The 258,086-nt window shown below is 40.3% G+C and overlaps 3 protein-coding genes and 1 long non-coding RNA gene across 8 annotated transcripts; 2 read left to right on the forward strand and 2 right to left on the reverse strand.

Moving 5' to 3' along the window:
* Positions 1–1,415: 1,415 nt before the first annotated feature.
* On the reverse strand, positions 1,416–76,844 carry LOC110951322 (E3 ubiquitin-protein ligase Midline-1-like). 3 transcript variants are annotated; one of them, XM_022194306.2, is made up of 10 exons: positions 76,581–76,840; positions 33,827–34,614; positions 20,913–21,008; positions 13,004–13,111; positions 11,317–11,465; positions 10,576–10,703; positions 9,075–9,218; positions 4,969–5,130; positions 4,581–4,788; positions 1,416–3,582 (listed from the first exon to the last, which is right to left on the reverse strand). In XM_022194306.2, exons 2-10 carry the CDS (start codon positions 34,544–34,546, stop codon positions 3,234–3,236), a joined length of 2,064 nt encoding a protein of 687 aa, XP_022049998.1. In that variant the 5' UTR covers positions 34,547–34,614; positions 76,581–76,840; the 3' UTR covers positions 1,416–3,233. The 3 variants fall into 3 exon arrangements, with proteins under 3 accessions (XP_022049998.1, XP_022049997.1, XP_051798351.1); XM_022194305.2 differs by lacking the exon at positions 76,581–76,840 and adding an exon at positions 55,315–55,650; XM_051942391.1 differs by lacking the exon at positions 1,416–3,582 and having other exon boundaries at positions 4,577–4,788; positions 76,581–76,844.
* Positions 76,845–115,361: 38,517 nt separating this feature from the next.
* On the reverse strand, positions 115,362–203,891 carry LOC110951321 (rho GTPase-activating protein 6). The gene is given in 15 exon segments (XM_022194301.2): positions 115,362–118,313; positions 118,316–118,678; positions 119,821–119,892; positions 121,035–121,285; positions 121,368–121,459; positions 122,457–122,636; positions 125,946–126,094; positions 126,181–126,331; positions 129,074–129,129; positions 129,239–129,434; positions 129,515–129,643; positions 129,768–129,916; positions 133,186–133,257; positions 137,070–137,229; positions 203,212–203,891. Coding segments are annotated over 15 exon segments (2,658 nt in total). The 5' UTR covers positions 203,689–203,891; the 3' UTR covers positions 115,362–118,152.
* On the forward strand, positions 118,692–218,080 carry LOC127531934 (uncharacterized). 2 transcript variants are annotated; one of them, XR_007939149.1, is made up of 2 exons: positions 118,692–118,975; positions 217,508–218,080. It is a non-coding gene; the product is annotated as an uncharacterized LOC127531934 (long non-coding RNA). The 2 variants fall into 2 exon arrangements; XR_007939150.1 differs by lacking the exon at positions 118,692–118,975 and adding an exon at positions 149,281–149,321.
* LOC110951320 (male-specific lethal 3 homolog) lies at positions 206,667–217,143 on the forward strand. Of its 2 annotated transcripts, none has more exons than XM_051942392.1 (14): positions 206,667–206,889; positions 208,218–208,300; positions 208,471–208,566; positions 208,886–208,980; positions 209,066–209,163; positions 209,458–209,586; positions 210,739–210,896; positions 211,071–211,229; positions 211,346–211,587; positions 211,729–211,818; positions 212,362–212,471; positions 212,835–212,937; positions 213,028–213,112; positions 215,681–217,143. In XM_051942392.1, the coding sequence occupies exons 1-14, from the start codon at positions 206,791–206,793 to the stop codon at positions 215,778–215,780; spliced, it is 1,647 nt and encodes a 548-aa protein (XP_051798352.1). In that variant the 5' UTR covers positions 206,667–206,790; the 3' UTR covers positions 215,781–217,143. The 2 variants fall into 2 exon arrangements, with proteins under 2 accessions (XP_051798352.1, XP_022049992.1); XM_022194300.2 differs by having other exon boundaries at positions 206,669–206,889; positions 212,838–212,937.
* Positions 218,081–258,086: the final 40,006 nt, after the last annotated feature.

Consider the following 258,086-nt stretch of genomic DNA (forward strand, 5'->3'; position numbering starts at 1 on the left):
TCATGACTGCATACATTCAATATGCAGTGAGTGTGATTTGTGTCACATACTGTATGTAACATTATGAAACCAGTTCTGCTAATTAGAATCAGGCAGTAACCCCGATGGCTTTGCTGACACATTTCTACTAAAGTTATTATGAACACATTTATATTAAAGGTATATTGTGTGTTTCATCGAGCAGCAACTAAGTAAGGGATGCTATCTTTTGTATAACAGACACACACACCTCCATTATTTGCAGATAAATTGTCTTTGTGTCCTTTCTATTGTTTGCTCACCGGAGCGCCGGGTAAACTCATTTTGCCCGCTCACACCACTGAACCGTGTGAAACGACACACAAAAAGCTTCAGCTAATGCTATAGTACAGCCGTCTCAGTGATGAAACCCCGCTGAGGCCCCGGCGTCGAAGAACAATCGCTCACGGAAAACCAGGAAGAGCCCCCGATGTCCGCGGGAAGTTCACAAGATAAACCAGACGACTTCCGCTTCCAGAGGAAATTCATAAACTGGAGTGAACTTGGCAAGTCGAGGTCAAAACTTCACTGATGATTCATGATGTGGAAGCTGTTTCTTGGATGCCTTGTGCAGCATTTAAATGATATAGCATTTTAATTTATGATCAAAGCAACAAAAGCCGGCCAAAAAAACAACAAAAAGTAACAAAGACAAGACAAAATATGACAAAAACGAGACACAAAGCGACAAAAAAATGGACAAACAGCACAAGCGATAGAAGAAATAGACAAAAAAATTTTAAAAGCGCAAGAAAAAAAACAATGCGAAGCACAAAATGACAAAAATAAGACAAAAACAAAAGTGAGACAAAAAGGAAACACAGAACAACAAAAACATGAGACAGACAAAAAACAACAAAAACAAGACAAAATATTACAAAAATGTGACGCAAAACAACAAAAGGACAACGACCAATCTAGTATTTTACTTTATGATCAAAACAACTTGTCATGGTGGAGAAATTATTTTGATTTTATAGTTTTATAAATTTACAATTTTCAGTTTATGTCTTCTCTGTAATTTTTACACTTTGAGGGCCGGATTGGACCATCTGGAGGACCGCTTCTGGCCCGCAGGCTGCATGTTTGACACCCCTGCCATCGTGTGAAGTTGCAGTGGAGTCCATTGTTGATGTAAAAATACTCATTACACATAACCCCTTGTTGTATACGGCAACAAGTGCAGCACCTTCTTGAAGGGCAACGGCGACTTTTACTCCAACCAAAATGGCAAACTTATTCAATTCAGGACCGCTTAAATTTTCACAAAATGAGATCTTTATTTTCACGGCTCCCGGCATTTCCACTCGATCCTCTACCTGTACTTTATGAGATCGGCTCTTGACATTCTCGCATGTGCTGCGATATTACTTACACCGGAGGAAGAAAGATCAGGCTTTAATGTGAAAAGGAACACTGTTTATTTTTCACTTTCTCATAGACTTATCTCAGACAACAGTGATGCAAGAATCCTGTTTTTTTTTTGTTTCTTTTTTTCCCCATAAAAATGTCCACAGAGACAGAACATGTAACACCATGGTCATAAATGGAAACATTAAATTAAGCACTATGTATCAGATACAATGAAACACACAGTTTGATGTATTGCCAAGAAAACACAGAATTAAAAAAAACAACAGAAGTGTAATTGATATCGAACCAAATCTTACTGAGAAACAAGCAGATCTCTATATTTACACTGAGGAGCGCTATTTTTGTTAATTATTACATATAGAACAAATCTAAATGCTTTAACTTGACTGTATCCCTTTAGAGGATACCCTTATCCTTTCAGAATCATTGGCTAAATCTCATTTAAGCAGGAAAAATTAAGGAAAATTCAATTCAAGATTTAGCCATTGACTGATTTTTTTTTTAATGAAGTGCGCTCCATTGACATCATCATTGTGCAACAAGTCTGAAAACAGCCCCCCTGTGTGCATGGGCTTGAATAAAGTGAAGTGTGATTTCATAGAGCAACTCAACTCGATGAAATAGGACCAAAGTGTTAAAACAGCATGTAAAAATGGAACATTTTCATCTTAATTAAAAGCAAACAAATGACTGTGGTGTACTGGTACGGCTGTGCAGATGTGTCTCACTGTACGTCCATATGTTGCAGAAAAGTGAGAGAAAAATGACACCCAAGTGTGCGTTTTTATCTTCAGTTACAACTTCTGGCTATGACTGTAACACAAATTATGCAGCACATAAAATCATCATGACAGGACTTGGAAAAAAACACAATAAGTCAAAAAAACATGACACTTTCCCAATATGAACGCATGTTAATTGCACTGAAATGACTTTAGGCTATGAAACCGTGAATAAAGTATGTGCAAAAACAAGGTCTACATTTAAGGGAATCCTGCATTTATTATTAGCTTTTCTCTTTGTCACGTCTTAAAAATAATTAGTTATTGTAGAGCATCTTGAACAGACAGCAATGGCTACTTTGGTTCCTTTTTTATGAATCAGGAGGGAAAGCTGAGGAATGCAAAGACTTTACAAAATATACATCTGTTATTCTGCTCTTTCCAGCAATCGACTGATTTTGTATGCAGTGTGTTTGGGGATTTTCAAAGTGCTATATCTGACAAAATAAGGAAAATTCTCAATTGATTCGTGGCTTGTTTCCTAGTTGGTACAAATATGCCCATTGTCGACCAAAGTGCCTAAGAGTAGGAATGTCTAGAACTCTGTCCAGGACTGACTCCAGTTTATAATTAACCATCTAGACGGGGTTTCCACTAGGTCTTTTACAGTCTAACACATCATATTTGCATTTAGAAATCATAATGAAATGAAAAACACATTTTAAAAGCATGAGAAAATAACACCCCTCGCTTTTTTTGCACATTAAAGCTGCACGAGGTCACTTCGCATAAATGCTCGCAAAAGTGATTTACTGGGATACTCGCCAGTCTGCTATGGCATGTATTAAAAAAAACAAATGGGAAAAGAAGAGCAGTGGTGAGTCCAGCTTATTTTAGATGAGAATGAGAGGAGACAGTTTATATTTCACTGTTTTGTCATCGCCTCTGGGTGCAAAAGTGCACATGAACCGAATTTAATTTGAGTAAATAGAGCATATCGGTATGAATTTAAGATGGTGGATCACTCCTCTGTTCTCTTTCCAGAGATGAGCATTTTCACAACTGTTTCCCGGTGCAGCTTTAAGATAGTGCTCGGCTATTCTTGTCTATCTGTAGTGTTCAGTTGTTGGGTTCCAGTCCCTCTAAATGATCGGGGATGGGTAGACCGGTGAGAATGGTCAGACACTTGTTCCAGACGTTGAACACCGGACACACGGGCTGGACGAAGGAGACGTGAAACGTGTGAAGATGCTGGGAGCCCACGGCATCGTAGAAGGTCAGGTACCCGGCGTCGTAATCCAACAGGACGCCGACGCGTCGCAGGTGGGGCGACGGCTCAATGGCCATCTCCTTGCTGTTGTGGCGAACCACCCAGGAGTTGTTGCAGCGGCAGAGCACCCAAGAGGCCGAGTTCTTGCCGATCCACTCGTGTTTAGGGGCTGATTTGTAGGCGATACCTACCGCGTACCTAGAGAATGGAGAAAGAGTTGATTACACACAGAAAACCTTCAACATGTGCTCAAAAAGATCCCTAGAGTCAATATATAATTGTGGGACTTTCTGAAATGTAGTTGACATTTTTGCTGTTTTCAGGCCTAAAATCAAAATGGCCACCTAAAGCCAAACACCACATGACATTTATAGAGACGGATCCTTCGAAAATATAAATAGGTATGTTGGGATTCATGTGGATGTTACTTTGACATGTACCACCCTACTACGCAGTGCTGAAGATCAAGAATGTCCAGACAGCATGCTTTTCAAATCATTCTGACCCACAATCCTCTGCACAGTGGATTGTGGGTCTATGTCACAAATGTCACGCTATCTAGTGCAACTCTAAATGAGCTGAAATGCAGATTATTTTGCACTATAGACTGCACTGGATATATTAGCTAGTAGTCAAACCTTAAGATATAAAATGATGAGAAACTCCCAGTTCTATACATATTGCATGCAAAAGTACATGAGTCAATATAGAATTTCACCTGTAACACAGTTGACAGATATCACAGTTGACATTTTTTGCTGTTTTCTGTCCTAAAATCAACATGGCCGCCTATAATCAAACACCATATGATATTTTTATGGAAAGATTCTTCGAAATATGATATTTACTACTGAGTAAAACTGAAATTGAAAGTTATTAATAAAGATATTGTAGTAAGCCTGTTGACATGCCATAAATCCACACTTGACTCACACGCTACTTTATATTAGTTAACTCACAAAGCCTTGGAGTCTAGTCAGTCCTTTCTTCAAGAGGAAATGACATCATGTGAAGCAGGTCATGTGATTTGGAATTAACACACTTCCTTGAGAGGTGTTTTTGTAATGTGTTACTTAGTTAAAAGTGATTTCTGAGACAGACAATATAGATATCTGTCATGATTATTTTTGCAAGATTTTTCCCATGGACTTCAAAAGTCGCTCGATTATATATTGACCCCTCTACAGTCAACTCACCATGTGCTCCCTCCAATCAGAGCCTCCCAGTAGTGACGCCCACTGTCGATATAGACGTTTCCCACCACGCCATAGCTGCTCTGGCTGGTGAACCTCTCCTGGCTGTGACCTTTCTTGGACGTGGTTTCATCTCGTTCCACTGTCAGGTTATCATGGGACACCTTGAGCTTCTTATGAGCAGATTTGGGGTCAAGCTTGAACGGTTGGCCTGATTGTACAAATAAGAAAGAGAAAAGAAACAAACAAATGAATTTCAAAGCAGGAGTGCATACAGATCTGTAATAGCCAACATTCTTCACAGAACAGATGATTTATTTTTAGTTCATTAAATTTTATTTTTGCAGAGGAAAGAAAAACATCAGTTCTGTTTCAGTTTGTGTTTCCGTACTGTTGGTCTTCAGAGTCCCCGGTTCGCTGCTCCTGCTTCCCGCTTGGTTAATGGCCTTGACAACAAAGATATACTTGGTGCCGCTCTGTAGACCGTGCACCGTGTAGTGGTTCTGCTTGATGTTGGGTACAATCATCCAACTTTCCAAAGAGTTGCACAGACCTGGGAGGAAAGAGGGAGGACAGGAGATAAGAGGAAAGATGCACAGAAGAGAAGGAGGAGCAGAGATTCAATGTACGCTTGGTTAATTCAATGAGATGGTATCTAGTGTAAGTTTTTAGTTGCTCAGCAGTTTAAAGGCATTTAAATGTCAACTTTATTTAAAGGACAGAGTATGGAAGGAAGAAACTGTGGGACTAAAGGCAATTTCAGCACCTAAACAAAAGAAAAAAACATTTACTTCAGAGTTAACTAGAGAGGAGTGATGTACAGCTATGTGAATGGATGGTGGACTAAAATAACTGAGTGTGTGAAGCACAGGTGAGAGGCTGTGAAAAGGCACAAGAGGAACTATTCACACCTCGTTGGCTTTGTAGCAGCACTACGCTCGCCCTGCTGCGGGGCTTTGGCATTCATTTTATGGTACTTCATCACCGCTCACCTCCTAAGGTGTGTGTAGGTATGAAAGTGTGCATTTTCCCTCCATGTCACGGCCTTGTTTTTCCTACTCATTTACGAAGGCCACTCTATGCTGCTGTTGACCACCCAGAAGTGAAAGCAAGTGAACTGAGCACCCTGGATTCACTTTACAATGCTGCAGTCTCACTTAACATGTGTAACATCCATCACACAACAGTGGAAAACTAAAAGAAAACATCGGCTAGCGGTCATGTAAAGTCAAAAATGGTATCCGGTAGCTATGCTAGTACCATTTTAATATATACATATCTGGTCAGAAATCATTTTAGACCTACACTTTGAAGTTGTTAAACATGTTAGAAATTATAATAACATGGAAATATTTGGGAATCACTCTGCAAATTGTACAGCATAAACAAACTGCTAACTCCTTGACGATCAGTTAATGAAGTTAAATTTAAACTTAAAAAAACTAAAACAGCTAAACTCCTGCTAAAGATTGTTAGCTTAACATGATAGCATGATTTCAGCACAGTACCGGTCAGGCATATTTGGATTGATTTCGATGAACTATGTCTAATAAAAGTTCTTCATTAGAACCATGTGATTCATGTTTGTGTATACAACTTGAACCCTTTATGAGAACAGAAAAAATCGGATATGATTTGATGAAAATCTTCAAGAATTATGACTTAAGGTAACCCAAGAAAATACTACAATCCACAAAATATACAATCAACTTTGCTCAAACTAACTAAGACCAAAAGAGGCCATAAGAAAAATGAGGACATTATAATTAGAGCATGAAACTATGCAGGTAATTGCTAAAATCCAACAATTAAAGTTATTATTCCTGCTGGAATATGCTATAAGGCTTCAGGTGAGAACATTAATTAGAATTATAAAGAATCTCGCAGTTCCATGTATATCAAACACCAATGTCAGACATGAAAGAGAGTGTGACTTCCACTGTGATCTTGTCAAACAGTTGCGACAAGAAATCTAATTCCCAGGACTGTACTAAACAATTATGCATCGTAGTTCAGGATGTTGTTTTTTTATGTTTTATTGCAAGACTTCCGCTTCGTGCATAGTGATTCATCTGAAATGCTCCGGAGGGAATTCTCTCACACGTGACTTAGATGCCAACAGCAACACCTCTGACATTACCGAATGTGATAACAGGAGGAGAGAAAAATCACAGCGTCTTGTTGAACAGAAGGAGACGGGGATTTGAAAGCAACAGGGAAATGAAGTGTCACATTAGTTTAATAGCTGCCACTTCTAAATATGCTTTAAAGCATAAAGCAATGAGAAGGCAAGGACAAAGGTGTAACCTTGCGAAGATGGGAGGAAAACAAATGAAACGTGGAGGTGTGGAACTGAAGGAAAAAGGAGCTGAAATGAAGCAGAAAGGGCAGGATGGCAGTGATTGTTTCACTGCGAAGTAATTCTATTTGAATCTTAGAAGAAGAAAAAGGACTTTGAAAAAGAACAGATGACTGACAGAGAAAAGGTAGTTAGATTGAAAGGGAGCAGGAGAGCTCGTCTTCAGATGCCCTGACCCCATTTTCTTCCTTGTAGTTGTTGCTCACTCGAGTGTGCTCATGATTTTCTGGGTCTTGTGTGTATTCGTGTGCATATCTGCATGTCTGTTGTTGTTCGACAAGACATTGTGTCAGTAACTGCGCGTCTGGGATGCTGATTCATTTTCCAGCTGTCATCTCGCCTTGATACCACGTTTCGCTCCTTTAGTGCCACTTAAACCTTTAACGTGTATAGAACTGTGGATATCCGCTGAATCTTGGTGCAGATTCACTGTTTTCAAATCATATTCCACCCTTTCATCCTTGACAAGCTGCAGTGATTTGATGTGTGACATCTGAGGGTGATAGTAGCAGAAAGGCCAGAGGCTTCGCTTCAGGAGGTTCCACTTCAGCCCTATCTCAGCTTTTTGAAAAGCACTTCAGCTCACAGCTGCTTCGGGAAGCTAGTGGCCACCAGTGGTGTGTTCTCAAATCTGTAAATAGTCTGCAACTGGTTAAAAAGAAAACTAATTTTGCTAATTAAAAATTTTGCTTCCTGTGGTCTGAACGAGACATTTTAAAGCTGCCCTCTGGAGCCTCTTTGTTGGAGCCAATGTCCTGTTGTGTTGCTTCTTTGGATAAGCATGTCAAATTGAAGTAGATATACTATGATATCAAAGTTTAAGGTCATCACTTTGATCTTTTATCATACTTTTATTTTGTAGTAAATCATAGAGTGATTTTTGGAGGCAGTATAATGTATGATGCAGCCTGCCCTGTTTTTAACCAGAATTTGTTTATTTTCTTGGAAAATTGGCACCAAAGAAAGCCTAAATTAACTTTGAGCAATTCCTTTTTTGCAAGCAACCATCACTGGAGTACAAAACTTTCCTGAGAGTCATTATGTCTTAAAGCACCATCTCTTCACCTCTTGTTTATAAGAGGATATGTTTACATACTACTCAGGGATCATGTTTGCCTTGAACCAACTTATCACTGCAAGAAACTATTTTCTGCAGCAAATTGCATTAGTTAGATGCTAAGGGTCTTACAGTACATTAATTGCTGATATAAGCTGCTGGTATAGCTATAAGAGCTGAGTCATGGACCCGTTTAACTTTGCATTCAGCAGTGTTGAGGGTGTTGCTTATTTGTTCCCTGAAAAACTTCTTACACTATTCTTTTGCATCGCTTGAGACGCATTGTCACAGAATTGAATGGTAACAATGTAACCTTAAATCATGCATATGCCTTCCTATCAGAGGAATTCTTTGTCCTTGTATGGAAGAAAAACACAAGATTATACTTTTATGCTGTTAAATAAAATATTACCACGAATGCAAGAGCCAAGTTGGTGAAAATTAACCCTAGGAGCACAGAAAAATGCGCTAACAAGGTTCAGCTGCATGTCTAAAGGTACGTGTCCACTGGATCCAGAAGTTTCGCATCCCATTCATTGTCTATGTGAAAAGCACCGCGTTGCAGTGCATTCAAGCTGCGATCTGGTCCATCTCCCCAGAGGAGGCCACAGCTCATTTGTATAAAGTAGACTCAACTTTTTAGATGCGGTGCGATTACATGTGAGAAAAGTGGATCCAGTGGATGCGTCCCTTAAGAGAGTCAGTGTTACACTGGCGATCAGTTATGCTAACTGAAATATGAAACTAAAACTTAGAAATAGTCATGTTATAATGATGCATTACAATCAAATGCATTGTGTTACAGTGTTACCCACAAAACAGGCTACAATGTGCAATTAACTGTAAAAGGCAACTCCCCTAATGTCACTGAAATACAGCAAAAATTCCAGACAAACTACACATGTCTTTTTGGCTACTGGAACTCATTTAGCATGGATAAGACAATGGATTTGAGTTGGACAATGTCCTCTGGTTTGTTTCAAGGCTTTAAAATCCATTAAGTTTCTATCTGATTTCCTTTATCAGCCACAGATACTTACTGTCCTGCAACCCTCTACAGAGTGAGTGGATAGATACTTACTGGCAATGTTGGACTGTCCCGTGAAGATGGCGTACTGGAGCTCATAGGACACCACCGTGAACTCATCATCAGATGTCCAGTGGACAGTGATGGTGTCGTAGGAAGCTGTGCACAGCTCTTCCCTTATGCATGGAGCACTCGGAGCTGCAAAGAAAAGAAACTCTGGGCCTTAACGCTATAGTCTGTTTGGATAAAGTTGCAAATTGCATTAGCGATATTCCAAAGTGATGACACACTCAAAGGCTGTTGGTTGTAGCAGTCGCCCTAATTACATACGTGTTCATTAGGTCCAATTTATGAATTTGCAGGCTTCATTACACGCAGGATTGAAGATGCTCTTTCCAGCAGAGTGGTAGGTTGAGCATTAAAAGCAGTGCGGAAGAAAAACAATAACATATTCAGATATAAAGCAGAGCGCATTAACACCGCAGGATGAGTAAGTTTAACAATCTTTTTAGCAGAAACAAATGGGAGTTGTTACATAACCAGGGACGCTAGATTGGCTCACGTATTGATTCCTGGGAAAACTTCATTATGTTATAACTGTTTTTGTATCTACAGAGAAAGAATCCCTTTTGTATTCAATCCATGAAGCCTCCAGTAGAAACAGAATGGGCCGAGGTAAAGAAACAAAGATACAAAGGCACAGCTTAAATTGATTGTAAAGCCACTTCCTATCTCTTTCTGCGTCTGTCACTCTCTCCCTTTCCCGAGCCTTCTGCCATGAGTGGCTGCACATAGTGGAGAGATTCACTTAGTGAAAAGGCCCTCCAGCGAAGCCCTCATGCATCGCAGAGAATAAATACGAGCCAGCCATTTTCACAGACCTTCGAAACCGCTGCGCATCAAGCCTTGTTTTTGGCCCGTCATTCATTGAGTGACATTTCTGACGAAAAATGGGACATCAGAAATTCATGTCGAAAATTAATTTTGGAGTTATTAGGCTGGATTCTGTTTCTTCAAACACAGTGCTTGAAGACACAGCAGAGACTTCAAAAGATTTTTTCTTTTAATCCAAATTTAAAGCAGGAATGGAATCTTAATTAAAAGCAATGTTTGGTTTTCATAGTCGGAGAGAAATGGAATCGAAAAAATCAAAAGGCTAGATAGAGCAAAGAGGGACAGCTGGTCTCTGACCTGAAAGAACAAAATGTGAATATATTCTTAGATTAAAGGTGACTATTGCCTCCAGCTTAGCGCATGTGTGTGTTACATAAATGCCATCAAAAATAGAGATCTCAATTCTTTATGAGGAATAAGTCTACAGCCTGAGGATGCTCCTTTGTCAACACGTGAAATCAAAGCAGTCACCAAAACAAAGGTGGCTGTCACTTACTAGTAACCATTCGCAAATTAACCACTATGCCCTTCTAAATATGTAACTTTGATACACAGTGTTGACTTTTTAGGAGTTAAATCAACAACCAGAGAGGAACTTTAAAAAAGATCGACTCTTATCTGAGCACAAAGATGCCAAAAAAAGAAAGAAAGAACTATTTACCAGTGAGGTAATCCAGATTCTCCAGCAACTTCTTCTCTCTGGTGAAGTCCAGAGCAAAGGTGTCAAATGTGTCAGTTAAGTGTATCTCAGGGATCAGCACTTGGGTTGATGCAGTCGCCATGGAAACCCTGCATCATTATCAACAGAAATCAAACAGATTTTCATCCCCATCTCTGCATGACCAGTTCAAATGAACACAAATCACTTTTATTTTTGCAATTATACATGTCGGTGTATTGAATATTTTGATGGTGGACCACTTTAAATAGTCTGCATCAATATCTTAAATGTTATCATTGTAGAGACACAGATATGCAGTATTAAGTCCTCAAATTAGAGGAAAATACTCAAAAGTAAATCAGCCTAATTACTGAAGCTATGCAGATTAGATTCTGATTGAAACGCTACTTTTGTTTGAAGGACTAAAGGATAATGATTTCTTTTTATATCGCTGCCTTTGTTTCTCCTGAGGATGCACATATTGGACACCAGGTTTTGTTCTCAATTGCCAAATCAATTAGTCAGAGAGCTTAAGCAGGGGCTGCAATAAGATTAGGCTAAATAAGAGATGAAATCCCTCTCCGCTCGTCTTGGCTGTCGGCTAAGTTAAGTACACAAAGTTTTCAAAGTGTTTCTCAGTGTGTGTGTGCATGCTCTTTAACCTCTCCCTTCAGCTAGGCCTTTGTGTGTTAATAAGCGGAGTAATTCTGAGATGCGCGGTCAGTGTGTGGGCTGTCTGACCTCTCATTGATGCTCTTGGCCGTCTGCAGGAAGCGAGCGTGATCGGTTTCTTTCAGCGTCTGATCGGCCTGCGTGATGAGAGCTGACGACCTCTCTATGCACTGCTTGCAGTTGGAGATCTGCTGGGCGAGCTTCCGAAGCCGCTGCGTCTGGAAAGAATGGCAAAGAGACGTCTCAGGGAAGTTCTGTTTGGGGGTGGATCAAACATTTAAAGCAAAAAGACAAGGAAATGTCCTCATCCGGGAAAAATATGTTGCAAATTATTAGGGATGAGAACAACAAATGGCCCAAAACATCGACGGGTACAAGGAGATGGATGTTAGAGTTGAGAAGTTTCTCATACACGAAAAGGTCAAATCCAGTTTTGACTAATGCAGGCAGTCATCTATTTCTTCATGTTTCCTTCATTGGTTTTAACATCAAAGAAGTTAAATTATAGAAAAGGGTATGAATGCATCTGTCTGCCTTAGCTAAAGTTTCAGAAACTCTAAACTGATTCTATTTGACATCTCTTCTTGTCTCTACAAGGTTTCATTTTTAAGCCTTTAAAAACTATAAAGATAAATGAATCAGATGCTTGAAGGACAGACCAACTGCTTGACAACTACATGAGTTATGCTTCAGGAATTTTTTAAACTATTGCCTGCAAATCTGGGAATTCATTTCCCAATGTTTGTCCGTCAGTTTCGTTCTCCATCCCTGGGAGCGAAGATTTTAAGAGACAGATTGAGGTCAGTGGTGGGATTGAGGTCAAAGGACATTTCATCAGCACTTTGGCTTGAAAAGAACCCAAAACTCTGTAATCTCCATTTAAATCAATTGGAATATGCAAAGTGATCAACATATTCAAACAAACAAGGACATCAGACCCACTAAGGAAAGAAAGTTTGCCTCAGGAGAGAGCACTCAGAGTTATTGATCATAATCTAGCACTGCCACAAAAAAGCAATTTGTAGGAATCTGCTGGCCTCAAACTAAATGTATCTTCTCTGATGCAGTCCCACTAACGGAAAGCCAACAGTACATGGTGAAAAACAATCCCTGGTGCTTTCCAAGTCTCATTAGACGCAGCTTAAAAAATCATCCGGGGGTTTAGAGTATAAGTAAACATGCCCTCCCATATGCTCTGGGATCTGCTCTTGGACACTCGGACTGTTTTTCCCGTCTGTTCGGAACGTGATGAAGGTTTTGCACTTCAAGCAACCAAACAGATTGCCGTCTGTTGGCAGATGAGGTCAAGTGGCTGTGATGAAGTGTTGCGCCTGGCCGAAAATGAGGTCTGATGGTATCTTAAAGCGATGCCGGTGTGTTTAAAAAGTGATTAATGAAGGCGATGGCCTTAACAGTCAATCAACTCTGGCGAAATGAGGCTTTGAATTGTGAATAGTGGTCATTGATATACTGAATGAAGGAGGGAGTTCATTTTATTGGAGTAGCTGACTGATGGATTATGACAATGCTGTAAATGAGTAGCTAAGAAAAAAAATCTTGGAAGAACAACATGACAAGAAGGCATATTGGTAGCAACAAATCTGGGTTTATTGTTTATTTAAAAAATGCAGAAGTCAGTATCTCAGATGTAGGACGAGGTGGGAGAGTATGTAATGGAAGATGGGCATAAAAATAGCAGAAGAAAATAAATGCTATCTGCCACCGCACTCCTTGCCCCTCCGAGTGTTCCACTCACCTTCCCCTCTTTGATCTTGCTGCCAATGATCTGCCTCCTCTGCTGAATAATGTCAATCAGGACATCGCACTCCTCCAAGAGCTTGCCCTCCTGACGGGATGCGTTCACCTGAGAACCATTTCACACACATAAACAAAGAGATTGATGAAGGTTGTGGGGGGTGCAGAGGGAGGCACGTCGACCGATGGACAAGATGTTATTTTCATCCATCAGCTGGCCCTGCTGTCTGGAAGCAAACACTCGAGGATGATGAGGCTTATTTTGCGTCCTGCTGGCTTGAGTGATGAGTGACAAGGAAAATAAGCAGGCAGCAGTGTGGCTGTAAGAGAGCAGATATGACTCTCAGCAATATGGAGAAGAGCCAGACACAAGGGTCGTGAAATCACTCCTTATTTACTATATAGTGCACTATATTCAGATAGGGAGACTGCAAAATATACATTCCGCAAAAGTTCTATCTACTTTACAACCAAGTTGCTAGTCAGCAGCTTTCCATTGCAGGAACCTGGGGAACGAACCCATGATTGGCCCTTTTAGCCTTTTGGTTTAAATTGCAGGGTAGGATCTGGCAGCTTTGACCATGATGTTAACTACTTATGCGGCAAATGACAAGTAGTAGTCACTGGATTCTAGAGCACTTGGAAGTCAGAACAATAGAGGGTTGCTATATCAGCCTATATGGTGAGTTTTATGTTGTTGATGGCGATGCTAGAGAGGAGACAACTCAACGAGGACTTCGAAAGGGCAGAAAAATGGCACTTATTGTTGTCCTTTTGGAGTTTAACCAAACAATGTGGAGCTCTGTACAGCAGCTTTTCAGAACTGCTCAGAAGTACCTACCCTTGAGGAGGTACTTTTCGCTTTCCTGAAAATGGCCCCTCTTGAGGTGGCACAAAGGCTTGGGCCGCCCTAAAAGAGGTCCCTAGGTTTCTGTAGTCCCATCGATGGGAAAGCCAGCATTCTGAGACCCTACAGTGGTGGATGAGTAGAATTTGCTGAGAATCTTTATAAGAAATAGTAACTTAGTAAACAAGGAATAGTCTCGTTTACATGGCAGTCATTTTGGGAAGGCAAAATGGGGATCAAGCATTTGGGATTTTACCCATTTCCCATTGATGACCAAATTAGAGCTGTATTTGTAACTTCGGGAACACATTTACTTGCATTTTCACTCACTGTTTCAATACATTTAGTTGCCACAACTACTTGGTTAGGTTTATGGAAAAAATCAGGGTTTGGATTGAAAAACATCCTTTTTTGGTAAATCACATGTCACAAAGCTCCATTTTTGTAAGTTTCCAGGGTGATTACCCAGCCCGATCTCACGAGGATTCGTGAAACTGTCACGTAAGTTTTAGTTTCGGTTTCGTGCGCACCAACACGATTTCGTCATGTTTTTCGTGCCGCTCACCACGAAATGCGCACCAATGTATTTTAAACGGCGGACTTTTCGTGCCACCCAGAACGTATTTCAAACGAATGTGTGTATTATATTTTTAATGTAAAACCATGGCGAATCCAACGCTATATTTTGCATGACATCGTCCCTAACCATAACCCTAACCATAACCATAACCCGGTGGTACACTTACCTTTTTTTTTTTTTTTTTTTTTTTTTTTTTTTTTCCCAATTTGCATAGGAATTTCAAGAATGTCCGGCGGCCGGCGGCCGCAAACGCGATCACACAAGCAGTATACGCCGATGGACAGCTTAGATCGTCATGAATCCGCTGGTATAAACCACTTTCAGCTGTGATTACCACAGCGGGTTTCGTTGTGAGCAACACGAAAAACATTTCGTGGTGAGCGGCACGAAAAACATGACGAAATCGTGTTGGTGCGCACGAAAAAGAAACAAAAAATTTACGTAACAGTTTCACGAATCCCCGTGAGACCGTGTTGGATTACCACATGAGATTTTGAATGCATTTATTTGCATGACTGCCACTGAATCAAAACAACCTAGATTAACCTACTCTCTGTTTATCAGAGATGATAATGGATGATTTGAGTATGAGCGAGAGGACACTTTCTTGCGACATTAGGGGCATGATCACAACATGTAGCAACATTTAATGGACAGGAAATTTCTGAATTGGACAATTCAAACAACATTAGTAACATCACTATATAGGATATAATGTTGTTTGTCTGTGAATATATTTGCCCATATTTAGCCCATATAACATCGAACATACAGTGTTTTCTCAGCTGGTGTGATGAGAATGCCTTTTGATCATTTTCATATTTGCATTCATAGTCAAATGTTTGTGGCAAAGGCACAAACACTTGATTACTTTTCTACATGTTGTTTTCAACAAATTCAGAAGAAAGCTCTCTTATTTGAGTGCAGCAACTTTATTTTTGCAAAGATTGTACAACAGTTGGATATATCACCAAAACATAAGAGATACTATGTACTGTGGGAACAAGGAGATTGTCCATGTGGCATCAGTGACTATGTGTGGAGTCATTGTTACATTGTGGAGTTCCAGTTAAGGGTGGGCGGTGTGACAATTGTACATCATTATTGATCTCAATTTACCATTTGAGTGAGCTCTGTCTCTGGTGCTCTGTTGACTTATTGACTCATTTCTTCCATGCTTTTGTCTTTCTCTTGAAGTCAGAGATGGTGTAAGTTTTCTTTGTTATATTTAAGCTAGTTTTGTGGTAAATAGGGCTCCTCTTAAGTTGTTTTTACTATGATCAATTTGATACCTAATTTACTTTGATGCATCATAACATATTTTGTGCTGTCATTCTTGCAATATGTGAGGTTGGTTGGGGTTGCACATTTGAAAGCAGTAATTTAGTAACATCTGGCAATGCAGTGTCAGACTTATGTTTATCCATCTAAGAGGAGGCAATTGTAATGTTCCTGTTCTGTGTTTTAATTTCAGAAACCACCACTTTGTGTCTGCAAACAACCATCTGGAGTCATGTTAATGTTTCATGCTTTCCTTCTCTTAAGTAAAGAAGCTGGTGATTCTGTGATCCCTGATAGGAGCTCTGGCGGTCAATACTAATCATCCGGCTGGTCTTAAAAGGTGGAAAGTCAATATGTGTCAAAGTGACAGAGATATGAATCACTACTTTCAGTCAGGACTTTAATAAAAAGTCAGATTTGTGAGCAGCTTTGAGTTTAAATGCAGTTCCACTAAATTTCTGGGGAGATTTGCGATCCATTCTACTCCAAAAGATGATCTTTCAACCTATTCGCCCGTCCTTTGTTTCAAAGTAAAGCCTTGCCCGATTTAAACTCAGCTGCATTAAAGAAAAAAGACATATTTCGTCAGTATGGCTGTAGTTTCAAACATCTGTTTGGCTCGAATCCCACTGAGGGCAGTTAAGCTACATAAAAATGATTTAATTGACTTGGAAGGTGTTTGGAAAAGTGCCGTTGATGCCGCTGATTACATTCAAGGTGGTTCTGCCATGAGGGCCCGTTCATTTCATTCACTTTGCAGTTGGAACCTCGGCAGTCTAAGCAGGCTATAAAAGTTGTTCAAGTCCAATTATAAGAGTGCAGGCCCGAGCATAATATGTAATTCCTCATTGTGGTCATTTCCTAACGGCCCTTTCAGCACCTTGTAAAGTGTTTTCTTACTGCGGCAAAGCGATAGCGGAGGGAGCAATGAAAGGGAAGTCTACTGCGAGTGTAACCAAGCCAACATGAGTTATTCAGACAAACATGCACTCTCTCTTGCAAGCACACATCTATGTTGACAGGTGTTTTAATAATGACATCATGGGGACTCATTCTCCTGCCTGCAAAGAGCCAAACAAGCCTGGAAAGGACTTCTACAATATCCTCAGCGTCCCTTCCTAAACAGCATTTTATGTGATTTTTCTGCGATCGCGTTGCCAACAGAAACAATTTGCCACCTGGATTACATCTCAGTGCTTATGTGAGACACGCTGAGCCGAACGCCTTAGCTCTGCTTTATAGCAACGCTGCTGCATCTGTGTTTTCAGCAGTGCTAATTGGTTTCTTTGACATCACTGTGACAGCTCCGGGGGAGCTTGAGATTTAGAAGTGTTTACTTTGTGGAAAGCTTGCATATATGTTGTCTCTGTGTGGCGTTTTGTTCACCAATTAGTATAGAGATCGCAAAGCAATAGGGCTTTTTGGGTATTTTTTTCTCTTAGTATCTACTACTAAGGCACATGTTGAAGTTTATCTGTATTTTTGGAAGTCACTTCTTTCGGTGTCCAGCAGAATCTGCTTAGCACTTTTTTTATGTTCAGAACAACTGATGTATACAGAGCCCCTCTGGTGACATGGCAAAAAAAATAATTGTGGCCACAATATAGCTATAATGTGCACATGAAATACTAATTCGTGGCCACAAATTAGGTACAACATGCGCACGAAATACTAACTAATACTATTAATATCATTCCTGGACAGCTGGATAAGCAAATCAAGGTATGGGGCCCGTACCTACGTGATGTTCCTAAGGTGAGTGTCTTTTCTTAGCTGTACTAGTCTGTATCTAGATTATCTGCTGATAGGCGACCCGTTGCAACAAAGTATCAAAAATAGGCCTAAATCAATAACTGCCTAAATGCTGGATAACAAGATATGGACCAAAACAGCTAAGAAAAGACACTGACCTTAGGAACATCGTGTAGTTACGACCCGTACACAGATTATTTCAGGATGTAAAGACGGTGTGCTTGACTTGCTTACCCAGCTGTCCAGGAACGATATTACTAGTATTAGTTAGTATTTCGTGCGCACGTTATACCTATTTCGTGGCCACAATTTAGTACTTTGTGTGCACGTTGTACCGAATTAGTATTTCGTGCAAACAAATTAGTATTTTGTGTGCATGTTATAGCTATATTGTGGCCACAATTTATTTATTTTTTTACCGTGTCACCAGAGGGACTTCATAGATGAACAACAAAAAGCTGGAATAAAAGTTTTGGCTTCCTTGGAAAACACTGAAGCTCTGATTTGCTTTTGTGACATTTTATGACTGCAGATCTCAAGGAGTCAGTATGAATAAATGACATCATCTCTCGGGAGCAACCACCCACAGGGCTGCACGGACACACACACACACACACACACACATGCACACACACACAAACACACACGAGTCATCTTGCACACACATGTTGTATTTGTTTCACTTTCAGAATTTCAATAAGAAAATACATTTCCAAGTTGTACATTTTGCACCCTGAAACATTCACAGTCAACCTGTGTGAATTGTTGACACAGAAAAAGTGGACTAAATCAGACAGTGTAGCCACACTAACACAAACTCACACAAACGCCCACACATACACAGTCTGTGGCCAGAGTACATGATGTGCCATGTACAAATGTGGAGATTCTAATGACTGTGGGCAGAGTCCTCTGGAGCATATGATCAGTATGACAGATTGTAGCCTGACAGGGACATTAAGTGATTCACTTAACCACAGAAACACACACACACATAGACACACTAATGATTCCAGCCTGCAAATGCATAGGAATCAAACTTTCTTTGGTAAACTTTAAGTGTCTACATTTGTTAAAGCATCAGCTTCTGGGTCAATATATAATTGCAGGACTTTCTGTAACATAGTTGACATTTTTGCTGTTTTCATGCCAAAAATAAATGGCCGCCTATAACCAAACACCACATGGCATTTTTAGAGTAAGATTCTAAATATTATCAATACAACTGAGTGAAAGTGAAAGTTATTTATGAAGACATTGTAGTAAACCGCCAATAAATCCACACGTGACTCACGTACTACTTTATATTACCTCAGAAAGCCTTGGAGTCTTGCCAGTCTTTTCTTCAGAAGGAAATGACATCATGTGGAGCAGGTCATGTGATTTGGAATTTATACACTTCCTTGAGGGTTTTTTTTGTTATGGATAACAGGTACCATTTGTTATTTTCCGTATACAATTTGATGTATTGCCAAAAAAGAAACATCTGTCATGACTATCTCAACTGACTAAAAAGAACAGAACCAAAACTGTTTTTGAATAAGCTCATTTTGTGTTTAACTAATTAGAAGGTGGTTATTATTAAATTTGGACGGTTATTTAGTTGACATTTTAGTGATTTCCAGTCATTTTCTGTATTTATAAATGATTGTTTCCATAACAAATAATTATGGAATTTGTAAAGTCATGATCATAATGAACATAAAAAGCTTTATTTTGTTTTACTTTGAATAAAAATGTATGCAAAATGTATCCCATTGACTTAAAAAATCCCTCACTTACATGTTGACCCTTCTGCTCTGGCTTTAAAACCATTTTTTTTCCTCCAGTTGAAACTCTAAACCTTGTATTTGCTTGTTTGTGTTGAAAGAAATCATTAATTTTAATGCATTTCATCGGCGAACCCATTCACTGCCTTAAATTACCCCTCCGTGACTTTTTGTGATTGCTAAATAACACTTTAATGTGCCTTCCTGACATTATAATGGTGTCCTATTTTTCAACATGCAAAACACAGTAGAGAGAGGACTCCAAATATGATTTGGCTTTGGATTTAAACAACCAAAACATGATGCCAGCTGACAAAGAATGCACGCTTAATGTGGCGCCGGTGCATTAAATGGTGGGTCCAATCCAACCACAGCACAGATGGTGACTCAGAAGAACAGGATGTGAATTTGCAGTCTTGTTCAAAATATGGCTCATTAAGGAATTTTGACTTTATACCGACGCAACATCTGTAGCCTCAAACATGTCCAAGAATCTCGCCGACGTCTTCAGGGAAGCTTAATCTGATGTGAGATATTCAGAAAGCTCCGTGAAGCGCACGCCAGCCAGGCTTTTTCCTGTGTGACCTTCTTTCCTTTTCAGCCCTGTCACATTCATCATGTGCATGTCAGACAGCTTAATTTAACGAGTTTAAAATGCGTGTATTTCTGCCTCATGATCACCATGTTTTTTTAACCAAATTTCCATCTTCTTCTTGCGTTTTCACACCATAAGATAGCATGTTGTCACTGTACTCTCTGAAGACTATTTCAGGTTTCTACTGTACTGTGATAATGCACTGGGGGAAAAAATAGGTCACGCTTTTTTTTTTTGCCCTTTGCATGTTCATCATTTATTAATTTCAGATTCTAAAAGTCTCTTTTTTTTGGGTGATGATCGAAAGTGGACGTTTAAAAATTCCCGCATCGTCAAAATTTGGCTCGCAGAAAGCATCTTAGAGTGATGGTGACACAAAACAAACACAAAATATGCACACAGCACTTCAGCTTCAAAAAATAAGAAAATTCAATCTCCTTTAATAAATCACAATCCTCTTTCCCTGCAGTTTGTAAAGGCCTTGCCAAATCAGAGAGGCTCTTCTCCATTATTTCCAAACTAAGATGTCACTGCCTTTTAACCCTGTGGCGTAGCTTTATTTAAAGCTTCTTAGTGGGCCAGCGTAACATGAACAGGCAGGCTTAGCACAGAATTGCCTTCAGTAGAACCAAATACATGCACACACTTTTATTATTAACCTTATAATAAACACGTCAGACTTAACCAGGTGTTGAGTAATTAATTCTAGAAAGCACTCCTCGCTCATGCAAGTTCAAACACTGATAAAGTGAATTTTAAACTGAAATTGCATGCATTTCTTTAAAGGTGGCTCATATGAAGCAGAAAATCCTCAAATACGGGAAGCTAATAAACAGCGCTTTGCATTTATGCATGATAAATCATTACAATTCAGATTAATCGGTCATTAAAATGCAAGTTGCTACCTTTTGCTCCATGCTAAGCTAAGTTATAAGTTTCTTAAGTTGCATACAACTTAAATCATAAAATACGAAAAAGGATGCATTCACTATCACAGATCAACAGTGCAAACACTACAGGAAGATTAAATTTATTGTCACACACAGTATTTGTCAGCGGTGACCCCACAGGGCCTCTGGGACTCACCTCGACATGTTGACAAGTCTGGATCAGTTTCCCCATAAGAGACTCCAACTCGTTGTTTCTCTTGATCAAATTGCTCAGGTTGGAGTCCAGGGCTTGCTGTAGCAAACACAAAAAAAGAAAAGACAACAGAGAAAGTGAGCGATGAAACAAAACTGTCTATGAGACATAAATGCAAAGAAGCACAAGTGGAGGGCAGAGTCGTAAATAAAAAAGAAGATAAAAATGCAGCAGAGCTTTCCCCCCTTTAGCCTTTTCTGCTTACACAAGCCACAAAAGTTAGAAGACAACCTCAGACACTGCACATCAGAGAATAACTAAACTTCTAAAGCAGATACAGTCGAGAAAACATGGGGAAAAAAACACGAACAAAACAGTTTCCTCGGTGCAAAAGAGCAGCAAAGAGCAGAGCATGTTAAGCAAGGTTTTTTTTCTTAAAACTTCTCTCCGGCAGAAGCATCCTAACAGCATCCAGAGTTTCCGCGTCTTTCGAAAAAGGTACATTTTAAGCCGCCACGTACCTCAGAGCGCGGGTGATACCCCTCATCCCTGTACTGCCTCCTCATCCTGTCCCGTCCGAGCCTCCGACAGAGGATCCTACTTCTAGGAGAGGATGTGACTGGGACAGCCACTCCACTGAGCACCAAGCCATGCGCAAACTCAGCCAAGCAGCAAATTAGGCATCAAAAGCTTCCCCTATGAGAGCACGCAGCAGCGCTGTCGGCGAACAAACCGACAAACAGGTGACAGCACGTCAGTCCCTTTACGCTCCTCCCTTCTTTTCTTTTTTTCCTCCCTCCCTTCCATCCCCCCATTTCTCCACAAAATTTTTTTTCATCTGCCTGGGCAGAAGCTGACTCCTTTACTTCCAAGACCTTCATATTATTGCCAAACCAAGCGTGCTTAAGCCGCTCTGATGCCACGTCTCCACTTTCCCGCTCAAAACTGTTTTTCAGATGAATTTAAGCTCAGACTTTGTAAATGCTGAGATTTCCTGCATGCCACCAAAAATGGCGTGCACTGGAGCAGCAAGGCCGGGACAGATAGCACAGTTTTTTCCCGCTACATTGAAGGTAAATCCTTTCGCGCTGTCAAAACTGCAAATTACTCAACTTTACAGTAGGAAAAACAACTTCCTGGATACAGTATGCTGCATCAGTTTAACCACTTTCTAACAGCGGTGGAAACAAAGCCAAGTCTGATGCTACACACAGGATTTGTACCTAGAGGAAATATTGAATAAACAGTAAACACAGATAGATGGTGGGATTTGTGTGTGCTCTGTAGTAGCACTAGAGGCTTAATGGATGGCCTTAATACGAGAATGACACACAAAAGCAGAAGCAGCATAAAGGTCCGCTTCGATGGGAATGTGATGCCGTTGTCGTTATTATCCTGCATAGAGATAAAAATAAACTAAACCTCTTAAAGGATGACAGGGAAGACAACAATCGCAACAATAAGGCAGCAGCTGCATCATGTGTGCATTGGTGTGTGCAAAGAGGAAAACCGGTGCAATTGTGCACACAAACTAGCATATTGCACACGGTTTGCCGACTTTACATGTACATGAGTGCAATGCGGCATGTAATCAAGGGAATAAGGATTTGAAAATTAAAATGTTTACATGTTTGTTTGTATGAATGCATCCCGGACATGGTGGGGTTAATCCACATTTGCAGAGTCCATGTTGCCAACCGTATCTGTTGGGGCTGAACTGCCTGCTCGCCCGTCAGGTTGATCACCTGCCAGTCATACTGTTGGTTTATCCATCCGCACCGTCTCTCACTCTTTGTCTGCTTGTCCTCTTTTTCTGCTGCCGGCCCAAGCCGGATTTTCGGAGAGAAAAAATACAGTCCCTGTGTAAAGTTAATCTCCGCTCTCACCCAGATAAGCCACGGTAGATTTGATGAGTTTTAGATATACAGTAAGCCAATGGTTTCAGATTATCTTGGCGTTAAGATGCATTGATACAAAATCAATGCACAAACTGAAACCGGTAGTGGAAAAGAATGGTGTACAAATACTGTTCTGTGTACTTTGGATCTTTATGTTAAACATACTGTGTTTAGAAATACAGGGGGTCCTTGACTTACATTGGAGTTAGGTTCCTACAATCCGACATAAGTCGCTGTAAGTCAGATTACCAGCAAAAATGTAAACAAAGTCATGACAGGCGTCACGATGCTGATTAGTTCTGAGTGTTTTATGATATCTAATTTCACTTCCATGGAGATGGCTTTCCTTTTCTTCAAAGCATTACCATCTTAAAAGTCTGACTAACGCTTGGGAGTCATAATGGTGGGCAAAAAGTGAGCAAATGTAGCACAATCCAAGGTGGCATACAACCAGAGAATGTAAACAAAGTCGTCTTATACCATTACGTGATGACGTATTTTTCCACTCCGCTCACCAACTAGTTCCACGTAACCCGTTCCAACGTAACACTGAAACACCATAGGTTGAGAACATCGTAAACCTGGACTTGATGTACTGAACACCTATTTGTATTGGAACACCTTTGTCTTTGTCATATTGCTTCTTTTCCTTGGGATCCAAAATCTTCCTACACCACTGACCAGAAAGTAAAGGTGCAAAATGCCAGATTTTGAGATAAATCCTAAGTACGTAGCACAAACTACTATCTGCCATGTAAAGATATAGTACATTAGAAGTTCAATCTGAGCTTCTTTGTTTCTTTGTATAGATGTGAGTGCATGTGAGTCCCTCCCACTGGAACTGTTGTACCGACCCACATTTATAAACGGACAGAGAACAATCTCCCAGGCTGCATTGGACAAAAAATGACAGTATTCATGTTTTTTGTCTTGTATGTATGCACTTGTTTTGATTTGAGCCAGTCTCTTCCTACTTTTCTTTGGGGGTTTTTTTGTTTTGTAAGGAGTCTTTGTGTGTCTGTTTCCACTCTGGTCCACCCACAGATCTGCTCCAGTCCAGTAAACTGTGGAAACAGACACACACAGAATGGAACAGACAGATTTATAATTCAGTTTTACGGTCGTGTCAAATAGTAGTGGTTGGATTGTTTGTTGTTGACTCTCCTGTGTACAACAGTTCTGGTTGCAAATGAAAGTAAAGGGAGGAGATGCCTTATTTGTCTGTTTTGGTTTGTGATTCTGGTGCTCTAGAAGCATGTAGTGATTAAGAATTTTCCACAGACAACAAAATAATGAATTTCATCATAAGTGGGGTGTCCCTCCTACTACTCTCAAGGTGATTAGTCTCTAATCCTGTCCATGGCCACTTGGCAGAGGATGAAAACCTTGCTGAGACATGCAGCGTAGCACGATGGCTTTAAATGTAAATACACTTCAAATATTTAGATTTATCTTTCTAAAATGTGGCCAGCTGACAGAGTTAGAGCCAGTTTTCGTGAGTTATTTTTTCCCCCAAAGGTTCTTTCAATAGCATCTGCTGTTAATCAGTGGGAAGTCGTTCTGCTGCGGTGCACTCAGATCCTCTCACAGCTTCTTCTTATGTCACCCGACAAGAATCCGCTCTTTGAAACTGAGGCAAACTTTGCATACGTTTCATCACCTAACATCTTCCTCGCAGCTTAAATATGACTCTATACTGTACTACAATCGCCTATGTTTTATCTTCCTCATATTTTACGCCATTTGTGTGAAAGCCCTTTGTCATTAGCGTATGCTCACGTGTGGAAGAAATGAAAAGCTATGAGTTGATAAATCACCCTGGAGCAGTGCTGATAAGCTTAGATGGGGCATCACACACTCACTCGCCCATAGATGAAGACAGGTAGGCAACTGAACTACTTCACAAGAGCTACATTTTTTCGAGATTTGCTCTGACACTGAGCAGGATTGTGCTCTCAGGAAAGCTTGCCAAACTGCCAGAATTCAAGTCCATTCTTTCCCTTGTTTCTCCTACGGTTTAGAGAGAGATCAGAGAAACCTTAGTCACACAGATGAAGACTGAAACCGGGAGACAAGTACAGAGAGAACAGAGGCGAACGGCGAGATAGAAATTAAAGATGAAGCAAGCTGAGGAAACACAGCGATGGTGAGACGGCAACTAAGAGCTCTAACTGTAGGATTCATCATTTGTTTGTGTGCTACTGTGTCCACCGTCCTCGCACATCTATCCACACTGTATTTATCTCATATCACTGCATTGGGTGTTCTCTGTTTGATAGAGGACACACAGAGTTTTCCTACCAGTGGGCTCCTCAGTAAATTGGAAACAATATGTTTGTGTTTTCGTGTCAGTCTGAGAGAAACAGAGATGCAGAAAATAAAAGGAGCCCCGATTCAAAAGCAAAGCACAGCAGACAAAAAAGAAACAGCACAGCAAGAAAGGAACATTGTTCGGGGGGGGGGGGGGGGGGGGGTTGAGAAAGGATGAGGTGTGTGTGTGAGTGTGTGTGGGTTTGATTGAGAGACAAGAAAGCCCCAAGCAAAGGGAACATTGAGTGCAGAAGGAAAGAAAGTCGGCTGTGAGTGCTGCTCGTTGCACTGTAAATTCTCAAATAATGGCTTTTATTTGCTGCAGCTGAAGAGAGAACAAGGCCAACCTTCGCTTTAAACAGGGAGATACAGTAGAATGGACGCAGTTTATTACTTTTAATCATAGATACTTTGAAATGGTCAAATATAGCATCTTTGATCTAAAAATATCCCACCCTTAAAGCAGCTGTAGTCGGTATGTTTTATCACCAGTGGATAATACATCTGCATCAATGTGGCAGAGGTCACACATGAAGAATTACAGTTCTTTATGTTGTCTTCCTGACAATTGTTTTTGTTCTTCATATCTGCAAGTATATGTGCTGTATGCATCCAACAACATCAGGGTGCTTTTTTTTTAGCAACCAGCCTCTTAAAAGACACAAAAAACTTCCCAAAGAGCAAAAAAGATCAAGAAAAATTGGCAGGGAGCTGGTAACAAAGTGTAGCACAAGCAACAAAAGAGCCAGATGCTTGTCTCAGGACTTGATAGAAACCAAAAATAAAGCTAAAACAATAGCAAATGTTGGCTTTAGATATGTCACATGGGCATAAACATCTCCATTGTGTTCACAGCTTACACCCATCCATTCCCAATGTTGGCTTGACGGACACAGACATGCAAGCATCAGTGGTTTACGAATCACCATTTGCACTAGTTTGTGTAAAAGCAAGGACCTCCTTCTTGCAGTCTGGGGACTACGCTGCACATACACCAAGTTCTTTGCTGATCTCAGCACAGGAGAAATGGAGGAACACTGGGTGGACCAAAAATAGTAACCTCTTACTTTGTGCATAGTGACAACAGATATATTATACAGACACACTATCGTTCGAAAGTTTGGGGTCACTTAGAAATTTTGTTATTCTTGAAAGAAAAGCAGCTTTTTTTCTATGAAGATAACATGAAATTAATCAGAAGTACAGTCTAGACATTTTTAATGGGGTAAATGACTATTCTAGCTGGAAATGACTGTTTTTTTAATGGAATATCTACATACACCCCCTGTCAAAAATTTTGAGACACTTTCTCATTCAAATAAATAAGAACCCATCTCAAAACTTTTGACAGGGGGTGTAGGAATATTTCCAGCAACCATCACTCCTGTGTTCTAATGCTACATTGTGTTAGCTATTGATGTTGAAAGGCTCATTGATGATTAGAAAACCCTTGTGCAGTTATGTTAGCACATGGATAAAAGTGTGTTTTCATGGAAAACATGGAATTGCCTGGGTGACCCCAAACTTTTGAAAGGCAGTGTATACGTAAATATTACAAAAGTCCTCCCAAAAAAGAGCTACATGCACACAAAATTGTTGTAATCTGCTGCGTAGACAGTGGTACATGGCCAGTTCAGTCTGTTGTTGAAGTCAGAGCTGTTGAGTTGAGTAAAAGTTTGATGGGACGAAATGACAAAATCAAGACACAAAAAGACAAAAACAAGACAGGAAATGACAAAACCAAGACGCAAAATAACAAAACCGAGACACAAAATGACAAAAACAAGACACAGTATGTCAAAAACGAGGCATGAAACGACAAAATCGAGATGCAAAATGACAAACCGGGACACAAAACGACACAATTGAGACACAAAATGACAGAAACGAGACACGCAACAACAAAAACGAGATAGGAAATGACAAAACCGATATGCAAAATGTGGACCAGATCATGCGATTTGGAATTCTATATAAAAATGCAGCTTTAAGAAGCCAATTTTCACAGCCTTTTCTGGTCAAAACGTCCAGCCTTTTGCACATTTGATCAAACCCAGTAGCACTGAGGAGTGTGACTCACTTCTGCATCACCTTGGGTTGTCGGAAAAAATATTCAGCACTGCTCTTTTGCAATTCACTTTACGAATTGTTCACCAAAGTCAAAGTTGAAGTTTTATAAAAAATGTCAACCTAATAGAATGGACTGCATTATGGAAGTCTGTGAGGGAACTTATGATATAAAAGATGAATGAGGCAGCTTTAGGACATAAAGCCAAATGTCGTCCTTATCTGCAAAGCCGTGAACCAAATGTAATGTTTTGTGTCTGTTTGCACTCGACAACACAAAGTATGTTGTTTCAGAACTAAAGGGCAGCTGATTAAAGAAAGCGGATTATGAACAAAACACAACAAACCTGTGATTTGAAACCAAGGCTGGCACACAAACACACACACTCACAGCAGCTCCTCATCTTTTATCCTCAAGGTTCTTTCTCCTCAGACCCAGAGCCAAGGACTTTAAAAGCTATTTCCAACTGCCTCCTCCGTCAATTTCCTGTGACGGGGGTAATTTTATCTCTGAAAAAGGATGGGTGTTCCCACAATAACCTCCATGGCTCCTTATCAGACACACAGCACCACTGCCACAGAAAAAATGGAAACCATTCCAATCATCTGATATTCTTCTCTTTTTTTTTCTTCCCTTCGTCCCATGTGGAGAGCGGGGATATCTCAAATTCCAGCAGATCAGGGCAAATAGTGATATGCATGAAATGTTCCAGAAAATACGACCAAAACAGTTTCAACTTGTCAGACTCCAGAATGAAAGAGAAGAAAAAAAACATATCTGTGAAAAATAAGACTGCCTGTAACATCTTAAGTAGTTCAGGCTTTAACTATTTGAAGTACCTTACTAATGTGTTCGAGAAGATCACGCAAAAGTCTCCCGTCTTCATGAATTAAAGATCAAATATGCTGTTTGGTATGAATGCAGCATGGCGGTTTCCATGGTGATTAGCATAGACGTCAATTAATTTTTATGTTTTTTGGCACGAAACTTTGTCTTTTTCTTAAAACTTCAACCCAACTCAGCAAAGTACTGTCAGACTTTTGTCTGAAAGTACTTGTGTTAGAGAACCGTAATCAAAATGACACTAATGCTTCCGTCAAGATTTGTTTGCTTTATGGGATGTCTCTTAAAAAATGCCATCACACGCATGTTAAATTAAAGAAGAGAGGGAAAAGTGTTTTCTGGAATGAATTAAACTGAATTGATGTGTAAAGCACTCAGCAGCATCAGAACAGAATTTGTCCTGAGGCTGAGATATATTTAAAGCCTCGCTGTGATTTAAAATACAGCAAAACAAATCAGTGATCTGAAGAAAAAAAATAGTGGTTTAGAATAATCTGCCTTCAACTTTACTGATGGTGTTTAATATCCTTCTTAATAGGACTTTTCACCCTGTAATTAAAATTATAATTAACAGCCAAAAAACACTGCAGACTCCCTAAACAGTCACACCAGCAGCCCTTGTTGTTTTATATGGAGTCATATGAAATAGTCAGTTTATTTTGTTGACTTAAGACCAATCTAATAAGGTGCATAATACATGCACTGCAAAAAATAATAAGAAAATAAAATATTGAAAAAGAAACAGCAAACATCCAACAGCAAAAATACAAAATAAATAAATAAATAAATAAAATAAAATGTAACAAATTTATTTTAAATTTTAAACGGAATAGTGTCACATTTAAGAACTGTAAAAAAATAAATATAGCAGCGATATTTCAATATTTCAGAAATAAAAATACTTTCAACTGATTTAAATAAAATAAAATTGCATAGTTTTACAGTCACATACTGTGAGAGAATAAATTAGTATTTGTAAATTTAATATTTAAGATATGGACATTACAAACAGCTTCAGCCCCTTTTAAATATTTTTCTTTCTGTACAGTCAACATGTAAATGAATTCTCAGATTTTGTTAAATATTATCTATTTTAAACTATCTGTTACGTAACAATATTTCCCAGATTTAAATACATTAAACAATGGCATACTTTTTTTGGGTCAAATCTTGCTTAAAACGAATATATACATATTTTTTAGATGCATTTTTAAAATTTTCTTAATACAATCAATTTTTTTATGTGTACAGTATTTGCAGTTTGGGTCGATTTGTTGTTTGTGTGTTTTAATTGTAATTAAATATTTTTTGTGTGTGATTGTACGACATAATAATTGGACTTCCACAAAAATAACAGTTTAAAACATTATTCATAGTTTTTCAGTCCTTTATATGCACAATTATTTGACCAAAAATGGCAAAAGACTGTCAGAATAACAGCAAATATCTGTTAAAATAATTATCTTTCCTGATGCAAATACAGTAAAAACAAATATAGATTATTCTGCTGTCAAATGAGGAAAAAGAACAAATTACCATTTATTAAAAAATATAACTTTGTTTTTTTCTGAATATTATCTGTAGTTCTGAACTGTTATTTGTTGCTTATTTGTTTTACAGTTACCATGTAAATTAATACTTATTTTGTGACTTTACTAGATATTATCCATAATTGAACAAAATAGAAAAAAATCGATACAACAAGAGTACATTTTTTAAAATAAATTACAGTGAAAAGCATTTTTTTTCCCCAGTATCCTTCTTTAATGCTGTGCCTGGGGTCTGTGGAGGTCATCTCTGGGCTAACACAGTTTTAACCCGTAGTTGGTATCAAACTAACGTGCCAGCTGGCTGATGTGAGGACGAAACAGGTGGTCGCCCCCTTCTCTAACTTTTAGCCGAAAAGTCGCATGAGTTCAGCGTGAGAAAGGAAGTGCTGCGTGTGTCTACCACCGGATTAGGGAAGAATTGTTGCTTGTGTGTGTGTGTTCAGACGTGCATGCCTGGCTGTGCGAGAGTAACTCAGGAGTTAATGAAGCGGTCATACGTGCTTTGTTTTTCCCATCTGCTACCAGCTTCCTCACAGCACTGACTCAGGTTTAACAGCAGGAGGATTAGATATGAAGAGGAGCATCAAGAACTTCACCTAACCACAAAGTCCTGTCAAAAGTAAATGTCAGAATACATACTTGTCTTTGCTTGCTTCACATTAATCCTATCAGCTGTCAGACCCCACAGGTTTAGTCACATCTCACAGGTGCTTTATTCCATCATTCCAGTTTTTTATGGCTTTTTAAAAATAGGAAAGTATTGTGTCCCCAGTTCCGAGGTAATTTTGCACCATGTAAGTGTAAAACAAGAACTTGTTACTAGGAATTACTGAACAGAAATTGATAAATGACAGGGAGATAGGCTTTTAAGAACTAATGTGGCTTGTACTGCTGTTCACGTTCACCCTCTGATACCCAAAAACCTTTCGGCAGACATATCTTTACAAAAAAAATGCTAAAATGATGCCATTTATCACATTTTAATTTGTCAGATATTCATTTTTTTAAAAGCGGTTTAGAAAATGAACGAAATCGCAGCTTAAAATCCTAATTTGTCATCAAAATTTGCCAAAAGGACACAGTTTTCCTTCTACAGGTTCTTTCAAAAATAAAAGTGAGATTGAAGTCTGCACTCAGCTGCAGCTTAAAAGTCATTATAGTGGCTTAGCTGTGATCAAGAAGCAAAAATCCAGGTACTTTTGGCTGAAATTGGCTGAAATGTATGTGTTCTGCTCACACTAATACAATGTATCTAAGTAGCGCAACTATTTTCCCCTTGCATTATTACACATGTTAATTCAAGGTTTTTTTAAATTTCTCAGTCTATACTTATGAGACAACAAAAATGTGATACAAAATGAGAAAAACGAAACACGAAACGACAAAACCGATATACAAAATGTGGAGCCGTTTGTGATTTGGATTTAACACACTGTTTGTAATGGGTGTGGATGGTGATTTAGTTGACATTTTAATGATATCCAGTCATTTTTCAATAATACATGATTGTTTCCATACTAAACATGAAATACATGATCATGAGGAACATAAAAAAAAAACATTTGTTTTTTGTTTTTTTTTATTTTTAACAAAAATATATGCAAGATATATCCCATAGACTTCAAAAGTCCTTCAATGACTCTAATGTCTATTTTTGCTTGACGAGATATGTAATTACATTTAATTGCAAAACTTCTAAGGTTTTGAGACGATATTATAAACATTTAACAAGTTTTTTCCTTGAATAGCCAGACAACCCCGGTCTATACTTGTTGTATTTTAAATGTATTGGTACAATAAGAGTTAATGAGAGGGAAAGATGGTGGAAAAAAACCCCACACAATTCTAATCGTGAATCAGATGCACTGTAGTATCATAAAGCTATTATTTTCCTCTGAATTCATCTTCCCAGGCTCCCAAGGTTGTCAGTCCCTAGCTTCTTCATTTCAAAGACATTTCCTGTGTTCGGCAGTACAAGCCACCATGGTTGAGTGTGTGCATGAAGCCCTGAGGCAGTTAACTGTAATTCAAACAGAGTTAAAGAGAGGGTGGATCCCACATTACTTCCACCTGTGCTCCTCACATGGAGTCTCTCATGCAACCTTTAGATATTTCTTCAGGCATGGGAATACACATGTAGTACACAAACATACATCCTCGATATGACACGTTATGCCTGCAATAATGCATCTTAAAAGCCTTCTTGTGTATTTTCAGAGCACAGAAAAATCTGCTTCTTCTTTGTTTTTTCTGGTGTGATCTAGCCGATAATGAGCTTGTATAATAACTGCTGGGTGCACTGACCTGTGCTGTCTTTCCCCGGATGAACGGAGGGAGAGAATCATGATAATTAGACGATGCACCGGCCTGTAGCTTTCCTGATACTTTTTGTCTCTGCTTAAATTTGCTGATGAGACACATCAACTGTGATGATAAAGCCCGGCAATGAAGACGGAACAAGTTTAAAAATACAAACAGGAGAATGGAAATCCTGCAAGACTCTGAAAACGAATAATTCTAATCACCGATTTTGCTTCAGTTTTTTCCAATATCTCGCTGAAGGCATGCCCCGTCTCTGAGGGCAGATTGCAAACTACTTCACACTTTAATATGTGTTCAAAATGGAAAAACCTGTTTCTCATAGGAGTCGCACCGTGGCATTTCATTTCAGGGCTCTTAGCAAGGCTAAATAAACACTTTTGGAAAATGTTCCCAGGGTAAATGACTCTTCAGAAAAGTCAGGTGTATTTTCTCACTTATTGTTCTAGGAGAAAATCTATGACGTGTTGCTAATGTAGGCTATAATCAGCGTGTTTTTAGTTGGTTAACCAGCAAAAGTGCTCGATTTAAATGATGAAATTGCTCCACATTAGAAGTTACATGCACTAAAGTTCAAAAGTTTGGGGTCATCCAGACAATTTCATGTTTTTTCATGAAAACCACACTTTTGTTCATGTGCTAGCATAACCGCACAAGGGTTTTCTAATCATCAATTAGCCTTCTTTCAAAAATAAGGACATTTCTAAGTGACCCCAAACTTTCAAACGGTACTGTAGGTGGCACAAAGACTTGTAAAAGTTCACACTACTCTGTGCCAGGCAACTTACAATGGCTGTCCTGCAGGTTTGACATTAATTTTAAGGATTCTTTAAAAATGTAAGCTTGTACTGTACTTGGGGATGAAACTTGTATCATAGAAAGTCTGTGTTACAAACCGTGCATGTGGATGTTTGACCTTGTCTGGACAGCAGAATCTCATATTCAGAATTTCACAGCAGAGGGCAGATTCATCTGCTGAAAGCAAAGTTTCTCTTGGCCCTGATCAGATGGGGTGAACTTACCAGTGGAATTTGTGGCATTAAAAGAAAAACAACAGAACCAGAATCCAAAATCCAACTGCAAAAGTGTAACTGTATGTGAAGCTGTATAGACCTTGTGTCCAGTAATTAAACTTTGCATATTCAGAGATTCGGGAGTTTGAGCAACACTCTGAGAGTTTGACCCATACTTGGGAGTTAGGATGTTGTTATACAATGTTCTACGCAATGCTCCTTTATTTTTATCAGTTTTTTTGCAGTAAATCTAACGCACCCCAACACGTGTAAATCACTCGAGTGTCTCTCATAAAAAGCCCTTATACAGTTGAACTGCAGATTATCCAGCTAATGTAAGAGCACATCTGGACTGTCACATTTATTTCTGTTTCATCTCTGCTGTAACATTCACACACACACAGACACACTCACACTGTGTCTGTGGTCATTACCAGTGCGCTCTAATAGCCACGCTCAATTAAGCACACCTACAGCCGGCAGGCAATTGGAGCTCGTTAACCTGCAACCTCATTGAAGACACCATGCCTCGTCACTAATGACACTCCCCATATTCACTCGGCGTGCCTGCCTTTGAATACCCTCCTGGCACACTGGCATGGTGCAGTGATTATGCTAATTGCTTAATTATTCAGGAGAGATAATAAGTCAGCATGAGATGATAAAATCGCACTTGATAATCGAATTAGATACCTGGGTAAGGATAATAGGAAATTTCATACTTCACAGCGGAATGGAATTAAAAGTTGAAAATTCATTATATGTGTAAGATAAAGAATAGAAGGTGTCTAACCTTATCTTTCTTTAAAATTAGCCAAATATCTTTTGAAATGCACGTGATTTCTAATGCAAATACACTTGATTAAAGTACAAAGGACAAAAGGAAAAAAAGTAGTAGATCTTCTTCTGTGCTTACCCTGAGTTTTTCATAGCGGTCGCTCAGTGCTGCCACTTGGTGGTCCCTGTGCCTTCCAACCAGTTTGCATAATGAGCAGATCAGCTGATCATCAGTGACACAGTACATGTTCACCTTCTCCTCCTCGTGCTCCAGGCACTGGAGCCCCCTGAGGTGGGAGTCGGGCATCGGCTCGATGAGTCGGTGCCCGGTGAACGGCTTCTTGTTCGGGTGAGTCGCTCTGAGGCATTCCTCGCAGTACGACACCTCGCACGTCACACATGTCTTAACGGCGTCCTGAGGCGGGTCCTGCTCGCAGAACTGGCACTGGACCGGCTCTGGAGGCGTGCCAGGACTGGACATGGCGGCGCTGACGGGGACCAGCGCCAACCGGTTGCTCCCTTCCTCTCCGGGGGAGTTGGGCCCACTGTGGGGGGCAGGTAGCGGTAGAGGCAGCCCGGCGGAAGATGAGGCCCGCTGAACTCTATCGATAATGTTCTGCAAGGTCACGTTTCTCTTGAGTCCTTCGAGTCCACGCTCCGGACTCAGGGAAATGACATATCTACAGGTAGGGCACTGGAAGGCGCCGATGCTCTGAACGGATTCGTTGGTGGTGCAGTGGGAGACGAGGATGCGATGGGCGCAGCCGAAGCACAGGCTGTGGGCGCAGGGGAGCAGCAGCGGGTCTTCAAAGAGCTCCAGGCAGATTGGGCAGGTCAGCTCTGACTCCAGAGTGTCCATCCTGCTCAGAAAAGGCCAGGCGGGACCAGGCGCAGCGTCAGCGAAATCCAGAAGAGCCGCTCAGCTGTCTGGAGATAGACGGGGGACAAGCACAGAGAGAGGCGGGGGAGAAGGGAAAGAAAAGCACAGGGATTTGTGATTAAATGGAGTGAAACAGCTTACTTCTCACTGCTTTCTTGGGAGGGCTTATATCTCAATGAAGCAGACCACTGGGCAGACTTCAAGAATGGCAAAGTGTTAAGTGCTTTTTTTCTAACTTTGTATGAAAACTGATGAAAGGAAAATTGATATCTTCAAAAAAAAACACACAAACAAAGAATAATTAACAAAGTCTGGTGCATTTCTTTAGCTTTTTATAATCAACACTCTGGCTGTGAAACTTTTACTGATGATTGACATTCAAATCCTCCTCAGACAACAGTTTATAGAGCAGAATATGGAATAATAAAGCGAGGGTGTGACTGCGGCGCCTATCAGCGAACAAAAGACGCAAATCTTTTCATTGTTGACCTTGTCAGAATAGCAAGGATGTGATAATTGGTGCTGCTTTTCAGTGGAATAATTATATACAGATACACAACAACAATGCAGTGCCAGACATGATATTTTTACACATAGCAACAAATCTATTAACTCTTCGAACCTCAAAACTGGATGCCAAAGATGAACTTTCTGATGGTTCCTGAACTAATTATCCAAAAATTAACCAAATATGAGCTTAAAATGACTTCAGTCCACATGTCTCATTTAAAAATCATTTACTCCAACCACATTCTGTCAAAAACAAAAAAATTTGGCGCTCCTCAGTGCAACCAAGAAGCCATAAGTGAGTCAGCTGAGACCAACAGACAAGTGACAAAAAATCAGGGAAAGTTTTTTTAAAAATCTCATATTTATAGCCTCCATTTCCCATTATTGTTAACACCTCTTTGCTTTTTTTCATAGAATAAATAATCAATGAAATGTAACTTTTCTTTTTTATGAATTGTAGCAAAATTGAGTTTCCTTTACTTCTATCCATGGCCATGCTGTTTCCATTGAAGTACAGGACTTTGTATTACAAAAAAAAAAATGCAACAGGAGTAACAAAGAAACTACAAACAACTTGGGATTCTGAGGGTTGCAGATGTAAGATTCCAGATCTTCAAACTCTGACCGTATATGTCATCATTCACCACTAACACCAGCTTTAACTGACTGGCAAACAAGGATTAGTATCAAAGGAATATTGCCGTGCGACCCAGAAAAAATGGAAAATGACAACCAAACATGCCATTTTTCTAAAATTGCTTCTGGCTTTTCTTTCAGCCACATTAGAGGCATTCTGTTGACCTTCATATGCCCTTTCATGATTCTTATTGCTGCTGACACTTTCGGTTTGGCTATGCTTGTGCAGTAGCCCACTGAAAACTAGCTTGTTTATTCCCTACAGAAAGGAGTTCATTTGAAACTGTCATTAAATGTGAACTGGAAGAGTCATTTCTAGCTCGTGTTCAAAGCATTTTAATGCTATTTTTCAACATTCCACCCCAGTGTGGCAAATAGGAGTGTTATTTTTGACATGTCGCAGCAGTAGCAGCTGTAGTCACTTGGTTATTAGGGCTCATGTCCATTTGTTCCTGCAACAGAGGAGCTGACTCTTTATTTCTGTCTGAACCTGTCAGTGTATCTCCTGGAGACTCATACAGATGAATGTAGCGTATGTTGAAGTGACAGAACTTCACTTAGATGACAGCTGACCTTAGGAAGCCTTGCCCTTTGGCACTGGATAGTCTTGACTTAGAATATAGTGCAGAAGCTTGTCAACAACCAAACTTGCCTCTGAGAAAAATGCATCCATTTATCATTTAATATCCAGGAGTGATTATGGCCAGACTTCCTGGTTGTCATCGGCCTTCACAGCCATTTCTTTTTATATGAACGTCAAGCGAAATTTAAGTTAACTTTTGAAATGTTGCGGGAAACAACGATGCAAATTACATTTGTTTCGACTAAGTTGTCGGTGTGGAATAAAATAGCTAAACAGTGTAGACGAAACTTGAAACAAAACCACTTGTTTGCTCAAAAACCTTGTAGAAGAAGAAAGAACAAACAAAACTTTGCTCATCTACGAGAGAAAAATCAATAGAAGTCGCAAGGAAGTTGTAGATATTCTTTCATGCCAGCTGCTATTGATCATATTTCATGCTATCTGGAGACAAAGACAAAAAAAAAATGTCATGTGAGCTAAATGTCTTCTCCCTCTTACTAACTCTTAGAAAAGTTTTGTTCATTAACTTTCCAATGCAATCCTTCAAAAATGCACATCATAAAGTTGCGTAAATGAATAGTGCGGTTAGACAGCCTGCTTTGTTGCTGTTGCATTCATTTAAAAAGTGCTCGAAAATATCAAAATTTTGTGTGATAAATACACCAGTAAACTGCTAAGCAAGTGTAGCTGATATCTCAGTTGCTTAAAAATTACCTTTGAGCCTCTGATTCGAAGTAAAAAACGAACTGCTGCATGCAAGTTGTGTTGTCTTTTCTCCTTCTTCATTTAGCCGGAGGGCTGTTTATAAACCGTCGGTTGGTTTTAGGAACGGCTGAATAATTGCAGAAGAAACTTGGAAAGTACACAAACCCCTGAGGGAAATTAGATCAGTCTATGTAGAAGAAAATGCTGCATAAAGGGAATGATATAGATAAGCCTGGCACAAACTATTGCTGCAACAATGAGAACTGAACAATGTGCTGAATTTGAATGTTCACCATCTACAGATTATCACACTGATCACGCTTGGCATGCAGATGAATACTACAAACAATGCTCCTATTAATAGCAGTCAAACATTGAAAAAGCATAACAGTGGCAATGACACTAAGACAATGTTTCCTGAGTCAAAGGCCTGCATTTCTGAGGCAGGAAAGAAATCCACTCTTATCCCCACAGTGTGGCATTTTCAGCAGATGTCACTGTTTGCTGAGATTAAAGCTTGTGCTCATCTGAGAGGACTACTGCACTGAGAATATCTTTTCTATCCAGCCTTCTTTTATGCATGGTTTGGCCTCATCCTCTGGGGAGAAAAAAAATCCAGCAGATAAACTCTCCTCACTTTTTCCCTCTGCAGTCCAAGCACTTTTGCTGCCTCGTATTTGAGGTCAGATAACATTCATTTGCGGAGCTGATGAGCTCCGGGAAATGGATGATAGGAAGAAAAAGATGGCACGCGGATAATGTTTGTGAGATTTACTACCAAAAGGAGTCGAGCAACCTTGATCTCTTCCTTCCAAACAAGAAGGGGAAAATGTTGAAACGAAGCAAATACGGCAGGATAAATGACAGAAGATGAGTGGGGAAAGATGGAAGTGATTCAGCAATCACACGCTTCAAATGAAACGAAATGGGGATGTGTTTGACTGAACTGTTAAAACAAATCCTCAGACACTCTCTCTTACTCTTAAACTTCATCTACATGTCCGACACATTGATACACATTCGCACAAACACTCTGAGGAGCCTTCCTAAGGTGTTTATATTACCAGTGAAACTTGTTGGCAGCCTGCTAAAACTTGGAGAATTGTCAGGAATCAGGAGCATAATATGCTATTTCTGGCCTATTGGTCATTTTTTCCTCCTCAGGACATCATCTCAGGAGGAAATGAAGTCAAATTAATGCAAATTTGATGCTGAAGAATCAGTTTTGTTTTCAACTTGTGTAGGAGGCTCAACAGCAGACTATACCATTCGTATTTAATCCACAAACGTTTTTACATTATCCACAAAAAGCCCGAAGGCAAAGGCTGACAACCATACGATGACGCCACAAACAGAAAACTGGTTCAACATGTGGGAGGACGACAAACAAAGATCTCCAAAATCAGGCTTCTCCGTCGTTTATGTGCCTAACGCTCCCTCCTGAATACGAGAGATTAACCATGAGCAACAAACCTTTCAGATGTCTTAACAATTTTGGATAAAATAACAACACAAGAGGAAGTTGTTTAAGAGTATGTAAAAACACGACAATGGAATTTAAAGCCCCGAAAGCTTCAGTAGTTTTAAATAAGTGAGGGATTTCGAATTTTATAGTCAACTTTGCTCTTCCTCTGAAGTGTTTTTAGCATCTACTACATCAAGTAACAGTTTAAAGAAAACAAAAAAAAAACTTGATAAAACCATAAGTAAACTGCAGGGAGAATATTTTAAGCATTTATGTGCTCACTGGATGGCCCCATTTCCTAAGTTGGAAAGTCCTTCTTTTGGTAGCTTCATGTACTTTTAAATCAGAATGTGGAAGTAACATGGAAGTTGAAACCACAGCAACTTGTACTTTATTGCATTTAAACAACACGTTCTTAGCAGCTGGTTGATTTTGAAGCTGCTTTATCTGACTTGTTTCCATTATTACTGCTAGTAGACAACTTTATGAACTAACCTCATTCTCTATGTGGACAGTAACTAACAGTTCGTTTGCAAATTAAAATGAAAACGAGAATTTGTACCAGCAAAAATCAACCAAACATTTACTCTACCATTCACAAGTTTGGGGTCACTCAGAAATGTCATTTTTGAAAAGAAAGCAGTTGCTTTCAATTAAGATAGCAATAAATGAATCAGAAATACAGTCCAGACATTGTTAATTTGGTAAATGACTATTCTAGCTGGAAATTTTTAATTAAATATCTCCATAGGGGTACAGAGGAACATTTCCAGCAACCATCACTCCTGTGGTTCTAATGCTACATTGTGTTAGCTAATGGTGTTGAAAGGCTAACTGAAGATGAGAGTTTGAGTTTTCATAGAAAACTTGAAATTGTCTGGATGAACCCAAACTTTTGAACAGCCGAAGTACCTTCGTCTATCCATGTTTTTCCTTTCTATAACAATTTAGCAAGTCATGCACCAAAATTTCACAGACTCTCCAACTTTTAGTTGTTCTGACTTGAAGAGGCATTCACACAATTTTTTAAAGTTGAGAACTCAAATTTCTGATTATTGCAGCACCATAGGAAGCCACTACAAGTTGGCAATTAGCGAGTCAACAAACACATTATATAGCATCTATTTGCTGACACTCCAGCTTGGTGTCGCTATGTGAGTGTTGTATTATCAACTTGTTTTACTGCCACCTAGTGGTCAAAAATCTCCTTATACCACTTTAAGTTAATGTCAAAAATCTGTGACAAAGTTGATATTGCAATATGTCATTAAACCAGGGTCACCATTAAAATTTACCAATGCAGCAAATGAGCAAGAATCCCATCTGATCTTTTTAGTCGACTGTAATCTAAATGTGGAAACTACACTTGATGCCCCTCCTCTACATTCTGTTTTTTGATGTTGTAGCCCATGATGGGGGATTTTGACCAATCACAAGGCAGGTAATAGAGCATAAAGTGCAACAAAGTCTGTGACAAAAGCAGGATGTAGCGGTGCAGTGGGTTAAACAGAAGACTTTCATTAGGGGGATTTCAAATCCTTGTTGTGGAATGTTGATTCTTGGCTGGACTGTCTGTGTGTATTTGAAGTGTGTGTGGTGGGAGAACCGTGGAATAGACAGCGGAGAGAGAAGTTTAAGTTCCACTCCATCCACTGAAGCAGTTGATAAAGCTGTTGTTCATTAATTACATGACAGGTTGGGTTAAATTCTAGCAGGTCATAACAATTCAGTCTTCACATTCTGAGTTTGGAGGATTTAAGATCCACTTTACCGCCCGAAACAATTCCACTTCTCATCCAGTGTCCACTTGAACATGTTTGCTTTTGTTAATCAGTGTCCAGCCTCTTCTTTAAAATGAGGTGGTGACAATACTCCAAGTGAAAACGGCCGTCTAAGTGGGACTATTAAAGCCAAAGAGATCTCATGCATGAATGTATTTGGGCTCGACGCCGTTGGAAAAAAAAAGCTGCGGTGCAATAATGAAGTAAATTTGAAAAGGTCCAGGGACATTTTTATGCAGCCCATGGCAGCTCTCAGCCAACTAACATAAACAGCTTTTTACAGAGGAGAGAAAGTACAGCGAGGGGGGAAAAAAACTTCCCAACAAAGCCAGGAAAGTTGATGGAGCTCTGACAGGTTACTGCCTGACAAGCGAGGAAACCTGCAGGCACTAAAACATGAATAGAACAAATCCTCCTCCTTCTGACAAACAAACCTAAATCTGTGCTTACATATATAGACAAGCATCGTTGCCCAAATCCAAATTGGCACATGGGATGAGGTGAAATGCCTCCCAGCACACCATAGGTGACACTGTTGAACCATGGAATGAGGTGATGAGGAGCAGGAAATGAGGAGGACTGGTGGCAAGGAAGAGAGAGCAAGAATGTGACAGAGAGGGGGAAAAAAGGCTATTCAGAGTGGGAGAGGAACTGATAAAAATCCAAGTTGTTTGTTTTTCCCACCATCACTTTGTGCCCCATGACTGTCTGAGCTGCCACATTGTGTGAAAGGCTCGTCTGCTGTGCTGACACCACTGGAACGTCAGTACCAATAGTCTTCAGTGGGGGGCAATGCAAAGCTGAATGAGTAGTGGAAGAATGTGCCACAGTCTTTTTATTTTTCCCTTCTTCCTCATTTTCCCTGCAGCTTCTGCATGCGAGCAGTAACATTTCTCCTTGAACAGAAACTGATGTTTGACTTGTAGCGTGCTATTTAGTTGTAGACTGCACTCATACATGCTGACATACAAGGTAATTTGGATGTCTGTATGGAAAGCGCTTTGTATGTTTTTCCTCTTTTTCCTTCCTACTTTTGATTGAATGATTTAGTCTTTAAAGGAAAATGAACCGTAATGGTTTTTCATGAGAGCCAATTAACTTGTTGACAACAATATATTGGCAATTACTTTCTAAAGCGAACCACAGCATTTTTATTGGTCTCATAACTTGAAACTCCAAGCAACATGGCAACTGTTTCAAAAAAAAAATCTTCATTTATATCCCATCAGTTCTGACTCACGTTTTACTTCTGAAGCCAATGCATAGTCGTATAACTACATATACTGTTCAAAAGTTTGGGGTCACTTAAGTTGTCTGGCATAGGGAAGTATGAAGTCTTAATGACAACTACACTACTGTTCAAAAGTTTGAGGTCACCTAGAAATGTCCTTATTTTTGCAAGAAAAATTTTTCTTTTTTCAATTAAGATAGCTATAAATGAATCAGACATACAATCTAGACATTGTTAATGTGGTCAGTGACTATTCTAGCTGGACATTTGTAATGGAATACCTCCATAGGGGTACAGAGGAACATTTCCAAGCAACCATCACTCCTGTGTTCTAATGCTACATTGTGTTAGCTAATGGTGATAAAAGGCTAATTGATGATTAGAAACCCTTGTGCAGTTAAGTTAGCACATGAATAAAAGTGTGAGTTCTCATGGAAAACATGAAATTGTCTGGGTGACCGCAAACTTTTGAACAGTAGTGTGGGATGTACAGGTTTTGTTATAACTCACTTTGTAGTATTTTTCCCACGTTAGCATAGCAGATTCTGGATTCTAGGATAAAAACTACCATCAGTCCACATCCTAAGGCCTTTCTCTTGTTATTTTAAAACTGATTAAACTGCTTGATTTTATTTCTGTGCCACCATTCGAAGGGATTACAGGTGAAATCTCAGCAATTACAGTTCCTAATCCCAACAATACTGAGTCACTGCACCATCATTCTGTCTGTCCAGTAGTTTGATGGAGGATTGGTATCCAACAAGACATTACTGAGCCCAGTTCATCACATACAGATCCCCTGATATCACTTTCAAATGTACCCTTTGGTGTTATTTTTAAATGTGCAGGGCAGTTTGATAGACTGCTATAGACGTTCCTGAACATTTCAAATGTCATGAAATCGTAGCTTTTTACCAACTGAATGTTTGCCCAAAACATGACATTTGTCTAAGCCAAACCAACATCGTGTGGTTCCTAACCTTAACCAAACAGTGAGCAAAAGTGAAAATGAAGTGAAAAATAAAACAAAACCAAGTAAAAAGTTATAATCCCACACAAGACACGAACACCATTCCAAGGATCCTCTCCTTGATATTTAAATTAATCTGGTAATTTTGTGTAATACTTAACATAGTGGATTCCTAACCTGAGTATCTAAACTTGTTAGGTAATGTTGTAATATGTCTATTGGAAAGCATTTCTGCTCACTGTAGTGTTGTTTTCTATGTCCTATATAAATGGTTCAAAGTCACCAGTGTTTTCAATCAAGTCACAGCGCTACAGTTAGCTTAGCATTCACGCAAACAACAGCTGTCATTTCAGCCAATATATTTCGCCACTACATGCAGTTTTCCAATCTTTTTTTTTTTTAAAAACAAAACCTACTTCTCACTGGCTGCTTTTAACTAACCACGATTTAGGATTTTGACTAAATAAACTTCCTTTTTTATTCCTCCTTCCTCTTCTTCCTCTGCTTTTGAGCTAACCTGAGTCATTGAAGATTCAAAGACAGGCCGTAAAATCAAACTCAAACCAGACATGAGTATGCTATAGGAACTATGTGGAGGTTTTGGCAGCGAAAGGATACTCAAACTTGCCAACAAAGAGGTATTTCAACAACAGACCCTCTCAACTGCATTACCATGTGGTGTTACTAATACACTGTAACCTGAAAAAAGCTCACCATGACAAATCAATGCATTCTCCCTTGAAGTTGACAGTGTACAAGTATGGAAGTGAAATGGAAAAACCAGTAAACACATATTTAGGCTCACTACCAGTAATTGAAAATACAAACAATTCTTTGTTGCAGTCCTGCATGGAAACAACAACATTGTGAAAATCTGGATGTGGCTCTAATCCCAGTGACCTTTTCCATAAAGATAGTGGTATAATATTCAACAGATATAAGCTGAGAGGATCTGTGGCAGCGGTGTTTCTCATTTCAGAAGGATTGAATTGACATTTCTGTATCTAAATCTCTTTTAGGCGTGTGTGCCAGAGATCTGAAAATTCTATTGTGAGGGGTGCAAATGTCATTGCCCTGATGCTCCCCTCAAACGCCGGGTGTTTGACGATGAAACAAAACTTTCTATATGGTCTCTGATCCATAAATGTCAGCGCATAACCTTTTGCAACTGAGCATTGTTTTAGTCTTGGTTATTTTTTGGAGTATGTATGCCACTATCTCCCTGGAAAACAAGCAGGGAAACGCTAATAAGGCCTTTTCAGAAAATTAACCGTCTTTCAACTTTTGATCTCTCTTTCCTGTTTATATTTGGGCTCCCATTAGCGTGTGCCTTTTCCTCTAAATCTTTCATTAACTTTGGCTGCGTGAAGGTTGCAGCGTTCTCTTGCACTCATAGTTTAAGCTGCTAAAATTTTCATAGGAGCTCTTTCCGTCCATTTTCTAAAAACTGATTCGACAAGAAGCGAGACGTGGATAAAAACAGAGGCGAGAGGGAGTTTTTTTTTAAAGAATGTGAGTGGCTCTGCATAATTCATGGAGCCGCTCATAATGCAGTTAATAAATGTTAATAATTGTGCGTCTATTTGCTGTTTTTTCTTTTTCTGCTGTTTCAATAATGAAATTCTTTTTAAAACACAACTTAAAAGTTCAGTTTAATTCATGTCTGTTGGAGCTTTTTAGTAAAATTAATATTTCAACTTCACCATTTTGCAAATTGAGCTAAAAAACATTCGTTTTTGTGAAGAAATTCCATCCCTAGATTGCTTTAACGATAAAAAATCAATCAGGAATAATTATAATAAGCAGCCAGAAGTAGTGCAACCTTCTCAGAAAACACATTTGGGTCCATTTGGTGATTTGACATGAGCTACTGTGGCAGTTCACGGAGCAGAACTGAGAAGTAGGTCATCCCCATTGACCTGGCTCACATAATCAGCATGCACTGTGTGTGTCACTTCATGATTGTGCCGTTCCAATTCTCTCTTAACTCACAGGAGGCAGAAAAGAGCAAACGCACAACAGCGGAATGTTAGAACCAAGCGAAAGAGGGCAAAGCATCTGAAGCTGAAGCGTAAACACGATGCTATCTGCAAGTCTGCTGTCGGAAAGTCACATGGCTGGGACTTGTTTGGTCGATTGTATTTGAAATATATACTTGCAATGCACTTATATTTTAAGGAGCCTAATTCGCCCACAAACACACCTACTTTCGCAATCGGGACACTCAGGAGGAAGAAGCAGTGCTCAATTATTCACATTTTTGTGAAAAACCCGATCAATTATTTAGAATCTCAGCGAATCGCTGAGCACTACCTCTTCTTGCCTTCCTGTTTCGCCAACATTTAAACCATTTGACACCTTGTTTACCTCAGTGTGTCGAAGAATTTTAAAAGATCCCTCAACCGCTTATGAGATTTGCCGTTCAAGAACAATAACGATAATCTGCTTTCATAGCAGCAGCAGAGATTAACCCCTGACCCGGTGCAGTCGATGAGAACAACTTGTCTTTTCAGGGTTATGCTTCATCGTCTGAAGATTGAAGCAAATATCCGCTGCAAATTGATTTGAACCATAAACACAATTATCGTAGATAGCACTATGAAAAACATGCATCTTTTAACTTTTTTTGGCAATTTTTTAAAAATCAGCTGACTGTTATTTTAATAGCATTCCCTATTTTGTTAAATTATTCACAATGCCAAATGAAATCGCATTGAAACATATAATTTTTCATTTAAAAATGCCAAAACAAGAGTATGTTTTTAAAAATTGCCTGTTCTTTAACAATATTAGACCATACAATTACATAATTTTTAACTTTAAAATTAAAAAGAAAAGCCACTATTATACAGGCATTTGCTGGTATTTGAAAGAAGTGTATATTAATAATTTTTAAACTTTTATTTTACAATTTTCCAATCTTTTGATAAATTAAAAGTAATACTGAGAAAAATCCAGAAAAAAAATCTATAAAATTATATGTGAAAAATACATCTAAATTAAAATGAAAAACAGGTCAAAACTTGGATAATATGAACATAAAAATATTTTTTCACAAATAGTACTTTCCACAAGGTAGATAATGTTTTACTTTATTTTAATCAACTATAATATCACAATTTTTGCATATATTTGCTGTTATTTTCACAATTTCTACTGTTTTTAAATGTACTGTTGACAGGTATTTACCACTTTTTGAAGAAAAGTGTATATTATTATTATTTAAACTTTTATTTTACAGTTTTTTGTTAAAATACAATCTTATGTTAAAATACAAATTACACTGAGAAAAATCCAGAAAAAAATAAAATTATATGTTCACCATAAAATTATAAATAATTAAAAAAACATAGGCCAAAACCTGGATAATATCAATAGAAAAAATATTTTTACAAATTATTCTTTTCACAAGGTGTAAATCGACTAAAATATCCCTATTTTTGCATATAATTGCTGATATTTTCTCAATATTTTTCCCAATTTCTACAGTTTTTTTTTAAACATTAACATTTTTTTTCTGGCATCCTTGCTGCTAGATTTTTTTTTTTTTTTTTTTGTTATAGTGTGCACAAATGCAGTCATGCAGAAAGATGCTCAATTGATTTCCTGCAGTGTTTCCTTGCAATTACTTTTCTCCGGCGCTGCTTGCAGGAATCAGGTGATAAATCTTGCAGTGCAAACGCTGAAAGAAATTAATTTTATATAGTCCACAGCCTGGCTTGCAGGTGTAGGTGCCATAAATCCAATTAGGACAGAGGAAGAAAAAGTACACTTTGGCGACGAACATGCCCAGAGCTAAAGCTAACGAAGTCCAAACTCCACTTTCAGACAACTGAGAAAAAGCTGCAAGCTTCAGATGTCAAATTCAAAGCATCTCAAACTCTCTCTCATCCCCTCTCCTCTCCTGCCTCCCCCCGTTCCTCTCCCAGTGAGGCTGCATTTAACAAGTTAACAACGCTAACAGTTGCCACACACACAAATAAAGTCTTTGTCTGATTCCAAAAAGCCTGCCATGTTGATCCCTAATCCGCTTCCTACTCTACGGACTGTGACCAATCGCGGCCTTTTATGTTTCAAAGCGGTCAGTCACACCTAACAGGATTGGCCGGTCATAGTCTGGCATGCCGAGGATATTAGCGATTGTAATATAGGGTGACGTTTGTGATTGTGGTGTGTGTGTGGCGGGGTCCGTCTGGGATGCTGCCGGTGTGACCCAGATTGGGGGCAATATGAAATCAGACGTGATGTTTGAGGGGCTGGAGATTACAGAGGGCGAAAAACACGTCTGGATTTGTCAAGGACGTATTCATGAATGTTTGATCCGACCACGTGGAAACACACAATGAAGAGAAAACTGCAGCTCTGTCAAATACTGGTAGTTCCACTTTTATTTTTATTTTTTTTGGCGAAAAGCTCTTAAATCAGGGGTGTCAAACATGCGGCCCGCATGCCAAAACCGGCCCTCCAGAGGGTCCAATGCAACCCTCAAAGTGTAAAAATTACAGAGAAATTGCAGATTATATATTAGTAAAACTATAAATTTAAAATAATTTCGAGACCATGACAAGTTGTTTTGATCATAAAGTAAAATGCTAGATTGCTCATTGTTCTTTTCTCATTTTGTGTCTCATTTTGTCATATTTTGTCTTTTTTTTTACTTTTGTTGTTTGTCTCGTGTTTTTATTGTTTTGTGTTTCCTTTCTGTCTCGCTTGTTTTTTTTGTCTTATTTTTGTTATTTTTGTTCCTTTTTGTCATTTATTCTGTCGTTTGTGCCCATTTTTTGTCGTTTTGTATCATTTCTAGTGAAGTTTTTGTCTCTTTTTGTTTTGTTTCGTGTCATTTGTCTCATTTTTTGTCATTTTGTTTCTCATTTTTGTAATATTTTGTCTTGTTTTTGTTGTTTTTTGTCTTTTTTGTCTAACTTTTGTAGTTTGTCTCATGTCTTTGTTGTTTTATGTTTGTTTTTGTCTCGCTTGTGTTGTTTGTCTATTTCTTGTCGTTTTGTTTCGCACTTGTGTATTTTTTGTCTCGTTTGTGTCATTTGTGTAATTTTTTGTTTCAGGTTGTTTATGATGGTTTGCAAAAAGATAATTCCTTAAATGTGAACATTTGTGCACTAAAACAACGAAAACATTTGGAGCTGTGGTTATTTATCGGTTATTATGCTGTGATGTTACTGCTCCAGCCTACTTGAGATCAAATTGGGCTGAACTAAAATGAGTTTGACACCCTTGTCTTAAATATTTGCTCTTTTTGCTCCTTGCTCGTCTGTATTTAAAGTAGAAGTCTGCTGTCTGCGACGACGCGCACTCACTGAGCCCTCATGTTGCTGTGTTTCACTTTAAAACCCTACAAATTTACTTAATGCCTCCTTCCACGATCGCAATTATTCTATAACGCTTTAATGTTGCCTCAAAATATGTGCTTCGGATCCCCAAGTGGAGATGAAAGTGATTAAATGCTGGTTATTCCCTGAAGTACTAAATTATCATTGCAACTTTGATTGGATAATGAAATGTTTTCGACATGAAAGCAGCCCCAGAGAGCTGGCGGAGATTAGGTAAGCTTGTGTGTGTGTGCGTGAACAGAGCCCCACAAACACATTGCAGCATGCGGCATCTGCATGGCTCGTGCAGTGCAGCATGCCAGAAGATTTTTCTCATTTGATGTGAAGTATTCAGGGCAGAAAAGACGCCGCAAGAATCGCCCCCTTTTGCATGTTGTTTGCGTGGTATTAAATGTTATTTGATCAAAACAAGAGACAAAATATACCTCAGCTTCACTGTTCTTTTCATTGTGAAATTTCTTCACATTTCTGATGAAAAATAAGACTTTTTTGTGTTTCTTTCCATGTGAACTCAGTTTAACCTCCCTTAAATAATCTTCTAGGTCAAGCACCTTGTGTCATAACACCAAACATATGGACAGGTTTAAAATACGCTTACAATCACGTGGGATTTTCAGCCCTTGCATGTTTTGAGTATTCAGAAGTGTTGGAATGTCACTAAATGTGATGGCATTGAACCTTTCGAGAGACCCCTCTTTGGAGAGAGAGTGATGGATTCTCCTAAAGGCTGTGATCTGACTTTTTAACATCTGGCGATCTGCAGCAGATTAAGCAAAGCCCTCGATGCGTATCGAATGACCACGGCGTGTCTTCAGACCCGCTATCGGAGGAGGAAAAATAACACCCAGTTGTATCCGTAACCTGTGAAGGGTTGTTTATCAGGCTGCACGCTCAAGGAATCTGTGATGTCTTTTTTTTTCTTCCTCGCGGTAAAACCGCAAAAGGTCATGTGTATTCTTAAGGATTCCAAAGAAATGTTGATTTTGGCACCTTAGTTTTTGATGCTATGAGGGAAATGCCTCTCAGCTTCAATGCAATTCTTGTAGTTAGATTAGTTTTAGTTGAGTTTCAGTGAAGAAAAACTTCTCATTTTTGCCTGGAATCGTCATCTCTTGTTGTCGTGTACATTTGACCTTGCTCTGTGGTTATACAACACCCTCCTCAGTAGGTTTCCGTGATCATTTCCAGATTCAAACAGAGACCCTCAGGCTCAAGTCATGCTGCCCACCTCTACCTGTACATGACATGTTTGTCCTATGCAGGGCTGCTGCTACTGACTTTCTACACTGAGTTTACCTTTTGAAAGAAGCCATCAGTATTAGAACGTTTGTCTAAATTTCATTCTAAATGAATAAAAGAGAAAGAATGCAAACTGGAAAAAATAGTTCCCTTAACCTAATTTGTCTTGTGCATTACCTTACTGAAGCAATGGACCCAATGCCAGCTATAATTCAGACTGGATTTCTGATTCTATTAATGTTATCTTCATCGGAAAAAGCTGCTTTTCTTGCAAAAAAAAGGACATTTCTAAGTGACCCAAAACATTTGAACAGTAGAGTAACTGGATATAGGCCAGACATTACGCCTGGAGTGCAAGGTATCAGTTACATGACTACTGCAGGAGGATGTCAATATGACTGTCAACAGATCGTTTCACTTTCGATTTTACCACTAGCATGACGCAGGAAAAATAGGCTGAAGGGTGCCAGCTGCATCTCCAGATCAGTTTCCCAAACACCCCAATATTGTCAGTGCCAGAGACTTGAGACCCCCACTATCCCCACTAATGGTTAATTTAAACTCATATCTCTTATAACAGTTATAGCTAAAACATGCTGTTCCTAATCATTTGAAACTCGAAATCTTCCTTCCACCTCTACTTGGTACAACTAAACTGCATTGCCATGAAATTCAGCGAACTTATTTTTTGCTTGATTACATTACTTTGTGGCATATCGCAAATAAATCAACATATCTTTGATTGCTTTGCTGTTGCTCCTTGTCAGCCAACCAATCATGTATTAGGCAGGGCTGGACTCATCAACACAGGAACCAAAACAAATGGAGGAGAAACTTCAAAGGTGTTGGATTTTAACTCATATCGAAATAACTTTCTTAGCCTTACCACATAGTTTTGGTGTCAAAACCAAACCAAACAGTGAGTGCAAATGAAACTCAAGTCAAGAAATAATGGTCCCACATCAGACCAATAACCCAATTTTTTCGGTGAAAGTCCTCTTATACTTTCATTCATCCTCCTTAGATGTACTTTCTAGTTCTTGCAAAGTGAAAACCTCTCCAAGACATCACTGGTGAGAGAATACCTTTGATTTGTTTCGAATTTCACTTTAGGTGTATTGAAATGTCATTTTTGGGAGATAGGGCTGCAGACGTGTTGCATGCAGGCTGTGTGGCGGCTCTCGCTTGGCAACATGGGAGCTGAAATGAAAAGCAACATGTTCTGCAATCCTCACGCTCAGTCTCACCTAGAATAACCGCAGCCACCTGTTCTCATTAGTGGCAGACATCCACATAATTTGTTTACATGCTGGCTTACTTTGATAGATGTCACTGTGCTGTCAGCTTTTTTTCATAGTTTGTACTCGTTTGCTGCATTCAGCCTGATTCCGAGTGGATTGTATACATCAGGGAACATTCCTGACACACATAGCGTTATGGATGTATTATGGTAAGTCAAGAGGCGAAATCAGTGGAAGGTAATATTTCAGGCTAGATACCGGATGCTGCTGCTTTATGAATCAGTAAAAGGCTACAATGGTGACACATGCGACTTGGCAATAGATCACATTTTAAATGGAAAATATCAAATAGTGTCTGTGTCCAACAGATCACTTTCAACTAAATTACCCATTGCAGAAGCATCTCTCAAGGAAGTGTGTTAATTCCAAATCACCATCTGCTCTGACTTTGTTTGTTTTGGGGTTTTTTTGTCATTTCATGTCTCATTTTTGTCATTTTGTGTCTCAGTTTTTAATATTTGCCACTACCGCCAAGATCTGCACCCGTGGTGGCTCCACCCGGGCTCGCACTTCCATGCGCACTGTGGCGGCCCTCCTACTTGTTGTAGCGTAACCCTCACGGCTAAAGCTGGATTTTTCAATTTCAATTTTACTCAATTGTATACATAATATTTTTGAAGAATCTTTCTGTAAAAATGCCATGTGGTGTTTGGTTATAGGCAGCCATGTTGATTTTAGGCCTGAAAACAGTAAAAATGTCAACTATGATACAAAAAGTCCCCCAATTATATATTGACCTATTCTCTGTATGCATGCAGTCAGAATAAGGTAATGTATAAAACGCAATATCTAGCTGTTGTACCTGGTTGTTCCACCAGGTGGAGCCTCAAACTTTTTAATACTGTAATGACCAGAAGAGATGGTCACTCGGACTATGGGCAGTTTCGTGTTGTTGTAGAGACTTAACGAGCAATGGGCCACCATGACAAAGACTTCTGTGGCACTTAACGACCTCTGGCCAGAGTTTACATGTTTAAGACAACCCAGGATCAGCTATGACATGTGTTAGAGCCACTTTAACGGCCCGTATCATGTGTCTGTTGATTCAAATTTCAGCAATTTCATCACAGGAAAATCTCTACCGTGCTAAATTTGGTCTAATGATTAACCCATCATTGATAAATAATGCTGCAGATTATTAATTTACAAAGCTGTGTCCCTAGCACCAAGCCACAAATTGTGCTCACCTTTCATGACACTGCTGTAACAGCATGGGTCAACAGAAGATTGAGTTATAAAATGCCACGATAGACAACGTCCTCGATCTCTAACATCAGATCCAGACATCCCTAGTAATATCTTATTATGGTTTCAAAATGACACATCACTTTCTATTTAGTTTCAGTCTCGTCTTCAATATGGTTTTCTTTACACTGAGTGGAGTAGTTTTTGTTCATTGTGGAAGGTTTTATCTGCAATATAGGATTGCTGTATTGTGGTATGATTCTGCCCTCAAAAAAATACTTTTTAAATATTTGTACAGCGGATTACACAAGACGCCTGCCTACCAGCAGAAAAAAATCATTTTTTTTTGTGCCTAAAATGACTGTAGAAAAAGTGGAGCAAGCTCTGATATATTTATAGATCAAAATGTTAAAAACTTTTGGGTAATACCACACCACCACACACACAGTGGAGAGGCCCCTGACGACAGTAAAGAGAAAAAAAAAGTTAGAGGAACCACTTATCCTCTCCACAGGACTACACAAACTGCCAAGTTTCACTGAACCGATTGTGCTCATTGTCACAGTTTCTGAAGTCTCTATGGCAACGTTGCACTCTCATCTTATTCGGTTGGTGATTAAAGAATGCACTGGGGTGGATAAAATGAACTGATCTGGAGTGGGAAATAGAGTGAGAATGAGAGGAGAAAAAAACATATTCCAGTACGTCTTTGTCCCTTTTCAAGGATGTTTAGATAGCAATTAGCAGTTTGCCCCTCGAGCTTCTGAAGTGGGCGACTGCTGACGCTTTGAAGATCAAATTAACCAATTAGGGAGTGATAAGAGTCTCACCAGTTGTACCTCCCCATTTTATCATGTAAGCTACACGCTGGTGAGATAACCAAATATTTCAGGGGCGACTTTGGTGGCTAATGCTATCAGCAACAAGCAAGAAAGTTTTCCTGAAAGCATCTGATTAAAGCCAGAAGCTTTAAAAAAGATCAAGAACAAACCTTACCATTCAAATTTTAAAAATGCCACAAAGGAAAACAGATTCCTCCTCGCTATATTTATCTACGTCGTTCCCACGGTCGGTCTTCAGGTGAGAGGGAAAAGAAACTGAAAGATCTGACAGCTGAGATGCTTTTCTCAAGCCTGCCCATGCTGACAATGTCTCAGTGAAGCATGTCAGGGGAAACAGGAAAAGAAACAGCAACAATACTATTGTTGCTATATTGGTCGACGTCGTGACAACTGCAAACCAAACATGAAACAAAGTCTTTTTGTTGTCTCCGTTTGTCAAAGCAAACGTGGGTGGTGGAAAAGTTATACACACTGTAAGAATATAAGTTCAACTTTTCATGGATAAATGTAGCAGTTTAGTAGGACTTTATAGAAGTTTTCAACAGTTACTGTAGATAAAAGTGTCTGTTTCTTGCTCCTGTCATATTTTGGAAATGGCACAACTATGGCTAAAAGTGAAGAGATGCGCAGAAAAGTCAGAAAATGTAAATAAAATGTCCAAGAGCATTCAAAGTTTGCATGGCTGTTCCCAAAAATGAGGGAAAAAAAATAAGTGTATGGGCTCAAAATGCTTTCGATATGTTACCAATTAAACTTGTATTTGTTTCCATACTTTACTCCAGTGCCAGCACAGCCTGCAGTTCAACCTAGTTCACCTGAAAAGTCCCTGAATTTTTGTCAGGTGACTCTTTTCTGTGTGTTTTACAGAGTTTGATCAATGCAGTCAGTTTATGTTTTGTAAAATAAAGTGATTTTGATTAAATATCATGTTTTTAAGATGAGATTTTTCAGCACAGGAAAGATGAGAAGTCAAAAATCTGAGCATTCTGTCTGCTGTTACAGTTTCTTGCTCAATTGAAAGGTTTATTTTGTTAAAAGATAACAGGTTATGGAGTTCAAAATATGTATTTTTTTTTTAATCTAAAGAAGCTCTAACAAAACTTTAGTTGTATTATCCAATGGTGCAGCATATTAAAGATGTTCAAGGACCATCCAAAAGCTAAAAATGTGAGCTTTCTTCATATTTTTACAGTTTCTTTCTCAAATAAATGGTGGCATTTTGGTAATTTTTTAAAGATAAAATGCTTTTCAAGCTTTCCAACAGGTTATGGAGTTCAGATGATTAAAAGCTTTCTAACTAAATAAATATTTTTTAAAGCGAAAACTGGATGAAAGGTACCACAAAACTTTAGCTGCATTAAATAATGGTACAACACATTAAAGATGAGTAGTTCAAGGACCATCAGAAAGCTGAAAATTTGAGCGTTCTTGTTATTTTTGCAGTTTCTTATGCTAATAAATGGTGACATTTTGCTGATTTTTTTAAAAAAGATAACTAGCTTTTCAAGCATGCCAACAAATTACGGAGTTCAGACCATTAAAATTTCTCTAACAAAGTATATATTTTTTAAAACCAAAATCCGAAGAAGCTACCATAAAACTTTAGTTATATTATCCAATGGTACAGCACATTACAGATCTGTAGTTCAAGGACCATCAGAAAGCTGAATATCGGAGCATTCCTTCTGTTTTTATGGTTTCTTACTCTAAACAAATGACCAAAATCTCACCATTTATTGAAGATGGCATGCTTTTCAAGCCTGTCAGTAGGTTATGAAGTTAAGACGATTCAAAACTGCTTAACAAATTCTGTATTTTTAAGATCAAAATGTAAAGAAGCTGCCACAAAACTTGCACACAAAGTCTTGCTTCAGTCAATATATCAAACTGCGATCACTGCACGACTGCCTCTAGTCTTCACTGTTGCACAGACGAAACCCTGAACCTTGATTTTTTCCTTGATCCCTGTGACCCCGAGCAGGTGAGCAGGATCAGCGGCGGCATCGCGCCAGCTGTCACACGCTTCGGCGGCACGCATGCACACTCACACACGCATGCACTGATACGCACTAAACACGCCTCAGCACACCGGAGATGCGGTGAAATTGAATACCCTGACCTCTGGGAAGGCTCGTAAAAACGCGATGAGTTGTAGAGAGCATACGGTGGCACGACCCGCATGAGGATTTATGATCAGAAAGGTGCGTTTCTAATATATTCACAGTGGAAAGTGGCACCCAAATTAACATACACTCTCCGCTTTAGCGCTTAAATGAAAAAAGATCAAACATTGGGGACCTTTAAAGCTCCTTTTACACACATTCTTCCCATCCAGCACTCAAGTACACACACATTTTAAGCATCCCTTGAGGCACTGTCTCCTGTCTTTGTGTGTGTGGGGCTTCAAGCTAGCACCAAAACACACAGTGGCTCTTTGAAAGTGGGTCACAAAAGACAAGCGATGCTACTCCACCCACGCAGTCAAAGTGCTTTTTATGTGTGGTCAGTATCTAAAGTCAATACCTATGAAGCATTACACACAAAAACTCTAATTTGGAGTATGTGGACGACATATTTTAGTAAGAATTTTGGTCTTTAATAGTAAGAATGACACCTTTAAATCAGTCTTATATGATAAAAGCAACTGAAGTTTCTTCTAAACTATGATACAGATGGTTCCACAACCCTCACTGGCTGCGTCCTAAAGCCACCGCTCTATCATTATCATTCCAGTAATGCTGGCTCTGAATGCTTCCACTTCTCATTTCCACCGAGGGTACACTTTAGAGCTGGAGACTGAGGGTGAAAGCATTACGGGAATCCCCCTGGGGACTTGCAGACTTAAGTAAACTCAAGAAGAACACAAACTCCCAGTGAGACTTCCTCTTCCTCACCCTTTAGCACACAAAACAAGCTTTCCTTCTACCTCCTCCTCTTCTTCTCCTTCTTACCTTCCACATGATTAAATTCCCATCATCCACAAACAAAAGTGAAAAAAAAGAAGAGAGAGAGAGAGGTGGAGAGAGGAGAATGGCAGCTATCTTTGGCTCTTCTCCTCTGTGGGATGCAGAAGCAAAAAGCAGCGGCGAACTTCAGCGAGGATGTGGATACGTCTCCGTGGCTGTGTCATCACCTCTCATGGCATGCTTCCTCCCCTGCCTGTGTAAAGCCTTTCCATCCTGACCCGGCAGAGAGAGAGCGAGAGAGAGAGGAAGAGAGAGAGACAAACTAGTGCGCCGCCCACCTCTCTGTTTTCCCCTCCTCCTCTGTCCAGTCCTCTCCTTACTGTTTCCCTGTATTCAAATCTGCCAGTGAGCTGTCCTGCCTCTAAGTAGGCCAATCACTGAACCACTAGGGGGTGGAGTCTGAGTGTGTGTGTGTGTGTGTGTGTGTGTGTGTGTGTGTGTGTGTGTGTGTGTGTGTGTGTGTGTGTGTGTGTGTGTGTGTGTGTGTGTGTGTGTGTGTGCAGCTAAGATATGTTATACAGATTGTGCCAGTGTGTAGAGTGCATGTGTGCTGATCCTTTACTAATATGCTCGTTTGCATGCATGCAGAAGTGTGGGCGAAAACATGTAAGCAGTCAAGCTGGATTTGATGTCATTCTGGAAAAAGTTGGACACTGGGTCACTATATAATTGAGGGACTTTTGAAGTCCATGAGCGATGCATACATTTTTATTTAAAGTCAAAAAACTAATGTTTTTTATGATCATCCATCCATCCATTCTCTATACACCGCTTTATCCTCACTAGGGTCGCGGGGGGTGCTGGAGCCTATCCCAGCTAACTCGGGCGAAGACAGGGGACACCCTGGACAGGTCGCCAGTCTGTCGCAGGGCTACATATACAGACACACAATCACACTCACATTCACACCTACAGGCAATTTAGAGTGATCAATTAACCTCAGCATATTTTTTGGACTGTGGGAGGAAGCCGGAGTGCCCGGAGAAAACCCACGCATGCACAGGGAGAAAATGTAAACTCCATGCAGAAAGATCCCAGGCCCGAACCGGGATCTTCTTGCTGCAAGGCGAAAGTGCTAACCACTACACCGTTGTGCAGCCCATTATGATCATGTCTTTACAAATTCCATAATTATTTATTCTGGAAACAATCACTTATTAATAAAAAAGTGACCAGATATCACTAAAATGTCAACTAAATAGCCATTTGAATTTAATAACAACCACTTTCTAATAATCACATAACCTTCTCCACATTTTATGTATCAGTTTTGTCGTTTTATGCCTCGATTTTATCATTTCCAGTCTCATTTTGGTCATTTTGTGTCTCAGTTTGGACGTTTCCTGTCTTGTTTTTGTCGTTTTGTGTCTCAGTTTGGACGTTTCCTGTCTTGTTTTTGTCATTTGTGTCTCGGTTTTGTCATATTCTGTTTTGCTTTTGTCATTTTGTGTCTCAGTTTGGTCGTTTCCTGTCTCGTTTTTGTCGTTTTGTGTATCGGTTTTGTCATATTCTGTTTTGCTTTTGTCATTTTGTGTCTTGATTTTGTCATTTTGTGTCTCGTTTTTGCTGTTTGTGTCCCGTTTTTGTCGTTTTGTGTCTCAGTTTCTAATAAAAAATGACTGGATATCATAACTTAATAGCTAAATAAACAACCGTCCGAATTTAATAACAACCACCTTCTAATTAGTGAAACTATAGTAAAATGAGCTTATTCAGAATTAGTTTTGGCCATGTTGTTTTTAGGCCTGAAAACAGCAAAAATGTCAACTATGATACCTGTCAACTATGTTACAAAAACTCCCCCAATTCTACATTGACCCCACTATGCTCCTGTGTGACTGACTAATGGAAGAATGCGTTTCCTGTTTCAGAGCAGTCTCTTAAACCAGCAGTGGTGGATTTGCGAGAGGCAGAGTTCACATTTGTTTAACTTTGCTAAGTCGGCCAGTAGAAACGGTGATGCGCTATCTTTGGAAATGGGAGAAACAGTGTTGTCAAATATGTCAGCGTTACAATACCATAGATCATACACACAGTTAACTTTCTTTAAAACTTATATTTTCTCATTTTCTCCATACTGTTCTCTTTTCTGTTCTCTTTTGTGTAAGCACAGCCTGAGGTTCGAGCAAAAAGTCCCTGAATTTTTGCCATGTTGATCACATCTGAGTCACTAATAGCTTCATGGTTGTGCTGAGGAGTACAGGATCTGCTTTGTCTGGTTTTTGTTGTTGTTTGGTCAATTTCAATGTGATTTTGATTAGAGTTTTTGATTGTGAGCTTGTATTTGATTAGTTTCCTGTTTGGTGACTCGATTCACTCAAGAACCTTTGAAAAGTTGAAAACGCAACTCTTGTCTTTCTGGGTTCTGACTCTTTAAAAAGTTTGTCAATTTGGCGATATATTGACTTTCTTTAAAGATTGGTGGTTCAAACTTTCCTGCAGGTTTTGGAATTCTGAAGAATAAAACAGGATCATAAGGAGGCTGAAAGAGTTCAGGATGTGTAGGCTAAGGTGGCAAAGCTTAATGTCCTTTTCTACCTAGTATCATATCACTTTATTTTGTGACTAAAGTCTTCTTTTCACCTGCTGTGTGGTTCAGTTTAGGCACCAAACTACGGTGGTTGGTGGCGAAATACACTCTTTTACAGTGTTAACCACATGATTCAAGGCAAACTTCTGTTTTCCTTACAAGTAGTACCGTTTCCAAGGTTGACATGTTATATACAGTAGGTCCTGTATGTTAAAAAAATGGCACTAAAGAACTTCCAGTGCTTTCAAATGTGATGATAAAGAAGGCTTATATGATAGGTTGGAAGTCAGTCCGGGCTCAGTAACATCTTACTGGATGGCAAACCTCCATCAGACTACTAGACAGACAGCATTATGATGTAATCACTCAGCATTGTTGAACTTGTAATCCCTTGTACTGCTTGTTCCTGATAATAATATCATCACAAGTCTGTATAATGTTGGTCATTCTTCTTTCTGTTTATTCATTTCTGTCATCAGAGCCATATTGGTGGCATCTGATCATCTTATTTCAAGTTTCATAAACACAAGTTGCAACTTTAAAACAATATAAAAGTCCAAACATAATCACAACTGTGTTATCTTTGAGAAAAATGCTGTTTTTGACTCAACAGGGCATGATTTTAACAACAATAAAACAGTACAATGCTGAAATCATGAAGTAAAACCCGACAGGGATATAACTAGATAAAGGAATTTTAAAACTAAAGCTATAATATGACCCCAAACTAAAAGACAGATTACAAAGATAGACCTTTCCCTTTAAAAATATCCAGAGAACGTTCCATTCAGAGCATAAAATCAGAAGGCAGATTCATGGGCACTTTTATGGGACACATAAGGGACATTTAAAGGAAAATCAATAGAGAACCTTAGTGATCCTGCTTTTCATCAATTAATTCTATCCAATCATTTCTACTTTGTCATTGATATGACTTGGCAGGCTTAACATGGAGCACCTTCGAAGACACGGCAGGACTCTGCCTGTATTTGCTGCTGGAAAGCTTTTCATTTGAAGTATCTGGTCATTTTTGGAGTTACCGCAACTACAAGTTTCTGACGTTAATAAATCAAGCTCACATGGCACCTAATAGCACGGAGGGGCTTTCAAACCAAACCAAGCAGCTACAGTTTATTATTCCATGTAATCGAACCCCAAAATTAATTATTGTGGTGTTACATTATGAAAACACGGTATTATAATCCTCACACAGCCAAGTCTGTAATTATACAGTCATGGTGATGAAGTGAAAGGTCTGCATGGTTTGTTAAAGAATGTCTGGAATCTCTACTTTCTTTTCAAACAGCATGGATGCACCAGTTTAAAACAGTAAAGTACAATAAATTATGATTAATTAGCAGGGGGGACAGGTTTCAAACAGCCGAAGTCAAAACAAAGATGCATACTTCACCTGAAGGAGTTATGAATAAACTCGATATTAACTTTCATCCGTCTCCACTTCCCTGACACATCCTCAGCAGAAACTCGCCCTCTGTAATTTTTTTTAATGTCTCCCTCATGTCTCCCCTCCACCTTGAAACCTCAGCTGTTTTGGCGTGCTGCTCATAAAAACAACCTCCCCCTCCTTTTTTATTTATTTTTTTTTATGCGGCCCACAAGGGAAGCGGCTTAAATTAATCTCCAAGATGCAACCCGGTCCCACACAAAGCACGCTGCCCTGGCGTAACTGCAATCTTTGATCAAAAGTCTTCAGCGTTCTTCAGCTGTCAGGATGGAAACTGTACCTGATACACTGCGGACGCTTCTCTTGGCACAACAGAAAAGCAGAATACATAAATGTGCAGCCATTATTCAGAATTCCACTGGATGTGATATGAAAGCTTGAAAGCCCGGCTGCTCATTGGTAGCCGGATTTTAAATAATCCCTAACATTTTGCCCTGGGGTGGTAGCTCCTGTAGCTCATGATTCATACTTCACAAAGGGTTATGGGTTTAATTCTATCCCAGACTGCTGAATCGTGAAGCTAGAAATGGCATTGTGGCCTGAAATTATGTTGAATGCATTGGAAAAAAGTTGTTTGTTTGGGCGTGATAAATTCCAGAAAGCATGTCCGTGAATGCTCCGTTTGAAATGTCAAGCCCTGACACAGATTTCAATTAGATAAAGAGTTTCCTTTAAGGTCAGTTCAAATGTATTTTCACCCCTTCGGCTCAGGCTTGTGAGTTTACCCAAGAGTTTGGGATATGAAAACTTCCCCAGAAGTTTAAAGAATTCACAAAGTCCAGTGGTTATAATATGACTGGGGCTGGGGTGTATGTGTGGGTGTGCTGTGGTGGGGATACTGGCTGTGTGTTTCTGGCGGCTGGAGTGGGATTAGTCGAGGTGAGGCTGCTGCTAAAGAATGCTCTTCTGGAAAAGGACACGGAAAGAGTTTCCATTTCGGGTCAGTTCTCGGCAAGAACAGGGACCAGTCACTCTCCAAACACTCTCTGCGAGTCCACCAGGACATGAAGTGCTCACTCACAATGGGAGGATTTAACATGAAGACACACACAGGGAGCAATATGAGCTGTAAAAGAGAAGATATAGACTTCAGGTCAATGCACTAAGAGTAAAATGAGCTCAGGAGTGAAATCTGAAATCTCACTGAATGGTAATATAGACTCAGGGTGCCAGTCTCTTTCTTTCAAAGTCTTCCATCAGGTCATAATGATGAAAAGCTGAAAGAATGAATATTTTCTTCACTTATGAGTTTATAGAGACGTGCAAGGTTAGTCTAAGTAGCAGTGGATTGAGTCATTTACTCTTTTTCTGAGTTTCAAACTAAACCATAAATGCTTGAAATGAATAGTTTGCCTGACCACTTTCTTACTTTCTCATGACTTCCATACTATCACAACAGGGGGTCCTAAGTTTACGACGACCTTGACTTGTGGCATTTCGTCGTTACATTGGAACTGGTTATGTGGAACTAGTTGGCGAGCACAGGGTAAGAATACGTCATCATGCAGTGTTATAAGACGCCTTTGTTTACATCCGCCGGTTGTACGTCACCTTTGAATTGTGCAACATTTGCTAACTTTTTGCCCTTCATTATGGCTTCCAAGTGTAAGTCAGACTCTTCTGGTGGCAGCGCGTCGACGACAAGGAAAGCCATCTCCATGGAAGGGAAATTAGATATAACAAACTCTCCTGGGTAAAAATTCTGTTATTTAACCGGTGCTCCCACCACGGTAGCATCCTCCCATTGTTGTCATTCTTTATACCATGCTATTTTCTAGCACTCCCCGATATCTATTCTGCTTCTATTTGTCATGAATTCGTTGCTGCCGGTGCCTGACTTATTCTGCCATTTGGATATGAGAACATCTTCCAGATATACTGCAGTAATATCTCAATCGAAATTTGAAAACATTCCAACACCACAGTAAACTTTAATGCCTTGGGTTGTTTGTGTTTGCCTCCATTTGTGCTTTATGTGTTTGTTTAGAGCACATTTTTATGATGGATGCTGCATATGTCATAAAAAAAAACAAAAGAGCTATGTAACAGAAAGTCTTGCTTTGTGGAGGACATGCACAAATAACTTTATTTCATTGATTGTACAGTGTAGATGGAAATACTGTACAGTCATTCACTGATCTTGTGTGATCTTTTTTCCTTGGAGGTTATCCAACAGCACTCTTCAGAATTAAGTCACACAAACACTCTCCATTCATTCATGTCTCTCAGCAGACACATTAGCTGAAGCTTTGTCGCTAAGCCGAGTGGCTGTTTTTCACCTTGAACTATATGTTCCCATCTTGCCCCTGGTGATATTCTGATTGTGCTTCAAATGACATTGTGCAAAAAGAGATGGAGGGCATTGAGTTTCACTGTCATAATGACTTCATTTGCGAGACATAATGGACATATACATCAGATTTCTGCAACATTTCTACCAAGGAATTTGATTATATCAAGACATGACAAAGAAAACACTGACTTTGTGGACACTTGAAAGTTTTAAATAATGCATTGTGATAAGAATAATTTGTCACATTTAGCTTTAGATTTTCTTGTACTGTGCATATAGAAAGCGACATATTCATAAGTTGGAGAGATGTTAGAAGTTTTGCTCTTTTGTCTTATTCAAGGCTGTGGTTTTGTACTCGAAGCTTGTTTTTTTTTCTGTCAGTTGCAAGAAAAGATGAGATTAAAGAGGCTGCGACAGTCAACGCTCTGCAGTGCTAAAACAAAATCAACCTCTCCGGGCTTTGTATTGTTTGCTTTGCATTAGCTCGCTGCAATTTCCCTAAAATATAGCAAAAAAAGTGTCGATCACACTCTTCTCCTTTCTTTTTGTACCTTCACATCACGGTTTTCTCAATTTAGTGGAGCTGGCCTGTACTCGGAGTTTAAAGAGGCCTTATTTTTAACAACCAGGAATGAGCGGAATGCGGAGTCCCTCTTCCCACATGGGGTGAAACCATTACAGGGGATAAAGGAGGACAGGGTTATGACCAAGACCTTTGCAGAGGTCACTGGCGCTGTGGGTAGCCTGGGATTTGTAGGATTTACATCACACATATGTGCGGACAGACACGAGTAGTTAATGCAGTAAGTGGCTGTGAATCAACATCCCATGTGGAGTAAATGCACATGGACACATACTATAGGTTGTCCTGTCATGCAAGAACCCACACATACACATATTATCCTCCAGAGGCATCTTTACTACTTCAACATAGAGCGTCTTAAAACCTCCTCTCCGTCTCTGATCACTACCTCCAACAGTACATAGTCATTCATATTGCATGACTCAGTCTTGGAGACATTCTGAAGAGCAGTTCTTCCATACATTTGCTTCTGAGCCCAAGAGATCATGTGTTTGTGTCCTTTTTTTTGAGAAAAGAATCTAGGTAGTTCCATGGAAAATGCCAAACACATTTTCCCCTCATGGCAACCTTTGGCCTTTTAAAGCTCCAGTTCACATGCGGTCAGCAGAGAACTGGTTTTAATCAGCGAGGGGAAGTCAGTACAGCTGGTACCAGCCGAGCGGAGACACTGTCTGCTTTGAAGCACAGTTTGGGATTAGCAGGGATGGAAAGTAGGGAAGAAGTTGTTGCGTTTTGGAGCGTTTTTTTGCTTTGTTAAGGAGATACTCTTGTAGAGCCTCTGAGCCATCTGTCACTGTCAAGTGACCTCAGAGAATAAACTGATCTAATCAGAGAAACTAATGCACAGAAAGCCCTGAAAACAGATTTTAGGAGAGGAGCAGAGGGGGAGAAGGAGCAAGACAGACAGATTAAAAGATATTGTGGGAGTGCAGGAGACAAAGAAGTCGAGGTGATAAACGGTAAATGTGGTTGCAGTATTTTCTCTGAAATAGATATTTTTGGAATGCAAAGAATCAAATAAACCAAAAAGGGAAAAGATAACAGTCTGGATTGTTGTAGAAACCACTAAGGGTAACTTTTCTCTCTTGAACTGACCCTTTCGAACTAAGAATAGTTTCCAAGAACAAAAAAGAACACTAATTATCACTGACAATCACTCATTCGTTTTGTGAATGAGCAGAGTTGAAGCATAGAATCTGAGGTGTGTGTTCACAGTCATGCCAGTCTGTGTATTTGAACTGACAAGGCTCATGTGGCGAGAACAAAACAAACAGGGCACTAAACATTGCTTCAAACGTCACTGTGAGTCACCGAATCGCACTGAGGTCAGACAATCAATGGCAATATTTTGATCCGCTTCTATTTGTGTGTCCCTAACAAGAAGCGTGAGGCAACTGAGGTCAAAGTGAGTAATAATAAACTCTGAATCAACAGTGGTTGTGAACATCTTTGCCCTGCCGGCTCCCTTCAACCGTGACATCAAAGCAGATGTGATTAAAAGCAGCATCCAGAGCGATGAGGAAGAATTCCCGAGTAGATTTAAGGGTTTGGATAAGCTGCAAGAGAAGCTATGTTTTGTACACAAACATCTAGATCCATTGCCTGAATTCGCCAGCAGCAACAGCTCAAGGTCACTCTCTGTCACACCAAAGAAATTTACCGCAACGTCACCCCAGCTAATGCAAAAATGCCCCAAAACACCAGACATAAATGCCTAGTAGGGCATGCACGGCTTCGCACAAGACAACAAATACTGATAAGCATATAAACACACGAATGCACACATGCGTACGGACGAGTGTGTGCATATAAACACACAAATGCACACACGCGTACGTACGGGTGTCAGGCGGCATCATCATTAGCTGTCAGCAGGCCACAACGTGTCCTCAAACTGTCACGGAAGGAGTCTTGTCCCCTCTGCTCGCCCTCAACACGACGCAACACCAGCTGGCACACTCATGGCAGCATCACCTAATCCTCCCAAATAAACACACTCGGAGTCATAAAGTCATTCAGAAGACGTGCCTGCTATTACTGGTCAGGCCTTCCCCTTTAGGAGGGGAAACGTGGGTGGGATGTCGGTGCACTGGGCCCCTGTTGTGGGGAAGTGAGCCACTCTCACTGTTGTATTATTGTGAGAGGCTCCATCTGTTGGCATGCTGCTGAGGTGATTAAGTTACTGCAATAAGCCATAAGTGTCTAGATAGTCCAAATTTCAGTATATCTAGATATGACGAGATGAACTGGGCCTCACAGCTGGCGACAGCAGCAGTAAAGCCAAGCAGTTTTCAGTTTGAACTGAAAATTACAGAAACACTCTTTGCCTTTCCAACAAGTCCTCATATTCATACGACCGCATCAGTCGTTTGCACCGTGCACCGGAATACGACCTATGCAGTCGTATGAACGTTTGCGCCCCTACGGGGAAAAGGAACGCATTACGGGATTTAATTCGAGAAACGGCTTTTCCGTCGCAAAACGGCTTTTTTCTCACTTTCCCAACACGTTTTTAGGGTTATGGTTAGGGTTAGGGATAGGGACAGGGATAGTGTTAGATAAAAGTTTGTTCATGATGACGTTTCACCTGCGACTCCAGAGTGTCGATATTTACTCAACCGCCAGAGGTCGTATACGTCAAAACGTAACACTTGGTCGTAATACGGGCGTGTACAAACGACCTATGTGGTCGTTTTTTGTTTGAGGACAGGCTGTGCCTTTCATGATGGCTCCTAAGAGAAAATTGCGTTAAGTCGCGCCATAGGAACCAAATTCCGACCAAAGTCGAGATCCCCTGTATATAAAAAAGTATTATTTTGTAAATATCACTAGGTGTCAGAACAACAGAATTATTTATGCAGTAACTAAAATGTTTTAAATGTTTTTTTTTTTCATTTAACTTGTTGCAGACTCCAACCAGTGTTGAATCTGTCAGAGGTCAGCAAAGCGTAAAAATCTGACCACACTCAAACACATGCACTGATGGGATGATATGGGTCAGGACAACTTGCACTTCTTTGAATATAAAATTGAGAAAAAGACCATTATTTCACCTGTTCTTCTCAGTTATAGCAATGTACTAATGCCAAGTTGGAACTCTTGAAGGTTTAAATGGAGAAGAATGCACACTGACTGTACCCGATGGGTCACTGGATATTATTCACTGCTTGCATAAATCGTCTCCCAGGCGATCACTGTCACACACAGCCGAGTTTGTCTTTAAGCTAATCTGCTATTTCAGGCGCCACTACATTAGCCATTCAAATTGTAACACAGAAGGACCGTACAGCATATCTGCCATCTAGTATTAAATGAAATAGGGGTGTGATGAGGCGTGGTAATTCTCCTCCGTTGAGCGCATCCAGTTTAAAATATGTCCAAAATTTGTAGCAAAGAGGAAGATTATGTTGCGTCCTCATTCTCCTGTGAAGAACAGTCACATAACACACAGGTTTTCAGACAAAATTTACACCCGCCCCAACCCTCCAATTAAAGCCTCTCCACAATCCTTTGCTTGTATTTAGCTCGCAGCCACCTCAGCGTCTGTCCCTGGAGGTTTGTGTAACTCATGTACTCCTCGTTCTGCAATAAATGGAAGTCATTATGAGCCCGATTCATGAAGGATGACAAACATAATTGGCTGATGAGCGTGTATTATATAACCCTGAAATGAAAAAATTAAAGAAAACAATTCAACCTCAACTGGAATAAGCTCGAGTAGAATTAATGTTATAAATCGCAAGTGAATGAAATAACCATAAAAAAACACGCTGAATGGAAGAAGTTCCATCAAATATTATACAATCGTGACCTTTAGAGATCACGCTCTCCAGCACGGTGCCAATAATTCAATCAGCCGAGTGTGAAACGAATCCAGCTGGGACACCGATTCACCGCTGTGGCCGGAAAAGTACATACCAACAGTTTGGATAGAGATAAAGTGAAGCTCAGTCATTTCGGAATTCTACATGGAGACGTTTGAGGTGCAGGTTGTTATTTTAAAAGTCATAGGCCGCTTTAGATGAGGCATCCCGCTGTGAAAAAAATTGACTTATTCCCAAGTGTGCCGAATGACGGGGTGAAGCATGAATAAGTTATAAGTGAAAGTCAGGCTCTCCGACCTCCCCCTGCTCCCATCCCAGCAGTGTAGTCCAGCTCCGTGCGGTTAATGCAAAGCAATGGTTAATGTACTATAGTCCACCTGTCACTGAGGAAATATTCAGATTTATGGGCCTGCCATCACCTGTGACAGAGAGAGTGCATGCGTACAGGTGGAAAAGCTCACTTCACTCACATCTTCTGTGGCCATAAAAAGAAGCAGAGATGCTAACTGAGGGGATGCAGATGGCGGTGAAATCGAAGTCAGTGAGAGGAATCGAAAGCCGGGACATTAATCAAGGAACATGCATTTTGTATGAAGGTTAGGACGGGGGCTTCATACGGTGCGCGAGCAGTGTGACTACGCCATAAGACAGTGATTAATTATAAATGGAATAAATGATGGTCTCAGTTGGATCATTAATTTGTTTGAATTATTAATCAACTCTGTTCGGCTCAGGTGTGACTTTATGAAAAGTAAATCATCATTTTGGGGTGGTTTGGGGATTCTAGAAGGCACAATATGCGATCGAAATGTAAGTAAAAGTCTGCCAGCACTCTCAGTAAGACGTGACAGGCTTCTTTCTATAAATTAAACCTTTTTTTATGTTTCTTTGTGACTTTCCATTCAAGGGTGCAACCGTGGTATAGGGCCTTAATGAACTTTGCTGAATGACAGAAGTAGGGCATTTTTTCATGTCTGTCGGTTGACGGAAAAGTCAGATGGATGGATGGATGGATGGATGGATAGATGCAGGTTAATATGTAACTGAGGGACTTTTGAAGTCGATGGTATACAGCTTGCATACATTTTTATTAAAAGTAAAATCAAAATGTTTTTATGTTCATTATGATTATGTCTTTGTAAACCCCATAATTATTTATGAAGGAAACAATCACTTATTAATAAAAAAATGACTAGATATCACAAAAAATGTCAACTAAATACCTGTATAAATTGAATAGCTACCACCTTCTAATTAAGTAAACAATAATAAAATGAACTGAAACATGTACAACAAACCTATGTTGTGACAATAATACATTTTTTGTTGTTGACCAAATATCTGGTATACATGCAAAGCTGGGTTGGTTGTTATCTCTTTATTATAGCCCTGTCAATCAATGAATAGACTTATTTTGTTCCTATTATATGTCTTCTTTCTTTTCTTCGTTGCAGTAATTTTGGTTAAAGCAACTGTTGTTCAGTGTTTGTTTGTTTGTTTGTTTTTTAACAAAATTTGCTCTTTTTTAGCCATCCTAGTTTGAAGCACACAAATGAACTCAACAAATGCTCCCAACAGTATAAGGTACTAAGTTCTGCATAGTAGTAGGTATCAATCTTAAAGTTTATGCCAGCAAACCTGGACAGAGGTGGCAAATGTCCAAGTCACTTCTAATGTAATATTCAGACAGACGGACAGGGAGACAAACAGGAAGTTTTGCTGGCACACAGAGGTGCATCCCAGGGGACAAAGCTTCTTAAAGTGAATGACATTTGCTTCCAACATGGTCGCTTGCCCTCTCTACGTGTCTCGTTTCTCTATCGAGCTCGAGCTGTCCCCTCGGGCTGAGCCAACACCTCGTCTCTATTCTTCTAACATCAGCACAGATAAATACTGCCAGCCACAGACACACAGGGAATGGTAAGTGGACTGCACTTATATAGGGCCTTTTTTCCTTAAAGGGTTTACCAAGTGCTTTACAATTTCTGCCTCTCATTCATCCATTCTAACACCGACTGACTCAAACACCAATGCAAGGCGATTGCTTGCCACCATAAGCATCTTGGGGTTTATTTTCTTGCTCAGAGGCACTTAGCCACGTGCACAGAAGAAGCCGAATATTGAACCTCCAACTCTGAGATTAGTGTGCAACCACTTCACCCACACACATAAACACACACTGACCTATGAGGTTTAATCAATAAACCACCCACAGCACTTTTCCAAAGCTTAGCAAGAGACATTGTGGCCTTTATGTGTGTTTGTTCCTGCACCGTAAAACAAACATGGCAATCTATTAGGCTATTAGTTGCACTGCGTCCCTTGAAATGCAGCTTTGTACTTTTTTTTTTGCACAAAAGGATTCTGTTCTTAACTGCGAAGCTGAACGAGTGTTTGACGCATCACCCCCTACTTAACATAAATCAAGTTGCAGATGCATCAGCTTATGCAGCCTGTCCTCAAACGAAAAACGACCACATAGGTCGTCTGTACACGCCCGTATTACGACCGAGTGTTACGTTTTGACTATGCGACCTCTGGCGGTTGAGTAAATATCGACACTCCGGTGTCGCAGGTGAAACGTCACCATAAACAAACATTTATGTAACGCTATCCAAATCCCTAACCCAAACCATAACTATAACCATAACCCTAAACCCGTGCTGGGAAAGTGAGGAAAAAGCTGTTTCGTGAGGGAAAAGCCGTTTCTCGAATTAAATCCCGTAATGCGTTCCTTTTCCCCGTAGGGGCACTAACGTAAATACACTCTCATGGGTCGTATTCCGGTGCACGTTACATACGAACGATGTGGTCGTATGAATTTGAGGACTTGTTGGCTTATGAAAAGGCCAACAATGAATCAGTAAGTCAAACTGAGAACGTTATGGGAGATGAGCATTGTTTGAAGCACAAGTTCAGGTCCATCAGATGAACCTTCCTCTACATAGGCAGCACAATGGCGGAGAATGGCTTGCATTCTTTGCAAAGGGTGGTACTTTGTTCTCCCTTTTTTAATGGAATTTCTCTTTTGTGCTGGTCCACATTGTCACACCAACGATAGCAACTCTTATCATTAGGACAACAAAGCTAAAGCTGGATAACTGAAGAGGTGTATATTCAATACAGTTAACAATGAAAGATCCGCAGTTAATCCATTTGTTTTTGGTTTTTTTCAGAATATTGTACTGAAATTCGACAAATGTGTAGTTGACAGCGTCATAGGTGTTGAAAGTGTGCCTCAACATTGTTTCTTTTCCATTGTATTACACTTTAAAGACATGGGAACATTTACATCAGTCAGCAACAGGCTCAATGTATAATTGCAGGACTTTTGGTAACAGAGTTGACACATATCATAGTTGTCATTTTTGTTGTTTTATAGCCTAAACTCAACATGGCTGTCTATAACCAAACACCGCATAGCATTTTTACAGAAAAATTCTTCTAAATATTACATATACAATTGAATAAAATACACTACTCAGAAACTTCTCGAGGAACACAACCAAGATCTCTAGTTGCTGACCTGTCCTCCAACATCCCCAGAATCCTACCTGATTAAACATTTACAGATGTGCTGGAACAAGCACAATCCGTAGAGGTCACACTCCACAACTAACAGGGTCTAAAGGATCCTTTGACCATGTGGGTGCTAGAAACCACATGACACTCCCAAAGATGCCATGTCCATGCCACAATGGGTCGAGCTGTTTCACCTATACAGTATCAGGCAGGTGTACATGGTTTCAAACATATCAAAACGGAACAAATAAGCAATAAACTTAAAAAAAATACAGCAGTTAATACTGATTTGTGCCCCCACAGCTAAGACATGCCAGCTCACATTTGCCTGTTGTCATAGTGATGCTTCACACTTCCTGTATGTTTCTACAAATAACACCTGCCACAGCAATCAGTACACTGATATGGCACTCTGAAATACAGCTTGAAGAAATGCTGACACATCTCAGCTCTCAGCACAGCGTGAGATGGACAAACCTGAACTGGCCAAAGTATATAGAATCATGCTGTAATGGGAAGGGTGTTTTACTCACAGCTTTTCTTGGATGTGAGAACCTATATTTCCCACATGGGTAGTTATCAAGTTATGCAAGGAAAAGCTATCAAATGCAGCCAAGACAAAGCTTGCATCTTGGGCAAAAAAAAAAATGCTCTGTTAAAATAAATCTCCTGATCATGTGCAGACAGCGCTTGCACAAACACAGTGCTAAAAGCTATTGACTCCTTTTCAGATCTAAAGATACACAGATGCATCGATTTACTCAGTCACTTAGAGGTCAAAATAACTGCTTTCTCAAAAAAATATATGCAGAATTGAACCAATGCAATTTGTTTTGCTTTTGCAGTTGAGGAATATAATATTAAAGTGAAGTGAACTTTAAACTGAAGTGAACTTTCTCCTAAGCACTGCATCTGTCACAAAATAGTTTCTATCTGGCTCTGATCCTGTTGACGAGACACATTCCTCCTGTGGTTTGCCTTCAATGCTAATGCGGCTCAAACATGATTGATTCCCACTTTATTCAGATTGCATGCAAATCCGATTGTATTTCATAATCAGTCATAATGGCTGACTTGTACACTTTGGACAGTATAATCCTTTGCTGTCATTACTTTACTGGTTGTCTAGGTAACAATGCATACTTTCTTATTGCTGGGTGCACCACAGTGTTTGGATTTACTTGTATTAGTTGCAGCACTGACAGTCTTCTTTTTTAATTAGATACGTGAGCATAGCTTAGATTTTTGTTCTGACCTCAAAATATGGTTGTTATGAATGAGAGCTCACTGGTGCACTTTGAGGTTTTGCTTACAAATCCTGCACCTGGAAACCGGCTCTTTATAATTAGGTAGTATCTTTTCTTGGAATCACAAGTGGGAGCATGATGTAAAAACCAGAATACAGTAGATAAAACTGCTCATTTGTTGCCACATTTTTGTAATCTTGACATGGACTCCTTCACTTTGGCGTTCCCTTCACTCCTCAACCAGTTTATGAATTCTCCACGAGGACACATCGATCCACTTCAGCTTGTAGGCCGGGCATTGACTGAGCATCAGCTAATCAAAGAGCCACTTAATGCTCACGGTGTTATGCACACCGAGCTGCAGCTTTAATCAATTGCATACTAAGCTGCACAGGCGTCAAGACTTTGTAAACTAGATAAGACAAACTGTCAGCTATTGAGAATGATCTTGTCTGAATTACCTTCCACTGGTATTTCAAAAGTCTGCGTGATTGTATCCTATTCTGTTAAACAGATGATGTATTGTTGGTTCAAGCAACTGCAAAAAAAGGTCAGATCAGTGTTTAACAGTGTCTCAAAAATTGCTAGTTGTGTCATTTTTGGTCTTTTCTGAACTCCTGCAAGACCATGAAACTGAGACACATGCCATTATTCACATTCCGCATTTGGACGCAATTTATTTCGTTGGCACAATTTAACCATAATTTTCCAAAACACCACTTCAAATGGCGCCAGGGACTCTTCCATTGCTTTTTGTGAGGCAAAATTTCAACACGCTGCTGTTCTAATCACACGAATCTCCTGGGGTCTGCATGCTGTGAACTTATTACTGTAACTACTTTGATAATTACTGATCAAAGCACACAAACTTTCCTGGATTCCAGTGTGGGGATACGGGGCTCGGAGGCAGTTTTGTCCACATATGCTTATCATGGGGTTTGCTTGACAAACTAATCTTACCCAGTAGAATTTATCAATAGTTTGAGTAATTTATCGCCATGAAAAGCCAGTTTGATCACTGACATCATGCTGACTGTTGATTCCAGGGACAGTGATCATGGTGGATTGAATGGAACGACTCCACCAATATGTCACAATAGCCTTGCATCTTGTGTAAATTCAGTGACAGCATGTCGACACAGAAAACATTTGTGTTGTGTTCTTCTCTCGCCATCTGACAGAAGAGATTTGCTCATTCAAGCTGTCTGAACAGTTGTACCAGCTCATGTTTTTACTGTATATACAGTAGGCCTGTAGTTTTAATTAATCAACTCTAATATTCTGTTTAACTACAGTGTTTGTGTATTAGTTTGCGAGTGTTCCCAAAGACATCTCCTTTTTGCAACACCGATTAAAAAAGGGTGAAATTATTGTGTGGAAACTGTGTAGTTTTGTTTCACGTTATTGGAGCTGAAGTGCATTTTTTTCAGCAATTAATTCAAGCTAATGATTCTTCTACATAATTTCTTAATAGTTTCAATTGTATTTTTTAGATGAAGTCTTTGTTCAAAAGTTTGGGGTCACCCAGGCACTTTCCTGTTATCCATGAAAACTCTCCCTTTTATTCATGTGCTAACATAACTGCACAAGGCTTTTCTAATCAATTATCCTTTCAACACCATTAGCTAACACAATGTAGCATTAGAACACACTAATGTTGGTTGCTGGAAATGTTCCTCTGTACCCCTATGTAGATATTCCATTAAAAATTTCCAGCGAGAATAGTCATTTACCACACTAAAAATGTCTAGACTGGATTTCTGATTAATTTAATGTCATCCTCATTGCAAAAAAACTGCCTTTCTTTCAAAAATACGGTCATTTCTAAGTGATCCCAAACTTTTGATTGACCATGTGTGTGTTCAGTATTTGTTACACCGCAGAAAAATTCTCTGTTCTGAAGCATGGTGGTTTCGTCCATTCCAAGAACTGATTGGCAGCTTTCACGCCAGTCCAAATCAACTCTACTAACCATGCAAATGGACCTAACGTCTTTTAAACTTAATCAAACTGGTCAAATATGAAATTAGTGCGTTCTAAATAAAGACATTCAGTCTCTTTGTGACTGTAGATTAAGAAACCTGCTGTAATAAACTTAGCACACAACTTAAACTAATTTGTGGGAATCTACTGCCAACATTGGCATGAGATGTTAGCTGGACAGAAAAAGGAGCCGAGAAGGGAGAAACTTGGTCTGGCCCCATTCATCTGGAGACGATTGTCTGCAAATTCCACTCATGTCAGGTTAAAGTTTACAAAATTACCTGGTGGTCACTGTAGATGTAGATGGAACCAATGCAAATGTGACTTAAACCTGCCTTCTTTCTAACATCCAGCAGGGGGCGACTGCTCTGGTTGCAAATAGAAGTCAGAGTTTAAAAGTCTGTAAGAAAATGTCCCTATTTCCCCATTTATTTGTAACCATAGTAAACATTTTTCTATTAAGTTTCACTTGTTTTAAGACTTTCTGAATACAGCTTGGTGTTCATTTTGAAAATTGTGGTCCCATTTGGAGTAGAATAGACTTAGGACTGACAGGTTTCCATCAGTCAGTCACAGTTTCGTATACTGATGACCAAACTCCAAACTCATGGCTTCAAAGTAACAGTGCACAAACAACTCTAGCTTTTAAAACATTGAGAGGAGGAGTCATGCAAAAATCCTGAACATAAAAATGGCGACAAAAATGGTTTAACTCCACAATTCAGTACCCCTTAGTTCACTCTTTCAGTTTTCAGCAGTTCTTTTCTGACATGTATAAGCACCTGCTTCCATAGAATACCTACAAGCTTTGATGTTGACATCTTGATTCTATGAATCAAGTTGTGCAGAAACTTTGACTTTTGTACAGTTGAATAGCATACAATTTTTGTGGTGAACAGCAACATGCATGAAAAAAGTTTCACATGCAACTCAGAATAGAAAATGCACACTTGGAATAATGTCATCTTAGTGCAACATTCCAGTGGTGTACACGACATATTTCAACTCAAGGCAACTTTACAAGTTTTCGTATCTCTATTATTTTTGCATTGTGTTGTATTCAGTTCTTTTCAGGGGTTCTGTCACTCTTTGAGTTCTCATAGGAGTAGTGCTACCTATACAAGGTTCCCAGCACATTTAGCAGTCGTTAGACTCCACTATTGTCCTACGGTGGCTGGCACAAATGCACAGTCTACTGAGAAAGCTGGAAACAGCCACAGTGGACCAAAAGCTGTGTGTTCATCAGAGGAGGGCACTTGACTAGTTCACAGTCCATCTCATCACCATGTGTCTCTGGCTCTCTCCAGCTTTGTCATTATGCAGATAAACATTCAAGTGTCATGTTTGGTCACTCGTAGAACAAACCAGCCCATTCATGTGGTCCAGTACTCCCAGGGCGGATAAAAGGGGACCATTGCAAATAAAATGCCTCTACTTCCATTAAAACTCCCTCCTACTTCTCTCCAAACTCACCCCTTGGTCTTTTCTCTCCATTCAAACTCACTTTCTTGAGCTTTGGTGGAAGACAAGGAGGTGGCTGGGAGCCAGTGTTCGGGGCTGCTGGGGAGCTGAAACATGAATGCCAAGATGGATGGGATTTTATAGTTGGAATGTGGTGGAGGGGGGTTTGGCTGGGCATGAAAAAGATTGGACGCACTGGCAGTCACTGATGCCAAGGCCTCCTAGCTTGAAATCCTGCTGGGCTCCAAATATGGGAAAGAGGGTGTTAAATTTGAGCTCTTTGCAAACAGTTAAGACTGCAAGGGTGAGAAAATGCAACCACATTAAAGTAATATTCTATGTTTTAAACCAACGAATGGCCAAAGACACATTTCTGGCAGGAGCAAGAGCAATTATTAGGAAATATGGAAGCAAAGTTGGTATTTTAATCCAGCATCATGGGCTTTCTCCGACACCTGCACCGCTAACCGTGATTAGCCGGGAACTCGCACGCATCCTCCAGGTGAACGTCGCATATCCAAACCTTCTTCTACACACTTGATTTTAATGCTCCAGGTTCGCAACTGTCACGTCCTGCTTCGTTCACCAACACTGCCCCTTCCACATGTCAGCACCGATAAGGGAATCGAGCACATGGAATCCGTAATGGGGAAGGGAGGGACTGAAAACATCTCCACAACCGGTAATGGCTACCTCAAACTGTTGGCGCAGTTAGATATTTCATCCATCTTGAAGCAAAACATCAATGCATTAGCAAATCACCTCATCTATTAAAGAAAAGCAGTATTTAAATTGCCTTGAGCTTTATGAATGGAATAATGTAGGAACCAGTATCCCTGTGGTTGTAGGACAATCTCCTTCATAAATCAAGACAAAACTATCTCAGAATGGATTGACGTGAAAGGAAACCCCTATAAAAAGACATTTCTAACACTTTAAAAAAAAAAAGCATTTCGGTTATCTTGCAATGCAGTAAGTTGCAGATTCTCGCTGTTCAGTCAAGCGCAGAGAAATCCCACTGACTGCACCTGAAGCTAAATGCATCATTTGTGTGTCCTGGTCTTAAATGAACTGAACAAACAGAAAGCATCACTGCAGTGTCAACAGTTTGAAGACATGTCCGTGGGGTTGCTTAAAGCAGGGAATCGAAACATCTCCTAAAGATTAGACCTCCATATAATTTGTCCATAATTCAGAGCAGCGTATATACACTGTATTATTCATCGGTGATGTCAGTTGCGCTTCACTTCAGACAGTGTCTTGCAGTGAATCATCTTGGGTTGTTGTCCAGTGAAGTCAGAAATTCATGCAGACCTGAAGAGCGCTGAACTATGGAGGGAGTTCATATTTACAGGCGAGATCTGCTGGAATCTGCCCAAACAAAAGTTCAGAATTCAACAAAAATCAATATTATAGCTGAAGAGAAAAAGAGACTTCGATATATGTATAGAAAAGTGGTTGCTTTTGCAGAATTTCCCAGTGACTCAAGCTTTCTATCCTGATTTGTCTATCCTCAAACGAAAATACTTCACAGAGACTATGAAACCCAACAAACAAAACCCCATTTAGCATTAGTTGTGGCATTATTAAACATACAGTGTATCCGGTTCAAATGTGGAACACTGGCTTCCATTATACTTGAGTCCAAACAAGCAATTTGTCCTTTGGCTCATATACATGGAGGAAAACAATTGGATGATAGACTGACATAAACAAACAAAGGCCTTCTGGGTAATTGCAGGATGCAACTAACAAGCTAGTGGAAAAACAAAAAATATTTCATTCTGCATATTCGTCATGTCATTTTAAAATTAAATTATTCTTTTATCAATTAATTTTGAAACCTTATACCCATGTAAGTAATAAAAATAAGCATTTAAATCATTACTTTTCAATTATTTGATCATATTTAATGTTGTATTTGTAGTTTTTTGTGTGGGATTCCACTGTAAATTTCAGAATAAAAGCATTTTCAGTTCATATCTATTAAAGACAAACAATACATAGTCATTCGTAATTAAACGAATAAAGCATGCAGCAATTCAAGTTGTGAACGAAACACAAATCTTGCACAAAAGCCGCTCTTGAGACAATGACAGCAGCAGCATGCACGTGCGTTCAACTGCCACGCTCGAACCACATGGTGTGATAATAAAGCCCCCTTAACCTTCCCCTCCCCTAACCCACCACGACCCACTCCACCCCTCCGATGTATGACATCCCATTGTGAATGTGCTACGAGGGAAAGAAAAAAGAAAAGAAAAGAAAAGGGACCCTAAACATACTGCCTCTAAAGGAATGGTCCCGGTGAAAGTGAATTAAGCAACAAAGGGAGGCACTTACATTCAAGAGCCTCACATGGTCCTCCGACAGAAAAAGAAGAGAAGCAGGCAGTGACTCCAGTCTGACAAAACAATAGAGAGACTAACCTTGAAGAGAGAGAGAGAGAGGGAGGATGAGAAAGTGTGGAGGAAAGAGAGACAGTGAGTTAGAGAGATGGGAAAAAGAAAATGTGTGTGAGAGAAAGAGAGAGAGAGGACGCAGATTCATGCATCCACACACCAAGCGCAAATCAAAACACTTGGATCTTTCCTTGCATCTCCTCCTCCTCCTCCTGTTCAGCTTTGCTTCCATCCCCCTCCTCCTCCTCCTCCTCCTCCTCCTCCTCCACCTCAACCACCACCACCAAGCCGTGCCTTCGGGGTTTTTTTTACTTGTCATGTGTTCAGGCTCAGGCAAGCGTGAAGCCGGCTGAGGAGACCGCCGCTCCAAATGCTTTGTCCAGCGGTTGGGGATAACTCGTGTTTCCATTACGTGGAACATTGAGCTTTTTTGGACCCCTTCTTGTGTGTTTGATCCACGAGCAGATGGATGGAGAGGCAGGAGATCACATCCAGCATCTTTTATCACACGTGCCCGGGGTGGCGTCAATTAAAAAGAGCAAACAAAAGTGACCTCTGAGAAATCTAGATAAATCCATTTTCTTTAAAAAAAATCTATTTCCTGTAAGTGTACATGTCAGTCCCAACAAGGAAAACGCCAACATGTCCCAAGATACATTTTGAAATGCTCTTATCTCAATTGAATTAAATGAAAGACTGTCTGTGCATCCATTTGCTGATTAAACAAGTTATCATACTGCATTTTTTTAAAACTCCTTTTGCTTAAAGAGCTGATGCAAACCGCCGGAATTTTTCGAAATGTTTGCACTTTCCCCCCAGCTTTGAGTTGCTTTTAACTTTTTAGTGGTTGTCACCCAAGGGAATTGCAGCACAGAGCAGCAGGATCAGCAGATGTTTTGAAGCCCGAACTCCACTTTGAGCACTTTGAGCTGAAAATGGTTTCTTAATAACTGATATAAAGCCTTCGATTTGCTACAGTTTAGAAACTTAACCGTTCTTATGTCATGAAAAAATAAATCCTTGACAACTTTAGTCTTGGTGGAAAGGAGAATTCTGTAGATGATTATGTGGCACCCCTTTTAAGGTATAGGTAGGGTTCTGTTTAGCATCTCTATCATCCATTCGAATGTTTTGAATAAAACGCAAGTGCATATGGTTTTAATCTTACTTTCATTAACTGGATGAGATACTACCACAGATTAATTATATGCTACTTGTCTTAAACCAAGCCAGTTTCTCTATTCCCTCATTACATCATCACATTCTAAGCTAAGACAGACAGTTTGAATTTAACAATAACACCGAAATGGGTTTCATATTGGGCAACCAACAAGACTCTACAGCAATGCTCGTGGCTGTGTGAGGCTGAAGGATAGAGGTTGAAGACAGAGGTAAGGACATTCTAGAAGAAGCAACAGCAAAGTGTAACATCTAACTTAAGTCATGTGGCTGTATTGTGTATTGTGGCTTCAGCCATTGCCATCTTGGCAGTGCCTGACTCCACCTAACTTGTGGCTTATCCAACCCAGTTGCTCAAAGCTTAATTAAGCATAACCTTAAGCCCTAATGAAATTGAAACAGTTGAGTTACGTACAAACTCATCCCCTGGAGAGTTATCATGGATGATAGAGACCAAAACCAGTTTTGCTACCAGGCTGTAAACATATTTAGGCTGTGAAATTAGCCATTTTAGCATTGACGTCTATGGAGAGTGACTCACTTTTGGAGTCAGCCTCAAGTGAACATTTGAGGAACTGCAGTTGTGTCACTTCTGTATTGCATGAGCCAATAATTGCTGTAGTTAGACCAAATTAAATGGCCTTATTCCTCTGCCAAGGAATGCAGTGGAGCTATGTGATGATCGGCATTAGTTTGTCTATCTGTCTGTTCGCAACGTTACTCAAAAACATAGTAATGGATTTGGATGACATTTTCAGGGATGGTCAGAAATGACACAAGGACTATGTGATTAGATTTTGGCATTGATGCAACTTATAGTCAGGATCCATGGATTTGTTAAAGATTTCTGCATCATTGGCAGATATCGGCACAGCGTCACTGTAACTATGATTACAAGTGAACGCTATGTCAGCTGCCTGCTGATGATCACATAATTGCGATTCTACTACAAATCGACTGATGCGGATCACAAATTTCATCCGTCGGAAATCATACGACTGAGCAGAATTGATGGAGTACTGCGCTCTCTGAATGCTTTTCTTGTTAGACATAATTTTACTTTTAATTCCGCACGCCTGAGTCAGACATTGAGATGAGAGTACCGAGCTGCTAAAAATGATTAATGACGAATAAAACAAATGAGATTCACTGTGAATAACTATCGACAAATGCTTCCGAACAATGTGTCACATTTCCACCACATTACCAAATATTGCCTTATGTAATAGTGTCATGTGAACCTTTTGGAAATGTCATTAGTTTTGGATGTATTTGGTCAAAAGTTGAAGTACATACAAATCTGTATCAAATTTGGCACGGCAAAGGCTGACTGAAGGGGATCGCTGAAAACATCACCTGAGCACACATTAAAAATACCTCTTAAATTACAAAACAGATGGGATTTCATAGGATATCAATGGTTATTTATGGTTAAGGAGAGCTGCATGGACATGTTTCCTTGATTGACAGGTGTCTTAGACTGTCACCCTCAGCAGTGTTGTTTATTCAGCCTCGGCCTCACTGTGTATTTGGATTATTTTGGTTGCCCAAGATGGTGTGAACAGATGAACCCACTTTCAAGCTTCAAAACATTTAAAACTCAAAACTGTCAAAACTTCAGAACATTTCTCCGGAGTCTGTGCCAGAATCCGTTTTTCTGGCACAGACAGTTCTCCCTTTAATGTCTGTGATGACAAGAAACCCTTCAAATCAGGCTGGAGGTCAGTCTACAGATTTATCCAAGCAAACCAGGCCACAAAAACGACACAACTCACCACAAATGCATGAATGAAGATCATTGGAATCACCTGATGGTCATTATACAGCTGCCACAAATGCATCTGAAGTGGAAACTATACGGATAAGTTATCAAGATTAACCCATTTACTCATATTCTGCATAGGGAAAGCAATTTGGATCCCCTTCCCCCAGCTGACAACGGTTTGGCTTTTAGGATTTGAATGGCCGAAGCTGTTCCAACAGCCCCTAACAACATGATCAGCAGCTAAGTCGAGCCCCACAGGGAGCATAAGTCCTTCTGATGAGGGCAGACATCCCCTAATCATCATCTGCTTCAGAGAAAAATAAGAGATTAAAGTGAATTCTGAATGTGTCACGCTTTGGAGTGACAACTATTTCATGCTCGGTGAAGATTACAGAGACTGTGCGACTGGTTTTCGTGTTTGAATCTTCTCTCCGTCATGCCCGCGGCCACGTAGGAAGGTAATCTTGAGATGTGTTGGCTTGCCAGGGAAGTGGTGGGATAATCTTACAAGCCACCCAGGACAAGGCCTTTGGTTTTTCTTTTATTATCTGAGCCAGATTACGCATGTGCATCCAGTTTTTTGTTGTATTTGTCACAGAAAGGATATCAAAGTGGCTCAGTGCTGCTGCACCTTGCTTTGATAAGAGTTGTTTTATCCAAGCAAAGTTACAGGAGTGTGAGTGGAGGGACAAACTTGACAATGTACAGTGTAGCTCCCAGGAGACTCTCAAAGACATTTCAAGGCTGTTCTGCTCTTGTGTTTGTGTGGGTTGCAGCTGTTTTTATATCTCCACGGAGCTCAGAGTTCAGTTTTGATATGTTCCACGCCAACCTCTGACACATCTTCTGCTGCAGTGGAACAGATTATAAAATACCTGATGTGTATTACTTGTCATTACTTCATCATAGAGGTGTCTGGGGGCATGTGCTCTCATTTTATTATCAGTGGACCGGCCGTGACACGCTGTTGTAGTTTAAGTTTTGTTCCTTGTCCAGTTGTGGGTGAAGATGGGGGGTGGGGGATGTGTGCACTGAGAAATGAACAAGGTGTTTATGTACCCTCAAGCAACCAAGTAGGGTAATTTATAATCCCAGTATATTTTGTACAGGGATAATTGTACTTCAGTGCCTCTTTTTGTGCTGTCATACCTATTCCACTCCATGTATTTTAAGACAGATACTGTAAAATATTCTTGTCATTTTTGACTAAGAGCTAAAGTACAAACCATATACACAACATGACACACCATAAGAACACGATAATGTTTATTTAGACAGTCCCTCCAGGATTTTGTGGGCGTTTTTTGAGATTGTTGCGGCTTAAAATGTCTGAATTCAGGGCAGCTTTTCTAAAGAAAATTGTGGTGTAAGTTGCAATGTTTGAAGCGTATTTGTTGCGATGAAATTGCGGGAGACAGTGACAATTGCTAAAAAGTGTCATCAGTTTGTTTCATTTTTTAGAACACGTTTCAACATTTTAAACAAATCTGTGGATCCACACTATAAGCCGCATCACTGCCAGAATCGAATCACTTGGTCTTTGTGTCATTTCTGACCTTCCCTGAAATTGTCATCCAAATCCATTTGTCTGTTTTTGAGTAATGTTGCTAACAGAGGAAGGGTTCACGTATGCTGATCTTTATATACTTCCTTGGTGGAGTAATTCATCTGGCTTACATTCATCATTCATTCTTTCAGAGCTCACAACAGATCTAGATGCAACAGTTTCCATCATGGTGATTTGTCTGGTCTGTGGTCCGCTTCGTTTCGTGGTAGAAAGTGTCTGTCAGTCGATGATTTTTAATGTTTTTTTGTATTCCACCACATTGTTGCATGGGGTGCAAAACAGTTTACATCTGCGTTCGCAAAAACCATCATTGAATTCAGCAAAATCAGCAGTGATTTTTGTTGATAAATGAGAGACATTAGAATCAAACTGTCCAAACGTATGACCTCAAAACATTAAAACTAACAGCCGCACTGCCGACCTCACCTGTGTGTCACGCAACTTCTTGCTTTTCATGCTGTGAAACACGATAACGGGTTAGAATAGCCCCTCAGGTTGCATGAGCAAAATGGCATGGGTGCCTGTAGCGGCAAATTCATCGTGTCATTTATTTTTAATGTGTGACGGGTACAGATCACAGCAAAAATACACAGAGAAAATGATTTGTTGATAGTTGTAAACTTAAAGGTCAACGTGGAGGCTACATGATTCATATATAGTCGTAAGAGAAACACAAAATATGCTGTAGTTATTGTTAAGTAAAGTTCTTCTCCAGTGGTAAATTTAGCCCATATAAATGCATCTCTGTGTATCAGAGTCCTATTTTTTTAAGCATTTTCTGTTAAAATAATCCATTTATTCAAGCATACTGGCTCACCTGTTAACACACTGCAAACTGCTCTATGCTACATAGTGACAAGATGTAATATTGGACTATTTCGCTGTCTCTATGAAAGAATAATGATACAGAATGGCCCATCCTGCAAAGTGACATGATTGGTCCTGTAGGTTTGTGACCATAGACTGTATATATAATGGACGTAGCATCTGGCTCCAGAATTGAAGCCAACCCGGAAGTGTCAAAAACTTGCAATATCACACCGTCCGCGAGGGTTGGCTCCAAAAAGCTTTTGCTCCATAGACCCCAATTCATTTTTGGAAAAAATAAAATTTGATAGACTGATTTTCTACAGCTCAGGATTTTTTTCCCGTTAGTTTTCATGGTCAAAATGAGAGATCAGGTGGCTGATCTTAAAATAAATCAATACTGAATTTTAAATAAATCGTTAAAGTTGGCGGAGCCAGGGGGCGTGGCTATACTTGATAGACAGCAACAGAAGTCTCTGCGGTAAAACGTGCCCCAAGTTACTCTCCGGTCCAGTCTGTTTGATGACGCTTTTTATGTCACTGGCTCCAAAAAATACAAAACGGCAACCAGGAAGTAGCAAAATCCAGGCTTCATTTTCTCGCCGTTGAAACCAACGGGTGACGTCACGGTTAGTTTACGCCTGTTTGTGACATATGAAAACTCTGAAGTCCGAATCTGTCTTTTTGAGACCGTCATTAGCACACTGCCGTTTCAGTTGTTGCTCTTCCAGTGTGTACAAACCACCATATGGACATGCTGACAAGATAAAAATACTTAATGTCCACTGAATGAGGGTGTTTAACAGAACAACAGTTGAAGGGCAATAGCCTTTTCTCAATGTACTCTGTGGCTCTTGCTCTAAATGAAGCTGAATTAAACTACATGTAAAGTAAATTTATAATGAAATGAAATCAAACATTCTGTTACTGAGGCAAACTCACCAAAGAAGAGCCTCAGAGGCTCCTTCTGAAACTGAAGCAACATATTAGAAAGAAGCGTCATGCCACCTGTTTGACACGTTTAATGACCTACATACCTTAATATACATAAAGTATATGTATATAATGTGCACAAAATGAATGGAATACAATTGAAAGACTTTATTTCAATTAAACTATATCTTTTTCATAGCTACTTTGCAAAATTTATTCTAAATTTTGAAGGATGGTGGCACTTTAACCATCCACCAGTGGTTTCATCCACCTTGAAAAGTCTTTTGAAAAGTTTTTCAGCTGTGCAAAGGCAAAAAATTTAAACAAAAAAGTATATATTTGTCAGCTTAGTGCAGGTGGAAAGAGAAAGATGTGCTTTGAGATTTAACCGGTCTAGTGTGGACATAGTCTTAATACTTTAAGCAAACTTTAAGTTAAAGTTGGAACAGAAGCTCTGCCACCTTAAATGCACCAGCTGCAAAGGAGAAAACTTTAAAGACGCCTGCAAGGAAACGTTGGTTTAATTACACTGTGTTAATTTGTGGGTACTCTAGTTTTACAGTTCACTACCTCGCCTCGCCTCAAGGTACAAACCTGCCTTCATCCAGCTGTAGTTTAGTTTATAACCCCCAAAGTACATCAAAGAGGGTAATTAATGCGATCAATATGTTCCAAAGTGAGACACTGTGTGAAGTTTATATCAGTGCCGGCACATTCCAGCTGTGTACTGTATACAGTTTGGAACTAAAACAAGCAGGCCAAGGCTGCCTGTAAATTAGCATTAGCGGCTTTTTCTCTGCTCAGTCTGTACAGGCAGGAGGTCAGCTCTGTACCAGGAGGGAATCGCTGACACACATGCACCGTCTGTTGACCCATTTAGCCCATCTGTACAGCAGAAACGACAGAAAAGAAAGAAAAAAATCTACGGGTATTTGGAAGCGACAGAGCTTAACCTTTGAGGTCACTGTCAGACACGTAACAGGAAGTCCCACTTTATCTCCCGAGTGGAACTGCCTGATGGGATATCATGAAAAAGTTGTTCACACGTCATCACACTTAACAGCAGGAGAGATGAATTTCAGGTCAAAGATCAATGATGGACTGAAAAGGGAACCGGGAAGTGCTGGGTGGCAACATTTAGCAGCTAAATTCAGGTTTTAAAGGGAATATTATATGACACAATGCAAGATTTCTACCTTTTATTGCAGCAAAACTTTAAAAATGCAACATATGCAAGAAATGCATTCATTTTTGCCTCTTTAGGGCATGGAGAACATGCATATCAATTTAATATGGTGCACATATTGAGTCATTTCAGAAATATTCTACATAAGTCAGCAGCTGGAGCAATGAGAGCAAATAATATTTTGTTCTTCAAACAGCCAGTGCATGGTTGTGTGTACCGCCACTGGAGTATTTATAACCAGAGGGCTGCTCATTCCAGCAATTCCTTATTTGTTAATACATTTTTTATGGAGAATTGTGAAAACAGACGTAGAAATGTTTTATGTAATATGCTCTAACAAGGCAGACGGGCCATGATTAGCAACGTCTTCCTCGCTGTTTCCCACAACAGCTCCCCTTATATAACGCAAACGAATCAGCAGGGGTCAAATGTCATGTCAGCTGAGGGGTAAAGCAAAGCGCAGATGTCCTCCGGCGCCAATTGTCGAGAATATATTATCATATCAGAGGACAAATGAGTCAAATTTGATATTTAACTGACTGCGTTGCCTGTAGCCCATGTAACTGCATATGGGTGACCTATTTGCTCACAGCGGTGCAATACGGAAAGTTTGTGTTATTGTGTAGAAAACTCAGTGATTCCAATGACACAATATTTTCTGCTAGAACTACAGCCTGGAGGCTTATAGAAATGAGCTGTTGTGGATTTTCCTTGACCAAGAAATAGCCATTGTCTTCTTCTACTAAAACAAAAGCTGTGTTTAACCCCTTGAAGCCCACCAGTGACTTTGAACGGCATGTAGTCTTGAAAGAAATGGAAGCAAATTCACATTTAAATAGTTTCTTCTCTACCTCTATATTTGATCTCTCCATCTCTAGCAATGGTAATACCATTTCTATGGAGGTGCAGGACTTTATGATGCAGTGAGAAATGAGCCCTCAGTGAGCAAAAATGTGACAGGTGCAAAAAAAAAAAAAAACTACAAAAACAAATGCTAGGAAACTGCCTAAAGTTCAAAATGTTAAAGAATGAATCCAGGGCATATTGGGCCCATATCACTTTAAATGACATATTTAGTAAGTTAATCCATATGATGTAGGCAATATTGTTAGAGGAGAAGTAGTTATACTGTGGGAAAGGTTTGAGGTTTGTTTTTTGTTTTTTTAGGAAAAGAAGCCAAAGGTTCATGCCAAAACAGCAATAAGTTCTGGAACCGAGATTATATTCAATGGCTGTTTTGGTCAACAATGAGTTTTCTTCAAAGGAGCCATCATTGTTCAAGTCCACCTATTTCTCATCTCTGAAATCTTGCTTTAACCCTCGATACATATTGGAATGGACATGCTTTTCTTTATTGGCACTGAACATCGGCACTGGCAGAAACATCCAATAATTCCTTGAGATACCGGGGTGATTATTTGGACTATGCTCCCTTTCAGGTTCATCAGGAACTGGAGCCAATCCCAGCTCACACTGGCACGAAACCTCTAAATAAAGTGGCTTACATAATCGATCTACCCTTTTGGCTTGGTTCTGACTGTAGTTGGAGTACGCTTCACATTTTCACAGTTTCCCAAAGCTGTGCATTACTTCTGGTCCAAACGATGAACAGTATGATACAGTTTGTGTAGTTTGAATATTCGCAATTCCCACAATAGAGTGGAACAACAGCTCGATATTGGAGTTCAGATGATTCGTGGTTGATGATATGGGTTCAGTGTCTGCACAAACTAAGCACTGGTTGGAAGCAGTCACCTCTGAATTTCTGTGCAATAGAATCACCGGAGAATTTTCTCATTAGTTTCTCTCTCCTGGACAACATCTACTCTGGGATTAATTTGACATCATCTCTGCAAACACAGCATGTTCTGCAACTTCCTTTTAATCTTTTAATCGTTGTTGCACTTTGTAGAGCATCTTGTAACTCTAAAGGTGCTATAGAAATAAGGTTTATTGGTATCATTGGAATTATCAACTGCATCTCAGGCTGCATAGGCGATGACCCGTGCCAGACAAGATAGCGATCAATTCCACAGCCTCCATCAGCAATGAGTCAGCTGTGATGCCCTCAAAGCATCACATGGGTGGGAGCAGATTCTGCCCAACAGGACTGACAAAGTTCAGAATAGAGCGACTTGTGGCTATTTTTCTTCTCGAATCGACTGCTTGCCTGTATCTAATCCATATGGCTTTCAGTTTGACAGCCACCCACCCTGTAATTGCACAACACGACCTGGTTAATACATTAAAATGCTGGGTGTTTGTATGTGCTGTTGAAAGAGGTTCTGCCACTGTTTTAAGCCTTGCCTTCAAAAGTTTTACTGCAGTATCAGTAAAAAGTATTGGCATCAAAATATACTTATAGTACCATGTGTTAATATTCTTATGACTATTAATACATCCATCATTTTAATGTTGCAGCTGGTAAAGACGGGCTCATTTTGAGGATACTCTCCATTGAAAACATCAAGACTAGTTTTCATGCTGTATGATGTGTTTTATAAGATAGAAGACATGTCATTAATTAAATACACGGTCGACTATGGCTGAAACACTGATGTACTGATGACAGTGTAAAACATGAAGACTCCAGTATTAGAAGTCTTACAGTGTTTGAGTAGAATCAAACACTGTATGTTTTGCGTTTTCAGGTGTGTTACTAGTTTGAAATAAAAACCTCTTAGCTCTGTTCAAACAGAGGTTGTGTTGTGTCCTGACCTCTCCATGTCCTGGATGTTTTCTGGCATTGTTCCTCTCCACTCAGTACATTTTTCTCTCTCTCCCCAACCACTGTAACGCAACACCACAACAGAAACTGGCATTTCCACTCTGCTTCCCCTTGCCCAGCCTTCTGTGACTTTTCTACTCGCCATGTTACCGAACACTCATCTGCCTCCTTCCCGAGTCGTCATAACCTCGAGCAAAGCCTGGGGGGGCTTTGGAGCATGTGAGGGGTGGAGGGTGGCAAGCATGTCATAACCACTTTACTCCTCCGTGCCAGCTTCTCCTGCCCGACTCCCTCAACCCTGGAACCGCCTTTAATTATCCTATATGTGCTGCACTAACGGTAGGCAGCGAGTCTCAGCTGTGAGAAGTAAACACGAGAGCTGACCTGGAAAAAGAATGCCTTTACTCTGGAGGGCCCAGAGGGTTTAAAGGGCGCTATATAGAAGAGCGGCTGGCAGGGCTGAAAGCATCGGCAATATCTCTCCCATCAGCCCTGGCTGTGTTCACTATGACCTGCTGTTCTGAACCTGCAAAGCGGATGCTAGTTTTCTGCATAGACGACTGCGGCTGTGCTACTGTCTGCCAAAGATTGTGCTTTCCCCCACTAGATTCAGATATTATAGTAGTAAGTGAAGGACTCGGAGGACGCTGAAAGACCTTTGAGCATCCTTGTGGCTCTCATTAGATAAGGAATTGAATTGCAAGGCTCTGTTTTACAGGGCTATTTCCTACTGCTTCCGCCTCCGAGCGTGCGTAGTAATTTAATTAAGTCCACTGACTTTTCTAAAGGGCAACAGCTAGAACCAACACAATTAATAAAATGGGTGACTCCTCTGCTCTTTGTTGCTCTTTGTTCCCTTTCCCTCATTTGAGTGGCTCAGCACAATCCCCTCACGGCCTCCGACTTGATTTGCATTTAGAAAAGTCAAATCTGGCCTCTCTCCTGTAATTATTCATAAACTTTAAGTACAAAGTAAACAGCACATGAAGAATTCCGTAAGTGGAGTTCTGACAAAACTTCTCTTTCAGGAATTTATACAAGCGGAAACGTGATTTGCATGCAAGAGGATGAACATCGAAGTTAAATTTTAAAAAATAACAAAAATGGAAGCTCCACAGACACAATTAACATCAGTTTTATGTGCTGTTTTCAGTGAATTCCTGGTGCTGTAACAAGCTGCTGTGTAAGTAAATCCTGGTGTGTCACTTCCACACATCCGCGGTCCTCAGAGAGTCTACTTATCCTTCTCAAATGTCAGTGTTTAACTGATGGTGCCGACTCCAAAATGGATGTTCCTCTTTGGGATTTCGCTCTTAAACTGCAGGTTATTAGCAGGCTGGCTGTGGCTCAGATGGCTCAGGGGTCCCATAGGACAGTTCAAAGTGTAATGAGGTTAATTAGCAAGAATCACGACCTAGACTAAGGAAAAAAAATTTATAATGTACATTATGAGCAGCTGTGGGTAATTTATAACCCGTTAATTGAAGAGTTTAGACAAAGAACAATATACTTTTATCAATCTACAGATAAAAAATGGGTTTTTCAAGGCCATTGCCAACACATTTTGGGGATAAATTGAAAGTTTTCTTGCAATTCTATCATGGAAACTTCTTCAATTAACCCCAGATCTATTCAAAGTGAGAAACGATCTCACTAATAAATGTGTAGTTTTGCAGTATTTACAAAATAAAACTATAATTAATCTGTGTGCTATCCATCATATTGGACATGAATGACCGTTTCACATCCTTTTATCAATCTACAGATAAAAATGAGTGTTTCAAGGCAATTGCAAACATGTTTTTGGGATAAACTGTACAAAATTGAAAGTTTTGCAAGTTTTCTTACAATTCTACCATGGGAACTTCTCAAATTAGCCCCAGATCTAGTCAAAATGAAAGGCCACGTCACTGACAAATGTGTAGTTTTGCTGTATTTACAATATAAAACTGCAATTAATGTGTGCTATCCATCATATCGGACATGAATGACCGCCTCGCATCCTTTTACACTGGAACAAAATGTGTACTGAGGCACATTTGGGATCAATCCGCAGCACAGTAGGAGAAAATCAAAGTGTGGCGATTATACCCGATGCACATGTGCGATGTTGAAACTAAAATATGATTCTCGGCCCACTGTTGAGCTTGTTAGTCCGAACAAGTCCCATTTCTCGCTTCCCGGATCTGGATTTTCACAAGTTCAAGAACGATCTAACCAACAAACTGCACAGAAATCCTGCAGACAGCCAGACAGATAAGCCCACAAGGGTAAGAAAAAGAATCTGGGTTGCTCATTTATTTGGCGTAATCCAGCTTGAAGCGCCCAAACACACACGCGCCAGTGCATAAGGGTGGTTTGGGGATACATTGGTCATGCACCTACCAGTAGAAGGTCAGTGGCTGCAAGGCGGATCCCCATGGCGGTGAAGTGAGTGGATTTAAGGTCAAACTTAACAAGCACAGGGAGAGAATAGGTAGTGTGGGTGTGTTTGTATGAATGGTTTATGTATATGTGGTCAGATATTTATAGAAATTCACATTATTTCATTTGTGGCTAGCTCTGGTTGTTTCATCACTGTGTTTTTCTGCTTGCATGAGTTTATGTGCTGCACATATGCGGCTCTGTTGACACATGCGAGCCATGCCGAGAGGATTATTGGTCTCCCACCCTCACAGAATCCCAACATCTGTTTTCCGTTGAGTGTCCTGAATTATGTATCTCTTCACCTGCTTTTAGCATACAGTCAGACATACACGCCTGACAAACAGCCTGTACATGCTGCATGGTGCATGCATTTAAGTCTGTGATTTTTTTATTAGAGCCAGTAATGGGGAGGCCTCTCCGGTCTTTCGATTCATTATTTAGAATTACAGCTTGTTGGGTTTTTTTTTTCACATCAGCCTGGCCTATGGAGGCTAGTTTGAAATCTAGGTTGCAGGAGCAGCTCAGATTTATAAGAAATCATGGTATTTATGTACATTTTCAATGCTTTATAAGCTGTGATTTATCAAAAAAGCTGCCCCTCTACATGCACAGAACAGCCAGTCCTTTGTCTCTGTATCCAGAATCCATAAAGGTGTTCTTTTATCCATAAAATAGCATGTCTATTTTTGCTTTATCATCTGCCTCTAAATTCCCAATTGAGATCATGTTGAGAGCTTTTCAAATAAAAAGGCAAACCAGAGCATCCACTTCCCTTCATGTATATTTCATGTTCTCTGATTCTTGTACTGTATTTCTACATCTGTATAAGTCCATATTTTTACTTTTACCAAGCAGGTTTTCCGAACAATGCAGCCTTTGGCTCTTAGGAGGCATTAAGGTCTGTCAGACGAATCGGAAAAATCAGGGTTGGAGATGGAATGAAAAGCTCTCAAAAGCCACATGAAATCTTAAACACTTTTCAGCCCCCCTTCCTTTTTTTCTTCTTCTCCTTTTCATTTGACGAGCAGCAACAAACTTAAAGGTTTCACACAGTGGTCGTGCAGGACTTTTCTGTTTGTAGTTGTTTGACTTGTTTTCCCACCAGGTGAGAAAGGGAAGTGTCAACAGGGCGAAGCTCCAAAAGTGTGAGCACAGTTTAGAAAGTGTTGGATGACAGGAGTTTGGTTTGGAGAAAGCTTGAAACCACTAAATGCGCATGGTTTTGTGAATAAACAAGAAATTGCAGTGCGTTCAATCACACTGTTGCCTCAAAGCGATGTCTTTTCTTCACTTTGAGTATACAGAGAGCCAAATCTAGTCATATGCAATCCTTGTACTTATAGAGATAAAAAATCCCTTTTTTGCTGTAACAGCTCAACTTCCTGCCTGTCTTCTCTCCAGTGCTAGAAAATATGCATGTTTGGTATCTTACCTACTTCACATCCTAAACGCATAGCTTAGGACTGAGCTGATGTGGGTCATTTTGTTAAGTCTTTTAATTTCAGCATTATTGATCTTCATTGGTTTATTTCATAGACATTATCTTGCAGCCAAACAAGTTTGAGACATTTAAAATTCTTAACTTACCTGTAAACTCAAAACATTTGGTCACTTAAGTTTTTTTGGCCATTAATTTTTGACACTGGCCATTGGATTCTCATTTTAGCTGGCTTTCTCCACTCTTTCAATTATTTGTGAGTCACTGATTTCAAAATCTCCAATCTTCAGAAGAACCTACCACACTGAAAGTGTTAAGTTTCACAGAGGCTTTGGATCCTCCATGCTCGACTTTTCCAATGGAATATCCATTTTAGTGAAAATGACCATCTCACTGCATGCAAATGTTCCACCAAATCGCATCCTTCACTTGGCACCACCCATGACAAATGTTATGTTTTCATATATTTCAGATCATGCACTGCAGAACAAGCTGGCTAAGTGAGACTATGGTGGTGTTGTCGATCAAGGTCAGTGTTCTTCCTCATCTTATTACTTTCATTTTCAGTCACTGTGTTTCTTGCACAAAAACCACCTGGTCAGGGTAAGGAAAAGATCATGGTTTATGTTAAAATGAACCCTCTTACATGATTAACCGCATATTAGAAGGCAAAATTTACCTTTAGTGCAACAACTCCCAACATCTACAATGGGATTTGTTGCCTGAAAGTGGATCACAATAACAACACCAGTGAAGAAAAATTCCCTACATTGCCTGAGGTCTTTTGGACTATCTTCCACATTAAAAAAGGCATTATAGGGGTACCATTTGCGGTAAAAAATGTTGTCGTAGTTATCAGGACCAAGGTTGCAAATGTAATGAGTTGGGAGTTGCCAAATTTATGCTCTATTTTCACTGCATAGTTGCTACATGTATGTCTCAGCTGTTTGGTTAAGGTAAGGAAGTGTAGACTAAAATGGGTTTGTCTGAGCTTTTTTGCTGAAAATAAAACTGACACTGGCAAGAGCAGAATTTATTGGTTACAAAACCAAAACACTGATCTAATAAAGGGCTAAAAATGTCAGTCAGGTGATAATTCTGCAATGATTTGTCTCTCTAAGTATCAAATTGGACATTGGAAATGCGGATGGACTGGTGCAGCTTAAGCTTTAAAATTCTCTTTCTTGTTGTGACCATTTGTTTCCACCTGAATATCTTCATTTTCTCCTGCTAAACTAACCTTAAGAGCTTTACGGTGAGGATGCAAATCTGCTTTTCTCACACTCCAGGTTCACACCAGCAGCTTCAAACTTTAAACACCTAAAAATATCTTTCAGAATGCATGGCAGGTCACTGGAGGGGCAATTTTATGCAAACCTGTCCTAAAATTAGTTCCACTGCAAAGTTTGCTGAAAATCCTCTTGCAAGTGTTGATTTAATGAGCTTATATTTTGTGCTTTTGCCCTCGATATGGAAATGTCTTTGGCAGATGGCGTACCCTGAACATGCTGTACATTATGAAGGTCCTGTGCAACAACACAACACGCTGCTTATGAAAATGACACCTCCACACAAGGGCATGTTTGCATGTGTACACTCCACACGACAGAAGTAGCCTGATTGAAGTAAATGTGGAATTAAGGTTCAGATCTGTTTGTGGCAGGAGGCAAAACATCTGTTTGTTCGACTAACTAGCAAGATACCATACCTCTGTTCTTCTGAAGCATGTAGACCCACAGCACAGAGGATGACACACAAAGCTTTTCTTCTCTCATGCCTCTGGGTTTAAAAAAAAAAACAAGCTGAAAGATGAAGAAAAAAACATATGACAAAAAGAAAAATAAGTCTGTCAATGAAGCCATCTATCAGTGATCGGACCAGACGTTGCTGCTCATGAGGACATAATCCTTATCTTGGATTTGATTCTAAAATGGGATTGAGATCTGCAGCTCTCTGGGCAAAACTGGAACACACACACACACACACACACACACACTACCTTAGTCACTTTTTCCACTCTGTTTTCAGAAGCCTGTGGCTATCTTAAGCAGTGTTCTGGCAAGTCTGAAACCAAACAGTCTTCATGTGCTCCAACTTTCCAAAAGCCATCTTCTGTCTACACATGTAGAGCCTTAAACATGAGGCGGAATATCACTAATGACAGTTGTTGGCAATACTTAGGGTCTTATTACTACATCTCTTGGCTGCTGCACTCGTGAATCCAGAGTAGATATTTAACAGCACATTTTATTGATAGAGGTGGCAAAAGAATACAACAGGTAGACTAAGCCCTAAATTGTTTGATGCTGGCTTAGATCTACCTAATAGGAAACTATGGTGTCTGCCTCCGGCTCTGTGGTTCTCTTGGTGGGTAAAAACAATCTAAACAACAATGATTTGCTAGTTTTTACCACATACAATATGTTATAAGGAAGAGTCTTGCCACTTATAAAATCCTATGGGAGAATTACATAAGGCCAAAGATAGTGGTTGTATGACAATGAATGTGAAGATAATTGTGTGGTGTTGTGGAACTGTATGCAGAAACCTTATTTTAGGGCAAATAACTGTACTTTCTAAACATTTTTCAAAATCAGTTTTAACTGGTGATTCCTATACTTACCTCTATGGCTTTTTTTCCATTCATTTCCTGGTCTAGTTAGTCTGAAAAACTGCCTGGAGCATCACTAGAACTACTGCAAAGTAATAAGACTTGCATATGAAAACTTAGCTTTTGCTCTGTTGTGCTTTGGATGCTGCGTTTGTGTCCTTGGATGTTGTTCACTCTCATATTTGTTGTGTTGCAGCTATTTGAAAGAGACATCGTCTTTTCTCTCTTGGTCTGCAAGCCCAGTTGTTATTGCCGTGGCAATGTATGTCCTTGAATTTAGGGAGCAGGATCACAGTAGAAAGGAGTGTATTTATTCCACAAACTTTCTTAGCCATGGCATGCTGCACCTTTAAGTGTGAAATGGATTTAAATTTGACTACTCCTTATATGACTGAGGCAGAGTTTGCCCATCTGCTGTAATATAAAATGTTATTATAGCCATGCTGGGGATGGCAATGCCAAACGGAGGAATAGATCACTATGAAATGTGATACAGCTGGTCTTAAAGCACTTAGGATGAAGTGTAACAGCCTTCATCAGAGTAGATTTTAACTGTTTTGCTGTGGCTTATGACTAATAATGATAGCACGATCTGTCATTTAATAATTTGCAACAATTTCACTGCAAGTTATCGACCAAATTTGCCAAAATATGGAGGTCCTGTGATGATATTATTCCCTTGTGAAACAGGATTTTGCATTTTCTCCACACTTTTCTTCTGCTTTCCCTGTTGTAATTACAGAGAGTGCATTGGCAATTATAAAGGAACATTTGGAAAGCATCTACGGTGCAGCATACATCAGAAAATCTGGAAGGATGGTTGGATAGATGACGTGCATGGCAACATATGGTACATGTGACTCTGGTTATTATGTTGCAGCCTATTAGGATCATATTTGTGGAATTTGTCAGCAAAGTTGAGCAAAACCCTGACTTCTCTTATCACTCTGAAGGGGTAATTTGTGAATCACATGAGACTCCTTCTTAGTGATTCCACAAAGCATCAAATGCTGTTCAGTCAACACTGAAACTATTTCTGTGCATTGCTGTTGTAGATTGCAAGGTCTTTCGCCATTCAGTCTTGCTTTTTGTTCAAATTTTCCCAGGTAAGAAGTGGAAACATACCATAGCCTGTTTTCTAAAACTTGTCTCAACTGGATTGTTGCAGTTTGTAGATCACAAAATCAACATGTGAAATGATTTCAGTCCAAACCGCATCCTTCCCTGCTCCTCAACATCCTCCCAAGGTGGCCAGAGCAGTGGCATTCACCACAAATAACACAGAACAGACATGCAATTATCTGATTCAAATTCAAATTAAGCAGAAAAAAAAGAAATCACGGTTTGCACTGACTTAAATTACTACTGTGCCTTCAGTCTCTCCAGGCGACTAGCATGGCTGTGTTTCCTCAAAGCTGACAGAATGTGTTTATTTCAAAGTAGTTATAATGCATTCAGTACCGCCGCCTAATTATGGTATGATGTCTTGTATCAGAACTCAAAGTAAGCAGCAAACTATCTTGTCTGTGTCTTTGTGTTTGACCTCAGTAGTCCGTTTCACCGAGCATGCTCCAGAAAACAGGAAAGCCTTTACTGTAATTCCAGCCAAGATGGTTTTTCTCAGCGTGTGTAATTTTGCTAAGTAAAAGCTTGAACTATCACAGAAGGGGAAAAAATACATTTGCATGAAATTGCACGCCGTGGGAGTCCACAAAGACAATTCTCAGTCAGTGTTTAAACAGATGCAGAATGACACAGGTCTTGGGGGGGGAAAAAAAAAAAAAAAAAAAGCATGTTGGACACAAATTGATGGCAGATGTGAATTGAAATTGGTATGTTCGCCCCGGAAAGCTTGACCAAATGATCGCTTTAGATTTCCATCAGTAATTGGCAGATTAAATGTTTGACATATTCAAAGCTACGGCATCGTGTGATCGCGGTCGTGGCGAAAACAATAAGACAGTTGCTCTCTGTCGGAGACGTGGAGAAGGGCTGGATGCTGATGCAGTCATTTTGGACTTGGTGAAAGACCGCAGATGTGGACCGACACGCCCAGCTCAAACCACACACTGTATATTTCCACTCACTGAGGACAGAGGAAGAATTTTAGCAGCACAAGTAGAAAAAGTATGAAACTCTTTCTCCAACTTTTGCATCGATGCTCAGATATGCAGCAGTGTTCATTATTGCTGGGTTTTCCAATAGCAAAACAACAATTGATAACACGTTTAAATCAGCTCTGCTTTCTTGTTATTCATCATCCAAGGAATAAAGTACAGTCCTCGGGTAAACATTTGAAAGGCTTATGAAAATAACCAGCTTGCCTTGAACACATATTTATCCCTTATAAGTCCATAATTCAGGTAAGATTAGAGTTCTTTTGAGATGTACTATCTAAGGTATTACAGGTGTGTTTTATGAAGTTGTAAAAGAGAATATAAGATGCAGCCTCAAGATGTATTTGTTGAAGACGTTAAAATCCCTTTACTTGAATTGAAAGTACAGCTGATATATTCTGCAGAAGTCCACCTCTTTCTGCTCACTCTGGCTTCACTCTTGTTTCTGCTGACACAATAGCGCTGCCCACATACTCTGTAATTCTTTCGACGCTGTGCATAGCGTTTTAATGTCAAGCCATTAATTCTGAGACTTTTTGTAAAATTGCTGTAAACGAATAACACCCTTGCTTACAGCAGAAGCGGCCATTAGTCTTCCAGCTAGAAATTTGCTGGGTTCATTCACTGCTAATAAAGACGGTTGCTGTTTTGCTTATACAGTTTCAGTTGCACTTCTCTAACTACTGTGTTCCAGATTCACATTAGCTGACCTGTCCTTGTGAATTCACTGCCAAGGGATCTTTGTCATTTATCGTCCTTGCTCTTGCTTTTTAAGCCAAAAGCGGAATCCAGTAGGCAGCTGAGGAGCATTGATGGGAAAAATGCTCTTATTTTTGAGAAACAAGGGAGAAGCTTTAATGTCGATCGCACTCAGAGAGCATAATACTCTGCCAAGGCTGCTCAGTCGTATTATTTCTGACAGATGAAATCTTTAATAAAAATGACCTTGCGGTGAGCACAAGCATGTGCTGTGCATGTGTACGTTATGTACAGACACCAAATCATGTGACTTAAATATGTAGCAGGCGGCGGAAATTGGTGAGACCTGAAAACACCACCACAGTTTAGTAAATTGTTCCTTGTGTCATCTCAGGCAGCTATGAAGCGATGAAAAGATCAACATGATGTTATCCATACCTATGGGTGGCATGTTTAATGAATGAGCTCTGCCTGGTGTTATACTTTATTTTTTGCATCTGCAATTATGCCTGAGTGATGTGAAGTGAAGTGAAGCCATTGTGGAAGTTATTTCTTATTAACGACCAGCAAGGGACAACTCCCCTGGTTGCATAAAATAAGTCTGATGGCGCAGAAGCCCCTACTTCTCACTTGGTGGCAATATTTAATCGAAAACCGCTTTATTCTAAAGGTCTCTTTTAAGAAAAGAGTGAAAAATAAACCGTTTTCATGAACTAGATTCTGGAAAAATTGGAAAACTAGAGTTGTTCATTCTGTATGTACTGCTTGAATTGTGCTTCATCCACCTTAGAAGTAGATGAAGCTGTGCCAGAATTCCCTCTCCTGCTCCTACCATTTATAGAAGCCAACTTTCATTGCTGGATTGAAAAGTGATATAAGCTGTGATTTTCCATATTTCAACCTCACCTGCACAGTTTTACTTTTCTCTTTGCTACATGACACGCTCCTTCCTGCACTGGCACCGAATATTGGCATTGGACAAAAAATAGTGCCCAGCGGATTCTCATATAATTTTAACCCATTATTGGTACTAAACGGCCAGTTAGAGGATCACTAAAGGGTTTATGGATCATCCTCTGGGGATAATGGGTATCTGTAACCAATTATATTAGGATAGATGTTGGATTAATCGATAGAAAGTGCCATCTCTATAGCTTCAGTTAAAAATACCCGAACACCAGATAATATAAGAGATCATGTCCCAAAGTGGCAAGTTAGACGTGCCACAACTGAAAAGCTCCACGCAAGATTACAAGCTTCTCTGGCTCCTATGCCTTGAAGTTTAGTAATTCATGAGGAATCCTTTTCTTCTCTTCAGTGAGAAATTGGAGGGAGACACATGAAGAAAGAGAAAATTAAAAGGAAAGGCCGGATGAGATGGAGGGAAGAAGATGGAAAAAGCAGAGAACAGACGACACACAGCTCAGCAATGAAACATTAATATGCCCACTGTGTATGGCAATGGGCAACCGTGCGCTTTTTCTGTCAGACTCATTTTCTGTTGTAAAAAAACAAAAAGTGACTTGTGTATGAATCGGTTAAATACGTCCTCTTGAAAACAATTTTTCAAACTGCAGGCGAGCGCATTTTTGTGCGATTTCCTCAGACTTCATAAACACAAGACTGGCTGGCTGTGGGACAATGAAAATGTCAGTAAGATTCCTCCTCCGAAGAAAAGCAAAAGCAGACACTCCCCCCTGGAAACAGGCAGTGAATTCAGCACTCGTGAGCTGGAATGTTAAATGTTTTGTGGCGCTTGATATTTCTGATATGCTCGGCACAGAGTGTGGGAGGAATTGGCAGACGGGAATGAGCATCGCTGCAGGAGAGGGATGGTATTGAGTGGCAGAAATAGAGGCGTACGGCGAAGATAAACATGAGCCATAAGGTTATATGACAAGTGCGGCTAACTGGGCTTTGTTATCACAGGATCTTTATGCTTGTTAGCTTTGAAAAATTGCGGTTTCTAAATATTATACAGTGTGATAGCAGCAGAATATGTCAAAGTTGGTCAAACAAAGTGGACAGTACACAGTTGAAGGTTGCAGAAAGCGGCCAGGATGCTGAAAAGTGTTTTAAAAGAAGAAAGGAGGACTGAGGGGGTCTAGCAGAGCAGAGGAGAGTGGAGAAGAGGAGCAGATGTGACAGCCAGGTTCTCATATCCTATAATTATAGCTCTGCCATCACTTCTCCTCTGCTAACCTCCTGTCCTGTCATTCCTCCGTTTTAACCCCCAACCTCTCACTTCCTCTCAGCAATCGCCACCTTGCTCCCTCTCTCTCGCTCTCTTTCCTGACATGCATTTTCTCTCCTCTTTCCCTGTCATCTGTCATTTTCATAGCACTCCTCCGTTTGGCTTCCTGTGCTGCTTCCTGCAGCGATCTGGGCCACTCGGCGTTTGTGCTCACCCATGGGAAAGACTTGCCTGTTAGCTCACCCAGCAGGGCAATCTGCAGGCTGAGAGACAACCCCGGTTTGGTCACACACAACTGCTGTAGCAAGGCAGATATCAGAGTAAATTCAGGCCAAAATAGCGGCATGCTGGTAAACTTGTCAAGTGACGTGTCAAGAATTTTAATGCTCATTCAAATATAATTGATGTAATACTGTAGAAGTAATACTTTTAAATATGTAAATGGACTGATAGACAATAATCTGAGGAAAAATTTTCTGGATACAAAAAATTCAGATACTTCACTGTTATTTTCCCACTTTACTCGAATGCATTTCTAATAAACCCGTCCCGAATCCAGATATACTGTGACGACGCTCCACCTGGACACCAGGTGTCCCTGTCTTTTCTTTTTCAGAGCTGAGGGAGGGTCGTCAGCTGATGGAGCCAAACCTGGGATCCAGTGGCTCAGCAGCATAGAACCTCTCTCACTCACATCTCTCTCTCTCTCTCTCTCTCTCGCTGACAGGAGCTGTTTTCACCTGCAACATGGTTTTTGGGTTTCTGTTTGGGGACTTTAATGCACAATTTTGTTTGTTTTTGTGTGAAAAGAAATCAATTATAGTCATCACAGTTGTTTCACTGTTTTGTTGCAGTTTTTGAGGAAGCTGTAACAATATGTTTTACCTCAAAACTACTATAGACAGTCTGCTAGTTTAGTGGATGCACCCAACTAAATGAATCTTTTCAGTATCTCATTGAGCTGTGTTATGTTGCTAACATGCTAAAAACCAGCAATGCAGTGATGCTTGCATTAATTTTTGATATTATCCTCATATTAGTGGAGCATACATGTGCCAAGTGGCACAAAATACAAGTGAGAGGCATGGGAATCTCATTTATTTATAGATGAAATAGTGGACAAAACTTAGAAATTTAGCCTTAATGATGGCGCTAAAGGAAAACTTAAAGGACCAAAGTCAAAACAATCCATTCTAGGATTCTAACAAATGTCTGCACCAGATTTCATGGCGATCCATCCATTAGCTGTTGGTATATTTCAGTCAAAACTACAATTCTGAACTTCAAGGGGACCCTTGAGGGAAAAGAAATTGATCATCAACGTTGTTCCATCCTCAGGACAACCTAAGTGTGTCAACCAAATTTAATTTCCCTTCAGTTTACAGAATGTATTTAGCATAAATATATATCTACACATATATGCCATACATGCTCACAATTACAGCCAATTTAGAATCACCAGTTACTGTGCACGCATGTCTTTTTATCAGACTTACTTTAGTTACCCAAGTTACAATAGAAGTAAGAAGTAAACTATTCTTGTAACCTATCCCTTTTCTGATGCCAGTTCATATTTAGCTCATTTTTCAAAGTTCCATCCTATATTAAAAAAGACCCTCTTGTGACTTTACTGTCTCCCTACTATAAAATTCAGCCTGGTGTTAAAGTCGAGATTAAATCCATTTAAGAAAACCGCGACAAAGCCAAGCTGATCAAACTTGAATAAAGTCAAGAATCTGCCACCACTAATTCAAAAGTATTATGACTTCCACAGTTTATTTATGAGTGTCTCTATGGAGTGATTCAGCAGAAACTGAATATTTAATTTTCATTTCCCCCCCACTGTTTTTTCATCATTTACACATTTGCTGCCCTGTTCTTTGTAATATAATAGGGTTTGGTGAAATTATCAAATGATTGAGAAAATATTCTCATCACTTTGTCAGTTTAAGAGCTTTACAAGTTCCTTCAATCATAGCAAATGATCATCAAGATCTGATGGCGTTTGCCCAGTCCTTGCACAATTGTAGATGATTACATTTCCATTTTCTCTCAACACTTAAAGAACTTTTCATGAATGCCTGGTGCTGGAAATATTAATTTTGGAAATCAATCTCAGAATAAGGTACATTTATTTGGACTTCTTGAGCTTTTGACCATATGGAGCAGTCTTTGACGCACATGGAGCTTGCCAACGGTTGATTTTCTTTCGCCTGTATCATTTGATCTTTCTAGCATTTCAGCTGAAGGAAAGCAGAAGTGCCAAAAATAGCAGTTCCTTGAGTGTTCCCTTGAAGGCGGTTCTATAAGCGAGTCAATCCTTGTAGACCTCCATGTTTAAATGCCCAACTTAAAGCAGAAATAAACATGTTTACAGCCTGGTGCAAAAAAGCAGTTTTTGTCTCTATAGCTCGTTTCTTTATTCATGACAACTGTTATAGGGGTGAATGTTCATATAACTCACTCATTTAAATTGTATTGAGGCTTAAAGTTTAATATATTTGAGGGCAATATGGTCCAAGTCCAAGAGACATTTGCATGGCTCACCTCATGCCCCTGTTTTCGCCAATATTTGAAGCTTTAACAATCCTTTTTGCGAAACTTATGGGTGATGTGACGCTAGGTTTTTACATACAGTCAATGATTAAAGCTAATGTAGGTTTTTATCCAGCCATACATGGGCCCAACTCAAGCTTGCTCACCTAATCTGAAGCGTGTATTTTATGTTTTTGCAGGCCTCCACAGTTCATCCAGACAAGAAAAGAAAAAGTCAATGAATGTCCCTATTTACATCCCAGATGTCAGGCAACATCCAAACAACAACTTTTAAGGGGCAAATCAATATTTCACAAAGTCTCCTGTGCTTCGCCCTGGGCTGCCAAGGGCCTTCGTCAAACAATAGGATCCTGACCTGCATTATTTATCCCGCATTCATTCTCTTCTGTCTGACTAAGGCTCAAAGCACACAGGGGACTCAACTTTCCAAACTAAACTTCTGATAAGAAAACCTTTCAAAACATCCGCCTCTCCATGCTCCAATCTCTGTGGTATTTTGAGTCGCCTCGTACCGTCAGCAATAATGCTAACCACGTTGAATAATGCATCGCCGGTTCATGTCTCATATGGGCCATGCCAGAATCTGTTTGGTTTGACTGAATGTCAATGAGTAAAACCAACAAAACTGATTAGGAATTTTGACAATCTCGAGTCATTTAAGTTATTTAAATTTTAGATGGAAAAGCCCCAACCGACGTGCATCACTCACATCCATCAGAAATATGCAAAAACCACTCATCTCACATAGCTACAGCTCTATATTTAGAAGTACTCCAATCACCATTATATCTAACTTTGAGTATCCAATAAGCGTAACTCACTTATTACAAAATGGCTGGAATACTGGCAGCAGATTTTTAATGAACTTGACATTTAATGCTTCATGGCTTTTAGTAGGTTTCCCCTAATGTCTTTTCATAACGTGTAATTAGGCACGAACTTTAAATAATGTGTGCGTGCAAAGGTTCCTAACAGAGAAGATGAGGATCACTCAGTCTCAATCAGTGTATTATCTCTGCCTCAGACCATTACTGAAGCTGGCTACTTAATAGCATCTTAGATTAGATGTGGAGCTGATTGCACATTGATTGTAAGGGAATGAGGGCCGTGGATGTCAATCGCAACATCCAAAGTGACTCTAAAGAGCAACGAGAGAGGACATCGGAGAAAGATTTTGTGTCAGGCTGTATTTTACACCTCCGAGTCTGTCACCAGAATTAACCTCATGATGCAATGGAACTTGTAAAAGGGAGGCCCAGTCAAAATTGTGATTCCTCGCTTCATTCTGAAGGCCTCAAATCCAAACGCTTCAGTCAAAGATAGATGTGGAGGAGCATTCGAAGCCACATAAACACCCTCACACCTCATGAGTGCTGAAATCCTGCCATTGATCACCTTTGTTTTAAATAACACCCTAAATATGCAAGTTCATTTGCACAGTTTGTCGGTAAAACAGTATGCTGAAAATTGTTTAGGTACTAGATGTAAAGTGAAGATGCTTCAAAAGATAATCCCATACAACATTGTTATTCCAAACTGAAGAAAAAATACTTCAAATAAATATTTGGTGTGACCATTATTTAACACTTCAACAACACCAGTTATTTTTTGTACATTTACACCAAGTTTTCCAAGTTACATGGCAGGAAGGTTGTTCCAAACAACTTGGAGAAGTCTCTACAATTCTTTGGTGAATTTAGCCTGTCTATTGCAGCTTCTTGTAATCCAAGACTGACTCCATTATGATTATCTTAAGGTTCAGATCAGAAAATCTGCTATAGGGCTCTTTGTTCTTCTTACAACTGGACGTAGTTCTGAAAGATTGTGGTTGTATGTTTGTGGTTGTTATCATAACACAGAATGGCTTCTGAGCCCAGTCTCATTCCCGTCTCGTCACATGTGGTTGCTTTGGCACACTGGGTTCGCTACAGTACAGTTTTTCAACTCGCAGAGTGACTCAGCAGACATGTAGAACTCCTTGAATGTCAGGAAAAGACGCTATGGGGACATAGCAAAATGTTCTCAACTGGTGCAGCAACTGTCGCTCCGATTTAGGCAACGGAAAGCCTTGTATCGTGTGCATAATGTTCCGAAAGGGTACATTTTACCTCAGGCCATGTTTTTCTAAACTTCCAAGCAAATGTAGAAACAAAAAAATGGTCCTAAAAATGTCAATTTCCTGTGCAAAGTCCTCCACCCACTCCTTAACCTCCTCATGAGATCATATCCATCAATCTTGTATCTCTGAGATGACAGCAGCTTTGGCAAAACTCTATGTAGTACCTGTATGAATAAAATATATAGGAAAGAAAGTTGAATGAGACAACCTAACATAGAATTACATCATTGTGGGGATGTTGCTGTTTTTCTCAATCCACGTTAACAGCAAGCACTACTGAAATAACTACATGGTTGCCTGGAGCGATGAACAGGTAACACTCATTAGAAATAAAGCTCCTCTGCTGCCAAAAAAACAAAGAAAACCCAGAGGAAGCAGTGATTCTGCTCCAGCAACCAACCAGCCAGTCGATTCTGCCTCTCAGCATGACTGTATACAGTTTTAAAAGCCAGCAGGTGAACGAGAGGTGAGGTGACCTCGGTGGAGTCGCGCTTGGAAGGCCACATCAGAGGGTGAAGCATGAATCAAAGGTCAGCTGAGATGATTTTCCACGAAACTACAAACAGGATCTTCCCACAAAAACCAGCTAAGCTTAGAAGCTCACGGACTAGTTCATCAACATTTAACTACAAGGACTGTTGGTTTTGCTCACATCACTATACAGCAGCATATTGTGGCACCCCGTTGTCTTCGTGTGCTTGGGGAGATTTGTGCCAGCACACTAAAGCAAGCTAAATTAAAGCTGCAGGCAGCGTTGAATGGGTCCTCACACACGCACTCATGTCGGGACATGGCGCGTGCCAAGGTGCGACATAAAAGCATGTCACAAAGTTTGTAGATGTTGTAAGTGTGAACATAGAACATTTGTCAGAGCTCCAGTGTGCTTCATAAGGAGGGAAAAGGACACAGACAAGTCTTTTAAAAATATAAAGGTTCAAATTGGAGGAGGATACATATTGAAGCCAGTGGAAGGAGACTGAAACATACTGGGAGTCAAAATAACAAGACTATAACATCCTGAGAGTAAGTTTAAATGGGCTGAAACACACCGGGAGCCAATATAAAGAGGCAGAAATGACTGGAAGCCAGTGAAAAGAGGCTGAAAGAACAATGAACATGAATATCGCAAACGGCAAACAATAGGACATCAAAGTGTAAAACATGTAATTTCCTCTCCACCAGGTGGCACTATGACTGTCAGTGGATACTGATATATGGATGTGATCAGGGCAGGACTGTGATCAATCATGTAAAGTTTAAGGCAGATTGCAGCATGTGGAGGGTATTTATGCAACACTTCCTGTTTCATGACAAAGAATCAAAGTTCAGAGGGCTGCCATGGCCACAAGTGTTTATCCCGAAGGTGTGTTGTATATACTGTCCAAATTTCAGGTCTTTTAGAGCAAATAGTCACTGAAAATGACCAAAAACACAACAAATTCTCACAGTTAATTCAAAATGGTGGACTTCAACTAAAAACCAAAGGTGATAATATTGAGGAGATGTTTTGAAAACATGCTCCCAATGAGCGGGAATCCGTTCAAAGTGAAACTTAAGGCCTATAAATAACATTCACCTCCACTACTACATGTTTACAGTGTGCTGACATGGCTGACTAATTTAATAGCCCCTGAAGTGAACTCCTCATCTGCAATTTATAGTCCAAATGTTTAATTCAGCTACTATCATTTATTCAAGTAAATTTATGAATGACTTAACAGCGGTCAGTCGTGTACTTTCCCTCACCCCCACGCACACATGCCTACAGTATGAATCATCAGGAAGATTTACAGGATATGGAGTAAAATTACAAAGAGTTTCAAGGTGATCTCCTTCACATCTGGCTCAGAGTGTTGCATATGTACCGCTTATTTTCTGTAAGGAGGTAGTACATGCAGGCTGAGAGCAATTTTTTGCTGATTTAAAGCTTTGGCAGCTAAAAAAGGTTGTGTTAAAAGTCTGACTCCTGATAAAACCCATGTCTACAAAACCAAAAAGCCCCATGCTTGAAGTTACACCATTTAAGTCTGGCACTGTGGCTCCCCCCTTGGAAGAAACAGAGATAACTGCCTTCCTGCTTGAAGTGGAGTTGGGGAGAAGTAGCAGAAATAAAGGGATGTCATCAATTTGACAAAATAATCTCAACTCAACACCTGCTTGCTAGATTGCTCCTCGGCTTTAATCGTGCCTGTCAAATGAGCAGAATTCATTCGAATACGGTCTGCTGATAGGGAAAAGTAGCTCACCTAGTGGAGGATGTGCACCGTATACTGAGCCAGGCTTGATTCCAGCCCTATGCTATATGTCATCCCTTCAGAAAAAGATTCAGGAGAGGAAGATTCAGAAGAAGAGTCAGAAGAGGAAGATTTAGAAGAAGAAGAAGAAGAAGAAGAAGATTCAACATAAGAGTCTGTAGAATATTCTGAAGAAGATGATTAAGAAGAAGAAGGGGCGGGACTTCCTTTTCCATGATTCCTCTTAATTCCTCTCCTAAATTATTCCAATATAACAGCTTGCCATGATATAGTACAGAGCATTTTGGTGTTTTTTGAGCAGAGTTGTAGGTGACCTGGTGTGCTTGAGCAGGACTGTATAGAAAAAGAAGCAGGGACTTCATAGATCCACACATTCTAGACGAAGCAATGGTGTCCATTTTAAGACAGAAAGGATTGTTGTTTTTCGTGTAAAAAAAATTATATACACAAGTTTACTACACAGAGGTGAAAATGTAGGGGTTTAATCAATGACCTGAAAGGAGCTTTAAACTGATTTGCTCAAACAACCATGTTCAAGGTGCAAAAAAATGTCACATAGCAACATCTATTTAAATAATACAACATATGGTAAGTATAGTGAGCATGAGCTTGACAATATGAGTATGACAGTAGAAGCAAAACTCCAGAGTGCACTGAAGTAAGGAACACATTTAGAATCAAATCATGTGTTGTTCTCCTTTTCAAACACGACATAATCTCTCTTTAATCATAACGTATTTACCATAACCATTATATTTTCCCACTCTTAGTTGCACTGTATTCCATTTGCACATATTTTAGAATTGTTTGAGGATATTTTGGATACTTTTTCCTGAAATATTTTGCAGAAATATCTCTATTATTTAAAATCTGGCAATGCGCCATTGTTGTGTAAAGCATCACACAATATTCTCATTCAATCTGCAAGGTTGCATTGTACAAGAGCCACCTGCCTATTAAAAATTACAGTACTCACTATTCATTTTGTCAGTAAAATTATGTAACTCCTTGCAAGTATATTCAGCATTTATAGTGTCACCACTTTCAAGTTATATTTCAACTGTAATGTTGCGTGTACTTCACACATATATTTGCCAATACTAGCTTTCAAAATGTTCCTGTTCATTAGTTTTTTCATCTCATTTCCTTTCCCTCCCTTATTTTTCCCAGCTGTCGTCTTTCTACTTAATTTAACTGACGGCTCATTGGCTGCACCTGTGCTGGTATATTTAAGCGCCCTGGAATCATGTGAGCATTGAGGGAGAAAGAGGGGAGTGTGAAGTTTGATTTGCTTTATGTTTAATCTCAGTTTGCAGGGCTGTTTCTGAAGCATTATTGCTTCCAGCTTTGTGCTTGGTTTTTTATTTTTTTTATTTTTTTCTTACTTACTCATTACCCTTTGACTTGTTTTTTCAATGCCGCTCCGCCAAGATGCTGCACTTTCTAGTACAACACCGACCAGCGCTTTGTAAGCTCGCACAACAATGAAGCATGACCCCATTAAAAAGCCAGTTGAATGGAAAACAAAACAAATCAACTGTGGCAATTTATCTACGTGGGTTCCTCTTTTAGAACTGGGCCATGCAGTCAGTCGACCGGCCTTTTGCTTTCTATAATCTGCTGGGAAAGGCGGCGTGTGTGGATGCTGATGTGTGTGAACATGTGTACAGTATCTTCGTGCTTTTCTGCTCCCGAGGACAGATCAGTATTGTACTGTACATCATGGTTGGTTGGATTGTGACCTGCTGTCATGTGGCTGCAGGGCTTTCACTGATGAACTCATGCTGCTAAAAATAAACCCTTGACATAGCTGTACTGTAGGTTTGAATCATATTGGTGATACATGTGCAACTTTTAATGCAAACAGCAGAAGTTTCTCTGATTTTTCAAGTTGCAAGTTGTCATTTTGCCCCATCTGCACTCTGCATGATTTGAATGTTGTTTCCATTGGATCATATTTTTGTGGCTTTTTTTTTTTCCATCTGTGGTAACACACATGGAGTTCAACCGGGGACTTTTTCGAATTTCTGACAATTTATCACATTTTTCGGTTTGGTTTTGCTGCACCCAAACAATCATTATCCTCAACCAGTGAGGTTAGGACTCCATTTGCTTCCCTTTGTGAGCTAGCGGGACATCTCAGCAACTGCATTTGAGTTCAAAGTTTCGTAGAATTTGGCTGAAAGTTGCACATAGTGATGGGTTTTTGAGCAGATCCAGGAATTTAAATACTTTAAGATTGGCGCCATGTGGCATTTTCTTCCCAGCAACAAATCCCATGAAGAAAAAAAAAACAACAACAATGAATTTGATGCGCATTAACTGCATGTGAATTCTTTTTCCACCAAGCTCCAGTGTTGCCATTTGGTTTCACCGACTGGTCAGTTTCTTCATTGCCACATTTTCAGCTGCATCCTGGTGCACTAATCACTGCAAATCTGTATTACTCCACAGCTGGAAATAGTCGCCAAGAAACGCACTATTTGCTCCTATTTGAGTCACGTTTTGCTGAAACTTACAGTGCCCAGATGTTTCATGAAATTCAACATTTGCCACCCATTTTCAACTGTGGCTTAAATTCCACAGAGAGCAAAGGGAAAGTACTGCAAGTTGCTCCACCACATTGTTGGTTTTGCTCTTTCTTGCAAAAAAAATTTCTGAATATCAGCATTTTTATCTCCTAAACATTATAAAAGAGCGTCCTTGGACATATTTTCCATGAACCACAGCACTTCAATAAAAAAAAAAAAAAAAAAAAAACGGGCATACTTTCCACATTAGTCGACAACTCCAAGCATATTGATGTTGACCCAGTTATTTAGAACTTTTTATTGACTTTACAGGATAGGTTGCAGGTTTGTTGGTGTCTGATTTTAGAGTACTTTTGAAGTGAAACTTGTTACACTCATTAAGCCCCTTTAAGTATCAATTCAACTAAAAGAATGTTCTGTACTGCTGGGTGACTACACACTGATCCCTGTATTTTGTTATTTTCCAAGGCAGCAACGTGTTTTTTTTATCCAACGATGATTTGCAGATGGGATAATTCAGGTCAGAAACCTTTTGGCATGTTGAAACATTTCTATCTTCAGGCCAGGGTTTGGATCCCACGAAGCAACACATGACCAGAATGAACCAACTGTGCCTCCTAATGAGGTCCTTGTGGGTACGAATTCCTTTCAGGATGTGTGACCATGTGTTTCTGCAAAAAAAAGTGTTATGCATGCATAGCTCAATTTTTTTTGTGCTCACTGCCTCACATTGGTCCTCTGAAATGTGATAAAAACTCAGTGAAATCCACATTTTTGTTTAGTGGCACTCCCTCAAGGAGTGACGCTGAACTCTTGCACTGACAATTACAAGTGTCTCTGTGCAGATGAGTTCATGCATACCTGTTTTTGTATGTGTGTTTTTCTGGCAAATTGTTTTGTTTTTTTTTAGCTTGGCCAATGGGATAGCGTTACCGCGAGCCAAGTCATTAGCCACTGAAATAAAGCAGCTTTGTTTTGTTGTCATGGTCCACGAAATTCTATTTAAATGCCGGCTTCCTTCCAGAAACTGACAAAAAAAAAGAAAGCAGAAGACACGCACTCGGTGTAGTATCTGAAACAAAACCTGCTTCTGCGCCTTTACTGATCACAATTAATCAGAACCTCCTAAAGCGGAACATGACATGCTTATTTCAAACATCACTGGCACCGAGTCCATGGCAAAAGAGTAGAAAATGGAGCACACTGGTTAATTCACAGCCTTTAACTGCTGCTACTTTGCGCATCCACATGCTGGCAAAAATTGCATTAAATGATTCATCAGCTGCAGTGGCACCCATGTAGAGTAGATTTTGAACTGCGCCTGTGGTCTGGAATATGTTGGTCTGCAATACGGACATGAAACATGCTTTTTTGCAACTTCATTTAACTTTTAGGACAGAGAAGAAATATTCTCTTGGAGATGATGATAAACTCAGTTTTCCTTGGAGAAGCATGTTAGATCCACACCATAGCTCAAATGAAGAACTGAATTTGTTAGATATTTATACCTCTACTCCTGTACTTTTACCCTGAGAGATTTGCTTTGTTCCTGACATGATGTTGGCCTTCTCATGTGAAATAACTCCTTGATTTGTCATGGTTCTTTGAGGTTGTCACAGGTCCGTGTTCCTTTGTTTCTGCTAAAAAAAAAAAAAAAATGGCCGTGGCAGCTCCCACCATTGGATTTATTAGCCAATAGGTTTAAATTCCTGCTCAACCAATTATCCAATGACAACTCCACACATGGTTTAAGTTGAATATGCCCCAATCCCAGGCTGCGTTTCAGTATCCATACTTTCGTACTATTTATCATGCCATAAAAACATTTAGTGTGTCCCAATGCATAGTATATCAAGTGTAATATGCCAAAAATACATTATAGGTATGCAAGCCAGAATTTTCTGGCCTTTCTTACCCACAATCCTCTTTGCAGTTACGTCACATAGGGGTTGTGCATGAGTATAAACAAGCTTGAGGTGCCAGTGGTACACAAAACAGTTGTATGCAGGCTACATGAAACTCTATGCACTTTGTGAGGGCAGCATTAATTTGCACTACACAGCCCCAATCTCCTAGCCTAGCTGCGCTAGACAACCCACGGCAACTAATTTAATTCTCTGCCAGGGTGGGTCTAGTTACCCTCCATAAGGCTCGAGGCTGGATTCTCCTAAAACTGGCCGACGAATCACCATGAAGTGTAGAGTCAGAAGGCGGGCGTAACTAAGTGACGACAGAGGCGCGACGATTCTGACAGAAACAACCGGAAACAACTAGCCTAGCCGCGCTAGACAACCCAGGGCAACGAATTAATTCTCTGCCAGGGTCGACAACAAAAACGACAACAGTCGTTGAGCCCCATTAGCACCGACTCTGAATAATCTTTCTGTTAACATGTCTGTAATATACTTGAGCTTCACCCATTGACTGTATAAATAAGGCTTCACCAAACTACCGCATCCTCTGATTTCTGGCGCTCTAGGAGCCTATTCGTTGCGCTGATTGGTTGTATACCTACCTACCTACCTACCTACCTACCCAATTGCTGCAGAGTGATTTGATAGACAACCTTTTAGCCCACCTCCCTCCCTGTCCAGCGTGCCGAGACCCTTGCGTCTTCAGAACATGGGTCCAGCGCGGCTAGGCTACCAATCTCTACCTTCATGAACTCACAGACTTTCAGTCCTTCTTCGTCCACGTAAAGCTAAGCTTGATTGTCTTTTCCAATCAAGTACAAGATTGCTCCAATGTGGATCCAGTTTTGCACCCTGTCCAGATTCCCTTGAGGAAATTGCCCATAGTTCTTTCCAAAATCAGTGACATATAAAGGTGATCGTCCTGCTAACCACAAAATGTACACAAGTCAAGCGTGGATAGTGTCCAAAAGGAGATTTATCTGTAGGTTGGAACATCTGGCTGCTCACTTCTGTGGTTATTTATTGCATGTTTGGAAAGTTGTTTGTACTTTTTGTCACCCGTCTCAATAGGATTTACAGTTGTCCGCGGTATGCCTGACTTTTGATGGCGATGCATTGTTTCCAGGCAACATGTGCTGCCACAACACTTTGTACTGTTCCCTCTTTTTTGACCATTAACTTGCACACTCCAGAACTGCAGCTGTGTTGTGAGTCTGTGAAGGTTCAGTGCTTTAGGTTGGAGATTGTGATTGAGAATATATCCACTTTGATGGAGACACAATCATGATAAAACCTTAGTCTGTTGGTACAATTAAAGGCTGGAAATGTGTTGTCCTCAAGTTGAGAAACCCATGTGTTACCTGCATTTTTCTTAAAATGTGCAGCAGACCCTGTTTTTCTTTTCCACAGCACAAACTTTCATTTGTGTTGTCTGCAATGGATGCCAGAATTTATGTGAATTTCCTCTGATAAACTAGTAAAAGAGTCGAAGTAGAAAGATATATCTGGCAAAGGGAAGAAAAATACAACAAACATAAAGGTCCTCGGGTTGAGTTGCAAGAAAAGAGATTTTAATTACTTTCCAAAGTTTCCAAACTCGAGTTGATCAGAACTCCCGATAACCTGCAAGAAAGAAAGAAAGTGGAATTAAGAGTAAATGAAAACCGGCCACCCTGGGTCTGTTTCTTTAGAAATTTCACTTCTGAGAAATTAACTTTATTCTCATTATTCCCTGAGCCTATTAAGAGGAGTGAGACAAAGCAGGTGTTCACACTGCACGTTGTCTGTGTTTCAGTAATTACCTCATACCTGATTGTCAGTCACACACAATCTCTCCAGTTAAACACCCAAATGCTCATCCATTACTTTTTCCCAATGTGTATAATGATCTGCTAGTGGTTGATTTTGCTTCTCTGGGGGTCTGTAAGGTGGTTTCATTTGCTATCAGGCAGAGCTGAAAGAAAATTGAAAGCAAAAGCCATGGAGTCTTTGTAATCTCCTCTTTTTTTACTCTTATTCTTTTCCCCCTTTTCTCTTTCCATCACAAAAGCATTAAACACCTGGTCTTTCCATTTTTTCTTCCATTTGTCACCTTCCTTAACTAGTTTGTTGGTGACAAGCAATGAAGAAAAAGAAAACAGTTAATTTAGCCCCTGAAAGATACAGTTTGTTCAAAAAGTAGGCTCTTGGCTGACCTCTAGTGACCAAATTGAAGCATTACATCGTATTTCAGGCATAAATCAGTGGAATATTCCACAAGGATCAATTTTAATCAAGGACAGTTGCTCAAGGAATGAAGAAGGGTGTCAGTTTTTGGCTGTCAAAAAAATTAAGAAAGAACTGGGTTAATTGTGTTTTTGCAGTTTTTGGAGTTCCCCTGCAAGATGGTGACATTTTTTTTTCCACAAGAAGCTGTGTGATTTGATGATTCGATGATGGTCATGGAAAATGCCACCTCAGCTCGAGTGCATTCGCTTGTTCAGCTGAATGCTTGAGTTCTGCTGACTCATGAGCATATTTGAACCAACTTTGACAGTTTATTAGGAAGCACTTTTGCACTCTTGTCCCAGACTTGTTGACTGGCTTTACCGCCTTTTTTCAGATATGTCTCTTCTAACCATCATCTGACGTTTCCCCATTGCTCACTAGACCACCATCTTTATTCTTTGCACCACTTCACTCCCAGGCATGTACTTCTCAAGTGTAATAAGTGGGTTTATGCACCATAGCCCAACTGCCGTCCTCTGCTCTGTCAAGTTTTTGAAGGTGAGGCTTTGAAACTCATGCCTCAGTCTGACATTTACAGTCAAGCGATTCGGAGCTGCTTTTTTTTTTTTTTTTTTAAAGTTGCTTGTTTGTCCTTGCATCTCCAACGGATAGATAAAGGGTATGAGGATGACATCTTTTTCTCAGACCTGCTTTCTCCTGTTGCTTTTGTTACTTTTCTGCTGGCTTGGCAGCTGACTTCTGGCTCGTAGCACCTGACAGTCTGCACTCTCTCGACTTTGATCCCCTTCTGAAGCCAAAAAACTGACAAAACAACAGAGACAAGGCTTGCATACAGTCGCACTGCCTTGTGTGTTCACCATTTCTTTCTCCCAACACTGAATGTTTTCCCAGGCTGCACAATGGCTTGGTGGTTAGCACTTTCACCCTACCTTCCTGGCTCATTCTGCATTGAGTTTGCATGTTTTTCCACAATTCTTTGATCTTTTATTATGTGCTACCGTCTGCCAGATCCTCCTCTTATCTTTTGTTGTCACGCCTTTGCCAATTGCAATTGTTAAAAGAACTCTTGATTCGATTACCTTTTTATTCTGTTGTCTTACCCTGTGTCACTGATGAGCAACCATACTCAAATTAACCACTATTCACCTTGATAGTTACATACAGCTCCCTCCCTACCCTTTGATCCATCTTCTGACATTCCGATAGAATGTGTACCCTGACAATGCTCTGGGTCGACTTACTTTTTCAGACCCATACTCCTTGTCCGTAAATCTACCATCTTACTGGAAACACCAATGAAACTCACCACTAGAGCAAACTTTAAAGGACTAAGAGGGATATTTCTTCAACACTCCAACAGTTCAAAAACAAGCTCAGGTTAATTGGTGATTCTAAATTGTCCATAGGTGTGAATGCGAGTGTGATTGTTTGTCTGTATATGTAGACCAGCGATAGACTGGTGAGCTGTCCAGGTGCCTTCGCCCTAAGTCCAGTCCAGTCCCCTCTTGACCCTAATGAGGACTAAGCAGTGTATAGGTAATAAATGGGTGGATGGATGGATGTTTCCCCTCAGTTTAAAATGGAAAATCTGATTTGCATTCATAAAGTTTTTCAAATGAAAAATGCCTCTTTAGCATGTAATGAAAGCCATCTTGAAAAAGTAAGGTTCCACTTATCTTTTATAAATGCAAACCCTGATTAGTAAGTGCACTTTGTGTGACAAGGGAATAAGAGCTGTGTGAATGCTTGCTTGAGTGGATCGTTAAAGAAGAAAAAGTTAAAAAATTACACTGCAGTAGCCACACACATTACACAAACAGTCATGCTAAGCCACCCACGAGCAAAAAGTACCCGAGTTAGCCTTGAATAACTTGAAAGAGCTTCTTCCCTGAAGGCACTCAGAACTTGTGGTATTGCAGGAGTCTGGAACAAGTAGCCAGTTTTGACTTTAAAAGCAATGGTGTGAGGTACATATATAGAAAGTATAACCACACAGCTGTATATAGTATGTACTGTAGAAAGGGGAAAAGAACATTACAGCAAAAAGACTTGTTTCATTTGCAAACTAGAAAGTTCTGCTCCAGTTGAAATGATGATTTCTTTTTTTCTGCAAACTAAAGAAAACAACAGTGACTAAAAATTATTGCAGTTCTGTTAAAGCTGAGGTTTGGCAGTATATTTTGGTGTCATTGGTCAAAAAATACGTACAAATCTTTCAGCATGTTGTAATTCGACTTGTCTGAGATGACACTCCATGTCCAATTTTCAGGCTTTATGAAATCTAACATGTTACAGGAGATTTTAGTCAATCACAGGTCTTTTCACTCAGGATTTGAACTACAAACAACAATAACAACAGTGAGACTAGGATTGGTGAAATCAGTGCAAAGGAAAAAGTTGCAGGAGGATGGTTGTATATTTTCATTTATTTTCTTATTTTGATGGCTATTCTGCCATCAAACCCAGCTATGGACATGGACAAACTGATTCTATAAATACAGAGTCGATAGAGTATTAGTCTGATATGTTATTTCATTATATTTTAATCCAACCTCTTCTTCTCCTGTGTCAATAATAATGCATATGTATCAATGGTGGTGCTGTCACCACATCAGATCTCTACTGTACGACAAAATATGAAGGAATTTGGTCAAATAGTGTAACTTTTCTAATTTATTCAATGCAAACACACTAATTGCATTATTTCTGATCTTTAAATGTCCAATTTATATTTTCACACAACCTTAACCCTTTAAATATTGACCTCTACCAAATGGTTCAGAAGTCATTTCATTGTAAAAGTACAATTTCAAGAATCTGCAGAATTTTTTTATGTATTTAACTAAATTAAAATACATTTCGATGCATACATAACCCCTTTGACTTTAAAATTAAATAAATTATAATAGTCAATGTATCTGTATAGTTACAAATACCAAAAACTCTAAAAACTCCATCGAAAACATGAGTTCTTATAATCTCAAGCATATTAACCTAAAATGATCAGTTGAATGAACAACACAAGTTTATAAGAAACAAAAAAATCCCCAAGGATGCTGTGATTTTAGTAAATTGACATGGTGGAAGCTCGCTGTGTGTCTTTCAGTCAGGTTGAACCAAGTCGTAGTTGTTACTTTTCATAATAATGAAAACAATTCTAACTATGATAAAATAAGTTCATTGAATGTGGCCAAAAGAATCCGTGATATGCACAGAAAACACAAGAGAAAGTCTGTAACTATAACTGTACGGTATGTTTTTCCTCTGCTAGTGTCACCAAGCAGTTTCTGTAGCTGGATTATTATTATATATTGTTATTATCAAGAAATCAGTATTTCATTTTTGAAATATCACAGGTAGCATCAACACCAGTATATCACAACACCCCTAATATGCTCCATGCTATATATGCTATAATTAAGTTGTATACAGAACGTGATTCCAAAATATCCAGATCAACAACAGACATAAACTTTATCATATTTAATTCCATTGTAGCATATTGATAAAGACACGCAGTACAAAAGCAATTACCAGACATTCCATTACAACTTGGACCCAGTAAACCCCACCAAAATATAAAATAAAACAACAAAATGAAAGAAAACAAAACAAAACACCATAGCACTAAGTTTGTTTCATAGTGAAGTCAACAAGACAAACATTAACATGTTGATTTGGGGGGAAAGCTCGGACCATGAGGATTACTGTCTTTTTTTAATTATTATTTTTATCTTCTTGAATAAAAAAAAGTTATATAGTATTTATATATTACAACACTCGACAGAAAACAAAGTAATACATAAAAAATCACCAAATATGAACTTGAACAACACACGGAGAAACGACTTTTAAGAGTGAGACCGATGGCACGTCTGTTTCCTCACATAGATTTGCACATTTTCACAAAAAAGGTGCTTAAAATCACAAGCTTTTACTCTAAATGGAGCATGGATGGATGGATGGATGGATGGATGATGGATGATGGATGGATTTCCATGGAAACAGTGGGAAGCAGAAATATTCCATTGTGCATGATCTGACACTAGATGGCGCCACAACCTTTGAAACAACTCTCCTCGTCTTCCATTGACTTCTCAAAGTGGTAAATCAAAGAAAAAAGTTGTCAAATTTCGTTCTTTTCCCCACATTTAATGCTGAAACGGTTTTGTATCTTTACACGAGCAAATATTACACCTTAGCTGAAGAAAATGTGACATATTTGCCAGCAAATACCCACTTAACTGTGACATTTGAAAGGAGGTGGACAGGTTGGCCGTGGGTGGGGATTATTAAAATATTCAAAACGTACATTTCCACCTGTATCAGCAATGCCACTGAGACTTTGAAGTGAGGGGGAAAAAAAACACATGGAAACTATCTTTTTCTTTATCACCTCAGTTGGACCACGAATGGATTGTGACACTTCTATGAATCTTTTAGGGAAAATTTATTAAAGCCTCCCAGGTTCATACTTAGCTGGTATATTCAGTCATTCATACTAATGTATGTGAGAGCTGACGTTGATAGTTTTTGATTCGGTTGTGATATTAGCAACATGGATACTTTTAGTAGAAATTTCTCTCAACACCTTCAAATAATTCTTGGCTTTTTGAATGTTTTAAGTGAGTAAATAGATCAGATTTTCTATATAAACTTCAACACTGTTCTCACTAAGAATTATTTGAACATACTATTTGCCAAATATCTCATTTCCAGCCTTAACACTGACTCTGGCATGCATACAAACTAACCACTGTGGGCTACTAATGCTTCATCTTAATTAAAGAGCCCATATTATGTAAATTGACAAGTTCCGAATTTTATGTTTTTGGTCTCCTGGAAAGTGTTTGTGATCATTAATGTTCAAAAAACTAATCTTTTTTGCTCATGTGTTGCTGCAGCAGCTCTTTTCGCCCTCGTTTGAAACGCTACTGTCTCTTTAAGGCCCCGTCCTGCTCTGATTGGTCAGATGGTTCGACAAAAGCAAGCTTACTTGGGTTATATATTGTACGTCAGCTCGAATTAGAAATTTTGGGTGGGCTGCGAGAAAGCTGCTCATGTTTCTTTTGTTTGCAAAACTAGTCGCTATGCAAACTTGTTACATGATGACATCGATAAGTAACCCTGGATTTTAAATGAGGCATTTCAGCCAGGTAAGGATCAGTGTTTTCTGAGATTAGCTCCGTTTTGGTGTCGATTTTGGCCACAGTAAAGGGAATTGGAAAAAAAAAATCAAAAAAGCATAACATGGGCTCTTTATACTTGAGCATCTCGTTTTTTAAAACAACTGGAAATTCAGTCTTTCGAACCTAGTGTGCTGAAATTATCGACAAAAACCCACCAATGTCCGAGCTCTTGTGTTTTATGTTCTCTATGAAATATACACAACTTTACGACAGATATCCTGGAGTGAAAAAGATTTTGAAAGTAAAACAAAACCAAAAAAAATTTGGCACAATATTCCTGCACTGCAGCAGATGGCAAGAGCGCATAAAGTAGAAGCAAACTTACAGCCGAATGCTTTATAATTAAGCTTTTGCCAGAAGTGAAGCATTTTACATTCAATATTACAGACAAAAGCAGCAGTCTGACAAACACCAACATCTAGACTGCCAGTTAAGGGGTTGACTTAGGTTTAGGTAGATACTTATAGGCAAATTATATACTTTACATATCAATTTACATATATCGTTTATGTATGTATGTCAACAATTTGTGTATGCACAGATATATACAGTCAAAAGTAATCGTCATTGAAAAGTAATTCAACAATTGATCTTCATCGAAAGACGTGGCTGAATTACATTAATAGTATGCATACAAAAACACATTTAGCAGCAATTACTAACGCGTACATCTTAGTGTCTGTATGGTGAAAAAAAGATGCCATGAAAGTGTTTTTTTCCTACCATTCTCCATTGAGAAATGAAGACTAAACTCGGACTAGAAACATTCTGAAAGGATCACTTTTTGAGGTATTTCTGCTGGGCATTTTTTCTCTTTTAAAATGCTCCATTATGAAGAAAACATATGGGCCAATATAGGAACAGAAGCAAAAATTTTAAAACATCTGTACAAAAAAGAAATACAAAGAACAAAGAAATACTAGTGGCTCTTGGATGTAAAAGTCTGTATGAGGCAGCAGCTGCACACGTAAACAACGAACGCCGTGGCGATTTTTAAAGATGCGGGGACAGCACAGAAGGTTCATGGAAAGATGGGGGGAGATCCACGGATGGATAGGTGAGCTGAGACATCACACCAGTGTTTCTGGCAGTGTGTCGGCATTGTCTGACGATAGCAGTTGCCAGATCTGCCAGCGGTCCCTCTGCCAGTCCTGCCACTCTGGACTCTGTGGCACCATTTGGGCGTCCATCGTGGAGTTACTCTGCGTTGCACTGGGCTTCCCGTGCTGGAGGGGGGCTGCGGGGCCGTCGCGAGCAGAGGCGAGCTCTGCGAGCTAGCCAGTCGATGGTGGGCGTTGTAAGGCGGAGGAGGGCTGCCTTCGCCAGCGTTCACCCCACTTTGAGGTCTGGAGTTCCCCCGCTGGAGGCCCTGCATGCTGTTGAAGTGTGCAGTCATGGAAGGGTTGATGTTTAGCTGCAGGCGCGGCCGCCCTGACTCCACGTGAGGGCTGGTGCACACTCGGGTGACCGGCGGATGGGGTCTGCACTCCGTCTGAGTCCGTTGTACCGTTGTCTGCTGCCTGCCGTCACCATGGAGTCCATCAAGACCTTCCTGTGAGCTGCGGGAGCTTCCTTCTGACATGTTGCCATGGGAACCTAGAAACGGAGCATCACTACATCAGTGGATTTATTGTTAATGGATAACAAGGGAAGAAACCACATCACTAAACAGAAGCAGTTTGCTTTTCATGACAAGCAAATTTGACTAAAACCGATATAGGGGTCAATACACAACCTTGAAATTGAAAGTTATTCATAAAGATATTGTAGTAAACCTGTTGACATGCGATAAATCAACACTTGACTCACACACTACTTTATACTAAATAACTCAGAAAGCCTCGGAGTCTTGTCAGTCTTTTCTTCAGGAGGAAATGACATCATGTGGAGCAGGTCATGTGATTTGGAAGTAATTGGTTGAAAGTGATGTCTCGAACACATCCAATTTGTTATTTTCCTCATAAAATGTGATATATGGCCAAGAAAGAAATATCTGTCATGAGTATCTCAACTTAATATAAATACCACAATCAAAACAATTTTTTGAATAAGCTCATTTTATTATTGTTTAGCTAATTAGGAGGTGGTTGGTATTCAACTGGGACGGTTATTTAGTTGACATTTTAGTGACATCCAGTCATTTTTTTATTCATAAGTGAAAGTTTGCATAATAAATAATTCTTGAATCTGTAAACACATGATCATAATGAACATAAAAAACATCAATTTTTTTCTTTTATATAAAAAAAAATATATGCAAGATATATCCCATGGACTTCAAAAGTCCCTCAACTACATACTGACCCATAGAATGATTTTTTGGGGGTTTATTGAACTGATATTCTGCAGAATTTGGTTAAAACACCAGTTTAAAGTGAGGCTTGATTACTGAACAACTGCAGCTTTCATTGCTGAAATCAGTCAAAACCGAATTTGAAATCATTTTAAACTATAAATTATTCATAATCAGAGTCTAGTTGCACACATTTCTGCTGATAGTTTTCTGTCCTCCCAGCTTGCTGATGGTGCATTCACCTGATGTCACCGGTGCAAACAAGTACCGTACCCACTAAAACGAGCACTCTGGTTTCTGATGAGCGGCAGTAAAACTCACAAGGCTTAGTTAATCGGTGCTGCTCCTTGATTTTTGTTCCTCCCCTGCAATTAATAGGCGCCAGGCCCATCCTGCTCTGCCTCATTAACCACTGAGGCCCTGAGCTGCTTTCAGAAGTGTTTACCTGTATATGTTTGGCTCTTCAGTGCTGGCTTCAGGGTACTGTGCCATGTGCCCCAAATGTTAGCATGCTCCTCTGAAAGAAGCAAAAGGGTGGTCAATTATTGAATTATACCGCAGCAGAAGGCACATTTTGCATGAAGAGTCTTGCATCTACAGGCAAAAACATACCAGTTCCAGTCAAATTTTGAGATTTTAAATGTGTCTTTTTCACAAGTGGAAAGCAAACATCCAAAATACACATTTAGGCGCCTATTTTGAGGACAAATATTTAATGAGATTTAGCATCCAGTTTCAGAAAATGTTGTAGTACAAAGAACTATTTTAATTAAGACAAGCAAATAGACAGGTTTGTTCACATATCAACTCAGTCTGATTTATAGAATGTTTTGTGGCAAAAAATGACCTTTGTTGTGGTTGTTCACTGTATTTTCTGCATTATGGAGTGACAAAAAAAGAAATTCAAGATGTACTCTGTGACATCTGTTTACTAAAATGTCAACAAAATGAACACAGAATGATATACTTGGTTGTACCCAATATTCAGGTGTCTGTTCTGGAAATATATGCAAAATGCTGCATATTTAATAACATAATTCTTCATTTCTAGATTTAAATATACAATTTCAGACAGCTTGTAACAGTAAATAGATGCCCTAATTTCATGATCATATCTATATGTATGTATTAGTTTCAATTTTTACTTGCAAATAGCGGTTTCTAATTTTTAAAAATATTAATAATAAAGTGTGGAATTTGATGTATTTTAGGGCTGTTTTATAGAAATTACAACTCTAAGCCAGGATTCTACATTTTAGTAGCACTTATATTTATCAAATGTTGTTTTATATCCTCTAAAATTCCGAAATCTAAAGTAAAATTCGTATTTTTTGAAGGCTTTTAAACCAAAGGGTTTCCTCCTATATCATTCATTAAAATTTTATCATAGCATTTTACTTAGATTATTTCTAGTTATTGACAATATGGACAAGAAATAATATCCAAAATCCTGTAGGTAAAGTACTTAAATCTTAATTGTCAACAAAATAAAACCAGAATTTTGAACCTCCAATGCTCAAATTCCTGTTTTGGAAATTCATGCAAATTTTTCCACACAAAATGCCAGGACGCTTGTAATACAGAAATCAGCTGGGGGCGTTTATGGTCATACCTGCTGAATTTCAGTACACACATCAGTCTCGATCATGGTCAGCTCACCTTTGGAGCCCCAGGTGTCGGCACCAGGGTCTCTATTCCATCCGGCCACCTGCCCAACCACAGAGTACTGTTCTGGGACCTGGAAGAGCGGTTCGCTAGCTGGGCTTCCTGTGTCTCCTCGCCTCTCACTTAGTACCGGAGAGTTGTTGTCATATGGAGACACTTCGCCACTGGATGCCTTGTTTGAGTCGCTAGATGATCGTCGCTCGCTGAGGTTGAAGGTCTCCTCTGCTTGCAGTAGATCAGGACTCCTATTGGGGGAAAAAAATCACAATGAAAGGGTGGAAGACAGAAGAAGGTTTAAAAAAACACCTGTGGGTGTTTGTAACTCACTGTGAGGCTTTTCTCCTCAGAAGGTAGTCCACCACATCTGGATCAGTTTCCAAAAGGCTCATCAAAACCTCATTTTGCAAATCAGGAGGCACCTAAAACACATATTTCCACATAAATTACAAGTTCCTGATTGTTAAAACACACTCTTTCGTATTTCTTTTACTTTTACCAACAAGAAATGAGCAGTTTCTTAGTTGTTCAAGGGCCCATGATGAACGAAAAAGCTGGTAGATCTGCCATGTTTTCTTCGTCTCCAGTGCGATTCTCAATCTGATCTCCTAATCATCACATTCTTATGCTTATTTGACACAGATTAAGATGGAGAACACGGTCCAGAAAGCCAAATAATTCCCATCTTCAAACGCTTTTAAAATACAACTTGCCAGATCTCTAACAAATTCAGACTTAAGCAGGTTACAAAACAACTTTCAGATGTCATTCACAGAACTTGAGCTGCTTGCAAATCTGTTTTTACTGACTAAGACTGAACAAGTCAGCCCCAATTCACTGTATGTGATTAATAACTCCTCATTGGCTTACAGCAGGAATGTAAGCCTCGGGGGAACAGCAGTGGCAGATTACAAAACATTACGGTTTAAGGTTTCAGACCTGAAATGACCCAAACATGACTGTGTTCCTCTTTGAGGATCCCAGAAACAGAAAAGAACAAAAGCAACTGATGAGGCATTAAACTGTGCCAGAGGATTTCATGCTTCAATGTTCTATTCTGTTTTTATTTTGGAAAGAACCAGTTCAAGTATCTGGATGAAAAGTTCTTGATGGTACTGTCAGCTAACAGGCTTGACTGCCTTTGTACTTCATTGTTACATGAAGACTTCAGAAGTGATTCTCCCCATAAACACTCCTCATCTTTCGCCTCTGTGGAGTCTTTTCCTGCCCCTTCTGTGGTGCTGCTAAACCAGGCTCAGCTCTATTTTCATTTACTAAGACACAGGCATTGTCTACTTAGCCAGGGAGGATTGTCTTACTTGAAGCCTACACAAGAATGTGTGAGGGCAGCGTGCAATGTGAGGCTGCTAGGCAGAGAAAGAAGAGCAAACGGACGAAAAGCAGAAAACAAGGACTGACCATGAAGAGTGCATGGTAGCTAGCGATCATCCTCTGCAGCACGGCGATGACAGCAGTGCTCTCCTCGGCTCTGGCCGAGCTCTGGACACTGAATTCCTTGTCGGAGCTCTTCTGTTTGTGGAGCAGGTTGGGGCCGAAGATGGTGGCGAGGTTTAGAGACGTCATCTTGTTACCTGTGATCTGAAATTTGGATGCAAAAATGTAGAGTCTTATAAATGCTCAATCATCTGACTGCTCCTGCTCTTTTCCCAGTGGTTTCTGATCCACCAGAATCAAAACCTAAATGTACACAAAAAGTGTTCCCGAACAAAGTAAGTTGTCTGTAATTGTAATATGAAATTGCTACTTTTCATCAATTAGCGACATTGCCTTTAAGGATTGCAAAACTATTGCCTATCAAAGCTTACATTGAGCAAGAGATGAAATACACCCTGCATAGGTCACCAGTACATCACAGGAACAACATGAATTTGCTGATTCAAAGTCATTGCAATGGTTTACCAGTATGTTAGGGTCACAACGCTTACTAATTAGCACTAATCAATAGATACAAGTGATTGGTTTATGGCCAAAGACCTGCAGAGCAAAACTAAGCACCAAACCAGATGATGCTACTAGATTTGTGTATGTTGTGTGGGTTTAACCTGCCAGACAGGACAAATCTTATATATATTTTTTACCTATAATTTGCATTTATTTTCATTTCTGTTTTATAAATTGAAAGTTGTCCCACAGAACTGCCCTTCATCTTGCAAATTCGGCATCGTAGGAGATACCAGGAGACATTTTACTCCCTTACGAGGAGAATGTCCCTCTCCGGTCACTGATCAAATTCCTTGAAACTCATCTTTGAGTATCAGAATTACATATCTAGAAGTTGTTTTTCCATTAAAATAATCCCTTCTTGCCTTGAAATGGCTTAGACGTACTGCAATACCATTGTTTCTTCGAGAATATCCTGATCCAAAAAGTCCCTTCATTCACATTTCCCCACTTGCTGCATCTCTAGAACACCAGCTCACCTACAGTTTTGCTCAAACATTGTAAAACTACTCTATTTTTAGAGATCGTCATCAGCTTCAGGTTGGAAATGGTCAGCAGTGGAGTTACTTATTTTACACGGGATGTGTTTTCTAGCAAAAAAAAAGCAGTCACCAGATGCAGTCTAAAGGTAAACTGTAGAAGAAGTACTACAGAGGTGATTAACATAATTTCCTTTGCTTCCTTCTAACTCTTCCTTGATTCCCTTTCTCCTCCAGTTCCCTCTTACGTCTCTCATCCATCCTTTCAAGCAGATTTTCTCACCTCTCTCTTCCAACATCCACACCTCTCATCACATCCCCCCCTCTCTTTTTGTCACTTAGAGCAAAAGATGGATAAAAATTGGCGTCATGGGGTTTATTAACGCGAGAAAGTGCTGGAGTGTACGACAGCTGCTGCTGTTTCTGCTAGATTTGGGTGATGGTGCATATCCTGTGACACAATTAGCATCTAAAATTGCAAACCCTGCTGAGCTTGGACAGCTTTTAAAGTTATAAATTCTCCGTTCGAACTCTCGCCCAGTTTCCTCCCTTTCCTCTCCCAGTCCCAGCGGAGCGATGGGAGTCACAAGCAGCCAAAAAGTACTGACGTGTTGTCCCAGCCGAGCGAGAAACAGTCCGACTGACTGTCACAGTCTCAGAGACAGATAGTGGAGCCATAACGCCGTGAAGGGAAAAACGTACACACATCACTGTTGGAGTCCTGTATACACACCCAGACAACAAAACACACTTCCATCTGAGCACACACATGCCAGAAACACTATGCTTGTCTTTCACACGTACAGTATGGACGTGAACAAGACATCCTCCCTTGCAAAAATGGTGAAATTCTCCTCTGACGTCTATGCATGAGTCCATTGTTTGGAAACTGAAGTAGGAAATAAAGTATGTAGAGAGATGTAGAAGTGTTTGTTTCACTGGAAAAAATGTACGATCTATTTTGCTGTAAGACGAAGTGACAAAATAAAGCCAAAACATAGGACAGGGATGAGTTCTCAAAGGCTCGTTTATAAAGATGGGTTCTTATGAGTAACTAAAAACAGTCCAAACTATCAAAACTGATAAAGTGGGGAAGATGATTTCAGCTTGTTAAAACGGCGTGATCACTTTTTGTTTAGAAGTTGGAGCAAGGAATGGAAAGAAAAGCTGAGATTTGCAGATCATAGTGGGACATAGTGGAATGAGGATTGAGGAGACAATAACTGGAACTGAGGGTAAGTGAATGCAGGGACGGACACATAAACTGTAGGAATGAAGGATGCAAGAACAGGGGTAATGTGTTATCAACACGACCGCTGCAATTTGAACTAACTTTAATTGATTTAGAGCAGCTTGACTGAGGGAATTATAATAATTCATTCAGAAGGAAATGAAACTAATGAATTGATAGCTCAACATTATTGAAGTCAATGTGAACATTGAATAATGACTCTCAAATAGGTTTGTTGAGCACCTCTACCAAAGCCATGGTCAATGTGCTGCTGTTAGAGCCTCCATTTATCTGGTTCAAGCTTTTCACCAGATGTTTAGACCTTATTGCAGGAGTTTTTTCCCCTAATGATGCCACAAGACATGGGCTACTAAACTTGGGTGATGAAGAATGGCTCAGAGCTCATCCACAAGGTGTTGGATGAGGTTGAGGTCAATGCTCTGACAAGTTGTCTCTTGTCAAACTCAAACTTATTACTTTGTTTGGTTCTAAAAAATGGAAGAAAATGGTGATGGTGATCCCAAGGCCCTAGATGATGTCCTCAAATATATTGTTTTGTTGACAACCCAATGATATTTAGTTTACGAAGCAGATAATTTTAAGCCTTAGTATGCACCAAGACGTTGTCAACTGTTGTCTCGTCTATCGTTGTATTGGGGAGATTCCCTAAGTGGCTGAGAACAAACTATAATAAAAATGGTTCATCGTGGATTTTTGCAAATGCAGTGTTTCCTGCAATCCCTTAAAGCACAGTCCTTACCCCCATCAAGGGTAGCACTGTTTTGTCTGTCGTAATACTAACTGCATTGTATTCCAGTGTTGACTCATGGCTTTACTGTAGCCCTGAAGAATTTGTTTTAGATTGCACTCATTCTGAGCAGAACCAGAGAATATTTTCAAGTTAAATACCCTCATGCTACTCCAGGTGTTTGAGGAACACACAGAAAATTGACTTAGTTTGCAAGACTTCCCCAACTTGAGGTGTTTTCTGGTGTTTAGAGAAGTTGCTTCCTTGTAAAGGCAGTAAAAGTGGAAAAGCCAAGTGCTAGCCTCGTCTTGCAGAGGGCAGATTCGGAGAGTAAATACAGCTGTTACCATCTTACATCAGTGTTTGTGCTGTTTTAGGCACCACTTCTTATCACTTCTTTGGTAATTTCTTCCCAATGAGGTGGAACCAAAAGCTGCTCATGGGCTGTTTTGTCAGACGCAAATGTTTTCCTCGTGTTTGCCGCTCACCTCCTGTCCGTCTTTGTCCTGCTGGTCATGGGCATGGTCAGCTACGGTGGACAGGAACTCCAAAAGGCGATGAAAGGTGTCGCTGTTGCATGCTGGGAGCAGGTAGACCAGGAGTTGAGTGACGCTTTGCTGCTCGTCGGAGTCCAACACTGCAGGCCAGATTAGAACGGATTAGGTGAGAAAAGTGGAAATACAGTACAGAAACAGAGGTGAAAGACAGGGAAAGGAAGCTTACATGTGGTGTTAATGAAGGCCGTGTAGAGCTCCTTGGTGAGAAGAGGGTCGGGCATGTCCCTGAGGAACTCCTTCAGCAGAGCAGCCACGTCGTGAACGCTGTGCTCCTCGTCCAGCTGGACGTCGATGCCTCGATCAAACTCCTCACGTAGCTGAGAATCGAGACGGAAAGGGAGGAAGAAGAGTTTAGAAACATCCTACGCACTTAACAATGGACATTATATTCCAAATAGCACACACAACCGCACACACTCCCTTCCTGCTGGTCCTCCTGGTAGATTTAAACTAGTTTTACCAGTTTGGATTGCAATCTTTGGAACCTTTGGGTGACTTTCAGAGAATTACAAAGCCTATTCTTGACCATGATGATGTGCACGTTCACTTATATGCCAGTTTTCACATTAATAAATTCTAATTTCACCGTAAGCTGACATTGGATAGTATCAACACAGACCAGCAGAGAATGCAAAATGGAGATTTATTTTACACTCGCCTCACATAATATACAAATGTGGGAATACAAACCATTTCATTTCGTGAGTTTATAATAAAGGTGAGGTCCTATAAACATACAAAGAGGTAGAGTGGTCCACCTAAGTATTATTGTTCTATTTATTCAAGTGTTTAAATGGTAAAACAAGAACTGGAAAAAAACAGATTTTTAAACAGAGAAAGCTGAGCTGTGGTTTGTGGGCAGTAAGATCGGTCCGTCAGTGATTAAAGGAACTGTGCAATGGAATTAGTTTCATCATTACCAGGCAGCTGCAACTGATTTTTAAGAGATATATGTGAGCGTAAATGCTTTTCTTGATTAACCAAAACCAGAACATGAAGGAAAATCTCTGAATTCTTTTCCAAAGAAAGTGACACACTAAGACATTGCTCCTGCAAATCCAGTTATCTGAATATTAGGCCATAAAATGTCTAAAAAAATTGTTCAAGTCTCTGAACTCCAAGCAGTTTGTGGACCTTTTAGCTACTGTTACATTTTACTCACTCTATGCTCGGTTTCTTCCAGCATCCAACTTGAAGTTCTTAGTTCGCTCTAATAGCACTTATTTCTGCATTGGCCACTAATGTACCTCAAAGACATTTTTAATCACATTTTGTTGCTTTACTAATGACCTCAGCTTTTTTGTTCCTGTCACATTTTTACTCACTGTCAGTTCATTTAAATATAAAGTCCTGCATCTCTACGGAAACAGTCCAGCCATGGCCAGAAGTAGAAGGAACTCAGAAACTTAGATTGTACAATATATTAGAGTTATAATGCCATTTTTTGAAAAGTTTATTTATTTTGCAGAATTGGGTTAGTTCATGGGTTATAATTTTAGTACTTTAAAAAGAACTGGACTTGTAGAACAAATTAATTTTGATTAAATGTGACAATTTTAGGCTTAGATTTGGATTCCAGACAGAACATTTCATCACAGATAAGTAGCTCAAGGACCATAAGAAAGTTAAAAATCTGATGCTATTCTTGGGGATTGCTTCTAGGTAACTTGCTTTTCATGTGGGTATCGGTGGGTTTTGGTGTTCAATGGGTTGTAGCAGGCTGATGGTGTCCATGAGAACATGATAAATACCATTTTGTAGATGTCTATTGTAGTCGTGTATTGTTGTGCTGACCGATAAATTGTATATTAAACCTCAATGCAATGTAAAACTGTGTAATAAACACATGGTAAAGCACTGTCGAAAATGCAATGAAGACAAAAAAATCTCATTTAAATCTGCCATGCATTCCCATTTTGCAGGCAACATTTGACCCATTAGGCAGAATCAAAGATATATGGGCTAGGCATTTACTGTATTTGGCAAATAAGATAAAGTGAAGAAATTGGTGTCTATTTGTTTCTGAGATGAACAAAGAAAAAAAGGAAGCCTTGATTGAGTTTCGAGAACTCTAACCCTACCACTAAGGAAGCATGGGAGATCAAACTTTATTTCTCATTGAAATTATGTCTTATTTAAATGCAGATTCTGTTATTTTTGAGTATTCATGTGCATTTTTTCTGTAAAAGCTAAGATAAGTAGCTAGATAATGTATTTTGCATACCCATTAAAGCAGAAAGATCCAGGAACTGTACAGTTATGCAAGTCGTAGTGTTATCGCAATACTCAATGTTATCACATTCCAGATTTCCTTCATATCATGCAGACCTAATCCTTTGTCACACAGAATGCTCGCTTTAGCTTTCCAACTCTGGATTATAAGGTAAATATATGATGTGATTAGTAAACACTGGACTGAGTCCGTTGCATCACGTATGAATTTATGATAAATATGATGCATTTTACCATAATCCGACATTCACAAAGGCAGTTTTTATTCAAACAGCACTCCTCTGCTGCACTGTAACACAAACCTGAAGGTCAGAGAAGTGTGCTTTTTGTTTTCCAGTGAATGAATAACCTTCCCTCCCCTCAATAACCAACAAGTGCCTCTAGTTGTCTGAGTGGAAGTCAGCGTTATGAAAACACGCAGCACAAAAGATTATGTAAAAACTCCTGCTGCCCACACTGATTGCTCCATTAAGTTTAACTCTGATTTATGCATTCTTTGACTGGAGTCACAGGTGTCAGGTAATGAAAGGTGTAGGAGTGAGCGGAATGACTTAATATTTGCTTGAATAACAAACCCAGCATGTGGATTTCTCAGGCTTGTTCAAGAGGTGCGTCTTGTGTGGTTTTCGCATACAACGGCTTTGGTGGCGTAAACAGCACATTTTGGTGTCGCACGCAGTATTCTTAGAGAGGAGGTATTGTTTGTTGGTGAATGGAGAAAAATGTGCGAAGAACATTTAGCACAATTTTTTACTGATTTGTTGTTGGGACACAAGAGAATACAAAATGGTTTGATGGGGACGAAAAGAACAGAATTGAATACCCACTTGTCGGACTCTTTTCTTGGAACTGCCCACTCTAAAGATCCCCACAGTCTGCAAACCTGAGAGGGAAAAGAGGAAAAAACTGTGATTAACAGAGCAGAAAGAGGAGAAAAAATGCAAACCGGAGGTACATATAAGATGGTCAGAGTAGTTAAGAAAGCCTCTCACCATATTTCTCGATGTGCTGACAGCAGCTGTCGACCACCCGGGGCACCTGACGGTAAATGGGATTGAGGCTCAGCCTTTTGTCCCTGTGCTTCTCCTTTTTGCTCGGTGTTTCAGCCGGCAGGGAGAGTTGCAGCGCCTCGAGCAGACGGGACTGGTTGTCGTCCAGGTCCGTGATGGAGTCCACCGACATGCCTCCCTGGAATCATCAAGCATTCCTTTAAAAAAAAACACCAAATCAGCTGACTTAAGTCACATAAAAACAGAGGAATGTCTCACCCTCCTGCGGGCTCGCGGTGCAGCTTCAGGGGTGTTCGGTGATGTCGACTCGTTGGCTGTTTCCGATGTGGAACTGAGCGAGGAGTTGCTGCTGGATAACTCCTTGTTGGACGGCCGCTTGGTGGCAAACTGTAGGACACATGATCCGAGATTTAGCCTTTTCTCCATTACCAACAGCTCAAAAAAATGTCCCTGAAACAACTCAAACTGAAGCCAGGAATCATGCAAATCCAAGCAGAGGCATGTGTGAGACCTGCAAAATGGACGAGACGAGATCAGAGGGGTCTTTGTGCTCCTCCCGCTGTGGAGGGTCCTGACGATAACCATCCTGACGCTGCCTGTGTGTTCTGTCATTAGCGATGACCTGGGAGAGGGGTATGCTGAAGGCCTGGGGTACGCATTCTGTGGAAAGGAAGGAATTATGTTCTAGTTTAGTACCAAAATGCTAAACTTAGATCCAATTAAACTCTTTATCGCATCTCCTACAGCTTCACTTTTTACACATGTGCAGTAAAAGCATCACAAACCTTATGGCGCTGCTAAACTACAAGCACTACTACATCTGTTTTCCAAAATAATACATCACAGACTTAAATCTGGTGACGACAACCCACTAATTCTTTAACCAAAATAACACAACTTTGATGACGTGCACCCACACCCACAAGGTCATTTATAGAAGCTCTGACACATAAATACTCGTTGCCCTTATTCCCTTTGTTTCACCCCCCCCCCCCACCCCACCCCCACCCCACCCCCACCCCAATTCTGAAATATGGAAGAAAGGCAGCTTGTTTTGGCAAGATACTGCAAGAGCTAAAGAGGTTTTTTTGCCAAAAAAAATCAGGTGGACTAAAGACGAGGTGATTAACTTAGGATGAAAATTGGTGTTGTGCGCACATGCAAGCACTGAAATATGTGCAGGGATCACTTCAGAGCACAATGATGTCATCCTGGGCCCATCACAGGCTATATATTCCATTATACACAATCCCAAAGCCAGGAAGGAAAAAAAAAACACGTCCAGCTGTGCAGAGAAAAAAAGAGGCAAAGGAAGACTGAGTGAAAGAGAGAAAGCAAAATGCATTCCACAACCACAAGTGAAGGGCTGCGGTTTACGAACAACATGACCGCTAACACTGTGACACAACGAATTTGCTCTGCAGCCTCGCAGCGCTAACAGGACTTACATAACCCATGCAACACACACCATCCCAGCTGCACATGCATCTGAAGCAGTATTTCACCGGACGCGTCGACAGCCGGACCGCATCCATCAAGCCACGTCAGATTTTCATAAATCTACATTTTCCAGGCCTTGCGGTGCCTCGGGAACGACAGGTTTAGTTTTCAGCGTTTGGTTTTCTCATTTGTGTCCATGTTTACATTAACTCGGTGTGCGTGGAGGAATCATCTCACAGCCTCAGGAAATAATTCTTGGTTTTTTCTAAGTGCAGAAAAGGACTGAGGTGCCAAAAGGTGCTTAAGCCCAATTAGTAAATCTGTGCTTTGACTGACAGCTTGCTTAACACTATCTGAGGTAAAAACTTGGCCTTCAGCAAAGCAGATTATAGCACCTATTAAACGATTTTAGCAAATAAAGTTTGGCTGAAGCATGATCACAACACACGTACAGCTTAGCTAACCGCAGCGTTTTAGTTTTCTTTCAGTGTCCCTCTTGCAGAGAAAACAGCTAAGCCTGCTTCAAAGTGAAATACAGGGGCTGGTATTTATGGACCCCAGGAGAAAATTAAACCCAGAATCCTTTTGCAAGTTAAGGCCACTGCTACATTGGAGCCGCCTGTGCTCTGAAGGAGTAAAGACAGGCATGCGGTGGAGGAGGAACCCACCTACTCTCAGTTTACATTCTGAGTTTTACCCTGATATAAATCTTCAAGGAATGACTGGAAAACAACATGATTGTTTTTCTCATCAACTGGAGATCATATGGAACCAGACAATGTATTTACAGTCGCGACAGCTGTCTTCGACAATTGTCTGCCGGCTAAAGGATGTGTAGTATTTTCAGACTGCACAGCTGCACGCATAGAAGGCGAGCCATCATTCCGATCCAAATCAGTAAATGAGTAGTGGGCATAGCACTGACAAAAGCTCAATCATTACTTAGATTTTTGATTAGTGAGTTATAATAGATGAATGTAGGGCTGCTATTTTATATCTCTCAACTATGCACTGCTGTATGACTTTTTATTCGTGCAGATAGGATTCATTTTGTTGGGTTGTTCTTATATGGGTTCAATTTGAAGATATTTCAACATGTTGCTCTGCTAATAAACAACTTTTCCAATTGTATCAACTTACATGAGCAGCAGCTCACAGTTACAGCCTAATATATTATTACAACTGAAATGTGAGCAAAAAATGTGAACTTGCATCATTGCAGTTCATCAAATGGCCACTTGAGGCTGGCACTAAAAGTGAGTCAATCCCCATTGACAGCAATGTTAAAATATGCAGTTTTACAGCAGAAATAAACATGTTTACAGCCCGATATGAAAAACTGTACTGCTCTGTAGAGCTAATTTATTCATTTATGACAACTGTCTGAAGGCTGACTTTTTATATAATCCACCTCTTTAAACTGTATTATGACTTGAATTTGTACACAGCTAAGTAAAAGGTCAGTATCGTAGTAGGAAACGACATGGTTCTCAGATGTTTGCATGGCCAACCTAACCTCCACTCATGTTACACCTTGTTGGTAATTTTTAGATTAGCTGGGAGTTAAGAAGCCCAGCCATAGACTGTCAACCTGTCCAGGGTCTACACTGCCTTCACCCTGAGTCAGCTGGGATAGGTGATAAGGATAAGGCAGTGTAAAGAAAATTAATGGATGGATGGGAGTTAGGAGGAATCAGGCAATATGACGATGACTGGAGCCGGACACTGGGGTTCTTCAGGAACTCTATGCATGTCATTGCAGAGGTGTCGTCCATCTTTATATCCACCTTTTTGCTTTGGGTTTTTATTGCTTGTTGTCAGCTAATCATTTACTTTTATCTGCTACATTTTTTGCATTTATGGTGCTAACAACTTGGCAAGCCATGTGCCAAAAGTTTCACCACCTCTCTAAGGTGTTGCTTGGACTTGAGGGACCATTCACATACATTTTGTTCGATGCTAACTCAGTTTTACAATTATTTCAACATGGCATGAATGCATAGGCTCCAAAAACACTAAATCCTCAACTTTAATGCAGCTGTCAATGCATATTTAATTTGATCCTTCTTTTTTGGTAACTCCCATGCCAGTTTTGACTTTGTATTTTTCCTTTAGATAGTCTTAACATCCTGTGGCACAACACTGCAAGTTATGCAAGATCGGCCACACTCTCACAAGCCTGATAATAAAATCTCATTTTATTTAATGTTCTGCACCTCTTTACATTTTCATCCTCTTCTCTTTCTGCCAAAAATGCTGCTTCATGTAGCACAGAGGCTGCTTCTCAAAGCTGGTCCCCTTAGCAAGGAGTCCCTTCACTTCAGCTAAATATAAACTGCCGAAGCCTAGTAAATAGAGACTGTGTTTTTATAACCTCACTGTTCACCTGCAGGAGGGGTGGAGACCACAGACTAGTCCTCTGTCTCTCTGGCAGGAGATGGAGAAAACTCTGTGAAGTGGCAAAGCCATGAAAAAACAACCCGGCATACCTTTGTCTTTACTCTTCTCTTTTGCTAGAGAGTCCAACTTCCTCCTCAGCGACTTTTTCCTCTTCTGTCCATCTGTGCCGGAGGGAAGAGCAAAGAAAGAAAGAAAAAAACAAGTAAATAAATCATCTGAAACAAATGGTTCCCATATCTGCCGTATCTTATCTGGCTTATTATATTTAATAAGCTTATGTCAGGAATGCAGACGTAAATTAACCACAAGGGGACCGTGAACTTAAATCCAGTTGGACAGGGTCAGCAGGGGTAGCAGTCAGCAGAAAAAAATTACTGCCAAAACACATTCAGTCACTTATGCTGTTTGTCGAAACTGGTTGATGCGTGTTAAGATTTTACTGCTTTGGATACTGGCAAATACTGCACTTTGCAATGCCATACATGGGCATCTATAGACATTCTTGACTTGGTTTCTTGAAAAATACCTCAACCTGATTGATGAAATATGAATAAAATGAACGCAAAGTAATAACTGGATGGATAATAAGAAACGGACAGAAGAACTGCCAAAAGTCTCTCAAAGTACATTGAGTACTTGGAGGAAACTATGACAATAATTATTGTAAACTCCCACTGTGAGGCTTGGTTTGGAGGGGAATTAGTGTTCTTTGCATACTACAAGTACATCTGATGAGCTGTAATTCCAAAGATCCTTCAAAAAACATTGCAAATGATCACAATAGGTGTTCTGCAAATTATATTTATAGGTACAAGAGTGCATTACATCCAAGTATTGGCCTGGAATGCTCTGAAAGGAGGACACCGCTTTGTCAGCTGTCAACTTGATGAATGGCTCCTGGATTTGCTGATTAATGATCAGGAAACTGTGGAAACCGTGGCACACGCAACCTTCAAGTCTCGGAATCCTCCTCTCATGCCAGGATGTCAGTTCACGGAAACCTCAGCAACTTTTATTGTTATCATTCTGTCACTCTGCTATTTGTTTTCTTGGTATCCAAAACCAACACTTTTTACACTTCAGATCTTTCTGGACTTGTTCGGAGCCATGATCTGTTGGTTTTAACAACCTCAATTTGAACCCCAGATGTTCCCTTCAGCTGTCTCCCATGAGTCACTTGTGGGGTTGAAGAAATTTTATCCAGCTCCCACAACGCGCCTGATGGTAGCGTTAGCAGCTTACGTCAGGGAGCAGGTTGAGTTTCCCCCATGTGTCCGACCATCTCTGACAAATCCGAACAAGCTGCTGTTCTTCAATAATCAATTTATTACCACCACAGTGATGGATGAGAAAAGTGTGTGTCTTTTTTAAAGCTGTAAAGAAACTCAGAGTGCAGGAGAAGCAGTGAAATATTGCGGTGTATGGGAGAAAAATAGGTGGGAAGCAGTGAGGACAGGGTGTGCGATACGAGGAGAAAGAAAGCAGATGTTGTGATGGAGGGCAGCAAGAGTGAGAAAGGAGAAGCAGAGATAGGAAATGGTTTGGATTTTTGACAGATGGCTCCTAAAGCCGTACGGAAATCCCCCAAACCTCCACAACTCCCCAGTTCAACTCCCAACCAGTTGTGGGACTGTCTGATGAACCTTTACCGCCTTTTTCTTTCTCGTCACACCCTCGTCCCATCCCTCTTTGTCTTCCCCAGCTCTGTCTTGCTTTAATCTGCTTTTGGTTCTTGAAGAAACACTAGAAGCATGACCACTGGCACTTGGATAAATATTAGAAACAGCAGGGCTGAAAAACATACATTAGCAGTGCTGAAATAGCACTCCCAACGCACACACTCTTACACAGTTGAAATATTTCTCTCGCTAGCACATGGCGGCTGTCAGGGGCTCTGGAATTCATAAGCAACACACACAAGTACGTATTAAATCACGATGGGGAGAGGTTTAACCTTCAGCTGGAATGCAAGGCCCTGGATAATCCACTGGCTGCACTATACTGCTGCTATGGCACCCATTCCACTGCAATACAGTGCAGTGGAACAAACACTGCAAGAGCACGGACTGACGATTGCAATAGCAAGACGTCATCTTAAGCAGAAAGTTTGAGTAAAACTTGGCAAGTTTATTACTATTTGGGTCAAAGCTTTGGCTGGTAAAGAAACTGTGGAGATCTGCAGCAAAATCTAACAGTTCAGCAAGAGTTCAGCAAATTGCAAAGGTTGAAAGCAAGGCAACAGTTCAGCCAAATTATCAAAACCAGTAGCTGCCAATGTGGGGGTTTGGACACGTAAAGGCGCCATTAGACCAATGTATATATAATATTAGATAATTTTATAGGACTTTAAAAACATTCAAATAGAATAATTTAAGAAAACATTAGATTTGGATGACGTGTGCTCACTAGTCCCAAATCAAAAAATTTGGCAACCACTAAACCCCAAAACAATCATTGAGGTTTAAAGGCTTCTCATCTTTAAAGCCAGGACAATCTAGTGAAGATGTGTTATGAGCAATGTAGAATTAAGTGCGTTTGGAGGGTACTTGGAATTGAAGTTTGAATAAAATCATCTCTGTTGTTGGTAGCACAAAGTCACTGTGTGCTCATTAGAAGACTCATGAAAGTGGTGAACCAGTTGTCAATACATCCATATACTGTTTTTTTCAGATTCTGGACAAACAACCTATGGCACCAATCCTGGAACCTTGCAAGGTGAGGCTTTCTGTATTATTATTATTCCTCTTTCAAACCAGTTTCTGGTTCCAACATATGTGCCTGATTTACTCCATTGACATTGCGTAGCATGGAGTAGTTTTACGGTGTTTGAGCAGAGTTGAAGGTGAGCTGGTGTGCTCACGCTGCATTCTGTAGTGGAGATATGGATGGAGGAGGAGGTAGGGACTTCACCGATGTTCATTCCAGAGTTAAATGAAGCCATTTCAAGGCAGGAAAGGATTATTTTCATGGAGAAAAAATCTAAACATGTAGCTTCAATACACATAAATTACTTTCTAGGGGTTTAATCACTGACCATAGAGCGACTTTTCTGATCCCAGAGGTATTGGCTGTCTGTGTCAAAGGAGAATAGCTACAAATATATTTCTCAAGTTGCATGAAACCTGAATTTTATCCCCATTTATTTATACATTGGTTTTGAGAGCACTGTGTTCCTACTTTCCCAGATCTCAAAGGCTATTAATTTGTTCTACTTTGCCCACTTCTTTGCCTCAAATTGAGTGGGACTATGTATATTTCTCTTCTGTCTATAAACCCTGATGCACATGGACATTTTTAGCATGGGCGAGCCCCAGTGGAAAACCACCAACTCCAGCAGTTTCACCACGGTGCTTTGCCCATGTGTGCTCGATGTGGATTAATTTGTCTAATTCTTTCATTTTCCAAAAGCTTATTTGCTTAATTATTTGGTTTACGGGCCCAAACACAGTTTGCAGATGGGGCCACAAGGACAAATATAGCGTGTTCTTTGCAAAAAGTAGGACTTTTTAATAGTGTTGACTGGTGGGGTGAGTGCACTCAGCTTCAGCTCCAGCGGAAAGGGAGTCGCGTGTCGCTATGAGGAGGGGAGGTCAACAGATACCACGTCTAACAGGAAGCACCCGATCCCTGTGTGAAGTGTGGTTTACATCTAAATTTGCATGTTGTCACAACTTCCCCAAACATGACTTCCCTTAAAGACACTTGAGGGATGACAAGAGGATGTGGTCAGAGGCTGGAAAGTTTGCTTTACTTTATGGGACACTTGAAACTATCTGCAAAGGCTTACACAGCAAACCTGAGTAGCAACACAGAGGAATTCCGGAGTAAATAACAGGCACATTTTGTCCCAGTTTACAGTCACGTAAATGTCAGGGTTCTGAAAACTCAGTGTTATCTGAAGCAGTACATCCCACCTATCTAGGGCATGGCAATTATGCAACCTAGGTCTGCAATTTGTGTTAAAAAAACACACCTTTTGGCATTGTTATCTGACATCCCAGGTCGTAGTCTTGGTGCAAACGGGTGAAGGCTACTTCCTGTAGCCTGGCCCTCTCCAGCTCTGACAGGCTCTGGATGGCAACTGGCATGAGACGGACGCTCCGCCCCGACAGGCTGCTCCAGGTGAAATCACCCTGAGAGGAGAGAGCAAGACGGGTATTGAATCAAAAAGTTAGACAAGAGTATCGGAACATAGAACTAATATTAGATTGTATAATATGTTGCGTTTGCAAGTCAAACAAGAAGCTTTCCACTGCTGGTTTTCATGTCTCTATCTGCAAAAACTATTTTCAATTATTGTAGCTTTTACAATTTATTGCAGGAAAAGAAACATTCATAGGTGCTTTGATCAGTAAAAGAGTAAAGCTGGAATGATTCATCAATGAATCAACCAGACTAATTTGATATTCGATTTATAGGTTGCAGGAATTTTTTAGGGAGAAAAAAGTGAAAATTCTGTAATTCTAGTGTCGTCAAATTTGAATATTTTCTGGTTTCTTTGCTTCTCTGTGACAACAAACTGAACATGTTTCTCAGTTCTGGACAAAGAAAGGTATTTAAGGATGTCATCTTAGTCTTTGGGAAACACTTATCAACATTTTATCGCCATTTCCTGACATTTTGTGAACCAAACTGCTAAACAGGAATCTAGTTGTAGTGCTAATGGAATTCCATTTGATGTAGCCTACATAGACAGACAGACAGATAATGTGCATTTGAAAAGTCTTTCTCAAAGGAGCAACTGAGGACATTTTGAAGCGCTTCACTTTCAAACATTACACTGATGGATTTGCAATATGCTCGCCATACATAAACCATAAAGCATTAGGAACTCATTGCACATGTGGTGGAGGAGATGGTGCTCGAACAGGGGCCAGTCTCATATTTTACTTCCCGGTAATCTGCGATCAACGCAGTGAATAGTAACAAATCGCTGGAAACCCCGGTGACGGCGTGGATGAACATTTGAGTCATCTGAATCTCTGGTCATGCATTCCTCTGTGTCTACTGAGAGAAGAGGTCAGGAAGAGGGAGAGGTTAAGAAAGAGAGGAGAAGAGGCATGGCTACAATTTATCTAATGCCTTATCCAGACAGAGGGCTTAAAAGTGTGCTCTGTGTCTGTGTTTTTGTGCTCTTTTTCTCTTTTTTATTTTGCTGAACAAAGAAAGCATTTTACATCCATCAAATTGCATCTCTTGAATGAGGTTTATTTTGAAAATCTCGAGAATTTACACTAGTGTTCAAAAGTTTGGGGTCACCCAGGCAATTACATGTTTTCACACCTTTATTCAAGTGCTAACATAAAACACCGCCTGCACTTGTCATGTTTTCCATGAAAACTCACATTTTATTCATGTGCTATGACAGTGGCAGAAGGGTTCTCTAATCATCAATTAGCCTATCACAATGTAGCATTAGAACACAGGAGTGATGGTTGCTGGAAATGATCCTATGTACCCCAATAAAAATCAGCCATTTCCAGCTTGAATAGTCATTTACCACATTCACAATGTCTAGACTGTATTTCTGACTAATTTAATGTTATTCTCATTTTTTTAAAAAACATGATTTTCTTTCAAAAATGAGGACATTTCTAACTGACCCCAAACTTTTGAACGGTAGTGTACGTCAACATTTCACTTCCTATTTGGGCCTCTATTGACAATATTTCAGCTCAAGCGTTGCTTGACCTGATTCAATGTGGTCACCATTCTGCCATTCAAAGAAAAAACCCACAATGTGCAACCTGCAGTGCCACCTGAGTATGTGCATGAGCCGGTCATGAGTCTGATGAAGCAAATCGCACATTGCGCCCCTTTTTAATACAGCATTCTGAATGTGTTTTTATGTGTGCCATTCCTTATCGCTGACTGAAGGGAACCCTTTTGCCTCCCGCTTGACCTCACACAGCTTGATGTAGGCGCACACACACTCACACGCCTGTACACCACAACACGCTCACGGCAAAAAGAAAAGACAAACAGTTGGAGAAGTTAAATAAGAGGCCTCTCCTCGGTTGAGCAGATTCCACCCAGCGGGTTTTCTGAAGGGGATGGATGAGCTTCGGTTCTTAAGTGTCAACCTATGAAACCTGTGGAATGCTGACAGACAAGCGACTAAGAGGAAATCCTGGTATCGCTGCTGGAAGCTGGCTACAATGAGGTGCAATTCCAAATTACAAACCGAGACGTTCCAAAGTCAACCTGCATGATTTAATTATTGAAAACATGATTGTTAAATGATATATGATTTGTTATCTACTTGTAGGGGTCAAAATATACAAAACATCTGCAGGCTGTTTACTGAATGTTTATCAAAGGATCAGTTCTAATCCTTTTTTACATCTACATCGTCAGAAGATAAGATTGCACATAAAAATTCACTCTCATCACTCTGGGTAACGTCTCACCACTGGCGATCAGGCAGGATAGATTTTGTGCAAACCAAAGCTGTTGCACGTGATTTTTGGTCGTTTCACACACTGGAATCATTAGCGTACTGTAAAGCGAGTAGACTTTATGGAAGTTTTTGGAAGAACTGCTTCACATAAACAGCAGGCATCAGTAAAATTCTCATTTTTAAAATGATTTGTTCTTTCAAATGTAATATTTCCTTTAACAGCTCATTAGATTTTTGTGTAAATGCAGTTTTTCAGTCATTTTCACTCTGGAAAAAAGGAAGAACAGTCACTTTTTTTAGATCACAAATGGCAAAATTTCCATCTAAAAAGACCAAAATCAGTCTATTAAATAGTCATTGTGTATTATAATGACTCAACTGGATACAGGTCACCGAAAGCCCAAAGAAAAAAGCTATTTTCTTCTTGGGAGAAGCATACAAATTGCTTAAAGACAAGGCTAATTAAGCCTTCACATGCTGGAAAAAGAAGAAAAAAATCAATATGATGTTAAATATGTGGCAATTGCAGCTGCTTTTCCACATTAGCTCTTTGTTTTAATAGAGCAAAAAGACAAAAATAGATAGTTTTGGATCCATTTTTGAGGAGACGGCCAAGTTTACCAATCACACATCCAAAGGTTGGACTTGCTAGAAATGAAAAGTCAGAGAAAAGTTCCATACTATTACATACACATATAAGTGGAGCTAATGACCTGAAAAGCACACACACATGATATTATCACAACCGAGGTTCCTGATATTATACAATGAGCCACTAAGGTAATGGGATGACACGCTACTGCACCATAAATCACATTTAAAATCCATGCATTCAGACATTTACTGCACCTTCCACCGAATGTCAAGCCAAAAGCATCCATTATCTGCGATCTCAGTATGTTAGGAATGTTCAAGTAAAACTGTTTAAAAAGTGTGTAGAGAGACAGATCTGCGGTCAGAAAAACATGTATCGGTTGGCTTCAAAATACATCTGGTAGCAAATGGCTGCCACTTTGTTTCCCTTAATCAAAGACTGATTTAATTGTGCATCTTGATGTACGTTATGTAAAATATTAGGTAAAGCCTTAATGCAAAGCTCCTATTAAGGATCTGCAAATGGTGTGCCACCGCTGCCGTTGTTTCTTTGTGCTCGTATGTGACAGATGCTACACTGGAAAGCTTAATGACTTGGCTGACTGGACTGGCACCGTGCAGTTAGATGACTAATGCCATTTGGACATACAGGCCACTGCAGCATGTGGTTTCTGCTCTATTTCAGACAAAAGGGACAAATGGCGCAAAAAAGCCACAGGCAAAAAAAAGAAAAAAAGAATGTGTCAGTTTCCGTGGCAACGCGTACATACAGAAATCAAAAGGGGCCAGGAAGCGAGGGAAATATTACTATGGTAACGCACCTGGAAGACACACACACAGAAGCAGATGTTGCTATGATGGCCACAATAGAAACAATCACAAAACATGCCGATTATACACATCTTTGAAGTTACACAGAAAGTAAATGTATACATGATGGCATGTTGTCCTCTCTGGATCATTTGTGTCCTTGACAGCACCGTGATGCTCGATAATAAACAACCTGTTGACCCAACTGCCGTCGCTCAATATTCCATACACCAGAGAGACACCAGCGGGACCGCTCTTAGCCTGCAGCGCCATGACAACACATCGACAAAACCTGTTGTTGTTATTGGTTCCTCGTCTGCCACGTTCATGTGACTGCTCGTCTCCTATGTGTCATCAAAGCAATGTATGCAACGACATGCCCTCGAGTGTTGCTGGAAATATACTTATTACGGCACTGTAAGGCGGCAAATATAGACAATGGCAAATCCCCGTCTCCTGTTACAAAGCCTTTAATCCACTGCTTTGAGAAATTAACACGGAGAGAAAATCTTGCAAGGCTCCAGTGAGTTTTGTGCATGAAGAGAGCCTTTTGTGTTGGACAGTAGCACACTTTATTTATGTGATACTGCATAAATGGCACCAATCCAACCTTTGTTCCTATTGTGGTGAAGCAATATTACTCACGACGATGTTGCGCTAAAAACTAAGTCCACCATGACGAAGAAAATGTAACCAATAGCTGGAATGCTGACTTTGCTAATTGGATTAATGTACCTGGATGGAAATCTAGTCTTGTAAAGATCAGTTTGTCTTGTTAAAACAACATTAAACTGCAAAATGAGTGCAGAGTGATTTCCAGGTTTTTTTAATTAATAAGTGATTGTTTCCATGATAAGTAATGATGGAATTTGTAAAGACATGATCATAAAGAACATAAAAAACTTTATTTTTTATTCTTCATAAAAATGTGTGCAAGATATATTCCATGGACTTCAAAAGTCCCTCAGTTATATATTGACCCAACCCTTCGTTTTGAGGTTTTTAGGGACTTTCCAGAAGTGGAGAGTTTTGCTGGATGCCCCTATTTTGCGTAAAGCAGAACTTTATGCAAATGCAGAGCAGCCAACATCAGGCCTCGTCTCTCAAAACACAACACTGCACTCTTGGAATGCATTGCACGTCTGCTTACATAGACAATGGATGGTAAGAATGGGAATGATGCAACCTGTGGGCACGTACGCTCATCTCTGCACGTGTTGCTGATAGCTGAGAGCGATTCAAAGGAGGAAACACTCCAGTATCTGTCTTGGCAATCATGTTCTCGATGACACAACAACAAGCACATTTGTAATACGTTTTACACGAGCTACTACAAAGGATGACGTGTGGCGATACTCCAGGAAGGAACCAGAGAGCTGGAAGATCACTTAGGGAGGAGACAAAAACACTACAGGAACATTTTTTTTGTCCCTTTGGTTTGTTTTCTTTCCCTTTAACATCACAGCTGGCTTTCAATGACCCTTGAGCAGAGAACACTGAACTACAGGAATGCACAAGTATTTTTCAGCACTTCTTTTTTTGTGTGTGTGTCTTTTACAGGTTGGCTTCACGCATGCATATAATACATTGCTTTCGCTGACCTGGAACCTCCTCAAGGTTCACATCTGCGTGTAATTACTGCCCACCCTGTAGCTTGTAAGCTCGTGCTGTTAGTGTATATATGTGTGTGTGCGCCCGTTTGCACATGTACCTGTCATTAGGGTAACAGTTAGTGGGCGTTTCCGAATGTTTTGATGCCGTCTGAGGGCCAAATAACCACCGAATTATGGATTCCTGTGATCCACGCACAGCTAGTTGCATAACCCCGATGCGAAAGCAAGTTTGCGCTATCAGGCTTATCAAGAGCTGTAAAATGTGAGGTTATCAGCCCTGACTGTGGGCGGTCATGCAGATGGAGTATTCAGTGACGAAAACAACCTGCTATGGTTGTAAATGCGATTATCATACCATCCATTCCAGTGCAAAGAGATGGTCAGCTGCTGTGATTTAGACATAACTGGTGGTGTCTTTATGCAGCTGGAACAGAAATCATTTACGCAATTCATCACTGAAATCAGTAAATAAATGGAGAAATTATTGGTTTTGATAGCAACTTATTTATCAGTACAAATGTCAAACTTATCTTCCTTCCAGCTGCATAGATGTGAGGATTTTCTGGTTTATTTAACCCTCAGAACCCAAAAGAGTTTCTGGGCATTTTTTATGTTTAGATAAGGTCACATTTTTTGCTCACTGTGGGCTCATTTTTCACTACAATATAGTGTCCTGCACATCTATGGAAACAGCACAACCATTGCGAGAAGTAGAAAGAAGTCAGAAATACCTTTTGTGCAGAATAACACACATATAATGCCAGAGACTTTAAAAAAAAGAGAAAGAGAAAGCAGCTTAAGTTGAATCTCCATCCATCCATTCTCTATACACCGCTTTATCCTCACTAGGGTCGTGGGGGGTGCTGGAGTCTATCCCAGCTGACTCAGGTGAAGGCAGGGGACACCCTGGACAGGTCGCCAGTCTGTCGCAGGGCTACATATACAGACACACAATCACACTCACATTCACACCTACGGGCAATTTAGAGTAATCTATTAACCTCAGCATATTTTTGGACTGTGGGAGGAACCCAGGGTGCCCGGAGAAAACCTACGCATGCACAGGGAGAACATGCAAACTCCATGCAGAAAGATCCCAGGAAAGCCGTAAGTTGAATTTCTTTCGCTAAATATTTGATTAAAAATTGAAAAAGAAATGTTGTATATGTTAATTCCAGGCATCCACTTTTGCTACCAATACTAAAAAAGTGTGACTCCAGATATTATTAAGAATTTTTATGTTTTTATACTTGATATCTGGTTGCAATGTGTAAACACAGCCTACAGTTCAACCTAGTCCACTTACGAACTAAGGTCTAATAGGGTCAAAAGGGAGAAAACTGCTGAAATCTAATGGTGAATACTGGAGTTAAAAGAACCACATGATGAAAAGTCATTCAAATCTGTTGCAAAAAAACTCACCCAAAAATTAGATTTCATCATCAGAAAGTCCGTTTTTTCACACTGAAGTTCCATTTTCAGAACCAGAAACTTCTTGTTTTGATCTTTTTTATTTGCCTTCAAGCCATAGCAGTGGATGGAAGGAAGCAGTAATTTGAAAAGGACGGATTTGTCATGAGGATTCCATTCCTGAGCAGAGCATATGAAATTGCAATTGCAAGAATCTGACCCATTGTTTCATGCAAAGTTGAACCTTTGCGGCATATAGTGGAATGTGCTGTAATAAAATACACCACCGTAAAAAACAGACGAGAACAAAATGCACTCACAAATTAGCAAACGTTACACAACTTTAAGACAGTTTCCTTCTTTTTTTTCCAGTATGCAGAGGAGGACAATCTGTCTAACTTTGTTCCTCTGAGAATCCTCAAAACTTCATGGATGCTTGCCTGAGCGGGTTGCGGTAATACTTTATCTTATTTTCTAAAAGGAACCAAAATGTAAAACTTGGCAGGGTGTAGCTGTTCAAACTGTTTTTATGCTGGCGTCTGCACGTAATGCTCTTGATTTTGCACAGTGTATTCACAATGACGCACAGCTTGATTTAGTTTAAAGGAATCCGTTACACCCCTCTGCACTCCAACTGGCCTTGCAGTGGCAATGTAAGGGGATTTGGGTAGTTCATTGGCTCAATTAATTGTTCTCCATACCTGGGAAGGCTAAAGCTTACCATGCTGTTGTAGCTTCCGATGCTTTTACTAATATCCCTTACATTTTGACTTAAAGTACCAGAATCATGGAATCTATGACACTTTTCACTGTGAAACTCACATTTTATTGGTTATTTCATTGACTCGATGAGCACAAATTGATTAATTTCAATGCATTTTCGAGCTGCAGGGAGCCAGAACACATTAGTGAAGAAATGCGCCATTTCAAAATTAACTCTAAAGCGCTTGGGTATCAGCTTTCACTTTGTATTGTTTTTGTGCGTCTGCCTTTGCATTTAATGAGGCCTTGCTGGCTGAGTTACAAGAATGAGCAACTTGGAGGGTGTGCTCCAAATATCTACCCCCTCCTCGCCTCTCCAATCATTGGCAAGCACATCTAAAGCCTCGGGCGAACTTCAAACATTTTAAAGACAGATTAATATGAAAGGCCCGCAGCCATAATGAGGCCCGACCTTGAAGACTTGGGGGTCTTGCATAATGGTTACGTAAGCTGCAAGAAGCACAGGAAATCAGGTATTGTCTCAACAACCGAGACGTTGAGGTAATTTGCAGTGTTGTACCAGAGCTGTCAGGGTATTTCTCTGTCAGCTGTCACTGGTAGACTGCTGGAGACATTATACTCCTGTCTGCAACATGGAAACTCATGCATAATAACCCCCAAGCATTAAAACTCAGCATTTGCGTGTGTGTTTTTGCACTTAAGGGAATTGAAGTCGGTACGCACGCTTGCAACCTTATCCCTCGATTCTTGCCAAGATTACGACTTGTTTTTGCCTCTGTGGTTTCTGAGCGTTGTGGGAGGTGAAACATCGCAGCTAAAGTGTGAAGCTGCACATTTAAAAGTCTATAATAATTCACTGACTGCACACTAAAGAATGCCTCAAATGGTACTGTGCACCGTGCTGACGTTTGATGGTTATAGGTACAGGGCAGCTGCTCTTCAAATGTGTAGAATCGGTCCTCACCCCTACTTTGCATTGCAAACCTTTAATTTGTTTGCAAGGCATGTTGGGAAACCTTTCAAATTGCTTGTAGTGGTTCAGTAGCAAGAGTATATCTGCTTTATCTCATGTTTGCACTTTCTTCCATATATGATGTCACAATTTTAATTAGAGAATGATTCAAAGTCCAGATTCTATGCACTAAAATCTAAAAAGTGTCCTGTTACTGACTCTTTACTCAATACACATAAATCTAATCTCATGAAATGCATTTTTCATCTTACATTTTGTCTCTCAGGCAACTTTTTAACGTCTTGAATCTCTCATGTCTCCCAACTTGTGCATCTTTTACCCACTGCATTCATTTCACCCTGTCTTCCCTGCCAGTATTTAGTCTTCCAGTGTCCCTCTTGGACATACATACACTGACACAAATGCAGCCCTATCCCAGGAATGTGTAATCTCAATGCGTGTAACCTCAACTGTATACAAGTCAGTAAATTCTCCTCCCAACCAGACAAGCCGGCTGGGCTAATAAAGCTGGTTAATCATTACTAATCTGTGTGAAGAGCCAAGCATTTGAGCCGGAGGGTGTGTTTTAGCATAAATAAGTGGGAAAATGTCATTTGTAGACTTGAACTGAGACGAAGTATTTGTGGAATAATGGACAGAGTTCTTGACCCTGCATGCATGCATGCGGGCGCATTTCGTCCTCCAGGTTTCTCATGTGTGTTATCGAGTGATGTGAAACTCAAATTAAGGTCACAACTCAGCGGTAACCCAACCACTGCCAAATACAGCTGAGCTAATGACAAGTGCAGACTTTGAGACACTGAAAGTGAGCATGATAGTCCACAATAGACACAATACTTAGATGCATATGAAATATGCAATGAAAACCCAAATTTGTTTTGATCATCACCAGAGATGAGTATCATCAAGCGAGCACATGCTAATTATGGCTTAATAAATTGCAGATTAATTTATTTCTAATAGATTTCAAGATTTTTGTAAAGCTGCTATCAAATTGGTTCTCTAGTCAATAAACAATAAGAAGTGTCTTCATCCAGCTTTGCTAAAAAAGCAAGAGTCATAATAGTATAATAATACAATAAACTTTCAAGTAAAAAAGTAGTGGAAAAAAATCCATTACATTTTCACAGCTTACTTGATTAGCTTGTTTTGCCAGTTGCAGTCCAAAAACCTCATAGAAATTAAGATAACTATCACACACAAAAAACTTCACATTGTACGTTTTGTTGCTTGATTCCTTGTGCCAATTTAGTTCCATCTGTGAGTTGCTAAATCAGCTATTTATCATGTATTTTGCCACACATGTAGCCAAAATGTGAAAATGCTTCCACACAGTTATCATGTTCTCTCCCCAAGAACGAAGTGGATGTCAGCTCATTACGAAATAAAATGGAAGATAATGGTTTAATTCACCGGGCCTCCGTTAACACAGACATTTATTACATGTACTGTGTGTCTAAATGTGTGTGCGATTTATCAGTCAATCAGGCAAAACGGTTGCATAAGGAGCCCCATGGGCATTAGGTTCCCATCGAACTTTTTGCAGTCTGAGCATTCTATGCCAGCACCGTGAGAACAGGATCTCATGCACACACACATGCACACATGGCTTCGTAGAAACCACTCCCAGAAAACACAGTGTGTCACTCCATCAATTCTGGAATGTTCTATAAAATAGATTCAGAGATTAGAACTGGCATCGGTGCCAAAAAGCCGTGCAGTGTCGGAGCTCAGATGCAAAGCAGGAATCTGATTCAACTCTCTTTTTGGCCACATCTGTGAGGAACCCAGCACAGTTGCATCCTCGTGCACGTTAAGATACACCTCATCTTCAGGAATTTTCAGATAAATGGAATATTTCAGGAAAAATGCACACACCTCTTACACAATATCCAGACAACTTTGTCCCATTACTTCCTGCCGTCCAGACAGACACATGACCACTTTAGAGCTCGAAAAAACAAGAAAAAAAAAGGATGACTTCACTCCACCACACAGAGTTATGATGCTTTCCAGAGGCCCTAATGCATGTGCCAAAGCCCATAATAAATTGTATAAAGAATTTCTGGCAATTAATATCCAATTCCAAGCAGTTAGTCTCATTAATCTGTCAATTTTGTAGCAGCTGCTGTCCTCCGAACACTTTTATTTTCTAGTTTTTCTGTCGAGAGCCTGCCATTTTTCTCTACTTGTCCAATTTCAACTTGATTTCACAAAGAAATTTCAGTTAGAGAGTGGTTTTGCAAGCATGGATTGGGTCTTGCCTAAGATGATTTCCCCACTGAAGCTTCCAAGCAGATAAACTTTTACATGCCGGATCCGTCTTTTTTAAGGAAGTGGTCTGTCATTTAAGATAAGTCTTTCAATATGATGTTCTCGAGTTCGTTTTTAGCATCTATGCAAAGACAAATGCCATTTTCACACATCGGTGTGCATTTACTTTCACATGTCAGGGTTTTTTTTTTTTCAGATGCAAGCGTGTGCAAGATTGCCAGCTGATCCTATTAAGCGAATAGTTAGTTATACACACCAGCGGCACGAACGTGAGCGGACACAAGTACGGCACATTCCCTCAGTTTCTGCCCCTTTCTGTGCTTCTTCCACCGTAACCATTTAACACAGCGGGATCAGAATAAAGTCCTCATAAGACTCCGTATTTTCCACGTGGGTGCCAGATTCCCCGGTTAATCCTTGCAAGGTAGTTAAAGAGGAGGGATTATAACATGCTGCTTTGCTCCTTCACAATCCAGATGATGCTGATGATGAAAATGACAGGCAACGCTGTGGTCACTTTCTGAAGCACATGACAGCGTTTATGTTCGGCTTAAATGCAACGTGTGCTGCACATATGTTGGGGAGATTGCACATGTATGTGACATGTGAAGAAAAGAGGGAAATAGTGTGTATTTATAGCAAAAAAAAACCCTGTTGCAGACATGTTTGCAAGCGCTAAAATAGTCCTCTCCTGTGTGTCAATCCTTCATCGAGCTCACAAGCCAACTGTCTGCATTGTTTGGGTTTTTCCATCTGTTTTCTTGTATTTTCAGCGACCCGTGACAATGTGATCAATGTGTTCCGCTTTATCTTTGACCCCAAACAGCTCAAGGGCCCCGTTTTTTTAATATATATATCCCAAGGCTCTTCCTGCAAGAAGGAAGGTGGAGTCTGGACTGACTTTGCAGTTTTCCGACAGAGGATGAGTGTCTTCCATGACTGGGCTGGAATGTAAGACCGGCCTGAGACAAAGCAGATTTTTAGCCTCCAGGGCGACTGATGGCTGCACAGCTAATGAGCATTTCAATCACGCGTGGTTCTTGTAACTGCACAAGTGCTGTTGTCTCATTTTAAGCACGATCTTTCCACTCATTCGACACTTAAAACAACATTACAGGGTACTATATGTAATAGGGTCCATATATAAGTGAAGGACTTTTGTATTGTAGTGGACATTTTTTGCTGTTTTCAGGCCTAAAATCAACATGGCCGCCTATAACCAAATACCACATGGTATATTTAGAGAAAGTGTCTTCTATATATTGTATTTATAATGGAGTAAAAATGAAATTGAAAGTTATTTCTAAAGATATTGTCATAAACCTGTTGACATCCAATAAATCCACACTTGACTACTTTATATTAAATAACTAAGAAAAATGTCTTGCCAGTCTTTTCTTCAGGAGGAAATGACATCATGTGGAGCAGGTCATGTGATTTGGAATTAACACACTTCCTTGAAAGGTGTTTTCTAATGGGTAACTTAGTTGTTTGTTGAATTTGTAAAGACATGATCATAATGAACATAAAAAAAAACTTTTTTAAATTTTTATTGAAAATGTAGGCAAGATATATCCCATGAACTTCAAAAGTCCCTCAATTATACATTGATCCAATGTATGACAACATACACAATATCCATCATCCAGGAAGTAATCATACATCACATCTTTTGCTTTTTTTTTTGTGCTGCAACACAGTATGGGGAATTTGCCCACTCTTTAATGCATAAATCCAGTTATAGTACTGGTGAACATTGTGTTTATTTACACTGTCAATATGTCCAAATGGTGCTAAAAAGCCCATCATGAGCCTGAAAAGCAGCGAACACCATCAAAAATACAGATTCAGACTTCATATGTCACAAACCCAAAGAACCAATCCCATCCACTTGCAGGATGGTGCTTACTTTATCATTATTCTTCGCATTGCTGAGTTATCTCTAATATTATAACTTGTCATTGTGTAGTGTAGGGTGGTTTTAAAGTGTTTACGCAGAGTCTGAAGTGAGCTGGTGTGCTCGAGCATGTAACAGAAGAGATGGATCTGGACAGAGATTATTTTCTTTTTGAAAAACACACATTTTTGCTTTTTTATGCAAGACAGTCAATCTAAAACATATACACTTGACAATTAAATGAAGAAAAGTTGTTTAAAAATCCAGTTTAGGGCTTTAAAACTACAATTTACGACTCTGAACGACTTTCAACAACCGTAACATTTTGTGAAAAATTCTCCTGACAACATAAGCTTTTCTTTAATGTAAAAAAATCTGGTGATTATAATCTACTTGCAGCATAAATTCCAAAATGTTTGGGTACACTAACATCCATGTAAAAATTCTTCACTTTTGGCAAAAATCCATGTTTTTTTTCAATAAAAACATATCAAAACCTGCTAAATAACGTACTTTAAGTCAATTTTACCTTACCTTTCCATAAAAAGACTGATAAAATGATCAATAAGTAAGCTGTTCAGTTCTAATAAACAAGCACATGCAGCAGAAAACGCTTCAGAAGTAATTAAATCAACTATTTCAGACCATCAGTCTTTTTTCAGTCCAGGAAGTTCTATCCAAGTGTAACTTCCTGGAGACCCTCGCCACACCCGTCACTGCCCAGCGATGCTTTGTTCTCTCTGCACAGTGGATGCGACAGTGCGTGTGCCTACGTGTGCGTGTGCTTGTGCACGTGTAGCGCAGGTCAGCGCCAGGTCGCCTGCTCTATTATTGATTTCCTAGCGGAAAGAGAGCGAACACAGTGCCGCTGTCCTCCCCGAAAAAACACCAGCCAACCTCGCAGGGCCGAAACACGTGTGCGAATGTGTGCCAGTGAAAACTGCAATAAAGTGTTAACAATAACGACGAGGTGTAGAAGACTTTAAACAGACACTGATAAGTGCTAATGGGGTGTTTAATGAACACAGTAAACTACTTATCACCTTCCCACTGGCACAGCTCTGCGAGAGACCATCCAAACTCCACCAAAGTCTGATTCTCGCTGGGTCTGTTTAGTGTAGCCTTGATTAGTGGTGAGAGTTGGGGAAGTGGAGCAACAAAGCGTGAACCACAAGGTTTAAATAAGAGGCAGGAAATTTGCCCCACAGTCTCTTGCTGAAAGTTTGAGTCAAAGTGAGAACTTTTACAAGAGATAAGAGACTGAGTGGTGAAGAGGAGCTGGATTTCAGATTTGACTTGTCACCTGCATCTTCTGAGTGCAAAATTGCAAATGATTAGTGGATCGGTGCATTATGTTTGTACAGCAATCCATGTTTAAATGATAAATTTGAGTTTATTGTTGTGCAGCTGAGATCTAGAATTAAGTGACTTCAGTGCTAAGAGACAAAGGATGCACTGTTTTAATAGCTAATAACTATAAAGATTCACATCAACAGTTTCTCAAAACTGATATTAATACTGAATAGCTGCTTGTTCATTGTGATTAAATACATTTTTAACGTAATTATTTGGAATCAAATATGTTTTTTGACAGAAAGCCTCCAAGAAAAACAATAACAAAATATAAATCTGGCAGTTTCTGCAAAAAATAATAAAACCCAAAAAAATACAGAAATAGTTTTGTCTTTTTATTTAAAGTAATGTCATATAGTTATATGTGTTCTATAAAAAGATTATCTTACAACAATCTTGTTAGAAGAATTCAATGAAGTCGTAGGTCACATTTTGAGTTGTACGGACGTAAATAAATTAAAACACCAACATAAACATATCAATAAATACATAAATACATCAATTTAAAACTTTCCTTGAACACTTGGACAAGAAATTATCAATTAACGTACCTTATATTTTCTTAATTAATCATTTTGTGAGGAAAAAAGCTCTAAAACAGTGAAAAAAATTCCCCTTTTTCATTTTTAGAGCCCATGTTAGCTTATTTGATTAGCTGGTTTTCCTAGTTGCAATCCAAAAACTCAAAGATATTATGGTAACTATCGGAATGCATACACATAAAAAACTCTCAACTATAGAATTCTGAGAATAATAATACAAAAGACATCTCCTCAATCTAAAAAGCCATAGTCCTGGCGAAAAACCACTCCAAATGCAAACTGTCACCCATGTCAAGTGGCCTTTTAAGCAAAAACAATAGACTTATTTCAAACATTTCCGCCTTTATTTCCTTGTTTAAATATATAATTCAATCGTAACCACTGTAGATAAAATAAAGACACTTGATTCTTTTGAACAAAAAGCGCATTTGTTCTCTGTATTTAAAAAAAATCCACACTAAGTGACACAACCCTTGACATGGGAAAGGTGAAGATGGTGGTTCCTGGAACATGTGTTGCTGACTTTGCTTCCTTGTCCAGCACAAACGTGACCTTCGAGTAAACTCGGTCCAAGATTGTACGGAGATTAAGAAGAAACCAAAAACCTTTCTTTACCTTTAGCGGCTTGTTTGTTCTGTTCTTTTCCTGACCAAAAACATGAAACTTTTATCTTTCTAAAATATCATCATATCAGGGACAGATGGAGGAAACACACAATGGTGCTGTTCTGACTAGTTCATGAACTGAAAATGTCCCTATTCGAAAATGAATAGAAAAAAAATGTATTTGAATTATAGGACAAAGTGTCAACTACCCACTGTAGGTGTAAATATATTCATATTTTTGTGGGGGGAAAGCAAAATGCAAAAACATTCACTTTGAAGTGTAAATAAACGGAACTATTGAGGGAAACATGGAGCTTTCTGTGACTTCCAGGAAGAAATTGAAAAGCCAAACATCAATGAATCTTTATTTATCCCCCCTACATCATAAAAACAGACACTTATTTCCTCACGTCACTAGTGCTACTTTCTTGAAATCCAATTTCAGCTTCGCTCCCGGAGAGAAAACAAGAGAGGAAGGAGCGCAGGAGTCGTCGATATATTAATAGAGAGTAATAGACTGGAAGGTAAATAGTGACTGTGCCACAATGGAAATGGCCATGTAGACTTGTTGATCCTCGCATTCCACTGGCAGCCTTGAGAGCAGCTAATCCAGTCTTAGCAAAAGGCCCCCTTGAACCCCGAGGTCACACTTCGTACCAGTCTGCTGCCAGCCGTGAGTTAAATGCATAAACACATCTCCATCCACACACACTAATGCACCAAATGTGTGCGTCATTCTCGTCGCAAAAATTTGTGTCATTCCCGACATCATCAGCTCCCCCTGTCTGACTCTCTGGGATGTCACCGGGCTGGATATTTTTGACTGTCTGTTGGCCAATCTGATTGATTCTATCAGCGCATCTGACTCCGTATGTCTGTCTAAGTTGTTTTCTGCTCTACATGCTTTGCAAACCAAACCGATGATGATCAATCGGGTGAGAAATGAGGGCAGGTCACGTAGACATGCACACCAGACATTATCAGATAATCTGTGACAGGGAGCATGACAGGCAGAGAGGGAAGCTAGTTTTTACCTTGAGGCTACTTGTTCAGATTCATTTGTAAAAACATCTCACATCTGTATATGCTGTGTTGTGTTATTTATATTGATTCTATCATAAATTGCCACTATGTGAACCACAAGCACAATAATCTATATTGCTGGAATAACAGAGGTAATTTTTTCCAGTGGAGACTAAATGAGTGAGGGTAACACGCTCATTCGTCCTCTAACTGTTGGATCGGCTGGCCATCATCACTGCAAATACTTTTGATCTTTCTGACTTTGCATTAGCCCGTGTTGTAAAATCTCATTTAACCCACAATTAAATGATCGAAAGCTATACTGGTGTTTAAAATGTGTGCGCTAAACACAGGAAGTTCCACTCACAGAAATAAAAAAACCAAAACATGTCGATAAAATCAATTGGTGTCAACTTGGAAAAATCTAACATTCGAATGCCTCATTGAGATGCCTTTTTTGCGGTAACTAATTTTGGAGACTAGAGGCTTCTCTGTGCATTAAATTTTTTACACTGTATTGTCCCTCAAACACTCAGTTTGTCGAGACATAAAAGTAAACTTGTTGCATATAAAATTTCTATTTTCAGCAGCTTGGACATGAAAACAGTTTCCCCTAAGACTGACAATGCTGCTGATTATTACTATGAGTCACCAGATTAATAGACAGAGGAGATCACAATGAAAAAGTTGGAAGCGTAACATTTAAGGCAGTAACGGACATCATGGATGAATACATTTAGCAAGCTGTAGTTTCTTTACTGCAAACAAACTGCATAACTGTTCAATTTCATATACAAAGTAATTTATCTTGTATGCAAACCAGTTCCCAGATTCAGATTTCAAACCCTTCAATGAAAGTCTGTACTGACTTACTGAAGCTATTTGAGCAGCAGCTAGCTCAGATGTAGCATCAGGACTTTGACTGTCACCAGTCAGTGTGGTGTTGAGTCAGATCTGTATCATGAGGATGATAATTAAATCACCTTCATCGATGCACTGAATGTGTGTCTCATCTGCTATTTGATCCAAACACTGAGAGGTAGTGCAGTAAATGGCACAGATTGAGCATTTTCTCAGAGAACCACACATGTGCCTTGTTAGAGCAAAAACACTCACAGACGCATTTTGCCCCTCTGACCTCCAGAGAGACACCGAAGCAGCAAAACAGATGACTTTGTGCTTGATGTCGTGATTCCATGGCGACCCCCGGCCTGACGTTTATGACTTGTTGGCTTTTTTATGAAACTTCCAGGAAGTTTTTCATCTTTTTTCTTTCTTTTTTTTAACTGCAACCTTCCCTCATCAGATGTGATGCAAATACACAAGTTACTGATGCTCAAATGTTGCAGAGATTTAACGGCTTTAGCTAATTTTGGCAGGGCAGCGTTGCGAGGGTCATCCGCGGAGCAACAGCTGTCTGAGGTGCTGAAAACATGAGCGGGGATCTCCGCGCGGGACGGCACAATCTGTTTTTATTGTTTAGCGTCGAGCTCTCCTTTGCGAGCATGAAAACTCTTAATAACTCATAAAGCCCTGGATAATAGCTCTGCCTTCCATTCCAGCACATTACACCATTTTGCGGCGCTGGCAAATCAATGAAAACACGCTGTTATGGTGCTTTAAAATTCCCAAACTATGATGTAAGACGTCTTCACATCGTGTCCGAGTTGCTGCTGCTGCACAAACAGCCAGGAAACGTGCTTCTCTTTCGCCTACTGACCAACTCCTTAAGGCGGAAGAAACACCTCTGGGTGAACCGATGAAGAAAGCAGGGCGAGAGCCATAAATCAAGCTCCTTAAAACATCTCGGGCGCATATTTCGCTCAGACTCTGGAAGCACATCTGCCTCCACAAACGGCGGATCGGATCTTGCCAGAAGTTTCTCTTCTGCGTTTCCTCCGCTCTGTTTTCTCCCCGCCGGCCCTTTGACCGTCTCCATAAAAAGACAAGTCTTGAAGGAAGGTGGCGGACTCCTCCTTCGCTGTTGATAATAAACCAAGTGCCTTTCCCTGACGGGGTCTCGAAAGAAAAAGCGACGGACGGCGCTGTCAAAGCGACGGCGGTGGAACGCGAAGAGGCAGTTTTTAGCATTTCCTGCACATCTGACAGTGGAGAAAAGCTAGGGGTTAATGAATATATAAGAATACGAGTGTCAACACATGACAGACATGATAAGAGGGCTTGAGTATGTAGCCAAAAGTTGACCTGGAAGTAGGATTTTGCAGGAAAATAACATGATTTCTGACAGGCTTCAGTTCACTCAGTGTGCATTCCTACTAACTATGAACAAAATGTCCACTCTCGCCAAGCTCTCCTCCCGGGTCAGGGTGTACTTTGGAAAGCTTGTGATCAATGTCAATAAACTGCTAAAGGAGCTGCATGGATGGTTGATGCCATTCACACACACAAATACAGACACACGAGGTCAGATGCTCATGACAGCTGCCGCGCCACCCAAAGATGCATTTGCAAATATTCTCTCTTCCATTCCGTCTTTCAATTAGCTGTAAGAGTTGAGGCTTCTTTTGCTGCTCGAGCTGTTTGTACTGGGAGTGGCAGGGGACTAAAACAAACACCTACCACAGCAGAACAAGGTCACACATCAGCATGCAAAAGGAGCGCAGTGAGATAAAATGTTTGCTCTCAGTATTATTTAGTTCAACATGCAAAGGAGGAGGTGAACGGAGAATTTAAGGTGTTTGGAAATGTTGTAGAAAGTTGCAAAAGGGAGGAAAATTGGAGACAAATGATTGGTTCTTGTCTAAACAGGTGTGATAAGTGTCTCAGGATGGTTAAAGGAAGATGGAGCTTTTTTTTATTGTTTGGTCAGTGATGAGAGATGCTCAAACACAGAGATAGGATGAAGATAATCAGTCATTCCATCAGTACTTCCTTTGTATTACTCTTCAAACACAGCAATGGCACCACTTCCCTTCCAGTATAGTTGGATTTTCACCGTCCACGAGCCTCTACAGACTCAACTTTCTCCGTTTTAAAAGCACCAATCTGCCAAAAAGACACATCATTCTTCAACAAACCCTTCATTTCAATTAGAATGTGTCCAACGTGAAATCATTTGCCAACGCTTGTAAACACAAAACAAGTTTTCAAGACAAAGACGATCATTATTTGCCTATTGGCAACAAATCAGCACTGGTTGGCTGCTGTCCAGGATTAGCTCACTCAAAGCTCTAAAACTTCCTTGTTCGTGGGTTTGTCTGCTGTCATGATGTGACATCCAGACGGCGTTCACGGGTCACATGACCGACAGCTCGACCTGCAACTGTAGAACACTAATCAGAGAGTGAAAACCATCTTTTGTTGTTGCTCATGAAGGACAGTATCTGCAGAAAGTAGTTAAATAAACCACCATTTTCAAATGTGATTAGTGTCTGAATCAATTGACAGTCATCTCATGTGGTATACATGACTTACATTTCCTGCCTGAACTCCTGTGTTGAATCATGTTTTGATTAGTTGTGAAATAAACAGGTCATCTGCTGAAGCTAAATCAGTCCGGTTTGCTGAACAAGCAGCTGTGACACAAGACGGGATTAATTCCTTTGTGCAGCTGGTTCAGACAAACAGTCAGATGATGAACTGAGATGAACTCTGATTTTCACGATCCACAATGACGTTTTTGGCTTTTGTAAAGTTTATCCACAACTATCAGATATCCCAAACCACAAGGTTGTGGGATTGTCAAGTCAAGATGATAAATTGTCCAATACTTTGGTTCATGATCAAATACCTGCAAAACTAATGGCATCTCCATCAGTTTCAGTGGTGTTTTCTTTTAGAAACTGAATCAGTTTTATTGCAAAGTAGGTTTTCACATACATGAAATTTGATGTGATTGTGGAAGACAGATAGTGTTGCAAGACAGATAGTAGTGTTACCACAAGTGAAGCAAATTCAAGGTATTAAAGATATTTAAAAATAATATAGATACTTACACTGTGCGGGAGTGAGCAAATTACTGGTTTGATAATGTATGAATGAGCATAATCAGGGTTGTCAGTGCATGATTTGCCTTAAAGCTATATCATGTTTTTTGCATCCGAAATCTGTGACCACATGGAACAACATATCAGTTTGTGGACTGCCAATCTGAAGCCTCACGTTCCGCAATGCTCTTTGAAAACCAGCTGTAATAAGTCAGAAGTGGATCTGACTATACTTAGCAATTCAAAACACTCCCAAATGGAACTACAAATTACCAAATGAATGCAATACTGGCTTCATTAAGTCTTAAAACTAGCATTTGAGACTATAAACTCATGAGGAAAACAGTAACTGATGTAACAAATGCACTGAGAAATAGGATCATTTTTTCATAGGCTTCTATACAATCTGACTTCTTTTTGCAACTACAGGACTCACCCCCTGCTGGTCATTAGCAAGAATGCATGTTTTAAAGTACTTTCTTGTTGTCTAAATCCATCGTTTTTATAGATTGTGGCATTGACTGGATATATGACAAGGAAAACAAATGGTGCTCAATGCAAATGCTTTTTTGTGGGGAAGCTGTTTGAGTTGCTTCACACCTTTCGAAAAAGTTGTAATTGAAGTAGTCACTTCTGGACGTTGGAGGTGCTTTCATGTGTCCGTACTTTCCATTCATGGTTGCCAACCATAGTAGAAAGTTCTCCAGAAATACTGTGTTCTGACTGCCCAATGTGCTCGGGATGTGAAGCTTAAAAACTCTCCAGCAACAGGTTATTCCATAGCACTTGGAAAACCTCAGGAATAGTCACTGATGCTGTGCTACAGCCCAGTGTGTAAGTAGTTGCTATATCCTGTAGAAAAGTTGCAGCCAGTATGTCAGAAACATCCATGAAAGGGCCGAGTGTTTAAAGTGAGAGGCAATGCCACTGTTTCATAGCAGACTGACATGTATGTATACTGTGTTATGAATGAAATTACGTAAATCAAATTTAAAAGGGTATGGATACAATGAATTGGCCTTGACAGAGTGGCTACCAAGACTGTACAGTCGCTGTATTGTTTTTTCTAAAATGAGCAAATGCTTCACTTGCAAAATGCAATTCAACACTTACAGTACATTACTAAGGAAATGCTTTCTGTTCACAGCTCTGACGGTGACTGACTTAACTTCTGTTGACTGGCTTAAGCTCTGTACAACAGGGTGAATTAGATGTTAGCCTATTCTGGTATGTTTCCCTTTTTTTGGGCTGATAAACCATTTGGAATTATTTGCACCTCCTGACATTTTTAGGGCTTTTCGAGATGATGAATCTTGCTTCTGTTGACTCAAAGCCATGCATAATACTCCACATAAACCTGTAATCTGCAATGCCGGAGATGAAAATTCCTTCCAAGACATGAGTCGAGTGATCAGTCCAGGGCGTTATCCCCTGTTGGTATTCCATTAGCACACAATCTCGATGCCATAAGCAGAACGCACCGCGCGCCAGTACAAGTGGAACAAATGCGTGTCTCGCCTCGAGGGGGGATTAAACGTTTACGCACTGGCAACCGCGAGGTGCTGCTGCACATCGCTCTCACTTGCTTTCTGGCTCGCAGTCGATCTCCTCCATCCGTCAGTTGTGGTAGAAATATTTATCTACTGACGAAAAACCCCACATTTGTTTATCATCAATCCCCTATTAATACTGATTTCATTTCAAACTCCCTCTTTGTCGTACTTTAAAGGTCTTGTATTAAGTGTGTAGGATTTATGCGCTGTCAGGACATAATTCTTCAGTTACCAAGTATTTTTTGGAATAAAGTGCCAGTTTAAGGTTTCCCGAGGAAAGATTTAATATGTTTACAACCAATGGATGCTCTCGAGTAAATTTCTTACCTTATAAAGTCTCTGCAGTGTACATTAACTTCTGTTGATACACATTTTCCGACGCAAACTGTATTCGCTTTTATAGTTTGGCGAAGTTGTCATGCCGCACTCCAGACTCACTTTGTTGGATTACTTTACTAGATTTTTACTACATGCTCATGAAACGTGAAGTATCAACAGAACCCGTGCTAGATTTGTTCGTATGACCTCAGGAAAACCGAGATATTTATAGCGTGTCCTCATGCACAGGGTGGACAGAAGAAGCGAGCAGCAATCAGAAAAATCCCTCGTCTAAAGGCAAAAAGAGGAAGATGTGTTTAAAATGTGATGTTTCGGCAAATCACAGTGACACGTAGCTCTTGGAGTGTCAATCTGAGGAGAACTTCCCCCACGGTGACTCATGAGAAGCCACAGAGAAGTCAGAATGTTGACTTATTGATTAGAATTTTAACCACTTTCCAAATGTTAACTGAATTAGATCTGATACTGTCCACGAATTTGTCCTGGAATGAAGAATTTACTACCTCGAAATTCTTATTTAATGGAAGAATCAAAAATATGAAATCATAGGTTTCTGGTTTTGTTAGACTGTTTTTGAGATTTTCTTTGGTGAAAACGACACGCAGCTCAAGTGTACAAAAATATGTCTCAATTAAATGACAAACAAACATAACATGGACTGATCATGGTGTTAAGTCTAGTTGTCCTGTGCTAATATTTTGATAATCTGTTGCTTTTCTGACATCATTTTTCAAGAAAATACCAAACAAAAAACAAAAAAAAAACAACTGGTATCACCTCATAAAATGCCATTATTTGCTGGTTCTCTTAATATTTTGGGAGGTTTGGAACTGTTATTTACATAAAATGAACAATTGAAATGTGCAACCTTCACTCGCTGAGCCAGAAAATAACCAAAAGAATGAGTCATGCTGAAAATAATCATTGTTTGAGGCCCTGCAATTTCTTAACTAATGGTCCTGTCACCACTCTGCCCTTCACAAAAGACAAATCCATCTTTTTTTTTTTTTGCAGCTTATTGCCTCCAGGCCACAATGGAAGCAGGCTAAACTAAGTAGCCCAGGTGCCTGTATAACAAGCCTTTTCCTTTGACTGCTTTTGATTCTGGGGGGTTTACAAGCCAAGAAGGACATAAAATATACATAATTGCTGTAGTGTTTCCTCGCTGTGCTCCTTAAGGTCTTCCCCAATTGTTTTTTTAACATATAAATGGACTTATAGTATAAATCAAGGTTGTGTGATGTAGAATCTATGCTGAGTCTATGCTGTAAGTGGCCAATGCTAAGCTAGTAGTGGTGTTTCTGCTTCACTGTGTTCAGTTTCTTTGTGTATTTCAAACAATCAGGGATAAAACCAAGTGGATCATGTTGGAGATGGAGCTAAGAAATGCTTGACAAGAGTTCTTTTTGCCAAAATTATGCATACTTGCAGATAACTCAGGGAAAAGAAGCGAAGACACTTATACAAACTTTACCAGCTTTTACATTATAAGCAAACCAGATTCAATGAAAATCTGTTGCATTTTAACATTTTCTCCCACAGAAGCATATCAATATGTCATGTCAACACCATGTTTTTGCCAAGCAGATTAACCACAGTTACATATCTGGGGAGGTGCGCTTCAGGTTCACCACAGAAGTTTGTTGTTTTTTAAGCTTTGCTTCTACAGGATGCCACTAAATGAGCCAACGCTTATCAGATTACCTTAACTGAGCTCTTCATCCAACCCTGACGGTTTGAGGCAAATAAACTTGCCTGCATTCAGACCACAATCTTTTTTGGCACCGCTTCTTCTTCAAACACAAAGGTACCAGGCACCATTGTGGCTTTATCGGGATTAAAAGCTATTAGATTGGTCACTCAAAGAGCTTTCGGTGTGATTTTCAACCACAGTGTTCACAAAAGCTGGCCAGAATTCCAATAAACAAATAACAGCCCCGATACATCAAATTTCATTTCGCTGGAGAGATGACAAGCGCTGTTGTGGAGAATTACACGGAGAGCAATTTGGTCAGCGCACTGAAGCCTCATCAGCCCATGTTGGATGAGTTTTAGAGCCATTACTGCAGAGCCAAGTGGCAACAGCTTTCACACCACGCAGCCCTGCTACAAAGCACTAATCCAGCCCACAGCATGGTGCCAGCTGGGCCAAAGAAAATTGTATTGTTTTCCAATCAGTGTCCGTAGGTTTATGAGGAGCTTCCAGCCACAGAAACATTGCTCATAAAGAGCAGACAGACCGCTGGAGAGGATTCCTCACCACCGGAGAGGAGGAGGAGAGAGAGTGGTGGATGACGGGCTTTAAATCTGTCTATTACACAAACCAACTCAGTTCCCACATCGAAGTGAACCTGTTCTGCTTCCCAAGAGCTTGGAAGATTCGCAATCTACGCCAGAAATGTGCCAAATAGTCAAATATGAGCTACAAAAAATGCTGAGGGTTTCAGTTTGAGAGCGCAGTTCCCATCAGAACCCTCATGTCTCTTCACGGCCTTGACCCATATCTGTGTTTTGCCTTCATCTGGCCACTGTGCTTTGAGGTGTAGAGTGTCAAGCACAACACCTGTGGCTCTCTGCGTTAAGCAGGCGACAGGTTTTTCCGCGTCTTTCTCGTCTCACAGCTAGTCTCCTCTGCCAAAACCAGGAAACATGTGCGGTCTTGCGTGTGTGCGCTCTGTGCACCACATGTCACTTAAAATGTTCCATCACAGGAAGTTTTTGCATGTTGAGGCCCCTTTTTGTGCTCAGGTTCGAATTTCAGTTTCAGAGTCACTAATATTGGAGTGACTAAACTTCAATGCATCTTTGTTTTGATACACATCCAGAAATAGAGTAAAAATGAGGTCGATGATGCAAAAAATACATTCAATAATAGAAATTCCGCAGTAGCATATTTTATGCACATGTAGAAAAACAAAGATGTTTTAAATGCAGTCTGCAAAATAGTCTCTGAGTCAGATTCTTGCAAGAAATAAACTTCTCTCTGTTCTTTACAAAAACGCACCGTGCGCGCTTCTCAGACAGCAGAAGATGTAAGCTTTCAATTCTTATCAGTGCACGTTAGAGCCACTATGATAATAACACGAGTACTTACAAGATAGGAATTTTGCCTGTCGAGGAACACGGAGTCTCCCATCGTCCCGAATAAGTATCCACATATAGTATAAAAAAAATGTAACTGCAATAAATGTTTCCTATAAGTCCAAAGAAAAAGTCTGTGCGCCTCGGAACGGAGCGTAAAAGGGGGGGAAAAAAGTCTCCGTGAACCACTTCTTCTCCTTCTTCTACATGAAAGAAAAAAACTGAGAGCTTTTAAAAGAAAAAAAAAGCTATGAGTCACAGCAGAATCTGTTTTAAGAGTTGATGTTTCTCCACCAGGCAGAAACGCATGTCAGAGAAGCATCTGTGCCAGAACGGACACCATAGCGCGCAATGCGTAACGGATCCATACTGCGCGCCCCGTGGACTCCGCTGAAGACAGATGCTGAACCAAAACGAGGAGAGGCAGAGAGAGGAATGTGAAGGCGGCAGCAGTGAGTACTAATCATGGAAAGGAGATTTTCAGAATAAAATGTCAATCTGGATGTAAATTCAGTATGATCACTCAGATACCAAAATACATGGTAACACCGGTGTTTCACTGAAACAAACGCATTTGTGTTCACCAAGTTCTTGAAAATAGTAGTTCTGACATGATTCAACACACACACACACACACACACACACACACACACACACACACACTGCAATTTGTAGTTCATCTCACAGCAAATTAGACACAACATTAATAATACAAAACCCACTTTTGACACTTTTTGACATGCTTACGGTCTTTTTTTCCCCTCATCTTCTCATGTCAATTGAACTACATTCACCAAAACATACTTCAGACCCATGAAAATACCGTTTCTTTTACTTGGCGCTATTATTTTTGCATAATACATTTTAGCTGCATACATGTGTGTAATCTTCACATACAGCAGCTCATTGAAGGAGCCAAATTGTTTAGAAAAGTAGATATGCTTTTATTTTGAAGGCCAACTCACCCACTACTTAAAGTTTCTCTGAGTAATTGACACAGAAGGGGAAGAGAATGATGGGCGGGGCACTGAAGGAGGAGGAAGAGGAGGAGGAGGAGGAGGAGAAAGACCAGCAGTGGAAGAAGCTTTTGATTATCAACAGCAGGGCTGCTCAAATGTTTTCATGTCAGTGACCCACAAATGGAGCTGCACAGTTGATAAGATTTGACTGAAGAAGCCTCTTATGGGGAGTCTGTAGTTTGTTCAGAGCCTGAACTGTTATTGCAGTGTGTGAGGGGGGCAATAACACAATTCTATGAGCCATAACTTCACTGTTTTCATGATAAATGTTGTATCAAGGCCGTAAAAATGAATAAAATCTGGCATTTTCATTGGAATCGATCAGATTTAAAGGCTTTTTTTAAAGGGACTGAATGTACAGAGAGCTGAGTAATTTCAACCAGAAATGCCTGGTGGTCAAAAAATATTTACTCTGGCTTGCGGAAAGTTGATATTTTGGAGATGCAAGGTTTCCAACAGCAGTGACAAATAGGCTTAATTACAAAAGGAAATAAATCACAGCGGAGAGAATTTACCAGACGCACCACAGAACCAAAACTGTGATCGACTGCTTCCATTGTAAAAAAAAAAAAGAGAGGTCGCTTTTTTAAAATTTATGAGCGTTCCCTTTCTTTTTCAAATATGCTTTTATAATCATGAAAGGCTGAGGCGATTCTAAATGGGAGGGGACGGTTTGTCTGGCTTTGTGAAACACTTGATGTGGAAGCAGTTGTTGGGCAATCGGTGTCAAAAGACTCCACTTGCATCAAGCTTCATAAAAAAAAATTAAAAAAACAGAACTAATGCAAAACAAATAGAGCACAACCCAGTTTTATCGAGGACATGTACACACGAGAGGTAATGAAAACCATTCGCTTCGCCCTGCAGGAGCACTTTCACTCAGTAAGACGCCAGGTTCTTTCCTCTAATTTTATAGAGACACAAAGTGAGTGGACAGTTTATCAGGTCACTCTTTAAAGAATGCAACACTTCCTTGAAGGTTGGAGATAACAGAAAAACTCCTGAAGACTGACTCGAACCAGTTGCTGTGGTGCATATCTGGCCCAAGAATCATCAACACACATGGAGCTATAAAGTTACAAGAGAAAGCAAACCTGTTCCAGCACAGAAAAGGCTGCGGCTGCTTATCAGATCTGGTTTAAATGAGCTTTTTAAATCGTGCCTTAAATGTCTGAGGTGTGTAGAGGGGGGAAAAACTCTTTTTGGATTGAAAGAAACTGGAACAGAAGGTGGAATTTGACTCCAATTTGGGCCATTATGATGGATTGTGTTATGTAAAGGCTGACGTATGAGTTAGACATGAAGTCACTGAGAGAATGGCTTCAGAATCAGAGTGGAGGAGGAGTGTATCCTGGCATGCATCACACAGGTAGAACACATGCTTCTATCTGCATACATATCTCCTGAGTTGCATGAGTTTGGGATGGGGAGGGACACGGGTTGTAATTAGTTCATCAGCAGCTGCCAGTCGTTTGGCTGGAGGATAACTTACTACAAAATAGCTAAACAAATGATTCAGCGTTCAAGAAAAAATCATGTCCAAATCCCAAATATTTTTGCATCTGTGGTTCATCTGTTTCTGAAAAGGAAGTCACAAATATCCTGTTAAAGTTCTTGAAAATGAAGTCTTATCCCTCACCAAAACATCTGTAAATCTATTTATTTTCAGCTGTTAAATTAAATGAAATTCTGGCATCAAGAGTGCAAGAAAAGGAAAAAAAAATCCTTCAAAAATGACTGTAACATTCAAAAACTGAATGTTAAAAAAACTATGACAATAACAGCAAATATCTACAGAATAACTATATTATTCATTTAAAAAACTATTATATTTTATGAATATGAATTATATAACTAATTTTTCTTTCATATAATAGCAAATATCTGTGAAGAATTTTTTTCTGATTTAAATGCAGTAATAAAATGTGACAATAAGTATAATTTTATCATAACACTTAGTAAAAGCAACTAATTTCTATTTGTAGATTTTTGATTTTCATTTACAGCTTTGGTTTGTTTTCTAATGATAACATGTACAATATTATTTTATTCAGATTTTCATAGTTATTGTCTGTAAATTAACAAAAAAGGGTGGAATTCTGTGTAATAACTCTAGGCGGTTCAAAAAAGTTTCTAAAAAGTTAATTTCTTGAAGTGTAATCTGTTTGTTTTGAAAATTGCTATATAATTGAGTTGTTTTAATTACGTGGCTCTTTTAATTGTCATGAATCATCAGTTCCTCTTTTCTGTTATCTTAATATGTTAAAGACACCCGTTTGTTTATTTACCTCCTTAAAGCTCATCTCTGTGCATCAAAGTTAGATATTTATAAGTTTTTTTTCCATGAAAATGATCATTTTATGCCTATTTTTTCTCTACTACTATCTAGCTCCTTATTTAAATGCAATTCTGTTTACCTAAATATAGACTTTGGGTTTCCTGCACAAGTTCTTGCTTTGGATTTCCGTGCATTTAGTAGATATATGCAAAAGCATTTTTTTGTGAATATGTCACACATATTTATTAAAATAACTCTTATTTCTCAGTGTGCAAGCAACTAACTGTAATGAATCTGTTGTGTCATCATCCAGAATGTGACATAAAAACCTGCAGAAAGAAAAGAAAGCTTGGTTTGAAAATTGAGATGCATTCTTTATGATGATGTCGAGGGACTATATAGGGGAGGAGAAAAATGTGAAAGTGATGTAAGTGCTTGTTTTTGCTTTATAAACAGTGGTGAGGTTAGGAGCTATGTTTTATAGGCCTGCAGGAGGGGCTTTTTGTCTCCTAAAATGGTGTTTCAATGGTCCCCTGACTCACACCTACATACATGCTGAAAACCTGTGATTCTGGACGGGAGGCTGAAGGAGAGAAGACTTTAAAGTATGGATAGTGCATGTTTTAACTGGCAGGAATCAGCTCCTACTGCATGGCAGAACTGCAAAGCAAAGCCTCACTCATCCCCGCAGCTCCTCATATCATCTTGAAATTGTTAAAACGATGCCGAAATGAGGCCGCCTATGATCGTATATCAATTTCAAAGCACGCTCCGGAGTTTCCACTGTTGAATTTGGCCGGGGCCGTTTGCATTGATATATCACATCCCCGCTTTTAAATGCTGATATAGAGTGAAGGCAATGAAAATTTCTGGCATCCCATTTCTCAATGCACTCCTAATTGGCCTCCAGTTCTCTGCACCTACTCTCAATGGTAAAGAACAGCAAATCCCCCGCTTTAAATGAGCATAAGACTATTCTTTTACAGGCTGTAATTCCAGCGCTATATGGTATATGGATTTGAGCCGCTAATGTTTACATCGTTTACTCTGGAGATACGGCACCCTCCTTCCAAAAGCCGAATGCCTGAGTTGTGAAATCACTGCACGGAGTGGAAAGTATTCTGTTAAAGTGCTTTAAGACGATCCAGTAAATGACAGAGAAAAATCCTGCAAGGCCTTCGATCTGTTTAATAAACACTCGCAAAAATAGATGGCGCAAGACAAAGATAGAGGATGCTGGGCGAAAAATGCAAGCAGGAAGTCAGGAATCTTATCTAACTGCAAGAACAGCTGGAGACGGTATTCACATGTTAGCAAATTGCTGCTTAACAACATCACGCGTGATGTAATGCATGCGCAGATCGTATGACCCTAATCATGGCGTTCAAAGAAGGTACATCACCCCTTCAAATTGCAATTGCAGATGTGATATTGCATAAGCGGTTACTTTCAGGCCTGCAAAAGTCATCCCCAGCTTGGATGGCACCTGGTGTACTTGATACAACCTGATATTTAAAAAAACAAACATCATATTTCCTGTCTTATGTTTAGTAAAACTGTCAAAACCAGGCTACAAATGCTCATTTTGGGGTATTTTGAGAAAACCGTGGAAAGATTTCTTAGCTTTGCCTTCATTTTTAATGAATATCTTTTGTTTCTTTGTAATTGAAATCTGCAACTTGATAGTCAGTCCACCATTTTTCTATGGATTGTCATGAAGTTTGATATAGTTGATGAAAATTTGTGCAGTCCAAGGCAGTATGGTGTTCTTCAGTCCTGAGTAGAGCATCAATAATCCATAAATCTACAGGATTAGATGTGAAAATTCAACTGAGGTTATTTGTAAGTCCGCAACTGGGAGATCATCCCATGTGGGACCATTATTCTTGGACTTAAGTTTTGTTTACTTTTGGTTTTTGCTGGCTGCTTGTTTAGGTTTGGGGAAAATGTCAAACTTTGGTTTCTCAAGAATAACTGAAGAGTTTGGAAGCAGAGTGGTCAACCCATTTTCTTTAGTTCTGGAGAAAAATGGGTTCAAAGTTTTGTGTTTTCAAGAATGGTCAAACTGCAATGCTATTTTTGAGTTGTGGGTTTGACCATTCTGCTTCTAAGCCCCTCAACTACATGTTAGGAGCTCTGTGAAGTTTAGGCACCAAACTTACTTGGTAAGATTTGGGAAAATAGCACGACTTCAGGTAAATATGATCCTTTCACAACATGCTCGAAGCTTCTCCTCCATTTTCTGAGTTACCAGGGTCCTGCCTTATCCAATATATGATTGGCGGACTGAACAGTAGCAACAGCAAAGCAATAAAATAAATCACGTGATATTTCACTTTAGAAAGCAGTTTAGTTATACAGGAATGTAGTTTGGTAATTTTGTGAATTTGGCTGTCCAAATTTTGCTTTGCAGTGTTCTCAGGCCTACTATTACTTGCACTGATACCTACATGAGCTATTTTTAAATCAATGACGACGGCGTTTTGTGAAGTGCGAGCTAACATAGACCGAATAGGAAAGAAATAACCTTCAGATAATAGCTCTAACCTCAAGTAAGCATTCACTCATCTCGTCTGACAAGCTCTTAACCAATGGTGTTTTTAAAACTCAAGTTGTATTTAGCTTTAAACCTAATTTGAGCAGTAAATAAAATATAGTCTGGACTTTTGGTGGCCTCATAGCTGGATACACAACACGGTCTCACGGGGATTCGTGAAACTGTTATGTAAATTTTTTGTTTCTTTTTCGTGCGCACCAACACGATTTTGTCATGTTTTTCGTGCCGCTCACCACGAAATGTTTTTCGTGTTGCTCACAACGAAACCCGCTGTGGTAATCACAGCTGAAAGTGGTTTATACCAGCGGATTCATGACGATCTAAGCTGTTCATCGGCGTATACTGCTTGTGTGATCGCGTTTGCGGCCGCCGGCCGCCGGACATTCTTGAAATTCCTATGCAAATTGGTAAGTGTACCACCGGGTTATGGTTAGGTTATGGTTAGGGTTATGGTTAGGGTTATGGTTAGGGACGATGTCATGCAAAATATAGCGTTGGATTCGCCATGGTTTTACATTAAAAATATAATACACACATTCGTTTGAAATACGTTCTGGGTGGCACGAAAAGTCCGCCGTTTAAAATACATTGGTGCGCATTTCGTGGTGAGCGGCACGAAAAACATGACGAAATCGTGTTGGTGCGCACGAAACCGAAACAAAAATTTACGTAACAGTTTCACGAATCCTCGTGAGATCGGGCTGGGATACAGGCATCTGAAGTGATCCCAAACTCTTCATCTGAAGCAAACCAAAGTTGCAAGTCATTATCAATACTACTTGCTTTACATGAGCAGTTTGCTTAAGAAAGTTTTATGCCGCCCTCCCTGGTCATGTTCTCCGTATGTAGACAATTGTTTGATTTAACTAAAGTTTGTCATTTGGAGGTCTATGTTGTGTTTCTCCACATATGGAATCAGAAAAGACGGATTCCTGTAAACTTTCCTTTTTTCTTGTCTAACTCAAGTCTCAATTGATTCTAAAGCCCCTTGAGGCAGATGTGCGATTCGTAATCTTTGAAGAAAAACCTGGATACCTCTTAAACTAGTGCAGGGTGATCAAATCTGACCCCCTAAAAAAACAAAGAAAAAGGTGCAAAACTCAATTATCTGCAGCCCGCTGATTAGCTTGTGGTCTATCTCTCCTTCGATCTAATGCTGAACTTTGACCTCCGGTTTCACAAGATGGCCCTGAGGACGGGTGTAAGAGAAAGATAAGGGCGAGGATGAGGGGGGGTGGTGGTAAAAAACCGGGCACACATAAACGAATTTACAGCAGGAGCTGCACAAAGCAGCTCTGGGGGATGACCTCACCACTGGGGAATGTGTGTGTGTGAGTGTAAAAGAGAGAGAGAGCAAAAAAGACAGAGATTTTCGTGGGTTCACCCCTTCACTCAGGAGGTAAGTAATGAAGTCAAACACGCACACAAACAAACACGACTAACAAATTATATCCGTCTAAGGGTTTTGCAGTGCAGATCTCCTCTTCTTGCAGAAAAGATGTTTTTTTTTGGAGGATCTCTCAACATCCGCCAAACACAGGACACACACACTCGCACAAAGTGACGACAGCATGGGTCTGGATTCAATCTGGATGCTTCTATCAACAGGCCAACCCACTTGTCCTAAATCTCCATACTTTGTCCTGAGGGCCAATAGACAGAGAGAACAGGGAGAGAGGGGGCAGGCGGGGATGGAAGTAAAGCATTTAGGGTTCTAGTGTAGCTTTCATCTCCATACCACCTCCATTAGAGCAACTAGCTGGTCAGGATTGTGTTGTGGAGTGGAAATGTTCGGCCCTGACCTGAGGGTCTGAAATGTGAAATGCATGAGGATGCATTTGAAAAGTACTAACATCTTCAAATTGCAATTTAGAAACACACGCTATCTGCATACTTAAGCTATTGTGAGAGATTTGCCATGATGGCATTATGCAATTTATTCAAAACAGAACTGGAAGATAGACGTCATAGAGCTGCAACATTAATCAAGGCAAGATGGATTAGACATATTTTGGAAGACATTTAGGAGATTTATTAAGTAGGGCAGATGAGTTTTTTTTAAAATACACACTGCCTTTCCAAAAAATAAAACATTTGCCACCTGGATTTAACTAAGCAAATAGGTAAGATCCTTCCATTGGATAATTACTGCAGGGATGAAGATATTTCAGCTGTGACAACTTATTTAACCCTAGCTGATGCAGTGAGGGGCTGCACAGTGGTGTAAGTGGTTAGCACTTTGCCTTGCAGCAAGAAGATCCCTGGTTCGAATCCAGGGGTGGGCCTGGGATCTTTCTGCATGGAGTTTGCATGTTCTCCCTGTGCATGCGTGGGTTTTCTCTGGGTACTCCGGCTTCCTCCCACAGTCCAAAAATATGCTGAGGTTAATTGATTACTCTAAATTGTCCGTAGGTGTGAATGTTTGTCTGTGTATGTAGCCCTGTGACAGACTGGTGACCTGTCCAGGGTGTCCCCTGCCTTCACCCGAGTCAGCTGGGATAGGCTCCAGCACCCCCACGACCCTAATGAGGATAAAGCGGTGTATAGAGAATGGATGGATGATGCAGTGAGGAGCTTCTCATTTCTTAAACAACCATGTTGGAAGACATATCCTGTGGTCGTGGAAAGGATATTGATTTGTTTTAGAAGGGTCAAATTACTGACCTGCATCAAGCAAAAAACAAAAAATAACAAAGATTTCTGAAATGACCAAAATAATGTGATATTATGGAATCGTACAGAAGAAGCATGGCACATTTTACGATGCATTTCCATGTTTCATGGATCATTTTACACCAATAAAATAGCACACAAGACAGTTAAAGTTAGGGTAAAGGGTATATGATCCAACTACATGGTGTGCAATGACAGCTTTTCATGATATCAGGTTGATACCTAACCAAACAGTGTTTGACAGCTACTACTATACAATGAGTGAGAATAGGAATAATGGTCTCACATAAGATGCAAGTCCTCACCTCCTCAGTTAAAGTCCAGTTGCTGACTCATGCCTTCATTCTCTTTTTGTACCTCCTTACATGGACTCTGTGGCTTTTTCAAACTGGACAGAAAACTTACTCCCAACTTACTCAAAGCATGGCATTTCTTTTTCTTGTAAACATCTACTTATTTTTAACTCTAGTTAGCTGTTACATTACCCTGCAAATATGCAAAACTTTACAATTAAATGACTATGTCAGATGTTTTCTAGGCTAGGAGAGGTATAGATGATCCTTTTAAATTGTTGACATTTATGTGATTAAATGCCAACTCCCACTCCCCATAGTCCCTACAGCCCCCGCTAAGAGGAGGTTCCTCAAAAACAGGGCTCAGGGACTAAAAGGTTAAAGCGACACTTGAAGCAGGAAGCCATCACCGATCTTCAAACTAGCAAAATGTCTTGTGATTGGTTAAGATCTCCAAATAAAATGGCCTTAAAATGGAGCCATCAGAAGGTGTACAAGTCTAGTTTCCTCTTAGACCACTTAAATGCTACATAATGGAGTTTTTGCACAATGATGCCAAAAAAGTACTGCCTATCCCAGCTTTATAGTGGCAGACTTTTATTGTGAAAACAGCGTGGAAGTGGCTATGCAGGTGGGGTAATTTGGAAAATACACCAAACAGACTGTGGCGGTTTTGGGCTTCTGCTTGTTATTTCCCATTTTATTTTGAATTCACTCACTTCCATGCATCCCCCGTTTGTTTGACTTCCTCCCTTTGTTTGTTTTCCCTCCAGTTTTGCACATCACCTGTCACTAATCATCCAGTCAGCTCTGACGCTACATAAACTGCCTGCCGGTCCTCATTCAGTTGCCAGATTGTCTATGTTGCTTCATGCCTTATGGTTTTCCAGCCGTTCCTCAAGTGGTTTCTTGTTTATTTCCTTGTGTTTGACCGTTTGCCAGTTTGAAATCTTTTCTCTTTTGCGTGCTCCCTTGTTGAAAATGTTTGCCATGATGACAGATCTGCTGCTCATGACCTTTGGCTTCTCAAGTGAAGGACTTGGCTTCTGGACTTTAACCTCGTCTCCTGAGTCTACGCCTTTTCCTCTGAGCTATAACCATTGCTATGCTGAGTATGTGAAAGTAGCTTTTAAGAGCCAGAAACTGTAGAAACAGAAATTTTTAACCTTTAAATGGTGATTGAAATACCTATCTGCATTCATTATATGGTTCTGTTGGAAAATGGAGCCAAATCTCATCTCTAGATACGCGATATTTTATTGGTCATTGTACTATATGTGTCTTTTTTTCAGCATTTGCAGAAGTTTTGCCTTTTTATGATTGTATGGCATTATCAAGGCATTTTTGAGTTCTTTCTACTACTAGCTATGGTTGTACTGGTTCCACAGAGGTGTATGATGTTTTTATCACAGTAAAATAAAATACTTAAATTCAAGCTGCAAGCAGCATCGGTCGGGTCCTCGCGTTGCTGTTGGTCGATTCCAAGCAAGTCCAGTAGGTGTAATTTCGGCCTATGGAAATATGGAATGTGACTGTATATTGGTATGTCGATGTCATCACGGTTGGACTCTGATCACATATGTAAAGTTCGAGGCTGATTGGCGCATGTACAGGCTAGATATGCAACATTTCCTGTTCATGATGAAACATCGAAATTCCGCCAGCCACCATTTCTACGCCATCAGATTTTTATGAAGCATTTTGATAACTTTTTATCACCCATGCCTGGTGTACATCCTGGCCAAATTTCAGCTCTTTTGGGATTACCCTAACTGAGTTTATAGCATTTGAAAATGTCCAAAAATGACCCAAAATCACCCAAGACAGTACACATAATTCAAAATGGCTGGCTTCCTGTTGTGTTTTGGGCATGGATGTCAATTACAATTTTGTGTGTCTTGGCGTGTTAAATATTTGTGCCAAATTTCATAGCTAGATGAAATTTGGTGACACGCATGGGCCGTAGTTCTTGTTTGAAATTTTTCAGGTGGCACTATTGAGCAGTTTTGCCCAACACCTATGCAATTCTCCTAAAATATATAAAAAATTTTGGCGGATCTTGATGTGTGTGCAAAGTTTCACGTTTTCAAGTATTTTTAGGCCCTCAAAAGTCCAAATGAAAAGTCTGCCAAAGACAGAATAATACTGAAGAAGAAAAATAATTCCTTGCATTTCAATAGGGCCCCGAATTAAGAAGTTGGTTCAGATGTCGCTTTTGAACACACTCCAATTATCTGCATACTTTCTTATTTACCCACAGTTCATGTGGGTGCACCAAGCTCTCCAAACACTTGGAACCTCTTGCTATCACATGTCAACATTCACTCTCTTATACAAATGCTTTTGTTTCTTTATTTTTTAGAGGGGGGTCATTGCCGGCAGTCGGTTCGGCATGCACTGCATTTTTTTGGGAAAGCACACCGTTGACATCTACATGACAGTATTTGTTATTAAAACACGGATAGAGAAAACATTGCTCGAGCAACTGGAGACAGCAAATGTGTTCTTGGTCTTGTTCCAATCGAAACATTCTCTTTTGAAAACCTCCATTGTTGACTCTGTCACCTAAGTGGACTGAATGGGTTGCTACATGTGCAACGGTCTCTCAAAAAAAAAAAAAAGGGCTCACCCTGAGTCACAAAAGAATTGGCGTTGGTGCATGCTAGTTAGATAAAAATGACAGAAACACTTTAGTATGGAAGTAAGCTGACATCCAAACACTTTGGACAATTTGGAGAGTGTGTGTTTGGATATTTCAGTGTGTGCAGGTGTTGTGTTGGCATTTTTTTTCTTGACGTCATCACAGAAGGAAGGAAGTAAAGGAATTGGGTTTTTGTTAGTGACGTCTGTCTCAATCTCTCCATTCATCTCTGTATATATTTATCTGTCAGTGTCTCGGCTGATGTAAATACCTCCTGAGCTGACCTTCCACCTCCTCTGTCATCTATCCATCTTTCTGTCTGTTGCTCTCTCAGCTTTGTTTGCCTGACTGCTTGGCTGGCAGCTTTCTTTCCAGTGAATCTCTCAGTAATCCTGCGCCGGGTTTCCACATCAGGGTCAGCAGCTTCCGACATAAATGAAGAGGCTGTCTTTTGTTACCCGCTTTTGTTAGCGTTGTCTTTAAATCCACAGATTTGCTTATCGGGCCTTACCTTCTAATACCTTCAAAAAAATACATCAAATTAGAAGCTAGCAGTTTATTATTGTGCTGGAAAACTACCTGAAGCTTGACATGATGTTTGCATTATTCAAGGGTTACCTCAGTATTTTAGAGATAAATGTTATCAGCAGTGGAAATAAACTAAACGCTTTTAATCAACTACTATACTTAAGTACTGCAGCTTTAGTTACAGTAAAGATGGAAATTTTACACAGCAGATAATGTAAAAACTTTAAAAATAAAACACAGTGTTCAAGATTTAAGCACTTGTTTCCAACTTTTTTGTCTTTTTACAGAAAGCAGAGTGTAGCTGATGTCACATTTTAGATGTCTATGAGTTGTTAATATCTCTACTAAACAATATTTTTTCTCTAAAACTTAAACCTTATCTATCTATCTATCTATCTATCTATCTATCTATCTATCTATCTATCTATCTATCTATCTATCTATCTATCTATCTATCTATCTATCTATCTATCTATCTATCTATCTATCGCTAGCTAGATATTTGTCATTAGAAAGAACAATTCTGCGTTTTCAGGGCTGAAAAATTACAGATAATATCCATTAAAATCACAGAAAATTAAATTATTTATATATTCACTTACATATTAATATACATTTGACTGTTAAAAAAACAAAAGCAAAAGCAAAGGCCAAAGCTGTAAATAATGTCCACAGATGTATGCTGTTATTTGAAATAAAAATGTTTAAGCAACAGGTGAATAAATGATAGTTTATTTTATTTATGAAGTAGCATAATAAGTTTAACTTTTGTGCATTTGATCAAATTTGGATTCTCTAATAAATAAATAATGGCACACTCCATATGGAGCTCGACAAAAACATAACGTGTTTGTTCCTCAAGTGCGACCGAACAGCATCGTCGTCCATAAAATGAGGAGTGTTTCTCCACATTTGTGTGTCGTCTTTCAGCTCCAGCTCCTCCACTTTAATACACACGTGCACACACACACTCACACACACATACTCACGCATACACTGTCCTCCAACCTCCCACGCCTCCTTAATGTTTTCTGCCACAACAGTTGCCATGGAGTCTCAGCTCGGCCTGCTGCACCGGACAGCACAATAACAAGGACATGTGTGTTTCTGTGATAGTGTGCGCACGCATTATTTTGTATATGCACATGTCAGCGTTAAACATGGCGTGCTAATGTAGTCTAATGGTACATTTTTAGCCCAATAATGTCCTGGGTTCAGTTATTAACCATCATATTTCACATGCGGTTCATGACAGTGTTCTGCATGCTGAATAAATGAACCCCGAGTTCAACTTTTGAGAAAACAAACTAGCATGGGAAAATAGTTGCTTTTCTGTATTTCTGTATTTTTATGCATTTGTGATGCACTTGCTGCAAGCAGGAAAGCAAAAAATAGCCTGCACTTGTTGCCATAGCACCACAGCAAAAGCGTCTGGGTCATAATGGGGAAAAATGGAGAGCAACGAGAGATCAGCATGAGTTTTTACTATTTTTAAAAAATATCAAACCCCAAATTTGAGTTACGACCTCCAGATGTGAGATTAGACACATTATTTTAAGAAAAGATGCATCAAATGCATTCTTTCCCACAAATTCAGATGTTTTTCCTTAATGAAAGGTGGCAGCTCCACGCCTGCTGGATCACGTCAAGCGATCTGCAACAACAAAAAAAACTCCTCTCCACTTTGTCTTCTTTTCTTTTGTCGCTGACACACCTGCCTGACATGGAGGGTTTAGACCTTTTCTTGAGTAAACTGAAGCAGTAGCCGTTGAGGAGGCTCTCTCTCTGCCGAACAAATCTCCAGAGACGCCTGAAAAGGAGGCTTTGGAATGGCTTGAATAATAGAATAAAATGTTCACTGAGTGATGTGACGTGCGAGTGTTGGCTCAAGCAGTCGTTCAGCTGAGGGATAGCATCTTTCTCCCGGCACATTTATCCAAACACTTTGTGTGCCTGAGTGTGTGTGTGTGTGTGTGTGTGTGTGTGTGTGTGTGTGTGTGTGTGTGTGTGTGTGTGTGTGTGTGTGTGTGTGTGTGTGTGTGTGTGTGTTTGCTCGCAGGCTTCGGTGTGCTGGTCTGGAACATTTAGAAGATTGGATGTTTGGATAGAGTTTGAACGTCTTTTACATAAACTCACTCAAACAAGACTCTCCTGTTGGTTTTAAGTTTGACAAGATATGCTCAACTATACCAGCTACTTCTCAAAACCATCAGTTCCCTGCAGATACATTTGGGATTTTTGATCACTGATGTTATTAGCAACTGGGACGGTGTCTGCATCATTGCCTCTACGTTCAGTGGTGGAAAAAAATCACATTTAACCCAAACATTTCCCACTCTTTTCACATTTTTTTTCTCTCACTGTTTGCACAATTTTCACTGCAATATGAAGTCCTGCAACTCTATGGAAAAAGCATTACCATGGCTAGAAGTAACGTTATAATGCTAAAAATCATTCAAGAAGAAAAACTAGTGGTGGGATGCGATTAAAAAAAATGTATCTAACAATCAAGGCTTTCTTAGTTATTTAAATGTGGAGTTAGCACATGTCAACAGGTTTACTACAATATCTTTAGAAATAACTTTCAATTTGACACAATTGTATATGTAGTATTTAGAAGAATCTTTCTCTAAAGAAAGTTTGGCTATAAGCGACCATGTTAATGTTAGGCCTGAAAACAGCAGAAATGTCAACTTGTTGCAAAAAGTCCAGCAATTATTTATTGCCCCCTTGCTTAAAGACGTGGTTACAGTGTCATGCCATCGATTCCTAATGTTGCCAGGTTTTTGTAGATCTATCGAACTACGTCAAGAATGGAAAAATTACACTTATTAGTATGACATTTGATTCAAGCTGGAAGTTAAACCGGCTTTATCATCAAGTCTTCAACTAGAAACCACTCAGCAACAGATAACTTAGAGCACATATGCACAACTAAAGCAAGAGCCACTTTTTTTGTATCATCTCCTTACACCTTCCCCACCAGTGTGAATATTAGTGGGAGTTAGAGCTCATTAATGTCTCTATGGCTTCGTGCACACCAGAGATTTAAAACATTCTGAAACTGGGTGAAGGGCAAGTTTTAGAATAAGCTTTTTCGAGAACTGTTAATGTGGTCTTGTCTATGGTAAAACAGTTAAGACTCTTTTTACACAGTGGATTTAATAATGTAATCTAGTAATAGCTGTTAAATCGCCCCGTTAGCTGACGCTTTATGGAAACTTTCCAACCTAACTATCAGATTTGTCTCATGGTTGGAAATCCCAATCAGTAAAATAAAAGTAGAGACTAGTTTTGTGGCTGTCCAATCACATGCACCACATCCAGAAGCGAGGGCATGATTTTAATAAGGAACTGAATGGCTGAGAGTCACATCCACGGCTTCAGCTGCCAGTATGATTCTTCTTATGATAATCAGCTTGCCACTGCATTTGTTTCCAATGCAAATCAAGCTTTCTCATACATCTGCAGGTGTTTCTGGATGCTAGAATAGGACGTAGCTTTCTGTCCAGCTGATAAACCTTAAAAAAATGCAGTATTATTCAGAAACACAGGATCCGAGGGCTCGGCGAGATGGAAATATTTTCCTTCAACCTCTGCCCTTCGCCTTTTTTTCCTCTCCCTGGAGTCGTATCTCGTTCTCTGCCGCACCTTGCTTTTTCTCTCTTTGTGTTGTAACTCATTTGTCATTCTCCTGTGTCTTCTTTCTCTCGAAGTTACGTTTTTGGACACATTTTACCCCATTGTAAAGCACATTATAATGCAATTCCTGTGCATATTTTAGGAGATATGCAAGAATGAGTCTGGGAAATCCACATATTGTGCCCAATATAGTTTGTCGCCACACAATTTGCAAACTTCTTGGACTCTGAACTTAACTGAACTCCCGTAGCAATAACAAATGAGCACAAGTGATACTGCTTGGACATTCCCTTCATCTGTGTTTATGAGACTGCACGTATTTGGATTCCTCAGATATTTCCAATTTTCATTCTTTCAGCGCTATGCATGCATGCCTGCATGTGCACCCGCAGATACACAGTGTACTGTATATGTTTGCATAACTGCATGCACAGTGTATGAACTTGGATGTGTGTCATCTGCACGGTCACCTGGCCTGAAGCATATCAGAACTCTACCAAAGTCAGAATAAGCTGTTCTTCTCGGCTCGTGGGATAAATATTTAGTCTTCAGTATAAACACAGCGGCCTTCGAGGAATGCTCCGTTCGCGGGCGACAGCGATGCTTTTATCCTCCTGCTGATAATGCAGGTGAACGACCAAACTGTTGATTCGTCCAGATAGAAGGCACGTGTAGCTTCCAAACCAGTCTGACACCAATCCTGACACAAAGAAACGTCCATATATCCTCGCTATCATCAACCCCTCTGCTCCATACTATTACTGTGACGTATTATGATATTATGGGATTGCCATTATCTTGTAAGCGATAAAAATGTGATTCTGAAGCAGCTCTTCAGCTAAATTATAGGCAATCCTAAATAACATGTAGGCATGCTGGACAGTTGTAGACCTTTTACAGATGAGAACTAGTTCATGTTGATTGACCACATCGAAAATGTCTCTTGGAAAATGTTCATAGTGTTGCACTGGGATATAAAGAGGCTGGGATAGTTCTCAAAAGAATAAAAAGGGAGCTTGGGAAGGAGAAGTTAATTCTCAGCTCTTTCCTAACCTCTGCACAGCTGGCTTATCCCAGCATGAGACATCAGTTTCATTTTTCATGGTGTATCAGAGTTACTGATACACTACAGGGGCCATTTTGATGTGGCTAAGGCTGATATTATTGCTTTATTATCTGCTATTATGATTTTTTTTAGAATTGGAAGATTTCCAACACTCATAAATGGGTCGCAAATACTCTCACAGACTACTGAGTCCATTCAGGTCCATGTGATGTGAATTTTTGGCCATGTGGACTCTTCTTTGGAAGTCTGCATGCAGCTTAACATTTGCTTTGGTGGTTGTATCAGGCAAGCAACAAAAGGCACCGAATAAAACCAGCACAACAGGCTGGTTGATAGCGAGACTCTCCTCCTCTGTGGTTCCCCGGTGGTGCAATGAGTTACCAAACTGTTCGATTTGCAGAGTTCCTCTCAGTCCTTAAGAAAAGACTAAAAACCAAACTCTTCACTTAACACCTTCCCATTTGACAGACTGCAAAAAACCCAAAAAATAACCTTACATATTATCTGCACTGCCTGTAGACACCAAGGTCCTATTATCACACTTGAACTTGTTTCAAGGCATTTATCCAGGTTTTTCCTTGCTTGTGTTGTATCTACTCTCCGATGTACGTTGATTTGGATAAAGAATCGTAGAATTGTATCTGCACGGAGGCGATGCTACTCAAATAGCAGCGCACATGCATCTAATACTTGATGCCAATTATTCAAGCAAACGGATTGCAAGTGAACAAGAAAGTAACATAAGGCCAGTGTTATACCATGAGGGCAGCAGCATTCATGCTAGGCAGAAGTGTGCACATGCAGAACACAAATACACAACCTACTGCACATGTATGGAACAGGGTATGTCTGGTGAATGCCAAGCAGACAAGAAAGGCAAGTGTTATACTTTCTGTATCCACAAGTGCGCGGTTCACTGGAGTATGCGTGAAATGAATTTCATCATCTCACAAAGAGTGTCAAAGCCCACATGGATCCCTCCACAAATGGTCATCCCAACATTTGTTTCTGCTACAAAGACAGTACAATCTATGGAAATGAGTCTCCTAGTAGACTCCAGGCGGGCTAGAAAGTAGTATAATAGGGCAAATGTTACACTCTTTGTATCTACAAGTATGTAAGGGTCCTGCTAGGGTGCATTTGCTGTAAATTTCTACACAAACTGACTCTGCATCAACTGGACAAGACATTAGGAGTGAAGATGTTGCATCTTTGTAAAAGTAGAATTAATGGCAGTGCTGTTGTATTATCTACAGTAGCAGGACATGGAGTTCTACGGCACAAAGGAACAAAATATATCTGGCTTTAGCTAAAAAGACAGTCCCTGATAGTAGGATCAATCTATCTTTGGTTTTCGTTTCATCTGATTCTTTAAGAATCCTAAAAAAAAATCTGGAATCCCACCAGTGTCCTCCATCAAGCTCCCAGCAATCCTCTCTAAAACAGACACTTTAAACTATCGGGGTTCTCCTCCCATTATTCTTGTAGCACTTTGGAATGCACCACTTGTAAATTGTTCGGCTACTTTAACAATTTGTCCTCAACATAACTTGTCTACAATCAGTTTAAACATTTACTTTGTCTGATTTGGATTCGACCACTGAAACATCTAAATTTGGACGAGCGGCATAAACTCAACATTTTTATGCACACACACACGCACACATGAACGCACAGGAAGGTTTTAAGTTCCGTGGACGTGTTTAATTTCCCAGACAGTATTGTCATGTGGCTTAGCATGAGCTTCAGCAGGCAGACTCGAATGTTTGTGTGTGTTTGGGCGGAGGATGAGAAGAAGAAGAAAGAAGCAAGACAAGAGGTGGGGGTTGACAGATCCATCCCATCGAGTTTTCTGCCTCAGGAATGCGGCTGGAATCCAAGCTGGACTCCCCTTTTGGCTCCACCCACACTCCCACCGCCTCATATCATGCATACACACACATGCTGTGCTAGTTCAGCATAGGTCACTTTAACCATGAAGTAAGCAGCTGCCTGTTCTAACCTGTCCGGCTGATGTGTAGCCTGAAGGCTTTTGTTGATGGTGCTTGTGTGTGTGTGTTGGTGAAGGCAGCACCTGTCCATTCCTTTAAGTTGACCTCGATAGTAAAGTAAATACCTGCCAGGCTGTCGACCAGGGTTTGGCTTTTTGTTGTACAGCAAAATGTGTCATGAAAATCATCCCTTTTCAGTATACCTTTGGCATTTATTTCAGTCAAATATACACATAAAACAAGAAAATACCTCTTTTCACCCTTTGATGCACAACATGAGTCAAGAGATACCCATTTCCCATTGAATATGGGTCACTTTTGACCCATGCTGTCCATCAAAGGGTTAATGATCAAGTAGGATACTTACATTTCTAACATGCAGTTTGAGTGCAATAGGTTCACTGTGCATTACAAGGCTGAACAGTGAGAACACTTCCTGCAGGCCTGATGATGTGCACTTTGTCTGATTAGAGCCATTCTTGAGGCTGACATGCATTGAAAGGGCTCTTAATTTGCAATTCCAAGTAATGTTGCACTCAGGATGAAGAATACAACTCTTTTTATACCTTTTTATACGTGGATTAGTTGCTAGCGAATTGCACAGCACAACTGACTACGATCCATATCCTTGTCCAGCTCTTCCGAAAAGGCATTTTTGCTTTGCTGCTTTGCATCAGTCAAGACAAATCTATGATATGCCAGCCTTTCTTTCCAACAATGATGTTCCTATGCAACGAAACTGCCTTTTCAACTACATTTTGAGGGAAACATGAACAAAAAATAATGGAAAAAAAACCACATTAATTAGGTGTTTCCATTGCATTATGTGTTTCATTTAATGGCTTTGGAGCAAATAAACTAGGCTTTGTTGAATTTTAGGAAGCTTTGTCTGGCTGTAGTAATAAAAAGTGGCCAGTTGCTGAAAAATAAATGTAACTTTTGCCATCTACAAGCTAAAAATGGAGGGAAAGTACTATGTATTCTTTCAAGTCAGCAGGTATCGGCCATGTTTTGTGCTGTCTGGAGACAAAAACAATGCAAGAAGCACAAACATCTGGTCGGATATGTGACTTCATTGTTCGTCAAAACTTATCCAAAAGGGTTGTTTTCACCTTTCATCACGCCCTTGAACTCTCACAGGAGACACTTTTTTTGAATTTGGCCTTTTCCATTGACTTTTTCTTATGTTATAAATTCTAAAATATTGCATAAAAATACATTATTGAAATGCAATTTATGACATAGTAGGAAACATTTCACTTTTTACAAAGCTGTAAAGTCCACAGAATTAGAAAGGAGAGGTTGTGGTGGTTTAAGTCTTGACCCATAAAATTTGGGTTTTGTTCCATGTGGAATACTTATCTGTAGTTCTGGGTTAAATTTTCACTTGCTGCATGGTCAGATTTTGGAAAATCTCATAGTTTGGGTTAAAAATATGAGCTTTTCATGAAATACTTAAAGCTTCTTGTCCACTGTAATGATTGAGATTGCAGTTTAGTAGTACATAGAACTTGTAACATAGGAAAGACATGGCTGGATAAGCTAGCACATGTGCACAAAACCTGATTTTGAACAAACAGGTCATCGTGAATCGCTTGCAATCTCTCAATTCATTCATGACCTTAACATTTAGGACCTTTGCTGCACTTGTTGCATGTATATAGCAATACAGTGTTAAATGAAATGAAAATGGTCATCTTCAGATGATTTAGGTTTCCTTCCAGTAAAACACGACATCAACATACTTTCCACAGTTTTTATGGCTTACAAGAAACTGTACTGAGACCTAAAGAGGTAACTTATTTTGCTTCGAAATCGTTGCTGCTGCTAAGCTACTCCAAAATGTAAATGTTCCCTGTAAGTACCACTCTCAATCAGTCCTTTGCATAACATTATGCTGCCAGAATGTCAGGTAAGGCATGAGGGATGTTTAAGGTAAATGACGTCCTGCACTTATCAACGTCTTTATTGCTATTTTCTATTCTATTTATAATTTCAACCCGACGTCCTCGTGTTTGATTTTTCCATTGCCGAGAACTTGCGCCGACTGCGTCAGCGCCTTTGAACGTATAAACTATCTCTTAATGCTTACGTTTGAGAAAGATTCTTTCTTTGTTCTCACTCCTACAGTCAGGGTCAGCGGCGGTGTTTACATCGCTGAGTTGTTGCCGTGGCAACAGACGGAGCCTCGCAGTCAGAAAAGGGGAGACAGTCTGCAGAGTTAGACTGAGAAAATTCTGTGGTATAATAAAATGAAACACAAAGGAAGACAGGAACGGATGTTTTGTAGTTGCAGAATGCTCCAAAAAAGTAATTATTATTAAATGTGTGTTGAGATCCAACATTCTACTGAGCTGCTTTCACATCCTCTTTGATGACTGCAGCCCTTTTGGTCCATTGGCATGTTGGTATTCAGATTCAGAATTCTTTTATCGCCAGCATGTACACTGAGAAGGCCTATCCAAACTTTTGACTGATAGTGTACATATAAGGGGGCAAATAGAACCACCGCAGCCGTTCAGTACAACAACACTGCTAATCATGATCAATGCTAACAATGTAACTGAACTAAAACTTTTGTGAGAGTGTGAGAGTAGATTTTCTGAAAGAAAGGTTCAGGTTGCATTAAAATGAAGAGTTCCGCCTAATGGAGAGGGCACAGACATGTTGTCTTTTGAAATTAAGAAGCATATGTCATCATTCTTTAACACAACAATGAGTTATTAAACTGACAAAAAATGTTCTTCAAGTGGAAACTAGCAGGAGATATAGCATGAATTATATAAGATAAAAGAAATGAAGACCGGATGATAAATGTGAGGATAAATAGAGCACTATATTTGGTCATAGTACTGTAGCAAACAGCAAGATAAGGGGTAGAAAAGTGAAATATTTCACAGTCTGTAAACATCACAGCTTGATAGCCAAGCGATCTGTGGTCCGACATGAGAATACATTGGTGGAAATAGATTATATAAACTTTTCAAGACAAGCAACAGCCTCAAAAATAGTCCGAACCGCACTACAGTGACTTACAGTATATACTAGCATCCTTCATTTCAATGTACTGTAGATTCTCAACTCCGTTCTATAAACACCGGCTACGAACCAAATCTAAACATCAATTTTGCCCAGCACGTTTCAATAGCTGACTCCATCCACTGTCGGCAGAAACACAAAATGGAAAGATTTAATAACTTCATAAAGCCAAGAAAGCATGCTGGGAAACATTAAAAAATTTGAGCACAGGCTGCACACACACACCGTATGACTGCGGTAAGTCATTTCAGAGCCTATTAAATCTCCATTAACACGCAGCCTCCCTGCTAGCCCGAGCTAATCCGACCCAGGTGTGTGTGTGTTTGTGAGTGTTTTGCGCCTCGTCCCTCCGCTGCCCTTCTCCGTTCTCTCGGCCTTCCTCTTTCCTCCCCTCTGCTTTCTCTCCGTCTCTGGCTCTTCTCCCCGACTTCGTATCTGCGCTCTGCCGATTAAAGTCTCCTTTTCCCACGCTCTCACTTCAACCTGGCAGCTCTGCAACAGCAAAACCTCCTCCAATTAGGTCAAATTAAGGCAAATTGCAGCTCTCAGCGGGGAAACCAGACTGACACACCTCACTGTTGGGCTCACCTACAGTCTGGGAAAGGACAGCTGTGGATTTTAACTCCTCCATCACAACAACCTATAGGCCTCCAATGATTTTCAATACACTCAATTCTCAACATCTGTGTGCTTTTGTCAGCGCTTAATCTTCATTTATGTGTTTGAAAGTGAGAAACAAAAGGATAGATAAGATACGAAACTAAAAGATAAACCATCTGCTGAAACATGATGCAAATACAATGGACAAAGTGATGAATTCGAGAGAAGTAAAATGAAAAGATGGCATGCTTTGTCTAAGTTTTGTGTCAGCCACATGGTTTTTTTTTGTTTATTATAAACAAAGCTGTTGCAGGAAACATAAAAATCCAACACTTTTAAAACTCAATCACCCATACAGAGCAGCAGAGGGACCATTTGTTTATTAGGAAAAGTTGATTATTTGCTTGCTTAACCCTCTGAATTCCAACCACGTTCTGCAGTTCTACATTTTTACTCACTGTGGGCTCATTTTTCACTGCAATATAATGTCCAGCACATGCATTTCTTTCATTTTTTTAGTTTACAAAAAAATTTAAAATCTGGAATCAACATTGAAAACGTTTTTTTAAGTGCCCACATGTGTTCAGAATATTGAGAAAAAAATATTTGCTTTACATACTACATATATTTTCCTTTTTATCTTTTTATCTTTTGGCTTCCATACTAGTTTTCTGTCAGTTCTGTCAAAACACAGCCTGCAATTTAGACCATTTCAGCCAAAAAGTCCCAGAATTTTTGTTATATGACTCTTCGTCATAACTGAGTCACTAATGGCTTAACAGTTGTGCAGAGGATTGCAGAATTTTTTTAGCGTTTTACAGAATCTGGTTCAACCAATTTTTTTGTGTGATTTTTTTAATCTGACATCTACAATAAATTGATTGTCAGCTTAGATCAGGTTCAGTTTCCTATACTAGTCTTCTATCAGCTCTGTCAAAACACAGCCTGCAATTCAGAGCATTTCAGCCAAAAAGTCCCTGATTTTTTGTTACATGACTGTTAGTCATAGCTGAGTCACTGATAGCTTAACAGTTGTGCAGAGGATAGCAGAATTTTTAGCTTTTTACAAAATCCGGTCTGACCAAACAGTTATTTTTTCTTGATTTTTTTAATCCGACATATAGAATAAATCTTTATTATACAGTCTATGAGAACAGCGCATCATGTGAGGAGTTCAAGGACAGTTGAGGAGAGTTGAGAACCCGAAGATTCTTTCCATTTTTACACTTTCTGGCAGATAAATGGTGCAATTTTGGGCATTTATTTAAAGACAACATGGATTCCAAACCTGTCAGCAAGGTTTGGGGATCAGAGGGTTAATTTTTATTTGACTCAAATCCAAAATCCTTCTTTTCAACTTTTTTTTGTAAACTCCGATCAGAGTCTAAAAAGTAGGCCAGTAATCTTTGAATCTTCTGGGGACTACTGGACCTCAAAAACTAATATGTTATACACACACACACTGACATACACACACTCCCTCACACATACGCACACATGAATGTTCTGGGAAGGTTCTCTGCAGGAGAGAATATGATCTCTGCTTGGAAGTGACGCTGTTCCCTACTAAAGCAGTACAAACACACATTGTTATGTTTGTGTGTCCGTGTGTGTGATATGTGGGTGTTGGTGACAGTACAAACAGCTCCACTCCACTGGAGCTGTCTTATGAGAATACTAAGCAAGTGTGTAATAATAACAGTACATGCCCACATTTACCAGAAGATTTTTTTGGTTAAATAGTTTTAACAGTACAAAGAAGGGGGGGCTGCTCATTGGAAAATCTACGTGCAAATTGATTGGATAAGTGCTTTGCGGCCCACAACAGGTTGAGTAAGTTCTATCTGTATAAATAAGTTTTAAGTAAGCATTCTCATGAAGTTAACACATTTCAGGATCATATTGTTGGGTTTCTCTCCCTGTCCAATGCATTTTAAACAGTTTTATTTGGCCCCGCCACTGTGAAATATGCTCCGACTGCAGCTGGTATCAGCCATTGTAATGTTTTTGTAAGATACTCATGACACAGAGAGGCTGAGGAGACAGATGTGCGCAGCTGTGACTGGCCACAAGGCAGCCCACCCACATTTTTACGGTGATTCATCACCCGTGCGCGTCTGTTTGTGTGTGAGAGAGTCGAGATACTGCTGAATGTTTCCCAAGTTTGGCCGCCTTCTGGGCGATTCATGAGAAGCTTACTGATGCCCTCTGCTGGCGAAACAGCTCTGTAACTTTACTTTGCATCTGCAATGGTGCAAAAGCTTTCACTTCTAATTCCAATACATGACAAAATCACCATTATCATGTTAAATAACGCACGTTTAGAGGTTAAATATTATTGGTTTAGTATTAGGTAAAACCTCACAGCCTGTAGCTGAAGCTAAAGGATGGAAATTTGTTCTAATTGGAATTTTTTTTGTGTTAAACCTCAGACACAAACAGATAATACTAGGCCACAATTGATTCAATACAAATGGGTGGTGCAGATGTATGTACTGCCTGTTAAACGCGACATAAATATAGTAGTAATAAGTAACTTTTCAAGGCTAACTGAATACCAGTTTTGTCTTTCATTTGTGTAGGTTTTATGTATTCAATCTGTATTTAAACAGGGAAGACCACTGAAAGCTAGCTTTATGTTACCGTGATGCCCTGATCACAATCTATAAAATAATATAAACAAGTTGCTTTATACATTGATAAACTATAAAACATACAGATTAACATCAATATATAGAAAGCATACATTCACACTGGTCTATGGGAACAGATTTGAATTTTAAATATTTTATCAACTTTTTTTTTTGGATTGTTCCATTTATGTGAAGCATCATAGTAAAAAGTATTAACATAATGACTAAATACAGTATTTCTGGGACCTAGTACAGTGTGAAGTTGATGTATAGTTGTAAAGATATGTGAGATAACCAGAAACTTTGTCAAGCAGTGCTTTGTGGAAGAATAAAAACACATCTTTTTTTACACTGCCAGCAACTGCAACTCTTATATTTTCATGCAGAAGAACAATGCATTCCCCTGTTTAAACAAAGAATGTATTTGGTAGAATTAATCTCACAGTTATTTAGTGATTCTTTTCTGCTGATTATGAGATAGTTTGTAATGATTATGATACAAAGAGCCCTCCAAATTGCTTTATTCTTGAGCTTCTGTATATCAACCTGTAACCTGTCGCACTATGACTTCCTAAACGAGAAGTGAGAGTGAATGGTGTTTGCAGATATGTGATAGATGAAAACCTGAGAGAACAGTTTTACTCAAAGTGTCCACTAGATGGCATTAGAACACTCCGATGCTGATTCTCAGTCAGCTTTCTCCAGATAATACCTTTCTGATAAGCTAATGCCTCACAAACTGAAGTTTCCTCCCATTGTCAATACAAATTTTCCATGATGAACTTTCAGAGACTTTGAGAAAAACCCACTTTGACTGCAGATCTCAATGCCCGATCCTCAACACACTCTCACACCTGCAACCAATTGGCCTCTCCTAGGACTGGAGTGCGTGGACCCATTCCTCTGCTGAGCTATTTTTCTATTTATAGACACAGGACTCACACTGGGCCTAAAATGCCTGCTGTCTGTTTTGCTTGCTTACTGTCTGGCAGATTTGTGGGGGTGAAAGCAAGGGAACGGTGGGGGTTCTCCAGTTGAAATCACTTTCGGGGGCAGGAGTTGTATTGATTTGCATACTTGGATCGCGAAGGTTTGCTTTCTTTAGAGGCTGTCAGGGATGAAATGTGTTGAGTTTATGATGGATTCATTAGTAAGTATTGAATGTCAGCATGAGAGCCACTTGAGAATCAGCCTTAGCATGACTTCATCTCTAAATCTTTACACCCCACTGGCCCACTGACCCTTAAAATAAACTTGGACTTGCTTTGCAGCAGCAACATGGATGTTTATATCAGTAAATATTTCTGCTGTGGTTGGTTGCACAAGATAATTACAAATTAATTTTGCTCTGGAGACAGCCTCTGAGACGTTTCCAACTGATTTCAGGCAATTGTTTGAGTTGACTCACGGCAGATAATGGTGACTCCCAACAGCTCAGGCCAAAAGAAGTGTGGAAAGAGCAGAAGTGATAAGATGCAGGGAAGAAGACGGCTCGCTCTGAAGTGAGCTCAGTGTTTTTTTGTGGGAAAAAACCAAAGCTGAAAGACCGACATTTAATTGCTGCAGCTTCTAAAATTCAAGGAATAGCTTTTTCTTAGAATTATCTCTGGGAATTTAGTTTATTTTACAGTTTTCTTGTGTTTTCTTGACCAAACTGTGAAAAATCAACCATAAAAATAACAACATTAATAAATTGTAAATTTACTAGCAGCCTACTGTGACTCAATGTGATGATTGTTGCTCTTGGAAAACAAAAAATGCTCAGTAAATATCGTTTTTTTATGTGGAAACCACATAAACTGGTCTTTTAAAAGATGACACTGATTTAGCTGCCCTCAACTCCTCAGGCAGGATACTTCAAAGGAGCCTTCATGTCAGAGAACAAATTGCTGCATGCTTTCTGTGTAGTATTTGGAAGGGCGAAGCTGAACCTGTCCAACAAACTCGGGCTGCGATCCCAGCTTTGGTTCTTGTTTCCTCAAAAGTAGAATCAGGCTGGCGCGATCTCAGCGCTTTGCTTTAGTTGCTGCATTTAGCATAAGCAGCAGATTAGACAGAATGAGGTTTGGAAGCAGGGAAGTGAGTCAATAAAGCGAAAAATGGACGAGAGTGAGCTTCTGTGAAGAAAAATAGAACCAAGCAAATAAAGAGAGAGGAACGGGAGGAAGTTGGGGGTCACTCAGTCAGTAGCTAACCCTTTTTCAGGAGGAGCCCTGGGGCCTCGGCGTGAAGCTCTGACCTGGAATTCCAAATAAATAATTCCCTAAACCTCCTCCGAAAACAAGACTCACGCACACACACATCAGAGAAGGGGGTGCAGGGAAGCAAAACGCACAATTTATCCAAATCCGTGGCTTATTTAAAGTGGTTTACCAAATATTTGATTTGTTTGATTAGCAGACACTTGATCAGTCTGTAATACACACACATCCACACATGCACGAAAAAATTCACAGGTATTAATTCTCAAAGCTTAGCCCCCAAAGTAGCCTAAATCCTGCATGTGCGAGCAGGAACATTTGGTTAATCCTCACCAAACACAGCACAAAACTGTTTTATTCAGTCATAAATAGGCATGCAAAGGGAGGCATGACACTGAAGTCAAATGCTCCACAGCGCATAAAGTAATTAAAATACACAGAAGAGACAGAAAACAGGCTGCCATCCTGGGTTAAATGACTTTAAGCTAGCAGAAAGAGAGAAATAACATTGCATGTGTGGGAGCCGTGAGCAAGATGTTCTTGCAAGTTTCAAGCAAAGTCTCGATATTCAGATAAAATCAAAAACAAAATTGGATTTTATTCCTTTGGGCTCATTTTTTTTCCAGCGCTGGGACAGGATATGAACATGCAGCATCCTTTTGATGTGACTTAGGAAGATTGATGCACACATGCACAATCGCTGAAACATTCAACCTACATAACCCTGAGCGAAATATAAAGACAGAAAAAAAAACTCTTTGTTAATTCGATATAAGATAATGTTAGATATCTGCATTACTAATAAAGGTCAACTGTGGTACTAAGGCGATTTGAGGTTTGTAGCTCTCATATTGAGCCTCATTCTTTGTAGAAAGTAGAGGATTATTCTGGCTGATTAAAGCTTAATGGCTCATTTCAGTAGTTCTGACCATCAGTGATTGCTGAGATCTGGATCCAGGACGGTATAGCTGCAGTAAAGTTAAACTCAGCGAGAAACACAGATGAACAGACACAAACTAAAAATAGCAAAAGAGGTAAAGAGTAAAAAAATGTATGGTGATCGAGTGCAATGCAATAAACCAGCAAACCAACGCATAGTACAAACAGTGTGTGCCAAAAATATGATAATCAATGTGTAGTTGATTATTTTGTAATATAAATGTAAGAAATCTGTTTATAATCAGTTTGTTCTGTTGGTTTCACATATTAACTAAATAAAGTAACAGTTCACTGGACAGATTCACACGTCTGATGTTTTGTCAGCTGCCATTCATCTCTTTACTGAGGCAGATGTTTAAAAAGAAGTTTGAATCAACATTCTTTCTGTTTTCCTGCAACTTTTTCCTCAACAAAGCAGAAAAAAGGTTTCTCCAACAGTTAATGTTGGTTTTTGCTGTAATTTGCATAATTTTCTCTCAGTTTTTTTATATGTGCAAATTGAAAAACTACATTATACACCTACGCATGACAATCTTGATCATGAGCATGAACATAAACATCATTTAATTAGCCAGACCTGCAGCGTGAGTCTTTGGCAAATATTAGCACAAGGCTAAACTATTAGCAACACAGCCACTCATTACCAGCTCTCATGGTAAATCTACCCACACGACCCAACCAACCACTGCAACACATGTAAGTAATATAAGGAAGGAAGTCACCAGTTTACCTGTATGAGCTTCAGTAGAAAGCAACTGGACTTGCACTTTTTTGGTTCTTAAAGACATTTTATCTTGTTCCAACTACCACCTACTTAAAATGCAGCCTTGAGATCTCTCCCCAGAAATGTTCGCCGCCATTATCTATCGTCATCTCTGACTTGGTAGTTTCATATCCATTTACACCTCTAGGCATTTTCATGAGCCATGGGTGGGGGATACAGTGTATTTTGGGAACTCTCCATCAGTCATCTACAATTGAAGAAGCCTTTCGGATGAAGAGGAATCATCTTTAAGAACTAAGCTCTTGAGATTGCCATGACCTGCATGACTGAGAATCTACAGACTTACTAGAAATAACACCAGTTCTATGAGTACACTTCGCTGATATTGATTAACAAACAGCAAATTGGTACAAAGGTCTCTAAAAAGACCTTTGTTGTGTCGTATTCTTCCATTATTGGCTAGATTATAAAGCCTAAAAACAAAAACAAAAGAAGGTGTAGAAGTCTAGTTAACACTCAGATAATTTGAATTCCACCTTTTCGAAGGCTATGATAGATTTGACACCTGGCCCAACAAAAAAAAAAAAAAAAAAAAAAAATGCCTTGCTTAGCTTTAATGCCAATAATTACCAGACCTGGTCACCTGGAGCCAACTGGCTCAGTTCGCAAGCTCATTATTGGTTGTTGAAAGGACAGTAAGTTCACATATTTTATTAAAAGCCAATTTATCCTATCAAGTCTTATCTTAGAAGTGTTTGCCAACTGTATCACCTTTGTGGGGCAGTTTATATGCCAACAGGGAGAAGAAAAATAAAACAAATGGATGCAACCAAAGTTAATTTAGCTCATTGTTGAGCAGTGGATAGTACTATCAAATTGGCTTGCTTTCAGTCAACAAACTATATATTAAGTTTTGTTAAATGTTGGCATGGCTGGACTTTTATCCTTTAATGTCTGTTAGACTGCCTGAAAAGAAAACAGCAAGTTATTGGATGGAGAGCGAGAGCATAAAAACTGTGTTTTGAGAAGTGAGACCATTTCCATTGCTCATCTGATGATGGTAAAAGTGAAACACAGCTACTCTTCCTATAGTACATTGCTTACTTTGGACAGAAAGTTATAAAACAATCGTAGAAATAATTGTGGGTTCACTAAATGGTCTCAACCATTTTTTCAGCATCCATCAACTGTAAGTGTTCCAACATTAGACAAAGAGCAGGTGTGTTTTGAGATGTTGTGAAGGGGTTTTCTTTCTTTCTTTTTTACCCAGTGTGAGTATCACATCACCAGAGTTTGCACTGATTGAGTTCAATACATAAGTGGGAAGTTGTAAACTTAACACACCATGGCATATGTGAGAGGATCCTATCCATGTTTCCCCTCTGGCCCATGACAAATCACATTAGAGAGGACATTAGTGGATGCAGGGGTCACTGTAATACACACATGCTGGAATACACAAGGGGATGGACGTTTTGTTGCCTTCAGACTTGAAAGTGCACAATTAGATCATCCACCCGCTGCCATGGGATTGTCTCCCACACACACAAAAACACATTCATACACACTGAAAAGTAACTCAACACTGCTGCCTTTCTCACTGAAGGAGAGCTTCAATCTGCAACAGACATAGAGATTCTGGCTACGGAAATTAATGTTTACTTTTCAGATGTCTCTATTTCAAGCTGTTCTCTTTTCCTTCATTGTTGGGAAAACATCCCAAAGGAGATGTGAGATTGCTCAGCCAAAATACTGCCAAACAAACCCTGCTGCTTCATATGGTTCTTTTCAATGGAATATCATGGAAACTTGTCAAAAAAATCGCGATGTGAGGTATCATATGCCTCTGTGCAAATGAGAAGAGGCATACAATGTTTTTTCACATGCACTATACAGTATGTTGGGGTCGGTGCCATCTCCTAGTGGATATTAAACTGAATGTCATGCTGCTGTTTAAATAAGTCTAATTACTTTCCGGTACAAAGTCATGATATTGCTTTCTTAGCAAAAAAAATTGTACACCTCAGCCAACCAGTCAAGTTGTAGATTAAATCCATGTCTGCCCAAACTTGACCGTTGACCTACAATTCAGTTTCAGAAATCGGTTTTCAACATGTCATCTCAAGGCACTGCACATATTGAGGTGAAGATCTGCTAAATCAGACAGAGAAACCCAACAAATCCAAACAACTCCTTTGGTGGCAGTGGAAGGAGGAAATAAAATTGCAGGACCTCCAGCAGCAGGGTAAAAAGATTCAGGTGAAGGTATAAAGAAGAGTACAGAATTACAGATGGAAATCAGACAAACAATGCATCAGAGAACAAGAAACATTGATCAGAAATTGTAGCTCCGCAGCCACAGAGATCTGCACGTAATTATTACATATTTATTAGAAATGTTATCTTAATTAGCATCTGAATTGTTGAATAATGGTCAAAAAATATATGTAAGGTCCCACTAAGGTTGACTTTTGACCTCAAATCAGATTCAACGGACCATTGGTACCAGATTTGAAAAAAAATTCTCTCAGAGCATTGGATGGATGGATGGATGGATGGATGGATGGATGGATGGATGGATGGACGGACGGACTACCCAAATACAGAAAAATGGTTTAATTAAAGTGTGTTAGTATCAAAAGTGTGGAAAACATGGATGGATGGACAACCTGAATACATAAAAATGGTTGAATTAAAGTCATTTAGTACCAAAAGTATAGAAAACATGCCAGAAAAGGAAAAGAAAGAAAATAAATAAGTCAATGAGAAAAATCCTTGTCAAGCTAAATTTCAAATGAATGTCTCACGCTTAGTTTGAGATATATGGTTCAAGTGCAATACTGTCAAATAATTTCCAACAGTTCGTCCATCCATCCATCTTTCAGTGGTGCTACTGGTGGGTCAAATCTGACACTTAAATATATATCAAACCCTACAAACAGTGTTGGAAGAATATTTAGATCTTTTAGCTTCACATTTTTTAGCAGTTCAAACTTTATCTAAGGTAAAGGTTTTGTACTGACTACTATAATTCTTTGTATGTTGTATCATCGACCAGCTAGTTCTTCAGCGTCTGCAGCTGCTACAAAATGCAGCTGCTCGTCTTTTAACAGTTACAAGTCAGATCACATGTGAGATCACACAATACCAATGTTTTCCTCCCTCCACTGGCTTCCTGCCTGTTTCAGGATTTATTTTGAGATTTTGTTGTTTGTTTTTGAGGTTTTAACTGGGTCAGCGTCCCTTTATTTATCAGGACTCTTGCGTCATCGATCGTCCAACCAGATGCTCTTGGATGTTCTGACCTTTTGGTTTCCTCTTTCATTTGAGAGCAGCTCAGACTTGAGGAATTTTTAAAGATGCTGCTGGAGGCTCATCTCTTTGTGTCGGCATTGGATTCAAGTCATTGTAACTTTTCATTTTTGTTGTTTTTTTTGTCTGATTTTACATCTTTTCATCTGAGTCTTAGTCTTCATCTTAGACTTTTAGGACCACATTTTAGCTTAACTCTGTTTTGAAAATTGCTTTAGAGTTAATATTGACTTTTCTTAAGTAAATATACTAATACCACACTGTAAAATTTTATCCATGTGTCGATATATTTATTGAACAGGCTCCAACAAATAGTTGCTTAAAATGTAGAGAGGACTGCTGATTATTCTCTCAATTAAAAAAAAAAATGTCACAATTACCCAGTGAGCAATGCAGAGACTTCAAAGTGCTCATCCATCCAACAAATTGTCCAAACCTTGAAATTATTGCAATTATTCAAAGGAAAATCCTCATATTTGAATAGCTAATACTCTGAAACATTGTTATTTTGCTTGAAATAGGACTCTTTCTATTGAATTTCAAATATATCTACAAACAGTTTCAGCCGTATTTGTAGAAATATGTAACTACGCATTGCATTTCACAATGTCTGAATAAACTCTACATTTGTAAAGGCACAAACAACCGCAGCTGTCAGTGGACTATTTACTTTGATCCTCCCCACTGCTTCTGTACAATCTACTGCGGTGCTTCTGTAACTGTAACTCTCCCATAACCCCTTATAAAATATAAATCCAGTTAAACACTAGAGTAAGATCCTGGCAACCAATTGGCTCCTCTTCACTCCCGTTTGTTTAGTGCAATCATACTTTACTAAGCTACCACAACTACTTGGGAAAATGATGTATTAGCATTATAAATCCCTCACATGAGAGACTTTAAATTGCTCGCCTTTCCTTTTTATCTTCCTATCCGGTTCTCAGTCCACATTTTCATTATTGGAGGCTTAAACCTGTGCCAAAAAAAGCTTCAGTCATGCGTGTGTAGCAAAAATGTTAGTATCATTTGATGGTGAGATGTTGCTATTTCATGTTTAATATTCCTTACAGGGGTTCTCAAATGCAGACGACATTCTGGTCCATTAGCAGGATGTTTACAACCAGACTCATTAAAATTAATAAGGGCCATAATCAAACTACAGCCCCTTGCAGGCCCACATGCATACATCCAACACTTCTCCCAGGAGAGGAAGTGTGCAAAAACATGCTGCAAAAACCACCTATGCCATCACCAGGAAAGTTTGGCAATGAGAAACTGGTTTTGTTAGGACCATAGTGTGCTAAAACTGTTGATTTAGGAGGACGTGGCTGCAAAATTAAAGCTCATTCTGGTGCAAAATCAACTCATTTTCTAGCACATCTGTGTCTCGTTCTCCAGTACCACATTAAATCCTATACAGACAATTCTAGATGTCCTTTCACACTGATTCAGAATGCCATGAGATCAGACTACGCCTTAAACAACTGTGAACAGTTCCAGAGCCTGCTGCTGCGAGCCAAGAAAATCCACCTGTCTTCCATCATAGCTTCGATGTTTTGATGGAGGCTCTTGCAACAGCGCGATGACATCCTATATTTGACTCCTTGAGCCACAGCACGCTTCGCTAGCTCTGCGCTCTCGCCGCACCGATACTGTAAAAACCAACAAACTAAACTAAACTGCATCTCTATAGGTTTCTGAATCTTGGCTGAACCGCCTCAAGGTTGCATAGATTTTCTTTTAAGTGTGTATTTTTGGTACGAGCATTCCAAAAATGTCGAACCCTCAAGGTCTTGTTCCCTCCGACGCAGCCTCATCATTATGAGGGAACTTAGGGAGGAAATTAGGGAGGAAAGGCGAAATGGATAGCGGTTCGGTTCACGAGTTCAAGCCTCTATGTTTCCTAAAGCTTGTCCAAGAGAAAATATGTCAAGATTTGGACTATACAATATGGGCTGCTAATAAATGGATGCCTACATCAACAATAGTTACTTTTTTAGTTTCAGATGGGAGTTGTTCATCCAATTAATATCGTCTAATTCTGAGAGTTGATGATTGAAGCAGCTATTCATGATGCTTTATCTGGAATGCATCACTGGGAGAAATTTGTCTTTGATTATGAACAATGAGTTTTTGGTGGAGTATGGACAGCCTGATCTCTTTGGAGTGCAGAGTGTTGACAGTAAAGGTATTATTTTCTTCAGTTTTCAGCCTTAAAACTGCCAGAAGTTTCTCGCACAAGAATCTCTTGATGGGTGCAACCCAAAGGTAGCAAAATTTAAGAATCCATTCCGATAGTTTACTGCAAAAAGGAGCCAAAGCTCTCATCTTGTGCTTTATTAGAGGCTTTCCTGCATCGTTTATCCAGTGCTAAAGTCATGTGTTATTGGCGTTATAAACACTTCAATATGTGCCGCTTTTTGCCAGAACAAAAAATAAAATTGCAGGATTCTGGCACGTAGCCATGACCTGTGTCAATTCCTCAGCGTGTATGGTTCAAAGCAAAAGCAATGGCAAACATGTGCAGCAGTTTCTGCTCAAAATGCTTCAGAAAACATGCAACACAAATGATTTTCAATTTCACATACCTTGTAGGTCCTTGGGTCAAAATACAATACAGTACTGTTACACAGGAAATTTTACCACATAGCCAACAAACTGTCTCAAGTAGAATTAGGCTCCAACGAATAGTTGTGTTTTAATTAACATGAGAGAGAGAATGTTAGTAAGATTTTCACTCTGCATCCATCGGTTCATGATTTTATTCAGGCATTTTAACTGTAACTTTTAGCTGACTTGACATTTCATGGTTTTAAAGTTGTAGTTCCCTCTCGTAGCTAAACATTTTTTTGATATTTTGATCTTTAAACAATTCAAATACAACATATTTTTTTAGCTTTTTGGGGCACCAGTTGGACACTCTGGGCTTAAAAGGAGTTTCAAAGGGAGGGACGCACATGCACAAACATACATGAGAGGACGTATCAGTTACCAAACAAATAACAGAAAAGCTCAGATTGCAAAACACACTGAAGGAGTGTGATCTATTCTTTCCTAAGGATCATTAATATTTTATTTTATTCTGTTTTTTATAGGACATATTTAATTGAATTTATTTACTTATTTATCTATTTATTTTACCGATCTACTTGTGGATTTATTTTATTTTATTCATTTATTTTTATTTATTTATTTATTTATTTTACACTTTAAACTAACCTCCAGTGTTTACCTATTTTGAACTTTTAAAATGGTGTTTCCTCAGTACGTACTGGGTATAACAACGTCCCTGACTTATTTTTGTCTTTTATTTATGTTGCTTTTAACATTACAGTGAATGGATTGCGGGGTGGGTGGGTTCGGGGCTTGGGGGGGGGGGGGGGGGGGGGATTTGGGTTTTAATTTCTTTCATTTTATTTTAATTATTTGTCTGTTTGTAAAGCACTTTGCGCTACAAATGATGTATGAAAAGTGCTATATAAATAAAGATTATTATTATTATTATTATTAATGGTTATTAAATGTTCAAAATCATGCATGTGGAAGTTTTAGCTTTGCAAATGCATGTACGGCTATGCATTATGATCCCTTTTGCTTGTGCTATTTACAGTGATATTCATCTAACAATATAGCAAAAATGTCTCAGTGTGACTGAGCTATCCATTTAAACCACCAGTCTACAGCTATGGTAGCAGCTCTGTGACGCTATATTTTGGCACCATCATAGTTCAGTACGGTGGTATACAAATATGTTCTAATTAGCACTGCACACAACAGCTGAGGCTGTTGGGAATGTCATTAGTTTTGAGCGTTTATCTATACAAAAAGAAATTCTAACATGATAGTGGCCTAAAAGCAAAAGTCAGAAAATCATCAAAGTTATGATGATGTTTGCATCTGGGAAGCATGAATATCTGTCTACTCTACAGATCTTGAGCTTTGTTGATACTGTCCTCCCATTAAAAAAATAACCCCTCTGGCTGTTTGTACGAGAGGCTTATTACGTCCCATAGTTACATTTCAATATGACCTATAGTGGTCTATGACGGGGCAAAGGAGGAAGTATGGTGACGTCGTTTACAAGCCACAAAGTCCCCACGGACTCCCAGGAGGTCAGGGTGGATGGATGGGTCAACAAAATTCTTGACTTTAACCCGGGAGACTCAAGTTTGTTTCCCATTTCAAAATAAGAGACAGCATTTCTTCTAGCCATGGCTATTCCATAACCTTATGTGTATGTTAATTTTCATAAACATATTCTCGATTTTAAAACAAAACACTGATTTTTGCCAAACCATTATCAAGTTGTTTACATTCTAATGGTTTGCAGTAAGATATGATGATGTGTTTATGCCGTTTAGAAGGCTTGTTGGATGATATACAAGATAAGCAACCTGCAAGATATCACTAAAGTCAGATTGTTTCATTTTCTTGAGCCAATGCATGACTGTACAAAATTTCATGCTATTCTATTGTTGAGATATTTCCATCTGGTAGACCAACTAAACAGCCAAAGTGGTTACATTGAGCCATAGTGCTAGCATAGCAAAACAAAAACTAAACCAAATACATACAAGCAAAGCAAGTACTGACTGGTTTTACTTTCTCAAAGTGTTTTCTCTACTTCTTGGCGTGTTCAGGACTCTGGCGTAGGTCAGCAATAGTGCATAAACACAAATTAATAAACAGTAATAAACACTGAAGTGATGTGTTTTTTTCTTCACTTCACATTCTTTTGTGATGAATCATAACAGCAATCTTTAAGTGTATTATTTGTATCGCTGTACACAACTAAAAAGCCAACTCCCATGTTTCCAATGTAAAGCAGCAAGCATAACAGTCTCAGTGTGAATTATCTTCTGTTATGCAAAAGAAAACAGGGATTTGACTTGTTCCCACAGTTGTGTATCATCAGTCTTTACACACTAGCAACAGCCTTACAGTTTTTACATCTGACGTCACCTTTTATTGGGTTACTTGCTCTTGATGGTCAAGCAAGCAGACACATACTTTTCCTTTGCTTTTCCACCAATTCAGTGTGTTAGCAACTCAGTCTGCAATTGTGGTCATGAATAGATGCACCACAAAAAGGTGACCGCTAAGGCCTACAGCTAAAGTTCTTGAAAGCATGTTATCAATCATTTAGGGGCACTTTTATTGTGTTGGAGACCTTATTTTGGAATGATTTCCATCACTTAGCCTCCCTTTAAAGCATTAAGGGTAAGTGGGGCTAAAAATAGACTCTACTATGTCAACATTCTGGCGCCCCATAAACAACTAGGATTGAATTAGCCGACCACCGCTTCCTCCCTGAGCCTTTGTGAGCAAAGTGTTGTAAGCAAGACGGCTGCTCTGTGTAAGCTCAGCGTATGCTTCACATGCTAACATTACGAATTCCGACGCGTCAGTGCCCCAGTAAAAACCTACACTGTTTTCATACTCGTGTTATTTTGCAAGAACATGTGTTGATACGATGTCCAACTTTAGAGCCGGTCGCTCTGCAAGAACCACATCCATCCACTGATCCCTCTGCTGCGATAACACACACACACACCTACCCACACACACACACACACACACACACACACACACACACACACACACACACACACACACACACACACACACACACACGGTACTTTCCAGAGATTTTTATTTTACATCATTGTTCTTTTAACATCAACACCCCAATCATGGAAAAAGAAGTAGCTGTTAAGCAATCATGGCCAATAAAACTGTCAGACGTTGCTTTTTGAGTAAACCGTTACATCTCTACTTTGTCTCTGCTCTTTTTCTCGTTGCCTCTCCGTCCATGTCTCAATCCTTAAAAAGGCATAGCGCGAAACCGATGAGCACAGGTTGGCCGATGCACACGCATGCACGCCCTCGGTTCCGCACATGTGAGAGATTTAAGGTGGAATTTCAATCCAAACATGTGTTTGGACTTGGAATAAATAGTGACACATGAACGTACGCTTAGATTTAAAACCTGCCTGTCCTCTAGAATGTAGGCATTGGCTCTGACCATCTAGAGTTTCATGAAACTGGGACTTAAATATAATCTAATGCCAGTTTAAGACTAATATTTAAAGCTGGTATTGGATTAATTAAAGGATTGAATTAATTAATTGGGCAATTTTGATGTAATTTGAAGATAACTGGCTGGTTAAAGTCCCTTTGTAGTCGTTGATTAAACATTTAAATCTGTCTATCAAAGGTTTTTACATCATGAACATAATTTCTTCGTACATCTTTAATTCAATTCCTTCTTGTAAAATACATACATTTCCATAGTCCCTGCCTCTCTCTCCACCTATCCCTGCACCTCAGCACACCTCTAACTCTGCTCAAACACTGCAAAACCACTTTATGCTCCACAATGAAGAGCATTTTAGCCGTATATCTTTGAGTCAGACACTAATTCTAAAGAAAAATAATGACATGTAAGTTTAACGGACTGGTTCCTTTTGTCTGTTACATATTGAACCCTGGAAGTCTGAAATTGTGTTTTTTAGTCATGCAATTTGAAAGTGGAGATGCTAAAGCTTGGAATTGGCTGCTTATTTTGCTCATGTTGTGTCTTTTAGCATATAAAAAAACACTGTCAATCATGTCTGCAGACACATCGGCGAACCTTAAATAGCACATTAAGCATACGTTAAGTCTAAAATTAGCATAGGACGTTGTAAAACAGGTGCTTAGTACAGCCAGTGTATGTTACAATATCGAGTTCTGCTCATCCTGTGAATACACTTCTATGCAGCTTTATCATGTCTGACAAAAATAACCCTAATGATGTCAGGGTTACCAAATTTTTAACAGCAAGCATGTGTTATGAAATGGAAACGAGGATTTTAAAAAATGGAGGCACTATCTAGCTGCATTATGGGGAATATAGGATGCAGCGCTGAGGAACTTTGTGCACTCTAGAGACAAACAAATCAGGATTATCTTGACCTTTTGCTGCTTTAATTTTGATTGTACAGGATTTTATTCTCAATGGATAGAAAATCAGTGTATTTATATGGGAGAGGTCTTATCAGTTTGAAGTTTCTAAGGTTGTTTTAGAGTCATTTACTGAGCAGAAATGTGTCCACATTTTATTTTAATCAAAGAGAAAAGGCAAGAAGATATGACCAATGATGACTATGCTAAACTATATCTTTCATCTCCTATTAGTTGCTGCAGGAAGGAACATTCTTTTCTGCACAAAACAAAAAGACTGCATTAATTTCAACTCTCATTTCATGTAATGTTTCTCAATCTCATTTGGATTTGCAATAAAACACGAAATTCTGCTCAAATCTGACATATAATCCCAACTTAAACCTTTTGTTTACGCTTAATTTCAAGATTCAACTTCACACCCAACAGAGTGTGACACATCCCAGCAGACATGCAACCCTTTCTGCCTTGGTATTTTTACAAACACTCCAAGGTGCAATAACCTCACTGTCCAAATTGTGCTAATGACTCCATTCTGATGGCCTCATGCTAGCCCTCGGTGGGCCATATCAGGGGGGAAAAAAGCATGGAAAATAAAGTTACAGCGGTGGGAAACTCTGCTGAGCTCCTAAACATCTCAGAGAGGAGGAGAGAAGGAAAAGAGAGTGTGGATGCATGTGTGTGCGAAAGAGAAAGAGAGGGAAAACAACAAAAAAAGAAGCGAAACAGTGAGAGGAGCTGGAGCTGTTCCTTGTAATAGGAAATGATGGGAGAGCTGTTTGAGGGCCGCGTGGTTTTGACCCTGTGACCGCTCGCAGTCGTGAGAACCGAGAACCCTGGCCATGTGTCCTTAAGACCCTCACATCATCACACACTGCTGCATGTACACACACACACACACACACACTCATGCTTAAAATACAAGCAAAACTCAGCTGAGAAAAGGAGGCTAAGTCCTCAAAAGAAGCTGGAAAATTATCATACCTTTCCACCAGTGTATGTGGACTCGTGCCAACTATGCAGCCTATAAAGAGGCCCCCCCTCACCTCACTTTAAATAAGTCTCCCAAGTATGTTTTGGTAAGGATTTCAATCCCTGCCTGGCCCTTATTCACACTCAGTTTGAAGTCTATAAGAAGACAAAAGCCCAACTAACCCAATGATGACTACAGTGGGAGGGAAGAACCGTCTGCACTTCATTGCACCTTTTGTTGGAATTATTTAATCCTTAAAAGCTCCATAGGGTTTGCTTTGGCTTTCCCAGAAGTGCTTTTGTACAAGGTGTGACTCTCACAAGGACTGAAAACAGAACAATCCAGGTGGGAGAGGTGAAAGTTGCCCACTGCCCCCTCCCCAAGTGAGTTACCCATGTGCCCTTGGGCCAGACTTAGACACACTTTTGCACTCACTGGTTTGAAAACGGTGCTGCTTTCAGGTGCAGACAGGTCAAGGCTCCCCTCTTCTGAACCCATAAATCTTCTGCATCTCCACACTTCAGGTCATGACTCAGTACACAGTCAGATTTTAGATACACTGGTGACTTTTTGGGTCCAAGAACTCAGAGCGTGGTTGTTATTTTTGGCTTAACTGGGAAGAAACATGTCAACTGGTGTGTGTTTTGGCACAGAGTGGATTTGCCCTGCTTCTTGTTGAAATAGCAAGATAAAGTCAGCTGATTTGTTATATATTTTTTGATTGTTCCAAGAGCTGCGGGGAGTGTAATTCAAATCATGAGAAATTCAGTTGAATTAACAGACATGCAGCATTGTAAATGAGCAGAATGGGCAGAAAAAACGTACGATTTTGCTAATTTACGCAAAAAAAAAAAAGTGTCTAAAATTTGATTGTAGTGCAGCCACAGAGGGCAAAAACTTATTGTACTGCTTTAGAAAGTTTACCTCTGATTTCCACACGGCGTAAGCGTGAGAGCTGGACGGCTGCACTTTCCGCTGGAGCCACCTCCGCGGAGAGAAGAGCGTGCCGGTGCTCCCGGACGGCGCTGCGCCGGCTCCCCTCACCATAAACGGTAAATCCCCGGCGGTATTCCTTTTGACACGCTTCACTATGTCATAGTCAAAGTGGAAGTTGGAGGATGGCGAAACATCCAGAGGGATGGAAGGAGAGGAGATGGAGGGAGTGATGGGTTCCTTTAGGGTCGGAATCTTCGTGCGTAAAGCCGGCTTCACAGCCAAGCGCTCCGGAGACGCACCTGCATCTCCAGAAAACCCACTCACTCCTTCGGTCCCGGTGCCGCAATGTCTGATGATAGCAGGGTCCAGGCTGCGGGTTTGGCGTAGCCTCCGTTTGGTGATGGCCTTGGAGGCAGGAGATGAACAGGAGAAGACGCTGTTGAGAAGTCCTTGAGCAGCCGACATGTCTCCTTGTTTTTCACATCAGCGCTGCTCACAAAACGTCTTTCTGAAAAGCTGCTCAGCAATTAGAAGAGTTCAGTGTCGCCCCATTAACGGGAAACTCCGAGCACGAGGTGATGGAAGAGCTCGGAAAGTGGTGCATTTGGCTGCGTAAAGTGGAGAAGGCGCAAGTCTTCCTCTGCACGCTGATCATTCCCATACTGCTGTGGACCCAGAAGACAGTTTGAGAGTGTGCAAGCAAGTGTGTTTAGGGGGTGGGGTTAAAAAAAAACTTGAGTGAATGCCTACACAATATAGTTTTGCTTAAAAACCAACATTTAAATTTTTTGTAACCGTTTGGCTGCAGGGTTTATGTTGACTAATTAATCAGTGTTTGATCTCTGACCTCTCCAACCAAAGTCTACTCAGAAAAGCATCATTTTAAGCTCATTCATTCCCCCCAAATAGTTTCAATTCTTTAACTTCTGCAGTTCCTACAATTAGACTGAGTTTCTATTATTAGTAAGCACATTTCACAAGGGTAATTAGGCAAGGACAGACGCAATAATCAGACTGGCAGAAGGTCATGCATAGAGGCAGACATGATTTAACTCGGGATGAAAATAGGAGTATTAATCCTCGTCTACCATTAATCCACCTTGCTGTCTGGGAATAATAGGCCTATCAGTGAGGCCTGCTGTGTGCTATTATTAGCCAAACAATAAGTGAGCCATAGGATTAATCGCCCATGCTTTTCTTTTTACACCTGTGCATGAAGCCAGACATTTGTTTACACAGATGCTCATAGAGGAGTTCAGTAATTTTAGGATATTAGGATGACTGTGTGTGTGTGTGGAAGGAGTGTGTGTGTGAGAAACCCTGAGACAAAGAGCGAGTGAGAAAGAAAGAGCATGAGCATGTGTGGGCCCAGTGTGTGAAAGTATGGGAAAAATGAAAAGAGACAGCGGGAGTCTGGAGAGAGGGTGCCGGGCCGGCTGATAAAGGAGCTTATGAAGCTGCGCCGCATGACACACTCACACAGATACACACAAACACAGCATGACACGACACTGATAACAGCTGAGATAGATCTGACCCTTCTAAAAACAGGCCGTGGTGGGGACAAGAGTGAAAACACAGAAGCCGCAATTGTGAGAGAGCATTGTGTTTTGCATTACATTGTATAAGAAAGGAAGCCAGGAACTGTGTCCATATTGTTTCAGTTGGGGAGGAAGCCAAAAATAACAGCAATATATGCATCAATGCATCATTGAGAGTATAATATTCGACCTAAATGTTCCCATCTACCACAGCATCCCGTTTTATTTTGCTGCCTTCGAGCTCCTCACTCAGGTTACCCTTGTGGAAAACATTTAATCTGAAAGTCATTTGACGTACTGTCAAAATATATCAGACATGTTCAGGGTCGAAGGGAAGGAGAGTAAATCAGCAGGGCTGCACTTGAACCAGTCATGTACTGTGTTATACAGACACTGTCCATATTTGGTGTACGATAGTAGAGCAGAGCTGCCTGAAACCATTTTCTGCACACAAAAAAAGTAAATTCAGGGATCAGTGTGCAGTTCATTGTGCAGGGTTGTTACAGATATAAATGAAAAGGTTAGAAGGTCAAGAACAAAGGTCCACATCTGAAACATGAAATACAACATACAAGCGAGTGACACAGGATCTATTATTATCTGCTCAGTACAATTAACTTTAACCCATGTATGATTAAAAGAGAGATATTTGTCCAGATATATTACTCCTACATATGAATCAGATCTGCTTAACTGATCAAACCCTCAGATTGGAGAAATAATCAAATAGCATGCAGTTTGTAGCCCAGAGCGACGTCCAGCTGTGGAATTCACATGTTCCATGGCTGCACATGTAAACATCCCTGTACTGTAGTACGCACTTAAGAGACACTACATTGTTCCAGTACAAGAAGATTAGATTATTGAGACATGGTGAATTTTCTTTTACTGTGTTTTGCCTAGAGGAAAAAGGCCAAAAACAACATGTTTTGCACATCTGGGCTATAGGATGTATGATACTCACTTGATTTGCAAGTACAGGGTGGTTTAATCACAGAATATGATCGGCAGAGTTGTGGTTGGGGCTGTTTGCAGTGGGGCAATTTATTTCCCAAGGGTTATTAATGATAATATTATCTCATTGATGCCTGAAGGAACACAGGTGGCAGTCCTCTTTAGTGAAATTGGATCATTTTATGAGTTTTTTTTTTTTTTTTTTTTTAATGGATGTTGACATTATAAAGATGCCGGTTAAAAAACATAGCATGATTTTAATGGGATACATACAAAAATCTATTTTGCTCATATATGTCTCGAGAATCTGAATTAGAATCAATTATATTAGAATTTGAGTTGTTCTACTTGAGTAACGTGGAACATGTGGTTTGAATTTGAATGTATTAGACTGAGGCTGAATTCCAATAAACTTGAATGTAGTGTTTTGAAACTGTATTTAATTGCTCTGAAACTGCATTTTACCCTCGCTGAAAACTTAACTCTCTGTGTTCGGTTTTAATGATTCAATTTTAGCCTCAAGTGGTATATATTTGTGGTCATACATGAAACCCACACAGATTTAATCCAGGTTTCATTGGTATTCAGGAATATATAATTTTATACTGACATCTGTTGGCCATCTTTTAAAATTACACACTAATACGGTGTCCGAAAAAGACCATTTCGACTCATTTAAGTGCGCTTTTCATGCTGCCTTCCCAGTAATGTGAAATATTGAGCTATTATTTTTGCAACCGTGATAGTTCACTGAATAAAAATACGTACATGATACTGAGTTTAAAGTTGCGATTTTTATTAAATACGTTGGATACAATGAGGTTTCTATTCTATCGATTAATGCACTGGATGCGCAGTTTCGATTGTGTGTACACGACCCGCAGTGTGCAACTGCGGAACGTCCGAGGAGCACTTGAATGCAGCATAGGAACGTTGCACATATCCCACAACAGCGCCATCTTTCCACAGTGTGTTTTGGTGGGAGACTCCTTCACAGCAACGGCAAGGAAAGGGTTAAGGAGTGTATAAGGGTCGGATCGATGCCTCCTCTCCCACACGTCGCCATGAACAAATGAATTCGCGGGGAATTAAATATCAATTTCACAAAGGAGAACGAGTCCTGTGCTTTGAACCCGACCCCACCAAGGCTAAAGTGTTGTATGACGCTAAGGTAAAGGTTTATACACGCTAATGTCACCTTGCGGTTCTTTTACTTTGCACAAACCGATAATTTATATTGGAAAAACGGGGTTGTTTCTATAAGGAGTGGGGCTATGATTGACTGGGAGCTCGACTTAGGCCACATACAAGTAACGTTAGCTGCAAAATAAACGCTATTCCGTGAATTTGCCGCGTGGATTCCGGGTGCGTTTGGTTGCGCGCTTGTCACGGTCGGATATTTTTAAAACAGTAAACACAACTTTGGTGTTTTGTAACATTAGCAGCTTGTTTATTTCAAAGACGGCTGCTTGATAAGGATTTTCACCCAAAACAATCCATAATGCATTTAGCTTAACTTTAGAAGACCTTTGTAGAAGATTTTGTTGATATCGCTGTCGCTACCTCCCAAAACAATTACATGTCTACGATAACAAACAAACGCACCAAGAAATCAGCCATGCTAACCTGCACAAAGCTAACCAATGCAAACTTAGTGCTAGCTTGCTATTTTAGTGTCGTTGTTTGCTTGCAAAGAAATTAATATTTCCCACTTTAGAGCAGACAAGAATGCTGAACCCTAACTGGAGTGTTGTTTTATTGTTTTTATCGTTATTCTCTCTTGTTAGCTAGTTAGCTAACGCTAACAGAGAGCTGTTGTCTTTTGCTAACCTGGGATAGCTAAGTTAGCAGGAACAACTGTGAAACTGTGTGTTAATGGTTGTTGTGGTGTTAGCTCAGTTATTGCACTGTAGTATTGTGGAATGTATCAATTTACTGCTATTTTTTTTTTGCATCGAAATGCAGCTACTTGCATGATCATAGTCATCATTTCTTTCAAACAAATCTGTCACCATCATTTTAGTTTTATAGCTGGGCCAGTTAATACCTTATTATGATCAGGACCATAATTAGCTATATTTCACGTGTTGTAGAGTAAGCGTGATACTTCAATAGCTTGACACTCACTGCTGATGACTGAATTAACATTTTTTTCCCACTGGAACCAAGTTCACTTTTGCATATGTCAAATTTAATTATAGCCCTTTTCAGTACATGAGCTCCTTTTTGGTAATTTACACCAACTGAACGCATTGGCTTCGTGTCTGAATGAACACCCTACACCCTTTTAGTTTTTCTGCACACAAGTAACAATATTTTAAGGTGTGTGAAGTGATTTAGGGAAGACTTTTCCCATATTTCATCACCAACTAACTAACCGATGAAGCAAACAATGTTCCGAATCCTATGTCTGAAAAGTGCTTATTTCAGTACTACCTTCATCTGAGATGAGAGTGGATTTATAGCAAGACCACTTACTACTGTCTGTTTGTTTTACAGGTTCTTGATGTCTTGATAGGTACAGATGAACATGGAAAACGAATCCCAAAGTACCTGATTCACTTCAATGGTTGGAATAGAAGGTAAAACAAGAATTTGTTTCCTCTGATAAAATGCAGATAAACACACAGTTACTGTCATCTACCAACCTACCTGGATAGTGCTCAGTTTAGGGTTTAAAGCTGCAAAATGTCCTTGTCATCTACTTGTTAAGCTGTGTTTTTATTTTTTAATGTCTTTTTATTTTGTCTAGCTGGGATCGTTGGGCTGCCGAGGATCATGTCCTAAGGGACACCGAGGAAAACCGTAAATTGCAACGTAAACTGGCTCGCAAAGCACTAGGTCGCATGTAAGTTGATAGGATCATCATAATTTAAGATGGTTTCTGTTGGACTGTGTGACCTCTCTCATCTATGGGAACATTATGGCCAAAATATTTTTATTGGCTTGTTAACTTTTGACGATTTGACTGTTTAAAAGAACTGCCAGAAATATAAAAGTGGAAAAATGCTGTCAACAAACATTCATGAAACCTGTAAAAGTTCAGCATACTGTATGTCATTGCTTTTAAGTTTTAGATTTGACCTTTCCATGTTTTTTTGTTCAAACTATAGACAAGACTGATACAGTTAGAGTGTGCTCCTTTTTTCTTTTCTTTTTGGTGGCAGGAAGAGAAAGGGATGGGCGAAGAGGCGTCGTCGTCAGTCTGGTACTAAATCTTCTCTGAAGACTCTCCCAAAGGAGGACGACAGTGATGACGCGTGTGAGAAATCTCTCTGTATCTTCGTCCTCTGCTCTGAGCCTCCCTGAGCAATCATATTAAGCCCTGAGTATGTTTCTGTCTCTAGGTTTGATTTCCACTTCAGAGAGCAGCGACGGGGACGATTCTGACCCTGAATCTTCAAATAGTGGAGAAAGCGCCTTCTCTGAGGATATCAACAAAATGGTGAAGTGGATCAATTTTATGTCAAGGGCATATGAAGACCAAAATCTATGTTTGTAGGCCTTCGGTTGATGTTGTTGTTTGGAAAACCTGCAGTTAGTACTATAGAAAATGACATTCATTGCTTTCCTTTGTTATGCCGACTTGTTTTAAGCTGTGACCTTGAATGTGCAAGATAATGTTTTTTTGCTGTTTGCAAAATGCCTGAAATATTCCAAAAAAATCTAACTGTTCTTAGAAAGTCCTACCCCATAGTTTCTATATGACATATATACCTATGTCTTCTCTTTGTTTCAGAGGGTTGAGCCAGATATTAATGTGAAAAGGGAAAATGAGGAGAAGATTGTCCATGTTGACATCAGCATCCCTGATGTTCTCAAGAAGAAATTGGAAGATGACTGTTTCTACATCAACAAGAGGAAGAAGGTACTTGCAGCATAGTGTTGGAAATTATCTACAGTGGTGGAAATAAGTTTTCGGACGGCCCATGCATTTATGAAATATTGCATTAAGACCGGAAGGTTGCGGTTCGATCCCCGGCCTGTCGTGCTCATGTTGAGGTGTCCCTGAGCAAGACACCTAACCCCTAATTGCTCCAGGGGCACTGTACCGCGGCTGATCCTACGCTCTGACCCCCCCCCCCCAGATGGGGGGATATGCGAAAATCAGAATTTCCCCTCGTGGGATTAATAAGGGATATAAAATTTTTTTAAAAATAATTATGAATCACACTTCGGTCTTCAAGTGCAATTTGTTTTTCGTACAGTCACAGCCATAATACTAAACAAATCCTAAAAAAGCTATTCATAAAGTAAAATCGATTTGTTCCATAAAAATACATACATAATTTTTATTGTTGGGTCATTTCAGTACCAGTGAACCGCTAATGAAGGTCGTACTTTTTATTAAAAGACACGATGTTTGTTGCCATGCTTCATGTCTATATAAAGCCAGCACATTTGAAAGTTCTTCAGAGACAAAAATGGCTAAAACAATTAACCTAACGCAGGAAACACGCCTTAAGATACAGATTCTCAGCCAGGAAGGGTGCAGCTGCCGCCAGATAGCCAGGAAGGGCAGATGCAGTCCTTCAGCAGTTGAATACACTCTGCAGAAATGCAGATGAACCAGCAGCTTGGAAGACAAGCCAAGATCTGGGCATCCGAGGGTTTCTTCAGCAAGAAATGACTGCATCCTGATCCGCTTGTGCAGGGAAAACCACCAAATGACATCAGCAGCAGTCAACCAAAAACAAAAAAATATATATATATCATTTGTATTTGTTTTTTTTGTTTCTGTCCAATGTAGCCACACCTTTTGAAACACACAAAAAATGTTTCCACAAATATTTTATGATAATATGTGACATTGTGTAAAACTTTAAGGGTGTCCAAAAATTTATTTTCTTCACTGTACTTTGAAAGAAATGGGAAGCAAAATCTCCACAGTTGATCTGTGATGTGCATTTGGTATGGCTTTTAATTTGACTTTAAAACTGAATTAGAAACGGACACATTGGGAAAAGGTTTCTACACTGGCTTTTGTGATACATATTTCGTGATATATACCTTTTTCCAGCTTGTGATGGTTCCCTGTCAAACAAATGTCGTGCACATCCTTGAGTCCTACGTCAAGCACTTTGCTATCAACAAAGCATTCATGGCCAACGAGAGGTACAGACGTCAGCAGAACCCAACACAGAACAGCAGCCCACAGCCAGTTCCTCCAGAGAAGAGGTCAGTCTTTTTGCATTTCAAACTGAAGAAAAAAGGCAATGGAAGCAGATGTGCTTCGACAAACATACAGCAGATGAATGTGTGTTGTCTATAATTTGTCATCTTCCCTCCTCATTTTCATTTTTGTGGTTTACTCTTATACGGTTTATGATGCTATCTGGTTTTCCTTTGAAGTGAGGAGCTGTGTAAGGAGATGGTTGATGGCCTGAGGATCACATTTGACTTCACTTTACCCATGATCCTCCTCTACCCATGTGAACAAGCACAGTTCAAAAAGGTCAGCTCCTCCAGGCTCTTTTTGGCAATGAATGAAGGCTCCCCGTGCTCCAGCAAGTAAGTGTTCCATGATAAATCAAGTCATATGAGCTGTATCAGAACCTGCTGCTTTGCTCAAGAATTAAACTGTAAGTCTTCTTCTTCTTTCTCTCTCTTTCTCTCTGTTTTTAAAGCGCCCAGCGAGAGCGCAGCCCGAGTCCACTGGGGCACAACCCTCCTACCCCTCAGTCCACGGACAGCCAGCCGGCCCTGAGCGACATCTCCACCACCACACCCACCGCTCCAGCTCCCACTCCCACTCCGAAGCGCCGGCGCCACCCTGATATGGACTGTATCTCATACCAGTCACAGTCACTCAGACGCTCCACCAGGAACACATCTGGAGGTGACCGTCCAGCAGAAGGAAGCAGTGGAGGTAATATGTTTATATATAAATATACATATCTATAATTTTAGGACTTTGATGTTGTCTTTTAGGCATATTTGATCATTAGCGGTCTGTATTTGTGAGTCATGCTCTAACACTTGATTTGGGACCTATAAATGACACATCCAGGTGGAGGCAGTGCTACAGCATCTCCACAGCTAAAACGCCGCCTGGTCGACACGACAGCACAGCCCAAGTTCTTTCTCAACCTTGACAGAAGTAAGCTGAAATTTTGCTAAAATATACTTGCAGTCACTGGACATTTAATCTGACTTTGTCGTTTTAAGCCAGTAGCACCTTTTTTCTCGTAAAATCTGGACTGCTTGCATCACATTTCATCAGTCTTCTCTTTATCCTGTGTCTGTAATCGCTAAATTATTTGCAACAGTGGGGCATATTGTCTTTTTTACCTGTGTTTAATGAGGATATTTGACCACTTTAATGAAGATTTTTGTCGTGATTATTTTTTTTTCACATTAGTGACAACTGTTTGTGTAATGACCAATTTTGCCCACTAGATGGTGGTCTAATCCCATGTTTTTCTACTGACAAGCTCCCCCTCTTGAAAGAGCTCAATAAGTTAGCAGTTTCTAACTTTATTTTTTGTCTTGATTTTTATTTGTTTTGTTGGCAAGCAATAAAAGGCAGTGCAAAATCAATATAAATATGATAATAATCACTAGAAAAAGTTAATCTTTGAAATGATCATCCATCTGTTTTTTTTTTTTTTTTTTTTTCATGTTTCGTTTGTTTTTCACCCAGAAACCCCAGTCCACAGCGGCTCCTCTTCCCCGTTGCCCTTGACGCCTAGTAAAGAGCGAAGTGGGCCTTTCTATGGCCTGGAGAGCCGGAGAAACAACGAGCTTAATGAGGTGATGAAAGTGTGTGTGATGAGGATGCTATTGCCTGGAGGGGAAACAGTTTCTTGCTCAAGGACACTAGGATAGTTACATAAACGGCATGTAGTAATAGAGTTTGTCTGACCCATACGCAGCGTGTGATGCAGTTTGTTCTGGTGTGCTTTTGCATATTCACATTGTCATTTTATGTTTTGCTAAAGGATTATTGTCTTGTTCATTCATAAAAAGAGCATTTGTCCTTGATTCTTTCAGCTCAGTCTCTGGTGTGTGGCATTTTTACAGCAACTTCAGTAAACCCAGGAGGATTCTCAGTCACAGGGCAATGAAAATCAACTAAAGGGTTCTGTTAAAAGCCTTTTTCTCTCCTCTGTTAAGCAGGTCTTGAGCTGGAAGCTGACTCCTGATAATTATCCTCTGACTGACCAGCCTCCGCCACCCTCCTACCTGTACGGAGCACAGCACCTCTTACGGCTTTTTGGTTAGTTTCTCATTTCAGTCTGATTTCTGTTCGTAACCCTACAGTGCTCTTGTCCCACTGTCACACTGTCTTGTCTTGCTTTTCTTCTAGTGAAGCTTCCTGAGATCCTTGGAAAAATGCAAATCCCTGAGAGGAACCTTCGAGCCCTCATCAAACATCTCGAGCTCTTTCTCAGGTAACTGATTGTTTTCAAGTGGAAAATGTCAGTATTTTACTTTCATGCTAAAGAATTGGTCCTCAAGGTAAAGCAGAAGCATTATAATTGAGAGATTAATGAGACAAAGCCCTGATTTCATGGTGTGCAGATGGGAGAGTACCAATCTTTGAGTCACTCAGGCCTGAAGGCCTTTAGTTTCCTCACAAAAACATTCAGGCATTAAATTGAAATCTCACCCACTGCTTTAAAAATGGATTTTTTCCGTCAGGTGGATAAAAACTGTGTGGAAATAACGTTTAATAACATAAAATAAATCATTAAAATGATGCAGTGCTGCACTGAATTATCAGGTCATGGAAATAGAAAGTACTTTGGCTGAAAAAGCACCTTGCTAATAACCAGCACAGTTCATTAACCAAAGTCTGACCCAGCTAAGCATGAAAACCTGATGGCAACTGCCAGCGTTGAGCTGCAAGAAGTTTTAATTTTACAAGGAAAGAGGGAGAAAAACCTGGAAGCTATGGGATACATGGTAGCTGTCAATAGATGCCATAATGTGGCTAAAAATGTGATCGTCAGGAAGCTATTTCTACGCTAAAATAACCCAAAAACACCAAAACAAAAAGGAAAGGAGGAGTAAGTAAATGAGAACATGGAGGGAGAGATGGAGCGAGAAAGAGCATGTGTTGGAGGGAGGGAGATGAGTGGGCGTTACACAAGCGCGGGAGTCTAATCTTTAAATCCTCCCTAGCGATCTTCAGTTCAGCCGGTCCCAAACCTGAGGGATTTAGGTCCTCTCATTCTCTAATCAAACGTTCACAGTACTGCCTTCTGCCAGCAAGCAGTGCTGTGGAGCAACAGCTGAACTCAGCATGGAGTGGGCACAGTAACAAACTGGAGCCCGAGCGCCAACACTACCTCTGTTCCAACTGAAAAATGTGTATAAATACAGAAAGTGGCGTTCAGTACTCTGTGCCACAGAAGACCTGAGGTAGCCATCCAAAATAACAAGAGCTGGGATTCTTGTCAGCTCAGAATGCGATGCGTCATCTTCTCCTGATTTCTTTTCTGTCCCATGACACAAACAGCATTGTCAGCACGTGATCACAGCACTGTAAATGAAATGCCTCGACCACTAGCAGTTCTTCTGGCAAAGCAGCTCATGCGGCATCATCAGTATTAAGGTAAACACATTCCGAAGGTCTTTTAATTCACTTCAATGGCACTGGACTACAAATCACGAGTGCATCTCTTTTCATAGAACATTATTCTTCAGAATGGTACAGACAATAACTAAGTTGCAAAGACCGAAGTGCTTAAAAGTAAATTACTTCTGCTGTTTCAATCTACTCCGCTGTGAGCAATAAGTTGTTCCGACAGGACTGATTGCATTCAATACGAAAAAGCTCCAGCACTGCCATGTTTTCTCAGTATCTAATTAATGCTCACCGTGTTGGAGACTTGGCTGGACACCGGCCACAAACTAAAACACTGCTGTCTTTTGGGAAAGACTTTTTTTCTTTTTTTTTAAAACTCTGAAATCAGCCTCGTGGCAGATTGCGCCGAGCGGGCAAAAACTGATTGATGTCGCAGAGACTGAAGTGCAGTGCATTCTGGGATTTGGCCACAGTTGATCTCTCACTCTCCCCTTTCTCCGCAAGAATGATTATGATTAAGTGTGGGTGTGTGCACATGTGTACGCACACGTTACGCTGATTTACAATGTGTATGCCTAAAGCGGCTTGCCTTGTGTTATTGCTCATCTAACGGCAATAAAGATTAGTACAAGGCTGAATTTCTGGCACCAAAGAGAGCAAAAATATATGTCTTGATTAACAAATATCTACTGAAACACATTTATTACTGTTTAGCATTTGTCTCTGCATTTATAATGAAAATTTAGGCTTGAGTACACTTCCCTTAAGTCAAAAACAAACTCTTGCTTGTCTTTTATTCTCTTTTGTGGGGCTCTTTCCCTGTATTGTCCCATTAGGGTTGTCTTGTTTATTATTCGTTGTCAAAGGGTTCTTAAGTTTTCCTCTGATGAGGATAATTTGTTTGCATTGAGATTAGGAAGGCCGGTGGAGCTAAGATGAGATGGCAAGATTTAGAGGATTTGGCCGAGTAGCGGATACTAAGAAGATTCCGGATTAGTTTTCCCCGCTACTGATTAGATGGGAGGAGGGGGGGATTTTACACTCTTTCCCTCTCCGACTGTTGGTCGGTCATTCTCGTGTTCTGGCCATTGGTTGTCCGCTGGTGGTACAGGGATGGCTGAGGGGGCTTTGTCTCTGAAATGTATATCCCAGGCAGAGGGCAAGGGGTCTGGGATTTATGTGGAATGAGCCAGGGATATCTAGGAAAACCAGAAGTTGACGTAAACTGGGACGTGACATCGGAGATGCTTTCCTGTTATTGCTTTTTTGCTTCATGTAGGCTTATCGTGTCTGTGCCGTTTGTCGTCTGACAAGCAGGCTGTTTTGAAAATTTAATGTGAACAGACGACTCGCGAATGGTGTCTGAGTCTGAATATCTCACAACATTTCCCTTTCTTCTACTTCCATTTTCCCCATCCCTCCCTCTCAGGTTTCTGGCCGAGTTCCACGAAGATTTTTTTCCAGAGTCTGCATATGTGTCGGCATCAGAGGCCCACTACAGCATGAAACAGCCGAGGCCAGTTTACTGAAGGAGACGCTGGCCACTTTGTTTCCTTCCCCTTTTTGCTTGTCTGTCCACTGACCTTCCCCTCCAGCTTGTCGACGCTGACCTGCCTGGACTCGTGTTCAGCGGAATAAAAAGCGGCTTTCTCTGGAGTTCAGCTCTGTTGTTTCCCTGGAACGCCTTTTCTTCTGTTTCTCGCTGTTGCCTTGTGGAAGCTTCAGTCTTCATCCCACTAACTGCTCACCCCGTGCTCTGTCTGTGGCTCCGTCCTGCATGCGAGGCGACTTTGTGCTGCTTTGCTTTGGTGTCCTGCTCCAAAGCATGTAGAGTGCTGTGTGTTCACTAACCCTCATCACCATTGTTTCTTTTAAATTACCTGGCCTTTGCTTTTTAAGACAGGTTAAGCCTGGAAAGTTCAGTCCCATGAATAAAATGGCTTTGCAACACTGAAAACAAAGCCCCCCTTTCTCTGACTTTGCTCTTTAGAGCTGCAGTTTTGGATTATAAGGTGAGAGGACACAGATAAAAAGCTCTGTGTGCCTCTTCTGCCTGCTTAATAAACTCATTTTGTATACTCCTGAGGGCATTGAATGCAGGTTTACCTTCTTGGAAGCGTCCCCCTCCTCTAAATAGTGACTTCTTGAAAGTGCTTCCCATTCAATGATCTTCTGGATTGTGCCAAAGCTGCAGTAGGACTTGCTTCCTGTCCTGGAGATGTTTCGCCGCTTTTGCTGAGAAATTTACTGACTTTACTGACGAACTTTCATTGAGGAATGTTGTTTCTCCTCCTAATTTTGTCTAGAATGAAACCCTCTGGTGGGATATTTTCTTATGTCTTGTCTCGCTTTCAGTGTTGTCCTGTGCATGTCTGATAAATGTCTGTCTGCTTTTTATTTGACTGTCAGTTTCTCCCACCTTCTAGCAGAAAGGATAAGTATATCTCTGCAATGCATCCTTCAAAAAACACAAGGTATTCTGCACTTGTTTATGTTGCACTGTTGTTTTCTACCAGTTCCGTTCATTGAGTACCAGAAAGTTTAAAACAAATTTAGCATACGTTTGTGTGATTTACACCATATCAGTGGATTTCATTAGCATTGTTATTCGAGATATTAATGCTTTGAATTGTACATTTTTCAACTCCAAAACCAATCAATCTGGTCGCTCATGGTATTGTTAAATATGTGAGTAAATACAAAACATCTGACCATCAGTATGTTATTTATTTTTCTCTGCACTCCACTGGATCTTTTGGATACCTCAAACTTTATTTTCGCTCTTATATCCTTGTTGATTCTGTGTGTTTTGCTTGACTTTTTTTATTTTGTGTCAACATTTCCTGTTTCCTTTCAGCCCTGTTCATAGTTTAAATAAAGATTTTTCTAATGCTTGTAGTATTTTTTTTTTTAAACGTATACAGAAGGCACCATGACTGTCTGCCTCATCCACTTCTGTACATGGGTCAGTATATAATTGCAGGACTTTATGTATCATTGTTGACATTTTTGCTGTTTTCAGGCCTAAAATCCACATGGCTGCCTATAACCAAACAGCGCATGGCATTTTTAGAGAAAGCTTCTTCTAAATTTTATATATACAATTGAGTGAAATATAAATTGAAAGATATTTATAATCATATTGTAGTAAACCTGATGGCACTGGACTCATACACTACTTTATATTAAATAACTTGGAAAGCCTTGGAGTTTTTCCAGTCTTTTCTGCAGGAGGAAATGACATCATGTGGAGCAGGTCATGTGATCTGGAATTAACGCACTTCCTGGAGAGGTGTTTTTGTTATGGGGAAATTAGTTGAAAGTGACTTCTTGGGCACAGACACAACTAGTTATTTTCCATATGAAATTTGATATGATGCCAAAAAAATGAATATCTCTCCTGATTCTGTCAACTTAATAAAAAAAAAAATAAAAATTTGAATACGCTCTTTTTGTTGCACTTTAGCTCATTAGAAGGTGGTTGTTATTAAATTGGGATGGTTATTTAGTTGATATTTTAGTGATACCCTTTAATTTTTTATTAATAGGTGATTGCTACCATAATAAATACTTATAGAATTTCTAAATACACAATCATACTGAACATAAAAATCTGTATTTCCTTTTAATAAAAATGCATGCAAGATATATCCCATGGACTTCAAAAGTTCCTCACTTATATATTAACCCATATGCGCTTCCTTAAATGTGGCTTACTATCTTACGTCTTTTGCTGTACCCTTCCTTTGTGCTGCTCGCTATAAGACGAATTGGCTCAGAGCGTACAAATGGACTTGAATTGAGTACTCTATTAAAAGTTAAACACAGACGAGAGAATTCTGTCGTCTACCTTGACCTTGCATGTCACCAGACTATAGCTGATTAAAACATTGGTCCTGAAAGTCTTGTTCCCTTAGCTTGACAGTTTAAATCTGCTTTCTTTGTCAACACAAGTCTTTCAGCTATTTAAAAGCCATCCTTGGTGCATTTTGCGGTGCTCATTTATATGGGATTTGACACTATTCAATGAAAGGTGATAAAATAAGTGGCAGAATAAAAGCCGGAGTGGCAGGGGATATCTGTTACTGATGAGTGATGCTCCTCTGGTGAGCACTTGAAATTTAGATGGAATCAGTGTACGCTTGTCTGCTGAATATGGATGAGGCTTGCTGGACTTGTTGATATGTTTTTGGAATAGTTCCAAAGTCAGGTACTTTTGGAACTGGCACTGAAACACAAATATGTTGAGATCGCTTGGATAACATGGTGGGCAGAAATATTATCACACTTGATATTTAGTGGAGTTACAAAGTTAGAAGTCACCAGAGGTTCCATCCTACAGGTCCTTCCTGCAGCAGCAGAAGTGAGACGCATGAGGTTTCTCATCCTGCGACGAGTAAAACATGTTTGCTTGCAGACATGGTTGGATGACGCAAGTTCATGCAAAGTAAGCTGAAGTGTTTGAACAAGAGTGCTTGACAAATTCCTGTTTTAGAAACGCAAGGATTCTATTTGTGAGTGTAACTGTTGCAGCAAGGGCTCAACATATGCAATCCTGATACTGATCATGAATAAGCAAGGGAATGCAGAACTGATGTATTTGCACTAAAAGTGAAAATCTTGTTGAGCAACACAAACTCCAACACCAAACTTTGTTGAAATTCATTAAGCTTTTATCAGGATTTGGTTTAAAAAATTTAAAGGAATCAGAAAAATCTTCATATCTGTTGACCCTAAGCTGCATTGTGCAATTTTAGAAACCCACTTTGTTGCTGAAAGAAGCTCGGTACATTCTCAGAGAATAAATTCTCTGCATCCACTTTACAGTTTGAGTCTATAAGTTTAGTGTATGTGAAGGCTTTAGGGCTGGACGCCAAGTGGAAACTGCTGTCAAAAGCTCATTAATTTTCTTCCAGTACTTAACTCCCTGATATCTGATATGTTTACATTTGTGTTCATGTTAATGATAAGTGGTAATTATGTAGCTGAAGAGACACTACTGTAACATTGAGACCACTTTCTTGATCTCAAGAAGAGCAATTTTATTTGCAGCTTCCACAGTCAATCTGCACGTCTTCAAAGCTTACAGGCAAAGTGGTGGCATGTTCATGTGTTATAGCTAATCTAAATGATAATTAATGTAAATAAATAAATGCCTGTCTTCAGAAGAATAGAACAGGAATTCAAAATGACTACTATCAGCGTTAATACCCTGATGGCAGGGAATGTGGAACTTGGAGTAGAGGTGTGTGTTCTCCCAAAGGACATATTATAACCCCCGACCTGAGAATTCGCTGGAGAAAACGTGCTCATATTAGCTTATAATTCATTTTTGCCTTCTGGGCTGCTTGCGTCTCCCAACGGGAACACAAACCTCTTTGCTGGACTCTAATTATCTTGGAGCAAATTTTCATAATGCCATTTAGGCTGTTTTTGTCCTTCACAGACAATCCATTAAACTAGCAAATAAATGAGAACATTAGAAAACATTCAATGAATGACTGATTAAAAAAAGGCTCACAGACATCACAAGAATTAAACCTCTGCATTGGGTGAATTTTATTTGTGTATCAACAATTTGAATGTCCTTGCCTTGCTTCTTGTAATTTTGAGCTTTGGATTTCACCGGGATAGAAGTTTCTCCATGCATGACGTTATGTACTGCTGAGCTGGATATAGTTTAGCAAGAGAGAAGTAAACTTTCCTTGCTTCTTTGTTTCAAATCGGTCTTACACTTTTCACCATCCATAAATCTTCTTAAAGATTGCAGTTTCTGCAGTGCTCTGACCTTTGAGCATATGATTAAAGCTACTGTTAGCCACATCAGCCTCACAGCGTACTAGCTTCATGAATGAAAACTTCATCTTCAGTTCCTCAGATGCTGGGAGTGCTTTAAGACTCTTTGTGTAACAGCAGAACATTTTGTCTGCCTTGCTCGTGGTTGAGACATTTTCAAGATAGCAGAAGCAGCCCTAGCAAGTAAATAAAACTGGCAGGTTGTGAAGCTAATGCTGATTCTAAAAGGCTCACCTGGAAGTGGCATAAAGTGACGGGGCAGGATTTTGTAAATGTTTAGCTCAATAACTATTGGTGACCAAGTTCATGCATGGAAACTGGATAAAAATCTTCCTGGCTTGTAAAGCTAGGAGTCCAGCTAGTTGGGGGCTGCCAGAAGAGTGGCAGCTTTTATTTTATACCTTCAAGTGCTTAAGACATCCGAAACTCAATAAAAATAGATTTTTTGGAAGGAGATAGAGATGCTACAAGACAGGAGATGTCCTGTCCAATATGACAGGTCTGAATTGTCAGCCTTATTCGTGGTGCAGTTAACAGATGAGTAGCATGAAAAAGTAATTACAAAGAGGAACTTGTGGTTAATGTAAAAAGGAGGAGTGCTAAGTCGCCTCTTTTACACTGAAACACAGATTCTTGTCTGCAGAGCGATGCTCTTAGCTCACTCCCAGTGTGTACCTATGGGAGACTGGCTAAGCTGGCCTCCCTGTGTGAGGATTCTAATGGGTTTCAGTGGTGAACCTTAATTGTATTTGGACTGGGTCAGACTTCTTGTAATGAACCGCTTATCAGTGCAACCCAAGACAGCACTCTCTCGCCTACCGCTATCATGTAGCCACAGAAGCCACCAGTTCAAGGCTCTCCATGCATCTCGAATCGATTTCCCGTCCTGCGCTGTCTCTATCAACTTACCACATGATTCAATTGTCGGACAGAAAAATGGGATGTAATGAGATGTGAGCTATCACCTCATAAGTGCTGCTGCCTGCACCTTTCACCTGAAAGCGTCTCTTCTTTTGTTTGTGTTCAGCTCTTCCATCAGCAGCAGCAGCAGCAGCAGCAGCAGTGGGCTCCTGTGTTTGAATCCCACTCCCCCATCTCCATGTCTCATTTCTTCTTGAGTCCCTGAGAGGTTTTCTTTTCCTGCTTTTCTCATCCATATCGCCATCTCTATTGTCTAATGTTCCCTTTGATTGGTCTTTTGTATCTCCTCACTCTCTCCAGTACTTAACTGAGACTGAGGAGAAGAGGGTGAGAAGCTTTTGGCCAATAGAAGTGCACAGGCATCTGTCTTCCACATCCATTTATCTTTAAGTGTTTCCTGCTTCTCTTTTCTCTTGTCATTCACTCCAAGCTTATGTCTTATCAAGACATTCTTGAACGAATACATGTCATTCGCCATTTTTTTCTCCTGTCTCACTTTCACCCATGCACCATGGACCTAGGGCATGGTTTTCAAGAGGAGAGACTGGACACCAGTCCGTCGACCTCTTCTGACTCTTCTTGGACATCATTTGACCTCAGCACTGACCTCACATCTGTCAGCTCTGACCAAGTCTCCACTCCTGTGACAACAGCTCCCAGCAGCTGTAAACCCTTCGAGGACACGCAAGTAAAGAAGTCAGTCGTGGTTTCTTCTAAAGTGCGAAAGAGGGAAGTTGCGTGGAGAGAGACGTCTTTTCTTGGAAGTGATGAGTAAGTACAGCAGAATTCATCAGGGGACCGGATGGGAATAAGTGACAGAAACACTTTGATGTGCAATCTACTGGTGTGAAATGTGGATTTGACCAGATTGGTATATTATTTTTTTAATCATTTTGTATAATCAGTTAAAGACGTACACATGAAGTAGTGCAAAATTAATCTTGCACATATAGATTTGCATATTTTATATATGAAACATGACAGAAAGATGAATTTATTCTGTGTTAAAAGAGACTGCAGCTTCTGTAGAAAATCTATAAAGCTGTTCTCGGGCATGGCGGTGCTTTGAGTTAAATATCAGTATGCTAACAGCATTTTAACAAGCTGATGTCAGTATATTATTTTAGCATGCTTGCCAATAATTTGCTCTTTTTACCTTAAAGCTGCAGTAGGCAGAAATCTGGGAAAGGAAGAAAAGAACGGCGGAATTTAAAAACATGCAGCCTTTTTCCTGCAGCTCGGTTGTCTCTTTGCTCTGTTCTAATCCTCCAACCACATGCTTCCAACACGCAAAGATAGATGGGTTCAAAGTCAACGCTCATTTGCCTTTTCACCCAAGATTTAAACCCTGCTCGCCTCAGTGAAAGCCCTCTAATTATTAACACATTATGTTACCACATCCTCCTCTCATCGTGGACTTGTTTTATTTATATTATCGCACCTGTTCTGAGGAAAAATCAATTACAATTGGTTAAAATCTCTCATTATGGACTATAGTTTTTAGTGCAGAAGTCTAGTTTTCTGTTAGACCACTTGAAATAAAATATGGTAAAGATTAATATGGAGATTTACTCAGTAATTGAATAAAAGGGGGGTAAAGTGCCTATAGCTTTAAATATCTGTGCAAAATTTCATGGGAGTCTGTCAGATGTGAAGATATGCCACTCAAAAAAAAAAAGGCAGCCTCATGGTGGTTTTACAAGAAAAGTCAGAGGGATCTCCAAAGTCATTACAATTATCCTCTGGGGACGATGATTTCTGCACCAAATTCATGGCTGTCTGTCAAATAATTGTTTAAATGTTATGCTCTGGAAGAGAAAAGTTGACTGACTGACACACACATACATACATCGTTGTCTCCAGGGTGCAGCTGGTGTGTCTAAAAAGCACTGTGATAGGAGCATAGTAGCTCATGGCAAAGTGTCCTTGAAAACACCATTTTTGTCACAGTCATGTGACTCCCATGAGGAAATGCATGATTGCGTGTGTTTGATTTAAATTCAATCAAACCAAGAGTAAACACGGCATCCCCCATGATGCCGTCAGTTTTAAATATTCCACTCCAGTCTGACCTGTAATTGTAATCGTCTTCTCAGTGTGATTTTAATCAAAATCCAATCAGTGGATTGAGTCTTTTTCTCTATGGGAATGTGTATCATTTCTGTATCGCGTTGTAGTTTACACTGTATAATGAGCATCTTGACACAAATACAAGTTCTAATCAATGTGTTTTCATTTCGGTTACCAATATCAATATGCGCTTGTGTCTCCTTTTTGAACTTGCGATGACATTCCATTAACGTTTTGTCCGAGCCGTCGGATCAGCTGAATGATTACAAAAAGTTGTTTTCTTCTGTGAAGCCGAGGGTCAAATAACACCAGGGAGAGAAGAGGTTAAAAGATCACTGGCGTTCTTAGCGTTCTGCCCACAGTGGCAATGATTATCTGTTTCATCTGGTTTTAATCATGAGTGCTTCGGTAATGGGAGTCTGATTCCCAGTAGCAGGACTGTGAGAGTGGATAAAACAAGCCCTGCATTAGTTTAGATGGAGACCATAAATCACCTCTTCTCCTTGAATTCTTCCGAGAGCTGCTGGCAAGTGGAAAAAACTCGCAATCTTGTTCATCAAGCCTTTCTTTTTGGTCTTTCTTTCCTTATTCCCTGTCTTTCTTCCCACTCTGCATCTCCTCTGCCATGCCCTGATATATATAATTACCCTTCCACATAGACAAAAGTCTGAACACACTTGCTGGCTGACACTCTCATCGTGTCTTTAAATCACCTCTACCTCCCCGTGGAGTGCTCCGTATCTTTACATGAGGACTGATTAAACTCAGGCTGAGGAATATTTCAGAGCCAGCCGTGGAATGTGAATGCATTTTTGCTCTTTTTCAATGCATTTGTCAGTTGCATTTTTCAAATAGTATCGCTGAAAGGGAAAGGAAAATGTCAGGCTGACTTGTTCACATTTTTCACCAGTTTCACAGTGACTGAATAAATACATGGAATGTCGTACTGACAGCGACAACATTTTGCAATGCACTTTCTCTGCTTTATCTTGTGTTTTGTTGATCTGTCTGACCTAAAAAATCAGCCTCCTGGAAAGTATCTGCTTTTTGGACTCAAGTTAAGTAAAAAGATCAACGCCATTCTCATTTGTTAAATATAAAGCAAGATCCAACAGTGATTAGCTTAGCGTGAAGGTGAGACTCTCGAAATTTGTAGCTGCTATCCAATTCACTAATTTACGTTTGTTCAATCATTCCACAAACAAAAACAAATCACAGCATTTTTTTATGTTTCATTTCTCTTTTTTTTTATTTTTGCAAGCTATATCTGGATCAATTTCTCTGCTTACAGAAGCCTAGTCTGACACACTGAGTGTAAACTGTGGCTTTAAGGCTGCCATTCATTGCATATTTGAGGTCTCTATGCTAGTAACCTTATTGCTGAAAATGGTGACTTTTGATTCGGAGTTATAGACCAGCACGCACCAGTGACATTAACTTCACCCATGTACTGACCCATTCAGCTTCACTCTGGTCTCTCTAATAAATCTTTAATACATTTTTATGTAGTTAGCTAAGCTCTGCTACAAGGAAAGTATTGACAGGCTTCACTTGTGGCATGTTATTTTTGAATTGTGTTTGTATTTTTTGCCTTTTACTGTTTCTTGTGGCATTTTCCCTGTCTGCGGAATTGCCGTTTTAAGGACAGTGCTTGCCTCCTTGTGTGTAAATGTACTAACAATCCAACATCCCCTGCCAACACTGCTTTGTAGCAGCACTGTTGTTGCTGAATCCTGAGCTTGGTGCCATCCAAGATGACTGTTATGGCTTTAAAGACATGTGAACAAGCCAGTGTGTTTCAGCCATCTGTAGCTGAATGGTAATGGGGTGCCGTCAGACCACTCTCCTCTGATGACTCAGTACAGTGGAGATGGTGGTTTTGTTTGAGGTTTGGTTGTATCATTGAAGTGAGTGAACAGATAAACTGTTTATGAGATGGAACTGCTGTTACGCTTTTTGTATTGCAAAACCTTTTTTCCATGGAGGTATATTTTTGTACCGTTTGTTTGTGTTTTAGCAAGATTAGCCAAAAGATCTCCTCCTGAATTTCATGAAACTCGGTGATGAAGTGGAACTTAGCAAAATGACAAATCCAATAAGTTTTGGTGCAGATCTGATCACTTTCTTGAAAATTGCCATCTAGGACATTGCCCTTGGTGCTGAACATGCTCTGAGAGTCTAGTTTTAACTTTGAAAAGAGGCGTGCTAGCTGTGTAATTAAATCAAGTTCATTTATAAAGCACATTTCAAAACAACCTGAGCTGGCCAAAGTTCTGTACCTATAAACAAGAGAGGCCAAGACAGAAAGCAGAGTGAAACTTGTACAATCAATAAATAAAAAACATTTAAAAGCAAGACATTCAGGGCACCAATTTGTAAGATCAACTGCCATTATACAAGAAATATAAAATACTAAAATATGAAATCCTCTAAGAGCAAACAAATGCCATTGAAAATATGTATTACTTTAAAATATCAATGGAGCAGGAACATTTATCCACGAGCCTTGATCATGGACTGTGAATCACCTCTTGGCTCCAAAAAAGACAGACATGAGAGTATCTTCTCACCTCGGTCTCCATTAAAGAAGAAAATCACCTCTCCTTCTTCAGTTTCTGTAGAACAGACACTTTGCTCGCACTGAGCTAACTGTTTTTTTTTTTCTTTTTTAATGATAATGACATTTTAAAAGTTAGAATGTGCCTGACGGCCACACAGATTTACACAAAAGCTGGCAGTGACCCTTCTCTAATCATCCTCCTTCGGGCGTCTTTAACACTCCCTGTTCTTTCCTCTTGATCTCTGCCTGTTTCTCCCAGCAGTGTGAACTGAAACGGTTAATGTTCTTGTGCTGTATTTAAAGTCTAAAAGGGTCAAAGCGGTCAGTGCACTTAAACCCCAGCGGCTCGTGCATTTAGGGGAAGCTTAGCAATGATTGTACCATTTGGAAAGAGGATGGGCTCGCTCATATGAGAATAATCATGTAAAATAACAACATAATTAGCGTATGTAAACATAAATGCCTGTTTTTGTCATGTTTCTGCCGTGAATATGCAGCAGTTCTCTGAACAAAGCAAGCTAGAAAAATCCCCAGATGTTGTGATAGAGAGAGAGAGTGAAGGGAGAGTGAGGGGGGAAAAAAGGAGAGGCAGCCTGATGATAATCACACCACAGAGGGAGAGAGCCACAGAGATGTTAAGAAAGAAAGAACGCACATAAAGAGATTGAGCGATTTTTCTGCTCGCTGTTGAGTTACCTGACCCCATCAGCGCACTTTCGGACCCTCTGCCCCTGATTCGCGGCTTTCTCCAAACCCTCATCAGATCTTCTCTTTTCTTGCTTTTTCTGCTCAACTTCCTTGCATCCCAACTGCTCCGCAGCTTCTGGCATCGTTTTTTTTCTCCTTTCATCTGTCATGACCCAAACATAAAGCAATTTTGCTGCAGTTGTGGTTATTATTCTCTTTTGTTGTTGTTGTTGGACTTTCACTCTCTGCTGGTGGCAGCCTGAGGATTAGTCGGGCAGAGAGAAGCATCGGGATGGCACACTGAGCCATGAGGTAAGACACCATACAGTTTTTACCTTCATTTCATCATGCGTGTCCATATATTATTAATAATGAGGGATTTCTATGGAGTAATAGAGTGAAAGTGCAGGTTAGTACAGCTTTCTTGTATTTCCGCCTTCTTTTATTCAATACATTTGTTGTGTTGTATCTCAGCCGTTTGATTCATTCACGCCTTTGAGATTCTTTATTGAAATACTTCCAGTTTACATACTTATGGCACAGCACAGATAATGAAATATCACAGTTTGCTTCCATGTTTCACTGCACTTTGCGCCTCATTTCATCCGAGCGGAAGCTTTAAATGGTTCGGTCTCCTGGCGAATTTCAGAGAAAGTTTTCGCTATCTCTCGAGGCAAGCACAGTGTGTGGCAGACAGACATTTTCACAGTTGGGTGGAGACACTCTGATTGGAGCCCACCCACTTATCTTACTGTACTAACTGCATTTTCGACTCCTTTCAAGCTCTGTGGTTTTGACAGGACATTTGGGAGGATTTAAAGTCAGGATTTAGTGTGTGGCTGTGCCCTACAGTAGGACGGTGGATGCTTAAACTCACATATACACACACACATTCCTTGTCACATTCTTAGTGATGTTTCATTTGAGGCATGAAAACTTACCATTGAGCCAGTAGACTCTCTTAGTAGTGGGTTGAGAAAGTTATCTGTCTGTCCTTAATTACGATTGCACGTTGTTTGTCCCTTTTAAACTATGTGTTCTTGAGACCAAACTTACAAACCACTACTTGAACTTAAAGCCGCACTAATCAATGTTTTTCTATCAACAATAGATCATTTGATTACGTTCTATGTGAATGGTGTCAAAAAGGTAATAAACCCTCAGGCAATTGTCATCCAATGAGGCTGTAATCTCTGTTTTCCTTAGATTGGTTGTTGGAAGTGCCCTTCACTAAAAAAATTCTCATTGGTTGGACAATGCTGGTGTTAATTTCATAAAGACAACACCACTACAAATTAGCATTCCGGGATTAACCCATTATTTTTGATGCCTGAAGGAACATATGATCTGTTGAATACCCCCACATTCTCACATCTTTGAACCCAAGCCAATGGGGAATGCTCGGCATCACTTATTTAATGTTTCCTGACTGTTTAGTCGATGTTGGCTGCAAACTAATTGGCACAGTGACAGAGATGTTGTTGCTGTGGCTGCATTTTGTTGAAATAGATAGCTGACAAAATCAGTTTGCATAGCACATATGTACTTCTACGCTTCTTATGTGATGGTACCACCAGTTAATATAGTTCAGAAATTATGAATATGGGCAAGTGCATGCTGGTCAGCTCTGAGTCTGTTCTTACCAATTACATTTAAATTAGTAGGTTGAAATGGTTCAATATGCTGATGATACTAAGTTTTAGTCCTTTTTTAGACTTAATTTAGGGTAATAGGGCTTGGCGATATTTCCAATGTTTTACTACAATAAAATGGCCATTATTGCAGAGGCAGCACATGTCAACAGGAATGGAAACTGAGCTTTTAAAGGTTTTTTTTAATTTTTTTTTTAACCTGATTAGAATTATGTGACAGTCCTTTGGGGCAGATGGCTCCATTTTAAATGAGGCTACGGTTACACTGTCACTATGATTGCACAGTAACATGGTTACCCAGTAACAGTAGCGTGCCTTTCATGATCCAGTCACACAAGATAATATTATATGTCAGGTATTGACGCTTTAAAATCAGATTTGGCTCACGCTGCAGGTTCAATGTGGAAATGGTCCGAGTGGGCATATCCCCTGCCTTTAGGAGGTCACGGCTTGTATTGATGCATTAAGATCACATTTTGTTTCCATTGGCGGCTCAAATATGGGACTTGTCAGGCTGAATGAGTCCAGCCACAGTACAGAGAAAATATGTAGGAAACAAGTAATAGGCCAGTGTACTGCAGTTATGAATTGGTTAGAGGGATGGTTTGAAATTAATGTCAGAATTTTACTGCACCCTGCCGCTATCTGACCAGAGGTGTACTCTCTGAACCCTTGATCGCAGTGCCAGGATGTAGCACTCACTCCAGTGCTGTCTGATATGTAGCACTTGATTTCGAAATTTTGACCTTTGATCAAAGTATAATGTTGGACCATCAGTTGAATTTGTGAGCATAGCTGGATGTGTAGTGAATTTGAAAGCTTGAGAGTTGAGGCCTGGCAGGATGAAACATTTGGATGTGTAGTTACGGTAGAATAATACTAAAAAGATTCATTAAACCAGACATGTGGCATATGAAATTGCACATTTTTGTAGGAGAAATTGATTTCAACCTATGTAAACTGGCATCTGTATCTGTTCATTGTGCATTGTGTCTAATTGGAAAAGTTGCAATTAAAGGTCCCACATTGTGCCCGTTTTTGACAAATTATTGAAAGTCTTGCATGTACCCAGAATGTGTTCTTAAATTTTTTTGCTCATAATACTTGAAAGATGGCTCATTTCATTATTATTGCATAACTCCTGGTCTGCTCTAAATGGTCTAAATCTTCTTTAACTGCAGCTTTGTTGCTGCTGTCCTTCTCCTTTCAGGAAGAAAACTCCCTGCGTCTGTGATTGACAGCTTGAAACAGCTTTTGCTTTACTGCTCCAAGTTTATAACGTCCACGAAACACAATAAAAATGGATTTTCACCAAATGGGACCTTTAAATGAAACCGTTCGGACATATGCCACCTGGGAGTGGGCTGTGTGTTGCAGCAAATCCACTAGATGAGACGCTCTGCAGGAGATGTGAATGAGATGATAAGATTTGATGGCAGGCTATTACTTTTTGTTCTGAATTGGGATGGCATATTGTATTTTTCCAATTATTCGTCCATTGACCTTGAAATGAAATCGGTCATCATGGATTTTGCATACTGAGTCATCACCAATATCCTCCTCCCTCCCTGTATTCACCCCTCTGTTCCTTCATTTTATCTTCCCATATTCTGACGTTCTTTATATCCCTCCATCTCGCCTGCGTCCGTTTATTCTTCCCATCATCTTCTCCCCCCATGAATTCACATAACATTACATAAAACACAGCTCATGGCAGTAAGTGGATTAGATACAACTAAATTGCCTGTACTTAGGAGACTCTTTTTCTTGCTTTTCTCGGTAAACAGACCTGGTTACATAAAGTCCACAAAGCCTCCAGATGGACACGACTGAGGTCCAGTCATTTGGCCAAGAGTCATTCCCAGCATAACATGCACACAAACATACACATACACACCTGTATGTCTTTGTTTTTAGGGCATTTAGTGGCTTATTCTCATCCCTTAATCCCATGTTTGCTCCCTACATGCTCACGTGCCCTTCTCCCTAACATTAACTGTCATAGTAACCTTAGTCGTACTTTAATTCGAAATCCAAACCCCTGAGGCATGCTGGGTGAAAATCTGCAAAGACACATGACTAAATTAGTGCAAAAAAATGTGAAGTTAGTAGAATTTATATGCAGCTTTTCAGGCTGTTTGGTATCCATATCTGGAGTGAAAATGCTCGCTGGCTGATATCTGATATTTCCCATCAATATGATCCACTGTGTTAGCTGATATTTTTGTCTAACCTTAATTTTTTACCACGCTGCACATAAAATTAGACACACAGGGGTCACGACCATGTCCAAATCAGTGGTCACGTCCCTGTAGACATGGCTATAGATAGCCTTGGCTGAGAGTCAGTACCAGGTGGCATCCCAAAGGGGAGCAAATGGAGTTCACTGAACTGGAATGTAAAGGGATAGCATCATTTCTTATCATAATGTGACTTGTTAGATTATGGGATATTATACACACCAATCATTCATCATTACCTGCCAAAACTGTTGTATCATGTTCTCAAAAGAAAACTTAAATCACTGTCATTTTCCTTCCATAGTAAATTATATCATTGTGAGACTGTGGAACATTCATTTGCATTCTGTAATACAACGAAACCGATGCTGCAGTGTACGAAAGCCAAATTCAGCTGTCAAAACAGTGATGTACTCACCCACGAAGGGTGAATGTAGAGGACATCAGAGCATGCAGTCGTAAATCTGCAGGATAATCAGGCAGGCAGCACTTCTCGCAAGGCAGCTTTGTTATAAAGTTGAGTGTTGGAGAATGTGGGTGCCATATATCACTTTGGCTATCAAAGATGATTTATTGCATTAGGCTAACAACCCCTGCAACTGGCTTAACAGTGTTTCCTGCCGTGTCCGTCCCTTCCCCCTGAACGCTAGAAGTTGTCTTTTCCACCCTCCTTTTATTCCCTAACATCACTCGGACATTTTGAAACTCACAATTGATCCTGACAGTAGAAAGCATACAGTTCTTCACTGAAAAAAACAATCAAACCTGAAGACTGCTGAAGGTTTCTGATGACAAATTGTGTTCTACCTCTACTGGCTGATTTCTGAATCCTTGTTTTTCATGGAGAAAACACACTTCATCTGTAGCTCAACATGTTTTGTAGAAGCTGAAGACTTTTTTGTGAAGCCTTTATGTTCCAGTTGCTTTCTCTATAGAAAAACCTTCTGCCTTCTGCAATTAGACCTCGCCTTTGTGAACATGATCCTTCTGCATTTGTACTCGATGTGACAGCTCAATTTTCTGTTGGTGTTCCTGCTTTAGGCTCAGTGTTGTATTTAATGTGTCTGTGTGACAGAAATTTTGTCATCTGCCAAGTCCGCGAGAGTCCACATGCAGCCAAAAATGTGTGTCCATATGGCGAATGCGAATTTGACGCCAGTTTATTATACATGCATGGAATGGAGTCCTCCAGGTGGACTGTAAAGTAGTCTAATAACAACAACTCCATGATTTCTGCAGCTGTGCATGTGCATGTCTGCAAAGGAGTATAATCAAAGTCCATCAGGAGGAAGTTTCGCCACTTGGCAGCCATTTGGTAACGCCTCTTAGCAGTTATTTCAGTCTTACAAGATGGATCTAAATGAATATGGAGAGAACCATAACTGGGATTTTAATGGTTTTTGCAACATAGAAATTGCGTATCTGGAATCATCTGTCAAATCTGATGAAAGCTGCTCAACAGGTTTTGGTAACTTACGTCAAAAATATACTTCAAAAGCATTTTCTAACCACAAGTTAACTTCTACTATGCAAAGTTAGAGAACAATGTGCCTGTGTCCGTGCAAAGTGGTGACCTAAAGATGCTATCATGTCCGCTGCATTTTTTTTTTCATTACTTGTATCACTTATACATAGTGTTTATTCTCTTCAACTCTAGTATTTCATTGCCTACGCCCTATCGATAGCCATGGCCACAGGGGTTGTTAATTCTATATCTCTTCCACGCCTTGAAGAAAATTCTTTAAATTTTGCACAAATAATCACTTGGATTCACAGATAAACAAGATTTGTAATTTGTTTTTGATGGTCAAAGGTCACTGTAAGGTTAAATGAATGTGATATATCAGGGACATTTTCAGGGAATTTCATCATATTTGACACAAACCTGTACTTAAAATAATCTGATTGTACTTTAGTGATCAAAGATTTTTCAGCAGTTCATATGCTGCTGGTGACTAAATTTCAAACAAATGCAGAAATGCGTAAAATGATGAAAGTCACATTTTATATCCAAAAGGTCAAAAGTTAAGACCGGACAGACATGGATGTAAAATTTAGCCTAAATGATGGACAAAAACTTAATTAGACATGCTATGCTAAAATATAGTATTGTTTTTTTGATTTGCTATTGTGTTTTTGCTGCTCAATTTCAGAATAAAAGCCAGTGTATTTATCAAATTTAAAACAGAAATATCGCATCCAACACTGTCTGAATAATCTTAAATGTGACTAACCCTAACCCTGGCCATGCCCCTGTTTTCAGGTCCTTTTTAAAATTACTTTTCAGCTCATGAATGTTTTAGAGTCTGGGCAAGCTTTGCCCTTGAATTCTTATTTGTCCACATATGGATGCAGAGGGAGTGAAGATTAAGAGCAAGGAGCCTCCCTTCTCTCCCCTGTGTTATATCACCAAAGCCTGCACCCACACACACACCAGACAGAGTTGATTTTATGTTGTCTTTAGGTAATTTCATGTATTTTCTGACAGAAAAGGGAGCGGCAAACGTAGTTTATGTGATGGTGTGTTAATAAATGTTCCCTCTCACTCTACAAAATCAGATTTTATCGTCACCGATCCTTATTTTTCTCCTCCAGTGAGTCAGCAAGGACAAGCGCACTATTATGTTGTGTCCTTCTGTTATTGTATACATCATTGTTGAGTTAATCTCACGATGGCTGCTGGAGGCCCACAGGCACGGCTGACCTCTGTCTGCTCTGACTAGCAAGAAATACATCACAACCAGTGATTTTCACACACATGTGCACGTATATACATTCTACTCTAAGTCACACACATATCCAGGGTTGAAGACTAGCATCAGGAATCTTGATGTCTGAGATCCACACACACATAGATATATATAGACACACATGTACAGTGTAAGTCCAGCTGCTGAAGGCTGCACTTAGTGGCAGCTGTGAAGTTGGCGCACATCTGTTCATGCATTGATCCAGCCGCTCTGTGTGGAAGAGTTGGAGAGGAGGAAATGTGCGCGCCGAACATACTGTGTGGCACACATCTTGTCATCTTGCTGATGAAGCCGTGTGGGGGAGGTTTTCCCAACATTGTCCCTTGCGATCTCATGCTGCATGACACTTTGTGCATGTGTGTGTGTGTGTGTGCTGGTGTCCATGCATGTGTGTGTGAATGGACTTTATCCCTGCTGGCCCAGATGCCCCGGCTAAATCCATCACCAGCGGTGCTGCACAGCAGTGCTAAGCTGGAACATTTGGCACCAAGCTAGGAATGAAAAAAGAAAAACAGGGACACACTCAGACATACACATATGCACACACACAACACACACACACACAGAAAATTGAGTTTGGGGATTTTTTTTTTTAAAGAGATTCAGAGGAAGTGGATTTTTTTTAACGGAGGAGTTGGACTCAGGGAGCGGGACAGGAGCTCTTTCTCCGACGTTCTGAGCCTTTCGGTGGCGGTGGAGCTGGGGCGTCCATCCCACTCACTCCCGATCATTCCTTCATCTGTCCAGCTGACAGGATGGAGCCGTGTGATGATGATGATGAACTGGGGATGTTAACAGCTTTCCAGTAAGTTTTCGGTGGTCCTTGTTGTTGACTTGCTTTGGTGTTTCACTCCCTGGACAGATCGTAAACTCTCCTCAGTGAGGAGCTTGCTGATGAATCTCCATAGTGGTTGATTGTGGGAACCTTTTATGGCCCTCTGGCTTGGAGTCGCAGATTATTTAGTATTCTGTTAAGTTATGTTTCAGGCCTGTTTTTCTGTAATTGAGTGTTTGGTAGCTTCTATTATTGATATTTGTGTTTTTACCTGAACACACGATTAATTAAAGTCTATGTGTTTTTGCTTGCAAAGGTCAGCTTGGAGTTGTGTCCAATATTGAGCTGTGGCTGAATATTGGATTATGAGCCTACGCCACTGAAGTATTTCAGAGAAGCTGATAAAGCAGATAGAATACATGCGTTTTGTGGATGCATATTGTAATTGAAGATGCCCAACTATGCTATTTTGCATCCCCAACCTAACTTAACCGAAACAGTTCAAAATAGCACCTTTTACTTCCATGAGATATTGTTTCTGCATGTGTAAAGTCACATCTGATTGACTCAGCTAACATTATTGATAGTGATCTTATATTCAATCAGTGGGACAATGGGTCAATATATAATTTAAGGACTTTTGAAGTCAAATTCCGTAATTATTTATTATGGAAACAATCACTTCTGAATTAAAAACGACTGGATATCACTAAAGTGTCAACTAAATAACCGTCCGAATTTAATAACAACCACCTTCTAATTATCTAAACAACAATAAAATGAGCTTATTCAAGAATTGTTTTTGATTGTGTTCTTTTTAATAAGTTGAGATAATCATGACAGATATTTATTTTATTGGGCAATATATCAAATTTTGTATGGAAAATAACAAATTGTATATGTGTCTGAGAAATCACAACTAAGTTACCCAAGGAAGTGTGTTAATTCCAGATCACATGACCTGCTTCACATGATGTCATTTCCTCCTAAAGAAAAAACTGGCAAGACTCCAAGTCTTTCTTAGTTATTTAATATAAAGTAGTGCGTGAGTCAAGTGTGGATTTATTGCATGTCAACAGGTTTACTACAATATCTTTAAATAACTTTCAGTTTCAATTTTACTCAATTGTACATATAATATTTAGAAGAACCTTTCTGTAAAAATGCCATGTGGTGTTTGGTTATATGCAGCCATGTTGATTTTAGGCTTGAAAACAGCAAAAATGTCAACTATGATACCTGTCAACTATGTTACAAAAAGTCCCGCAATTAAGTATTGACCCCAATAATGTTTTTCTTCATCATCTCTTCGCCACCGTCATCGCCGATCAAAACAAACTGACGCATGCAACATGAGGCCGTCCTGCAATAGGCTTTAGAGCAGCCATATTGTAATCTTGCTCTCTGAATTGACGGCACGTGCGTCGCACGTTACATAAGGCTGAGGTGGGTCCAAGCAGCGGAGGAACCCGGGACCTTGTAATTACTGAACACACTTAGAGATTACAGCATGGATTGACAAGGTTTAGCTCGCTGGCTGCTGAGAAGTGTGGCCGTGTGTGTGTGTGTGTTTGTGGGTGGGTGGTCTCATAAAACATGATTTTGCACAATAATTTGAATGCACATTGCTCCTCTTACTGTGCATATAAAGTGTGTAAACAGAGGCTGCATATGTGTGTGTGTGTGTGTGTGTGTGTGTGTGTGTGCGTGTGCGTGTGCGTGTGCGTGTGCGTGTGGGTTGTAGACTGGTTTGTGAGTTTTGCCTCGCTTGTGAGTAACTGAGGCTCAGGAGTGGATTTAATTGTTTTAATATTGTCACTTCAGCAGTCGGATAGCGTGCTTGTGCTGAATGATTGTCGTTTGTAGTGATAATCCACATATAACCTCCACATACATACAAACACGTGACCAATGGTCTCCTCAGTTAAACGCTTTTATTTTTTGAGCCTTCTGGTGATTTGTAAGAAACATTTAGCAGTTATTACCCACGAAGGTTGAACCTCAAGCGTTATTTGTTGCTAAGGAATCAATAGACTTTGGAGTAGCTCAGCTCACAGAAAGTTTAGGAAAAATTACTGGCAAGCGAGCAAAGTTTACAGATTTTTCTCAATTTATTTGGTAAAAAATGGGATAAATAGCTAAAAAAAAATACTAATAAATGATTCAAATAATAAGTCAACCGAACAGATATGGATTAACAGTTTTAATGGTTAGCTATGCAATAACTAATTGGTTGAAATAGCTGATAAATGATTGATTACACTACATAATGGCTAAATATTGGAATTGTATGGTCAGGCTAATAGATTACACAAATTTACACAGTTTAAATTGTTAACTAAAAGCAATATCTAAGTGGTTGCAGTTGTTTGAACAAATGGATTAATTACAGAAATAACAAAAAGTAATGTTTCATTGGTTAATATGGCTAATAAAAGATAATGGATTAACAGTTATAATTTTTGGCTACAGGTTGAAATAGAAGTCAAAGATAAATAACTGAAATAGCTAAAAGTAATGGATAAACAGTTGAAATGGCTCACAGTTTACTGGTTTAAATTGCGAAAAAATAATGTCAAAATGATTCAGATATCTAAAAAAGGATAAACATGGCTAAATGCAATGACTAAAAAGTTTGAACTGTTAAAAGTAATGCTAAAGAGTGTAAATGGTTAGCAAAAGGCATGGCTGAATGGTTGCAATTGCTTAATGTGAAACAATGTTAATTGTAAAATTGTTAAATTGCTCAAACTCCTGATAGTTTATTTGTTGAAATAGCTAAAAGTGATGTCAAACTTGTCGAAAAGCAAAAATCAAACAAAACAAAATGGATAAATGGTTGAAAATGCTAAAAGTAATGGCCAGATGTTCAACTATTCAGATAAGAGTGTTGGATAAATGGTTGAAATGAAAGAAATGTATAAATTGATCTACTTTTGGACACACTGTTAACATTTAGACTTCTCTTGAATCTCATAGTTTGCTCAAAAGACTTTCTTCGTGTTTCCAACGTAAAATACTTTAAATCAAAAATCTAAAATGTAAAACTTGTGCAGGAGCTGTGAGAGAAAAGCGGGCATGAGTTGCCTTCCTGTCTCCCTTTTTTCCTTCTCCCTGAGCATAAAGCCGTGCAGCTGCTGGTCAGCAGTAGGTTGTGGGATTGAGGAAGCGCCAGATCGCAGCATCATTGTTGAAGGATTACAGCAACGAGGTGATAGGTCATTGGCCAGGAAACATGTGGCCCAGAAAGCAGACAAATGAAATTTGATTCAGACTTGGCTCTGCTGTGTCAGGCAGACAGACAGACAGACAGACAGACAGGCTGGCAGGCATGGACTGATTTTCTCTCAATCTCTCCACCTGCTGTTCCTGGTTTTCCCAAACCAACGATATTGCAAATATTTGAATGTTGACTCAGCAGCTGCAGAAAGAGTGAGACAAGTAAAGTCAAGTGGATCTGCTGTGCTTTTTTTTTTTTCCATTACTGTTGCGTTGTTGCGGGCTTGGAACAAATTTGTAACGATGTTTCATACTCTGGAATATAGTAAGAATAACTAACAAGCACTAAAATGACAGCTTTACCTTTAGTTGTTATTGTTAGTGCATATTTAAAAGCAAGAGAGAGCTTATTAGTGATGCAGACCCAAAAAATAAGTGCATTCTGGACTGCAGCTCTCACCTGTGATTCTGTCAAGATGTAGAACCGAGATATAAGGAGTGGAGACATTTTTTCATTTCTTCTCTGTGATTACTCTTCTGAGGTTAAAAGTGCATTTTTATCTCCCTAAAAAAAATCCCCTGGGTGTTATCTTTTTTTAAGCATTTCCCCCACATTTCTAATCTCATCGGACTCGTACATAACAAGGAAATTACATTTTGAGGTATTACAAACTTTCTTTCATAAAATTTGAATGTGAAGAAATTTAGTGGTTGCGTCGAGACATGGATGTTATTTTTTGTGCATGAATGAAACAAGACATCTGAGCTGCTTTGTTAAAAGCTGAATCTAATACTTGTGTTCTCAAACAAGGCCAAAGACGCCGCATGCTCCTTCTTTGGTTCTAAAACACAGCCGCTCCACCTCGTTTCCCTGCTGCACTGCAGGATGTTTGTGCTCAGATTGGTTGGGTCAAGCTGGACGGGGCCTCCGGGCCAAATCGGTCATAGGCCGATTAGTTTGCTGGCAGGTGCTGAACGTCTAGCCCTCCTTCTCTTCCTTTTCTGTCCTGTCAGATGGAAATTCATGTAAATTCCCGCTGCTGGCCAGAGAAAGTCAACACAAATGATTTGGGAGGGACACGATCACCTACTTGGCTCCACCGATTCTGATTCCTCTTTGGAATGAAATGCACAAAACACGCACAATAACATATAAATATTCCAAAGGAAGAGTTATATTTGTTGCCGTTTCCTAAAAAGTACGCAGCAGGGGTGCAAAGCAGGTTACAAACAGAAATGGGGTGTCAGTTGGTGGATTTGATCTGCTGTCAAATATCAACTACCTGCTGCTGTTTGCATCCATATGTGGCAGACTTTGTGACTTTGAAGGTTTCAAGCTGTCAGAGCGGTGCCAGTATTCCTTATATTACAGTAATATACAACAATATATTACAATAAATACCTAAGTTTAAGCTTAATTAAGAAGAAAAGCAACCTCTTGTCCATTCTTTCTTTGACACAAATGTAGCATATGCATGTTGTGCTGACATGTTGCTTTAAAAGCAGATCACAACATTGACCAACAAAGGCCAAACCATCAATACCACATTACCAAAAGCTCAGAGTGTACGTGCGTGCCGCATGTTGGCAGGTATTGACGAAGCTTCACCAGCCTGTTTGCTTGTTATTCTCAGTTGTCGCTTGTTGTTGTGTGTTTCCTCAGTCTCTTTGTGATTCACGCGGTGGCTAATAGGAAGCAGATGATGATAATCTCACTGGGAACACCACTTATCGCACAAACACGATATCCATAGTCTGGACGTGTTCACCCGACACGTGTCGCACTAAGTGGGGGATTTATGGGCTCAAATCCGTCGTCTGTTTCCAAACAGTCGGAGATCTTTTCATAAATGTCACATGAGCTAATGTGTAAATCCCTTAATGACTAAATGCAGATGTGGCAGGGACCCGGACCAGAGAAGAAACATGTACATTCAACAGGGTTATCACATGATGTTTATCTCTGCACTCCACTGTAGCGTACTGTGACATTTAAAAGCCATATGCCACTCAATTGCATATGGGCCATGGTCCCTTGCATGTTAAATGACCAAAACAGATGGATGAGATTTGAAACAACAAGTTCCCCTTCACCCTTAGCGCTTTTTTTGCTACGTTTCATTGTCAGATGCAATTTTCATGACAAATATTTTGTTGTTGTAGAGTTGTAGTTAAGGTGTAACGCTGAAAAACTGCACTTCTTTTCAATTTTCTTGTAGACTTCACATAAAATGCCGCATCAGTGAGCCAGCAGCAATAGCTGACAGTGTTTAAGGTGTTTTATACCCAGTTTCAAACTCAGTATTTGTGAACAGGCAGTATAATTGACGGAAAATGACCTCTAAAGCGAGCTAGAAGGATAATGCTGCTCTGCTTTCTCTCTGCATCACACTCATGCTTTTGGTGAAATATACCAGAAATTGAAGTTGACGTGTTCATTTGTTTTGAACTTTAAATTTCTTGGTAGAAAGTTAGGCAAGAAAAAGTTTTTCTCTGGAAAAAAGCACTCACCAGCCACATGGAATCTATCTATATTTTAAGTTTGTTTGACATTGTTTGGCTGCACGTGGGAAAAAAAAAGCTAATTTATTACAGAAATTTAATAAGCAATAGAGTAATATTTCATAAGGTCTTTCAGGTTTTTTTTACATATCTGGAGTGAATTTAAACACCACCCACTCTTTAACTCTATAATCACAAAGCAGATGCTATCTCCTTTGAATTTCCCTTCGGGGATGAATAAAGTGATTCTATTCTATTCTATTTTTCATAACAGAAAATGCCCAAAAATAAAAAAAATAGAAGTAGTAAAAGTCAACTTTATGATAACCAGTAAGTGCAGAAGATTGATGTGGAATTCATTTATTTTGCAGAGCATTGTATCGCTGTTTTATTGGACTGAGTTGTTTAAAAAAATCCTCTCAGAGTCTATATCTAAATCTTGGTTATCCTGATGAAGCTGGTCTTCCTTTTTGAACATAGTTGCCTGATTGTATTAGCGCTGGACTGTTTTGAATCAGCAGTTAAAAATGAAATATCATTATTTGGATTAAATTAGTCTTTAAGTCCCTTTCTAGTTATTGATTAAACCAGTAGCAGCTCATCCCCATGTATCAAAGTTACATATTTAGATGTTTTGGGTTTTTTTTTGTCCCCATGAAATAAACCCTTGCTAACACCATTCCCCAATAATTTTAGCTGGAGCACACCAGCTCTCCTACAACACTGTACAACTACTCTCGGCTACAGTTAACAGCATCAGTTCCTTTGGTTTGTTACATATAAACCCCTGGAAGTCTGAATTTGTGGTTTTTAAAGTGACATAAATATGCTGCAGTTTCAGGAAGTTCTCAGCCGTGGTTTGACTGCTTATTTCACTCATGATGTGTCTTCCAAGCATATAAAAACCCCATATGGACACACTAACAAGGTAAAAGAAACTACACTTTCATCTGAAGGGGTTTTTAATAAATAGGCAGATTAATACTCCTGGCTTGTTGATGGTGTCAGCATGAAACACTGGACTTTGGGAATTCCCTGCTTCACTGTACTGTAAATGCCTCTGAAGCAAGTCAGTGTGTCAGTTTGACTCTTGTGAAACAGCTTAGAAATTGGTGCAAAATCAAAACTAATCTAATTGGGGATTTGGACAAGTTTGGCCTTTTTTTTTCCAGTGTCAAGGGAATCAGAAGACACGAAGCATCGGTTAGCCATATACACGTGAGAGCAGTTTTCACTTCTTTGTGGGAATATTAGAAGTTGTGTCAACATCAACAGCTGGTGGCATTAATTCTCCAATTGGGTGCCATTAAATCATTGCAAATAAAGAAGACAAAATGAGATGACACAATTGAAAGAAAGCTTGTCAACACTTAAAGACTGAAAAAGAATAGAAAATATATTGGAAACTGGGAACTTTGTTGGCTTTGTGTTGCACGTAGTACCGTTTTACTATTATCAATGTGTCGACTTTTCCAAATCAGAAAAAAACTTACAAGCATTGCAGAAATGGACAATTTGCCCAAAAAAATGGACAAAGATGCACCTACAAATTCTTATTCGTAGTCATGTAATCTCAAGCTGAGGTTTAGATCAAACTCCACACTGACATGAAGCCACACTGGCTATGTGAGACAGTATAAATTACATGCTAAAGGAATGCATTAAATAGCAAATCATGATAAAAAAAATGTGCAGTTTGCTTTGGTTTCCCCGCTGCTGCGTTACAGTTATTGTTGTAGTCTTGCAGAGTTTCCATCTTTTGCACTGTTGGAATGTACCACCCCAACCTAAACACAGCTGAACAAGGAAAAATCGCTTTGAAATCGCAACACACAAACAAAAACCCCCACCACAATGCGGCCTTTCGGCTTCTGTTCCAGGAAAATCTGTTATTTATTGCATCCACTCCTGCCCAGAACACTTCCACCATTACTCCTGCTTTTTCTCTCGCATCACTGGGAGCCCTGCCCAGTTATGTTCAACAAAACTGGGAACGTGCCCGAGCAAAAAAAAAAAAAACTCTTGTCATCACACATTATTGGTCATTTGCCTGGTGAACACACTGTTAGTCCCAACAATCTCTGACACAAACTATTGCTGCTCTGCTGGAAGTACCTGAAATCAGTGTTTCCATTTGGTCAAGCTGGTTTCTTGGGGTCATTTCCGACCAGAAATGTCTCTTATATCATGTAAAGAAGTCAACAAAAAGCTACTTTTCCACTGAGACTTTGTATATAAGCATGCTTGTTTGTGTGTTTGAGTGTGTTTGGCAGCCGGACTGTTAGCTTTTGCCGGTTGCCTCAAGAAATGCGACTCAAAAAAACAAAAACGAAGTACATCTCTTGTCAGCATTCAAGCTTAGTGAGTGTGTGCGTAATTAAATGTCACACTGGGCTTGAAGAATAGCTAATAGCATTTAATCAATTTGTTCAGACTATGTGTGGGCGCCCGTCTCTGTATTTTGATGCTCCGTGCGTGATGGGAACATGCGCCCTCCCATCAAATATGTGCTCCAGAGGGAAGATGTGATTTGTTTATTTATTTAGTTGCATGTTAGATTTTTGTCTTTTTGCAGCCGATGCATAGAAGCTCGAAGGCGTCCGACTGCAGCTTGCTAATACGCAGCGAGCTGACAAATAGCTCCTGCCGTTGCCCCCATTTCTCCTTATCTATTAAGTGTCTACGACAAGCGCTGTTATTGAAGAGGGATGTTTAGGAAGCTGACAGTGGGAGGCAATGGGGTGAGAACGGAAAGCAAGACCCAAGTCAAATGTTTTATTTGTTTAAACCCGAGCGGGTTTTAATGCCTCAGCTACAGTCTGTGGCACTCCCAGGTAGATAAAAGTGTGCCAGGTAGATTAAAAAACTCCGCTGCTCTGGGAGAACATGAGACAGAGTTTAATATACAAACAGGAGTTCTCAAGAGCCTGTGGAAAAAGTTAAACGTCAGCAGCTTTGAAAGTTGTTGTGTAAGTTTATGCAACATGATAAGACAGTGGGGAATACTTCAATCACACTGTAGCATCAAGGAATTGGTAATAATAATGTTTCAGAAGGTTTTTGTGTGACATACAGACGACTTTAACTTACTGTAAGTTTAAAATCATCATTTAATATAATTTTACCATCCACTGGGGCAGTCCTTTTGGATCACATATGATCCATTGCGATGCTGCTGCCTTTGTTTTGTAGTGAACTGTTGACGTGATGGGAAACGAGTGGAGAGAGGGGAGGAGGTGCTCGACTTGGGAGTTTGCAATCACAGTATTTGCCTGTAACTAGGCCACCAAGGCACTGAGCTGTGCTCTTATTTTGAAAAGGCTTATGTAGCACAAACGGCAGAGTACTTTCAGACAGTCAGCTGTTGTTTTCAGGGTAAAAAATGTTAGTGGCTGGCAAGGTGAGAGAGAGTGTTAGCAGCTCCTGGGAATGTGCACGGCTATGTTTACTTTTACTCTGGTTCACCATGGCAACCACAGAAATGACATCAAGATAAGCAGTGAGGAAGCTGATTAGTGTTGGTTCTGAGGTCCGCTAATTATACACATGTTCACTCGTGGTTAAACAAACTGTGTTGCTAATACAACTTACTCTAGGAAAGGTATATATGTGACACAATAAGAGTTATTAATTTGTTGGTAATTTTTTCGATTCATTGATTAGATTTTCAGTCTGTAAAATAATCAATAATAATCGAATAATCAGTTGATTAATCTATGAGTAATCACTGCTGCTGTCTGGACTAATTAATAATGTCTCTGCTAAACATCTCATATTGTTAGCCATGTCTTCTGTTTATAGCTGACAGCACTCTTTTTTAGCTTTGAAGCCTGAAGCAATCTTGCAATATTTTATTCTCAATTCCCCAAAATTGGTCAATTTCAGCCAGTAACCACAAAACTTGAATTTTATGAAAGGCAGCTTTAGTCAAGCTTTGTGCAAATTTAATGTGGAAATGTTCCAAAAACAGGAATGTTTTTTCAGTAGGGCTTATTAGATGTAGATTTTTCTTGTTCACTTGAGCTTATTTAAATGATTCCACCTGTATTTGTAGACACAGGTGGAATCCAATGCCAATGCTGACTTTTTTTTGAAGAAGCCACTGAAACCGCCCATTTATTTACAAATGATTGAAGGTCGTGCCACTGAAGCAGCCCTCCTTTTTCATGCTCTTTCCATAAAACACCACCTGTGACACTCCAAATCTCTGAAGAAACACTTGATCTCGACTAGTTGTGCATCCATAAAGTATATAAGCATTCCTCACTTCTCCCTCTCCTCCTTATTTCTTCTCTCTCACCTCTTGTTATATAATCCCTCCCCCTCTGAACCTCCACTTGCCCCTTTCTCATCTTTTTCATTCATCACCTTCAATCCATCACACCTTCCTACCCTTCTGCTTCGAGTATCCATCCATTTCTCCTCCCTGACCTTTTTCTCCCTCCATATAGATATACATCCCTTTCTCCCCCCTCTTTTTTCTTTTTACCAGTCTAGTCCGTTTCTCCCCTCCCCTCCCCTCCCATCCCATCCCTCGCTTTAGGGTTGTCTGCCCTACCAGATTAGGCATGTGTCATAAGGAAAAGAGAGAAACAGAGAGATTGCCAGTTGGATTAAAGGGGGTGCTGGAATGAAATTCTATGATCTCATTGTTTAGATGAGTCACATAAAGTTGTGTGTGTGCATGCGAAGCGTGGCGTCGGCTTTATCCGCTGTAATGACAGGGAGCCGGCCAGGAACGCCCTGGCCCCTGCAAAGCGTTACATGCTGGGTAAACAATGCATGCGTCTTTAGCGTGGAGTTTGTAGAGTGGTGATTTGACTGATATGATTTTATTGCTTGTCATTTATCATCGTGACTTTTGACAGCGTATTAATGTCACGGATCTGAGTTGGTGGACCCGAGCAGAGAACCACTCATCCAAGACTGGAGGGGATGGAGAATGATTTATTGGAGGAGATGAATGCTGGCGGATGGAGAAAGACAGGGTGTAGGAGAGGGGGTTCCGGGCAGGAGTGGGGGGTCCAGGCAGGAGTGGGGGGTCCAAGCAGGAGTGGGGGGTCCAGGCAGGAGTGGGGGGTCCAGGCAGGAGTGGGGGGTCCAGGCAGGAGTGGGGAATCCAGGCAGGAGTGGGGAATCCAGGCAGGAGTGGGGAATCCAGGCAGGAGTGGAGAATCCAGGCAGGAGTAGGGGTTCCAGGCAGGGGTGAGGGTTCCAGGCAGGAGTGAGGGTTCCCGGACAGCTGGCTGCGTGAAGGCAGGAGAAAGCAAAGTTAAAATAAGGCAGAAACTCAAACAGAAAATGTCGAAGGGCTAGAGAGCAAACCGAACTGCATGATTTCAGGTTCAATACTCTGGCAGGGAGTGGAAGGCTGAGCCGGTCTTTATTGCAGTGGTGAGTCGTTAGTGAGATGGTTGTCAGCTGCCCGGGAGACGTGGAGATAGTTGATTACCTGAGTGGAGTCAGCTGAGAAGCTTGACTCCACTCAGGCACTGAGCTGTAGGGGGAGAGACAGGGCAGAGGAGCGGATGGGAGACAACCAGACAAACAGGACAGAGGAGCGGACGGGAGACAACCAGACAGAGACAGGGCAGAGGAGAGGATGGGAGACAACCAGACAGACAGACAGGACAGAGGAGCGGAACTGTGACAGTACCCCCCCCTCAACGGGCGCCTCCCGGCGCCCCATGGACCAAACCAAAGAGGGGCCCACTGGGGCAACCAGGGAGTAGACAGACACACTGACAAACACAGGGACCAGACAGAGCGGAAGGAACCAAAAGGACAGGAAGGGCAGAACGGGAGAGGGAATGAACTAAGACTGGGCTGAACGGAACTGAACTGAGGACAGGGCTGGACTGAGAGAAGGGAAGGACAGGACTGGACTGGACTGGAGTGAAGGACAGGACTGGAGTGAAGGACAGGACTGGAGTGAAGGACAGGACTGGAGTGAAGGGAAGGGAAGGAAAGGACTGGAGTGAAGGGAAGGGAAGGGAAGGAAAGGGAAGGGAAGGAAAGGACTGGACTGGACTGAAGGAAAGGACTGGGCTGGACTGAAGGAAAGGACTGGGCTGGACTGAAGGAAAGGACTGGGCTGAACTGAAGGAAAGGACTGGGCTGAACTGAAGGACTGGGCCGGGCTGGACTGGGCGGAGCTAGGGACAGGACTGGGCCGGGCTGGACTGGGCGGAGCTAGGGACAGGACTGGGCCGGGCTGGACTGGGCGGAGCTAGGGACAGGACTGGGCCGGGCTGGACTGGGCGGAGCTAGGGACAGGACTGGACAGCACTGAACTGAGGGCAGGACGGGACAGAACTGAACTGAGGGCAGGACGGGACAGAACTGAACTGAGGGCAGGACGGGACAGAACTGAACTGAGGGCAGGACGGGACAGAACTGAACTGAGGGCAGGACGGGACAGAACTGAACTGAGAGCAGGACTGGACAGAACTGAACTGAGAGCAGGACTGGACAGAACTGAACTGAGAGCAGGACTGGACTGGACTGGACAGGACTGAACTGAGAGCTGGGCAGGACTGGACTGGACAGGACTGAACTGAGAGCAGGACTGGACAGGACTGAACTGAACTGAGAGCAGGACTGGACAGGACTGAACTGAACTGAGAGCAGGGCAGGACGGGGACTGGATCGGACTGAACTGAGAACTGAGCAGGACGGGGACTGGATCGGACTGAACTGAGAACTGGGCAGGACGGGGACTAGGCTGGCCAGACAGTAGCTCCGGGGGTCGGCCCGAAGGCAGAACTGTCCGGGGATGGACAGGGCGGAGGGTCCGCTCCGGAGGGCGGACCGTAGGTCGGACTGGCTGGGGATGAGTGAGCCGGTGAGTCCGTTCCGGTAAGCGGAGAGTCCGTTCCGGCGGGCGGACCGTAGGTCGGACTAACTGGGGATGAGTGGGCCGGAGGGTCCGTTCCGGTGGGCGGAGGATCCGTTCCGGCGGACGGACCGTGGGCCGGACTGGCCAGGGATGGGCAGGACGGAGAGTCCGTTCCGGTGGGCGGCCTGGGGGTCGGACTGGACGTGGGTGAGCAGGGCAGAGAGTCCGTTCCGGTGGGCGGCCTGGGGGTCGGACTGGACGTGGGTGAGCAGGGCAGAGAGTCCGTTCCGGTGGGCGGCCTGGGGGTCGGACTGGACGTGGATGAGCAGGGCAGAGAGTCCGTTCCGGTGGGCGGCCTGGGGGTCGGACTGGACGTGGATGAGCAGGGCAGAGAGTCCGTTCCGGTGGGCGGCCTGGGGGTCGGACTGGACGTGGATGAGCAGGGCAGAGAGTCCGTTCCGGTGGGCGGCTCCGGGGCCGGACAGGGCAGAGGGACCGCTCCGGCGGACGGCTCCGGGGCCGGACAGGGCAGAGGGGCCGCTCCGGCGGACGGCTCCGGGGCCGGACAGGGCAAAGGGGCCGCTCCGGCGGACGGCTCCGGGGCCGGACAGGGCAGAGGGGCCGCTCCGGCGGACGGCTCCGAGGCCGGACAGGGCAGAGGGGCCGCTCCGGCGGACGGCTCCGAGGCCGGACAGGGCAGAGGGGCCGCTCCGGCGGACGGCCCGGGGGCCGGACAGACAGGCGGGGCCGCCCAGGGGGACGGCCCGGGGGCCGGACAGGGCAGAGGGGCCGCTCCGGCGGACGGCTCCGAGGCCGGACAGGGCAGAGGGGCCGGGCTGGAGGCTGGACTGGGGGCGGAGCCGGGTCCGGTGGGTCCTCCGGGGGCGGAGCCGGGTCCGGTGGGTCCTCCGGGGGCGGAGCCGGGTCCGGTGGGTCCTCCGGGGGCGGAGCCGGGTCCGGTGGGTCCTCCGGGGGCGGAGCAGGATGGGAAGCGCAAGGCCTCTTCCTGGACTTGGGGAAGACCCCAGGCCCCTCCAAAACCGCCGAGGCTCCAGGAAGCGGAGGCGGGGCGTCGACGGCCTCCTCAGGGAGCGGAGGCGGGGCGTCGACGGCCTCCTCAGGGAGCGGAGGCGGGGCGTCGACGGCCTCCTCAGGGAGCGGAGGCGGGGCGTCGACGGCCTCCTCAGGGAGCGGAGGCGGGGCGTCGACGGCCTCCTCAGGGAGCGGGGGCGGCGCAGGATCCAGGGGCCCCTCCGGGGGCGGCGCAGAAGGGAAGGCGCAGAGCCTCCTAAGGGGCTCAGGGAAGGCTTTATGGCCTTCTAAGGCCGCTGAGGTCGCGGGGACTGAAGGCGGGGCGTCGTCGACCTCCGCGGGGACTGAAGGCGGGGCGTCGTCGACCTCCGCGGGGACTGAAGGCGGGGCGTCGTCGACCTCCGCGGGGACTGAAGGCGGGGCGTCGTCGACCTCCGCGGGGACTGAAGGCGGGGCGTCGTCGACCTCCGCGGGGACCGAAGGCGGGGCGTCGTCGACCTCCGCGGGGACCGAAGGCGGGGCGTCGTCGACCTCCGCGGGGACTGGAGGCGGGGCGTCGTCGACCTCCGCGGGGACTGGAGGCGGGGCGTCGTCGACCTCCGCGGGGACTGGAGGCGGGGCGTCGTCGACCACCGCGGGGACTGGAGGCGGAGCGTCGTCGACCTCCGCGGGGACTGGAGGCGGGGCGTCGTCGACCACCGCGGGGACTGGAGGCGGGGCGTCGTCGACCACCGCGGGGACTGGAGGCGGAGCGTCGTCGACCACCGCGGGGACTGGAGGCGGAGCGTCGTCGACCACCGCGGGGACCGGAGGCGGAGCGTCGTCGACCACCGCGGGGACCGGAGGCGGAGCGTCGTCGACCTCCGCGGGGACTGGAGCGGAAGCCGGGGGGCCACGGTGCCTCCCGGCCCCGCGTCCCCGACGGCCAGGCCGCTTGGCAGGTGGTTCCATGGGCGGCAGGGAGACAGGGCCCGGCTGGCTGCCAGGGGAGCCAGCAGGCGGGTCACTCAGAGGAGCACTCACGAAGTCACGGAGGTAAGCAGGTAAGTAGCTAACTAATCCGGGTCGCTGGCCTGCTAGCTTGCGGCCCAGGGTTATGCTTGCGTCTTGGGGGTCTTCCCTCCACTTTTCCCACAACTCATATATCACGTTGAAGAAAATGCTGTGCTCATCGCAGGAGGAGAAGAAGTCTATGGGCGTGTCTTGGGTTTGGGGCTGGGTGTCGGCAGGGTCCGGGGCTGGTGGCACAGGTGGAAGGGAAAATGGTTCGGGCTGGGCTGGGGACGCGCAAACTTGGTTGAGCAGGGTGACAAATTGGTTTAATTGTGCTTTTGCGGCGGCAACATCCTGTAGGGCTTGGCTGTATTGAAGAATCCGGGTCGGGTCGGGGGCTTCCTGGGAGATTTGACTAGCTAAGATGGCGAGTTGGGAGCACAGCTTCTGGTAATTAGTTGAGATCAGACGGAAGGTTTGGTGAAGTTGCCTGATGTCGAATGGCGTGGGCGGGTGCGGTCTTGGCGGTGAGTTCTCCGGGTCCATGTCTTTGGCCAGAGTATTCTGTCACGGATCTGAGTTGGTGGACCCGAGCAGAGAACCACTCATCCAAGACTGGAGGGGATGGAGAATGATTTATTGGAGGAGATGAATGCTGGCGGATGGAGAAAGACAGGGTGTAGGAGAGGGGGTTCCGGGCAGGAGTGGGGGGTCCAGGCAGGAGTGGGGGGTCCAAGCAGGAGTGGGGGGTCCAGGCAGGAGTGGGGGGTCCAGGCAGGAGTGGGGAATCCAGGCAGGAGTGGGGAATCCAGGCAGGAGTGGGGAATCCAGGCAGGAGTGGAGAATCCAGGCAGGAGTAGGGGTTCCAGGCAGGGGTGAGGGTTCCAGGCAGGAGTGAGGGTTCCCGGACAGCTGGCTGCGTGAAGGCAGGAGAAAGCAAAGTTAAAATAAGGCAGAAACTCAAACAGAAAATGTCGAAGGGCTAGAGAGCAAACCGAACTGCATGATTTCAGGTTCAATACTCTGGCAGGGAGTGGAAGGCTGAGCCGGTCTTTATTGCAGTGGTGAGTCGTTAGTGAGATGGTTGTCAGCTGCCCGGGAGACGTGGAGATAGTTGATTACCTGAGTGGAGTCAGCTGAGAAGCTTGACTCCACTCAGGCACTGAGCTGTAGGGGGAGAGACAGGGCAGAGGAGCGGATGGGAGACAACCAGACAAACAGGACAGAGGAGCGGACGGGAGACAACCAGACAGAGACAGGGCAGAGGAGAGGATGGGAGACAACCAGACAGACAGACAGGACAGAGGAGCGGAACTGTGACAATTAAATGACTTTGTGCTTCTGGGTTTGGTTACAGAAAGTCAACGCTGCAGCGTGTTCAGGTTTACATTCTGTTCAGGTGATATTGAGATTAAGTACCTCATGCGGTGCCGTGACCTGGTAAAGCAGGGAGTGACGTGACGATATATTTAAAAGAATGCAATGCTTCCAAAGGTGAAGGAAACAAGCACTTCAGTATTTCACACCACAATCCCTGTGTGCATCCGTAAAAATGCAGGATTTTAAAAGATGTTAATCACTAACAGCTTTTAAAATCCTGCATTTTTACAGGGCTATTGTTACTGCATTGCCTTTATGATATATATTACACATCCCTGCACTTGTGTTATCTTTTGTATGTGTTTTATACCATTAAAAACGAACTTTGCCACAGCCACTAAAGCTAGCTTAATTAGCACAGGTCAAGCAGTTGTAGTTTTATTTTGTACAGATTCTGGGGAAAAATATTTAAATGTTTCAATCAAGTAAAAATAGCAATACAAAACAATAATTTGCAATACAATGTACTTCAAGTATCAAAAGTGAAAGCACTCATTATACAGAGCGACCCCGGTTAGTGGCAGTGTCTATCATTATCAATCTGAAGCAAACATAAAAAAAATTCTTTGCTATCAGCCAAAAACTCTCCAAAAAAAAGAACAAACAAACCCAACTTGGGTCATCTCTGGAAGAAAAATGGACAGAAATCTTCAGTAGTCAATCTTCAGGAATTCAATCAGGCAAATTATAATTAATCTTTTAAATCAGCCTGTGGCAGTCAAGTTTTCTTTGATCGGGATGCAAAGATAACAGAAAGAAGCAGTCATGTAAGTTAAACGTTATATCAGAACTTACTCAAAGGAGGTGTTTCCATCTGCAAATATGTGCAATAACTCGTTTTATAAAGTCAAATAAACAACTCCATACCATAAAAACTTCATTTTTTTTTTTAAAAATTGCGAAATTAGAGTTGTATTTTTTTCATTTTCCATTTGTCTTGCCTAATGCAATACTACAAATGGACATAAAAATACATGTCAGGAGCATTAAAATGAACTTACATTTTTTAGAATAATAGTGCATCCATGAAATTGTCCAGCAACTTTTGAAATGTTTCCAAGATAGGGAAGACAAACAAACAATAAAAAAAATGAAGAAAACACAAAATTGGCTTGTTTCCAAGAACTACTTTGGAGCAAATCAACTAAGTTATGAAAAAACATCAGAAGGTGATGTATAGACTAGGTTATGCATGGTTGTACTATAAGCAGAGAGTAGAAGAAGTCAGAAACTAGATCAGCTGATTGCCAACTTCTGAAAAAACTCTAACAGTAAGGAGGAAGAAGCAAAACTTTGGCCATCTATGACAGGAAACAGTCAAAAACTACTTTAAATCAATGTAAAAACTTATGATTTAGCAAAATTGGGGATTTATTTTTCACATTTTGATGTTTCCAATAACTTTTTCTAAGTAAATACTTAAAAATATGCAAACAAAAAATGTTAATGGTGCATTCACATGTATGCAGCATTGTAATGAAAAGAAATGCCACATCAACTCAATATCTGACCTCACAATGTTTGTAGCCTTTAAAAAAAAGAAAGCAAAACCTGAAAGATCATGTCTTGCGAAGTGAAATCTACAAGAACATGTTCTCTTTGTCCACCAACACAAACAGACATCAGATAATTCATAGAGCGCACTACATGGGAGAGCGGATGTTTGAAATGGGTTTTATTGACTCTGAAAATTGTTCACACAAAACACCACTGAGACCTATTTGCATGTCACACGTGACTGCACACCAATCAAACAATTCTGGTGCCATATCACTGCCAACCTCTCTCATGTTTTCAGTTGCCACATCCCACCTCTCCCCTCATAAAATATTCTTTATCACCAGGAAAGCCATCCGCCTGAGCTAGAAATCAAAAAACACAATATCACACAACTAATCGAACACATATCAATGGAAAGAAGGAATTAAAAACACTCTATTTTCAATAACAAAACATTTAATATAACCACACCTTCCCAGCTGTTTATAATCGATCCCTTCCTTTCTCTGAATTCCTCATTCAAACATTCTAACATTACTGTGTGTACTTGCTGCTTTACTGCTTATGCATACATGCTTTTCAGTGCCATTTAAATATAGAGCAAACATGTCATTGTCAGAATTTCCACTGTTATTATATCATTAATTCTCATTTTCCCTCCATCCCTCTGCTCTTCTCACTGTGATAAATAGTTTTAGACTTACCCTTGATTACCATTGCTTCTATTGTTGCTGCTGTTATTGCTACGATTATGTCTATTATTATCATTTTTGTTATTAAGAGTCTGCTAGACACTCTATCTCCATCCCTAAATCAACCCTCACCAGTTCAGTTTTAATTCCTCCCTTTATTTATCTGTTTATTTATTCATTTTCTCGCTGGTTGTTTCCTTTCTCGCCTTTGTCCTAGTGTCTGCTTTTGTTCTGTCTTGATTACACTCCTGCCTGCCGACGATCACATGATTACAATCCTACTACAAATGGACCACTGCGGACTTATCAGGACTTATGCCGGAAATCGTACAAGGAACAATTGACTAAATTGTGAGGCTGTTTCTGAGTCCCATCAGTTCCTGCCGCCCGCTACATACTTAGGTCACACTATTCGGTATCCGTCCATAATGTAGACATGCATAACACAAGCCTATGCTCAACGCAAGGTCATTTTGTTTGTGGGTACATCTATATTAAATGACTACATTCTGTACTGCTGTGATTTCTGCGATTAATTTTTTCAAGATTTCAACCACTGAAACTGATGAAGTAACTGAGCAGTCTTGGTGGAGTACTGCACTCTCTGAGTGCTTTTTTGTTAACATGGTGTCAAAATTTACATTTGTACAGTCAGAGTAATTGACACAAGACCATAATTTAGCCCTAACCAGGTGTTTTCTAGTTCCCTGCACCTTCAGAATTATGCAGTTGGCCTTCAACCCTCAGCTCCTCCCACTGACAGTAAAAAGACATCACACTTTATTAACTGACACAAGTCATTGCCACCGTAAGTAGTCTAGGAAGGAACAGCATCAGAATAGAGACGAGTGAGATGTACAGTACGCGGCTGTTGCAAAAGTGACAGTGATTAATGTTTGAGCACCGACTCTCAGAGGCTTAAAGACATGTCAAAGTCATCAAGGTCCACTTGTACAAGAAATATAGCCTGTTGATGTCATTATCAGTCATCACGTAATCAGCCAGGTGTTTTCTAGTATGACAGATAAGCTTCATTCAGAGCATTTCAAATGATTTATTTCTTTTTTTGTTCGTACAACAGGATGGTTATTTTGCTGGATATGCTGCACTTTTAAAGGGAGCAATACAGATACATTAGACACACACACACACACACACACACACACACACACACACACACACACACACACATACAGGCAGCTTAATGATTAACTCTACCTGTGTTTCAGTGAAGGAGTGCTGAATGCCAATGTGGTGTGTAAAAATGCGGCAAGCATGCTTTTGTCTTTCGGAGTTTCCGCACACTCGCACACGGTCGCTCACACGCCAATGTTGACCTTGGGCTATATTGTTATTCATTAGTGGACAGAGGCGAGCACGCTGCCGTTTCTGCTCTTATCTCTTCGGGACACAAACCAGCAGTGGGATGCTAGTGGCGTTCCTATCTGTCTTCACTGTAATAAGCATCACTGTTTTAAATCAGCCAAGTGGCCAGATCAGACAGCAGCCTGGGAAGATAAAAGGAAAGGTCCTGCTGTCCTGTCCATCAGGTGCTTGTCTTTTTTTATAGACCAAATCAGGTGATTTAACATGCTAAGGGGTTTAGCCAGACTAACCAACGTACTGTTTTGACGTGGATCCAAAGACTGTCTTTTTGACTTATCATACGGTTCATACTCATCAATCATTCCAGCAGATAACTGTCTGGAAGTTTGACAGCAAATTTTTAGAGTCACAAGTGACTATTAGAGGTGGTAATCTTGTGTTTAAGTCTTTAATATCAGAGTCAATGGGCGTCTTGCAAGATCTTTTCTATATTTGTATCCTAAATCTCACCCACTTCTTTAATGTCACCTGTACATGCTGTCCAAATTGATATTTCATATAGTATTACTTCTTACTAATTCTTAAATTGAGTGACATTCACAAAAAAGCAATTTTTCAAAAAGTTAACAACAGAGAATGCACCTTTTGGGACATTTCCACAGTGACTCTGACTTTGACAGATTTTTCATTTGCTTTTTCATGATAAAATCTGAACAAAACAAACAAAACTTTTGGAAAGCTGGCAGCCATGATGGTGATGATTGGATGGTAACTTAGTTTTTTCTCCATTTTTCGTTCAGTTTTTGAATCACAAGCATGTGCCACTTTAGAGGGCATCTGTACTTTTGAGTAGCTCTTGCATGAGACTTATTTTTTTGTGTAATGTAGCTGCTGTCCTCTTTGAAGTAGTCTTCTTCATTATGCTGGTTAGATCTCATACCATTCCAGTAGAACTCAGCTTCAGTCTTCAGTCTTGGAGACTGCAGGCTCTTTCACTGAAGGTTGTTGCTAGAGGTACGGACCCGTACCTGTAGCCTGTGGACTACGGATACGGCACTTGCCATTTGCCAATCAGATACGCGAGATCTGGTCACGTGACTCCCGGTAGACGCTAGCTGTGCGGACCCGTAGCATCGGTACGACAGGTACGGACCCTAAACCTGACCCTAACACTAACCCTAACCTTAACCTTTGCTTACCTTTCAACAGTTTGCAGTGGTTAGCAGCTTCTTGACTCGCGAGACTCGCGTACGGGTCCGTATCTGTCTGGCAAATGGAAAGTGCCGTACCCGTAGCCTGTGGGCTACGGATATGGACCCGTATCCGTAGACACTACCTTCACTGAAAACTGATGCTTGGTCTTTCCATCATAGCCACAGACCCAACTCTCGTCACCAGTGATGATCCCCAACATAAAGGTTGGGTCAGTCTCCACCCAAATTTGAGATCCAAGATGAAATTTCAAATGCACATATGCTAGTCGTCAGAACAGTGCTGCAGCGGAGCATTCCGAATGTGGCAGAAAGACAAAATGATTACTCCTCCATCTGTAGATCTCGGTTTTGAGGCCTCATAAACTAGAAGTAAAGTCCTAAACTTTGTGTTTGTTTGTCTTGGGAGAACTGATAAGACTCAGCTTCCCCCAGTCCTTTGAAAACAGCAATAACTACAATGTCTCCATTCGATACTGTAAAAGTTGCCAAGTACTGATTATAGAGGATAAAAGCAGAAACTTCTTCCATTTTTCTTTTGTTTATCTGTTGTGGTAGTATGAGCTTATGTTTCATAATGCACTCAAAGTTTTCACTCAGACTCCCCCTGAGATGGAAAAGTTGGGTGGGAAAGTCACAGGAGATGGAATCAGTGAAGTGCGGAAGCAAATTACGAGCTTTAAAGTACAAGGCCTGACATGTCCTTATCACACCCCACTCAAAAAGTTGAGAATGCAGACTTGTTTAATAAACCATCTTTTTGGTCTCTTTTCCATATTTATTATGCATTTCTGCTTTGGTGTGTGAATTTTCATGAACTTTTTTTCAACTTTTGAAAAAGAGGGATGACATAACAACATCAAAATAACGTTTACCTTCTCCAGAAGATTAGGTTTTTGAAATATATTAAATTTCCCCGCAGTCTGAGCCCAAACCTTCACAGAAGTTATCAGATATGATACGGAAGCCAAGAAGCACCTCGCATTCTGTTCAAAGAGGTTGTTGGAAAATGTCATGAGTATTCACCACCTCCTTTGTTCAGTTCTGCATACCTTATGAAAGAAGTCATAAAAATAAAATGTAAATTCACAGGCCTTGGCAACAGTGTATTCACTGTACCCTACAGTGTACTCTCCGTCATCCTGTCCTTCTCTTTGGCTCATATCCATTCTCTTAAATGCCCCTTTATTTTCCTGTCAGTTTAACATTAGGAAACTCCTTCTTCAATCACTTTATCCAATCTCTTAAGCCTAAATGTACCCCTCCTCTTGCATCCATACACAGGAGCCAATTATTAGTCTCCATTCCTTCGCTAATCCAATCAGCTTCTAATGTTGTTTACAGCTCCCATCACCTAAAAGTGATGCCAAAACCCAGCCACCACTGTACATACTGGCTTCATAACTCCATCTTTCATCAGCAGTGCCTCAGCTTATTCAAAGATGTTGGTATCTAGAGGAACTTTGTGTTCAAGAAAGATGCTAGTACCACAGAAGTTGTCAGACTACCTTATCGTTATGTTGCAGAACCCATGCATTGCACAAGATAGCAACAACAGACTGGTATCTGTTGTGAAGACCAGGCAGTCCTATTATTTTTGTGCTCCCATCCATGTTTGTTGTTGTTTCCTACTCTGTCAGAGTGCCATGTCAAATATATCGACGGGGGAACGATACATTTGAAATCTGGCTGCAGCAGATGACACATTACATTCAGCCGTTCTGTCTTTTTGCTGTCGTCCTGACTTATAGATGTCCATTAATCTAAGGACATCCCTTTTGGAGATCACACTCTGAGGAGACAAATACTTGATTTATTCGCCGCAAAAAGTCACATCATTTCAGAACTGGATCGGGATTGACTCCTGAAAACTGTTATCCAAAAGCTCCAAGTGATGCACGACGCTAGATATCCCAAAATAACTTCTATCTGTAATAAACTGCAGACAGGAAATTGAACGCACGAACAGATAAAAGAGACTTCATTCATTTGTCTCTTTCTTGTCCTGAGATTGGCTTCTGCCTAAACCAGTATGAAATTATGAGAGGGCAACAAGACCTTTTTTTATCCCGCTAACCACAAAAGTATGTTTGATGTGCATGCATGCATGTACGTCAATGTGTGCCCGAGGGACAAGGAGGTTCATCAGAGTCTTTACATCAAAGCTGTCTGATGTAAAACGAGTGCTTTATGTCGTTGCTGCTTTGCGTTTCGAGTGAGAGAGTGGACACATGATGCCTTTTATTCACTCTCAGACGCTCAACATGAAGCACAGTTTGATAGGGCCAAGGTTAATTTGAACGATTTAAAGGTAGTTTTGAGCTGTACATTAAAGCCCCTTAATCCCCGAACTACTTCATGATGCTTCCAACTCAGTCAGTGTCAGCTGCAACACTGTGAAGCCAAAAATGAACAACTTGAAATTTCAAAAGTCTCTTTATTCTTGTCACCAGGCCAGAGTGAGATTTGAAAACCTCTGGCGAAAATGAACATTTTTCTCCAACTAATCAAAACTACAGTAAATAAGAGCCTAAAGACAATGGCTCAGTGTAACGTCTGTTATTGAACCTGTTCTGTAAGTTGTAAATATGCCGCTCAGGATAACCTTCGAAAAATGGCACTGGTTGTGTTATTGTCTATATCCGATACAGGATTCTCCAGGGTGAGAGATCCATCCATTCATTGGTTAAAATCATGTTTCTTTTTTAACCTTGTTGGCATGTTGTTATTGTATTTTTACAAGCTTGAAGACATCATGAGCAACAAAGGCAGCAAATGCCATGACTGAGCATCTACCTTATTGAAACTGCAGAGTAGCAATGGCAATCTCAAATGCAGGATTTATGACTTCTGCAGTTTTATACACAACAAACAAAGAACAAAACCTCTCAGATTGGAGGGATGGACTTAGTATATCAATATTTCTCATTGGAATCACTTTCCAGATGGAACATGTTTGGCGATTTTTCTCTTTGATCCACCGAGAAGAGCTTGCAGGGGTTGAATCAATGACCACATAGGGAGTTTAAGAGGTTCAAATCAATAGTTACCTTCTACGAAGCCAACGACTTCCATTTTATAAGAAATTCTACTTGGAGAGGCTTCACATTTGCGTCAGATAAGCAATCTGCAAAATCTTTCCACATCCCTGTTGGTTGTTTCAGCTCTTTCGTCCAGACTGAAATAACTCACAACTATCGGGCGATTTGCCATGGAATTTTGTAGACTTTTATGGCCTCCAGAAGATGACTGGCTTTCATGATTCTCTGACATTCTGTTTTGCAGAACTACTGGATAAATAATATGTGAGGATATATGTATTTATCATATATAGCCTCAAAGCACAGCTAGCAAAGCTAGGGCTGTCTTGATAACAGATAGTTATCTAATTGTGCATCTAATCCTAAAGACACAATAAAGAAACAAGGACATCACAATGACATCAGAAGATTAAGTGTTTCTTGCAGCTTCTTGAGTTTTACAATTCAATTTAATGATAAAGCAAAACTTGCAGGAACTCAAGAAAAGCACAAATCCATCCAGAAACAGCATCGTAGAAAACTACTGAAGGTGAAATAACAAACACTGTATAATTATTTAAGATGGAACATTATTTCATGTCACTCCCAAATCCACAGACAGTCTGAGCTTCTTGCAAACTTTTTAATCTCTTAATATACAGCAAAGTCAG

This window comes from Acanthochromis polyacanthus, chromosome 22 (genome assembly GCF_021347895.1).
Source record: "Acanthochromis polyacanthus isolate Apoly-LR-REF ecotype Palm Island chromosome 22, KAUST_Apoly_ChrSc, whole genome shotgun sequence".
Lineage (NCBI taxonomy): Eukaryota > Metazoa > Chordata > Actinopteri > Pomacentridae > Acanthochromis > Acanthochromis polyacanthus.

Bases quoted from the DNA above. Each gene is read 5' to 3' on its own strand.
- LOC110951322 (XM_022194306.2), bottom strand. From the start codon at position 34,546: ATGGACACTCTGGAGTCAGAGCTGACCTGCCCAATCTGCCTGGAGCTC. The intron at 9,219-10,575 runs GTAAATAGTTCT...TTTTCTTTGCAG, and splicing joins GAATCTGGATTACCTCACTG to CTCCGAGTGCTCCATGCATA. The intron at 4,789-4,968 runs GTACGGAAACAC...TTGTACAATCAG, and splicing joins GGGGACTCTGAAGACCAACA to GCCAACCGTTCAAGCTTGAC.
- LOC110951320 (XM_051942392.1), top strand. From the start codon at position 206,791: ATGAATTCGCGGGGAATTAAATATCAATTTCACAAAGGAGAACGAGTC. The intron at 210,897-211,070 runs GTCAGTCTTTTT...TTTCCTTTGAAG, and splicing joins CCAGTTCCTCCAGAGAAGAG to TGAGGAGCTGTGTAAGGAGA. The intron at 211,588-211,728 runs GTAATATGTTTA...TGACACATCCAG, and splicing joins AGCAGAAGGAAGCAGTGGAG to GTGGAGGCAGTGCTACAGCA.